The sequence below is a fragment of the Polyodon spathula genome, chromosome 6 (assembly GCF_017654505.1).
Source record: "Polyodon spathula isolate WHYD16114869_AA chromosome 6, ASM1765450v1, whole genome shotgun sequence".
Lineage (NCBI taxonomy): Eukaryota > Metazoa > Chordata > Actinopteri > Acipenseriformes > Polyodontidae > Polyodon > Polyodon spathula.
Window position 1 is genome coordinate 22985424 of NC_054539.1, and position 226788 is coordinate 23212211.

The window sequence follows — 226788 nt, forward strand, 5'->3', positions numbered from 1 at the left end:
GCCATTTGCATGCTCCCTCAAAACTTGTGACATCTGTGGCATTGTGTTGTGTGACAAAACTGCACATTTTAGAGTGGCATTTTATTGTCCCCAGCACAAGGTGCACCTGTGTAATGATCATGCTGTTTAATCAGCTTCTTGATATGCCACACCTGTCAGGTGAATGGATTATCTTGGCAAAGGTGAAATGCTCACTAACAGGGGTGTAAACAAATTTGTGCACAGAATTTGAGAGAAATAAGCTTTTTGTGTGCATGGAAACTTTCTGGGATCTTTTATTTCAGCTCATGAAACATGGGACCAACACTTTACATGTTGCGTTTATATTTTTGTTCAGTGTAATTCAACCCATACCTTTGAATGCTGACAGTTAAACCAAGAGAAAATATACTGTGTGAAATATATTGGTCTGACAGGGAGTGTAATAAAGAAGAACTTTATGGGATGACTGGAAACAAACAAGGAGATTAAAATAAACATTACATTTGTTTTAATTAATAGCCAGTCTAGCTTAACTGTACTGCTTTTGTGTCATTTAATCACCCTTGATGATTTGATTTTTTTTATTTCAACAGGGCTGAGAATCAATGTTCCGTTCTTAAACCGCCCAACCTGTCCATTAGGCAGTATGCTTGATCCTGACTTCTTCTTTTTAGTTCTGTGAAAAAGATAAAAAATAAATTCAAAACAAGGTAATGTGAAACGCTGCTGCAGACATGAGGCCTGATTTTTTTTTTTTTTTTTAAGTAAAACAAGAATGATGTAATGCGTGTATCTATGTCCTTCTTTTGCAGGCTTCTTGGAACCCCTTTCTCCAACATATGTGGTTTATGTATTACCAACCACTTAAAGAGGAAACACCTCCCAGAATTTGGCCCACTTGAGTTGGAATGACCCTCAATGCATGACTGAGTGGCATGTGATGCTCCCCTCACTTTCTCCTTAAATGTGGTTACACTTACCTTTCGTCCTGCTCTCGCTTTTTCTTTTTCTTCATCAACTCAGACTTGGACTCCTGTTCAAGCAATAGCACACAATTAACAGCCATCATCACTGCCCTGTTCCTCAAGAGGATTCAGGAGAACACTTAATTCTGTAACCTCAAGCAAAGTTGCAGCTGCTTCCTGGTACATACTGACTAACTGTGCTCTAGTCTAATTCATTCCAATGCTCTGTTAGCAATAGAACCATGTGTCCAAGAATGCAACCATTTTTTCCACAGAGCATTGCGTTTCAAACTTTGCATATCCTGAATTACAGTTTAAAAAAAAAAAAAACACAAAGCAAAAAGATTGATAAAGCCAATAAAAATATAGATTTTAAAAATGTTCGTTATCACTTATATAACGTAGACAGATATATTACACATATTAGGTTGAAACAAATGTTGAAAAATGGTCACCAAGTAAGGCCAATTGCAGTGCTCATAAAAAGAAACAAGAGGTTGAGTCAAGCTCTTGGTCTTTAGATCCTGGTATAGAAGACATTAAGACAAATTAAACCTTCCTTACCCACTTTAGTAGACAGTGTTTAAACTAAAGCCACCTGCTTGTCCACTTCTACATCCTGGCTGTAAACCTACATTTATTTAAGCAATACTAATGACTCATAAAACTGACCGTTTTTGTGACTTCCTGTTCCTTTACCCTCTTCTCTTTGATCGTTTCCTGGTAAACTTTGTAGTTGACATATTCCCGTTTTGGGGCCTGTAACAGAGAACACCACACATTGTTGATGCTGTATTCATATTCACATTTATGATTTAAACATAACAAACACATTTAAAACTAAGAATGTAAATGTATTTATTTATAAACTCGTGTGTCTCTGAAGGATCAAAATTAATAGTTACGTGATTTTGGAAAGAGAAAATGTAAGAATTTGACATTTTAGATCCTGCAAAAATATTTTCAACAATCTTAACATATATTCCTTTATCTATTCCATATCGCTATTTTTCTTTTAATTATTATTTTTGTTTTCTTTCTTGAACACAAATTAGGTGCCGTGTAATAGAAAAAGTTTGCAAACTCTAACCTTTGCTCCAAGCATTATTGCTCGTTCTTGTTCAAAAACTCTTTGCTGTTCCTTCTTGTAACCTGTGATGCCAAATCTGTGAACCTCCAGGCGAGCCTAATTAACAGGAAACTTAATATTATGTATAAGCATAAAGAATGTGATTTTATATATATAGAAAATTCTAGATTTTTCTTTTTTTTTTTTTTTTAAATACAGCACTAACAGTTGGTTTCACAGACTGAGATTAGCACTAATCTTGGACTTAATGTTAATTTAATAACCAGGATGCTAATCAATGTGTGAAACCATCCGTAAAAGCGCAGTTGATTGAATGGTCTGACTGCAGCTATATGTTTGATACGAGGAACAAAACCAACTTCTGTTAAAAGCATATGCAATAGTATCAACTATCAATAATATCACTTTCAGCACAAAAAAGGGGAGACCTAGTCTTGCTTGCGCCAAGTTGAAGGTTTAGTTATCTTTCATGCAATATCTTCTGATTGGGGCGGCATAGTTCAACAAAAACTTTAGTCTCGTAAAAATCCAAACAAACCAAAATCCAGCTTAAAAGCATTTTAAATACGCATCACTATTGATCTGAGATGTATCAAGTTACCTTTTCGAGGTTAAAAACTTCTGTGTCCATTTTCTTTTCTTCATTTTTTTCAGCAACCTGTAAAAGAGTCTTTAAAAAAAATAAAGAAAGCCTCAAGAGTCACGCTTTCTGGTGATAGTTTTCTTAAACATTCCAGAGGATGGACAACTTGGCCACTGCAGTGAGGGACTGCTGGTTACACCGAAACCCACTATCATGCCCTTGGCGATGTCTCTGAGATCCTTCTGCTCTTGCGTCATTGTTGCTGAATAGTGGCACACAGCTTTTACACAGCTTACATGTCACATGACCACATACATTTGACATTGCAGAATCTGTTCTGACTATAGGTTCAAGCAACATTTCTAAAGGTGATACTTATACATTATATATATATAAGTGTAGATATCATATATGAGGAATAACACCTCTCTGATCAATAATCAATGAGTATGGTTTTAAAACATAAAAAAAAAACTCATCTCAGTGGTGTATCCACAATTTGCTACAGAAATGTACACATCATTCATTGTACTTAGAAGCATTGTTAATACAATGTGACTTTTTTTTTAGTCCAATAAATGGTGAAAAAGCACTCTGAAGGACTGATTTCAAATTGACATACTGTATGATAATGCTCAAATTACCTTAGAGTTAGAGACAGGTGCCTGTGGACTTGCAGTCTTTTTGGAAGGATTGTGAAACATCACAACTTCAACCTGAGCTTGTTTTTTTGCTGAAACTGTTTGTGGGCTGGCCATTCCTGTATGGCTGTTTTTACTACAAGAAAAGTTAGAAATTACATCCTTTTTGCCCTTCTGTTCTGGAACACCAATGCTTTTGAAGGCTCTGTCTATGTCAACACTGTCAGTATCCAAACCCACAGGTTCAGAATCTGCCAGTCTCTCTTCATTACATTTTGTTCCGTTTTTCGTTTTGGAATTCTTTTTTCTTTTCTTTCCTGTATCCTCACCTGTAAAGAAAAAGGAAAGTTGACCTGTTACATAAAAACGTTTACGAATTATTTTGTGTTATAATAGTCTTGTTAAGATATCTATAGGGCCCATCAGTGTATCATACTTCAATTTAGGTAGCATCACTGCTTCTGGTGTAAATGTAACCTTAAACCACAACCCCCTACCTGCTATGCTTAATAGATATAAGTATGATCACAATAATGCGGGACAGCACACTGTTGTGGATGGTGGAGCTAGGCAAGTACCTTTACAGTTTCTATTTATTATACTGCTCGCAAATATTATCCTCAATGTCATATTTTTGTCCATTCCCCATCATTTGTGTAAATAATAATTTGTATAATTAACCCGTTGTTTTCCGATTCAGGTCATTAGCTACCGAGCGTTAACGAACATTCTACCGTAACAGTTAGCTTGAATTGAAAATGTTCAATTGCATTTAACTCAAACTTGAACCCAAACAATGACAACCTAATTACAGATTTTCTAGCGTTGCACAGATCTAGGGATGTGCACTGGCGGGCGTGAAAGCTGGTAAGTACAGTAAACAAATAAAATGAAATTGCTCACCAAAATCATAAAGATTGTTTAACACGGTGTCGAGGAAACACTCCTCCGTGTCTGTGTCGCGGCGATGTGTTTTTTGACTCATATTAAAATGACTTCTGTAGGCTAATATTAAATGGCGTTCCTTCCAGACTACAAAACTGTTTTTTTTCACGTGGTTAAACCGGAAGCCGGAGTTCTAAGACGCCTGTTTGACTGTTTTCGGCCACCATCCGGGGGACAGTCTGGTTTCCTTACAAACGGGATGTGGTTACAGTTTTCTCCTGGCACCGCCTAAGAAACTGCATCTGGCTTGTTGTGAAATTCAGCATTCATTCTTCAGTCACACCACTGCAAAGGCAAATTCCACTCTATCTGCACATTCATGCCCTCAAACTTTGATATTTCCTGACACAAGGGATGGCATCTAAAACCCTGTATTCGGTACGTATCTTTATTTATGTTGTCGTAGTCGTTGGAGTTATGGTATGAAATTATCAGTTTGGGCTGTCACAATAATTTACATTATTGATTAATTTCAGTTGTTCTTATAACAGTGGAAACTATGCAGGACTACGAGCCCATCGCTTGTTATGGAATGGCCTACATATTGCAATAATTATAGGGGATTGAAAAAAAAAAATGTCTGGGATAAAAAGTAGATCTGGCACCATTCCAAATACCTTACCCTCCTCAGTAAAGTTATGTAATACGATACACGTTGTGCATATCTGTTTGTACTGCAACCTACTGCCCAACAGGAGCCAAGGTTAAAGAAGAGAGATGATTTTGAAGATATCTTGGAAGAAAGAAGGAACTCCAGTGACGTGAGATATGCCCTGAAATGTTATACGCCATTGCTGTACAAGGGAATCACACCTTGTAAAGCAAGCATGCTCAAAACTACTGTTCTCAAGTCAGACCATGTACACTATGTTATTCAGCAGGTACGATGTCAAGCTGTTTTCTATGAGTTGCCTAATTAAATCATATGTGAGATGATCAATAACAACAATTCATGTTTTTTCAGACTTCTTATGTCATTTTGTAATCAAGTGATAAAACCCCATGAAATATCCACACCCATACTTCAATACTAGTAGGAAATTAGCTTCACTTTTGGTTGTCCAGTTTCAGCAGAAGGGTGGTGATGAGAGTTCTCACATCTGCATGGTGCATTTTTTATGTAATGCTGTAGTTTAAGAAGAAACTTTTTTTTTTTTACTTTCAATCTTGATTGAATGAAAAGCACAGTAATTATTTTTAGGTGTAAAAAATGCATAAATGGCACAAACAGGCAACAGATTGATTGGGAATGCATTGTACAGTCTAAATTAAGAAAGGATTGAGTAGTGTGGGCAGCTTTGAACTGTATTTGCTTTGTGCATAAAGTTTTCAACTGGCATCACTTTCTAGTTGTCAAAGGAGATGGGGGAATCCCCAGATATCATCAAAGAAGAAGCAGCTGAAATCCTGGAAGAGATGGCGCAAAGTCTTCACCTCGGTATCATCCGATTCTTTGCATTCACATTAAGCAAAACCTTTAAAAAACTCTTTCAGAGAGTGAAAGTCAATGAAGAAGGCATTCAAAGAGTAAGTGGCCTTCCATTGCTGAAGAGTAAAGAATAATTTTTACAAATTACTCACCCATTGCCCCATGCACACTTTGTTATTCCTTCAGTTAATTATTTAGGCAAGAACTGTGACTGCTGCACCATTATTATGTAGGCCCAGGCATGACATTGTTAATGTTTTGTGTTTTTTTTTTTTTTTTGTTTTTTTTTAATGAGGAAAAAAAAGACTATTTCCAGTTAATCCAGAAATCTAAAAGAAAAATCACATGTACATTTTCAGCTAATTTACTGTTTGTTTTGTTTTCACTCTGTAGTTACAACAAGCTATTCAGGAGCATCCAGTGGTCTTGCTTCCCAGTCACCGCAGTTACATAGACTTCCTCATGATGTCCTATATTCTCTATACCTATGACCTTTCCTTGCCCGTTATTGCTTCTGGAATGGGCAAGTATCTCTAGACCTGTACTGTTTTAATGCTTCACATTTGATAATTACATGTAAAGGATTATACATGTTTGTCTGTTTTGAAAAGTGTGTTTGTGGAGAAAGTTGTATCCATTTCAGTTTCATAATTGCTGTATAAACGTTAAGCTCCTTTCAATCAGTGAGTAATTCTTGTTAGATTTCTACTGCACGGTTGTTGATTTTTATTCCCTTATCCATGTAAGAAGTTTGTTGGTACTTGAAGTGGTTGAGCATGGTTTTTGTTTTTGTGCCAAAGTCTGAATAAGCTTTTGCACTCTTAACCTTCAAGTTCAAAAAGCATTTTAGTAATGGTTTTGTAGTGGGCTTTTTATTCCTTATTCTACTAAAGAATAAGTTCTGTAACACCTAGGGTGATTAACTCGTGAGCATTTCTTTCTATCAGTGGCCTCTTTTATCTGTCACAGTTGCTTACTGCAGAATAGTTCCTCTAAATATGATCACATATTTTGCAGACTTCCTGGGAATGAAGATAGTAGGTGAGATGTTACGCATGTCAGGAGCCTTTTTCATGCGTCGTTCATTTGGTGGAGACAGACTCTATTGGGCTGTCTTTTCCGAATATGTGAAAACCATATTAAGGGTAAAGTATTTTTTTCTTTGTTTTGTAATTAACCTTTATTAACATGTACATTTGAGTGGTTGTCACAAGCAGATTAATTTAACATTAGTTATGTATAATATATAATATCACACATATGTGCACACATATATAATATATATATAATATATATATATATATATATATATATTATATGTATATATAAACATACAGTATATACTTTTCTGTTCACAGTAAGATCTCAAAACATTTTAATCAGAGAAGCAAATACGAACAGCAAATGATTACTATATACTTTGCTTTTATTCAGATCGGTTATGCTCCAGTTGAGTTCTTTTTGGAAGGAACTCGAAGTCGCACTTGTAAGTCACTGACCCCCAAGTTAGGTAAGTATATGTATAGTCCACAAAAGTACAGTACAGAACAACCTAGTGTAATCATTATGTAAAACAGAACACATCCCTTTAAACAGACTTTGGACAGTGTCAGATTTGTGGAAGCTCACACGAGCCTCACGCAAGATAAAACATGAAGTCTGTCAGATGTATAGTTTTCATCAAAGTGATCTGATGGAGAAATAACAACAAACAACAACAAAGCCCCTATTAGATAACGATGATGGAATTACAGCATTAAACACAACTTGCCATTTTTAATTTGTAAAATGCATTTTGTTTAACTTTGATTCTGTGTATTTAGTAAGACTCTTTGTTACTTAGGCACTTGCATGTCTCCTGCATATGGGGGCTAGTGTTGCTCTGTACCATGTGAACAACATAGTTAAATCAGTTAGGATGCAGTTTTACAGTTCTACAGTTATAAGGCTTGAGTATATGTAACATTGTGATACAAATTATGCAAGCTGATGTTTGGCAACTTCTAATTGTCTTGTTTACTTGCAACACAGTACTACATTTAGAAGAACTATACGTGTTACTGCATCCCATATACTTTTAAATATTTCTCTTTTACATTTTGAGCTAAAATCTAACCTTCCTCAATTTTTTGTGGTTATTGTGTTGTGATTGCACACTGTACAACAGTCACTTTTGTTTTGATCTGCAAATATAATAAAATAAATGTACACAATACAAGTCGGCTGCTCAGTGTTTGCTCTGTCATGCTAAAGCACTATATGAATGCACTGTGAAGTAATATAGCTAATTGTTTATGGAAAGTATGACTACTTACTGAAGGTCATAAATGCTTTGTCTACTGGAACACTTTTGGTGATGTTAGGTTGTTTTTTTTTCTTTCAGGTCTACTTAATATTGTGACGGAGCCATTTTTAAAAGGGGAGGTTTTTGATGTCAGCCTTGTTCCAATCAGTATTAGCTATGAAAGGATACTGGAAGAATCCTTGTATGCACATGAGCTTCTGGGAGTCCCTAAACCAAAAGAGACTACCTCAGTATGTTGGCTAATGCAATTTACCAGGTTTATTTTCTGCAGATCTTTACACAGCATGTTGTGTTGTATGCATGTTTTTAAGGATTCAAGGAGGGATGAAACGTGTGTACCTGCAGCTGAAAGGACAAAGTAGAAAAACCTGTAGCGAATTTTAACAAACTGAAAAGCGAAATTTTGATTTTATTTTATTTATTTTTTTTTTTTTAAAGAGTTCACAGATTGAATGTCTATGGTCCATGTAACGCTTATCAATTAAATTTTATTTAGATTTTTTAAAATATAAATTGCCCAGTTATTTTCCCCCTGATTTTCTCCCCAATTTGGAATGTCCAGTAATTCCCCACGCAGGTTAGGGGATCTGAAGGTTCATTGGCTGCCCTCTGATCCCCAGACCAAACCAGTTTCCTCTTGTACACCCATGAATTCAAGAGCGGATGTCAGCGAGCTACCAGCCTCTGAGCTTACTGGGCGCCTGGCCAGCAGGGTTCGCTGTAGCGCGATGAGGAGAAGCAGTCCCTGCCTGTTTTGCCTCCCTAACCTATGGGAGTGTCAGAGCCAATGCGACACTCCGTTCGGAATTCTCAACGAAGACCAGTGAATCCGTACAGCCAGGACGCGAACCTGCGCTGTATGACTCGCCCTGCATGTCACGCGGCTGTGCTTTTACCAGGTGAGCCACTCGGGGACCCATTCAATTCAATTTTTTTCTGAAACTGAAAAAATGGAAATACGTCTTTCCCTTTTTTCATTTACAATATGAAAATTGAAAAGTTTAAATATTGGTAAAAATCACCATAGCTTTGTTTTTTTGCTTTCTCAGAAAGAAAACTGAAATTTGAGTTGAAATGACTCATCTTTCATGTGTTTCTACTCCTGCTAAAATAATGGAAAATCAAACAACGGTATAACTTTAAATGCTTGCCATTTGTGTAATTAAAACATTCGCAATTGGGATGTGCCATTAATGCTTGAGGAAGAACACTGCAGACCTGCAAAGGCAAACAATTTAAAAAAAAAAAAAGAGAGAATCTACAGAATAATAATAATAATAATAATAAGCATTGTCATTTTAGTCCCGATAGTAATAAACTGAAATTAAAAAACACAATCTTTATATATCTTTTTCCATTTCAGGAAATGATATAAAAATGTAATTGATAAGCGCTATACAGACCGTCTATTGACATATGTTGTAAACAGACAAATAGAAATAATATTGCACTAAATAAAGCTTTAAAAAAATAACACTGTACTTTTTTTTGTTATTATTATTTTAGGGTCTTTTAAAAGCCAGAAAAATGCTCAGTGATGATTTTGGCAGCATACACATATACTTTGGGCATCCTGTATCCCTCCGAAGTTTGGCAAAGGAAAAGATAAATCGTTCTGATTTCAACTTGGTTCCCAGGTAGCTGCAATCTCCCCGTCTATTGTGTACTGACAGCTGACATGCCTGGCAGGAGGAGGGGGTCAAGATGGATTTCCTTGCTGTCTCCACTGACATAATGTTCGGTCTGCTGTCTTCATTGTCTTTACATTATGTAGCTATAGAAACATGTACTTTTGTAATAATTGTTTTTGCCAGTAAACGACTGCAATTTTAGTTAATAAATGGAAGTGGTTAATAACCTGGTCACCACTGTTTCCCACCTGAATTCACACTGAATTTAATGCTATAATGTCAGTTCTGTCACCTAAAGATTGTAGAATTTTCTATTCTATCAGGCATAAATGCAGACCTTGGGGTAGATGACATAGCTTCATGCTCTGCCTGGAGGCTGTATTGGTTTGTCCTGTGTTAGTTTAGATTAAGTCTTCTGTTTGGCATTTGAAGATCCCTTTTAAGATAATTTATTTAACTGTTGTTTAACTTGTAAACAACTTTAGTGAAAGGTTGACATGACTGTGAAGATGCCATCCGTTAGATTTTTGCTGTAAGGAAAAACAGCTGTGAATTATATTAGGAGACTTCTTTTCTTCTTGCAGATATGTTTAATAAGGAAAATGTTTTCATTTTTTAATTAATACTTTAAACAAACAATTGTATTTAACGTCTGACATGTTAGCATTTGTAACATAAGCACTTTCATAATCCACAGCAGGATTTATTTTCTCCTTGAAAACTTGGTTTTATTATTCCTTGGTACAAGTTCTTGAGGGTGTCCAAAGCTAGATCATGTTGTTCTAATGAAGGTTAGAATCTTAAGAACTGTTAGCCCAAAATTGAGGTAGATTTGTTGTTCAACATACTGCAAATGTACGTCATGGCAACCCTATTTCTTTTCACAATACAGTAATTGTAGCATATCCGACTGCAGTGAGACTAGAGTAAGGGCGGGTATGTAAAAAGTCGGATGAATGAGTCCTGTTTTAAATACCATTATACACAACTGTAACAATTACTATATTCACACAATTATTGTTTTGAGATTCAGTTTTTATTAAGGAGCTCGCCTAAATCCCTTGTTTAGAAAGATACACGGTATTAATGCTTGTGACAGAGTAGCCGTTTGCCGTGTGGGTGCATGCATTCGCTGCTGAGTGACAGGCAGGAGATCGAGAAGGAGGTTGAAGTTGATACGCTCCACAGGCGAACAGGATTTACACATCAAGTCAACACACTGAACAGGTCACATGACACTAGCAGCAATGGCAGCGCACGGAGCACATGCCACACATTGTATGAAAACTTTGTTAGAATCTACAATATCTTCTTTGTTCAATAATAAACTAACATTGGTGAAGAGGTTGATCATAAATGGTTAGGGCGGATATGTGACAGGTGGATACACGATGGATTAGTGTATTGACACCAATATATTTGGCAAATGCTACTGACATACCATTTCTTTTTGATTGTTGCAGACATATTCCAAGAAAACCAACAGAAGACATCCAAGCCTTTGTCAACGATACAGGCTACAGGATGGTGCATCTTCAGCAAGAAAACATGGTTGTCAGTCCCTGGGTTTTGATTGCCACCATCCTGATGCAAGATTTACCTGGAGTAGATTCAGACTACCTCATAGAAAAGACTTCCTGGCTGCGAAGCTTAGCACTGTTGTTTGGGGCTTTCCTTGACTGGCCTGGTATGTTGCATAAGCAAGTGGATGATTTTACTTTTTGCTTTTGAAGATAGGGATACTGTGAGATTCCACTGGGTCAGGAAAACAAGATAACACAGCATTAGCAAACATTTAAACTAGGTTATATCCCTTGACTTTTTAAAGCCTAACTTGAATTGTACTTTCATTTGAACTGAATACTCATATGATGTGATTTTCAGGTCATGTACCAACCAGCAAGGTTGTTACCTCCAGTGTTGCCTTGCATCACAACATCGTTAGGAGTGTGAATGGACGAGTTGTGCTGATTGATGAAGAGAAACCGAATGATAATAGTCCAGATGATCTGGTCTTCAAGAAAGCAGTCACGGTTCTGATGTGCGCATCGTACAGGAATCAGATCATGCACGTGTTTATACGTCCGGCATTGGTGGCAGCTGCAATTCATATTGCGTGTAACTCAAGAAAAGGTACTGTTGGAAGATTACTTTTTAAAATAACGCTATTAGTTACTTAAAGCAATGAGACTATTACTATCGCTCCCAAACATGAGGATTACACTTTTTTTTTAAATAAGTGTTGCTTTGTTACTTTAATTGCTCTTTTGTGATATTGTTGCCTACACAATAATATCCTAATCTACTTTCTAAGTAGTGGTTTGGAGCACCTTGCACTGTATGTGTCACCGTGTGCCATAATGGCTGCTAAAAGTGATAAAACCTCACCATTCACTAACCTGTTTAACTGGTAGAGCGAACGAACATGAATAACGACATGCTATAACGTTTTAATTGTTTTATGTATTTATTTTCAGAAGAAGTATTTAACAACTTCAGCTTTCTTCGTGAACTTTTTGCCAATGAATTCATTTTCTGTCCAGGAAATGCTGTGCAGGTATATGTAATTCTGAGTGGTTAATTTTATGTAAACTGGGGGAGGATGATAAACTGAGATCAGTCTTCAACAAGGGTGGTCCTGTAACAGCAGAATAGTTTCAAAATACACCATTGTTTAGATCTATTGAAAGGACCCAATTTAGTTTTTATTTGCACCAGACAGAAGTTAATGCTAGATGTTCTGTATGCCGAGTCTCCAAGGCTTTGAGGTAATGTTTTAGGCATATCCGACACCTAGTTTTAAGTATAGCAGGTTCTCCCTGGCCTGCGCGTCAGGGAAGTGCTCAGTGGACTTTTCTAACAACCCAATACCAACTGAAGGTAGTTGTGATGTTACTGTTTTTGTTATAATTGGAGGTGCAGTGAGAAAAGTATGATACTGGTATAATATTTGTCTGGCATTTTATGTTTTTTTTTTTTTCTTTTTTTATGCTTTAATATGTTTTTACTATAGGACTTTGAGGACGGATGTTACTTACTTGTGAAGAGTGATGCTGTTCAAATACTAAAGCAAGACTTTGTGGTAACTGAGACTGGCCAATCAACCATTTCCTTTCTGGTAGCTATGCTGAGGCCCTTTCTGGAAGGCTATCAGGTAAATTTGTAGTAGAGAGGGATTATCTATACACCATAGAGTGATGACATATTACGGTTTTAAGTAATAAATACTTTGTCACTGTTTAAGTAGGACATCAAATATACTGTATAACCCCAGTAGGTAGGATCATGTTTCTGTATTATCATTTTTGATGTTGTGGGACTAATTAAATAAGTGCTAGTAATTGATTATTGTAAGGGAGTTAATAAGTTCAACTGCTATTCTGAAATGCTGCTGTTTGTTTTGTAACTAGGTAGTGTGCAAGTACCTATCTGAAGAAGTAACTGCAGGATTCACTGAGAAGCAATATGTTCCTGCAGTCCGCGTCTTTGCAGTAAAGATGATCATATCAGGTTATTGGCATTTCCTTTTTAATATATGCCCTGCGGTACACAGGTCAACAAACATGGTTCTGCCACCATGGGGATTATTTTCAAAAGTTTCACGTAACCCAGACCCGTAACTTTAGGGAACTTCTTGCTGACAGATATGTTTTCCATTTTGTTCCTTTTCATAATTGCAAACCTTCTGTTGCTTTTAATCTTTAAAAATTGCAATAGGAAGTTGAATAAATGTTGATACTTTCAGGCACTATAAATAAGGCCATGTGTAAATCGCGATTTCATGGGCTGCTTGGACATTGTGAAATTAGCCCAATACTGTGATTTTTACAATTTTTAAATAAAAATACATTTAGAATTATTTGTGTTTCATACAAAGAAAATCACATTAACGAAACTGTACACCCCTGCTGTGCGCCTGTGGGTACTATTCATCATGCACATAGCACTGTGCAGTGATTGTCATGTGACTGCAATCTAGGTGGGAAATTAAAATACTACACACTGTAAACAAGAAAGTGGATGTATATAAAAAGGCTACACATATGTCTGCAGGAAATTGCGTAAAGCAGTATCCAGCAGGAGTTTTACACAGTAATGTACGTCCTGCAATGTTACTGTAGATCACTACCGAGAATCCTCTGTTGACAGGCATTTAGATTGAAGTATTCTTCAAAAGAGAAAGGCAGAAATCCAGAGCAGTACTGCAACTGCTTTACTTGAAAAGAAACAAAAAAACGGTGACGTCCATGTTCCAAAAGTCCACCGAAACCTGTGAAGCACGAAACACATTACATTTTGACCTGACGGAGATGTTTGTTTACACAAATATCTGTCTTGAAACATTTGGACAACCAAAAGTTACGTAAATTCTTCAGACTGAGTAGCAAATGGTGGAGCGATTCCTTTATAAGCCCATCTGAGACGTGAATACTTACCTAAAGTTGCGGAGTATCACAAGCAGGAGATTATGGAATTGGTAAAACAGTCTGGTTGCTTGTCAGGGTCACTGACGAGTCGGCTGATGCCCCAAATCAGTATGGGTTACGCATTGTATTTGTTTTGCAAGACCTGAATGGTGAACATGCATCTGATATACTAGAACTGAAAGCTGCACTTACAGGTACACTTTACCTAAAGGCTGTTAATTACAACACTGTAGGGTTGCAAAATGAAGCACAGAGAGGATCAGAGACAATCGATCACACTGATCTTTGCATCAAAGGTTTATTGCAGTCATCAAAATACAGAGCGCTCTGGAGAATAACAGTCACTTCATCAGTAACTAGTGTATTCTACCGGGGTAAAGCACATACATGGGTTATATAGTTTCCACATAACATCCCCTGGTCCTATCAGGATTTGGCACGCAGCATACAATTCATCCATCCCTACCCCCTAAACTCATATACTCAACCAATAGAGGCTAGCTGTGGGGCATGATTGCCTCCTCCGTTGCGGTTGTTATGTTCACTTCAACCTGGAATTTACTATCTAGCAAGCAAGCATGCATTGCTGTTCTTCTACCATCCCCCCACTGCCTCTGGACATCTAACCCAACCTAATGGTGTACTGAAACATTCCACCCTTCCCCTCTTCTTTCACAAATTCCTTACTAAACTGTGTAAAACCGCACCCAAATGACTGTTGATTGATCATGATATCCTGTTCGGTTCCTTCAACACCATTTCACAAGCTATTGTAAAGTGCTTGAATAGCTTTGATGTTGATTTTGATGATGCATTTATCTCTAAATTTGCTGTTTAAAAAAATAATAATCTGTACACATAATTTATAAAATACACTGATGCACAAAAGAAATGCATCACTCAGGTCTAATGTATTTAATCAAATATTTTAAACACAGATATCAGACATCACAGAAAATGTTAACAAAAATAGAAATTAAAGAATCATGACAAGTTTTCTGTATAAAATGTGACAGACTGTTAAAATGAAAACATTATAAAGTTAGGCGGATATGCCCTCCCTGAGTATTAACACAATCCTGGCAACGTTGACGCATAGACCTGACAAGCCTCTGGCGAAAGTTGGCTGGTCGCGGTTGTCTCCTATGGATGGCACGGGCGAATTGGTCCCACCGATGTTCTGTTGGACTCAGGTCAGGAGAAAAAGCTGGCCACGACAAGACCTCGACATTGTTTTCTTGAAGTCGTGCAATTATAATCCTAGCACTGTGTGGTCTTGCATTGTCCTTTGTCAATGTATCGCTGAGCAGTAAGGTTGTCCTCAACCTGCACCAGAGGCGTTCTTGTGTCAAAGGAGATTCTTCCCACATCATCACACTTCCACTGCCCCACCAGTTGGCTTGAACAACGCAACAGTCAGCAAAACGCTCACCACGACGTCTCCACACACGTTGTCTTCCGCCAGGTCTGTCAAGGGCAAAACAGAATTCAACAGTGACTAAAACACTCCACCACTCTCTGCTGCCATCTCAGATGGTCTCTGGCACACAGAAGACGACGATTTCGTCTCTCAGCAAGCTAATCATTTTCATGCAGATGGCAAGCTACAGTCATTCTCCTGATGCGCTGGTTATTTTTTCATGGAATTTCTTGTGCTGCAGCCACTGCAGTCTGAAAACAATTACGCGGATGGACCAGTTGGATGTGGCGGTCCTGGGCCGATGTGGTGACCCTCTGCCGGTTTCCTGGTTTCTGTGGACTAGTCTGAAGATTCTCTGGGCAACTTCTCTCAGACAGACCACCGTTAATCATGCCGATAGCAACCAGACGATCTTCATTACTGAAGCAGGGCATGTTCGTATCTTTCGCTGTTTTTCCATTAATTAAAATCAGCCATTTGAAAAGACGTACAGATTCTTAACTCATTTTGCCAATTTTAACTCAACTGAAATACCAAACACTGAGCACCTGACTTTTTTTTATGAAATCACATGACTTGAGCTCAGTATTCTGTTATCCCAAGGAACAATACCACTCAAACAATCAACAAACTTATCTGCTTACTATTTAAAATGTAAATGACGTTATGTATGTGCCCAATCGGCTATTGATGTAAAACTTAGACTTTTGCGTTTTCATTGTGCATCAATATAGTTCCATGCACATTCCACGAAATATGATACTTTACTCGCGACACTGCTGTGAATTTAAATTTAATTATAATTTGTTTTCGTGTTATTTCTAAGTTACGTGAACATAAATTTAGACTACCAACATTTGAAAATTGATGTGTAATTAAACACGTTGACAATTGCCTAATATACCAGTAATGGAACTTACCTTAACAATCTTACAAACTTTTGAAAACAACTCCCTGTGTGTTAAATTTGTAACATGCCCCTCTGTTAGTATAACACTGTGTAACAATTTTTTTTTTTTTTTTTTTTGTTCCTGGTTAGTAAGTGTTATTTCCTAATTGCTTATGCCTCAAAAGTATAGAAAATGGCTATTATTCCCCACAAACTTTGCTTTTGTGACCAGGACAGTGATATTTCAAAATATCACTATTTCCAATGGGAAAACGGGCAAATGTGTGTCTTTTCGTTCACATAAAGTCAGAAAAAAACAACATATGAATCCAAATTAACATGTATTTATACTAAAGTAATACAAAAATGACTACAGAAGATTTTAGAAGTAAATTTACAGTATAATCGTAAATCTCGAAAAACTACTCACTTCTAAATTTTTTGTAGTCATCTTATAACACTTACTACCCAGGAACAAAAATTGTGTTACATAATGATCAATGTGTGATATATTAAGTATTCTTTAATCAAACCTAATTACCTTTTAAACTTCTGTGTACAGGAAGCCTTAAATCCTATGACGTCCTTTCATCTGACTTGCAAAAAAATTGTTTGGCAGCCTTACTAAGACTGAACGTTTTGAGGAAAACCAAGCTGTAAGTAATTTTTGTTTTTTAATTGTAATGATATTTATCCTATGAGCATTGTTGGTATGACTGTTTTTTTTTTGGGGGGGGGGGCTTAGCGCCCATTCCCAGAACTGTGGCTTCTATTATATTCAGCTACTGCTAATATTTAACCTTGGCTTTTCCTAACTGCACACTCTTATTTTGAGGCTTTGGAAACCAGTGGTCCTTTAGATCTCTAGATTCTGTAGACTCATTCAGTGTGGCATAATTTTTCAACTAGTGTTTGATGTTCTATAGTGCAAGAAACACTTCACTATGTTTTGGAAGAACTGGATTGTTTAGAATATATTATGAAACAGCGTAAGTAATAAAACTGTGATGCTTTTTTCTTTTCAGAGCCGACCAGATTACTATCAAAGTAAACAAGGCAGCTGTTACCAGATTAGTGGACACACTTGGTAAATATATATCTATATATATACAGTCAGTCTTGGTTAACTCTACACCCCACAGGGATGCCATTTAGTGTTGACTCATTCAAGGTGTTGAGTTAACCACGAGGCGCATAAGCCATGGCATTAATTACAGTATACAGCACTGTACAAACTCGTATAGTTCCATTTGAAGTAGGAATTAATAAAATAACTACAGCGTTATTTTTACGAAAACAATCCAACCACAAACTGTTAACTTTACTTTTTAGGTATTGGCTTGTACTGCTTAATTTGGCTTAAATAGCAAAAGTTAACAAATGTACATTATACAGAATTAACTTGGTGAACAAAAACAATAATAAACAACTTGCAGTTTCACACAGGTCAAACATTGCTGATTGTTTTGCATGCAAAAACACTCGTTTTGAAAGTTCTACTGACCAAGCTTCTTATCCTGAATAACCAGAGCTTTAAAGCCAAGTGAACTAGAATTAATTTTTCGTGACACTGTAACCAGCTGCATTTGGTAGTTGTAAATGAATGAATGGACGAATTAATGAATGATCTGATTCCAGTCAGAGTTCAGTCACGTGAAATGACAGTGCCGAGTTATCCACTAGTCTTTTTAATAGTTTTTAATACCGGTAATAAGTGTTGCATTACAAGTAAAATGTAGTGTCGATTTAAAAGTGCATGTTTTATAAGGAGAAAATTTGGGACTGTCTGTCGAAATAAGCGAAGGTGTCGAGTTACCTACCAGTCGAATTAACTGAGGTTAACTGTATTTAATATCTGGTTATGTAACCTAATCACATTTTCTTCCTTCTCATTATTCTTATAGGGTGATCGTTAATACCGTGTAGACCACGTCTATTCATACTGCAGTGCTCTCTCTTTATAAGGAGGCCATTTATACTGCAGAACAAGGTGTACTACGTAAGGTGTCATACAGTGGCTTGCGAAAGTATCGCCCCCCCCCTTGGCATTTTTCCTATTTTGTTGCTTTACAACCTGGAATTAAAATTGATTTTTATTTGGATTTCATGTAATGGACATACACAAAATAGTCCAAATTGGTGCAGTGAAATGAAGAAAATAACTTGTTTAAAAAAATTCTAAAAAATAAATAACGGAATAGTGGTGCGTGCATATGTATTCACCCCCTTTGCTATTAAGCTTCTAAATAAGATCTGGTGCAACCAATTACCTTCAGAAGTCACATAATTAGTTAAATAAAGTCCACATGTGTGCAATCTAAGTGTCACATGATCTTTCACATGATCTCAGTATATATACACCTGTTCTGAAAGGCCCCAGAGTCTGCAACACCACTAAGCAAGGGGCACCACCAAGCAAGCGGCACCATGAAGACCAAGGAGCTCTACAAACAGGTCAGGGGCAAAGTTGTGGAGAAGTACAGATCAGGGTTGGGTTATAAAAAAATATCCGAAACTTTGAACATCCCACGGAGCACCACTAAAGCCATTATTAAAAAAAGGAAAGAATATGGCACCACAACAAACCTGGCAAGAGAGGGTCGCCCACCAAAACTCACAGACCAGGCAAGGAGGGCATTAATCAGAGAGGCAACAAAGAGACCAAAGATAACCCTGAAGGAGCTGCAAAGCTCCACAGCGGAGAATGGAGTATCTGTCCATAGGACCACTTTAAGCCGTACACTCCACAGAGCTAGGCTTTATGGAAGAGTGGCCAGAAAAAAAAGCCATTGCTTAAAGAAAAAAATAAGCAAACACATTTGGTGTTCGCCAAAAGGCATGTGGGAGACTCCCCAAACATATGGAAGAAGGTACTCTGGTCAGATGAGATTAAAATGAGCTTTTTGGCCATCAAGGAAAATGATAGGTCTGGCGCAAACCTAACACCTCTCATCACCCCGAGAACACCATCCCCACAGTGAAGCATGGTGGTGGCAGCATCATGCTGTGGGGATGTTTTTCATCGGCAGGGACTGGGAAACTGGTCAGAATTGAAGGAATGATGGATGGCGCTAAATACAGGGAAATTCTTGAGGGAAACCTGTTTCAGTCTTCCAGAGATTTGAGACTGGAACGGAGGTTCACCTTCCAGCAGGACAATGACCCTAAGCATACTGCTAAAGCAACACTGGAGTGGTTTTAGGGGAAACATATAAATGTCTTGGAATGGCCTAGTCAAAGCCCAGACCTCAATCCAATTGAGAATCTGTGGTATGACTTAAAGATTGCTGTACACCAGCGGAACCCATCCAACTTGAAGGCGCTGGAGCAGTTTTGCCTTGAAGAATGGGCAAAAATCCCGGTAGCTAGATGTGCCAAGTTTATAGATACATACCCCAAGAGACTTGCAGCTATAATTGCCGCAAAATTTGGCTCTACAAAGTATTGACTTTGGGGGGGGGTGAATAGTTATGCACGCTCAAGTTTTCAGTTTTTTTGTCTTATTTCTTGTTTGTTTCACAATAAAAAATATTTTGCATCTTCAAAGTGGTAGGCATGTTGTGTAAATCAAATGATACAAACCCCCAAAAAATCAATTTTAATTCCAGGTTGTAAGGCAACAAAATAGGAAAAATGCCAAAGGGGGTCAATACTTTCGCAAGCCACTGTAGCTCCCATTTGCCCCATAATGCCACTGCACTAACACTAGTATTCTTGTTTTAAGGTGGAACACAATCTCTTAACTATGGCTCCAATCTACAGCATTATAAAGGGGGAGCACTGTATGTGTCACAATTGATATGCGCTTATTCAGTTGTAAGGTAACTTGGTATAAAACCTACCTAAGCACATCTTGATGGTGGGTCTTTGTGACTTACATTTTAATGAGCGCTGGCCTCTGTTTATGAGACCTGGTTGTGCTAAGTTGAAGATCATAGCTGGGAATCTCACAGGTAGCACCACATTGGCCTTGTGCTCCTGCAGGTTGGGGAAGCAAATGCAACAAGGACTGCTTAACCTCACAATGCTACAGCAGCCCCTTCTGGCAGAGTTTCAGAGGAAACCAGCAGGACTGGCCATTGTTCTCCAGAAATATTCTAATCAAACTTTAAATGTTGGTGGTAATTTATATATATATATATATATATTAATATATATATTATATATATATATATATATATATATATATATATATATGTTTTATTTTCTATCTCCTAGATGGAAAAACACCTGTCCAAAAAGCAGCCCTTGCAAGACTTTAACACAGCAGTGGAATGGCTGACTGAACACAACATCTGGGAAACCAATGCCTTCATTAAGAAATACAAAGCCAGTTAAGCCCAGCCAGTACATCAGTAAAATGTTAAAAGGCTATATTTGGCTTGATTTTTGGAAAGACTGCCATTTTTGATCAATTCTTACTGTACAATACAAAACAACATAATACAAATGTATTATTAGACATCCCAGAGTGCTAAACAATAGAAATGTAGCTAATTTTTCTAACCATGTGAAAACTTAAAAAGGTTTGGAACTCTGTTACTGATCATTGCATGAATGTTTCTAGTTTGTTTACCTAACAATTTATAATGCCAAGTTTATTAGTAGCATTCAGTGACAAAATGACACTTTTCTGAATTCCAGAATCGGCGCTATAATGTAAAAGTAAGCTAAATCACTTTTTTATCCTTCTTTTTTATTATTACATTTGAAGCTTGGGAATTTAGTGCTCTTAAGGATGATGGATAGTGCCACTGGCTACAATCAGGTATGGTGGCATGTGGGCGTTTGTACTCAGTTTACCTCAATCCTGACCTGAAAACATCCATTCAGTTTTGGGCTTCTCCTAAGCAGAGACTGCCGATGTCTACTGGGGCCTGAGTGGAGCCTGCCAAATGATTTAGCTGGATTCAGACAGAAGTACAACATACATAAAAGATTAGTGAATTAACTGACTTCGCTATGGGATTTCCCCTGAAGATCCTCTTTAGCTATATCATAGTTGTGATTTAATGCAAGCCAGGTTCACAAAGCTTTCAGTGAACATATAAACAAGGACTTGTCACCCCACCTTGAGTTAACAGTACTGTTCTGTGTTCAGACAGGAGACAGAAACAAACATATCAGTAGCCTATATTGGAGGTGCCTACTCCACAAACACAGTGCTGGGAATAGTGTTTTAGCAGTGAATTCACAACCTCTGTTATGAATGGCACTATTCACTGTATACCAGGAGTTTCTGCTCAATGAGTAACTTTTCAATAGCAACTGTTTATTATGGATATAATGTTGCAACAAGGTGTGTTATAATATTTTTTTTTTTTTGTAACATTAAAATAACAAATGTGGGCTTTTAATCATGTTTTATTTTTTACCCTTCATTAAAAAAATGTCCACATTATCTGGATAAATTACCTGTAAGTCACTGACTGATATCATGTTAGGATTAAGATGTTCTATGTTAAATCACACCACACATCAATATGATCCAGATTCATTCCTCTTTACATATATATTTCACACCTGAAACCAATGGTGGTATATTTTACTATTACACATTAAAGTATTGTTTATGTAATTTGGTTTTGAGGCAATTTGACACAAGATAATTCTACAGTAGCACACTGTCCTACCTTTTGTCACAGTGCCAATGTTTCACGCACACCATATATCTGATGTGTTTGACATAGACGAGAAGTCCAGGTGTTAAACTAGTTGGTGTTAAATATTTTTGCTATACAGAAAGCCAGTTTAGACATGGTTGAAATTTAAATTTATAGTTGTGCTAACCAACCTTTAAAATCTACTTTCTTACACTTTATGTGTCGTTCACTCGATGGTCTAGAAAATTGATTGTAAACTTGAATGAACTGTCCTTTTAAGTATTATCTCTACCAACAAAAAAAAAAAAGAATATACCATTTTATAAAGGATAAAGAATACAAATAGTGTATTTCTCAACAACTACAACATCACAGAAATGGGATTCCAAGAAAATAGAAATTACGTGCCATGTAAACACTTTCATACTTCAACTGGTCAGACATTGTAGACATAGTGGGTCAATTGCAGTGTACCAGTGATTTTAGTCAACATCAAGTGGACTAAAACGCAGACTAGAAAATCCTGCAAATCTGTACTAACTTAGTCCTGATTGCAGCGCACCAAACACATGATCCCGGTAATTGGTTTAACTGATCGGAACAAGCGGAATAACTAACCTACTGGCCAAATTTTATCACCCTATGAACAAATTTTGCATCATAAAGTCAAATGAACAAAAATAGACTTAGCAATGATGATAATATGAAGACTATCTGAAATAGTTATCGTAAAACTATCAAATTATGAAAAAGTAATAGACCACAATTTATTTAAGTTTCTTTCATTACGTGGTGTTAAATAAATTATCTTCATATATTCATATAGTGTTTTTTTTTTTTTTTTTTGTTTTTTTTTTAAATCATATATCTATCCTAAATTTCTAGGTGATGCAAAACTTCTGACCATAGTTGTATAAACTTTTTTACTAATACAAAATGTGGAATGCTGTGTCAAATAGATAAATACATCAAGGGATCCCTGTACAAAAAGAAAGACACATCACTGTGACATTTGAGAGATAAAAACAGGTACACTTGTGTGGCATTGAGAGCAACCTTTTCATTTTTTCTTCTGTCTTTCATTTTTGTACACTGCAGTTATGCACCTCCTTCATATATAATATATAGAGTGAAATATTTCACTGATTTTTTAGGTCCGTAGCCCCTTTAAAACTGACCCAGACACAAGATTTGCAGTGCTTGAATAGCACCTGCGTGCATTTTTAATATTTACAGAAATAAAATAAATGAAAACCAAAAGAAAAAACCTATTTCACACATGGATTGCTTGCTAAACTTTTTAAATTTCAGTCCCTAACTATCATCGGACGGCTAAGCCGTTTACCGACTAGAACAAAACACTTTGTAAACAGATACACAAAACAAAAAAGTTCACACAGTACCTCTTCGTAAAACCACACAGACTGGAGACTGTCCTGAACAAACATTTCTGTCCTGCTTTATACCTCCCTGCTGATTGCAAGCAGGTGACCTTCATTGAACTTCAGTTGAACCCCATCCTGGCTCCCTCCCGTGGCATCCTGGGGATGTAGTCTTTTGGCCTCTCCTTGATTACATCTTCCTCCCCCTAGTCTGTCACACACACTCACTATATATATATATATATATATATATATATATATATATATTTTTTTTTTTTTTTTTTAAGCAATGGAGAGCACGTTAATGCGGGCTCTACTGTGCAGTAGATGACTCTGACTGGAGTTATGCATCCTGAGCCTTAGGAACGAAAATCAAGGTCATCTATCTGATAGAGGGCTCTATTGCTATTAGAAAACAATCTATTTCTTTATTTTCTCTTTAACAAAAAAAAAAAAAAAAAAATTAAAAAGGTCTGATATTTCGCTAGGTAACCTTCTGCTGAGGAAAATAGTCCCTAACATAATTAGAATTGAAAAACGACATACACATTACATACGGTTTTTATTATTGTTATTTGGCTAACATATTTATTTATTGGCTAACATATTTCGACACTTCATTATGAAGCCCTCCCTAATAAAATCGAGCCAATATGCGTTCCTCCAAATTTCCTGCAAAGGGGATATCATGCGCCAGCCTCAAGGACCTCGGGCCGACACGACGGGGGAATAATCAATTGTGTTACAAGCTGTCCTGTGCCCGTGGCAGTGTTTACCCTATACAGTAATTGTCCCTTGATAATGAAGTGCAGATATACTAGTGCCCCAGTGCTTCAACATCCTTACCTTCTAGCCCGGACCTGTCCCCAAGCGTGCACCAGTGTGGGGTTGTTTTTCTGGTCCCACACTAGGTCCATGGTTGAGCCCGACATGTCCGGTATATTTAGAGGGGCCGGAGTAACATCTGCCCAGGATGGCCCTGTAAACTCGCCCTCTCAGTCACACTGCGTACCGACTCCCTTTGAGTGGTGTTTGATACCATCGGAGCTCTCTCCAACCAGTCCCCAGCCTTGTTTCAGGTATGCACCTTCCCATTTTTCGATCTATCTCTCTTTGTTTTCCTAGGACGAAAAAGGGAAGAAAACAGGTCAGCTTGCATGGGGAAATCTCACCAATCTTTTCCCCTGCTTTGTCTGCCATGGTTACGTGTGCGGTCAGGACTGCCTTTTGGATGAATTGTCTATACTGTGGCCAGTCCCGGCCCAGAATTACGGGGTGTGGCAGCCTTTCCACCACCTCCACTGTGAGATAGCACTGTGTTGAACCTTTTGACATGCATGCTTTTAATGTGGGGTATGTCACCAAGTCTCCATGGATAAAGGAGATCGCCACCTTGCCTTGTGGCTCTCACGACACACCGCTCAAGAGAGCTGACTGAATTAAGGTCTGTGCACACCCTGAGTCCACTAAAGCCTGTGTACTCACATTACTGACAACCACATCAATGATACAAGGCCCCTCCTGACCATTTCCCTGTTTCTTACCTGCTGCAGATGCCAGATAGCACGTCACCACATTGCACTCCATTGCCGAGGGGGACAAATGGGCGATGTGTCCAGACTCATGGCACTTAAAACAGACTATTGGGGCAGAAGGCACTGGGGTTTGGTGTCTGTCCTGCTGCTGATAAGGCAGCAGGTTGGTGGTATTAAATCTACACCAGCTGGGGCCAACCACTGCCTCCATGGTAAGGAGGTGGGTCGGCCCATTGGGGTACCAGGGGAGGAAGAGGTGGTGGTGGTGATGGCGCTGATCTCTAGCTGGTTAGAGGAAGTAGAGGGGTCAGTAATCCGGTCTTTGTGGAGACTCGGGAGTCCTCGAAATCTTCTGCCAATTTGACGGCAGCCTGCAGGGTGTCTGGGTGGTGGCACCATATCCATTTTTGAGTTTTGGCGCCGACCAGATGGCAGAACTGCTCAATGATCATTGCCTTGCTCATCTGTGCCCCGGTATGCACGGGGCTGAGCCAGTGCAGCATGTGGTCACACAACCTCTAGGCGACCACCCTGGGACAGGTCTCCCTTGGCCTCCGGTAACCTTGGAACTGCAACCGGTGTGCTTCCCCCGTGATGGTAAGGCATTGGAGGATGGCCTGTTTAACTAGGTCGTACTGGCTAGCCTCCTCGTTAGCCATGGCCTGGTATGGTGCCTGAGCTTCCTCACTCAGACGGGCCCAGTTGACTGGCCCAGTACTCCTTCGGCCATTGCGCAGTGATGGCCAACCGCTCAAAGGCAACCAAGTACGCCTCTGGGTCATCCGCCGCCGTCATCTTCTACACCCGCGCCTTCGGGTACTGCTGGTGCTTAGGGTGCATTTCCGAGCCTGACCCTCACTATCAGCACCTTGTATCTCTCCTCCCTGTGTTTCTCCTCTGTCTCCTGTCTGTGCTCCAGTGCTTGCAACAGCGTGGTTAGTGCTCCGATGTCCATCTCCCTGATTTGACACAACGTATGAACTTGTGGTTTGCAGTGCTCTGAGATAGACAAACACAAGACACTTCACAGTTCAAAACTTATTTCACTGGGTTGCATGCCAATAACTTTTTAAATAATAATAATACACACAGGCTCTACACAACAATGTGTATTGCACTGTGCTAAAAGGAGTTAGTCCCAAACATAAATGACACTTAAAAAAATACACACACTTAACAAAGACACTAACACATATACAAAAACAATGCATGCTTTCGGTGCAAGTGGGGTGCAGGTTGCCAATGATGTACAGTGATTGGCATGATTGCCAATGATTTACAGAATTACGTTGTATACGTTTCTGTAAATACTTGAAAATGAATGATGCTTTGTGCAGTCCGGGTTTGACTGCTGGCCTCAAATGACAGCTACTGGATGGCTTAGCCGTCTAACAGGAACAAAGAGTAACAATTAGACAAGTACCAAACAAACAAAACATGAAACACTCATGATCCCACCGTCCTCGTTTCCTCTCATTAACCATAACGTCCCCCTAAAGTACCCTGAGCCCTGCCCCCTCCGATAGCTAGTTCAATCACGTCTACTCCAATTCATGTCTGAAAGTCACCGTACTAGGGCGGTGACTCCTGGTACCGTGACTCCGCCCCTTCCCGAATAGCTGGCTTCCGAATGACCCTGGAATGAACTGCCGAACCATTCAGTACAAGGTACACAGTTCCTGTTGTACAGTGGCCTCACAGGTCGGAAGGGAGATTGTTGATACACATTAATTTGCTTTCTGTCACAGCCTTATAATACATGTAGGGCCTTCTGCAGGTGTCGCCACAGTTGGTACCCCAAGACCCAGGCCATCAACACACAGTGGACATTGTGTGTATAAATGAAATGGGCAAGTGGTCATTTCTCAGGGCTGGCTAAGGCCCTGATTATATGACAGTTGAAATTGATTTTGTAATTCTGTGATGCTATATATATGTGTTTCTTGAATTTTTTTATGCTGTTTACATCTTTATATATCTAATAGACCTCAGAGTTATGTTAGCAAGTACTATATCACAGTTGTCTCATTCTGAGACAGATTTTTAAATTATGCACTCTTTGACTGAAGTATCTATGAAGAATTTCAATTTAATTTTTATGCAATGTGTATTTCTTTTTCCTTTTTTCATTTATTTGTATTTTTGAAAATTAATTTTGTATATATTTATGTTTTTGTCTGAGTCTGTCTAAATGCCATTTATTTATCTGTAATTGTATGTATTTGTGTGATTCTTGTTTATACTTTGATACCCTGATGATGGTATGAATGCACTGAAATGTCTGTGTCTGGCTTTTTTTTTTAATATGTAGAATAAAACAAATTATAACACAGTTTCATTCATATGGAGTTGCCGACGTTTCTGTACATGTGAAATATTTTGGTGTGATACATACATTTTACTTGACCATATGTTCTTTGTTTATATATAAAATATATATATTATATATATATATATACACACACACACACACACACACACAGTGCCAGTTAAAAGTTTGAGTACACTTGCTGGAAAGTAGGTTTTTTTCATAATTGACAATGTTTTACGTCGTATACATTTCTGTAAATACTTGAAAATGAAAACACATGTTACAATAACCAAAACAAAACATAAGGAGTATCAAAGCAATGTTCAAGAAAATTGAAAATTGTCTCTAAATCCTGGCTTCCTCAAAATAGCCACCCTTTGCCTTAATAACATCCTCACAAACACGAGGGATTCGGTTAACAATTTTCAGCAGGAAATCATCCGACATGTCTTCCCAGCTCTTCTGCAGCAATTCCCAGAGATGCAGAGAACTTGTCGGTAGCTTTGCTTTGACTTTTCTGTCCAGTTCGTCCCATAAAAGTTCTATGGGATTGAGGTCTGGAGACTGGGCAGGCCAGGTCATTAGATTGAGCTGTCTTTCACTTTCCTTCTTCGCCAGATAGTTCTTACACAACTTTGAGGTGTGTTTTGGGTCATTATCTTGCTGAAGAATGAAGGACTGCCCAACTAGCCGTAAACCTGATGGAATGGCATGCCTCTGAAGTATGCTATGATAGCCATGCTGGTTGAGCTTGCCATGGACTTGGTAAAGATCATCAACTCTGTCACCAGCAAAGCAACCCCAGACCATGACACTGCCTCCTCCATGCTTGACAGTGGGAAGAACACATGTAGAAGTCATGCGCTCACCCTCTCTGTGTCTTACAAATACTCGGTGGTTGGACCCAAATATTTCAAATTTTGACTCATTGGTCCATAAGATGACTTCCACTCCTCAAACGTCCAGTTTCTGTGGTTTCTTTGCAGCAATTCTTCCAGTTAGGCCAGCTTCACGCAATCTTCTCTGAACAGTTGATGTTGAAACATCTGTACTAGTAGCATTTAGCTGAGCTTGTATTTCAGGGGCAGTTAATCGTCAGTTTCGCAGACTTGTGACTTGAATGAACTTGTTCTCTGATTCTGAGGTCACCCTTGGACTGCCTGACCTTGTTCGGTCCTCATGAGTGCCAGTTTCTTCAAATTGTTTGATGGTCTTGGCCACAGCAGTTACAGACACTTGCAAAGTTCTTGCGATTTGTCTTAAAGTTTGATCTTAATTTCTTAAAGTAATTTCTTAAAGTCTTTTTTCTTTGCTTAACTGGTCGTATTTTGTTATTTTCTGCTCCCTTACATTCAGGAATGACAAACTTGTGCCTATGCTACCTATATTTATAATAATCATGGACTTTCACTTGTTAACAATAATTGGTGACAAAAGGTTAATTAGGTAGCATGCTAGTTAACTCAGAAAACATCTAACAAAGACACTTTTATACTTAGGCCAGTGTTCTAACACCATGTTATACACATTTCAGACTTTTCACTGACTTGGGCTTCAGACTGAAATCCCCTTGCTTTTGGTGACCATTTCATTGAAAATGACAAGATTTACAAATTAAATTTTTGAATGCAATTCAGTTATGATTATCAGCTTATATAAGTACACGTATCATATAATTAAATATTAAGTGTTTATAGGCAAGTTTATACAGTTAAAAGCCTAGATAAACATGAAAAACCTGGTTTCAAGCAGGTGTACTCAAACTTTTGACTGGTACTATATATATATATATATATATATATATATATATATATATATATATATATATATATATATATATACACACACAATACACACACACACACACACATATATATATATATATATATATATATATATATTTTTTTTTTTATATGTATATATATATATATATTATTTGTATACTTCGGTATTATTTCGCTTAATCAACATATTTTTTTTTAAAAGTTAATTATTGGTGCTTTTACAGAAATTTGAACACAGTATTAACCAAGTAAAGACACTAGCGGTAGCGAATATGTGATATAACGATTCTGCATATAATTTGCAACCTCTTTTTGATACTGTGCCTATTTTTTTATAACGATAATTTAAGAACGTATAAGAACTAATGTTGCAGGTATTTTGCATTCACTGTCGAGAGCCACAGCAGTGTTACTTCAGCCTTTTTTCTAACTTGGCAGGACTATAGAAGTACTTGCAACATTTATTAATTGCACTCTATAACCATATGTAATTTGAACAAGAATGTCCTTTCTGGGCTCCAGGCACTCGCCTCTGTTTGAACTCCTATCTATGACATCATTGTCCTATCCGTTTTTCATATCATTGATTTTCTCAAATACACCGTTTGTATAAAACTCGACTGGTTGTTCACATTTTACCATTCAACACATCAGCCCTTTTCTTTATTTGCGGAGATAACAGATACCATAGAAAAAGAAACAAACAAGTAGTTATTATACTTAATATAACTGTATGTTTTGAAAACAAAAAAACAAAACAAAAAACTGTATGCTGAATGTGTTGTGCCGAATAACCAGCTAGCACAGTCTGTGTTGTTGTCTTGGTGAAGATGACAGCTGTAGAAGAAGATACTGAGCTTCGGGACCTGCTGATACAAAACTTGGAAAACAGCGGGGTCCTCAATAAAATAAAGGTACAGTTACAAGCGGCGTAATTGTTTTTAATTGTGCAAATGACATATTAAAGTGTTTTATGAATGTATTGCTTTATTAATAGACGTGGTGTTGTTTGTTTACTAAGGCCACGGCTGGATCCTCGGGGTTTCCTGGTGCACTCGCACTGAAAACTAACCGACTACTGTATAGAGCTATGGTTCTTGTTGTACGTTGTCAAACCAGTGACATTGGATTAAAACTGTATATTCAGAAATAAATGAAAAGATCAAGTTATTTATATTGTAACAGCTGGGTATCCAGACCAAAAAACCTATGTTTGATCGCAGTTTCATTTTCATACGTTAAATTAATTTACATAACTAAACTGCAAAACCGCGGTTGTGTGGTCATAAGATGCTTGCTTCATGCTGCCTTTTCGTTGTCATGTTTGGTGTGATCAGCAGTCTAAATTTGCTTATTTTAGGTCCGTTCTAGGTTTTCATTTCACATATTGGTAAACTTGAACAGATTATGTTAAACCTGGTTCTTTTTAACTACGGTATTACTTCGAATTATCGCCTCACTCAGATATCCGCTTTTTAATAGACGCCGCCCTCGAATAAACGCCGCTCTCAATAATGAAACGTTTTTCTACCCCTGCTCAAAAAATAGATAAAGAAAAGCGCAACTCTGGCTATGTACATGTGACGCCCCCGAAGAGACTGCAGCCCCAATACACCATGTAATACATCTAATATACACGCACCTTTGTAGGCAAATTTTATTTTATGGTACAGTCCCGACAGACAACTGAAGATGAACAACCTGCAGCTCAGCAGTCCTTCACGCCTCTTTTTTCCAGCAGAGTTCAGTACCAACACAGCAGGGGATAAAACAGGGACTGGTTGTTTACCTTGTTGTCAGCTTGGATGGTGAAAACTTAAACTCAGAGACGAACTTAGCGCTTTGCCGGTAACTAAGCACTATCCGAAAGCTGGCTGAATATATCTTCTTATAGGGGGTTTTAGTTGGAGGCAGAAATCAGGAGAGAGACCCTTTCTGTTCAATTCAATTTAATGCTCTTTATTTTGGACACTATTTTAAGCATAAACATGAATACCCAGTGTGGAGTGTAGGCTGATAGCAAGTCATTCAGTATTTTGCCAGACATATCATAAAGCATTTTGGGATATTGGAGGATACACAAAAAATGTAGTTTAATATTGCAGGGTCCACATTGCTGATAAACTGCACCACCCGATACGATTTCATTTAGAACCGGATCGAGACTACCCCATGAGGTGGTCTTGAGTCCGGTTCTTGAGTATGGTATTAAACGCTGCGTAGTGTAGACGCTAACAGTATTTAGCACTTTTAAGCCAGTTTAAAGGCAACTAATACGGTTTTAAGGCAGTGTGGACAGGGCCTTAGACTAATAGACTAGACTAGTTAGTTCTATCCAATTGCGGTTCAGAAATGTATTGAGCTTTACAACAAATAATGAAATGTTTCTTCTTTAGGCAGAACTCCGAGCAGCTGTGTTTCTAGCTTTGGAAGAACAGGAAAAAGTAGAGGTAAGAAAGCTATTTTAAGTTTGTTAAATCTTTAACCATGTAGGTAAAACCTAAATCATGCTTTGTTGCTGACAATCATTTCTATTTTCAATTGTTCATATTGAAATAGTTTTACAAAGAATTGTTTTAACAAACATTTTGATTATCATTTGTATACTTTTATAACGTTATACATTTTTTTTCCTTTGCAGAAGAAAACTCCTTTGTTTAACGAAAGCTTGAAAAAGTTTTTAAACACAAAAGATGGTAAGTTTAGATATTAAGCAATGTCTGTATCGGTTTTCTTACCAACAGCGTGTATGAATGCCCTGTGCTTGCAGTAGTGAATTCAGACCAGTTTGGCTATACAAATAAGCCTTTCGTCTCATTTTGAAAAAAATTAAAAATGTTATGCTTCCTGTAATTGAGTTTATAGTTATGTCTTCAATATTAATGTATTTATCTCCTGCTCGGAGGAATGTCGGCGGAGGCCTTTTCAGTCCACACCTAAATAACCACATAACCAACTGTAGTGGACATTGCTAAGGATGTTCTTTAGCCCAGGTTACTGAAAGTAGTAGAACTGGGTGGTGTGTGGCGGCTTCTCTCTGTCTATATGCTGGATTTAGGTCTTGGAGATTTACTTTTTCAAAACAGTGTCTGTTGTGGTTTTATATTTACAGCAGGGGGTGTATGTTACTAACATTTTTATTTTAACACTGCAGGACGATTGGTGGCCAGTCTTCTGTCTGATTTTTTGCAGTTTTTTAACTTGGACTTCACAATGGCGGTTTTTCAGCCTGAAATAAACACAGTACGTTTTTATAGTCAGTCTTTCTGTTTAAGAATGAAGTACATGCATAGACTTTTTTTTTTTTTTTATATTTCTGTAACCTGCCTACATATTGCCAGTTCCACATGTTCTGTTTTATTTCCCTGTCAAAATGTTCCATTACAGCTTAAAAAATGTAAATCTAGTACAAAATACAAAACTTCATACTAGTAATATTTTTTATTAAGGTTGATAATGGTTAAATGCCAGTTTGCATGGAAATATATGGTAAACTTTTAGTTGAGCTGAGATAGCAAGATTCATTCCCGAAACAGAATAATGGTTTTACATTGAATAACTTCACCACTAGGAAAATGTGAATCTGCATATTCCAAACCATGAATGAACTTGGTGGCAGGTAAATGCACAACCTTCAAATGAAATATGCATGCAAAATCTGCAAGCTTTGCGAAATGCTGTTTAGTTTTTGAAAAGTATTAAAAAAAAAAAAAAAAAACTTATAAAGACATAAATGTGTGTTAAAAAGATTAAATAAGATGGACCACCAGGAGGCAGCATAGCCTCAGGATTCACCCAGGGTTTGAAAAAGGTCTGTGGTAGAGGGTGGTAGTGTTTTGTATCAGATTTAATACAGTAGAAGCATATTTTGGAGCAAAGTGTTATTGAATTGTGACCCCCTGCATTACACTTTTTTCATTCATTTGTCTGATAAACCTTTTATGATTGTAAATACTATGTTTTTTTCCCTGCTTACTGTTATGTGTGTTTGAGTTCAGTTGTTGGAAAGTCGAGATGCTGTAGCCAGAGAGCTGGGAATTCCGGAGACAGAGGCAACCAAAGGGGCACCGCTGCTGTTGGAATTAATGAAGAGGGGTCGCCACAAAGATAGAGGCTCCAGTTTTGCAGAGGTACCTCTTGAACAGATCCACATTGCAGCTAGACATTAAACAAACAATATCCTCTTCTTATAATGTAGGAAGGTATCCCATTTACTCTGCATAGTTAATCCTATAAAGGCTTGACTGTAGAACTTGATTATGTGTACACATTTTATATAATCGATCAAGAACTACATTGAAATGCAAGAGGAAGTAAATAATGTCATGTGAACAGCTCGGTCCCGTCTTTACCATGTTCCTAATTTTGTGTCCTATCAAATAACGCTTCCACAAAATGTTTACACAGTAGTTTTTTATGTATGCACATTTACATGAACTTGGTCAAAATCTGTTCAACTTGGTTTTGTTTGTTTTAACTTTGATACTATGTATTATATCATTTAATATGTGAATGTAGGTTTTTGCTTATTATCTTGCTATACATGTTCTCTTCATTTTCAACTGCAGGGTGATCGGGCTGTACATATTCCTAAGGTATTAAATCTTTATTGGGGTTTGCCTTTCTGTCTCTCTTCTTAACATCTCCTCTCTGAAAAAAATGTGTCTTGGTGGGGGTCAAGAGAAATAAAATATATACCTGGTATTGCATCAACAGTCATAAATCACATGGGGACTAGTTTTGGATGCATGGTTTTGTAAAATTACCAATTTCCTAATTTCAGTCTTCCTATTTGATTTGCTGCTGCAAAATATAATTCTGTCCTACATTTCTCGACCAATCATTGCCTTTTTGTCTGTATAGTTTTATGCTTTTATAATTCATGTTATCTTTTTTTATGCAACATTGCACAAGGTTTTTAACTTCATCTTGCAGACTTAAGGCGTTTTGTTTTCTAACATTTATTTATTGGCTATTTACACACTTGTAAATATCTTTCTTTTTAAGTGACATTTTTGTAACTAAAACATTATTATCATTGATAACCGGAATGTATTCAAAACTGGATGACACTTGGTTCATAAGTTCATTATGATTTTTCATTTATCCAGTTTTTCGTAATGAAGGCAGGTCATAGTAGCCTACTTTATTTATGTCCTCGGGAAACTTATTTGTATTGCTTGTAAAAATATCACAAAGCTTAACATTTTATATATAAAGTGACCACTAACATATTGTAAAAGTAAAAAATATAACCCTAATTGTTGAAGCTTGGAATTGTGTATTATAAAATTAGAATATACAGTATTTTACTGTAATGCAACCATTTTCTTTTTCTTACCTGTACCACCTAACAGTTTTATTGCTACCTATTTTGTTTCATCCTTCTAGGAATTATCTCCAAAGCACATCGCTGAAGCCAGAAAAAGGTTTGATCATTATGATAAGGTGCTTTACCTTCATTTTATAAATATTCATACTTGAATAAACAAAGTCAAGTATCCATTTTGGATAAGATCATCAAATAGGTTTTGAGGACTTTTATAGGTTTTTACAGTTATGCACTAATATTGATACTGTATTACTAAAATTCTCAGGCTATGCAGTAGTGATTTACTATATTTATAAGTAATTCTTATCCAGAACATTTCTGAACACCTCGTTATTGCAAGGTTTAATTGAACTAATTTTACGACAGATTTAAAAAGTTCTTGTTTTTAAAGTAGCTTTAGTATTAATTTATTTTGAATAATTTGCTGTTTTTAGCATCTCACCATTTTTTACGTGCAACTCAAATAGAAGAGTAGTAGGGGAACACTGTAGATCCAGGTTCACCTCATAATCAATTCATTATACTTGTTGTCTGTGATGTGCTGTTGCTGTACCATTTAGGTATATTTAAAGGGTTCAGTTTTAACTATCTAATCCGTGGTTGATCTTATTGTCGTCTTAAGTATTTTAATAGTAAAAAAAAAAAAAAAAAAAAAAAAAAAAAAAAAAATGTTTTACAACAAATGTGTTAATTTCCTTTTTGTAGGACAGAAGTGGTGAGATAAGCAAAGAAGAATTGAAGATACTATTTACAGATCTTTTTCCTCACTTTCATAAGTAAGTCTTATGTTCTCATAATTAAGGCAGACCAAGTTTTTAATTTTTAATTTAATTTTTTTTTTTCTCCCTCTACCTATCTTACAATTAACTAACTTAATATGTCTCTTTTACATTTGTTTTAAAGGAGTATGCTGGAAAGGTACATTACTGATGAGTTCAGAGCTTTGGATAAAGGATTTAATAACTGTAAGTATATTTCTTTAAATTTTACAAAATAGCTTTGCTTCAGTGCTAAGTAACCAAGCTCAATACACTTTCCTTTGTTCAGAATTTAGACTGCTGTGCTTGTAAACAATAACCCACCTTTCCAACCTTGCGTGCCCTGGCACAGACAGACACACACACACACACACACACAAACACACATCCAAGCACTGTATGCACTGCAGCATTCCCTCCTAAGCTTTTTAGATAATGAGAAACCTGCCGTTTTGACTTTGACTTTGACCTTCGGTGACGCATGAACCCTTTTATTTTTTTGCGTTATACAATTTTTAAACAATATTACAACACAAGTATCTCAACAATTTTACAATTTACTTTAAATTTAAACAAGACATTTATTGTGTCACTTATTCTGAATCATCCTCTGATTTTATAATACAAACAGAGGTACCACTCCACTCTTGCAGACACACACACACCTCAGGGTGATTTTCACTAATTAACAACAAATCACAGAAATACTCCCAAGTTAACAATAAACATGTAAAACAATACCTTGAACAATTATGACAAAATAAATATATATGTATGTATGTATGTATGTAGTTATTTAAAACAATCTACAAATAACACTATGTAACACAATTTTTGTTCCTGGGTTAGTAAGTGTTATTTCCAAATTGCTTATGCCTCAAAAGTATAGCAAATGGCTGCTATTCCCCACAAACTTTGCTTTTGTGACCAGGACAGTGATATTTCAAAATATCACTATTTACAATGGGAAAAACGGGCAAATGTGTGTCTTTTCGTTCACATAAAGTCAGAAAAAAACAACATATGAATCCAAATTAACATGTATTTATACTAAAGTAATACAAAAATGACTACAAAAGATTTAGAAGTGAGTAGTTTTTCGAGATTTACGATTATACTGTATTTATTGTTGTTTTTTTTCTGACAACAATAAATACAGTATAATCGTAAATCTCGAAAAACTACTCACTTCTAAATCTTTTGTAGTCATTTTTGTATTACTTTAGTATAAATACATGTTAATTTGGATTCATATGTTGTTTTTTTCTGACTTTATGTGAACGAAAAGACACACATTTGCCCGTTTTCCCATTGGAAATAGTGATATTTTGAAATATCACTGTCCTGGTCACAAAAGCAAAGTTTGTGGGGAATAATAGCCATTTTCTATACTTTTGAGGCATAAGCAATTAGGAAATAACACTTACTACCCAGGAACAAAAAAAAAAAAAGAATTGTTACACAGTGTAATCACAGTTTCCACACAAAAAATCCCCAACCCCAAGCATCCTTTGCGAGTAACTCATTTACATAAATCTACACAATATCTATATATGACAAATACACATTGAATGCTTTGTATAATAAATATATTGATTTAATAGTAAATAAAAAAAGGTAAATACATGTTTCAATACAATTAAATATATAATTTATGTACTGTATGGTATTGTGGAAGGGGTGTGGGTAATTCACTGACAAGGAGACAGACAGGTGTATTTGGAAAACACCACACAGGTGCCCAGTTTTATTTTAGGCCGGCTCTTTTCCTTTCCCTGTAATTTTTCCCTCCGGTAGAGGGCACTGTTGACCGTGGGCTGCCTATCAACGATGATAGACAGCACCACGGAAATACCACAGCTGGTACACGACCTTCAAATGCACTCGCAGGTGCTCAAAGAAATAATAATGAAAACAGAAGGCGAAAAGAACAAGGGAAAATAAAACAGTAATAAAACTACAAATAAAAGGTGCTGCACTCGGCAGCGTTATCCCGGTCGCCGCTACCCGCACGACCCGGATCACCGTCCTACTCTCTCGGCTATCTCGCCTGCTCTTTCACAATACGCCGGGGTCTGCCCAAGGGTTCCCCGCTCTCTCTCTCTGTCTCGCTGATTCCCGGTCCTGAATCAAAGGGTCCGCACCCTTAGCGCGTCTAAGTGGGCAGACCTGAGGAAACAACAGAGCGTTAATTTATAGGACCGACAATCACCCAAGACCCGCCTCTCGGCCATTCAGAGAGGGGGAAAGTCCACACACACACTTTCCCACCTCCCCGTGTCACTGCCATGACTCACAGGCGGTTGTTGGGCGACTGCCGCCCTCTTCCTGCAGCCCGTGAACACGCCAGCAGAGTCAGCACAGATCTCTCCCTGTTACATATCCTTCCCCTCAGAATGACACCACCGGTTCATTCGAAAATCTTACACCCCCATGCCTTCCCGAGAGAAAAAGTCTGCGTTTTGATGCAGCTTTCCTGCTCGGTGGACTACCCTGAAGGCATAGGGCTGCAAGGCCAAGTACCACCGTGTGATTCTGGCGTTGCTATCTTTCATCCGGTGAAGCCATGCTAAGGGGGCATGATCTGTAACCAGGGTGAAGTGTCGCCCCAGGAGGTAGTACCGGAGTGACTCGACTGCCCATTTTACCGCGAGACACTCCTTCTCGATGGTGCTATAATTTTTCTCGCGGGGAAGGAGCTTCCTGCTGATATACAGGACTGGGTGCTCGCTTCCCCGAACCTCCTGAGACAACACTGCCCCGAGACCTGTCTCTGACGCATCCGTCTGCAGGGTGAACCTCTTACCAAAATCCGGGCTGCATAGTACTGGCTTACTACACAGCCTCCGCTTCAAGGCGAGAAAGGCCCTCTGGCACGACTCCGTCCACTGAACCGTATTTGGGGCAGCCTTCCGGGTGAGGTCTGTCAAGGGAGCAGCGAGCGTAGCGAAACTCGGGATGAACTTTCTATAATAGCCCGCTAGTCCCAAGAAAGAGCGCACCTGGGTTTTGGTTGTAGGAACCGGCCAGTCAGCCAAGGCTTTCACCTTAGCAACTAGCGGTCTGATCTGGCCGCCCCCTACTCGATACCCCAAATACTCCGACTCACTCTTCCCAATGGCACACTTCTTTGGGTTAGCAGTGAGCCCCGCCTCCCGCAAGGATTGCAGCACCGCCGCTACCTTACACAGATGACTCGGCCAATCCTCACTGTGGATAACCACGTCATCTATGTAAGCAGCGGCGTACTGCTGATGGGGCCGCAAGATGCGATCCATCATCCGCTGGAAAGTGGCGGGTGCTCCGTGCAACCCAAAGGGCATGGTCCTGAATTGGTACAACCCGAAGGGAGTCGAAAACGCCGTCCTCTCTCTAGATTCCGGAGTCAGGGGTATCTGCCAGTACCCCTTCGTTAAATCCAGTGTCGTCATAAAATGAGCCGTGCCTAGACGCTCCAGCAACTCATCTACTCGGGGCATCGGATAAGCGTCAAATTTCGATTTCTCATTGATTCGTCTGAAATCAATGCAAAATCGAGTTGACCCGTCTGGCTTATCGACTAAAACGATCGGACTGTTCCAGTCACTTTGGGACTCTTCTATTACCCCCAGTCTCAGCATTTCGTCAATTTCCGCTTTTATTACCTGTCTTTTACGCTCAGGTATACGGTACGGCCTCTGGCGAACTAGCACCCCCGGCTCAATATCAATGTGATGATGGGCTACTCGAGTCTGCCCCGGGACTGAAGAGAACACGTCAGGAAACTCTGCCACCAGACCGTGAGCCTGACATTTCTGCGTTGGTGTCAGATTCTCAGCAATCTGTACCGATCCTTTTCTTGCCAACACAGAAAGATCAGGTCCCAGGTCCGTGACGTCATCTGCATGCGCCACTAACAACGCCTCTGGCTGTAACCAAGGCTTTAAAAGATTGATATGGTAAATGTGTTTCTCTGTCCGTCGCTCCGGCTGGCAGATCTCATAGTCCACCTTCCCAACCTGGCGTGTAACCTCAAAGGGTCCTTGCCACTTAGCCAAGAGTTTCGACTCAGAACTGGGTAGTAAAAGAAGTACCTTATCCCCCGGCTGAAATGTGCGCAACCGGGCTCCTCGGTTATATTGTGTCTCCTGTCTGTGCTGCGCCTGCTGCAAATTGTCATGCGCCCATTTCCCAACAGACTCAAGACGTTTGCGCAGGTCCAACACATACCGGACTGTATTGGTCGAATTGTCCTGCTGCTCCTCCCACATCTCTCTGACCAGATCGAGCACGCCCCGGGGTCTCCGCCCATACAGCAGCTCGAATGGTGAAAACCCCGTAGAAGCCTGGGGAACCTCTCTGATCGCAAAGAGAAGGGGAGGAATCAGCTGGTCCCAGTAACGCACATCACTACGAATAAATCTGCGCAACATGTTCTTAAGGGTCTTATTAAAGCGTTCCACCAAACCGTCTGTCTGAGGATGAAACACAGAGGTCCTAATGGTCTTAATTCCCAAAAGCTTACATGTTCCGCGGATTAGTCGGGACATAAAATTGGTGCCTTGATCGGTTAGTATCTCTTTGGGAATCCCCACCCGGGAAAAAACCTTCACAAGCTCGTTGGCAACAGACTTAGCGGACATAGATCGGAGGGGAATTGCCTCTGGATAACGCGTAGCGTAATCCAGAATGACAAGTAGGTGGGTGTATCCTGCCGCACTCCTTTCTAGTGGCCCAACTATGTCCATCCCAATACGCTCAAACGGAGCTTCCACTAGGGGCAAAGGCACCAGAGGGGCTCGTGGAACGGCTCTAGGGCTGGCCTTCTGACATTCCCCACAACGCTCACAAAACCGCTTAACATCGCCATCCAGCCCCAGCCAGAAGAACCGTGACACAAGCCTTGCTTTAGTTTTATCCCTTCCCAAATGACCAGACAGGGGAATAGCGTGAGCCAGCTGCAACAAATCCTCCTTAAAGGGCTGAGGAATGAGCAACTGATGACGCACTTCACCGGTCTGGGGTAATTTATCAACACGGTACAGTAGGTCTCGATCAATTTCAAAGTGGGGGTACGTGGCGGCGCGTCTGGGCTCGACCACCCGACCATTAACCACCGCTGCTTGGTCAAAGAGCCTGCCCAGCACGTCGTCACGCCCTTGCTCGAGTCGGAAGTCACGGGAGCGAGCTAAGAAATCAGCTCCCATGGCTTCCAACTCGGGGTCAGGTCGGTCCCGAGCAGAGGCAGCCGAGCCAGACCCCTGCGCTGGCTCCGCGACCTCCCCCCCGGACTCTTCACCAACCGCCCCCACCTGAAACTTCTCCGACTCCCTCCATTGCCAGCCCTCATTCTTAGCGATCCGACGCTCCCGTTTAGTTTTACGGGGTTTAAATCTATGGCAAAACCATTCTGGATCGCGAAAGGGAAAAATCTCTCCAATTACTTCCTCTTTCTTAGCCAATAAAGAAGACGGGGCTGTCAGAGCAGCCAACCAATCTTTAAACTGCTCACAGTCCCGCCCCAGAACTACTGGTACCGGCAATCGAGGACATAATCCTACCTGCACCTGCGTCACCTGCTGGCCAATAGTCATACACACATTTATCTTGGGATAGGAGCGGACATCCCCATGAATACATTTAATATGCACCCGTCCCAATATACGTTTATGCCCCGGTGAGATTAGGCTCTCCTGTACCAGAGACTGACTACACCCTGAGTCCAGGAGAGCCTGGGTTTTTGTACCATCCACTGTCACCGGAATAACAAAACCCGTGTGCTGAAGCGACTGAGGTAATTGAACGTGCTTACCTGGTCGGCTGAGGTCACACTCCATCACGGGGCAGTCCCGGGAGAGGTGGCCCACCTCCCTGCACGTCCAACACCTCGGTGGGCTGGCTTCTCTCCCCGAAGTTTTGAAAAGAGGGGGAAACACAGGAGCCATAAAAGGGGCTCGCCGATAAGGCGTCCGCGCGAGACCCCGGTCCGACACTGCAGCAGCCCGTGGGTATCCCCACCCTGCCCCAGTACCCGGGCCGGGAGCTCCCGCCGACACCCCCCGACCAAATCCTAGACTACCCCTTCCCCCCAGTCCCTTCGCCCTTTCCGGGGCCAGTTGATGGGACGATCCAGCAGCCACACTCCTCCCGGGCAGTTTCGCAGGCGTTGGCTCCGCTGCCTGGTACTGCTCGGCCAGTTCGACCGCCCGGTCCAGCGTGTCCGGCGCCTGCCGCTGGACCCACAGCCGAGGTCCCGAGGCTAGACACTCCAGGAAGCGCTCCACCACGATCATTTCCACCACCCTGGCTTTGGTGTTTAGGTCAGGATTCAACCAACCCAGGGCGTAATCCTTCAGCCGGTGGGCGATGGCTCGTGGGTGTTCCCCGGCCGCAAACTGCTCCTCCCGGAATTTCTTCCGGTAGCCCTCCGGTGTGGCCCCCACACGATTTAGGATGGCTGCCTTCAGCCGAGGGTAATCCAACATGTGCTCCGGGGACAGCGTCCTCGCAGCTGCTTGAGCCTCCCCGGTGAGTTGGGGCAACACATAGCTAGCCCACTGGGCTTGGGGCCATCCGGCCGAGATCGCCATAGCCTCGAACACCTCCAAGTAGGCGTCCGGTCGATCCTCGGCCGTCATTTTGGTGGGTCTCTGGATGGAGTGGTCTGGAGCTGCGGGTCTAGCCGCCCCCTGTACTGCCGCGGTGAGCGTCTGGCGCAGGAGGTCCATCATTGCGGCAAACTGAGTCGCATCCATCGCTAGTCTGCTCCTTCTCTAGCTGCACTGCTTGGGGCAGTGCCAGTGAATCCCACTTCTGACACCACGTGTGGAAGGGGTGTGGGTAATTCACTGACAAGGAGACAGACAGGTGTATTTGGAAAACACCACACAGGTGCCCAGTTTTATTTTAGGCCGGCTCTTTTCCTTTCCCTGTAATTTTTCCCTCCGGTAGAGGGCACTGTTGACCGTGGGCTGCCTATCAACGATGATAGACAGCACCACGGAAATACCACAGCTGGTACACGAACAGCAAATGCACTCGCAGGTGCTCAAAGAAATAATAATGAAAACAGAAGGCGAAAAGAACAAGGGAAAATAAAACAGTAATAAAACTACAAATAAAAGGTGCTGCACTCGGCAGCGTTATCCCGGTCGCCGCTACCCGCACGACCCGGATCACCGTCCTACTCTCTCGGCTATCTCGCCTGCTCTTTCACAATACGCCGGGGTCTGCCCAAGGGTTCCCCGCTCTCTCTCTCTGTCTCGCTGATTCCCGGTCCTGAATCAAAGGGTCCGCACCCTTAGCGCGTCTAAGTGGGCAGACCTGAGGAAACAACAGAGCGTTACTTTATAGGACCGACAATCACCCAAGACCCGCCTCTCGGCCATTCAGAGAGGGGGAAAGTCCACACTCACACTTTCCCACCTCCCCGTGTCACTGCCATGACTCACAGGCGGTTGTTGGGCGACTGCCGCCCTCTTCCTGCAGCCCGTGAACACGCCAGCAGAGTCAGCACAGATCTCTCCCTGTTACAGGTATATATTTAGTTAATGTTTTTATCAATGTTTATTCAAGGTCAGCATCACATATTCATATCGTACGTTTCAGGGAAACTTATGAATACATTCTTAATATATTTTTTATTCAGTTCTAAAATATTTACACCACTTTTTTTTTTGCTAAATATATGTATTTTTTTATATATTTAAACAGCATCCATAAATAATGTTTTTAAAATGTATGATGAATGTAAGGCAAAAACATAATATATTTTAAATGTATGGTTAGTTTGTTGCAATTATACTTATAACAGTTCATTGTACAATATATTTTTTGTCAGTTAAATAAAATGAATTGGTAATGTATAAAAACTGTATGGTGCATTTGGAGTATATTTTAAATATAATTTAACCTGTAATCTGAGCTATATATTTATTTTTATATGTTGAAAATATATGGTAAGGTTATAAATATATTATTCATATATTTAACATGGTTCCCATTCATAAAAAAATGGGAATACACATGAATGCATAAGGTAGTGTGGAAAGAAGAGAGAATATTCTAAACACTGGCTCTTGTTTGTTTTATAAGGGAAGCAAGAAAACAAAAAACAGTACCTGTAGTAGGTGGACACATTCATGCCTGAGTTTGATGACACTGAGTATCAGTATCTTGCAATGAAGACCAGCTCACATATCTAGCTAGCATTTATTCAGTTAATGCTGCTGTCTGGCTCTTTCTGAATAATTCCTGTCACCCCTAATTATTATTTTCAGTTTATAAACAGGGGTATTGACCGTTTCCCATTGCAATATATTGTTGTGACCTTGGCACTGCACCTGAAGTGTCTCATTATAAAAATGCTTTATAGTTTACAGTGAGCAGTAGGGGTGTAACATTACACCCATAGCAGGTTAGTCTTGTAACTGAATCAATTTTATAAATGTAAATGTAAACATATTTATAGTTGGTAGTATATTTATTTAAAGTATATTGTATGTATGAAAAATAGCAGCTTGTAATTTTCTCTTCCTTTGTTTTCTATACTGAGTTTTTTTCTTTTGTGTTTTCATTCAGCTATTGCCTTTGACCAGTTTCTTGGGATGTACAAATGTTTATTTATCCAGTGTAGAAGTGTGGTAAGTATTGATTTTTGGCATTATAGTGGTTTGACTGCATTTTTTTAATACTTTAAATATGTCTGCTTGAATTGATGAGTGTATTGTTTATGTTATTTATTTATTTCTTAGCAGACAACCTTATCCAGGGCGACTTAGTTGTTATAGAATATCACATTACAGAATATAACATTAGATAAAAGCAGTTATAAAGTGCAGTAAAATCAGCAGAAAATAAGATCAAATTAAAATAAGAGCAAAATAAAGACTATAGTAAATAATTACGTTTAAGAGTGAATTTGAGCAGTTAAACTTCTAGAAAAATAATTGCCTAAGTAGGGATGCACACAGTCCAGGATTCGGTTTCGGTTTCAGGCCGAATACCTACTTTTTTAGCAGGGTTCGGATTAGGCCGAATACTTAGGATTCGGTGAACTGAATCCGAATCCTATATCCGCCCAGATGCACATCCCTCCAATGTGTTCAATTCTTATTTAAAGAAGATACACAAATCTGGTATTGAACATAACTTGTATTTAATAACAAGAACACGTCTGATGAACTCTGTGTCAGCTCTTAACTCCCTAAATTACAGGTGGCACACACACTAAACAGTCACGCAGCTGCTGAATGCAAAAATACCCCCATATGCAACAGCACATTCACATCACACTTTTCAAGTTGTGCAGTAAACCTGTAATATATAGTAACGACAAACTGTTGTAGACTTTTGTGCTTTGTTGTTTGGCTGTCAAACGTGTTCTACAGATCATGCAGAGTTTTAAAAAAAAAAAAAAATCAGTGCACAGAAATAGATTTTTTTTTTATAACTTTACAATTGTCAGATGTGCAAGACGTTGTTGAAAAATATGCTTTAGTAAATTAAATTACGTTATTGTAATGTGCCAATACAAGTTGATTTATTTGGGAACTGCTGTGTTTTATTAAAATATTTCATAGCTTATTTCATATGTGTTGCACACATAGTGCAGTTAAATCAACGTGGGTTTGATTTCGCAGGGAGATTCAGGTCACTCATCACTGTAATTTTTTCCTCATAGCTCTCAGGTAAGGTTGTCTACAGGCTCCAGAACCTCGGGCCACTTTAAGGCAGGTCAGGTTTTTTAACTCGCCTCTCTAAACTGCAGTGTATTTGACATGTAAAGGGACTGTGAATTGCTTGAGCAGTTTAGTAAATGTATTTAATTGTTTAATTGTGGTGGTGATTCTATCCGAAGAGCCTCGTAACATCGATTAATTGTATTGCTTGAATTATTTTTATACTGTACAGTAATATCTAGATCTACAATTTCTATCAAGATAGTGCAACACCATTATTATAGATAACTTTGCTCTCACCTGCACTCTTTCATTTAACCTTGTGACAGCAGGTAAAGTTTCTGTTTGTTTAATATTTCTTGCTTAACACAGTCCTGCCCAGTCAGAGACTCAGAAAGCCAGTCAGCTGCTGTATAGTCTGATTCATGGAAATGATCCTCGCAGGCATATGTATGCTTTTGGTAACAACTAAGTAAAACAATTCAATTAATTTGGCAACAGTTCGCATAGTTCACACTCACTTTATTGAATACATTGCAGTTTAGAGAGGTGAGTTACAAAACCAGATTTTCCTTAGTGTCCTGAGATTCTGGAGCATGTTGGCAACCCTACTGTCAGATCAGGTAACGTCATTAAAGCTTAAATAGTGCAGAATGCCATTTTTACATAGTAACCATGTCCCTATCTGCACTGTTGCAGGAGTTATAAGCCAGTTTTACATTAGACCTTTAGGTTTAAATGCTGACACCTGTATAGTATTTAAACGTTCATAAAAATTGTGTGCACACACACTGCTATATATATTATAATATATATTACACACACGCAAACACACATACATACATACATACACAGTGCCTATAGAAAGCCTACACCCTCTTTCAAAATTTTCACCTTTTGTTGCCTTATAACCTGGAATTAAAATGCATTAATATATATATATATATATATATATATATATATATATATATATATATTATATATATATATATATATATATATATATTCAATCCTACCCAAGCCTACACCACAACTTCCAAGTGAAAAAAATGTTCTAGAAATTTGTAAAAAATGAATTAAAAATAAAAACTGAAATAGCTTGGTTGGATAAGTGTCCACCCCCCTTGTAATAGCAATCCTAAATTAGCTCAGGTGTAGCCAATCGCGTTCAAAATCACACACCAAGTTAAGTGGCCTCCACCTGTGTTAAATTGTAGTGATTCACATGATTTCAGGATAAATTCAACAGTTCCTGTAGGTTCCCTCTGCTCTGTAGTGCATTTCCAAGCAAATACTCAACCATGAGCACCAAGGCACATTTAAAAGAACTCCTGGACAAAGTTGTTGAAAGGCACAGATCGGATGGGTATAAAACAATATCAAAGGCCTTGAATATCCCTTGGAGCACGGTCAAGACAATTATTAAGAAGTGGAAGATATATGGCACCACCAAGACCCTGCCTAGATCAGGCCGTCCCTCCAAACTGGATGACTGAGCTAGAAGGAGACTGATCAGAGAGGCTACCAAGAGGCCAATGGCAACTTTGCAAGAACTACAGGGTTTTATGGCCAAGACTGGTCAAAGTGTGCATGTGACAACAATATGCCAAGCACTACACAAATCTGGCCTGTATGGCAGGGTGGCAAAAAGGAAGCCATTACTCAAGAAAGCCCACCTTGAATCCTGTTTGAAGTATGTAAAAAAAACACACAGAAGATTCTGTAGCCATGTGGCAAAAAAAAGTTTTGTGGTCTGATGAAACTAAAATGGAACTTTTTGGCCTAAATGCAAAGCGTTATTTTTGGCGCAAATCCAACACAGCACATCACTCAAAGAACACCATTCCTACTGCGAAGCATGGTGGTGGCAGCATCATGTTATGGGAATATTTCTCATCGGCAGGGACTGGGGCACTTGTCAGGATAGATGGGAAAATGAATGGAGCAAAGTACAGAGAAGTCCTTGAGGGAAAACCTGCTGCCTTCTACAAGAAAGCTAAAACTGGAATGGAAGTTCACCTTTCAGCATGATAATGACCCAAAGCACACAGCCAAAGCTACACTGAAGTGGCTAAGGAACAAAAAATGTAAATGTCCTAGAGTGGCCCAGTCAGAGCCCCAACCTAAATCCCATCAAAAATTTGTGGCATGACTTGAAGATTGTTGTCCCTCAACGCTCCCCCAAGGAACTTGACAGAGCTTGAACAGTTTTGTAAAGAATGGTCAAATATTGCCAAATCTAAGTGTGCAAAGTTGGTAGAGACCTATACACACATATATAGTAGTGTGTGTGTGTGTTCATTAAACAAGTCTTTTATTTATCTATATGTAACATTTCATCATTTATTTTGCTTGAAATTGAGGTTTCACCCTTATGGGTTTATGCAGGAAGTAAGAAGCAAAACTGAAATCAATTTTAAATTGTTTTTTCACTTAGGTGACAAATGATATCTGTGACATTGTTCAAACACCAAGCAAGTTCCTTGAGGAGAAACTAAATTCTACATTAGAAAGCAAGGTATATATAATTCTGTTCTTTTGAACCCTCTGTCTGTGATTTTTACTTAAGTTGTTTGTTAATCAGCCACTTTTTCTACAAAAAATTAAACCGTATAAACAACAACCCAAAATGTAGATTTTAGGGCCTATAGCCCTTATCCTATTCCAAAAAAAAGATTCTAGTAAAATGTGTATTCTCCTTAGAATGTATAAGTCAAAAGAGGCGTTGTGTTCTGAAACTAAAAGCTATATACAGTAAAAAAAACAAAACAAAACAAAAAAACATTATTTGCATATTTTTAATATAACATCCCTGATTGTGATTGTTTTGCATATTTTTAAATAAATATCATGGTGATTGAATAGAGTGAAAGGACTGAAAAAAAAAAAACAACTACAAAAAAAAGGAAATCGTTGTATATCCAATAAACACTGGAAATGGTTAGTCACTTCGCATTGACTTCACCCAACTATCACAATGCATTTAGTTATGCAGTGTTCCTCCTTCCTGACTTGTATCAGTCATTGATTTGTTCCGAATACTACAGGTGGGTAGCAATATCGCTATTTTGATATGATATTGCTGTTTGATATCGGTAATAATTTCCATACCGCAATATTATCGGTTTAAAAAAAAAGATTCACGTACGCTCGCAGAGATACTTTTTATTGCTAATACTGCTAAAAATACAAACATAGTATAATCAACTTTATTTTATATTAAGATAAAAGTCCTATACATCCCAATCATTGTCTCATAGGCAAACACCACACAGAAAATTATTATTTAACAATTTTATTCAATTGATTGGCGTTTCGGTACCAAACGCTATTTGTATGCTGCATTAAACACCGTTGGCCATCCATTTCGCATTACTTTGAAATGTGCGCATGCATCAGCGGTTCATTACTTACGCTATTATTAATGTATTTTTAAAATTTAAACTTTCAGTATTATAAATTAGATTTAATTTTAAAACATCAAAATAATACAGAATTCAGCATGAATTCATACTTTTAGAGGTGTCGTTTATCAGCATTTACACGTGATTCCGTTACTTCCGGATTGGCTAGAAAGTCTGTGCGCAGTGAAGTATATAGAAATATTTTGGTTTTGAGGTGGCTGATGATGGAATAGTAAAACAATATAACAAGACCTTGTTTTTCTCCATGGATGTTGTGAAGCAAAGCACCACTAAGTTAAAGCAGGTTATTGCTTTTCGTATGTAAATATCTGTTACAGTCTGTAAATGTCTTATGTTTGATATTGCAATTGTGTTATGTTTTTCTGTGTTTTGGAAGACTTCGATATTATGGACATCAAAATAAATGCACAATATCGATGTACAATTTTCATTCGTTGGCCACCACTACTTTAAACCCACCCCAACTACTCAGTGGCAGCAAATTCCTCCATTTCTATTGGAGGTTCCACAGAAAGGGAATATTGTACACGCTCGCAAGATTTAAAACAAGATTACAACTGGATATGGAGGATTGTTCTTGCTAGCTGGATTTAAAACTATATTACAGCAAGATAGAGAGGATTTACACGCTCTTGGGATTTAAAATTTCCAATTACTGATTGTCGCGAAATTTAAAAAAAATTCCTAGACACACAAACACCCCAGAAGAATATACACATGACCATAAGAATTTCATTGTGGAAGACAGCAAAGCAAAGAAGGTATAATTGAAGTGTGCAACTACTGTCGAGTTACTACACATATTGTGCCCCAAAATTTTGAAAAGTAACCGAAAACAATGTCATACAGTATATAAACGGCGAAAGAAAAAACAGATTTCGGGGTATCGACATAAAACTCTGTATATAAGTATAACGTGCATCCCATGCATTATGCGGATTGTTCCCTTAACTGAGCAGGTTCTATTTTGGTATGCTAGGGCATAGGCATAGGGTTAAAGCAAAGAAAATAATCATACACTGTACAGTCAGACACTCCCAACATAAAATCTTTGGTTTTATTTGTATTTATGTTTGTTAGTTTATTTCTCATGCATAAAGACTTGACTGCAGCTTCAGTTTTTTCTGACAGCTTCAAGAAAAACAGGGTAGTATTCGTGTAGATTGTGACATGATAAACATATAAACTGCACTTAAGTATGATGCCCATCCTATGTGTAGAGCTTTCTAAAATTTGTACAAGAATGAAATTAATACTGTGAACACTACAGTACTAATAGTGTTGCTTGAACTCTTAATAAATATTTATGTATTGCCTTTATCTTGAATACTAAAGTGCTTCCTTTGAAAGGATGAAGTGGTAAGTAATGGTAAAGCAGTATGTCATAACTATGAAATACTGTAGAATATAATCTTTTTTAAAAGTTTTTTAAAGCTTCTGGCTGTGTTAAACAAAATAAACGGCTGATGGTATTGTTTTCATGCTAGGTACGCAGGTATAAAGGATTTTGTAAGTGTAAAGAAAGTGATGATCTTGCTAGTGAAAAGGTTGGGAATAAGTGGTTTAAGTTTTACCCTACATAAGGGCACATTGTGCAGCTTATGCTGTGGCAGGATGAAGCTATGAACACAGGTTAAGGAAGTGTAATGCAGACTTTTGTGATTTTAGTTTCGTTTCCGGTGTTTTAGTATTGCAAAAAAAAAAAAAAAGATTAGAGTAGTATGCCCTAATTTTGGAAAGTTTCTGTATTCATGATGAGATAGGTGCTTTTCCTGTGACACATTTTGTTCACGGTGGAGGCATGCCATTGCTTGTTTTAGGAATTAATAATATCTGTATCTCTTGACATTATACTCATAGCTGTAGCTTATTAATATAAAAAGTTTGCATTCATTTCAAATGTGCTTTTTTGATTAGTTTTAACAGTGCTATGTACTGTTTTTGTCATTGTTTTCTGTCACGTTTCTCTGTACGAATAGTATATTACTTTTTATAGTAACCCTAAAAACACCAATGTACAGTTTCTCAGTAATGTGTTTAAACCCTTAAAATCTTAAATTTGTATATAGAAGGTATCTGTGGGTTTTTTATTTTTTATTTCATTGTTTATTACCCCTTTGAAAGAGGGTCAGATTGGGACAAAAGATACAGTGTGAACATTATTTGGTTTATTTTTTAACAAAATGCGATGCTGTTAATTGTTCGTTGGTCCAATCACTTACTGATGAACGCAATTTATTTACTTTATTTTAAGAATACAGCTTTTCCATTCCTAACATGTTATATTAGCTTGTTAGGAATCTTGAACATGTTTGTAATGATCGCTTGCACAAGGGGAGCTGCTGTTGATGTTTTCACAAGATCAGCAACAATAGCAAGTGGCTAAATAGATGAGACTCCTGGAAATCTTAAAGTATGAATTACAAAAACATTTGTTTTATTTTTTCTGGAAGACCTAAGCAATACATAAAATAAATATTTTTTTAAACAACTCATTAAAAACCTTTTTTTCTTTTTTTTTCTTTTATACAATACAAATGCAGTTGCATCTATATAGTGCTGTTTATGCAGAGCATCCCATGGCACTTTACAATAAAAACTAAAAAAGCCATTGGCCAATCATGCATCTAAACTGCTCTGTGGCTGCATAAACCGTGCACTGTTGCAAAGATACAGTATGTTTGCATTGGAATGCTGTCAGTGGTGCCTGGCTGTGGGGAACCCTGCTGTGAGCCACTGTCTAACTGTATCTGCTCTCTGATTTGACTGAAATATAAATTGCGTGTATCTGAATGTTGTAATTAATTATAATAATCTCTTCTAAAATCCACTCTATTTTTATAATTAAAGGGACTAGTACTGTTTGCAAATATTTAATACTGTTTTATTACAGAATTAATGAATTGATATAAATGAGGTTTATTAAATGCACTTGGGAATATGCTAAGATTTAAATAGTCTTCTTGGGCTCTCTCTCTTACTCATGCTGTCACTTTCCGCCTTGACAAAATTAAACTCATTAAATCAATTGGTAAAAACCCTTTCCAGACCTAACAACCCAAACCATCTCTATATGTATTAACTTATTTAGAATATACTTGTAATCTAGTAAACTGCTTTGAAGTGTTCAGAACTGTATTACATGGCAGCATTATGTTGTGGTCTGCATGTCATGATTGCTAGATCTGGTCTGGTGACACTGTTCTAAAAACTGTTTAGCTAGTAAGGGGCTTTTTGATTGGTGGAGATTTACCTTATGATTATACTAGCTCCCATGTATTGAACATGTTGTATAGCACAAAGACTTTAGATAGAAGCTTCTCACAATATCTACATTTTTACCACTTTGTTAATTAGAACCCTGTAATTCCAAGCTCACGAGCAGTCTTGCTAGTCAGAATTCCATTCAGAATGTCTTTAGACAGTTGTTTTCTTACATCTGTTGTTACAAGGTTCATCTGAGAAAAAACTAATTCTAATTATGCAGTACTGTGTGGCAAAGCCAATATATTAATGGCAAGTGGAGGAAAACTTGGCTGTCCGCTAGGTATAGACAAGAGCGCAGTTTTGTGCCAGTCTTCAACAGTTGCCAGATCCCGTCTAAGATCTGTCAAGTCAGTCACTTGTTACTGCATAAATGCCACCTAGGCTATCCAGCATATTTCCAATAACAAAAATGTAGTGCAAGCTGGACGGTGTCTCCTGAGCTCACTGTGCTTTGGCAACTTGGTTGAAGAATGCATATGCTAATTTCAGCACAGCATTGTTAATCGGCATTTTTCTTTTGCTAGTTGATTGGGAAAAGCTGCAAAGCAATATATATATATATATATATATATATATATATATATATATATATATATATATATATATATATATATATATATATATAACATACACACACACACATCAAATAATTTTGATCCAACATTAGACATTTTTTTTATTTATTTACATTTACGGTTAAAAATGTGACTTTTTTTTTACTGACTGGCCTTAAATGTATGGACACGTTGGCAACCTTAAGTTAACTACTTTCTCAATCACCAATACAGGAAAGGCAATTGGCTGTCCTTGCTTTACTGTTGATCGGAAGTGGTTTTTGACCAGCTTCATTAAAGAAAATGCTCGTTCTCCAGGCTTGGGAGCTTTCATCACCGATTTGTAAAAATATTTATAATGTAATGCCTCCCCCCTTTCATGCTTGCATTCTTCTTCTTCCCGTTTCCTGTGTTTATGCTTTGCTGCCCCCGAAAGAGACATTGTTTGCTGTATTCAAGCAAAGTCAAACTGACTGACCTGGAATTTCGACGTGCGAAAGTCGGAAGAGAAAGTTCCGGGTCAGCCAGTTTGAGATGCACTGCCTCGGTTGAAATGTCAGTGAGTGAAGTTCTTTTGAAGTTCTGCATTTCCTTATCTGTTATCCTTATCCCCCGGCCAGACAGCAAAAGCTCTTCATTTTTTAATCAAAAAAACAATGTAATTGTAAGGCAAATTATTTTACCGTTTGCAAAGGCGCTAACAGTTGCTTTAAATTCTTTTAAGGCTATTGAATCCAGCCATGGCGAATTAAGCTTGCCGATTGGAGGTGTGACAAATAAAAGCAATGTCCAGATATCGGCTAGTGAATCAAAACTGGACTCAAAGCGCAACAGCAACATTCCAGCAATTAAGAAGGGTGAAGATTTTGGTCTGGATGATGAAAAGGATGAAGGAGATTCTTTCTTTGATGATCCATTGCCTAAACCTGAGAAAACATATGGCAGGTGAGCTTAGTTGTTGCATTACTTTTTCCCATTTACAAAAGTGTCTTGTGGACAACAGAAGAAACTCTCTGAAGTCCTGTAACAAAGTGCCTGCCCCTGTGTATATTATCTGTTATGTGTTGCGTGGGATTTAACTGTTATGTTGTGACACGTGGTGTCCTGCGTGGGATTTAACAGCGCCTCCAAGCGTCAGACCAGGAGAGGTTTTTTTGTGTGTGGGAGAAAAAAAAAAAAAAAAAAGGGGCGTCTTTGGATTACAAAAAAAAAAAAAAAAAGAAAGAAATGGGGAGAAGCAGGAAAGAGGATAAAGAGGTGAGGGACAGGGAGGAGGAGTGCCGCCTAAGGGCCAGACATCCCCGGCGATGTAACCAGTCCTTGCCGGGGTGCCTCCTCTGCAACCAGGACCATCTCTTTGCCAATTGTCCCTTCCGAGAGGAGGAACTGCCACAGAAGAGGAAGGCAGAGGACCCACCACTGTCTCCAGAGCCGCACCAGTCTCCTGCAAGCGAGGGAGAGCCGCACCAGTCCCCTGTAACAAGGGGAGACTACATGCCGCTCCCACCTCCACCACCAGGAGACTACACGCCGCTCCCACCTCCATGGGCAGGAGCAGAGCAGCAGGAGCTGCCTCTGCCTCCGCCACCTCCACCGGCAGGAGCAGAGCAGCAGGAGCTGCCTCTGCCTCCGCCACCTCCACCGCAGGAGCAGAGCAGCAGGAGCTGCCTCTGCCTCCGCCACCTCCACCCCCAGGAGCAGAGGGTGAATGCCTGCTGGGTCCCTGTCCACCAGCAGAGGGCAGAATGCCTGCTGGGTCCCTGTCCACCAGCAGAGGGTGAATGCCTGCTGGGTCCCTCCTCCACCAGCAGAGGGTGAATGCCTGCTGGTATCCCTGTCCCCACCAGCAGAGGGTGAATGCCTGCTGGGTCCCTGTCCACCAGCAGAGGGTGAATGCCTGCTGGGTCCCTTCCCCCACCAGCAGAGGGTGAATGCCTGCTGGTATCACTTCCCCCACCAGCAGAGGGTGAATGCCTGCTGGTATCACTTCCCCCACCAGCAGAGGGTGAATGCCTGCTGGTATCACTTCCCCCACCATCACGAGGAGAGGAGCTGGAGCTTCCTCTGCCTCCACCTCCATCAGGGGGAGAGGAGCAGGAGCTGCCTCTCCCTGCACCAGAAGGGCCAGGACTAGATGCTGGCAGTCCTCAGCAGCCCTTGCATAGAACCTCCCGGCTGCAGTGGCCGAAAAGAGGGCCAACACCCGCACCCCAGCTTGTCCTGACTGCCAGCCTCGCTTCGCCCAAGGATGCCAGCCTCGCTTCGCCCAAGGATGCCAGCCTCGCTTCGCCCAAGGATGCCAGCCTCGCTTCGCCCAAGGATGCCAGCCTCGCTTCGCCCAAGGATGCCAGCCTCGCTTCGCCCAAGGATGCCTCTGCATCGCCTGGGGTTGCCCGCCGCTCTGCATCGCCTGGGGTTGCCCGCCGCTCTGCATCGCCTGGGGTTGCCCGCCGCTCTGCATCGCCTGGGGTTGCCCGCCGCTCCGCATCGCAGCCAGAAGTACTGTGGCCGGAACCCCACGAAGAGGTCTGGAGACCGCCAACCCCAGCAGCAGTTTCACTGCCGGAGAAGGGGGAGGAGGTCTGGAGACCGCCAACCCCAGCAGCAGTTTCGCTGCCGGAGAAGGGGGAGGAGGTCTGGAGACCGCCAACCCCAGCAGCAGTTTCGCCGCCGGAGATCGTGGGGGAGGTCCGGAGACCTGCTCCCTCTGCAGTTTCTTCCCTGCAGGAAGAACGGTGGTTGAAGCCCCACCAAGGGGAGCTGCCGGCGCCGAAGAAGGGGGAAGGTCAGGAGACCACACCCCAAGCAGCCTTTCCGCTGCTAGGACTACCCTGGCAGGAGAATGCTACCCTGCTGACAGCATTACGACCTGTGGGCCCCTGGAAGCCTCTGGTCCTGGCCAAGGACTTTGGGCTGGACTTTTGGGCTTTTAAGGGGGGAGGTGGCCATTGAGGCCATGTGTGCTTTGCACAGGAGGGGGTATATGTAACAAAGTGCCCGCCCCTGTGTATATTATCTGTTATGTGTTGCGTGTGGTGTGTTTAAATGTTGGTGTATAGACATTGGTACACGGGATATAAACGGGTCTGTGTAACACGAGTGTTTAAAAATGTATATGTGTATTTAGGCACGAGGATTGCACAGCACTTCACGTGCAAGTAAAATGTAGTAATATGTGAGCACGGGGAATTGCACTTTATTAATTCACGTGCTGGGATTCAAGTGAATAATTAATTGGTAATTGAATCCCAGCACAATAGTATATATAGATGCACGTTGTCACATACTGTTGGTTGGGTGTTCGGTGAGCGGAGAACGGGATTGGAGACGGAGGAAATAAGTATAGTAGTAATAATAATAATAACAACAGAAAGTATCTGCTCACCGTGTTTGTCAGTGTCTGTCCGTGCACCGTTTTGTTAAGTTTAGTCTGTTTTTGTTTGTCTATTTATTTTGGCGTAGAGTGCCGTGTCCTGTGTTTTCGTGTTTGTTTAAACCTTTTATTTTGTAATAAACCGGCGCCAACAGGCGTCTTCATTATTTCATTTCACATCATCGTCTTTGTATATTTCATTCCTTCCTGGTTCTGACGCCGCCCACTTGGCCGTCTTTGTGACAAGTCCTCATTCAAAATCTTAACTGTGAAACTTTTGAGATTCCATTGTTCCTTAACCTCACGTTAACAATTGCTGGGCTATGGCCTCATGTTTCAGTAGAATTCATAAAGGACTGTCTTTCAAATGTGCACATGGTGTATATTTATGGTTGTATTATATAATTATGTCATGGTGTATCTTTATGAAAGTATTAGTTTTTATTTTTATTCAGATGTATTCGAAATAACTAAAACAAAGTCTCGTCTCTTGTTCTGTTCTTTCTCTGTATCATTGCTGCATTGCGATATTAGTATATCCCTGGCAGACAAAAGGGTTTTAGAGGCAAGTATGTCAGAAAACAAGATGAACCATAATCACAAAGAGTAAGTATGTCATTGCTGGCTTTCAGATGTAGATGTACATGTAACCAGGAACCCTGGAATTATATAACTATATCTGGCATTTAAAAAGATATGCAAATACGTAAGGTTCATTTATTTGTTGACAACATTTGGCAGCAGAGGGTTTCAGTAGCTTATGGTTCAATAGCCAAAGTGAGGTGATACATAAGCTGTCTGCTGTTTTTAGTTTCGCATCCCAGAGTTCATGTAATAAACCTGGTTTTTCATTTATATGTTCAAAAAGTGGATTCAAACGTTCATTACTTTTGGGGAAAATATCCGTTCAACTCAAACAGTGAAGATTTCATGTTACAAATTCTTCACTCTATGTGACAAGATACTACATTTTGTTATTGTATTAAAATACATGAAACAAACTTTATAAAAATTGCTGAAAAGTATCAGTACCTCACAAATTAAATGAAACACGTACCCAGAATTTAGGCCTACGGCATATGATCAGTCCAGGTGCACCGTCATTATTTGAATTTATTAATAATGTACAGTATTTATACTATTGGTATGAACACTGCAGATTTCAAAAACTTAAATTATAGTCGCAGCTTTGAAGTTATGAATTTTGCACTAAAGTCTTTTCTTCTTCAATAACCATTGGGGTTTGTGTGTATTTCAATTCTGTTTCCCTTTAATCCTTTCATGTCTATTTTCCTTAAAAAAAAAAAAAAATAAAAAATTAAATGAAGGTGGTCACACAAGTGTTTTAGGAGGATCTTTTTCAGAAAGTAAGAAGAATGGTAGTATCCACAAAGTGTGAGTTGTAGTCTTCAGAACCATTCACTTTGGTTACACACTTCTTGTTAGACATTCAAGTTAGTTGTAGCAGTTTGATACAAAAAAATAACAATAATAAATAACATAACATTTATTGATAATTATTTTTAGTAGTTACTGTACTATCTTATGATTGACAGCCTGTATGTAAGCCATCTGTTAATGTTTAAAACTGCTTGTATCCCAAGTTTATGCCCCATGAGTGTTTAGGCTTTGAGATTCTATATTTTGGATTTTCTTTGTCTTTAACATATGTTTACCACTGTCTCTCAGCCACCCATCTCCCCTGCGTGTCTGTCTTTCTCAAATATCTTTCTTCTCTTTGCTTGCTCTGGGATCAGGACCACTGTTAAAAGCAATGACACAGATGAAGAGACTGAGGATCCCTTTGCAGAGAATGGTAACGGACACAACCCTGAAGAGAGGTGATACTATAGCTACCTGATAGTCTCTCATTCAAAAGCTTTAAAAAAAATAAAAATAAATCACTTCCCCAACAGTCTTATGGCCTGGCCGATTACCTTCTCCGTTACTTTTCTTATGATTGACAGTTGTTTGTCATATTTTTAAGTGTTCTTTTCTGCTAACTGCCAGAGCTGTCGATTTTATTTGAAAGAAATCATAAACAATCTGGGAATCCTTATGCTCTTGTTTTAATATGTGTTTGCACTTTTACTGACTTCCTAGCATTTTTTTTTTTTCTAGGACAGATTCAAGTAGGCCGATGGGAAGCCTTGCACCTCTTTCTGATGCACCTCCTTTGAAAACTGGTTTAGTGTCCCTGGCTGGAGTGCCCCCACTTAAAGGACCTTATGACAGTAAGAAGATAAACTACTAATCACATTTAGACAGGGCAAAAATGTGTGAAACTACAAGGCCTAAAAAAACTGCACCAGTCTTTTAGATATTGCTCTTTCTGTACTGCTGATGCTCATGAGTCCGCTGCAGCCTTATAATACGATGCAAAAATTGAGCAGCAGCCAATCGTACTTTTATTTATTTTAGCACCAAACCAACTCTTTACAGCTTGCTGGCAAGCCCCTTCCCTGCTTCTCCTCAGTCCTTTGTGGACATCAGGTTTCACTGGCTGGAAACTTTATATCCATTTGTTCCTGTAGTTGGGGTCAACTGCCCTCCTTTATGAAAAAGATTACTCATAAATCACTGCAGAACTTTTTAACTATGGCTGCACTGTTTATTTTTCTGTATAGGGCATTCACTATTATAAACGGAAGCATAAAAAAGTTAAGAAATATACGTCTTTTGTATCTGTAATCAGTGTTAAATAGTTTTTGACAAATGGATATAAATCTTAATACAGTTATGTGTGTTTGTTTTTCTTTAATATTAGGCAATGGCAAAGTTATTGAATTGAAAGACCTGAAGACAATGAATGAGAAAATAGGCTCTTTCGGATTAGGCAAGTTTTTTGATGCCATCCAATCGTGTTTGAGCAAGATTTAACAGGCTTTTGCTCCATGCCCCTCTACCCCCTCTAAGTACTTTCAGAAATTGAAAATGTGTGTAGCCCATTGTGGCAAAGTGCCCGCCCCTGTGTGTATTTTGTGTTGTGTGTTAATGTTGGTGTATAGTCATTTGTACACAGGATATAAACGGGTCTGTGTAACACGAGTGTTTAAAATGTATATTTGTATTTAGGCATGAGGATTGCACAGCACTTCACGTGCAAGTAAAACGTAATAATATGTGAGCACGAGGAATTGCACTTTATTAATTCACGTGCCATTGTACCTTGACTCCAATTGAATGATTGATTTGCAATCGCATGTTTCCACCCACTCGCTCAGCTCCACCAAACTCCACCTCTCTCTGTCGTTTATTTCCTGGTTCCTGTTTCTGGTCTGACGTCCCCCACTTCGGCCGTCTTTGTGACACCCATGAATTAACTTCAGAGTTTTGTTTTCCATAAATACATTTCAAAATCTTTTACATTTTCCTACCTTTTTGTGTCACAACATTTGTGTATGTTTTAAAATGCACATGAATAACTGAACTCATTTCCCTGGTTTAACATGTTTTTGTTTTAACAAAATTGAATAAGGTATTATTAGCATAGCACATATATATTTTTTTCTTGCAGGAGATAAAGATGATGATTATGATGATTTTAACAGGTAATGTTTTATTTGCTTTTTATTCAAATTATTTATTCACCAATTTCTCATTACATCATTGTTAAATGAAAAAAATGAAATCTGTAATTGTTGTTTTGTGTTTTTTTTTTTTTTATCAGTATCAGCCGTCGATCAGATAAAACTAAAAGTGAAGTTAGCATTGGAGAGGAGATTGAAGAAGAGCTTTCTATTGAAGGGGTGGATTTCAATGCCAGTGATGAGGTAGGCTCAGTTTAAATCATGATCACTTTTTCTAACCATAATATGAATAATAGACACTTTATCAAATGGATTAAGACATGTACAATGCTACCCTGTTATAATGATATCTGTTATAGTGCGGAATCGGTTATAATCAGTAAGGTTGTGGCTACCATTTCCCCCATAATGCAATTTGACTCGCAAACTCGATGCAGTGGGCAGAGTAAGAAAAGGGGAAACTGAAGCAGCAGTTTCAAGATGCATGATCAATGATTTTCACAGGGCCTTAGTTAGTTATAAGTTGAAACATAAATAACGCAGTCTCGACAACCGGATTATAATGGGGTAGCACTGTGAATACTGTAGCTCACTGGCTGTTAATGTGATTTCAAATTAATTGTTATTCCTATATTTTAAAAGATTTGCTTTATTTCAAAGGGTTTTTTTCTGTACTGTTGTATTACTGGGCCTCTGCAGTGTTTAAGGAAGTAGCTGAAGAGGAAGGCAGTGTACTTCAAATAGACTGAATAGGTGGACTGTCATGTAAAAACAGCAATAGATTAGAACAATCTCAAAGAAAGCATTGTGAGGACCCTGCAAACCAGGTTACCAGTAGTGATAAGAGAAGCAGATGTGTAAGCAGGATAAAGGTAGATATAAGAATTCCCACGAGTAAGACAGGTTTTAAAATAAGAAGGATCATACTTATATACTTAGCATGTTCTTTATCTCGTTTATAAAGGTCTTTTTTTATTTCTTACATTTGAACTTCCTTGTATTTTTGTCATTTTTGCCAAGTAATTTTTACCCAACAGTCAAAATCAAGATAAGTTTGAATTGATGTCCGTGACAAAGGCACTTATCTACAAATGTCCCGTATGCGTGATTGTATTGCTATACATAACACACTAGTAGCTGTGTAAAAAGTGCATTATGATCTTTTTTTCTAGGACCTTATGTGCTTTTTGCACTACTGTTAAGGGCTTTTTTTTTTTATATAGTGATTTGTTTATTAAATGCTCACTTCAGTTTTCTATGATCTCTTCTAGCTTGATGACTTAACACTGGATCGCAGCATTTCACAGTTCAGCGAAGCTATTGACTACATGGAGGAAGTTGCATAGACATGCTGTAATCAGACAATCTTGCTTTACTCAAAAAGCTGGAACTTTAAAACCTTGCCGTGCCTTTTGTTACAGATATATACTAAACTGAAACTTGACTGCATTTTCTTAACTGTACAGAGCAGGCGGTTACAACTGTTATGGTTATTCAGTCAGGACTGCAGTTTAAAGTGTTTGTTTTGTGTTACGCTTCAGTCAAAATGGTTGTGTTAATATTGTGAAAAAACAACTCCAACATATTGATCACACACACAACCCTTCTGTAGCTAGACAGTGAAATACCCTAAAGTAAAATATGGACAGCTTACAAAAGCTTTCATACAGCTGCTTCACAGAGAATGCTTAGCTTGATCTTGTACTACCTTAAATGATGTAGCTCAAGAATGGTGCTAGCAGGGTCTGTGAAACAGTACAGTAGTTTGGATGTGATTATTGCTTTTGTGTTCCTACTCTAGTTACAGAACACTGTTATGTTGAGTTCTGGCCAGCTGATAATCATATTTAGCCCTTTTTATATTGTGAAGGGGTATTTCACTGTATATTGATCTGGTTGCCTTTTTAAGTATTTATGGCTGTCTTTTTTAAGGTTTCGGCTTTTTAAAAATCCATATTGAATTTGTTGTTTAAAAAAAAGACGACGCAATACAGAGTTAAGAATCCGGAAGTACAGTCTGTATCTAATTGGATTGTCAAAACAAAAATACTAACTGATTACAATTAAAAAAAGAGAGCGTGGATCTTGCTGGCTACAAGGGTTCATAACTGGCTGAGCTATGCAGGCAAAGCTTTATTATTACTTTTTGTTCTCTCAATACAGCCTAGTTACTCAGGGTAAATTATCCTGAAAATCAACTAACTAGAGTGCTTAGTCCAGTTATTTGATGTTGCACTGTACATGGTAAATGCCTTTTTCTTGCTGAAGTATGTATATATTTGCAAAAATGCAATTGGAATGTTAAATGATTAAAAGTGACCTCTAAATCACATTTGTTTATTGATTGTTATACTCTTTGTTTTATAAATAATTTCCATTTTGTCCTTTTTAAACAAAACATCAGATGAAAGTGTAATGCTAAGTGGGAGCTCTTTGTCTGCTGTTAGTTGACTGACCCAACCACAAATACTACCATGCCCAACCCACAACATCTGAAGCATGTTTTTTTTACCAAACTGAAAGAAATAGGGTTTATGTCATGAAACTCATGAAGATTTTGAAATATATTCTTACTCAGCTGCCAGTAGAGCTCTTCTGCCTATGGCTTAAACTAAAGCACTGGGTCTTTAAGGATAAGTGCACCTCATGCCTAGTCTATTCTGGCCTTTCAAAAAATGTCTATACTGTTTTCAGCTTTTGCAAATGTATTTTTAAAAAAAAAAGAAAAAAAACTTACTCAGTATAATGGCTGCAAGACTAAAAAAAAGAATTATAAGAAAAACTTATTTCTAATTTTGGTTTCCGGTAAACTGCATAGCCGTCCAGTTATAGTTAAAACTGACAAAAGACTAATTAGAGCTCTTGGAAGGAGTTAGACTTTTAGTTTGTTTTGTTTGTAAATTAGTTAATACACAGGCACCGTTTTATACACAAGAAAACGGTGGAAAAGGTCCCAAGAGTTGCAAGACAAATCCTGGCTTGCTATATATGGTGGAGAATGCAGGCAACACACTTTTTAATGTCTTTGTGTAAAAGAAGAAAAAAAATGGAGGAACTCGAGCCACAGCCGATTCCTCCGAGATGAGAATGCTACTAAACTTTGTTAGCTTACTCCACCCTGAGCAAGTTGAGCTGAGGCAGCTGTGCCATTGTGGCCTGATGGCAGTTTTGGAGAACTTGCCACAGGGAACTCCTTCCAGAAACAGAGGGGGTTGTTTCTACTGGAACTAGAGTTGCCTGCACCGAACCCAGAGTTGCATGCGCCAGAAGCAGAGTTGCTGCCACAGCAAGAGTTGCTTCTGCCAGAGCACTGAAGCACCTGTCCACAGATCTCCCTGGTATGAGTATTGCTGGAGAATGCCCTAATGTCCCACCATACTGGTGCCAACTCTGTGAAGTGTTTGGACATGGATGGCAAGATTGCCCATACACCGAACTGGAGGGAGAAGCGCCACCGTCTCCAGAGCCAGAAGGAGATGCACCACTGTCTCCAGAGCCAGAAGATGATGCACCACTGTCTCCACAGCTGGAAGGAGAACTGCTGTCATCTCCAGAACAAATAAAAAGGAGCCCCAGCTACAGAGAATGGGGAGGAGGTGAAGAAACCACCTACACCACAGCACCGACCACCACCCTGTGCCACAGTCAAGCACCTGGGATGTGGATCCCTCGACCTGGGCTCCCAGATACCCGGCCTTTGTGTCTGGTCCTCTGGCTGCACCACCAGGCAGAGTCGTTCACCTGGTCTCCAATTCCATTCCCCCTGGTGAACCTGACGTCCCTGTACACTTACCAGGGTTCTCATCTTGGCCTGTGGCTGCAGCTGCCCGCTCAATGACCCGCGCTTCTGACACCTCATCCACGTTGCCTTGGTGCCCTGTCGCCGGTTCTCGGTTCATTCCCAGAGGTGTCAGAATGTAGACTGACCCACCCACAAGAAGTAAAAAAAAAAAAAGAACAATTTGGAACATATTGGGGTGGGGGGGATGTGTGACAGAGTATAGACTGCACACTGGGGAAGGTGTGTTTTTTGGCTGCTTTGCACAGCCACAATGTAATTTTTTAATTAATTTAATTAGGCACATCTGCTAATAATTGAGGCAGGTATATTTAAAAAAAAAACAAAAAAACAGGTCTGTAAGATGTTTGCGTGGCATAGCTGTCCAGTTATAGTTAAAGTTTAGTTATAACTCCTGGAAGGAGTTAGGATTTTATTTTGTTTGTAAATTAATAAATACACAGGCAGCGTCCTGTTTTCATTTCTTTGAGAGTGGCAAGAAAAACTAAAATAAACAAATAGTATTTGTGACATATTTACTGAACACGTGGAACAAAACCACAAATATTTCTTGGCCTGGAGGAGGTTTCTAGTATTATTGTACTCCAGTATGGTTTTTAAATTAAAGTATACGTTTCATATTGGTTGTGCACTAGTCAACACAGTATCTGTAGACCTTCCCCATTATGGCTTCCCTTGAACTTTATCTGAACTTTAAAGCCTATTTTTTTCCTATCACAATGATTTAAGTCCACTTCCTGTGCAATACATTTTGCCAATAGGAAACTATTAGTTCAAGAAGTGACATCAAGAGGAAACCAGATATGCATACTGCAGTGCTGTGCCAGGCTTCATCTGAGTCAAAGGAACAATAAAATCTGCTAAACACAGCTGGTTTCACATTCCACCTGGGGATAGATTCAGTATAAAACTAAGCCGGAGAAGCTGTAAGAATTGTGTAGCTTTCCAGTTTGCCGTTTCAGTCATGTAGCATCAAATCAAACAATTTCTGAAATTGAAGTTGCCGCAAAATGTGAGGAAAGATAAAAGGCAGGAATGTTTTACTTTTATTATCAATTAGTCATTCAGCAGATGCTTTTATCCAAAGTGATTAGGGGGTGAACTATGCATCACAACTGATCTTGCAGAGTCACTACAATAGGACCTTGCCTTCATGTCTCATGTGGGAGAGACAGAGCACAAGGAGATTAAGTGACATGCTCAGGGGCACACAAAGTCAGTGTCTGAGCTGGGATTGAACCAGGAAGCTCCTAATAACAAGCCTCCTCCTTTTTAGAGGGACATTTTTGTGGCCATAGGTAGGCCATAGATAGGGCTCTGTTTTGGTGGTTATTTTTGGTCACATGTCCCTTTAAAGTTACATTGATCCGACTTTGTTTTTTAATTAAACTTGGGAAAACGTTGAGTGTGAAACAAGATCACTTTTGTTTTTTCTCCCCTAACTTGATTGAGATGATGATTCTGTTTCATTGATAATATAAAAAAAAAAAAAAAAAAAAAGGCAGCTCCTTATTTTTTAATTCAAGCCAAACACAAAAAGCGAGTTCAGTTAAATTGCTTTTCCAGGATTTAAAATCTTAATGACTCATTGCAAAAATGTTATAACCTGTTTAGGCAAATAATAATTTCTTCTTAATTACGATTTCATTAAATAATTTTAACTTCACATGCTGTTTGCGTTCGCTTTGAATTAAAAACAAGGTGCTGCCTTTTTTTGTACATTATCAATGAAACAGAATCACAAGAGTTTCCAATAGTTTAATTGAACTGAGTTGGCTCAAAAAAAAGGGGCATCACGTGATCAAAAACCGAAAACGAAGAGCCATTTTTCATTTTAGAATAATAATAGGTAGTCTCAAGCATATAAGAAAGATGAAAAACAAATGTGGTAGATCTTTAGATTTTTTTGTGCCGGGGAGAATGTTATACATGATTGTAATAAAAATAGGCAAAGAACTGACCTTATAGGCCGCTAACGTTTTATTTGCTTGTGTTTTGCACATCAGGTCTACTGTAAAACAAAGCCTACAATTGGAACATTCCAATAGTGAAATACAATATATAAATAAAACAAATAAATATGTCTATAACCCTAACAACTACTTAAAACAAGGTACTACACAATAGTCAAAGATTAGTACTAATCAGAGTGTCTGTGAAACAACCCAAAAAAGATAATCTGCAAAACCCAGTGAAACTGGTAAGTGTAACATGCAGTACTTCTAACACTCACACTATTTTAATATGCTTTTAATAATCATTTCATTGACTAACTTTTTTTCTTGCTGAGAACTGAACTATTTCGATACATGTAATGTCTGAGAACTGTCTGGCGAGGTGACGTATGTTCTTTGTGTTGTGAGGAGTTGCTGGGAAAGTATGGGCTGTAGGTGGGGGTTTATGTATTGTTACAATGTTAGTGTTAAAAGGCATGAGACGGCTGACCACCTGAATGTTACTAATAAAACCAGATACCTGTCATTTGAAATTGTTTGTCGTGTCTGGTCATTTTTACTCTCAGGTCTCAATCTCTAGACCTTGTTTTGTTATGTAAGGTTTGGTGTTTTTGGTTATTGTACCTGTTAAGCTGTCATCTAGCACACAGTGGAAAGGAAAGAAACTGACCTAATTAAGCTGTCATGCATGTCTTGCTGACTAATACAGATTGAAAATACAAAATAAATAGACGATATACAAAATACAATATATATATATATATATATATATATATATATATATATATATATATATATATATATATATATATATATAGTCCAAAGCTCTTCAATTTTTAGTAATGAACATCCTTTTCAACAGATCGATTAGAAATCCACAGTAACTTTTACAAGAGGAAAATCATGTCACTTAAAAACTTCCTAATGAACTCCTTGGTTGCTTAAATGTGGAGAGTGAATAAAAAAAAAGCACTATTTCAATAGATTTATTTTAATTGTATCATTATCAAACCTATTAATCAACTTTTAAAACTAGGCTGTTTATGGAGAGGATATATTCTTTTAGAGTGTGGTCTCACTGTCACAACACAATGAGATGTTGAATCAATTAGCTATCCATTTGTGTACATTTTTGTTCTGAATGGATGTATGATTGCTAATGCATTCAACAATAATAAGCCTTTAAACTATCCTTATTTGTATCTATTGTTTTGCAAAAGCTAAAATATGGGGCAAAGCTTTGAAATCAAGTCCTATTTTATATTCTTTGAAAAACACAACACCTGCATGTATTAAGTGTGTGCCAAGTGAAAAAAAAAAAAAAAAGCGAGAATTACCAGGAACTGAAAACTGAGAACATGAGGTCAAACCCACTGCTATGACTCAAGAAAACTGGGTCAGATTCAAACAAATATGTTCTCACTAATTGGTAACAACTGAAACTAGTTAAATTCATAGCAACTGTGTCACATTATTTAACAATTAAGAAAAATGTCATTAAACAAAAACCTTGTTATGTGATGCTGAGGTTGTTTCCATTCATCAACACACCAAAAACCAAAGTCCCTCAAGGTTTAACTCAACAATACAAAACTGTTTATTGTTTAATTCCAATGCATCTCAATCGAGCATTTTGTACTTCAGGGGTGTCCAATCCCGGTCCAGGAGGGCTGTTCCACTCCAGGTTTAACAGGTAAAATGAGATAATTAACTGGATGGAGGTTTAATTGTTTCAATTAAACCATTTACAACAGGACTGGAACAAAGACCAACTTTGGACACCCTTGATGTACTTCCTATCAACAAAAAACATCATAAAAAACCAAGGAGCTTAAAAAATGTTTTCTGTTCATGCTACACTTTTATTCTAGTTAATATTAGGTAATAGTGCAGTTTCCCAACATTATTAGTCTCTCTATAACTCCTTTCCAAACTATCAGATCTCAATTGTGTCCAGTATTTCCAGATTTCATTGTAAACATTATCACTTGAAAACATAGTTATAAAAAAGGTTTTACCAATAAGTTCTACTATTGGGCGACATTTTCTTTTCTTAGAAAACTGATACTTCATACATGCTTCAATTTCATCTCAAACTTTTTTTTTTTAAATAACAAACAAAAGATATGTCAAGTAATAACTGGCCAATATATTTTCTGTCCCATTGAGTGTGAAAACATATTTTTTTAAGTAAGACAGACCATTTTAAAGCATAATTTAATACACAACAAATGCTCTTGATATAACTTGTATAAGCAGAGTTTCATTTACTATTAAATACATTATCAGGAAAACAAATGGCTACAAATATTTAAAAATATGCCAACCTTAAATAGTCGTTTATAAAAAAATTATATTGGCCATATTCATAAAGCTGACTGTTTTAAAGTTTGTAAGAGTTAAACTTTTAAATTAAAACTAACAAGTCATCAATTTAAAAAATAATACTAATAGAAAGAGATTAAATAGTGTTGTGCTGGAAAAAAAAAACCTGGCTGATTAAAATAAAGGGACAAAATTGGTAAAGTCTTTCAATATACTTTGTATTTCTGTACAATAAAAATCATTTTTGTTCTTATCCTGCCTTGTAAGAGTAAGTGATTGCAAATTTCACAATGTGAATATATAGCTTTGTGCTTAGGATGTTAATCAAATTTTAAGAGAATGCCATTAAAAGGAATTTAAGGAACTGCATTGATGATTTTAAATTTACATTTTTAGCTGGGTATCTGTAGAACAATATTGCTTGAAAATGCTCTGTACGGAAATATAAAAGATAACATTTGTTTTTGTTTTTTGTTGTGTGCACAGAATTCTTCTAATAAGTTTGCTAATATAGTGCAGATGCACCAGAATGGAATGGAGTGAGGTACAGTAGAGTAAAGTCAGTAGTGGTTAAAGTGGTGAAGTGGGGCTGATTCAGAAAGTAAAAAATGGGTCAGGCCTCAGACTTTGCTCTTTCTTTTCTTCTCAAATAGGAATAACACTAGCAAAAAAACATGTGAGGTGCATCTAGTCCAATCAGACCCCTGGGTGCAAGGCAGCAACAAACACAATGATAATTTGCTTTATTTTCCATCTATATGGTGAATTCTTCTCCCACCCCGTTGTGCGATGCTGATGTGAATTTTGCTGTTTCGGCCCAGGCTGTGACCAAGATGCTTTACCAAAATAAACAGCAAGCCTAAAGAGCTCCAAACTGCCCGCTAGTGAAAGGCCAAATCAAAGAAATATGTTTTAAACTGAGACTAAAAAACACAGACAGAATCAGCATTCCTGATTACATGTGGAAGTGAGCTCCAAAGTGAGGGAGTGCGAGACCTAAAAGCCCCTGCACCACAAGTTTATATTCACATCTCCAAGCTTTGTGCAGCTCGCTGTATCTCTCCTGTGCTAGTCTGCATCCTCAGCCACAATGTACTAGAGATGAGACGAGTCCAGGTGCAGCCAAGCATGGTTGATGTTCTTTGGTGATGGTAGCATGTCATACATTTATTTGCGTTAAAAGGTAAGAACACATGTTTCCATTTCCAAAAGATCTGCCCATAAGCTCTATATCAGTTTTAGCTATGTGGAAATGTAATGTAGTAATGTAATTGGTGGCTAAGCTTCACTTTACCTAGTAACCTAATTAAGCAAGGCTTGTTTTTATCTGTCAAGTTGTCGCTGTATTTTATATATATATATATATATATATATATATATATATATATATAAAATATATATATATATTAATTTGTAACACACATTTAAAATGTCTTACTGATTAGTAGATAGCATCAACACAAGATTATACAACTGAACACTGTTGCATCATCATAGGTACAGTAGCTAAATTGTCCTTTTCTATCCTTGTCCTTTTTAAATCAAGGATTTAATGAACTCTGGGCCACATCTACAAACTGAACATTTTGTAAAATTTGTCAGACTGGCTCTTAGGCTGCAATATCCAATTTGAACAGATCTCATTTTGGAATGTATTCATTCAAAGCTAATGACAGAATCTCACTGTTCCAAAATTCACATGTGTGTTGCAAATGCCTTCATATCTAACTCTGATTAGTACAAAAAGTATTGCAAAATAACTGTGTGTCTTATTATGAGGCCATTCTAAGCTATATATCTTTCCATATCAGTCCTTTATAATAAATTTGTCCATGTCTGGGAACCTACATTGTTTTCTTAATCTGAGTTTTTTAAATACAGTAGCAAATCTAACCACAAACATTTTTTGGTCTTTTTTCCACGCAAAACATTCCAATAGTTTATGCTTTGTGTTATTTTTTTCATTTGAAGCAAGACACATAGACTCACCTGTACAAGTTATTGGTTTATCTGATAAATATACAGATTAAAACATTACTGCGTATTATACTTCCATTACACTAGAATGGTGGTGAAAAATGCAGAAAACATGTTAAGATGTCTATACAGGAATATTATGGGTTGTAATGCCAGGATCGCTGCCGAAAGATTCAGGACTGACTGAAGACTTTGTATATGTAAATTACCTAATGAACAAAATGTCAGACAACAGAAAACCATGTTTCTTACAAAATGGAAAAAAAAAAACCCCACAAAACGGCAAATTGAATACAGTCATTGTTCAGTATTTCTTGAGGGTGGGCAATTATATATCAGATTTGGGGAAAAAAGTGTGCCATTGTGGTTAAGTGCCCCGCTCCTGGGCAATTTATTTGTGTTGTATGTTGTGTGTAGTGTGTTAATGTTGGTGTATAGTCATTGGTACATGGGATATAAATGGGTCTGTGTAACATGAGTGGTTTAAAATGTATATTTGTTTCTGGTCTGATGTCACCCACTGCAGCCGTTTTTGTGACAGCCATCCAACATGTTTTTGAATAATAAACACAAAGGCATGGCTGTATTACAGACTGTATTATAGTCAGTAACAGTATCCATATTTTTTTTGACATTCTACATTAGCAACACCAAATATGCTTATAGTAATGAAAAAAAAAAAAAGAAACACAATTTGGATAGTCCTACATTTGTGTTTTTTAGTCTCGTAAAAATATTGAAAACCGGATGCAGAGCACAAATTAATTAATTGCGTCAGTATGTCAACAAAGCTCTTGACATACTGCTCTTTAGTCTGTATGTAAATACATAACTTCTGTTTAAAGACCAGGTTTGTCCTTCATTCATAAATCCAATAGAGACAAATTATGAAGTGGTGGGTATCTATTCTTTGAAAACAAATTCAAACTCTTAAATAATCGCAATATAAGAAGGAAATGAGGGTAAGAGTGGTGCCACTGCGGATCAAATTTTGTTTGAAGAAAGCACACTGAGGGAACCTCTCACAGTAGGCTGAACACCTGCAGTACCACAAAGCTGTAATAAGCACTTCCCTTGGCTTTGTAAATGCAACATCAGCCGTCCTATCTCCCCATTGAGCACGCAGCGCAGGTTATCACAATTATCCTCTATGTACATGATTACCCTACCATAACAAAATTGATAAAACAGACACTGAGGCTGTAAGGCTTGGGTGTCAAGCATGTAAAACACTGGATTAAACAGTTGTGCTTTGTATTTTCTCATCAGAGAATATCACATGTTAATATCTCTGGTAAGTACTGCATTTGTTTTCTTCTTTTGTCTAATAGAACAAACAGTAAGTAAGTAAATAGACGTTTATGTCTACAATTCTTTTTTGAAATGCTAATAAACTATTATTATTAATCTATTAACATTCTTGCTGTTCAGTTTTATTGATACTGCAAGACCTGTTTGACAATATATTATATCTCATATATCTATTGTTATATATATATATATATATATATATATATATATATATATTTTTTTTTTTTTTTTTTACTGCTGTGGACTAGATGCACCTAAGTTGTTTTTAGCTAGTGTTTTACTTTCCCTGTAGTGTTGTCTTTAAAGCTACGTCTAAAATATTGTAATGTAATTAAGTATTTTGAAAAATTCTATTTTTTAAATCACTGTTTGTTTTCCTTATGCAAAAGTAATAATAATCTGACTTGATCTGACCAAAATTGGGGCATATTGACTTTAAGGACTTTTTAAAGGTTTTTTAAAAAATGATTATTATTACTGGCTGCGTTTTAATGTGTTTATAATGTGTCACATTCTCTTAGGTTAAATTGAACTCCCTTCTAGATCACTGAAATAAATAAATAAAAAAAAGGTAAGGAAGCTTCTGTTTAAACTATTTGAACTGGAGCATGAACTTGAATTGTACAATATGTGCACATTTAAAGGGTGTGGGCCTAACAATTAAATATATTTTGTACTGTTTTGATGTGCACAGTTGGGGGAATTTGAATCACTACCGTGATATAGAAACGCTGTTAGGCAGTTAATGCACTGTATATAGGGGAGACCGGGGACAGCTGTAACACTTTGAATTTCTCCAATCAGAAGCAAACTAGAGGGCAGAAGCCCTGAGATTTTATCTCCAAATATCTGTTACATAGTTTGTGGACCCAGGCTTTTAGCATTCTCATTGCTGATCTGTATACTTATAATTGACACAAGTCATTGCTCTTAGTTTTGGTGTTTCTTGCTCGAGCATGAGGTTTACTAATGGGTCCCTGGGTTAGGGCCAGTTGTAACACATGTTACAATGTGACCCCAAACAACATTAGATCAACTATATTTGGGCACATGAAGCTTATGTCACAATTTTGAGTGACGTAGAGTGACATATTCTTGCTTGAAAATGCCTATAATTTTAGGGACGTTAAAAAGTTTTAAAAAGTAGGACATAACTACGGGGACTGGTAGAGGACAGATGTAAGCTGTTTGTAACAAAGTCTGGTCAAACTAGTTCAAATCACCTGTGCATAATGGAGAGAAAGGTAAAACATGTTAGATCTGTCCACGATCTCCCCTTCTGACGTTATGAAAAGTAAAGTATTATTTACAAAGCTAAGCAAGCAAATCTGTTATTCAAACAGTCCACATAATTCATATATGAAAATTAATCTGTATTACTGTCCTCAGTGAACATGAGATGAATTGAAATAACTGGGTGCTATACCACATCAAAATACATCTAAATGAGAAGCATACCACTTCTCTTTATTATAATCATTCACCAATTATTGATAAAAGCAGAGTCCTCTGTTAGAGTCGTGTGGCAGCTGCAGTTCCTCTTTACTGTAATGTGCTACCATGCTAGGCATGGTGAAACTCCCAGACATGGCCTAATGTATTTCCTAATGAAGGCTTCCAGCCTTTCTACTGTTGACAGGGAAACCTCATACACAGTTAACGGCCACAGCAGCCTTGGAAGAAGACCAAAGTGAAAGCACCAGACTTTAAGCTTGCCTGGTAGTGCACTGCTGTCAACCCACTTCAGCTCTTGCACTGCCTACTATCTCACCTCTCCTTTAAATCCCCATCATACCACCTGCCAAGACTCTTAACAAGCTTTTTTGACACTGTTGGAGTGGCGTCTATCAATATAGAACACCTTATCCACTACTTTGCCTTTGATGATGGAGATGCTCCACGACTTAGCGGGTTTGAACTTCATACATGCTCATCTGATGGTATCTGCTAGTTTGGCAACTACCGTTGTCGTCATGGTTGTCATGTCGTCCATGTATGCTTTAAGTGGTGACAGTCGTTTGCCAGAAGCCAGACGTTCTAAATAGACTAAAATAGATGGAAATTCCCAAGGTAAAGTACATTTATTCCAAGCAAGTTGAGATGCTTGATATGAACATTTTTTTATTATACTGTAAAAAACAAAAGATCACATCAAATGCTTTGCAGTTCATAAAATCATTTAAAAAAACTAAAAAAAAAACCATCTGATTAGATGATAACAAAACTACACTAAATCATGTTACAAGAAGTACTTTTTGCCTGGAAAAAGCAACAATTGTTCTGGCATTCCTAATGTTCATAGCACTCAAATTTCTCATTATGCTGAAATGACCAGTCCTTTATGATCTCCAAGCAAAACTATTATTTCATGACCTGATTAGAAAAATAAAAACTTTTTAAAAGAGAGGACTTTAGTTCTTTAAATACATGCAAGTTAAAACCAAAACCTTTCTTCTTTTTGCATGGCTGAATATACGCAAAAAGCCTAGTCTAAAATTAGGTTCCTTTTGGAAAAGGCTTTAGAATAGGGTCCATGGAGTTTTACATATTACTGTATATCAGAAAAATGTATGTATGAATTATTATACAGTGTATGGTTTTGAATAAATACAAATAAAAACACATCTTTAATATATTCTCGTTAGTAAGACAAGAAGTGTATCAGTCCACCTTTGGAGGGTGAAGTAAATGTCTTGTTTAATTATGCCAACATTGTTAAACAGAACATCCTGTGGCTTTCTAAGTAAAGTACAACCATTCTGCAAGTGGTTTAATACACAAGAAAAAAAAAAAAGTTTATGATGTACTATGAAAGGGTATTTGTGGCCAAGGATGGTTACCGGCAGGAAGCAGACCCAGAGACAGAAAGCTGCAGCATCAGCATTTCATGCTTTCCCATTTTGTTTTCTTTACATAACCTACAGCATAGCAAGCAGAAGTACCAATTGTGTTACTCTACAATAGAATACCTACTGCTTCTGCATTTCTTGGGACAATTTTTAGTTCTGCAATACATTCCATTTCTCTTTTTTTAATCATCTGAAGAAAAAGTAGTCTAGTCTAATGTCCTTAGCTGCTACTCTAAAATGATTACAACAAAATTGTGTTGTACTGCTATTTGCTTAATGTAGCAGTAGTTACAGTATGTAACTGTGACATGTTTCAAAATGTAACTCGACTGGGATATCGGAAGCTGGCAGCAGAACAATTAGGTTAGCGTTGAAGCATCTACCCACTCTTTCAGTAAAATGAGACTTCGTGGAACGACATTTTCAAATTTGCTATAAACCAGTGCCGTGGTTTAAAAAATACTTGCATTGTGCGTATTACTGCCTGTTTTTTTTTTCATTCATGTTATTTGGGACAGAGAATTTTCAATGCATGACTTTGAGCAAACCCCCTCCCCCCAAGAATCTTTCTGAAATGATGGCCCTTGATAAAGGCTGTCTCGTGGAAATAGAAATACATTCAAGCCAATAGTTTTGTCAAATTACTTTTCCGGAGGACCAACAACAGACAAATCCTATTGTTTTTTTTTTTTTTTTTCTCAAACTACTTGAATGACAAACAAATCATCTATAGAGATAACATACATACTTAGTAGATACAATACAAATCTATATTAGACATGTATAATACTATAGAGATATATATATATATATAATTATATATATATACGATATATGTATCATATATATATATATAATATATATATATAACTTTCTTTTTTCACCCCACGGGTTGTTTGGATCTCAGACTGACCACCGGCCAGACCAAAGATCGCACAGGAATCACATAGACCAGTAAGTTAAAGTATGTCTTCTTTATTACAAGTGATAAACGCAGTCAATAAAACCATGCAAAATATAAAGGATCAATCACCACTATACAGCATCTATCAATGAATATCTTAAAACATTTATAAACCCCTAAACAGCACAGTACAACACTAAACTAAAGTGCACAGAATTGCAGAAGCAAATATTAGTTTCTACTTAACCAGACTATTGAGTCCTCCAATGTCAGAAACCACATTCTTGAAAGGCAAATGCATATATCCACAATACCGCTGTCCTGAATCCTGCGGTCCAAGTTAGCTCTTCTTGACTCGTTCTGAATGTCATCCAAAAACCCCTCAATCCTGGGGTTTAGTCGCAAATAATTCCCGGTTGGCAGCTTGATCTGTCACAATCTGCCTCCAGTGAACTCCTCTCTCCCTCCACTCCAACGATGTCATATCCTGAAAAGGACAAGCAGGGAGATACACCCTCATTAATCTGCTCCCTTCTGCAGCTCACTCTCCGAGCGGGGTTCCCTCACACGCATCGATCTCAGCCTTCCCTGCAATCGGGTCTTATACTTAACTCCTTCAGAGTAGGACCTCGCTTATCGGGGTGTCTTGGATGATCCTGGCACTCCTACAACCCGGGCCGATGTTCAAACAGGTGGGAGACAGTGGAATACCCTGGAGACCCAATTCAGCAGCCCAGTATTACTTTGACTTAAGTATATTTAATATTTTATCTACGATAAACTCCAATTTCTGCACTTTACTTTCATATCATAACTGAATAATTATAAACCTCAACTGCTGTACCAGCGTTCTTCATTGCAGGATAATTTATAAACAGACAAGCTCAAAATGAATCTTTTGTTGAATCTTTCTCTTTTACTAACCTTAATATAGTGAATACTTAGCTTTAGCACTGCATTGCAGCCTTTTCTTCTTCCCAGCTGTATTTATAGTTCTCGCCTTCTTGAATAAGTGGTCCCCTCCAGTGCTTGAAATGGAAAAAAAAAGTGGCGGAACTCACAGTACTCAATCTTCAGGCAATCTTCAGGTGTGAAAAAGTTATTGCCTCCCTAGTTAACTCAACCCAATTAAAGGGATAATTAAGGTCAACTGTTTGAATACTTTGGTTAACAATCAGGCCAGATTTGGACCAGCCCTGCCCAATATACGTTTGACTAACTTTGGCCCTTACCATCAGAGTGAAGTTGTCAGCACACAGTTTCTAGAGGCACATCATGCCACCATCAAAAGAAATTCCTGAAGACCTCTGGAAAAAAGTTGTTGATGCCTACCAGTCTGGAAAGGGTTACAAAGCCATTTCTAAGGCTCTGGGGCTCCACCAAACCACAGACAGACAGAGCCATATTGTCCAAATGGAAAAAGTTTGGGAGTGAAGTGAATTTTCCAAGGAGTGGCCATCCTGCCAAAATCTCTCCAAGAGCAAGGCGTAAAATCGTCCAGGAAGTCACAAAGAACCTCAGAACAACATCCAGGGATCTGCAGGCCTGTCTCGCCTCGGTTAAAGTCAGTGTTCATGACTCCACCATCTGAAAGACACCGGGCTAAAATGGAATTCATGGCAGAGTAGCAAGGCGGAAACCACTGCTCACTAAGAAGAACATGAATGCTCATCTCAAGTTTGCCAAAAAGCACCTGGATGATCCTCAAGAGTTCTGGACCAATGTTCTATGGACAGATGAGTCAAAAGTGGAACTTCTTGGTCAACATGGGCCCCGTTATGTCTGGCGAAAACCAAACACTGCATTCCATAGTAAGAACCTCATAATCAAGCATGGTAGTGGTAGTATGATGATTTGGGGATGCTTTGCTGCATCAGGACCTGGACGACTTGCCGTCATTGAAGGAACCATGAATTCCGCTCTGTATCAGAGAATTCTGCAGGAGAATGTCAGGCAATCTGTCGGTCAGCTGAAGCTGAAACGTAGCTAGGTCATGCAGCAAGACAGGGATCCGAAACACACAAGCAAGTCTACATCAGAATGGTTGAAGAACAAGATATTTAAAGTTTTGGAATGGCCTAGTCAAAGTCCAGGCCTAAACCCCATTGAGATGTTGTGGCAGGACCTGAAATGAGCAGTTTTTGCTCAAAAACCCACAAATGTCACTGAGTTGAAACAGTTCTACATGAAGGAGAGGGACAGAATTCTTCCACAGCACTGTGAGAGACTGATCAATAACTACAGGAAGCGTTTGGTTGCAGTTATTGCTGCTAAAGGTGGCGTAACCAATTACTGAATCTAAGGGGCGATTACTTTTTCACACGGGGACATTAGGTATTGTATAACTTTCTTAATGAATAAATATAATAAGTATCAAAATTCTGTGTTATATGTTCACTCAGGGCCCCTTTTATCTAATTCACTGAAGATCTGGTAACATTCAGTGTTGCAAAAATATGCAAAAATGCAGAAAATCAGTCAGGGGGCAAATACTTTTTCACGGCACTGTATATATTTGACAAGTGTTAACGAAAATCCACTAGCTTCCAAAAGTACAGAATGACCTTTATGGCTTATACTTTACTTTGTCTAAATGCAATCCATGGGACATTTTTGGGTAACAACAAAATACAGCCATCATTCTAGTATTTGTCATAATTCATGATATATAGGACTTTGTTCTTGACGTCTCAAGATTTTAAAACATATTTATTACTTTAAAAAAACGACTTAAGGTTAATAATTTCAATTTAAAAATGTATATGCAGTGCTCCCTCGCTAAAAGCCTCTCGGTTATAATGCACCTCGCATATAACGCTCCTACAGCTTATCCCCCAATTCTCTATACTAGTGATTCATGCAATATTTCTACAGTAAATACAGTACCGGTGTTCAAACTATAAACAACTTCTCAGTCTAACTTCTGTTTCTGTCTCTCCCTCTGAACTGAAGAAAAGCTGCGCTGGATTTTATAACACGGACATCTTATTCATCGTTTGTTTTATAACTAAATACATATTAGACCTATTATGTGGTTATCTTTCCCAATGTATCTACTTTTCAGCTTTGCTTCAGCCCAGCTCTGGCAGCCGAACCTGGGGCGAGCCCATTCCCTCTTCCCCTCGCCCGACCCGCTCTCCTTCTTGCACTTGGTTTGCTTGTCTGTCTCTTCTAACTGAACTCCCGACCGCTGTTTAGCCAGGCTATTTATGTTTAAAAACTGCTAATTAAAATGATCATTAATGATAAATAAAATGAGTGGGAATGTTACCTTATTTATTTATTTATTTGATAAAAATATAATGTTGATTACATGGTGCTTTATGCATGGTTAATTCACGGAAAGTTACATTTTTGCTTCACTACATGTGCATTACAGAGAGGGAGTTGTTTTATTTTGTATTTTAGTCAGATCTGTGTTATGTGTCCCACGGTGCCCCCCCCCCCCCCCGTATTTTTTATATTGGAAAACCCAATCCAAAAATCCGTCTCCAACCCTGGTCCTGGTGAGATATTGTGGCTGCTGGTTTTTGTTTCAACCAATCTCTGTTACTTATTTGAACCAATTATTGGCTTAATTAGTGAAGATTAAGAGGTGTTCCAGACCTGTAGCCACTGATGATGTAAAGACACCCTATAAAACCTGCTAAACCGGGGCTCTCCAGGACCAGGGTTGGAGAACCCTGCCCTAAGGGCTTTGGGACTCATGATATTTGAGATTCAGAAACAAAAACGTAATGATCAACTTTTTATATAGGTACTGTATTGTTTGCATTAATTGAATTACATTTAAACTTGACACTGAAAATATTACTTTGCCAGGTGAACTGGTTTATAGGATACTAACAGTAGAAGGCGTGGCAGTAGTGGATTTGCACAAATGCTTAATGATGTCCATTAATATTTTAAGTTGCACCCAAGTTTGAATTGCTTTTGAGGTAAATTGCCTTGATCTTACCGAGCAATCTTTGTTTTATACAAACTAAAACCCACAAGCAAAGAGCTACATAAGATCAAGTTTCACATTGAGATATAACATCTCTCTTCTCTGATTAACTTTTACTATACTGTTAAGAGTTCAACAGAACTGTTGGATTTAGGATATTAGTGCTAATTCTCTACAGCTGTGTATTTTGCATATGATGGAATGATTGTGATGTGGTTGCAACTTGCTTTGGATAATTTACTCCAATGCCAACAAGACTCCATTATAAGGGGTCAATTTACAAAAGTGTGGATGGAGTGTTTCTGGTCAAAATTAGATTTAAATTAAGTTTATCGCATAAGAAAGAGGTTGAGCCCCCCAGATTTCTTATCTACGCCTATGAACAAAAGAAAAAAAAAAAGTTACAGTACCTCGGGACCAGAAGTAACTCAAAGAATCACCCAGCACACGCAACACATGCTCAGAAGAGGTCTATATGAAATTGTCACCTCTCCTCACATCCCCCCCCCCCCTCCCCCTTCCAGATTCACAATGCTTTACCTCAATGAAAACCAGTGAGGTGTTTGATGCTAATAATGCAGTAGTGTGAGATATTGGTAGCAGCTGGCTCTGCTTTCTGACAGTGATGACCACAAATAATTCTCTAAAACTAGACACAAATCTACCCTGAATTAGATGTTAAGGGCTGCTTAACTGTTTAACTTAAAAACTGTGTTTTTGTGTAGTTCACAAATCAGATGATTATATATATATATCTTGTGATAAGTAATCTAGATTTAAATGTTAAATAACAGCTGTCCAAAAATCCAGAGAAACTAATCAGGCAATAATTGTGGCGTGGTCCAAAAGCTATACAGATAAAGTCAATCTAGCACAAGAATGTATACATTGGAACTAGAAACAGCCTTTGTGATGAATGTGTAAGCTACACATTAAGCTGCTCATGTGCAATGTATACAGTAATTTATTAAAAACCTAGACTGTTACAGATGTCTTCTATTAATTTCCAGAAAGACAGCATGAGAAAAAATCTTAACAGCCTGGCACATAGATTTTCATGCCATGACTGTCTCACGGGTTTTTAAAATGTTTTTACGGAAACATAAAATGTAGCTTAATTAAGTCTTGTGGGAAATTATTTTCAGTTGTTGTTCATGATTCATGCTTTTTATGCTTCGTGCTGAAACTGCAAAAAAAAAAGGACTAAACTACAAATGCATCTTGAATTACGAAAGCAATTAAATGAATGGAAATTTCTATATTATGTTACCTGTCAAGAACTGAATGTCAAAATATCAAAGATACTCATGCAGCTTGAACTGTACAAAATATAAACTGTATTGTAAATAGGGGCAAATGCATATTTCAAGTCACTGATTTTTCTCATCTGCAGACATCTTTGAGAACAAATGCGCAAAATCAGAATATACAACATATTGAGAACTGTAGTGTTGACCAAACAAAACAGAACAAACAACAAGTACTGTGCCGGTGCTTCCAGCACGAGTAGCAAGTGTTATCTTCTAGCATATCTCCTCCTCCTCTCTCCTGTACCTCCTTGCTGTACAGCCAACCCCGAGAGAGATTTGTGCAACTATATAAATACAGCTGTGTTGGGTTTGAATTACTGATTAATCATTCACTTGAATCCCAGCACGTAAACTAACTGTGATCTTCCTGTGCCCACATACAAATACCCATTTTAATCTGCATGTGAAGTGGTTGTGCATTTCCCCATACCTAAATACAAATATACATTTTACATCACCTGTGCCACACAACCCATGCTCCGTGCACCACTACAATAATACAGATATATTTTTTATTGCCGTTTGTTTCAAGTACTGTAGTTTCATAAATCTAATACAGACAGGATGAAAAGCACTAAATTACACATTTGACCAAGATTAGGTAACTGAATTATGTAATGAAGTGATAATACATTTTGTTACACCCAATTTATCAAACTTCAAATGTCTAGGTTTAAGATCATTTTGTTAAATGAACATAGTCCTTTTGGACCTATCTGATCAAAAATGCAGTTTCCTTTACTTGTGTCAATTTGAGAGGCACGCTTAAGTTGTATTTGACACTAGCTATACACAACTTCATGTCACTGAAACAGTGCCAATCAGCCTCACTATAAATATGGCTGGTGCTTTCAGACATATTCTGTTATGTTAAATATTAGTTTTTTGAGCATGGCATCAAGCTATGAAAAAGAGACTCCTACCTCATAAGCTAGTCAAGTGCAATACAAACAAATCGGGACATGTATGATCAAATTTGTTGTCACTTAGATATGAACTGTACAAGAGGTATCAATGATCAGACACGTGAATAAACAGTGCTTACATTTACATGAGGTTTCTTTTACTTTGTAGGTGATTTCAACAGAAGAGCTACACTAAGATGGAAGACTACAACTTTGACTATGATTATAACAGCAGCTGTGATGATCCTGGTGACTGCATATTTCCATGTGACAACAACGATATCCGAGCACTGCGTTCCAATATGGTTTATGTGTATTCCATCATCTGTGTGATGGGCATGTTGGGCAATGCACTGGTTATTGTTACATTTATATTTAATAAGAAGCTAAAATCCATGACGGACATCTATCTTCTAAATGTGGCCATAGCAGACATACTGTTTATTCTTTCAATTCCTCTTTTGGTAGTAAACGAACAGTATGGATGGATTCTGGGAGATTTATCATGCAAGTTACTGAAAGGCATCTACAGTGTGAATTTGTACAGCGGTATGCTGCTGCTTGCTTGCATCAGCACAGACCGCTACATTGCTATTGTTCAGGCAAGAAGGTCTTTCAAACTTCGAGCGACAGCTCTGGTCTATAGCCACGTAATCTGCCTGATTGTCTGGCTTGTTGCAATTGGCGTGTCCCTTCCCACATTCATATTCTATAAAACATTTGAACACCAAAACATTACTGTCTGTGAAACTAGTTTCCTCAATCCTCAGAGTGCTGCTCTGTTAAAAACATTGATGCCAAGCGCACAGCTCGGCATTGGATTCTTCCTTCCTTTGCTGATTATGCTCTTCACTTACTCCAGCATCACTTGTACCCTCCTGCGAGCTAAAAACTTCCAGAGACACAAGGCTGTGCGTGTTGTCATGGCAGTGGTAGTGGTTTTCATTGTGTGTCATCTGCCTTATAACATCATTCTCTTGATGGTCACTGTAAATAAGTTTAGGACAGACCTAGATTGCAATGTGGAGCAAAACAAAACCAGGGCTCTTATCTATACAGAATGCTTGGCGTATTTACACTGCTGTCTAAACCCTATTCTGTATGCCTTCATTGGGGTGACATTTAGAAATAATTTCCTTAAGATCTTCCAGGATTTGGGGTGCCTCAGTAAGAAATACATATCTGGTAGACACACTCCCAAATTCATAACTGAGGGCTTTACCTCAAGGAAAACCAGTGAGGTGTTTGAGGCTGATAATGCAGTAGTGTGAGATATTGTTAGCAGTTGGCTCTGCTTTCTGACAGTGATGACCACAAATAATTCTCCAAAACTAGACACAAATCTACCCTGGATTAGATGTTAAGGGCTGCTTTGAACTGTGTTTTTGTGCAGTTCATAAATAGGATGATAAAAATATATATAGCTCTTGTGATAGGTAATCTAGTTTTAAATGTAAAATATCAGCTGTCAAAAAATCCAGAGAAACTAATCAGGCAATAATTGTGGCGTGGTCCAAAAGCTATACAGATAAAGTTAATCTAGCACAAGAATGTATACATTGGATCTAGAAACAGCCTTTGTGATGAATGTGTAAGCTACACATTAAGCTGCTCATGTGCATACAGTGTATATGTATACAGTAATTTATTAAAAACCTAGACTGTTACAGATGTCTTGTATTAATTTCCAGAAAGACAGCATGAGAAAAAATCTTAACAGCCTGGCATATAGATTTTCATGCCATGACCGTCTCACAGATTTTTTTAAATGTTTTTTACAGAAACATAAAATATAGCTTAATTATTTTCAGTTGTTGTTCATGCTTCATGCTTTTTATGCTTCTGCCGAAACTGCAAAAAATAAATAAATAAAAAAAGACAAACTACAAAGGCTTCTTGAATTCCGAAAGCAGTAAAATGAATGGAATTTTCTACATTCTAGTACCTGTTAAGAACTGAATGTCAAAATATCAAAGATATTCATGCAGCTTGAACTGTACAAAAAGTGAAATGTATTGTAAATAGGGGCAAATGCATATTTCATGTCACTGATTTTTCTCATTTGCAGACGTCTTTGAGAACAAATGCGCTAAATCAGAATATATAACATATTGAGAACTGTAGTGTTTACTAAGAATTCATATCGTTACCTAGGTTGTGCATATCACAGTGATGTATATTTAAACAGATTCGTAATTGTTTTGATATTTTTCTTGCACATCGTGGACCATACATTGGTAAATAAATGGCAGAGTGTATTCAGATCATGCTCTGTCCTGCAACAATTCTGTTTAATTGAAATACATGGATTTTTGGAAATAACAATGTTGTTTCATGAGGGGATATGATGATAATGTCCACAGGCCCAACCTACCCACATCTGAATGCTCCCAAGTGAAGTACAAATATCAAAACAACTGAGGTATGCTACTGTAATTGGCATTTAGCACCTGTGCAGGCTGTGTCACAAGGAGAAACCAGGGATATGAACAGAAGACTCACTGCAGGGTTGAATGCTGAAAGTTTTGAATGTTTTTTTCCTTTCTTTCTTTTCCTAAGAGTTTAATACTTTTTTATAAAGTAATTTATGTGAATTGACTATTGACTAAAGTACATCAAGAGCTAAATGGATTTCCCTGTTTTTTCTCCTACTGTGTATCTTACGTGTAGTGCCACAATAAAATGGTAAGAGCTAAAACATAGTATTATTATTATTATTATTATTATTATTATTATTATTATTATTATTTATTGTTGTTGTTGCTTCTTACCTCATGATTTGCTACTTGTGTTGCCTGTATCGCCTTACCGCGACTGTTTAAAGGCTACGATTTTGTCACAGATGTTACGGAAATCGTGAAAATCGTAAATTAAAAAAAAAGGCTGTGAAATCTTGGAAATCAATTTGCGCTTCCTTTAATTCCTTTTAAAAGTTCCGCGTCATGCACTGAAAATTCAAATCTGTCAGTATATAAATTGTTTGGTTGCGTATATGGGCGCAGCATTTACGTGTAACTAGTCAGCGAAACCACCTGGAAGTTAGTTACTTATTCCCGGTTCCTTATTCGTGGTGTAGTTGACAAAGCAGCGTGCCCTTTTTCTGTGTGTGTTAACTCGTTTGCACATCTTGCTCAATTAATATATTGCTACTATTTAAAAATGAATCACTCCTTCTTTAAAAAAATAAAAATAAATAAATAAATATTAATAACAAACCTGTATCAGCAGCATAGCGGTGCCCTAGATTACCAGCTTGTTTTGCCCCATTTATGCCCTTGGACACCTTGCTTACTAAATATCGAGGTATCCCTGGATAGGTTATCCTCTCTTTGCAAAAACACTAAAGAGTTTAGTGAGCAAGCCGTACCCCGCGAACAGCAGAACCCTAAAATGTAGCCTTCTATAACCAATACAGAACGCATGGGGGCACGTCTTTTGATGCCCAATTTACCCCCCTTAGACACTTTGCTCACTAAATATTGAGGTATCCCTGGATAGGCTGTCACCCTCTCTTTTCAAAAACACTAAAGATTTTAGTGAGCAAGCCATACCCCTCGAGCAGCAATACCGCAAATTGTAACCCATTATAACCAATACAGAACGCCTGCGTCTCGGCAGGTAGAGAATGAGACGCTAGTGTCCACTGTACTTGCCAGGCTGTCCGACTGGGTGAATGGTTTATCACACTGGACTGAAAGAACGCGGATTCCACATTCATATTCGTCCAGGCCACAGGAAGTATCTCTGCTTTGCCTTACAAAGGAGCGTCATGAGTTTTCTGTGCTTAATTCGGCCTCTCCTTAGCACCCTGCACGTTTTCAAAGTCCATCCTGGCTCCCTTGCGGCTGCGTGATGAATTACCTGGACGACTGGTTGATCTGCCCCAGTTGCAGGAAGGAGCAGTGGCCTACACAGCGATTGTGATAAAGCATCTGTTGAGAATGGGTCTCACCCTCAATGATGCCAGAGCCAATTAATACCGGTGCAAAGTACGGTCTACTTGAGACTCCGCTGGATTCCCTTACGATGCAAGCCTATCTGTCGAACGACAGAGTAGCTGCCATTCGCAACTGTCTGGCCCTGTTCCACAAAGGTTCACAGTACAATTGGTGTTGTGTTAAAAACTATTGGGTCTGATGGCCGCGGCTTCATCACCCACCCAACTAGGGTTACTCCACATGCACCTGATCCAAGTGTGGCTCAGTGCCTTTGGCTGTACCCCAAGCATGATATACACCGTCAGCTGTCTCGGCTATGCTGGGAAGCTCTACGCTGGTGGAGGCAAGCCTCTCACCTGAGCGAAGGTGCAAGGATATGAGTGATACACAACCATCAATTGGTAATGACAGATGCACCCAACTCTGGTTGGGGGGTCTGTCTGGGCAGGTAGAGGAGTTCGTGGACCCTGGTCGGATCGCTGGACATCCCTGCACATAAATGTGTGGGAGCTGAGAGCAGCCCACGAGTGGCCCAAAACATTTTTTGTACACTTTCCTGCTATACCGCTGCTCCTGGCTTTTCTTTAAAAAAGTCCAGTTAGAGAAAGTGTCAGTTATCCTCGTGGCTCTCAAGTGGCCCAGCAGAGTATGATTTTTGACCCTGTGCCAGCTGTTGCATGACCAGTCCTGGGAGATTCCACTTTGCTTGGCTCTCCTCAGTCAAGATGAAAGGCTCTTTTTGGCTATGGGTCTGGCCCCTGAAAGAGACCCCTGGCTAGCCCTAGGGCTATCGGATGTGGTTGTGGCAGACTCCACTAGGTGTTTGTATACCTGTAAGTGGAAGTATTTTCAGGCTTGGTGTCTGGCTAAAAACCATGACCGATATATCTTGCCCTATGCCAGTCATCTTACAGTTTCTGCAAGAACTGCTTGATGCTGGAAGATCACCTTCCACCTTGAAGGTGTATTTAGCATCTATCTCTGTTTGCCATGCCCCTGTAGATTCAATGTCTCCGGTTGCGCATTTTTTGGCTACCCGTTTTCTTAGACGCTTGGCGATTACGCCCTCCTAGGATGACTGTTATCCCCGAATGGAGCCTTAATACTGTACTGGAGACTCTCACGAAGGCCCTGTTTGAGACCATACACTCCATAGAGCTGAAGTACTTGTCTATGAAGACAGCCTTCCTCTTGGCTATCACCTCTGCTAAGCCGATCAGTGAGCTGCAAGCGCTGTCTGTACACAGCTCCTGCATGCGTATTTGGCAGCAGGGTGTTTCTGCGCACCAGCCCTGCTTTCCTCCCCAAGGTAATCACAGCCTTCCACATTAATCACAATGCTAAATTGGAGTCCTTCCATCCACCTCCGTTTTTCTTCAACAGAGGATGAGAAATTGAATTTCCTCTGCCCAGTGCGGGCATTGAGATGCTACATGCATAAGACAAGAGCTCTGGGTAAATCTAACCAGCCCTTCATCTGTCATGGGACATGGACCCTAGGACAGCCTTTCTCTAAACAATGTCTGTCGCACTGGATTGTGAATACAGTCACGACTGCATATAATAGTGCTGTTTAGCCCTCACCTGGTAGGGTAGCCACACACTCCACTAGAGGGTTGGCTACATCTTGGGCCCTCTTCAGAGGTGCCTCGGTGTCTGATATTTGTACTGCGGCTAGCTGGGCTACGCCACACACCTTCTCCAGGTTCTACCGTCTTAATGTGTTAGACCCTGCCTTGTCTTCTGTAGGCACAAGGGTCCTTGAGGGTGTAAGTTCACACCATTAACCTCTGAGTTAGATAGTGTTGTGCGTCCATCATGTGCTGACGTTCTTTCTCCCTCATGATGGCTTTAGTATACATTATCCCATACCTAATGTAGTGGTGGTCGACTTCGAATTGAAATGGAACGTTAGGTTATTTACTGTAACCCTGGTTCCCTGAAAGAGAAGATGACCACCACTTGCTTCAGTCACTTCGGTCGCCCTCATGGGTTTGATGGAAAAAGAGGAGCTTTCTTTGGGTGATGGTTTTATTCCCTCAGTGGGCAGGATTGAGTGCTTCATCCCACGGAGGGACCTGGCGGCAGCTTTGATATAGAGAGCTCAGCAATACCTACCTGAAGGACAGGAATATCCCATACCTAATGTAGTGGTGGTCGTCTTCTCTTTCAGGGAACCAGAGATACGGTAAGTAACTTAACGTCAGTGAAAATGACAGATATTTTAGGTGAAAGGTTTTACAATCTTTTAAGGCTGTACATTTCCAAAAAAGACCCAAGTCACAATATTGTAGATTTACGCAGTTACGACTTTTTGTACAGGGTCGGTCACCAACCAGAAAAGTCGGTCTGAAGTATGTACTGTAAGTTTTGCACTCAATTAAAGTGACATTTAAGTGATCAGTAGTCAAAAACAAGTCTTTCTATTATTGAATGTTGTTGTACTGTTTTCTATGTTTTTTGAACATTTTTGTCCAAATTTTGTCCTGCCTGTCTGCTGTTTAGTTTTTATTTCTTTTAAGAAGCCCTTGTGATGGGAGCTTATTGTATGTTTCAAATCTGAGGTAAGTGACAACACTGGACCGTTATTTCGGGAAACATGCTCTCTTAACACCAGCAACCCTGGCAGGAAAAAAATGCTCACCAGAGATTCTAAAAAATAATGCATAGGCTAGTGAGTGATAAATGAGCATTTAATGCAAAACCTTGGGTGAGCTGGTTGGATAAACCCCTCTGGCTTTCCCCTTCAGTTTTTATGTAGCATCCCACCCCTCGGATGGACATTCAATTCTCATTTATGACACACTACCCCATGCACTATTTTATATTGTTTGACAGCCTGGATGGGGTTAAAATGCCCCATCCAGATAAAATCACGAGAATGCGTGGTAATTGACAAACTGGCTGTTGACAACGCATATGAGAAACCCTGAGCCGAATGTGGTCGGAGGATAAACTAGGTAATTGACAGCCAGTTAATCCCTTGACCACAATATAAAAACAAGCAGCTTTGGCTGAACGAAGGGTGTGTGTTCAGAGGCGGAACAAGGCGTGAGTCTTAAGAAAGAAAATGTTAGCACAGCTGTGGTTACCGTTATAATTCTGCCATCTAGTGGAGGTTGTGAGAATTGCAAAGAGACTTTTCTAACATTGGCTCGGTTGATATGCAAAAATAAAATAAAAAATGTTACCCTTTTGCCACGCTAGTTTGATAGTAGCTTTGTGCAATTTGGGTTTACATGTAGTTTTCTTTTAGGGAGCCCAATTCTTCAAAATTCAAATTAATTTATATTAAATTAAATTAATATTAAATTATGGGAGGGTATATTTAAATGTGTCTGTCAGCCTCGTAGTTTGGCCTTGTGTGACTCTCAAACTGGGTTTACAAAAATATTTCAGGATTGTGTTGGACATGCGCGAGAAGAAAACGAGAAAGAAAAACCCTGATGTCGATGTATAGATATGAAATATGGGTGTGACAGGGCAGAAGCACTGCTGCTGTAAATAGTGTGGGTGCAGGAATGTAAGATTGGCAGGGATGGGGTTAAATCTGTCCCTGCCAGCGATCACAGGTGTGGCTGTTTGCCATTTAGGTAATTCACTGTGTGTGCGCTGCAGTTTGTGCTGGTCAGTGAAAGCGAATGCACAGCCTGACATTAGTGTTTGACATCTGTATTGTTTTGTTTAAACCTAGTATTTTGACCCTTGTTCTTTGTTTATTAAACGTGTGTAACAGCGCTTAAACTGCAACTTTTCTTGTCTCTGAGTCGCATTTCTGACGCTATCCTGCTATAATGGGGTTTTATTGTTTTTACACAATATTCGTAGGTGAGTACATTCATTGACAAAATGTATATATTGCAATTTTTTGTGATGTTTTTATTATGCGCAAAGGGCTATGTTTATTTAGTTTAATTTTGCAACATATTTCATTATAGTAGCTGCAGGAGTTGATTTGTTTTACATTGTTTAAAAATAACTAAATTATAAAGTTGAGGAGTCACCTACAAATGGTCATTGTATACATTTTATCACATGAATTAAAAAAAAAAAAACATTCTACATTTTATGAACAGGCTTGCTCTATCTATAGCACTAAGTCATATTCTCATGACACCAGGCAGAATTTTGAGTTTCTAAACTGCATGTAAACCATGACATGTTAATTCTATACATGTAATAAATGTATTTCTAACTTTATCCTTAACATGTTGAGCAGATACTGCATAGTTCAGCATATGATAAACAAATGGCCAAATATCACAACGTTTTGGCCAAAAATGTACCTGTGAAGACAGCTCATTTGAAAAATGATTTCCTGCAGTACTTACTTTAAAACTTTCCCCCAAATTTAGTTCATGAAAAATAGTTTTTCATTGTTTCTTACTGGGAGCAGTGTGTGATTGACTGAAAAGAATGCAATCAAAGTGTTTTAAATGTGTGTTACAGGATAATCTCGAAGTGTTGTCGAGAATCTCAGCACCTCACCAATAAAAAGGTTTATCATAGATCTTGAGTAAGGTTTTTTTTTTTTTCTTAATTTTATTTTTGACTAAAAGGTATCCTGATACCCTAAAGAGAATTTAAGGAATACCAAATATCATTTTGAATTACAATATATATTGCAATTAGGATTGGTCAATTAAACCGTGTTGTTTCACTTAAAACATTTATTTTGCTTCAGTTTCTGACTTTCTCACTACTCTTTCAGAGGAAGTGTTTATTGTCTGAATGCAGAGGTTTTAAGTCTACCCTGGATATAATATGGGTATTTTTTTTATTATTTAATTTAGTTTTGTGATTATTTTTGCAAATGACACTGAAGCTATTGATTCAGATTATCAAGGTATTTTCTATACTTCTCACTTTCCGTAAGAAATAAAACTGATAGGCATGAGTCTAAAAAAAAAAGAAGTCAGGTTTGTTAAGGTTTGTTAATTATTTTTCAGTTTTATCCAGGTGTTCATTTCTCAGATAAATCATGCAATACTGTTAGGCATTCCTCTTGAAATGGCAACTAATATTATGCTGGTACTTGGAATGAGCAATTTTATAATTAGAATCATCTTTGGCAGAATCTGTAATTCCAGCAGAATTAACCGTTTGTATATCAATCAAGGATCTATGTTTACAGTTGGTAAGTAAATACATTTGTAGTATTTTTATTAAGTGAATTGAATGATTACTTTTTAAACTGCCAGTAATTAAAATGATACATTAAATAATTAAAATACATATACAATACAAAAGGAGAGTGTATTGGACACACATTTTTACCTTGGTCCCATTTCAACAGAATATATTTCACTGGTAAATTCTAAACGGATGGTTGAATTAGACAACTGCCAATAATAAAAATGAGACTGAGAACATCTTATTGAATCATATCTTTTCAGGATTGTTCTGCATGTTAATTCCTGTCTTTAAAAGCTTTAGTTCCCTCATTGTCTTTGGCTTGTTCCTGAAAATAGTTCTATACTGCTGTTACACTCATTTTTTTAAATTGTGATAAATAAGCTCAATATAAAAAATTTTGTATCAATCATAACGTGGTATTATTCAACTGGACACGATGCAGAAAGAATAAATACTGAATTAAAAGACGTTTTTAATTTATTATTTTCCTGGTACCCCCATTGTTGCAGCGGTCAGTTGTAAGTGCAAATCACATCTGAGTAGAACTGCAACGCATGGTTTTGGAATCTTTTTGATTTGGTAAAATCCTAACCATTGCATCCCTATATACATTATGATGTTGGAAAGATCACAGTGTGTCACACTGCAGGCAACTGTTTATTTTAAGACTTTGCAGTGACATCACATAGGAGTTCCCAAACATTCTCAGATTTTAGCAGGCAGCTAAGGAATTATGAATACTGTGAAATGCAAAAAAGGTTCTTGAATCTTGTGACAGGTAGTACTGTCATCTCTGGTAAAACTGAACAACATAAGAAAATGTCTTCATTTTTTTTTTTTTTTTTTTTAACTAAATTACTTTGAACAACTGCCAGGGTAATTCTCCATGCTTGATCATAATACCACAACAAGAACACATTTTACATAATATTTTACATTTTACATTTCAGGAGATCAAGGCAAACACTCCAATATTTAGTAGAACATGATTTTACTGAATGGATTTGTCAATATAATTGACAACAGAAGACATAGAAATGACATTGTTGTACTGATACAATATTTGGCCTCTTATAAGGCTAGGGGCTGCTGTAGAGGCAGAGAAGGGGGAGGTGGAGGGATATTGATGTTAGCACAAGCAATATTGGCTAACTGGAATACTGGGAATTTATATCATAAGGGAAGTTACGTAGCACTGGGGCTGTCATTTTATATTTGTTATGTGTGTTCACTATGTTTATCTATAACAGCTTATGCTTTCAGCTTTATGCTCGTGTCTCTGATTTGCTTATTTGTTTGCAACAACACTGACTAAAGTTTTAGTGTTGAAGCTGACAAATGCCATTTGATATTTTATTAAAGATTAAGTAGCTTCAAATTTCATTTTCTTTTTACCACATGGGTTTATTTCAAACATCAGAAAAAGGTTAGGGCACAGTAAAAAAAAAAAAAAAAGTAATTATAAGTTATTTACTTTTTAATCTAAACGTATTCTTTAATCCCCAAGTTAAATCACGCATTTGTTGATTTGGTAAATTTAACAGTGTAGGAATTTGGTTTGTAACTCAAGAAAATATGCGGTAGTCATACAGTACATCATGTTGTAATTCAGGTGGATCACAAACTTATGGATAGAACGTTGTAAATCAGTTTTGTTACTAAAGCAACAATAGTGTAGAGGTTGAAAAAAATTATTTAAAAATTTTACAAATAAAATATGACTCGTTCAAACCTCAACCTCAAATTGATTCCTTCGCTACAGAGCAGAATGAGGCAATCCTTCTCTGAATGTTTCCACCTTTTAACAATGCTTTTGTTTTCAGCTACACCAGTGCTGCATGCCAGTGTGTACTTTACGCGTTTAAAAAAAGGACACAAACAGTAAGTAATGTTGCAGTTCAGAATGTTTTAGTTTTAAAAAATGTAAGCATTTATTTTGTTCCGATTTATGCATTTGCAAATTGTATCAAATTGGACATTTTGGCGATTCAGAACTTATATTTTTATTGAAAATGCAGAATAAAATGTATGTATTTTATCTGTAAGTATGAATGTGTGTTATCTATTTCTGTGTACAAAATATCCTGAACCTTAGTAGAAAATCAGATACAACCAAAGTCCTGAATCCTATTTTAAACAGTTAGATCACAAGTTTCCAAGTTGATCAAATCTGTTTCCACTACAGCAGTACATTTTGATTAAGCAATCTGAGACTTGGTAGAAAGCCAGACACAACCAAGGCCCTGGACACTATTTAAATGCAGTTGGATCACAATTTTCCATCTGTCAAAAAACACACGCAGATGCAGAATCAGAATATTTCTTAATTACTTCTTGTGAAGTCAAATGATTAATAATGTTGTTGTTAATGACACATTAATTGAAAATAAATACATGATAAAAAGACAAGCTCATTACCAGATACCTCTGCTTTTGCCACTGCTGTTAAAAACAAACAAACAAACAAACAACAAAACACAACATAAGAGGTCAACAGTAAAGAGATCCATGACTTGTCATTATTATAATATTATTGGCCACTAGATGTCACTTTTTTTTTTTTTTGCCTATACATGAAAAATTATGACCCATTAAGAATCTCAAGGTCAAGACTAAAAATGCAAGTGCCATCTGGTGAGAATAAAAAACACTAGAAACAGTCAGATAGAGAAGGGCATAAATACAGTATAGTATTTGTACAATTTGCTGTCATGGCATAACTGTGAATTTGTTACATTCATGAATTATTGAAATAGGATCTAGTAACACAAGTAACATAATTATCCACGACTGAAAATCAATGATCCACAGCATGTATAATGCCATCTTCTAATAATGCACGTGTATTTTTATAAAAAGAAACATTAGCATGCACGTTAATTATTGGCCACTAGATGTCAGGTTTTTCAAAAGCAATAAGGAAAACCAAATGTCCTGTTTTTTTCTCTATATTTAAGGAAGAAAAGAGTGTCACATTTAAATGGACATGGTTTGTTTTTTACCTGTTCACAAAGTGCTCAGCATGGCTGTCATGCCTTGTGACCTCACTGGCTTTGACTTGCTTAGTAATGCTTGCCCTTCATATATTATTATTATTATTATTATTATTATTATTATTATTATTATTGAGTAGTTTTACATATAGCGGCCTGTCTGTCATTGAACCTGTATTCAAAAACTGAAATATATTTTTTTATTCGAAATTGCCAACTCTAGAACTGGTCTGACAAAAATTCTAGGAAATCCTTACCAAACCATATTAAATTCATATTTATAGCACAATCATGTGCTCTTTGTGTTCACTAAAACACCTATAGACACCAGAAAAAGGTTGAAATTCACCTTTAATCATGTTAGGTATAAAGTAAGCAATAGCTTAACTTTTCTGTTCTGTGCTTTAAATCTCACCTACTGAATACTAAAGGGATTCATGTCACAGGGAAATGTTTTGTCAAAGAAAAATAACAGATGTAATGTACAAATATCATTTGCACTTTATCATGGCAAGAACAGTAAAACATGCCACAGTGCCCCATTAAATAGATCTATTCATTATCTTAAATAAGTAACTTCAGATAACCATTGCTGTCTTAATTCTTGTTAAATAAGGTTCAATATTTCAGCAATTCATAAGCATGAATATGCCTTTAAGGAGTTTCATAACAATTTTATTGCAGCACTTTCTTTAACATTATCAAACAGTTTGAAAGCCATTGTTGTTAACTGTTAACAAATACAGTAGACAATTAAAAGCATTTGCCTGTGCAAAGTCAGTAAAGCTGTTTTTAAAACATTTTTTTTTACAACACATTCAGTCCAAAACTCAAAATGCAGTTATTTACAATGCAATATAAGTCTGATAACATTTTACCTGTCAAAATAAAAAACATACATTTTCAACACAGCTGCAACACAGTCTTTTAAAAGTTAAATCACTACATACTGAAAAAAAGATTCTTGCTATACGTTTTTAAATCCATTTCTGGTTGAACCTGGTAAGATAAAGATTTGTACTGTAGCTGCAAAGACTTGGACCATTAATCTATACTGACATCGATATATTATATATATATATCTATATATATTTTATTTCTCATACTATATCTATATATATATAATTTTGTTTTTGGTTGGTTTTCAGTCAAATTGTTGAGCTTATTTCATTCTATTTGTGCTGCCCTAGCTTTTGAAGTGGTAAGCACATACAAGCTATTTATTGAAATACCTGTTTGAAACTGCAAAAGTGCTCCATTAGTCACAAAAACACATCACCATTTTGCAAGAAATACCACTTCTCTAAATAGACAGGAAAATGGCAACAGACAAAATATTAACATAAATGAAATGGTCACATTCACAAAACATTTACCACCATGCTACCATGTTTTTGTAAAAGAACAAAGACAAATGTTAATGCTAATGTCACAGAACTAGCCAGAAATAACAAAAAAAGCACTTTATTGAAACCCCTGGGTTATTTATTTGAAGCTTCTTAGCCTTCTTATTTGTTTTTAGAAAAAAAACAAAAAAAAAAAAAAAAAAACAAGAGCTTATACCACTGGGAAACGCTTTTTTGAATGACGTTTTAGCAATATTGCTGTAAATGCCTGCAATGCAGTCTTCAACCCTGCTTTTAGGATTACAAAATCTATTTTTGTCACGTTGCCTATTATCCCAAATACAAGGTGACTATAAAGTCTTTTGGCCAATTCACTGTGGTCCTTTGCTGAAAACATGCAATGCAAAGAAAACTGGCAGGTCTGTACTAACTGTTTTAATATAACCGCCATTTGCTTTGAGAAACACTGCCAGCATCCTACTGCCTGTTGCCTGGTGACTGCCTGACAGGTTTTTTTACTCTGTGATAAAGTTTTTCTTCTTTCAGCAGCAGCATAATGATGTGGCCAAGTGACTTACAGCTTCAGCTTTTACTAGCATCACATTTAATAACCTTTTGCTCACAAGTTATAGCTGCATAATCCATTTCTGAAAATGGAAACAATTAAGATGCGTCTTAAAACATGAAAGATTTTCAAACTCTGCACTGGAAGGTGTCAGGATTTTACCCCCTATGCTGTGAAAGTATAACAACGTTTTGTAACTGTCATATCTTAGCTGTGTTTCGAAATATTTTAAAGAAAACTGTTTGGTTATCTTTCTATATTCGGAGTACTATCACAATATATCGTGTCTTCAGTATCGGCAGTGAATATTGGTTATATCTGAAAGTCAATGTTAAAAAAGCAAAACTTATAACTGCAAAGCAGGATCCGTGCTGTTTTAAAACTAATACCATCCAAGTAAAAAACGAACAACAAAAAACAATTAAGTAAAATACGATTACATAACAAAAAAGTGTACATATTCTGTAAATAGTAATGTCAATTAATGGTTCACAGTGCATTCGGTTAAACCATGGAACTGTTATTAAATGTATTCCAGAAATCTATCGCCTGCATGTCAAAGACGATTCTTCAGTCGGCATGCATGAGAAGCATTCAACATTTAAACTGATGATACAAACATTACACCACACCCAAAATACACAAAGTTAAAGTACATAATGCAACACATTGGCTCACATTTCTGTATAAAACTGTCTTAGTATCACACCGCAGCACCATTATATGGTTTTATCGGACTTCTCAGGAAGGCTGAGCATAAAGGGAAAGAGAACTCCCTTAGCCTCAAAAGGAGCTTTAAGCTCCTCTGGTAGAAACTGTGAGGTGTCTTCCTGCACAATAAACTGCAGAGTGTGGGATTTGTTTACACAGTAAATGCAGTTGCCTATGACTGCGCATCTGAAAGGCAGTGGGTTGCTCTGTCGCAAAGAGGCGCTGTCGTTCCACAATTTCACAATGGTGTTGTACTTGAATACATTGACACCCTGGTCACGATTAACGTCAAACCTATAGATGAAATTTTTAAAAGCAACCATGTCTGTCGATTTTTTTCTGCTGTTGTTGTACGGGCATTCCTGCCACTCGTCTCTTTTCGGGTCGTATTTGAGAAGGCGATAAAAGAGGGAACCTCCCGAGACGTAGATCTCTCCGTTGCAAGTAGTTGCTTCATGCGCCACTGCAAATGCTCCTTTGGGCAGGGGAGCGACAGGGGTCCATCTGTCCATCCTAGGATCGTACCTCTCCACTGTGAACAGGCATTCACCCCCTATTGCATACAGATAACCATCCGCCGAGACCAGTTTCAGTTGAGATCTAGGTTGATTTAGTGGTCTAATTTCGCTCCAGTTATCAGTAATAGGGTTGTAGCAAAACACTTTATCCGAAAGCTTCCCTTTGTCGCCGTGTCCCTTTATTCCACCTGCTATAAAAAGATAGTTGTACATGGTGCAAATTCCACACCCCTTCGTGTTTACCTCCTCCGGCATCTCAGTCAATTGTCTCCAGTCTTTAAGTGCACTATTATAGTAATAAATCAAATGATTTTCCTCAAAAGAAGCTACAGACAATGGACTCTGTGGGCGGCTGTTACTCCTGCTTTGAGGTCTGCTGCCGACACGGTCGTAAACATCGTTTATTTCAGCCACCATTAGGCATTTCTTCCCTTCCATTCTTGCTTTCAGAATCAAATCCCTCTCAGATCCTGTTAAACGTCCATATACAGCAGAATCCCTTAAAATCTGCAAAAAGTTATCACTCATAAATTTGTACGCTGTATCTTTCAACTCATTTAATCTTTGCTTTTTGGCTATGGTTAAAATTTCATAGCAGTTCTCCATCGTTATCTGGCCAGTCATCGTGTCCATTGCAGACTCTACTGCGCTGGGGATTTGCAGAATTTTAGCTCCGGTAATGACCTCTACTACATTCTCTTTGTTAACATCCATTCTGGATGAATATATATAATCTATCAGAACCGTTAACGTTGTATAACTTACCCCTTTCACTTTCAGAATGTCTCTCGACAGACGTGCTTTGAAATAGTCACTTTTCTCTGCTAGAATGGATTTATGCGCCCGGATTTTCTTTCCAGCCACTTCAATCACTAAATCCGGCTGTTTGAAACTACAGAGATTTCTGACTCCAGTTCCACTTTCCCAACGTCCTTGAGTTGTTTCCAGGTTTGTATTTCCTTGTATTGTTTCGAATTCGTTCCGATCACTTCTGTACCCCGGACTGACCAAATGACCCAACTCATTTCTGGGCTCTGTTCCTATTTGGACACAATATGTAACAGGCGCTGAGGTCCCCTCCTCCTCCAGTTTAGCCTTGGCATTATTAATTTGACATTGACTTTGAACAATTCGGGTTTCTTTACTTAATGAAGCGCTCCTTTCAGTTTCGTCTTTGCTTACGGCAGAAAAACATGAGGAAGGGCTCAGACTACAGGGCACTTCAGTCTGTGAGCCGCCGTTGGTTTCCCCTCGCATTCCATTCCTACTAATCGAATTATCCCAGCCTTGAGCTGGATCAAGTGACGCCAGGCGAGAAGTTCTGGAAGGTTGCACATGTTCACCTACACCTGTCGTACTATCGTGTGATGTAATTTGCAAAGTTTGAAAATCGGAATTCTCCTGAAAAATCGCCCATGCTTTTTGGTTTATATTTTGTTCTCCGCCAGTGTTTCTCCTATGACATTTTTCTGTGTCCAAGTCCTGCTGTCTCTTCACAGCCGAGTCAACTGCATGACCTAACATTTTGCTGGCCACTCTGGATCTCTGTCGACAGCTTGCCTGTTTTTCTTGCGTTTCCGTTTCTTGCACATTTTCAACAGACTCCTGTTTCAACACCGCACTCTTGCTAAACTGCTCAACCCCTTGACTGACAGTGGGTGTGTCAGCATTTACATTTTGAAAACCGAACCCTTTCTCTGCTACAACCTCAGCGCCAGGGTGGTTTGTAGTCGCACGCTGAGCTCCTTCGTTCATAGTTCCTTCATTCAATTTAACCTTTTCAAATAATACTCATTTACAGCCGCTTTTCTGAAGGTGGGGATTTTGCATATTATTTTGCCAGCCGACACTTGCACTTTGTAAAAATGCAAAGGTTTATTCTGCAAATTGTTGTGTTCTTTTGTTTATTAGAAGGGCGTGGACCACAGTTTCCCAGTTAATGGAGGATAATGCATGAATGTACAGCGTTTCCTAGATAACAGACAGTAATGATTAAAGGCAGGTTATTATCAGCCTGCAGCGGCATGTCTAGGTGACTGTTTGTGTTTCTAAAGTGCTTTGTGATGGATCAGTCTGCACATGAATAATCCAGTCTCAGTGTTCAATCTGTGAATCCAGCCACTCTCCAATCAGCTATCTGTGGAACAGATTAAGGTAGAACAGGCAATAAATAATAGCAACTTGGATTTTTAATCAATCCTTTAAATACTGTGAAATATTACACATCATATGTAAATTAATGACATATTTTCCGATTCTCCTAGTCAACCACTACTTGAAACCGAGTTTTCCTTTCCACGTGACTTATGATAAACATATAATTCCAGGAATATCCTTGTAATACTGAATAATATAATATATATATATATAATATATATATATATATATATATATATATATATATATATATATATATATATATATACATATGTATTCTTCTAGAAGAAAACACATATTTTTAAAACTATTTACTCTGTAAAAGTATACAGTATCTGCCGTATAATATTTGATTTTGTTTATTTTTCTCTGGGTTTCATCTGCCTTTGGAAGTAGCAGTGGTTATTTTGTGCCTGTATAGAATGGAAAATTCCCTCAGTCATTTTGTCCTGTGGTTTATGCCACCTAACAGTCATGCCACTACTGGTTTCAATGTAAAGTATTTTGCTTTGTCCTAGTGCTGTTTGGCCTAGAGATTAGTGCACATAAAGCATGCAGTTTTGCTAGCAGGGGCAGACAGTCAGTCATGTAGACTAATTCGTTTTGATGATGAAGCAGCATCACCTCTACAGATCTGTTCAATTCACTGTCGCTTTCTGTAATTGCTAAGGAGATGTGCTGCATCGGTGTTTCCATTCTTTGCTTAAAAAAAACAAAAAAAAAACAGCCAATAACATAATATTGAAAGATAAGTATGCGTTTCACAGTTAAGATGATAAACGTCTATAGAAGCGCAACACTCATTAAACATGACACCTAGGAAATATGCCAAGAATGGGTTGGAAAAAAGTACTGTGATTGACTATAAAATTATGACTCAAGACACAGTTAATAATAATAATAATAATAATAATAATAATAATAATAATAATAATAATAATAATAATAATAATAAAAAAAAACAACATCAGCCACAGAGCACTAATAATACCCATGACTATATATACTGCCGTTGGGTGAACACTAAATAATAAATATTGTGTACTTACGTGCCATTGTGTATGCTACTATCTCATAGCAGCAAGCCCACGAGTTCATCCAAAAGCATTTCGTTCTACAAGCGCGTAGAACTATAGAATAGCTGACCACAAAGTACAAGCTGGCATGTATGAAGTGTGTACATATAGTTATTCCTTGTAAAGGAAACCCCTTTGGATGCAGCTTCAAATCCACTCTGCAGCTGATTTGCGAGCCAGGGAAAGCATTAATTGTGATTATTACAACAGCCTAAGCCTGACCTGCAACTGATTTAAATCCCTGCCTGCAGAGCCATTCGCTTCAAGTCCAGGACAAAAAAAGCAGGGTTTGTCTGTTTGTGTTAGCTGTTTTCAGGCCAAATCCTGGGAAATGAATGCATCCATTCAGTGTACTGCTTCTTGCTACTGTAAAGCAAGGCATCTTTCCATCGTACTGCAACCTGATGTGCGGCAGAAACACCAACCTTCTGCCTAACAAAAGAAATTCAGCATCTGTCAGTTTTATGGTGTTTAATTCTGACTCCTGCTTAGTTAGGAAAAAACGAAATCTACTCTATTGTTTGCTGCACTTTGTAGCTACTGTTTTGATGTCAGATTAGGGGGTAGGCGATTATTTTGCTAAATCCCACCTTTTATTAACCCTGCACGCAACACATAGTTGTAAGTACAGTATAAAGAAACGGGGCGTGTCTTCCTTTAAAGCGACATTCCTGTAAACAATAGTGCTGCTTCAACAAGGGCGGGGCGGGGGGTGTATTCGTGTACATTACATAATATCCCTTAGAAAATTGTTGCTGTATGTGTAGCATACTTTATTTCAATTGAACTGCTATTTGTGTTTGTTTCAATGCTTTCAGAATCCCCGATTTACCGTATAGCCTACCTCGGTCCCAGAACCTCAGACGGGGTTTCAGAATTTCACAATAATAATAATAATAATAATAATAATAATAATGCTATATTGTCTTTTTACTAATTAGTGGTGGTATTTTCATCTTCTCGTCCGTGTTACTAACATTTCTATGTAAATATAATATTGGTTATCATTTGGTCACGAATACCGGTTGTCTTCACTTCATTGCATTTCATTTTTTTCTTGTGGAAACTACACAGGCATTCTAAGTCGCCTGCCTCGCCATGTGTGATACGCCTGCCTGTGTGATTCTACAAATGCGGTGGCAAATGCTGTTACTCACTTTTATAGTAATTAAATTCAGATAAAAACGGCAAATAATCACATAATACCAAAATACTTAGTTTAATTAAGGTCTTTATGAGTATTTACATTATTTTCTACTCTTTTAGCTGCAAAAGTTTAATTTATTTTACTTTTCAAAGTCAGTGAGCATGAAAATTGGCCCGTCACTCATGAGCAGATGTGTTATGACATTGTTCTAGTGTAAAAAATATATATTTTGATAGTTTTTAAAGCTTGGTTGTAAACAAGTGTATTTAAATATGTGTTTAGATATGTGGAGAAGTAGTCTTAAATAATTATTTAAATATGTTTAATTAAAATTTGTCACTCAATTTAATGTCAGTGTCGTTACCACAATGAAGATTCTCCATTACAATGAAATAAATAGGCCTCAAGAAGTCCTTATTTTTGCAAAAGGTCATTGGAGGCGGGGCTTTAGCGATGAGCACATGGTGCGTGAGAACCTCCTTGCACTTTTCCATAAATTTGATTAAATATATGGTTATTTTGCGTGTCACACTTGAAAACATCAGTGGTGTTACATCCTTTTATTGGTGTGGGGAAAATGTAATTTCAGCAAAAATATCAAATACACTTAATACTTAACTGGTACATAAAGGGTTGATGAACTTTTTTTCTGGGAGGCCGTGGTCTCCATCTTGGAAAATCACTTATTCCCCGAATTTGTCAGTGGTGTTACTAGTTTTGCTGGTAACACCACTGAGAATGACTATTTGTGTCTTTTTTAGCTATTATCCAGCTCCTAAACAAATGTTCAACATAAAAAAGTATTTATTTATTTTATTTAGCAATTATTATAGCGCCTTTAGCCAGGGAGCTTTACAAGTTTTTAGAATTTGTAGACTCTGAAAAAATGGGTGAAGAAAGAGAGTAAGATTATTGGGTAAGATTATTATGATGAGTGGGAGTTTATTCCAATGAAGGGGAGCAAGAAGAGAGAAGGATCGGAAACAGGATTGGGCACAGGGTGAGGGTGGGACAGAGAGGGACAGTATTGATTGGGAGCGTAAGCGACGGGGAGGAATATAATAGGAGATTAGTGCAGCCAGATAAGGTGGGGCAAGCCATAGAGAAATGTATATACTAATGTAAGAAATTTGAACAGGCAATGATGGTAAAGAGGGAGCCAGTGTAGCTGGAGGAAGAGATGGGGAAGTGTGGAAGGAGTGGTGGAGGGTAAATATAATATGAGCAGCAGCATTTTGAATTTGTTGAAGTGGTGTAAAGACATAGGAGGGGAGACCAAGGAGGAAGGAGTTACAAAAATCAAGCTGGGTGAAAATGAGAGAGTGGACCAGGAGTTTGGTAGCTGAGAAGGAGATGGAGGGGCGTACTTTGTGGATTTTGAATAGGTGTGTGTCTATATATATATATATACACACACACACACACACACACACACATATATATAAAATCTGTAAATAACTCACTAATTTCCGAATAGGCCTGGAATAAGGGCAGAATGTGGTACAGGATGCAAGTTACAACGCCTTACTTCAGTTTTTATGTACATAGTCTACACCCACTAACATTGTTTGTTTGGATCTCTAAAACGTGGTGATGATTTGTTTGTTTTTATGGCATTTTTGGAACCCAGTCAGTCCTTTCAAATTTTATGGTATAAATGTGATAACCCAGCAAATGTAAAATATACTTTTGTGTTAAGCACATGCAATATAAATGTGTTATTCAAATGGCACCCCTGACATGCATTCTGTAACATGTAGGACAAAAAGCTGTGCCTTCCTGATGAAGATGAAGGTAAAATGGTGGACTTATGGAGCAAATATTTAGCTGGTAAATCCTAACGACAGTGGTGGGTTGTGTTTCTACTCAGGTAGATGGGATACAATAGAGTAACATAACATAACACAACACAACACAATACAATGTTTCAATATTCTAGGAAAACAAATGCGGAGCTGAGAATGAAAATACTGTGTAATCACAGATGAGTTACTTTTATTACTATGCTCAATATGCAACCACTATGTGTAATCAATAACATCATGTGCATTCTTTTTTCTTTTTAGTAAAAGTAATTTTACTAAAAATGAAGGTATCCAAGTTAAAAATGTTAAGGTTATTAATTATCTAGGGACTTGCAATTCATAAGCTTTAGAGTTTTGAACCGAAGGAACCTAAATGTACATTATAATACATTTTTTAATAAACTATGATTGAATTTTTTTTTTCCTGCTACAATTGTCACACATTATTTCATGTACAGCTCATATCTGTCTTATTTCTCCAAAATGTAATACCCGCTGTCAACAACTAAGCCAGGTTTGAGGTAACAATGTTAAATAAAGCGTTAACAATTCATTGAAAAATAAAAAATAAATTAAAAGACCCTGTTTACAAGAGGCAAGTGCTTGTAGTTTGAATGGATAATGGAATTTTACATATCCTCGCATGCAGATCCTTTCCCAGTATGACGTATTTCAGGAAATAATCATTTTCCTTCCTTTTTTTTTTGGAAGGAAGCAGATGGTTGCATTAAAATGATTACCTTTTTTGGTACATAAGAATGTTCTTGTTATTGAGTATGAATATCGCTTTGCTTGTGTTCTTGTATAGGTACAGTATGCTCAATATGTAGCTAGCATGTATTGTGTTTGTGAGCAGTTCAGGGAAAAGGGTGCTCTAGCATGTGTCTGCACTAAGCAGCACTGTACTTCTTTTTATTTGTATATACATTACCACCTGTGCGTGTAACTTCTGCCCTCTCCAAAAACACTGGAAACAAACATTTTCAGCGTGGGATGAACCTGAACGTAGACTACGGCTGCCGCACATTCAGATTTGTTTCAGCTCTCTACCTTGGTTTCACAGAGATAGAGATTTATTTTTCAGTCCTCTATATTTTGTTTCTGATTTAGTGTGATATAGGGGAAGGTGTGGTTTCCAATTGTCAAAGTTACACCATCAGCATCAGGGTAGTCTCAAATTTATGTAACAGACCGTTCCACTGAACCCTGGTAGGTGCCTACTGCAAATTATGTTTTACCATGTTGAAAACAAAAACAATAGCTTTTTACAGGGGGCTCAATCAACCTGAAAAGGAATAGATCAGACTTGAATGCATTTTTTTTTTAAATGAATAAGTAACAACCTGCCAGTATTCTGAATAGTAAACCTCCTTTATGTGCAAACAGTGAAAATGTTGCAATAAACAAACACTTAAACCAGAGTTCAAAGGTTGCAAATGTAAAATGTTAAATATATACAAATAAGGCTTTACACAACCGTTAAAACACATGGTTGTAAAGAGTTAATAGAACATGTTCTCTAAACAATGGACATTGTAATGAAAAGGATAAAGGCAGAAAAACCCATATAGATTAATTAAAACACATTGTAGAATTTTGTATTTTATCCTACACATGCTTACCAATTAAGACCAGCCATGTATTGGATAGATTACAAAACACTAAAATGTCAATGGTGTGCAAGTTAAGTAAAATGCCATAGTATTTAACAATTTACACACTTGCAAAGCATGGTTTACAGAGTTAACAAACATACTGGTTATTAAAGAAGATACAAAAAAGCCACTGATTATATTGAATTCCTTTTATAAACAAAAATGCACAGGAACCACGGTTTCATTATTATCATATCACGTGGCTCTTAGGCTTTTTCCAGACTCTTTTTAGAACTGTGACACAAGGTACAGTACGAGGTAAAGATAGTGTCAGAACTTGGGTCTGTCACAGTTTAGATCATTAAAGTGGACCCCAATGTCAGTGTTTTAAAACCTGGAAACTTGACCAATAAATGAAAATGAAGGATTTACCTTGTGGGATAAGTGTGTTCCATTTACCAAACTACACATGAACCAATTACAAATTAGATCTGAGAAAAACAGATGTAATAAAAAATTAAACCACAGGGTACAAAACCATTATCTGGTATAAAATAATTAGGGCTATCTAGTAAAATAAAATGATTAATACAGAATTGCTTTCTTGCTTTTGCTTTAGGTTACTATCTAGTCAAATTACCTTATGTTTGAAATCTTCCAGTGATATTGTCAATATTACTGGAATAATACTGAGTGGAGAAGGACGTTTTAACTGGTTTATTTATCATGTGCAGAGCTGCACACTTTGTACAGTACCCTGCAAGCTCTTTTATTTTAGTTTACCAACTTTTAACCAGTCATATTTTTTTAGAAATCACATTTATCAAATTCTTCAAGTACATGAACATAAGAACACAGAATGTCTGTATTTATAATTCCTTAAACTTTAATACATGCAAAGTCCCTAGCTTTTGTACTGGCCAAATCTTCTGTATAGTTAAAAATAGTGATCAACACTACTCTCTTCAGGTAAGAAGCACTTTGGCATGGGCCTTTGCAAAACACCAACAAGAAACATTGGAAGAAAAGTTGAGATAAACCATGTCAGATATGTCTATTATTGTAATATTACTGTAAATGTATAATGACTGGATAATAGTGAAAGGGTATGTCACATTGCACATAGGGAAAGGCAGTATGTAATATGTTTAAATTAGAAAACCATGGGAGACATCATGTCATGACAAGCGTATGCTTTATAATAGTATGACCTCATGGATTAATCACTTAGGGGTATTGGGTTAAAGAGTTTGGAATAGTCCTCGTTCCCCCCCCCCCCCCCCCCCCCCCCCCCCAAAAAAAAAAAAAAAAAAAACATTTAGTTTGATTTCCCTTAAACTGCTGCCTTCCATAACTGTTGCGTGTATCATGAAATACAAACAGTGGGCCAGTAGTGTTGTATAATGTTAAACAATGCTTCCTCTTAGAGGGTATTGTCCAAACAAAGGTAATATCTTTTCTGGTATATCACATTTACTTTCTAGTTATTTTATTTATTTTTATCAAAAGCATAAAATAGTTGAAATAACTTCCACAAATCTTATCATATCATTTAATTTAGCAAAATTAAAATACAAATGTGAATCGGAGCTATGCCATCGTACACCTTGACTGTGGTATTAAATAATACAACATATATACCAGTGTCACTATTAGGCGGCCAAAGCAAACAGTCCAATCAATTAAGCAATGCACATGCTAACATTAATTGGGCTTTATTTTTTTTTGTTTTGATATTAATCTATATGAACAGATTTACATGCAAAAGTAATTATATTATATACTACATTTAATCTGAAACAACTTGCATATGTAATATAAAAGGCCAAGATGCAGGAATATAGATATAGGAATATAGTTTTTTGCCCCACAATAATACTCCATATCAAATACATATGTGTATGTATGTATGTATGTATGGACTCATACACACACACACTGTATCTCTATCTCAAGATGTCTTGAGCGTTTCAAACACTGAGGTGGTAAACTACATTCCTTTATCTTGTTTAGTTCACCGTACCCTTCAGTATATGGTACTAAAAGAAAGCCTTTAAGCCAACAGTAGCACAGCCATCATTGTTTGTATCCTAAAGTGAGTTCACTCAAAAGATAATAAGATAATAATAATAATAATAATAATAATAATAATAATAATAATAATAATAACAATAATAGGTTATAAAAAGTATATCAAAAGTTAGTTTATCTTTGTAGAAAACATTATCTGGAAAGTGAAAAAGCACAGTATTCTTTAGTTAATTCCTTATAATGACCAAATATTCAAGGCAAAGCGATCAAATCCCATTTTTTTACTAAGAATTTTAGTATTACAGTCTTGAAAATTACAGTTTCTTCCAAAACGCATATTGCACAACTATTGGTTAGTAAGTTGGGCCCTTAGCTTCCAGCTGAGAAATACAATATCATACCCATGCAGGAAGAAAATTAAGTACCATTTTAGAGAGGTACAGTAACGTTATTAGAGAATACTAAATAGGTACGCGTATTTGAGTTGGCAATGTTGTCATATAGTCACTCATAACATCGTTACACATTGTCCTGTTTTTATTTCTTATGTTATATTAAATCGTAGAGGCAGCTTTTTTAAACTGGGATTCGTGAGCCTTCTGTGTATACTGCATTTGTACATGAGTCATCAACCAAACAGGGTTTAAAAAGTATGAATAATAGTACACCCCCAGATGCCAACAAGAGTTACTGGCTAAAGACACTATGAAAAAAGCTAATGTGATGTAATGGGGTAACATGAAGGTATTCCACCTACAAGATCTTGACTGTTGGACTTGGGCGCAGTGATACTTCAACGTAAGCAAGCTCATCCCTTTCTTTCATGAAAACAGAATATGTTTTATATATTAAGCAATGGAATTTGCCAAACCATGATTGTTGACACAGTCTCATCCTGCCGCTGTTGCTTTGACTTCTTATTCACTCTTCTGTGACCTAACCCCCCAGAAACCACAAGCACAGAACTAACAGTCATCTTTTTGGATCTTTTGCCTCTGTTTGAAAAGCTTGGGTCATTCAGGAGCTCATAAATAGTAGCTTCCTCCGGCCCGTGTTCGAGCGACAAGTGAGATAGTGCCAGAGACCCTGAAGACGACGACAGATTGCTTTGTTGAGCTATGGACCTGGTTGAGTCTCCCAGCCAAACCCCTTTGTCTTTAATGATTGCTAAGGAAGAGGACAATCTCTCGGGGGAATCGTTTCTCTGCTCTCCATCTTTAGCTTCCAGCTGGAAGGAAGCACTGCTTACCGATGTGCTTCTCTGCTTCTTAATGCTCATGGCTCCAGCCACTGTGAGGAACTTCACTGGACCAGAGTGAGCATGGTACGAGACCATTCCCCTCCCTGTATAAAACAAAGTTCAATTACCAGAGTGAGCATGGTACGAGACCATTCCCCTCCCTGTATAAAACAAAGTTCAATGAAAAAGACCAGCAGCATCCAAATGTACAACAAAGACAGTCTATAAAAAAAATAAACAGCAACTCACTGTCACTGGTTTTAGTATAAATATAACAAGACAGGACGTTAACTATGTAAACTACATATGGCTGACAGTCTTAACTCGGTTTATTTTGAACTGCTACAGGTAAAGTCAGCATAATCTCTCAATGAAACGGCATAATGATTCCATCATCAATACAATTACCACACCAACAGCTGTTTTCACAAATAAAGTCCCAGGAAGTTTATTAGGCTAGAAGGATGGCAGTATTTCAATTACTCTCTTTTTAATGGCACACCAGTCCCCTAATTAACTTCTCACTCACCACAGAAGATAACTGGAATCAGTGTATCCCTTGCTATTATGAACTAGAACATATTATACAGTATATCTTTTAACTGAAAGCTACTTTAAGAAATCATATGTTTATTATCCTAAGTAACGATTTAATCATGATACAGTAAAAGAAAACAAATTAAAAAAAACAGAGAAATAATTTAAGGGCTTCTCAAGAGCAAAAATTCACTGCCTTACTGCCAAAACCTAGTTATACACATTGCCATAGGCAATCAGGGAAAATAATACATTTCAGAGATGACAACTGGTTGCATTTCTACAGCTGGTCTTTCTTGAACAGGCAACATTGTGTCTTGCTGGGTGTGTTGCTAAGATGCAGTCAAGACAACCTATATTGGTTAGAACCCACTCAGAACAAAAGTAGAGACATTTATTGTGTATGAGATGATAACCAGTATATAATGAACACTTTATAAATCCCTATATCCAAACATTGATACTGAAGGTTTAAAATGCAAGTTTTCCAGTGTTGCTAAATGCTTTCTGTTTTTTTTATATGCCAACCAATTAATGTTAGAAAAACACAACACAAAACCTCACCTGTTACTTTGGGTATGCCTTGTAACCGAGGGACAGGCAAAGCAACAATGATTCCCAAGTTAGTACCAACCATCAGCAAACCATGACACACCAGGAGACTGGTCACTGAAACCCGCTGCTGACCTAAAAAACACACACAGGACATACATGTTACAATTCATGAACACACAGGACACACATTCACATACATGTTACAATTCATAATTCATAAAAAACAGTGTATAATACTAATCAGCTGGTGATATGTAATTCACTTTTGGTGATCCATACATGGATCCATGGAAAATTAGAGCAATGCCTTTTTAAAAGATAGCACAATGAAATTGTATGCAGGCACTCAAAGTAACTAAGTATTCAGTACACCCACATTTATAGTTACAATCGCCAACCACCACATTTTACATATTTCTCATGTGTTCTGTAAACTTGGAGCGGAGTACAAATAGCAGTTTTATGTTCATAGTTTTAAGCTTTCTCAACTGCTTTATATGGTGATAGAAAAATGAAAGTTAGCACAATTACATTCTCATAGTTGATATACTGTACACAAATTAGTGCAGTCTTTGTGGCAAAAGCAGAATTTCAATGTAAGGCTAGGCTAGTTCTGTTTCAAACAAACTGGTTAGACTGAGCTATGCAAAACAACAGATTAGCTCTCACCAACTTCAGCAGTAACAGTCATCTGACAGCAGGATCAGCACACATCTTGAGGGTGAAAATACGTTCATATCTGTAGGCTTACTTTACTAGATGAGAGTTTTCAACCACACACTATCTCCCAGATGTAGGCGTATTATTATAGCTTGACTTAACAGCTACTGCTTTATTTACCTGACTTCTCCAGTAAGATACAACTGAATAAATGATTTTGGGAAAGAATTTAAAGCAGTTTAAAAGAATATATCAGCAAGCAGAAACAGAAAAGTATAGCCTGAAATTTACTGGAATCTTAAATGGTATTAAAAAAAAAAAAGATTTGTACAAAATATACAAGTGATGCAGACCTCTGGTCAGAGGTCCCAAGCTTAAAAGGGAAAAGCAATCTTTGTGTGATCAGACATTAATCTAAAATATGACACAGCAACATTACAACTTAAGATGTACACTGCGTTTTCCATAAGTATTTGCATAATAAGTACACTAGATGCATTCTAAAACAAAATGGTGGTTCTCAGGGACATATATATATATTATACATTTTCCCAAACTAAACTCTTGGCTGACTCACAGATGAGTAACAACTGGTGCCAGCTATGCAGTAAGTTATCCTAGTAGGGTAACTATGACTACAATGCTAGTGCTACACATACACCTAAAATATGGCAATTAAAAAACTGAAACTACAAACTAAACAAACTAGAACCAGTGTGCACAATTGCCATATGGTACAAAATACAGTAAAAACATGTGTAATATAGGCTACAAATACTAGGCCTCACTGTATTTAAAATTAGTATACGCAAACAGTATAGTAATAAAAGCACTGTTTCCCAAAAAATTTATTCGGTAAACGTTACCAAAGTGAACAGAACATTCCTAAATTCAAGCAATTTAAAAGCAGTCTCTCTCTATTTTGTTGTTTATTTATAATAATATATAATAATCCTTATTTTTATATAGTGCCTTTCATAGTGGACCACCATCACAAAGCACTTTACAAGATACAAGACTAGGGTGTGTGAAATATGCATCACTTGCAGAGTCACTTACAACAACGTCTCACCTGAAAGACAGAGCACAAGGAGGTTAAGTGACTTGCTTAGGGTCCACACAATGAGTCAGTGGCTAAACTGGGATTTGACCTGTGGACCTCCTGGTTACAAGCCTGTTTCTTTAACCACTAGACCACACAGCCTCCTATTAGTTAATCGGTTACACTTTAACATGCTCGATTAGTTTTTTTTTTTTTTTTTTTTTAATCCTCTGGTAAGATGTAGTTGTGAAGGAGTCAGAAACCAACATAAAAGTAAACAACAAAACATAAAAAATAGCGTGTTTAATGTAGCTCTAAATTTAGCCACTGTATCTCTAAACTTCATGTTATTACACAGAATTGACACACCAGCACTGTAGGCAATTACTGACAAACCGGTGGTTGCTTTGGAAACCAAGGATAAGTTATATAACATATCAATTCAAAAAAGACAAATGAAATGCTATAGGATCAATGCTATTTACAAATTTAAATATATATATTTATATAGATATATATATAATATATATATATATATATATATATATATATATATATATATATATATATATATATAGATATATAGAGAGAGAGAGAGAGAGAGAGAGAGAGAGAGAGAGAGAGAGAGAGAGAGAGAGAGAGAGAAAAACAATGTGAGACTTCTCACAGAAACAGGTGTGGTAGCACTCTTGTTTATAATGTAATTCTGCACATTAGTTCATACATGAGTGGAGAAGTAGGGCACTGTGGTTTACATTCCCTGAAGACAAACAATGTGAGTGTCAAAGTCTGCCAATCGTTCCTGCATTGACTCATAGATAAAATGTGTGGTTACTTCTTTTTAATAAAACATTTCCTCCGCTATGACCTGACTACTCATTCATATTTTCAGACCAGACATGTCTACTGGTTTTAGATGGAGAGGAACGGTGGAGAGTCATGATGAAAGTGGAGGGAAGCACCTGAGGAAGGCAAGCTGGTTCAGGATGCAAAAAATAATTAAAAGGAAGCAAACGAGCATCTTGAAGGGTGACCCTGTGATTATGAGAACGGCTTTAGTGTAATTAAACCAGGGTAGATTAGAGAACACTGTTGACCAGCGATGACCGTATGTAAATCCACAGGACAGACAGGGCTGTAAAAATACACAACTACAGTAGAGTATGCTGTTGTGTTCTGCACTGAAACAATGAGCAATGGTGTCATCGTCTGTGATGTCAGTATAAGAACACAAGGGTATTGCATGTTGACAGCATCTGATCCAATAGTGGACAATCTAAGGGCTATGTTTAAAACCTTCCTGCAGATACCAACAGTTTAGTTACAAGGAAAGTCAGTACAGTGCCCCCCTTTATAAAGCTGCATTCGGGAGCCATAGTTAAGAGACCGTGCTATTTGTGTTCTGCCTCATAACGAGAATACTAGTTTTAGTGTAATGACATTATGTTGCTATTTGTGTTCTGCCTCATAACGAGAATACTAGTTTAGTGTAATGGTATTATGGGGCAAATGGGAGCCATAACTGCCTTATAACCTGTTCCACAGTATAAAGGGGGAGCACTGGACTAGTTAGTTTTCTTTTTATATGTTTATTTATACCTAAAAAAGGATGAAGAATGTATTTTTTATGTTTATAGATCCTAAACCGAATTGCAGAAGTTTTGTAGAAGTCTAAACGCCTCCTCTTTTATCCTTCCTTTGGAATAACAACACAAAGGAAATTAAGCTTCCTAAAATGGCCATGTTTTTTTTTTTTTCATGGAACACTTAAACCTTTCAATATTACAAATACAAAACAGACCTTTTATACAGACTGTTACAGACTTGGCCTGCAGCTTTATTGCAAGGAGTTTTTAGCAGGAAAATATTCTTACAGTCCATGCCCCAACTCCCCTGGGGCACGTGTGTTATGTTAATGCAGGATAAAATGAATGCTTGAGTTAAGTTAACTCTAAGTAACCCCCATTATTTTTGCCTCTGCCATTGCAATAGATCGAAACACACCCGCCACCTAATTTCAGAGTACATAGTGATTAATCTTTTTAAACATGTTGTTTTGCTTTAGTTTTATTAACATTAGTTTGTCTGTTACTTTATTATTATAGTTGATTAACATACACTTGCCTATTTTTTTGCTTTTACTTATTCAGTTAATTTCATATGTTGATGCATGTGCATCATGACAAATAAATACATTTGTATGTATTTATTTATTTATTGATTTATATTGGTTTCTGGTGGCTAACTCCGTCTTGGAGAACACTTCAGTTATAAGAACACATTGCTTGCTTCCCGAGGGGTGTTCTCTTAGCCAGACACTACTGTACTCCCAAAAGTTAAATCTACGAGTTGGTAATACATCTTGCACCAAAACTTTCAAAACATGGTCTATCAAACGGAATTGCGAAAACCATGATACTTGCTGTGATCTGTTAAACCAAAATGGTAGATACCCTGTAATTATATACAACAAAAATACATTTCAAAACTACACTGTGAGCAGATTTCTCTGAAAAATGTTGCATGAATAAAAATGTAGTATAATTAAATAAAGCTCTATTACATTATGCTTACAGGAGAAGAAGGTCAATGCCAAATGCAGTCTAAGGAAAGCCTAACTAAGCTGCTGCCACCCGTCAAGTAAGATGATATGGTTCAATCCAACTTAAATGAGGAGGATTAACATATTCAGTAGCTATTCTCAAAATTAGACATTTTCTAGTTTCATATAAAATTACCAAAGCAGTGCATTAGAGATTGATCATCTTTGAGCTTTGTCACTTAGTGTGTGTCATTTACGATGTACAGTTCATGTTTTAGATAAAGAAGTAGGCCTGGCTTTAGTGGCAGGCGAAGTAGATGGGCGGCGAAATGAAAGACTCTTTTAGTCTTAAGAGCACTAACTGGTACCATCTTGCTTTATTCTCTATGCTGGCTGTTTTTAATGTTACTGTATAATAAAGGTGTTTCATACTATTGTTGGTAAGTGAAACACACGTCTGAATTTTTGTGCAGCATTTCAGTTATTGTATGTATGCTGTACCCGTAATGACTTCCGGGTAACTTCCTCATTCTTAGAAGAGTAAAATGAGTTGACAATCTGAAATGTTTTCATATATTAGTACATTTTTGTTTGATAACAAACTTTTGTTTATACCATGGCTTTAAATTTTCAGATGTTTGCGCTTCTGAGGAATTGCATTTAAGACACTCGGGCGACTCACTCGTTTCCCTCGAGTTAACGGAAACTAGACTCAACTAGATTAATTGGCAGTTCAGCAGTTACAGTATATTAAAAGTCTTGGGAGATGGTACGACGGGGATCTGAAGGACACAGTTCACGTGGGAGAAGTTAGACAACAAGCAGCGGAAGGGTTGAAGAATACAGACAGCAGCGCTTTACGGGGCAAACTGAAACTCTGGTGCTTTCAGTTTGGTCTTCTGCCAAGACCGCTGTGGACTGCTGAGGTTCCCTTGACAACAGTTGAGAAGCTGGAAGCTTTAATCAGTTCATATGTCAGGAAATGGTTGGGAGTTCCACGCTGCCTCAGCAGAGTTGGACTTTATGGTAAAGGAATACTGCAGCTACCAATCTCTGCTCTAACCGAGGTGTTTAAGTGTGCCAAAGTCTGACTGGAAATGGCATTAGTAGATTCACGCGACAAATACGTAGGGAGGCAGCACCTGTGTTGAAAACTGGAAGAAAATGGATGGCAAAGAAAGCTATAGAAGATGCTAAGACTGCCCTTCAAATCTGAGATAAACTATGGGGCAAGTTCAGCATGGAAAAGGATGTTTTGGTCTCAGTTCAGCTCCTCCTACATGGCACAAGGCAACCCCAGCTCAACGGAGGAAGCTGGTAGTCAATGAGGTGCAAAAGCAGGAGGAGATGATCAGGTGTGTAAAGGCCATTTCCCAGGCCAAGCAGGGAAAATGGATGAGATGGGAGAGTGTGGAACAACGCAAGATCGGCTGGCAAGACCTTTGGACAATGGGACAGAGCAGGATCAGTTTCCTCATCAGATCAGCATATGATGTTCTCCCACCACCACAGAACTTAAACCTCTGGGTGGGTGAGGATCCCTCATGTCCTTTGTGTTCATCACCTGCAACATTAAGGCACATTTTGACAGGATGTAAGGTGGGTCTTAGCCAAGGACAGTTTACTTGGCGCCATGACCAGGTGCTGCTATGTTTGGCCTTAGCACTGGAAGACAAGTGTAATGTGCTGGGGAGGTAAAAGGAGCTGATCCCTGGAGCCAGCATTACACTTCAGCAATCAACACCAGACAGAAGGATATCTACACCATCAGATGGAAAACAACGCAAATGGATGGAGATGCAGATGGATCAAATTAGTTTACTGCAAAGCTATGTTTTAGTTGGTTCTTATCTTGGCGAGAGCAGTGTTCAAATCAGCAAGAAGTTGAACATCTACTCTCATGTAATGGAAATCATCTAATAACTTAGATTATAGCTATCATTACGAACCATGTCTGATGGAAGACAACCACTGTCAGGGGAAAATCCCAAAAAGGAGGCATGATAAAATCGAGCCAAAAAGGATCTGTTAAAATGTGTTCAGTATGACACACAGGATACTGGATACACAGGAGTCTAATGTCAGTCTACTGTGGTGGACAGTATCACTGACAGGCAAACGGAAGAGAAAACTGACAAGCATCCAAGAACATTTTTTGGAATTAAAATAATTCAACTGGATCTGGAATGACAAGGTTACTGCTACAAAGATAAATGGGACTTGACATTGCAGTTATGAGAGAGGACAGGGATCTTACAATGAATCCAGCATGCAGAGGTAAAAACAGTGGAGGGTGCAAGACCTGAATATGTGAGCTTTTGTTTTTTTTGTACTTCCATGTAACTCCCATTCACATAATTTTGTGCTAAATGATGCTGCCAATTGTTGTGCTCAAGCCATACATTTTTTTTTGAAAATTAAAAGCACATATGGATTTGTCTCAGGTTTCCACACATCGCAAGAGCGTTTTAAAAGAACAACTAAAAAAAACACAGTCTTACAGTGAAACCACTGAGTGAAATGTATAATGGCCTGCTTTCAGTCGCAGACAATGCACTGACTGGAAGCTACAGTGTCAAGTCGCGCGCAGAAGCAAAATGTATTGCTGGTAAAATGCTGAACTAAGTTATTTTGCAGCCTACTGGTTTGGTACAACATATTGTACGAAATGAATATAACAAGCAAAAAGCTCCAGGCAGCTAACTTATCTCTCTCAAGGAATTGAGCAGCTGGAGGCAACTTCTCTCTAGAATGACCAATCAGACAAGGGTTTTGCAAGGGCTCTGACAAACCATTTGGTTGAGGAACTCTACACTGATGCTCGCTTTCCACCTAAAGTATAACTTCATCTTGTCAGAAACAAAGACCTCACTTCCACTAAGAGGTGCAAGACTAACCCATTGCTGACTCCAAACAAAAAGTTAGTTAACTTTTTCAACTAGGTATTAGACTGTGCCAAACAAATCGGTTGAAGAACGTTTTTCACAGCTTTGGGTAGAAGGTAATTTATTGAAAATTTAGTACAATATCTCCCAATTGTCTAACATGAGCACAGATGAATACCATCTATAATACCAGTGCAGCGTTCTTGAAATGGCACTGACAGATTACAAAAACATGGCCTCAGTGTTTCAGAATGCATTTATTTCTTTGCGAATACTTCCCAAAGTTGAAACTAACAAAAACATACCTGTGATCCACAATGACAACGGATAGGTTAGTCGGTTTCACAACAATTTTAATTGAACACAAACCAGCCCAAAACCTGGGCCTGAAGGAAGCAGTGCATGCCTTCCTTTGCAGCCAAAAAAGTGAGGGAAATCATGTTTTTCATAAAATTGCAAACAATAAACAGTTAAAAGGCAAGACAGGCACTTTCTCCAATAAAAAACTAGCATATTATAGAAACTCTAACTAATTTATCAAGTGAATTTGCAAGATTTTCTCATGCTATTAATGTTAATTCATAGTAACAGTGACAGCTTGACAGGTGCAGTGGGGTGTGTACGTGTGTGTGGGGGGACAGGACGGGACTGACGACTAAAAGTATGTATTGTTTCTTATCACAGGCAGTATTTCATAGAACAAACACACAGTACATTCTAGATAAGGGCGCTCCAGGTATATGAGAGAAAAAAAAAAAAAAAAAAAAAAAAAAAAAGAAGTGTTTTCTTATTAACCGCCAGTTAACGCTGGAGTGCAAGTTAAAGAAAATTAGGAGTTTTTTAAAATACTTTATAATTACAAAATTAGGGCTTCTGATTTCCGGTGTTTTCCACCGACTTTTTTACTCTCCTTTAAAAATTTTAATTGATACCTGTTAAGCCTTTCGTGTATCTCAATCACAACTGAGAAACGTTGTGATTGATTTAAATGTACATGGTTTTTCTGTGAAATAACTAAATGGGCTTTGAAGACAATTGGAGGGCTATTGCATTACACACATTAAGTGCATGACAGTAACTTGTGGTTCATGTAATCAAATCAAAGCTTGAACTTCAATGACAGCAACTGTGAACATTTCAAAAGAGATACCATCTACCAAAATACCTTGCAGTTGATTCTTACCCGACAGCATGTTGTGGATGGGAGTTGAAATGTTGATGTCCTGGAGGTGTTCTAGAGTTTCTGTGTGGAACAGTCGTAGTGTAGAACCAGAGCTGAAGGCAATCCAGATTCCAACACCAGCGATGGTCATGTGGGATATAACCATCCCTTCCTCCTGATGGGCTTCTAGCTGACTCTACAAAAGAAGGTCCAAAAGTTAATGATGGACTTAACTTCAAATCACATTTGTCTGCTTGACCAAACCTTTTAGAAAAGAGGTACATTAACTAAAGGCAAGATCTGATCTGCCTATGCTTCACCAAGATAAGCCACACTTGGATTTTTAGGGCATTTTAGAGCACAAGGGAATCCATGAGGACTGCATCCAATCCCTTATTTTTGGGGTTAACCCAGGGCAAACCATGGATAAATGGTTTATGACATCAGGGATGATTCAACAGTGCTGCAAGGTGCCATTAAAAAAAAACATATAATAATAAAAAAAAAGACAGAAAAACAGCAGACTAGTTATCCTTGTCAACCCCAAATCAACCCCTAAGACAGCAATGTGTCAACCCACACATACATCACAAAATGCCTCAAATCAGGATTTCCAAAATAAACACACATTACAATGGTTATTTTCAATGTGCATAAAAAACACATCTGTGTGCATAAAATGTTTGTTTTCCCCACTCAGCTGCTGTGTAATAAGCAGCTAATTCTAGAGCATTGAGCAGGTGGTCAATTAACAAGCTTAATGACACCAACAGGATGATGAGTCATTGCGTGGTTCAAAGGAAACAGATTTTGCTAGACCTGCAGCGGGTGTTTGTATCCAGTACCCAAGAATTAACACATGACAACAACATAACTTCTGTTACAGTTCTGTGGTTAGGAAGTCCACACTAACCTCTCATCCAAATTGTATTAAAATAACACTGCTGAATTACCACAGTGTCAAAAGCAAGGGACAATTCGGGGGGGGGGGGGGGGGGGGGTTCATATATCTTGTTCATTTTAGGAGCAATACACAGCAATGAAGACCTGTCAACTTTCCCTTATTTGCCAGGACAGATTTTCTCCCATACACTGCTCAAAACTCTACTGTTAAACCCCTGCAAACTTTTAATTTCTCCAAGAAGGCATATAGTGTCTGTGGTTACTGCAATCCCTGTCTGTATCTAGCAGGGTTTAGGACCCAGGGGAGCCCTGTGGTAGGCACGCATTCAGTTGCTTAACCCTAAGCAAAGTTGGAAAAAGACATACTTGATGTAAACTATGCACAGCTGATTTTAATGATGGGACCCGGAAGCAGGACCGATGATGTCAGTGGTAAGCACAGGAAATCACAAAAACACTAAAAAGCAAGCGATGCTCAGAAAACCAGCGCTTCAATAACGTCTTTCATTGCCAAAGGAAAAAACAGAGCTCAAGACAGCTCCACATGCAGAGACCTTTACATGTTGTGACTAGTTCAGCAAATCTCTAGTAGACATGTTCCCAGACTCACAGATTGCAAAGTATTCTGCAGGAAAGTGTAAAACACACAAACAGCGAAAGGCATTTCTACTACAATTTCAGCATCAACATTGATTGATTGATATGTGTTCATATGCAGCAATAGTGCGTACATCTAAAATAGAAGGCCGTGAAATGTTACTGAGTTACTGTTTTTCCAATTACAGTAGGTTAACTCTACTTGTAGACAGTCCATTAAGTATTAACTAAAGTGTAAAGCTCCCCCCCCCCCCCCCAAAAAAAAAAACAGGACTAAAAAGAAATTGGTCTTAAATCTGATTTACACTACTTCAACATTAATTATTTATGTTGTAGAAAAATAATTTCCAAAACTTCTATTTGAGAGAACTATTTGTAAATTAATATAAACTGTATTTGTAGGCTAATAAACTTGAGGTCAGAAAAAAACATGTCCTAGGAGAACTTGGGGTCTAAGCTATTTTCGCCTGTGTTGTTTTTTTGTTTGTTTGTTTTTAAACTTTTGTAAGATTTGTGCCAATAACTAAACTATAAAATATTTATTGTTTATACAATGTATTTTAGCATGGCCAGCTCAAATCTGACAGTGCACAATGAACTTCAACCTGTAGGGAACATGGACATTTAAGACGAAAAACAAACCTATATTTAAATCAGAAACATAAATGCTTCAATTTGGGACATAAGTAGATTTCATTTTATAAAACAATGACTTCTCTACTAAGAACAGTGCACAATGTATCAAACTGTGTGACTGATATCTGTCTTAAGACAAGATTGATGCATCAAGGATAGGGATCAGTAATATCTTACTATATTATCTCCTGTCTGTTCTGAACTTAGATATAGAAGCTTAAAAATAAGGCTTTATTTGCTACTGGGTCTGCATGCCACAGTGCAGATTGCTTAGCTTTAAAAGTTGCCTGTTTTTGTAATTTTGTTATCGTATGATGTATTAAAAAAATATAGGAAATAAATCACAGAAAATGCTCCCATAATAAACTGTTTTATTTTTTATCTGCAAAGAAACCAAGACCCCTGCTTAAGATTGTCTTTATAAATCGTGTTTTTATGTCATGTACTTTATGTCCAAGGAACAGGATGAATTAGGCATGTCATACGTGTCGTGGTCACTTGGAAACACTGGATTTTCAGTTGAAAGATGAAGTGGGAAGCTTTGATGTGCTTCAGCTTTTCTACTTCCGTGTTTACAGCCTTGAACTGTACAGATAAACAAATCTCTGCTTGGCATAAACCAAATATTGACTCAAATGAAAAGCACAGTGTTTGCTTGTTCATCGCTCTAGGAGCTTTTCTTTTACAGTTTCCTTGTGAAAGGGGCACAGCTTTTCCACAAGGAAACTATGCACTGGAATCACACCTTAAGTTCAGCCGATCCTTGTTGCCCAAAAAATAAATAAAAATAAAAACAATAAATACATAAATAATGTAGAACTGTAAGCTGAACAAAGGGCATTGTTTCTATAGTAGCTTAGTTTATATGTGTCAGTATACATTACCTTGCTTGGAATAATGTTTTGTTTTTTATATTTTGCCACATAATGATTAATGAAATTGAGAATGCATGAAGTGAATAAAGCATGTATGTCTGTAAGCTGATGTAACCAGTAGAGTTGTCTATGCAATGAGCATACAGTAACAAAGCATGTAAATTCCCAATACTTTAAAAGCCTCAAAGCATAATTCAACCACTGAGTAGGATGTAAAATCCTGAAACCCATTGAGACCCCCATACGCAGAAATTTGAACTATGTTGCCAGTAATGTCAAGAAAAATGTTAAGACTCCTACTTGTTTGTAACTTGGATAGATAATGTCTGCATAAAAAGCTATTAAAATGTTAACTTGTATAAACACAAGTGTTGTCTATACAATGTCATGACATGCCTCTTCCAGAAATAAACATACTGTACACATCACTTTATAATCTTTACAAAAACACACCCTTGTATTACACCCATGACTACGTCATTTAAATGAATACTATCCATATTACAGCAAAATAATTCAGAGAATCTGCTGGATAAATTCCCCCTAGATGGAATAAGACAACATTATGATATACTGTATATATTTTGGATAAATAAAAATGAATGTAATCCTGCAGCACAAACAGGGAATTTTTCTGGAGTGCACAGTTTACACACATTATTTATTTTTTAAATGAAAGATCAATGGCAAGAAAAACTTTTTTTTTGGAGCAATTACATGGAGTTTCTCATTAGGTTTTATAAAATGTGTATAAAAGAAGACCAAAGCATCCTCAGGGACATAATCTAAGGGGTATGTTAGATCAGATGGCTTGTAAACATGAAGGAAAATGGATATGTGAAAATTATTGTATCATTAATATGTCCGGAGGATAACACCATAAACCAGGTAAATGGTTCTACTGGATCCATTCTGTAATACAACTTTATACAGAAATGTACCAGCTGTAAAAGACAATGAGTGGTCTGTATCATTAACATGGCGAGAGGTTAATTCAATGAGGCAGAGACCCTGTGAATGTTCACCGGACATTTCATCAAGAGATTCATAGAATACAGCTGTGTACCAGATTTGAAGATGGTATGTCAAAGCATGTGGCCTGTATAAAACAATGTAGCAGTGAAAGGAGTAAATTGCTGGGATGCTTAAAACTGTGCACTAAAAATAGGCACTTACCAGATTATTATTATTTTTTTAATGATCGAAAGACCCTACAAACAAGTTGCATTAGCTAGATGTAGTGGTACTCAACTCTGTCCTTCAAGATCTAGTCCAGTCCAGCTTTTTACTCCAAGAAGGTTCTAATGTAGTGAATTGAAGCTGCTAAGAGGCAATTAACTAATTTAGGACCTGGTTGGAATAAACACCAGGACTGGAATCAATATCTAGGGCCACAGTTGAGTACCACAGCGCTAGAGTGAGTGAGAAGTGTTTAGAAAAATGTAAAAATAATAAAAAGCCAACAAAAAGGTAGCAAGGTTCAAAACATTCTAAATAAAAGGTACAATCCTGTTTCTAAGACTATGCATTAGTTAAAACAGGAAACCTTGGTCATTTAAATCTGACAAGGATTAATGCTGAACTACTACATCCTTCAAGATTAAAGGTTTTTACAATTTATATCCAAAAACAGATTTTTAATGTCATTTAGCCATTTCTTTTAATGTAATCCAGAATGTTAACTGGGAGGTCTACATTTTATAAAACTCAATTTCCTTTTGTTCAAAAAATTCAAAAATATATAATTATATACAGTATTAGAAAGAAAGGTCATATTTCTATTGACTATTTGACAGAAATAGCAATACCTCCACAATATGTGTCTTGGTGCTGATAATAGAGATGTGTCCACCTGAAGATGCCCAGATTGTGTCTTCCATTGCCAGAATACTTTTAACAGGGAGAACCCCCAGCTTCAGAATCTTAGGGGAATCCGAGTTCCAGAAACCATCTGGGAAATGGAGAGAAAAAGATGTATTTATAAGTGGTTGGACGTGACTATACTGACAAGTATTATTCTATACCTAGAACTTGGATAATCCTCTTGCAAGTCACTTTCCGGTATGATGGGTAAGACGGCAGGGGTTCACTGATATTTCACAAGTTACCATTTCAAAAGAGAAAAGTCTAAAGGGACTACTATGAAGAACAGAGTTTGCTTAAAATAAAATAAGGTTACTACAATACACATCTAAAACATATGTACAATGCTTGAGTACAATCTCATCACATTCGAGCAAGCTGTTCCAAAGATTCAAAGAATTTCACAAATGTAAAGTTTTTTTCAAAGTTTTGTTTTCAATGATGGGTTATTTAAACTACAGTGTGGAAGCATGTCATTACTATCATACTTTATTTTTTGCTTTAAAAAAAAAAAAAAAGCATTCTTTAAAATGAGGAGCTAAAGCTTTGTAAATAGGTTCAATATGTCAGCCCAAGAACTCAAAGCCATACAAAAGTAGGTCATCACTTCCACGACTTAGTTATGTTTAATATACTGCATAGTGTTTTGTTTTTGTGTGCATAAAGCATGCATGTAAAAGTAAAAATATGCAATACACTTGTGGGTTACTTCACCAGCTATAAAATGTCCCAGAGTAGCCTCAGAAATCACTAATGCCCACAGCACACCTTGGGATTCTCTGCTTGCGAGACCCCCTGTATTGAATGGCAGATGGTGTTCAGGTCAGGACGGAGGTGCTCTCGTAGAGCTATGTAGGAAAGCCAGCAATTTATTTAAAATCTTTTTTTTGTGGCTGGAACCCTTTTCTGTGGTTAAGACTTTTCATACAATTGCACCTGAAATTTCACTTCTACATAAACCTGGAATGTCCACTTAAAATCCTGTTCATCTTCATTGCACTTTGAAATTGTATTTCTCTCAGTTTGTTAACAATCACAGCAACAAGTAGGGTAAATCAGCACCCCTCAAATCTTTCAGCAGGTGCAAATGCTCCCTCGAATAACTGCAGCTCTCCAAAGAGGAGGTTTACAAAATCAGCTGGGCTCCACTGTGTGATCAACGCAAACTCTGCAAAAAAAAATCTCTTCTGAATCATGCTCTTAGTGTATCCGAGGCAGACAGGGAGGATTGATTAAATGTCCTGTGCGCATATGACAGGTTTCAGAATAGTTTTTCAATACTGCTGCATGGTACAATATCCTGATTGCACATGATGGAAACAGCTCCTGTGACAAGTAATGACCCTCAATCTTGTCTTTATCCCTTTGTGCTCCTGCTATCAGGCAAATATTTATAGTTGACATAAAAAATGATATTATTCATTCTCACCCTGGCTTATGTTATAAGCCATATTAATTAATGCTCACTAGTCTAAAGAGATTTCTGGAAGTCAACAAAAATGCATGCATTTCACAGATTTCAATAGTCATAACTATTCATGACTCTACCCATATGCAACAGCATCGCTACCTTGCTAAGCAGCACTTGGTGAGCGATGTATGTTGGCAATTCACAAATCAAATAAACTCCAAGTACACATTATGCCATTAGTTTCACATATCTGTTTTCTTATGCACCACTGATTACATTCAGACTTCTAACAAGTTCTGAGACCTGTTCTCCAGTGGAGTCCTTACAGCCCTTCAGCACTTCCTGGTTATATCCTGGTAACCGTAGAGAGTTTCACAAATACTGAATACAGTTATCCCTTTTCTAGAGTAGAGTCTGCTGTTTCAGTGAGCCTGTCTGGATTAGTTTTAAAATACATCAATTCAAAAACAGCTTTCACTCGTCCCATCAGGGACACACAGCTACGGCAGGCATTTGAAAGAAGCTCTCTTTGTTCTCTAGACTATCATGTGTTTCTCACAGCAGATGCTAGACTTTTGACTTTGCAATTGTATTATCTGTTCGAGAAGCCATGTTTATTATGCACAGCTGTACATTTATAACATTTAAAGAAAATAAGAAAAGACCTTCAGAGAAGCTTTTCTTTATTAAATTAGAAAAATGCTACTTTACTGTTAATCGGATACATTTGTATTTTAAATGTGATGCTAAAATGAAAACAAAAGCACCAAATTCTGATATATTGTGCAACACCCTTTACATTTAAGGGCTGAACTGACAGTTTAGAAGTTCGATGTGGTATTTTCTGTTGTTCTGACTGGAGGTGCTGGTTAATAGTTGTGATGACAAGTCGGCATTTTGATGAGATGATTTCTGACACGCTCCATTTTTTTATTATGAAGTTCCTTTTCTTGTGCTCTCTTTATTTTGTATTGGTTAGCGGAGAAAAAACAAACAAAAAACAAACCTGTCATGAGTTCTGGGCAATCCTCCAACAGGCAGAACTATGGCCGTGCGCTTACATGCTGTTCTATGCATGTGTTGTGATCAGCAATCCATCACTATTTAAATAAGCTTTGCTCAAATGAGCATTTTTCAATTCATTTTTTAAAACTTTTTATCCAAACCTTCCTTATATTTCACCATTTTGCTAAGCCAATCAAGCCTGAATTGACAGATTTAACAAATTACCATTAAAAAGGGCCCACATCAGTCCTGAACTTCACAGCATATGTGATCTTATATTATACAAGCCCTACTGCTTCAGCTTGCAGAGCCAGAGCACAGAACAGCCAAGAGATAAGATTTCAGCTTGAATGTACAGTAGAGCACATGCCTAACTACAGTGAAATATGACTTGAATATGTCAGTGTGTTGACAGAAGAATAAAAAACCTCTATTGCAAATAGCATATGTTCATAAGAACATGGAAGGGACCTAGGAAAATGTATTCAGACTAGTCACCTAGAATATGACGCTTTCACTCTATTCCACCATAAGAAACCTCTCCCTTGTAAATATCTTTCAGGACGGGAGAGCTAAACATCATCAAAAACAGAATTGACTTATTTAGATCAAGCCCATGAATTTAGGGGAAGGAACGTTTGCAGAACTAGCAACGGTCAGCATTTATGCAAGGCTTCACCTAGAGATCGAAATCCGGACATGGTTTGGCTTTTTTTTATATAGGCTGCATTTCCATAAAACATTAAATGATGGGTGTGGATTAGTAAACAGACAGGGTTAAACAAAAGGAAAATAAAAGATTACATTCTTGACTGTTTCAGGCTCGTACTGTACAGAATGTGAATAAGCAATAATTATGAAACAAGCTCTTAATGAGTGTACTGCAGTAGCCCACACACCTACTACTGCCTTCATAGTGCTGCTATGAGAAATGTTGATATGCTCTGCACTAACGCTGTATATCTGCCCTTATTTTGTCAGCAGGAAAATAGGTTAGTGCTGTAGATTTATGTCTCTCGGCTACCCAAATCGACCACCGCCAATACAAGCTACTAAAATCTTCAGAGCGCTATGAAAACTTGAAACCTTGGTTAATGTATTTAATATTAACACACACACACACACACACACACACACTAAGATGCAGTTACCCAATAACTAACCTTCAGTTTTGGTGTAGATTGCAATGGCTCCACTCACTAGACCAGCATACAGGCACTTAGACTTGTATGCGAGACTCATAACTGTGGATTTGTCTGGTGTGAAGAAATGTTGAAGACGCACTTTCTTGGAAAGTTGACTACTTTTATAAACTGATATGCTGAGGAATTGGAAAAAATACAGTAAGAGATAAGCATTTTTTTATAAAAAAGTTTAACAATGTATCATTGGCATCCTTTTTTTTTTTTAAATCAACTGTACTAAATAAAAAAAAATAAAAAAAAACAACAATTATGTAAGTAAATAAACAAATAGCAAATTACATTACAGGTGTTCTTACCATCACCAATACCTACATTATTTGGAACACAATCTCAAATTAAATGTTGCAGGTTTTTGAAGAACTTAACATGGTTCAATATCAGCTAAATCAGGTCTAAGTACCATGAAACAGAACGACAATCTTGTGGTAAAAGAATGTTAGTGTAGGATAACAAAAATGAGTGTATTTCTAAACACAGTAAACCCTCGCTATAACAAACCCATTGCGGCCCAAGCCTTTTGCTTGTTATACTGAGGGCTACGGTGGAGAAAAGACAATCAAAATGAACGATAAACTGTTGGAGTAAGTTAATGTGATGAGATTGTGAATAAAAGTAGAATTACACGTACCTCTTCATCTCATGTATGCAGTATTCTGCCTTTGCTTTATCCTATTTGTTAAATAATTAAAACGCAGTACAGAAAACAAAAATCCCAAATTGAAGCTGAACTTTTATTAAAAATCAATATGACATGAATCGTTTCAAAGTGCACCAAATCTTAATCCAACATGCAAGAATCTCAAACTGATCTTTTATTCTAAATAAACCTGGACATGAAAAGTTCATCAGATCCTCAAGTTTATTTTTTGATGTTGTTTTTTCACTAAATCGATTTTGCTTTGCCGCATGGTTGCTGAACAAGCCAAAAAACAAGTGCTTTCTGACCACCTATATTCATGAGAGATATGCTTAAGTTACTCCTTTTTGTTAAATGATCAATACAGTTTCCAGCTTTGTTGCAACATGATTTTCATTTCAGAGGCATAATTACACAGGGTGCGCTTTTTATTAAGACCAAAGAATTGATGTCACTGAGGAGGTGGAACCCAGTGCCTACAGACAGGGATGTGAACAGTGTGTGTTTATATGATCTTTTTTTGTTATTTTCATTTGGGGGTCCAGGGGCCTGGTTTGTTACAGCCGAAGTGGTGTACTGTAATTAATACACTAGATAAACATTTTAAAAATACAATTACGTTAACAAGAATGCTTTTGCATTACCTCCCTTCCTCCATGCCCAGGCAGATGGTGGGGGAATCTGTTGCTTTTCCTGCTGCAGGTTCCAAGTCTAGACAAGCTTCTGGCTCTTCCTGCTTGTCTTCATTTGTGATGTGCACCATGGAGACAATCCGAGACTCCACATTAAAACATTCAGTCACTTTGGGGTTTGAATTGTGAAGTGTCACAATGGATATCTGTCCCATCTGATTGGTACAACTAGCAATCTATAATAAAAGAAGGCAAGGGAACGATGTTAGTGTAGAACCCCCTGGGATGTAGCAAGGTTGAAGGCACATTCCTGAAACAGACAACACCAAAAAAAGATTTCAGGCTTGAACTTACCCACAGACACCCGTGTCCCATGGAGAGAGAGTCTGGTACATTATCATTGCCACAGTAAGGCTCTGGGTTATGAACAGCACATGCAACCTTGAAGGAAAGATGCAGAACATACATTTGATGCTTAAAAAGCAAACTCTTAAAATGTTTTCAACATGAAATGCACGATTGATATGCATTACATAAAACCTCAAAAATGTTGATTCTTCCGGGATAAAATGGGCACCATGATCTACAACATTTATCTGATTTGTAACCCTTTGCTACTACACAATATACAGCGTTGAACTTTACTAAAGCTGCTGAACCTACCTTAAACTCCTGTAATTTGGACATAACAACTGGAATCTGCCTAACAAGAAGTGGGTGTTTCTGTTTTTTTATCTGATTCCCGTCGTCCTCTGCAAGACACCATCCCTGCTGGTTTTCCTCCTCTGCAATATAAATGAATGTAAAAGTCATGTGCTTTTGGGAACTCATCATGCAGAGGTTACAGAGCAGGGATCAGGATCCATAACAGCACTGCTTCACACAACACTGCCTCATATGTGTTTCCACATACAGTGTGAAGTGGGTCAAACTTCACTATACTGGAGCTATTGTAAAACAGTGCAGCTATTTTTAAAAAAATGTAATTCTCAGTCTGGAAGGTTAAAGGTATGCGCAGTATGAGCTGCTGATGTTTTCATACCATGATATTAATGAAATACCTACAGACATTTTTTGCTTGCGCTTACTAACATCTACTTTAAGTAATGACTAAGAGGCCAAGCATAAATTAGAAAAAAAACAGAACAGAGCCTTAAAAAAAAAAAAAAGGTACAATCCATTTTATACCACCCTGTCATTCTATGGAGGGAAAAAGACAATACAATATCAAGCCTCTGCTGGCTGCAGCACAGTGAATTAAAAAAAGGGATCACAATCAAATCTTGGGGAAGGTTAATCTTACCAAGAGCCAGTTTTGCCATCTGCAAACTGCTTATCCAGGACTGTTTGATGGAGGGAGTAAATGTATTAAACACTGCTGTAAAAAATGTAGGCCTGCCAGACCTGCCAAAAAGGGATACAAAAAAGCCATTGTTTAATCTCCTTAACTCATGTGTCACCCAGCCATTACTTTATACCAATGTAAATAGAACATATTTTACACTGCTGTATCACATTGCAACGTGCCAGCTTCAACAGTTAGGAAAGAAGGGCGATGTTATATTGCATCATCTGTAAAAACACATCAATTGCTAGAAAGGAATTACAGAGGCATGTAGTTACAAATGAAAAGAAGAGCAAATGATCTCAAAATAATGAAGACAGATTTACCCCGGTGTGCGTCTATATTTGTCTTCCCCAATTGAGTACTTTTCTGTTGGAAGTTAAGACTACAATGATCTCTTTGTATATCATAACTAAAATCGCACCATTTTAAATACTGAATTTATTTAACATGAAGCACTTACTTATCATGCTTTCCAGGGAGTTGGAGTTGAATTCTGCATCGATCTGCTGCTCTTATTTCTTCCTCCTTTTTAAATATGAGCCTTTGCAGTCCAGAGAGCCAGTCATGGGCCACTGCCTGGTTAAGGTTCTAAAAAAAAAAAAAATGTATTAAAAGGGATAAATACAATTTGGGGAAAAAAGGGAATAAACCGTTTAAGCGAAAAGAAACAAAAAGGAGGAATGGAAAAATAATTAGCAATTTCTGCTGTAATGCAAAACACATGTGCCAACCAAACTTTTGACTTTATATGTGAATACTTCCATTACAAAGAACCACATTTTAAACTAGACCTTGTGTTACTAAAAGTTAACCTGCAAAAACAGTTTCTATTGCACAAATGTTCATACAGCTCCAGAAAAATATTGTGCAGTGATCACTAGCATCACCCTGCTGTGTCACAGTTCCAACTGAAGCTCTTCAATGACAGTCAACAGGCACCAACTTCATTCAAACACGACCAGACTGATGAGTAGCCAACCGATTTAAAATAAATAAATAGAATGATTTCAAATACCAATGTCTTATCCAAGGAATTACAGCTGCCACTGTTTATATTTTGTAACAAAATAAAATACACATAACTTTAACTTCACTTTAAATTACAGAACATATTTTTGCTATTTGGAAATATTATTTTCTTCCCATACTTTGGTGAGTGAACACGTCTATGGTAAAAATACACTACCTAGTAAGCAAGGTCAATTTAAAACTAATCATCCATGTGTAAATCCTTCAATTAATCTCCTTGTTGGTGATAAAACAAAAAATGAGTCCAGAAATTCTCCTTCAGAAACACACCGCCTACTCCCCATTTATTTTATTACTGGTTCTGAAGCTCTTACATTAGATTATTTTTTATGTTACTGTATCAATGCACTTTACATACATACAGTATTAAAATACCATTGATTGGTCATGCAATTTTTATATGACAAATACTTTCCAGGATAACAGGATTCTGTTATACAGACTAAACACTTCGGGACCTTATGTTATTCACAGATGACTAAGTGCATGCTCTACATTATGTGACAATGTTGAACTTACTGTGTGCTGCAAGCAGAATTGAGAAAGTCATTTTAAAAACTTTGCTGAAACAGTCATTTATTGTGATGGTAACATCACTGCAAATGTACGTTTTACCATTGAGACAAACGCACACCCCAGACCAAAACACACACTACACCTATTAGTCATGTTATAGAACTAATGTCTAATAAACCTATAATGCTTGGGGTAATACTTCCCCAAATGCTCTATCCAGAGTATTCAATTAATTTTGTATTGTAGCAGATGAACAACAAAAAGCTCAAACTGCAAAGTTTGTTTAAAATGCTCCATTTCTTTTAATTATGTTGTAGGTTTCGAAAGCATATTTTGTTCTTGCTAAATTTTCAGCAAATATTTGTATTTTCTGAGAATAGGCATTGTACAATTATAGAGAGTACAATTCACATGTAAAAGGATTTTCCTTACCTGGTAGTTGCCTTTCAAGTTTCCAATCATTTGTGTTATCTGATTAACAAGGTTCAGGTCATGCATTAAATTCTGCAAATCCTGGTACAGCTGCCCTGGACCCATGTACAGTTTGCCTGCAATAAAAGGGGAAACGTATAAAAAATTACTTTAAGGTGGCATTTACTTTAAGTCCAAAGATAGAATAACCCTATACTGTATACTGGATTAATAGCATTTCAAATTTGACCACTCTGAACTCTGATTGACCCAAGCCTGTTGTCTTTACTCTTGAATAATGCCTACCTTATTTTAAAATAATCCTCCATGCACAAGTTTTGGCGGTGAAATGTAAAGCTCTGAATTAAAATGACATAACAAATTATTTAAAAATAACTTGTGTGTGTACAGTATATTCTTTGGGTTACTGTTGACGGAAGACAAAGCAGAAGATGATGTGTCACAGTTGGAAATAAATGAAACCCAATACTTGAAATTTGTTCAACTATTTTCACTCCTCACTACATGTAGTTTAATGGAAAAGTTGCACAGATGATTGATGGCCTGTCTGTAATCTGCCCAGAACTGTGTGGTCCTCCAACGCTGTAGCTCTGAGGTAGCTGCATGGCGGGACTGCAGAATGAAAAGAACCGGAGCCGGTTCGTCTTTGTCTCTTCGAGGCTTGAGCCAGGCTTATGAATTGGGCATTTCAAATTGAGGAGAAAATGGGGTAAAATACAATTGGCAATTCCAAATTTAAAAAAAAAAAAAGAAGTTTTGGCCCCAGCAGACCTATTTATATACAACAAAAGGTCTTATCCAAATCATTTTAAAAATCAGTACGTTCGTGGCATGCTAATGTATGAATGGAAAACTGTTTTTCAAATTTGAAGTACATACATTCTAATTCAGTTAATCTTTAACTCCTCTTTAAAAAGGCCAAACTTTTTTCACGACTTTAGACTCATAATGTGTGCTGCGTAGTAATTGGATGCAGGGTGCAAAAGTAATAATTGTTACACTCTCAGCCATGTCCTTAACAAAAGACTGCCTCATTTTCCATGTATATTCTAAACAAATAATGGCAAACTGGCAACTTCAAAGGTAACTTTATCAAGGCTTCCTTAATAATTTGCCAACAAGATGCCTTTTTTTGCTAATAGATTGTAAACTCTTGTGTTCGTAATGAGAACCAGAGTTAGTGGGAGGTTCTTCATATTCCCCGTCAAAGGCCAGCCAAACTGTTTCTAGCTCACAAAAAGTTCCTTATTTCAGAAAAAAGGCAGCTTTCTTTTGGACAGGATAAGTCACTATAAAATGTGTTTCCAGAAACAATAAAATGGAAGATGTTTTATTAAAGCAATTTTGTTTTTGTTCTTGTGTTTGTAACCTCTTCAGGATGTTTATCTAGCTGTAGGGGGATTAAATAACTATGGCAATGGGTTTATTTTCAATTCTTTCAAGTGCTGGAGGTATCACTTCTACAGGTAGGTGGCTGATTGTATGCAACAATATGCTACACCCCAGGGAATTAAGCGCAGAAAAATATCTAAATTATGACGCATCTCTGTACTAGTATGTGCAAAGTATCGTGCAGTTGTAGTGGGTTCTTGTCCCACAATGGATATCAAAATACTAGTATAAGTAAATTAAAAAAAAAGAAAAAAATGTAGAAGACATTGGATTTTTTTCATTTTTTTTTTTTTTTTTTAACAAAGTTTTTCTAAATTCCAAGACTGAAAAAAAGAACACCAGATCTCTCAGTTTACCTTCCAAAAGAGAACACCTCTGATCGGACAGGACAAGATTATACAGAGAGTTGCTGCACTCAGCATTGTTACTGCATTTATGTATCTGAAAGCTAATGTTTTCAAATTAGGAAGATGGCCAGCTGTCGATGACCAAGTCGATGTCAATTTCCCCTGGCGGTAGAGCGCTGTGGATGGCATCGGGTGCCAGCTTCACAGTGTACAAAGCACAGCAATTAAAATCTTTTACTCTTTCTTTTGCCGATATATTTGCAATGTGGGCCTTTTGTCATGGCATGTTCTGGTAAAGGCGATCAATGTTCCCTTTATCCTAAGTGTGATACAACATTTTTCTCTATCCTACGTGCCTATACGTGGTGATACGTTTTATATGTAAAATTCCTGGGGGTATACTTATCAGGGGTTAATTAGTAGAGAAAGAAGAGGTTGGATTGCATGAACCTCTTTTTAGGGGTAATCCTAAAACAACCCCTTATTATAGGTGGTTAATGCAATCAAGCCAACATGCAAAATGCTCCAATACAGCGGTCTTCAAAGTAATTTTGGCACAGGCATAAATTGATCTTACCTGGCTGTTTGCGGGCACGTTCACTTGCGTATATACAGTGCCTTGCAAAAGTATTCAGACCCCTGACCAATTCTCTCATATTACTGAATTACAAATAGTACATTAAAATTTCTTTCTGTTTGAAATTTTATTTTTAAACACTGAAACTCAGAATCAATTATTGTAAGGTGACATTGGTTTTATGTTGGGAAATATTTTTAAGAAAAATAAAAAACTGAAATATCTTGCTTGCATAAGTATTCAACCCCTGTGCTGTGGAAGCTCCCAGTTTGCACCGATGAAAGAAATTGCCCTAACAAGGACACAGCTACCTTACCATTGGCCTCCACCTGTGAGCCATTAAAGTTACTGTCACATTTTCTGGATAAAAACCCCACTGTTGAAGGATCATTGGTAAGGCTGTGAATCTGAAGGAAAATGAAGACCAATGAGCAATGAGCAAAGAGCATTCTCCAGAAGTTAGAGATAAAGTAATACAAATGCATAGATTAGGGAAAGGGTACAAAATAATATCCAAGTGTTTGGATATCCCAGTGAGCACAGTTGGATCAATAATCAGGAAGTGGAAGCTGCATCACACCACCCAGGCACTGCCAAGAAAAGGCTGTCCCTCAAAACTCAGAGCTCAAACAAGGAGACAAGAGAAGCCACAGAGAGGCCAACAATCACTTTGAAGGAGCTACAGAGTTCAGTGGCTGGGAGTGGAGTAATGGTGCACCAGTCAAGAGCTCTGCATAACACTGGCCTGTATGGGAGGGTGACAAGAAAGAAGCCGTTACTCAAAAAGTACCATCTGAAAGCACGTCTGGAGTTTGCCAGAAAGCATGAGAGTGAAAAAAAAAAATAGGAGATAGAAAATTAAATTGTACATACTAAATTGTATTATTTTTCTCAATAACAGTCGGCGAAATTCAGAGCTTACCCAGCATATTAACACCCTGCCTCTGCTCACGAATGAGTGGACAGCTGTCAGATCTTTCACTTTCCATTTGGCTACTTGCGCCTTCAATTTACCTGCAAATACTGTGAACGACCTCTGCTTACTTATGATTGGACAGCTGAGTAAAAAATGGCAGATAGTTGACTCTCCTATTGGTTAAACTTACAGTTAGTACCTGCACTTGAAACAGACACAGTTTTTGTCCCACCTAGCTAACTTATGATTGGGCTACCGCAGAGACAATGCAGATATTCAATTGGTTGATCGTATCGTAGAAGCCATTCAGAAAAAAAAAAAAAATGTTGCGTACTTACAAGCACAACATAAGCGAGCTGCGCTGTCAACAGACTGCTGTGACACTTTTGTTAGAAAACGTGTTTGAAGCTTTCTTTATTCCAAAAATGTGTCCACGACCCATAATATAAGAACAGCTGCTGTGGGCACGATGGCTTGGCTTCGTGGGCGACACTTTGAGGACCATTGCTCTAATACAATCTGTGTGGCTTATACTAGTGGGTATAGGTTGAACAAATTGACCCTTTACATTATTATTTATAATCATTATTTCTTAAAGAAACACACACCATCCCAATTCGATAAGTGGTTCTCTAGATACATGTAAAAACTGCAGGAATAATAGGCAAGGAAAATACTAACCAAAACAAAAATAAAGAACATACGACACGCATACCAGGACATTAAACATACAAGAAATGTAAATATTAGGCAAATATAAATAATATAAATGATCCCTTTTGTCCTTTCATTATTATAATTGTTAGTTGTCTAAAAGTTTTACTAAAACAAAGCATTTATTGTTGACTGCACAAAAACTTATTTTCTCTAGACAAAAAGAGATTTGATACTCAACTATTTTCCGGTTTCATTTGCGGTCACAATAAAAAGCTATATTGTACTATTAAATGCTCTATTGAATCACATAGTTGATAATCACACTATTATGGCCATTATTTGACATGTTTGAAGCAGTGTGGGAAAACTTAAGCTTGTGTTAGCATCCCTGGAAGAAGGAAAGTAAATCAGGTCACATTTTTTTGCAGAATGACCCATCCCCCTTACAGGGTGGCAGGCGCGGGAGAACGACCTGAACAACATATAATTGAAATGCTCATGTAGGATGTGACATAATGTACCAGCAGTTCCTAACAAATCACTCAAAGTCAAATCACCTGCAAAGCATGACACCTGGCTGGCTGAACTATTGAAAGCTTCAAATTGTTTATTGTGTCCAACTGTCCTCCATCTCTATGGTGCTGTTACTTGTAATGTTTTTTTTTTTTTTGTTGGCAGATGATTTGTTATGTTGGTAAAGTACATAAAATACATTTGCAATTCAGGCAGATTTTCACACATTAAAATCAATTTGGGTTTTCAAAGTAAAATGCCCTGGTACATTTTCTCCTCTCTTTATTGGAAGCAAGCCTGATTCCTACAGGGAGCACAAGTATTGTAAGTAAACAGGACTAAAGACCGCTAGATGCGGATGCCAGCATTTCTAAATAGGCTGAAGATTTGTATAGAACTTGGAAGTAAAGTAATATTGTTACAGTGCCAAGAGAACTATCCTTCCTTTGGTATGAGAACTTCAGTAAAAAGACAAGTCACAGATCAGTGCTATCATATTACTATCGTTCAGTTTCCACCCTATCTATGATTAATGGATTAATCAATGAAATTTTAAAAAAATGACAAACATTATAAAGTACGTTAGTAAGAGCAGCAGAATTTCAGAGCAAGAGAGAGAGATTTGTACTGTAAACCCAATCACAAATATTGAAAACACATACAAAAAAAAAGTGTATATTGAGCTGGATCAATAATTCTTAAAAGCATACATGGTTTTTATTATACACCGCCACAGACTGCCTGTGAATTCTCTTATGCAAGTGCAGTTTTTTCACAGCTGCACAATAGTCATTCTATTCAGCTACATGCTCCATTACAGTAACCATGGTTACTGCTGCCTTGTTAAAACCATTCTGGAGAAGAGTATGCAGAGAACTGGGATCTGCTCAAATGCAACTGCTGATTGCATAGGTATAGTCACTGTTTGCTAACACAACAAGAAGGCATTTCTTCAAGAAATGCCACCCATTTAAGCAAGCATTAGCAGTATTTTTCATTAATCTGTTCAAAATGGAAGGGCGTCTTATAGAAAACTAATTTAAAAACAACATTGACCAGAATCCCAGATATATAATACCAGTAATCCATATAGTTCTATTTAGAAAATAATAATAATAAAAAAAAAAACACCTTTCCAATTGCATTCATATGCCGCAGCATTCCCCCCATACATGTGGCCACTCCCCAGTTACTATAAAATACCTAATTGGGGAATGGCCACACCTGTGATTGCTGGCAGGGGACACATTTAACTCCATCCCTGTCAACCTTACATTCAGAACAGAAAATAGGAGGCACTTTTTTACACAGAGAATTATGGGAGTCTGGAACCAACTCCCCAGGAATGTTGTAGAAGTCAACACCCTAGGATACTTCAAGAAGCTGCTTGACGAGATTCTGGGATCAATAAGCTACTAAAAACCAAAATGAGCAAGATGGGCCAAATGGTGTTTGTAAACTTTCTTATGTTATGATCCTATATACACACACACACACACATACTGCAATATCAGTATACTGATTTTTAATTTTAAAATGCTTTGTACTTTGCTCCCATTTAACCTGGTCAGTAGTGAGCTTTCCAAAACTCCTGAGGGTTGAGTTAATTCCAAGAACTGCAGCGCTTTGAAGTAGTGGAGTGGGCAGCACATAGTAGGTGGCGGTGGTGTAGATGAGCAATCACAATATTACTGGTGCCAACATGAGATTGCGTCATCACAGTCAAGTGGAATCTCTTCACAAAATCAAAACCGATACCCATTATTGTATATGACAAACTATACCTTGTTGCAATTTTAAAAGAAAAAATAAATCAAACCCTGTATCACCACTAACATCCTTCTGTTAATAATGTACAGTCCTTGAACCCTGTAGCTGCCTTCTTTGTTTAAACAAGATGATAATTTATGCTTAACAATACACACTTACCCTAATTAACAACCACTGCGACCAAATAAATCTCATGACATGAAAATCCTGAAATTTTGCTGAAAATCCAACAAAAGCAGAAAAGAAACTTATGTAACGAAAGCCCTTTTTCATGGCAGAAACCTGTCAAGTCTGTGATCCAAAATGCGTAGTGTAACACAAGAAACTGAATCCTCCAACACTGCTGTCAACAAAAAATCTATTCTAGGATTTATGTCATGGAAATTGCTTTTACAAAAAACCAAACCAAAACCACACATTTGCTCCACAGTATATTGCCTCCCTAATAAATCCCAACAGACCCAATACGACCTCTAGTAATTACCCAATCAGCACTGCTCCAAAAGGTGCCATTACAACATCTGATCTACAAAAGAGCTCACAATAGTGCACGTTATTGATCTTACTGGCTCTCCTTCACAGAGCTCAGCAGACTATTAGCTATGCAGCAAATACCGATAAAAACCCATGAATGTTAAAAGGTCAATGCAATACACCTTTAAACACAAACCAGACATTTAATGTCAAACACAGTGACATTGTTTGGTTTTATTTTCTAAGATTAGCAATACCGAACAAAGCATTTTATTAACAACTGAATTTTACCGACACCTGATTGATAATGAGAATGCTATCAACATCCTTTATTAAAATCAGCATACCTTCCTAGATGCACATACCAAAATAAATAAATACATAAAAATAAAGCTGTATTTAAATTGGACAAAGGCTGTACATACTTGGCTTTGCATGAAGCACCACTTTTTCTCCTGAATGCTGAGCAGGGTGTCTGGAGTTTTCTCCCCGCTCTTCATTGCCTCCAAACTCTACCACGTCCACGTGGCTCAGTGGTACACTCCACTTCAGCAAGTACTTCTGACCATGTGGGACAATACCACTGCCTTCACAGGTAGATCTATAAATAGATCAGCCGTTTGCCACAGAAAACCATATTGTTATCGATATACGTTAATTACAATTATAGAATTTCAACTTCTTGATGAAGGAACAATACGATTCTAATAGTTCGATAAAATAACTGTAGAAATAAATAGATTATTAACATCTTTCAAACAGAGTCGTTTTTGTTCTTACGATACATCTGAGCTACTTTTAGATTGTAGAGAGATTCCTACCGGATGTTAACGGTGGCACACATCAGCACATCACTTAGCAAAAACAGCCGGCGTTCTTTGGTTTTGATAACTTCTCCTTTCTCGTTGTAAACAGTTTCCACCATGTCGTCAGAACGGATCAGGTATCTACTCCCACTACTTAGGAGCTGGAAAAAAAAAAAAAAAAATGAAGCAGGGTTTACAATACAACATAGGCTGCACATGTATTTCTTGCTTGTGTTATGAACACCGTTAATGCTGCATGTCTTTCAGCAGGTTACCAATATTAGGAATTAGCATATTTAAGAACGTAGAAGAAATAAATAAATAAATCACAGTGAAAACAAACAGGCAGTATGTGACTAAAACCGTCTAGGTTCTGCTGTGTATAAAAATCTATCAATACATGCAGATTAACTGTTCTAACCCAATATACTCTTAGTATATTACACTAGTACAGTGGTGCACAACTCAGGTCATGGAGGGCCAGTGTCTCTCCTGGTTTTTGTTCTAACCATACCCTAAAATTTGTTAATTGGACCAATTAAGCTTCCAATAAGGTCCAATATAAGTACTTTAGGGTGCAATTGGAATAAAAACCTGCGGGGACACCGGCCCTCCAGGACCGACTTGTGCACCACTGTACTAGTACAACCAGTCAGAAGGAAAACAACAGATGAGACCGATGAAAGTTTAAAGGAAACTTGGGAAGTTTATGTACACCCCCCAGATTGTGAGAGAAACAGTGTTCGGACTTTGGATGGGGATGGAAGAGTGCCCAGAAAAAGAGAGAGACACAAACATCGTCATCATTTCTCCATCAAAAACTGCTGCAATAACACAGCGACCTTGAAGGTTAATGACTACATTTAATTCAGGGAACCAGGGTTATGTTAATAACCTAACCTTTCAAGTATGAAATGTAACCATTACCTAATGGGTAGAATTACCAAACCTGTCGCAAGGCAATACTGCAAACAACCGGAATGCCACAGGGTAAGTCAAGGATACTTTGAGCGTTACCATTAGGAACCCCAGTACAAGTAGCTAGGGAACTCACCTCTAAGTTTATGCTGTAAAGGTCGACCCTGAGGCCATCCTTAACACGACATTCAGCCGACAGAACATCGTAAAAAAAGTGGGGTGTTTAGCCCACACCGCTGCATCACAGATGATCCCTAGAACATAGCCCACAAAGTTGCCTTGCCCCTTGTTGAATGGGCAGTGAGCTTCCCTGGTGGGGACAAGCTAGCTCGCTCATCGGCAGTCTTGACTGTGTCTGTGATCCATTTAGACAGCCACTGCTTAGACAGGGCTTTTTCATGTGACAGCCCCATAACAGACAAAAAATTGTTCAGACTGCCTCCAACTCTGTCCACACAGTATGTTAGCGCCTGCACTGGACACAGCGTATGGAGCTACCGCTCCCTGTCAGACTGGAAAGGAGGCGGATGAAGCGCCTCAAGTTCCACCATGTGGTTAATGTGGAATTTAAGATGGTATTCGGCAAAAAAGCAGGATTGGTGGAAAACGTAACATTTGTCCTGGCTTCTGAAAAAATTAAGCAGGCTTTCAAATTGAAAATGCTTGCATCTCATCCACCCGCTTAGCGGATCTAATTGCAAGTAAGAAAGCATCTTTCATTGATAAATACTTCAGTTCTGCTGAATTCAAGGGCTCAAAGGGGGCTTCATAAGTGCTTCAAGCACTACATTAAGCCTCCAATGAAGGATAATGTCCTTCATAGGTGGTCAAAGCCACGAGCATCCTTTAAAAATTGCCCCGCCAGGAAATGAGCTCCTGGTGAGACTGAATCAACCTTAATATGAAAAGCCTAAATGGCTGCCAAACAGACCTTTAATGTAGAGGGGGATTTCCCCAAATCAAATAGTTCCTATAAAAATTGCAGTATAACTGCCATGAGACAGGTTGTGGGGTCAAAACCCTTAGGCAGGCACCACGTTTGAAAGAAAACAAACAAACAAACAAACAAACACTTGTATCCATACTGGGAACGCATGGATGCTGCTCTGGCATTCTGCAAAGAGTCAATCAACCCTATTTGATAACCCCTGATGGCTCAAATTTTGCTGTGAGCAGGTTGCGCTCAACAGAAAAGCACGAGACACTGTCAGCAGGCGGCTTGGGTTCAATGCTGGTTGAAAAACCCTGCTGTTTAACCAGGCTTGGGGGGAGCGCATGTGCAGAAGACCCAAAGGAAGGGTCTGGGAAGCTGCTGCCATCAAGCCCAGAAGACTTTGAAACATCACTACTGTGAGCTTTTTGTTGCATTGAAAAAGCTTCAGACAAGCACCTATTCTCTGCACTCTGTCCTCCGACAGAGTGGACAGCATGGACCTGGAATCCAGACGCACCCCCAGATAGGACGCTGTCTGCGAGGGTGTGGGCTGGCTCTTTGCACAATTTACCGACAGGGTTAGGTGGAAGTCGGCCAACTAGAAATGGGGCAAAACTACGGTATATGAACTCAATGACCTGGACAGGAAATGGCGTGGCATCCACGGATTGGAGGAGCAGATGTGCTCGTTGACCAAGGGGTCATGGGTAACGTTATAAAAAGGGGACGTAGTGATGTGATCTGTTCCTTTGTGAATGGTTATTTTAAATGACCAGAAGGAGAACCTGTGCTGTGAAACGTGAGTGTTTTGTTTGTTTTTCTTTGCTGTTAATAATACTGTTTGTAATTATTTGGACCGCTAGCACGATCTGGAGCTATTGCCAAAGGCCAGAACTAAACCCGGATCAACAACACTGCACTTTGTTGTCACTAAAGAACTGTATTCACCATGAGCACTAGAGCACGCATTGTGGACTGGCGTTTGTGTTTGTGTATGCGTTACGTGTGGGTGAACTGAAATAGGAGCTTGCACAAATGATGCAATAGTGGCACCTACCGGAGGAAAATTATCCAAGCCAAGCTTCTCCACCTCACACAAACTGTACAGCGTCCCCATGGAATGAGAAACAGCAGGCGTTTTAGCTGGGTGACCCAAAGATGAATGGACCTCAAAAAGAAAGTCCAGGTGTACTGGAGGAGACATCTGAGAGGAAGCGGGATCGTCCTCAAAAATACTGCTGTCGCTTGTCCTCTACAGGCCATGTGACCTGCAAGACATCCGGGGCCTCTTAGTCAGCGGCATAAGCTCTGCTGACAATGACATATGTGCTATCTGTGCTATCTCAGGAGGGGGACTCTTGATCGGCGATCTCCTCCGAGGCAGCGACAGACAGCAGATCTTGCTGACATTCTGTGTGTGCTACTGCCTGTTGTTGTAAAGGCACAGAGGGAGCAGGTGGAACAGTATGCTCATGCAGTAGCTCAGGTAACGCGTTGCCCTTTTGGGAGACCACCTCCCAGAGCTCTGGGATCTATGAGACCGGTGGCTCTTTCTCCTCCTTGAAGAAGACGACAAAGACAGACAGACTGCATTGGCAGTCTCCTACATGATTCTCCTGCTCTCCCTTGGCACAGAGCCCTCATGGTAGGATACAACCCTCTCTTTCTGAGCTGACGGTGCAGGGGAGCCTTGTCCAGGTGGAATGAAGATCGCTCCACAGAGCTGTGACACACTCACTTCTCCAGCGTGTGCTTAGAAAAGCACTCGCAGAACTCACAGGAGTTGTGGTTGGCTAGTGCCTCCTTAGCATGCTCTTGACCCAAACAGGAAGCGCGTGTTCCCATCTCACTATGGTAAAAACTGCAAGCAGCTTAACCCGAAGTGCGCACCTCGGTCTAACGCAGGACAGCTGAGCTCAGCAGCCGCGTTAGTATTTCTGTGAAAAAAAACAGAAGAGACAGAAAAATACTCACACAATACAGTAACCAACCAATTACCATTATTTTAATACCTTTTAGTTTTTTGTTTTTTAAGCTTTGACAGAAAATAGCAGCTTAAAGAGAGAACACAAGTAGCCGATTTAAGGTGTCTGATCCCGGGGAAGTAACAGAGGAGCCGGCGGCTTTGTGTCCCGCGCAACTTGGACGAAAACCACGGAAAGTGCACAGCACGCGAGTAAAATAACTGTAGCCACGTAAAATAAATCGCAATGAAGTGTAATACACAAGCGATAAAATCAGATGTGTGACACTTCTGTTTGTAGATCTCTCTCGCTTCAGGTCAGTGAAAGGAAAAATGATGACTCACAAAATGATCACAGGCACTACTTGCAACTTTGATATATTTATTCAGGTTATCACGATCTTTAATGCTAAATACACATTAGGTAATGGTTACATTCCGTGCTCGATAGGTAACTAAACGGGGTCATATGCCTAAAAACACTGCAGGAAGAGCGATAAAAAAATATTAAAGAAACATGTGCTCTGGCTTTTCTGTTCCGTACCACATCATAGAATGTTATTGCTGTGTTACCTGTTTGACAATGTGGGCAATAGTCCTTACACTATCTGTTCACTAGAATGGACATTTTTAAAAGAGTTGTCAGGATGTTAATGAAAAGAGAAATTAGGAGGTACGTTATTTAAACAGTTGAAGCAACACGTGGGGGGGATGTGTAACGTTATCTTTTTCAGAACCCCGTACTTACTCTTTAATAGAGAATGTCTACGTTTAAAAGTTTCTGAATGTACTAAATGGTGAGATTTATTTTATATATTATAATGTGACCCTCATCATGCACTTCTGTTATGTGAATTCAAGTACTATTCAAGGGGAGAGTACAAAAAAAATGGAGAATGAATATAAAACAGTTAACAGTAGACCGATATTATTTTTATACCTGTAACAATCTGACCCCTTGTGGTGAAACACAGATCAGTTCCATTTTAAACAGCAACCTTGTTTTTAACTTGACAGTAATATACAATATTTCCAAGGCTATGTTGTCAGTTCTGCAAATAAATGTGTAATAAGATACCAGACTAAACATTACACATGTGCAAAAATGAACTGCCCAGACTACAGAGTGTGCTTTTAACTCTAAACTTTTACTTCTATAAATGCATGAAAGAGGTCAGAATAAAATAGGTACCAAAAAAAAAAAAAAAAAAAAAAGCCAGGTTCTACTAGTCATGAGTAACACTCAGCACCAGAAGGATCACTGAAAAAAAAAAAAAAAAATCATAATAATAATAATAATAATAATAATAATAATAATAATAATAATAATAATAAAAAAAAATAATAATAAATCCTCAAAAATAAAAAAGGGCGATCATTTTGAGGTGGTTCAATTATACAAAGAGTGACCCAGAAATAAAGCCGCCTTTATTATCTAGGAATATATGGAATGATTCAGTAAAGTTCCAGCCCTATTTGAAATCGATGATATCTGTACAGCACAGTACCTTGTTAAGATAGCGCTCATTCATGGCTTTCGCTATTTGTTTAATTTCACATCGCTGGTCTGCCTCCCTCTTCCTCTCGTTTAGTTTCTCTGCTAATGTTTCAAGTTCCGTCAGAGCCATCTGTAGAGGTAGTCTGTCAGGGTGTCCTTTAGGGGTGTTTTTCAACATATCCTAAGCAAAAATATTCCATATATAAAGAAATAAACAGACATGCAGAGAACACATTATATATATATATATATATATATATATATATATATATATATATATATATATATATATATATATATATATATATATATATACACACACACACACACACACAATATATATATATATATATATATATATATATATATATATATATATATATATATATATATATATATAGATAGATAGATAGATAGATAGATAGACATACACATACATACATTACCAGTCAAAAGTTTGAGTACACTTGCTGGAAACTAGGTTTTTTTCATAATTGACAATGTTTTACGTATACATGTTACAATATACAAAACAAAACATAAGGAGTATCAAAGCAATGTTCAAGAAAATTGAAAATGGTAGCAATCTTGGAATCCTCAAAATAGCCACCCTTTGCCTTAATAAACATGAGGCATTGAGTTAACAAGTTTCAGCAGGAAATCACGCAATATGTCTTCCCAGCTCTTCTGCAGTAATTCCCAGAGATTTAGGGCACTTCTGTCCAGTTCGTCCCATACAAGTTCTATGGGATTGAGGTCTGGAGACTGGGCAGGCCAGTTCATTAGATTGAGTTGTCCTTTACTTTCCTTCTTCGCCAGATAGTTTTTGCACATCTTTGAGGTGTGTTTCGGGTCTTTATCTTGCTGAAGAATGAAGGACTTCCCAACTAGCCATAATTCTGATGGAATAGCATGCTTCTGAAGTATGCTATGATAGCCATGCTGGTTGAGCTTGCCATGGACTTGGTAAAGATCACCAACTCTGTCACCAGCAAAGTAACCTCAGACCATGACACTGCCTCCTCCATGCTTGACAGTGGAACCACACATGCAGAACTCATGCGCTCACCCTCTCTGCGTCTTACAAATACTCGGCGGTTGGACCCAAATATTTCAAATTTTGACTCGTCGGTCCATAAGACTGACTTCCACTCCTCAAAACGTCCAATTTCTGTGTTTTTTGGCCCAGGCAAGTCTCTTCTTCTTATTCTGCACTCTTAACAATGGTTTCTTTGCAGCAATTCCTCCAGTCAGGCCAGCTTCACGCAACCTCCTCTGAACAGTTGATGTTGAAACATCTGTACTTCTAGTAGCATTTAGCTGAGCTTGCATTTCAGGGGCAGTTAATCACCGGTTTTGCAGACTTGTGACTCAAATGAACTTATTCTCAAATTCTGAGGTCACCCTTGGCCTGCCTGACCTTGTTCGGTCCTCATGAGTGCCAGTTTCTTCAAATCGTTTGATGGTCTTGGCCACAGCAGTTACAGACACTTGCAAAGTTCTTGCGATTTGTCTTAAAGATTGACCTTCATTTCTTAATGTAATTACAGTCTTTTTTCTTTGCTTAACTGAGCGTATTTTGTCATTTTCTGCTCCCTTACATTCAGGAATGATAAACTTGTGCCTATCTCCCTATATTTATAGCACTCATGGATCCTCACCTGTTAACAATAATTGGTGACAAAAGGTTAATTAGGTAACATGCTAGTTAACTCAGAGAACATCCAACAAAGGTTAACCTATAGGTGGGGTTCAAGGGGCGGAGCTAGGCACCAACAACCTATCACCTCCTGTCATCAATTAAATCTACCTTATTTAAACATTAGTCACCTCTACCTAGTTGTCTTGTGTTTTTTTGTTTCCTCCTCCTCCCTCCTCCTCCTCTAGCATCTCAACCACCTTTGCATCGATCTCCTCTGGGGGGTTAGTGATTCCACTTTCTCCAACCCTTTGTTAAGCTCCGCTTCATTTACCTCATAGAGGAGGGTTCTCCATGAGTCAGAGGGGACCCCCGGCCAAACCCTTCCATCTGCATGTATGTTTCTTTTGGGATTCTTCTTTCAGGTCTGATGCCTCTATGTGAGGGTCCCCAAGTGGTGGCATCCCTTGTGTTTGTCGGGTCTCCTCAAAGACGGTGGCCCCTCTCCTGTTTGTCGGGTCTCCTCAGCGACGGAACCCCCCTTCTATTATGTTGGGCTTTGAAGAGGCGGAACACCACGAATTATATGTTTTAACAAACACTAACTTTAAGTTTTCTTTCCGGTTCGTGAGCCTCTTCGTATGTCGGGTAACCTCAGAGACGATGCCCCTCTTGGTATGTCGGGTCACCTCAAAGACGGTGGCCCCCCTCCTGTTTGTCGGGTCTCCTCAGCGATGGAACCCCCCTACTGTATATGTTGGGTCAGGAAGAGCCGGAACCTCTTTTGTGTTAACACCACCAATTCATGTTTTTCTTTCTGGTTCGCGAGCCTCTTGGGTCACCTCAAAGACGGTGGCCCCCCTCCTGTTTATCGTGTCTATCGATCAAGTAAATGTTGGGCCCTGAAGAGGCGGAACCCCTCTCTCCATGTGTATATGTTTACTAATTCTGTCAATAAACACTATCAGGGGCCATAGCTCAGCCCCGTGAAAGACTTCTTTATACTTAGGCCAGTGTTCTAACACCCTGTTATACACATTTCATACTTTTAACTGACTTGGGCTTCAGACTGAGACTGAAATTCCTTTGCTTTGGGTGACCATTTCATTGAAATTGACAAGATTTACATTTTCATTTAAAAATAAAATTTTTGAATGCAATTCACTTATGATTATCAGCTTATATAAGTACATGTATCATGTAATGAAATATTAAGTGTTTATACAGTTAAAAGCATGGATAATCATGAAAAACCTGGTTTCAAGCAGGTGTACTCAAACACTTGACTGGTACTGTGTGTGTATGTATATGTGTGTGTGTGTGTGTGTGTGTGTGTGTATATATATATTTATATATATATATATATATATATATATATATATATATATATATATATATATATATATAGATAGATAAAGAAAGAAAAATCATGATTTAGCTATCAAGAAGTTGCAGCCACTGTGTACTGAAGTTGTGGTTTTGGTGCAGTCAAATATAAAACAGTTTGCACGTATACATACTTGCATTTTTGTTCATTTGTTCAAAAATAAGAACAAACATACAAATAGATAACCAGAACATAAGTTCTTAAGACTCCCTCTTTATCTCCATTTGAAATAAAATGTTTTACGCTGTATTTCATTATAAGTGAAGTTACTGCTAACTACACATAACATACAGTACAAGAGTAAAAGTAAATTGAACAGCCACTACAGTATTTACAAAACGGCAATAAACCTTCAGTCACAAAAATCAACAGTAAGTACTTGCACCACTGTACCGTTGCTAACCATAGCAATGGGAAATAGGATCACCGATTGGCTAGAGAGGATGATGTGGCATACCAACCCCCCACTAGCAAAATACGACGTGTGTGACGTTTCCTTTTTTGTTTCAGTTTATTTTGCAACAAAATTACACATAAATAGAAACATTGTAGTCACATTAAAAGTTGCGGCAACTATAAAAAGATGTGGTTTGTGTTAAAAGTTGCGGTTTCTGCAACAAATTCATGGCATGCAATTTTCTTACAGCCACATATACATATATAATAACGTACCCAGGTTTGCCAATGGAATGAGGCAAGTAAAGGGATTTCCTCATTGAATGTTTCCTTGCTAAGTCTAGTAAGAAATTCTCAGGATTTACAGAAGTCTGCTCATTAATGAATGTTTCAAATAATCACTGTACTATTTAAATAGTTTGTATGGCTGAATAGCACCACCTGGTGGCCACATGTCTTTGTGGTTTGCTAAAAAAAAAATGTAAGCATGTTTTCTGCGAGCCAAGGTTGAATGTTTATTTGACAATAAATAAATAAATAAATACATACATACATACAATAAACAGCATTAAGTAGTGCATGTGTTGCTTGTTTCCAATGTTCTAAGTGCGTCTGTTGCACCAGGCTATATATATTTTTTTTAAATGTATGTACTTCCCCTTCATTATTTAATAAACAAAGCCATTCATATTTTACGCTTAATCAGGAAAACAAATGTCTGGCCTAACTAAGGGAGTAATGGTACGAATGCATGGACAACGATTCATTAAAATTAGCAAGCGCTCTGTGACACTATGATGTTAGACACATATAATTTGTTAGTTGAGATGTTTATAATATTTATAGCATGGCAAGTTGTGATAGTAAAACTTGTAATTGCAGTTTACCTGAAGAAGCAGAATGAACTGTGGGAAGCGCTGGATAGGTTTCATCATTAACCCATACAGTGTACTGCGATCGCAGCTGGAATCCTGACAGTGCTGCAGAAATGAAAGCCTTTAGTTAATAAAACACTCCAAACTTCCACTTGGACAGGGGAAAAAAAACATGCTCTACAAATATAACGTTTTTCATAAACAAACAAATGGTAGCTATGAAGTGGGTTGATTTCATATTCACTAGCCTAACAGAAGGACGTCATAGGACAAGTGCTGAGTTCCTGGCCAGCCTAGTTGCCATATTAAATAGTTACTGTACAGCTGTATCTGCAACATAACTTCCAATAAACCATGGCTAGTGCTACTTTAATTACAACGCTTATTACAGCTTGGTGATTTGGGGAGGGGGGGTCATCCCACATTCAGTTTAAATATCCTATGGACTTACTGATTATATAATAATTATTCATATTTTCAAAATGTTTACTCTAGTCTTTAATCAATTCCTACTTTGAAAAAAAGAAAATTCCATATACACGAATAGACCTTTTGTTATTTAGTTGTTTGGTTCTAGTTTAAGTTCTAGTTCTAGTTCAAATATCAAATTAGGGGCGTCATTTCCTATGTGTTGGGGGGAGGGGGGGGGGGGGTGGAAGTGGATCATGTATTTTTTTTTTTAAATCTGTGCTCTTTAGTTGCTTTTGTGCATTTTCATTTTCAAGGGAACTGTGGCATTTAGCAGAAACATATCGTTCTGAATTAAAATACTTCTTCTGTTGAAAATATAGTACTACAGTGCATCTAAATGGAAGCCTACTTATTTCAAAACAGTCCTTTCAGCTGCGGGCCAAAATGAAATAATCAGATATCAATCAGTCGGATATGCGAGCGCTGGCTGTATTAATACTGCTTATGCCCAAGTAAAATTATTTATACATGCTGTAAAGAAAAGGTACCATAGATTTGAAAACAAGATTTAGGTTCATGTGTTGGGCTGTGCTGTGTGTTTTCAGGTTTAGGTTCATGTGTAGTGCTGTGCTGTGTGTTTTCAGGTTTGCATAGCTGCTCTATAAACTCATCATTGTCTTTTTCACAGTGGACTGGCAAAAAAATTATATTTAAGGTGGTACACTGCAGTATTATATATGATCTGGTAGGCAAAGTTTTACATGAAAATCAATGTAATACATTCCTTCTTTTTGTCAAGTTTGTTATAAACCAGTGCCGTGCTTGGTAAAAATACTTGCACATTTTGTATAATTTATTTTAAGAATAAGAATGGTGTTGACCAAGCGCAGCACGCTATCTCGTCGTAAACTGGCCCAATTATTGCCTGTTTTCTCATTCGTGATGCTATTTGGGAATTAAAAACTGACAGTAAAACACTAAAGATATGGCTCTAATCTATGTCCAATTTAAAAAGGGGTTCACTTACTTTCAAAAATTCAAGAAAAGCTGGCTTTGTTTCACATGTTTTCTTGACAACTCCCATGGCTGTGCTGAAATTATTCACATACTCACTATATGCATCTAGCACCATGGACTTGGAAAACTTAAAAAAAATAAAGAGATTTTTTTTTTTTTTATCATCATCATTACAAACAATGTGTGTACTCTTATGCTGAAGATAAAAAAAAAAAAAAGAAAAAGGAACACAGTTTGTAATGTCAACAAAGATTGCAATGAAGTTCTATTGCATGCAATCTGCAGGTATCCTGTAAATAAAATCTCCATGGTAAATAAAACAGAGGCAGAGGCATCATCACAGGTTCAGTATTGAGACAATCAACTTCAGTACACGGTTTACTTTTCTTGAACGGTTCTATACACACAGCCACTGGCACCACAGCTGTGAATGTATATGATGTGCAGTACAGTATATGCTATTGGTAATTCAGACATTTTTACAGTTTTACTTCAGGTGTTTGGGCGATTATGGCAACTGTGAAAGCTTTGACCCATAACATCCATACAGCTTTAGGCCCTTCATGGACTTATCTTATACTATCCCATCTCAGTACAAAACTCAAAATGGACTGAATTGACAAATGTTTATTCGTAACAGAGCTTCCCATTGTTGCAGGTCCAGCTTATGATAAAATCTCAGTTAAAAACAATGGAAAAAAATGACAGGAAAGCGGACCACTGATTCATGCAAAAGAATGCAGCGTCTGGAAGGGGCTTTCCAATATGTCAGTTTTTAAACAACAATCTTTTGTTTATACAGCTTCCGTTTCTAGGCTGTGGAACCCAAGATGCTTCTTATTCCTCTACACAGCTGCAGCACTAAAGATTACATCATTGCTGTTGGAACTGTAGGAGGAAATTCGAAACTCTGTAGAAACATGCCTGGAATATTATGCAATTATGTTGCTAGGGGAAATAAAAACAAACGTGATGGCGTGAAAGTTCTAAAGTATTTTATTTTTATACTGTAAATTTAACACAATGCGAGTTTCTTTAACCAGAAAAAATACTTACTGAAGCAACAAACACATCTCCTATCATTTCCGAGCTGTCCCACTCAGCAACACGACTAGCTAGTGCAATCTGGAACAGAGAATGGCACTGAAGGATCTCCTTGACTCGGTAAAACATCATTTTTAGTTTTCGATCACTTATCAACTTTGGATCAGTTTCGGACAGCGGCTTTTCATATTGCTGTTGAGAAGAGAAGCAGCAGCAGCAGAAACAAAAATACAGGTGTTCAGATAAAAATTACATTTCAAAATTGCAAATGTGAACAACTTTAAAAAAAATAAAAAAAAATAAATCCTGTTCTGGTGGGCTAAGGCAAAGTGACTACCTTGCAACTGCAAGTTTAGTTGTCCTTTATCTTACAAAATGGCATGATCAAGCTCATTTCTATACACATTATTTTTTTGTGATCACAACCATGAAGGCTGCTTCTGCAAACAAGTTTCTGTTTTGCAATTCAAACTGTCCTCAACTGCACTTCAGCGCAGGAGGCCTACCCCAAGAAGCAAGAAAGAAAGCTCTTCACATTGGAACAATTGCACAGATTAAACACAAAGCACCGTGGGCACAGAAGAAAATAAAGACATTAGTGAGTGAGTGACTTGTTCAGAGCTAAGGTTTAGATGTGTGCAGTATGAATAAAAACACATTGAAAAATGACCATATAATACTGCAGTACTGGGGAAAAAAAAAAATCTTTCCAGTTAAACAAACAGTTAAAATAAATGGGGAACATACCTCTAAAATGCGTTTCAGTGCATCCAGGTAGTTTTTTTCACTCTCAAGTATTGACCCAAGAATATATCTTCGAACAACCTGTTTTGAAACAAATTATTTAGCATCCAAAAGCGTGTCGTCTCTTACTGGTATTAAAACATTTTTCATTTTTAAAAAATCAGTTAAATTGAGGGAATTTTGCAACATGCTGTGACAGGGAGGACCCTGTCGCTGGTTCAGCTGCGCTGCTGCTGTTTAGTAAACAGGAAGGCTTGCCCTGAGCCATTCTACAAATCGGGAGGTCCTGATTGGCTGGGGGCTGTGCCAGGTAAGCCTACGCATTTATAACAATACAGCAGCCCTGGCGTTCGAGGCTACTGCATTGCCATAACCATACAGGCGAGCGTTGAGGGAAAACCTGGCGCATACACAGAGGAGGAGAGAGCCCACTCTACAGGAAAACTACTACGGAACCCTTCAACTGCAAGATGGTGCCAGTAAAGGCACTGCCCAGCCTTGACCATCAAGAAGACCTGGAGCCACCAGGAGGCCAGGATTTCAGGAGCAACAGCAGTAGGTTAGTTTAGGGGACTTGATCCTAAACTAAGTATAGAGAGGGTTTTCGTAGTGTAGTAGGGACCTGGAGTGGGGCTTCTCTTTTAATGAGGCTAGCGCTCGCCTTGTGTGGCAAACTTATTTTTAGCTATGTTTTGTTTTTCTGTTCTTTATTAAATCCAGTGCTAGGACTACCATTGTTGGTACCCCAGCGTCGTGCCTGTATTGTTAATAAATCTGGGCGCCTGTGCGGTGTGTCAGCACCCACTGCTCTGTGTCTGATTCAGTATTAATCAATGACGACCCATGTAAGTAACATCTCCGTTACACATACAAATGTACATTCCACAGCTTCCATAGCCTTCTGTGCATTCTACTTCATCAGAACCAGGCATTGTTGGCTTACCAGTTTGTTTACTTAGGTTTCACATTTTTGGGCTTGTGAGGTAACAATCTTAAAAGCTTTCATAAGACATGCATTACTTTCTCTGTCAGTATCATTAAAATATCAGTTATAACCAATTCCAAAACAATCAGGATTATGTTTAAAAACCTGTGTCTGTGTTACATACAACACAGGTGATCTTTCTTGTACACATTGCAGGGTGTTCTGTAAAACAGGGTCCGCAGAAAAAATTACATAAAAATTGCCTCCTTGCATCGACAAGTCCCCAATTTCACAACGCAACTCATTTTCGGCAGAATATAGCACATGCCGTTGTATTACACTTCACATACATTCTATTAAGTGCGGCCAGTTGCAGGACCACACATTAGAAGTCACCCAGCGAGGTTTGTCCCCTAGTGGGAAGTATCAGCAATGGATCACTGGATAAAAACAGGCTCTTAGAAGAAGAGGAAAGTGAGTGAAAAGGAAGCAACTGGCAATGGAGTACAGAGGTGGCTCATCAACAGTCTTACCATGAATTCCCAGCTAAAAAAAAAACAAACATTTTGCATATTGTTTTTACTTAATTGAGAAATATAAACACATTTAAAATCCGTATCTCACATAAAAAAATCACCTTTTGGCTTTGGGGTCATACTATATGATTTGTACAATCTGTGTGTGTGTCAAACATTAGGAACACCTGCTCTTTCCATGAAATAGATTGACAAGATGAATCCAGGTGAAAGCTATGATCCCTTATTGATGTAACCTGTTAAATCCACTTCAATCAGTGTAGATGAAGGGGAGACAGGTTAAAGAAGGATTTTTAAGCCTTGACACCATTGAGACATGGATTGTGTATGTGTGCCATTTAGAGGGTAAATGGGCAAGACAAAAGATTTAAGTGCCTTTGAACGGGGTATGGTAGTAGGTGCCAGTCGCGCCGGTTTGAGTGTGTCAAGAACTGCAACGCTGCTGGGTTTTTCACGCTCAGCAGTTTCCCGTGTGTATCAAGGATGGTCCACCACCCAAAGGACATCCAGCCAACGGCAGGCCAGTGGTCAAAAACGGCTAATTGATGAAAGAGACCAAAGGAGGCTGACACGAATTGTGCAGAGCAACAGACGGGCTACAGTTAGTCAACGGACAGTCCTGTACAACATTGTGCTGAAAGACCCATAAAAGAATGCACAACTCGTCGTACCTTGACACGAATGGGGTATGGCAGCCGACGACCTAAGAGAGTTCCACTTATTTGAGCAAAAACAAGAGAAGCTGTGGTTGCAGTGGGCTAAGGAACAAAAACACTGGACAATGGTCTGATGAATCCTGGTTCCTGCTATTTCTCGCTGATGGGAGGACTAGGGTATGGAGAAAACCACACGAGTACATGCATCCATCATGCCGCGTGTCAACATTGCAGGCTGGTGGTGGTGGTGTGATGGTGTGGAGTGTGTTTTCATGGCACACATTGGGCCCCTTGATAAAAGTGGAGCACCGTTTGAATGCCACGGGATATATGAACATCATTGCCAATCAGGTGCATCCCTTTATGGCAGCAGTGTATCCATCTGCTAATGGATTTTTTCAGCAGGATAATGCCCCATGCCACAAAGCTAAGATTGTCCAGTAATGGTTCCACGAACATGACTGTGAATTCAGCTTACTGCAGTGTCCTGCCCAGTCACCAGATCTCAATCCAACTGAGCAATGTGGGATGAGATGGTCGAGCTATTCAGAGTAGAGTTCCACTACCAGCCAACTTGACAAAACTGTGGGAAGCATTGCAGTCAACATGGGCCAGCATGCCTGTGGAACGCTTTCAACACCTTGTAGAGTCCATGCCCCGACAAATTGAGGCTGTTCTGAGGGCAAAAGGGAGTGCAACTCAATATTAAGAAGGTGTTCCTAATATTTTGTACACTCAGTGTGTATATACACACACACACACACATATATATATATATATATATATTTTAGAACACTATTATAATGTAGTTTAATACAATATAATCAGATAGTGACATTATATAAGCGCTAGTGACATCATTTAAAAGTTACAACTTGCTTTTACCAGTAGCGAAAGCTGGAACAACATAGTGCTACGTCAGGCACAAACCTGAGAACCTCATAAAGCTGCCTGTTACCATGGCAACTCACCATGCTGGAGTCCCTTTCTGAAGGTGTTGCTATGGTAACCACAACATGGTGAGGCACCTACTGGATTTGATGCAGTTCGAATTTGTGAGATTTTAATTTTTTCAGTGAAATGCACACAAACTTGACATCAAAGGGATTAAGAGCCTAACAGAGATTTCATGAGACGGATCTTTAAAGTTAGTCTAAATGCAATGAAATCTGACTGACTTCGAGTTATAGCACTAGCCAGCTCATTAGGCAAGTTAATCAATTTCCCATATGGCATCATTATCATCAATTGCCTCACTATACTGTAAAGCAAATCAACAGAACGTCTTTGTATAGTGGCTGTGTCTCACTATGATAGTAGTACATGGGGGTTCGAGAAATTTTTGGAGGTTCAGAAGGGATCTGCGCACCCCAAAAGGTTGGGAACCACTGATGTAAAATGTAGACAGATAGAGATACTACATACACACACACACACACACACACACACACACACACACACACACACACACACACACACACAGTATGGGGCTATTTAGCTTTAAGAGGAATGTGTTAGTGGAGTTGATCATCTTGCTGATCCAGACACACTGTTTTGTTGTTTTTAACTAACCTGCTGCTGTGTCAATCCTTCTGGCATAGGCATCATCACAGGTTCAGTATTGAGACAATCAACTTCAATAAAAACACCTGGCTCCTCTTCAAGACAAACTGACTTTCGGTCTAAAAGGTGAACGATAAACACATTTTTTCACATGCAAAATAAATACATTTTCCATTTTGAAATGTTGGTGCTCGAGGGTGAACCGGCTACCGGAATGGACGGATTTATGTTACCAGTAGTTTAAAAATCCTAAATGGTAAATAAGCCATATTTACAAAATTCAGCTTTTTGAATTTCCCAAGCTAGTGTACCAACAAATGTCCCTTTACCTTGAATAAAAGATTTTGTTTTTATAAATGAGCGTCCTCTCTTCACAGCTGCTTTGGTTTTTTCAAGCCCATCTTTGGTACCATCTTTTGCTGCTTTCATTAACTTTTGCATCTTTTGAAAAAAAATAAAATACAAAACATACATTAGTCATAAAAAGGATTATACACATTTTAAATTAAACTCAACTGATGTTTGTCTGGGAATCGAGAAAAATAAAATAAAAATGCATTAACCTGTCCACGAAGAAAAAATCCTAATTTAAAAAGCACAAGTGTAACACTATGGTATTAAATTAAATTATAAATTCATAACATATTACAATAAACATTTATAAAGCTTTACATTCTTAAGGTGGTTACTATCAATTCAATGCATGGCGCTGAGAAATGTAAAATGAGAGCAAGTTCACTAGCACTTGCCAGTTCACATGCCACGTTTATGGCAAATGTCCAAAACCACTGCACAATTTAGAACAAGTGTCAGTCTCTACTTGCGAGAAGCCAAGGACTAAACTAAAAGCCTAACATGCATCCCCTGGTGGAGGACAATAAGCTCTTTCACTACATTTAAATTCCTACCACCTCTAATTAAGCACAGTCTTTGGGAGCACAAAGACACTGCGTGTTGAAGCAAATCAGGACACGAAATGCTGCATGTGCAGGACTGAATGTAGCCTAGAGAAGAATCAGTAGCCTTTGACTGAAGACACTGTTGCAATAAAAAAGCCTTAAGATAAACAGGATGTTACATTAGGTGGGAGAAGTGGTCACCTGAGTGTTGAAATTAAAATCAAGGTTATAGTTATCACACATAATTGTTTAGAGTTAAGCTGTGCTTTTATGTTATTAGCACTAGAAGCCCCATGGCAGTCATTTTGGCAGTTTTTGGTTTTAAAATGTAATTTTCTCCAGGCGTGTAACACCTATGGGGCTGTGTGTTTGTGTACCTTTCTGTCCGTACGTATTAAATATTCTCACAAAGCACGAAACGCGGGAGTGCAGAAGGAGAGTTCCTTCCTTATACCTAAAAGCCCTGGGAGCAGTCACATTGACAGCCACAAAGAAAACAATTGTATTGTGATACAGAACTGTATTCTACTTTATTATTTTTATTTACTAGTCCGTAGTGTGTTTAGCTGTAATCAGATTAGTCTCTACTCTCTGCCCAAGTGAATGGCTGACAGTCTATTGTTTTCAAATCAGCCTTTTGAAGGCTGGCACTTGCTTGCCAGCTGTGCTGCTTTGATAAGTCGATTAGCATCGGGACTAGTGAAAATAAATACCAGAGACCATGGAGATTTACTACACAACAAAATATGGAGTTGATGTTTTGGATCAGATGGCACGGAAGTATTCTGTGAAAGCTGGCTCCCGGCGGTGGCCTGTTCAAGTGTTTTACAATGTATTGGATCTAGCAGCCATCAACTCCTGGGAACTTTACAAAGTATGCACCGAGAAGAATTTACCAAGAAATATTTAGCTGAAGCTGGAAACCTCGCTGAGAGCCGCATGAGACGCCAATGCCAGTTTGCCAAGTGCAATAAAAATAAAACTTCGGACAGCTGTGCCCTGTGCAGAAAGGCGGCGTGGAGAAGGGCATTATCTGTGTTGACTGTGAACAGCCTTAGACTCAATGTAAAGGAATACCATTTTGTCACAAAAAAAGAAAAATTAGGCTTTTTTTTATAACGTTGTTCAGTTGCTTTTGCTCATCTGATAATAAACAGATTGCTGATAAAGTAAAAAATTGTATTGCTATCGTTTCAGTTTTATAAAATATGTATGTCGTATTTACATTTTCTTGTTTTGATTTGTAAAATAAATGTGTCATATATATATATATATATATATATATATATATATATATATATATATATATATATATATATATATATATATATATATATATATATGTGCTTCGGTTGTTGTTAAGATGTTTATGTGATGTACTCAATAAAACAAAACAAAAAAAACAATTACATCTGTCTGTTTCTCCTTTCGTTATACTACACTGTTTTGAATAAAACCATCAGAAAGACTGCTGAGGGGCTTTTAGGTGTATCTCCGGTACTTCTACTGTTTAAAAAAAAAAAAAGTATGTTTATATGTGTGATGAAAAAGAACTATGCTACTACATTTTTACCATATCAAAAAATAACATGCCCAAAGAGCCAGTGGGCAACAACAGATTTATTTGCAAGTTGACTTAAAAGTCTGAAGAACATCTGTGATGCCTAGATTTATCCATTAGTACATATGTTTATCCGGTAACTTCTGAATCACTCGGCATAACAATGCATTTGATATTTCCTAACTGTATTAACACCCAAAACGGTATATTCTTCCTTTATTTATACATAGCATGTGTTCAGCTGGTAAGTGGTAGATAATCTTTTATGGTTCATGTATAGCCTGCAGGGAAACCTACCATATCTTGCTTGAACAAATCTAATAAGGTAATCTCTCTCTAAAACAATTAAAACATAAAAAACATAGGAATAAAAAAATAAAAACACATTAGAAAAGTACATTTATTCAATATCACTTCTCAAAGGATTGATTTTTTTGCAATAGCTTAACATTGCGTTTAAAAAAAGAACAGACTGTTCTGGCACAAATGACTTTAAATATCAAACTTTGAAAGACCCGAATCCTCCCTCGATTGGCTTCCTTATGACCATATTATGATCATTGGTTTATTATCCAATTACCTTCTGCTCATGTTTCAGCCTAATCTGCTGAAGTTCTACTGTCCCCACTGTGTTTGTCATGAGATCTTTCATCTTTTTCTCATAGTGCTCTTTCAAACGAGTCAGATCTTGAGAAAGCTTTAAAAAAAAAAAAAAAAAAAAAAAAAAAAAAAAAAAAAGCAAGTGCAGTGTGAAGCCAAGCTGACAAACATACTATTTTTGTAAACATGAAGCATGCATACACATAATTGAAAAAACATACATTCACAAAGAAATCTGGGTAGAATGTTAATAATTTGAAATGTTAAGAGCAATGATCAGGGGCCACCATTCATACAAAATCTTTTTTTTTTGTGAATGTGCACACTGATCTTATCCCACCAATTGCCAATGATGATATCTGCAAGCAGACTAAACACACTAGATATCTTATGAGAGATCATTAAAATATGATAAAATATTTGTTGCACAGCTTTAAGCGGGATCGCTGGTGTTTATTCTTTGCATTTTCCAGCATGCAAAACAATCTGTATAAGCCACTTTCTTTATACTACTCTAACAATGTTCCACTGCTGGCAATAAATGGCAGTGCATCTACAGAATAAGTTTTTTCTTTATTTTTACATTTTAAATAAAAAATACTGTATAGTTCATTAAAACATCAATACACACATGGGTTTTGTGTTTTTGAGATTTGCCTCTGAGGAAAGCATTTGGAATCCCATTCTCGCTTTTGCTCTCCGTATCACTTTGTTCATCGTAGCTTTCAAATTCACTGGAACTCCAGCCATTCTCCGGGGAACTGTCCCCACCTTCTTCCCCAAGTTCTACATCATCGTAGATCATTTCATCTGCATCTGGAAGAAAAATGAACACATTACAGTGTAATATATGTTTACAATAAGTTAGCTTTGTCTTGAAAATCCAAGACCCTAAATATTTTTAATAACAGACCTGTTGTAGAATCCGAGTTTTCTCTAGGCACATCATCATAAATAACCTCGTCAGGATCTAGGAAAAAAAAAAAAAAGTAGCTTCTTTCATAAATACTGTCACAGCATGTGACAGAAGTATTACTCATTATATTTCTATTACTGATTACAGCGGTCAGGAAACAAGATGGGAGTGTAACTATGTTGCAATTCAGCAATAATGAAAAAGAAAAAAAAAAAACTAAGTGGGGAAAGTAAACTGCTGTTTTTATTCTCAATATGTTATTTTTTGTCACATGCCAGAATTCTGTGTTGGTGGGTGGGTGGATTGATTGAAGCAGTACTGTACATTTAAATATAAAATGATGTATTTGTTCAGCACTGTATACCAGTTTTCCACCTACTTTCCATCCAAGCTGTATTTGCAGGATCTGCAACCCATCTTGCCAAGGCATCATCCCTTTTAACTGCTGGTCGATCATCACTGTAATTAAATGAAAAACAAAGCAAACAGCTTGTGAAGCGGCCGCTTCCCTGACATGCATTAAATATGAAGCAAACCTTCTTGACACCATCATTACTGACATGGACACACAGTGGAATATGAGATAGGGGTTTTCCTTTACAGGATCAATTATATGTTATACAAATGTGCACTCCTGGCATGTATTACATATAAAACATCCTGTTAAAATCCTGTTTTATTCACAACGGACAATCAGAGATTTGACAAACTTTATGTGTTCTGACAGTAGATACTAAGTTGGCTGGTGCCCTATCGCCATTAATTATACTACAAAAACAAATGTTCACACCCCGTATGGCTAGTGTTACGTCAGGTGTTTTTTCATTTTTTGTTCAACCCTTGTAAAGCGACAGCAGAATTACACAAAAACAAAAAGGTATTTAAACAAAACAAAAACAGTTCATTATTTTTATTTTTTATCAGAAACTTTGGTCTGAACTGGTGTTGTACAGTATAATCTACTGAGGATACATACCTGTCTTGTACTGGACTGGTGTCATGCACAGTCACTAAAGAAAAAAAAAAAGAGTATATATTTTGGCTCAGAGAATTACAGAGCAAAGCAACTTTAAGAATCATGTGACACAAAAAAAGCATTCTGATGCCTCCCCCACAGGGGATAATTAAATGGTTTGCTACTTTGCAACCTTTGCAGTACTTTAAGACAAAAAAGTAAAAACACACATGGATTATTAAAGATTAGTTAGAAGTGGACTTGTTAATATAGGTACAAATACTGTTGCTGTTGTCTTGCCAAGGTTTTTAATCCAGCCTGACAAATTCACATGATAGATGACGGAAGCCACAAGAGGGCAGTCTTTATATTGTGCAAGTATTGTTTTCCTCCATAATAAACTAGATTTGTATTATTCCTGTTGGTGGCATTGTGCTTGTGAATAGATTAAGTGAGAGGTCAAGTACAGAATGCTGGCAGGGAGACTAACGTTTATGCAAAAGAAAGCCATGAATAAAATCAATATTACAGGACTCCAAATCCGGTATCAGCTTGATCCGTCCATATGTTTGAACTAGATGGCCAAAAATCTAGTTCATTTTTAATTTACCCTAGAATTCACATTGTGCCTTCTTTTAACACACAATGTCTTTGCAGATGACAAGGCTGGATGACATGTGGGGATACAGCAACAAATCAGAAGTGCTGAATTATATCAGCCTACATCCCAATGCTTGATGGAGGGCAGTGTATATCATGAACATTAGTTTTATTTTTTCATTTACATGCTTCTATTGGTTTTAGACAAAAGGTTGCAGTAAATTACCTAAAGCAGTACAGCGATACACAAGTCTTAGAAGCTAATGGTACATTTTAACTTGTTGGTATATAAAAAAATAAAAATAAAAGTCACATTTTATAGTTATGGTCCAGCTTTCAATACATATATGAAGATGTCTATGCTAGAAGTCAGAGATATTTTTGTATTTAATAATACACATTTCTACCATAATTGTAGTTGAACTTGCAAAACAGAGAAAAATAAAAATAAACAGCTGCAGAAATTTAAAAAACAGGAAAAACATAATTATTGAAGCCAGACTGACTGAAATAAGCAGCATCCACCCTCAATACAGCATTATAAAAATGGTCTTGACAGCCAATCCTAAGTGATAAAACGTTTTCTTGTAACAGAATACACCTCTCCTGAGGAGAACTAAAAAGGCAGTCATGTTACCTTCTTCATCCACCGAGAGGTGTCGTATGATGACAGGAGTGGAGTAAGCAGGCAGGATCAGAGGGACGTTGGACGGTACAGCATATCCACATGGCACTGGAACAGAATAACCACTAGGAACCCTGGCACTGGCAGCATCTTCCTGGCCGAGCTCCTCCTCCTCTTGCATGAGACTCTGCTCCTGCAAAGGAGCTATATCTACAACCGAATAAGGATTTACTTTTCCAAGCGGAGAGCCCCTGGCAGCTTCTGCAGCTGGAGGTACAAGGGTATCACTTGGACTATCGTGCTCTGAAACTAAACCAAAAAAAGTTTATTATCTTATTTATCTATAAAAACAGAATTGTTTACTTCACGTTTCTGGATTAAGTACAGAAGAGTCTGTACAGAAACAGAAAATAGGGGACATGGGGTTACTTTTATTCATAATGTCACAAGTTGACAGAATTGGTCAAATTAGACATTTACTGAAAAATGCCAAAACTAAAAGCAGAATTTACAGATTAAGAAACAGTGAGGAAAAAAAATAAAATAAAAAATATATATATATATATATATATATATATATATATATATATATATATATATATATATATATATATATATATATATTAAAAATAATTTGAATTTGACACTGTGGTGAAACTTGAATCCCCCGTTTTTGAGGATATGTCATTATTAGTCATTGTTTTCTTCTGCGTATTACTGAGTAGATGCCCTTCTGTAGGTGCGTCTTTATGTTTACCCTCAGTGGAGTTAGTGTCTTTTGCCTTCGTTTCAACTTCATAATCAGGTAAAGGTGGAGCAGGTGGCTGTTGGTCAGCTTCATGAATTTCATCTCCGCTGTCGTCAAACTCAAACAGCTCTCCGTCGTCTTCATCTTCATCAACATTGGGCAAGTCACACTGCATCACTGCAGAAACAGAAGCACTGCTTTGTAACTGATACAGTATGCTCATTCATCTTGAAATGCCAGATTCATTCAGTAGTATATAGGTAAAGCTAAATTACACCAAGTCGGGTAGATTCATGTTTTATTAGGCATTTATGTTAAACTGTTGTAAATAATTTGTATAAAAGAAATACAAACTGGAATAGGTTGTTTTAAATTACAGCTCACCATTAAGATCAATGTCTACTTGTGGTTTTATTATTAAAAGGCTCAAAACAAGTGGTTGGAATATAATGTATGGAGATGTATTTATCAAGAGCTGCAGTTCTTGAGTAGGTAGGAGTAGGGCTGGTTGGAGCTGTATTGAAAAGCAAAGGCCAGCTTAGCCCCCAGACTGGACAGCTGCATACAGTAACGCTATGCTGGCCTTTGCTTTCTATACAACTCCTACCAGTCCTACTCCTACCTACTGAACTGGATATGTACAAACCATGCTTAATTTTCATTAGAAATTAGGGCTTCTGATTTTTCAGCTGTAACTGATAAATGATAACACACTATACAAAAAAAAAAAAAAAAATTGGCGTATAGCCAATAAACAGCGGAAATGGTTACTTGGTTCATGTTGACCACCCCTTTCCCATCAAAAAACCTACTACCTTTCCCAGTGCAGCTGGGCAATGTCAGTCCTTCCTGACTTGTATCTATCATCGACTCATTCTGAATAATTTAAACCCACCCCAACTACAGACTGGCAGCAAAATCCAAAATTTCTATTGGACACTCCGCTTGTGAGTTTTAAAACAAGATTACAATTAGGAATGGAGGCTTATTCGCAGGATTTAAAGCTGTATTACATTTACGATAGAGGATTTAAAACAGAATTGCAAATTGTGGCGAAACGTAAAAAAATGCCTAAACACACATAAAGCCCAGAAGAATGCTCCCGTCACCATAGGGATTTCATTGTGGAAGCCAGCAAACGAAAGAAGGTACAACTGTGCAAGTACTGTCGAGTTACTATACATATTTTGACAGGAAAAAAAAATGCCCACGCATTTTGGAAAGTAACCAAAAACGACTGACATAAAACTCAAACAAAATAAGAACCGCAAAATGAAATTAATAAAACTTGAACAGAATCCCTAATTATAATGAATGCACTATAACTAAAACAGATTACGATGGAGTGTCAAGTATATGGTCCTCAATTCTCCAAAATGTTTTTGGAATATTACTCAAGCCACAACATTTAATTCAGGTTTAAAGAACGTTTGGCCTAAAAATAAAATAATGTGGCTTCAACAGCATTTCTGACATTTATAAGTATTACTGTATTCTGCTGTGGAGAAGCACCTAATTAAGCAATAGCCACAATGAAAACTGAAAATCTAATTTTCATATGATTTTTAAGTCTCTTCTGCCTAAAATCAATGTAGATCTGACAGTAAATCCGACACCAGGTTGGTAAAGTTCAACATTCTCTACTAAAACCACGGAATCCGTGACAACGTGACTTAATCACAGCTTTACTGACAAGCAACCAAGTAAACGCGCGATTGACAATGATAGCAAGGCAACATTTGAGCAGTGGTTTCTGAAACACCCCTAAACTGGTTACTAAGCAACCCAGCTCAGAGCTTTTAGTATGTCAGTTAAAATGCCACAATAAACCGTCAGTGCAATACAGTATTATTACTGTATAAAATAAATGTTATATATATATATATATATATATATATATATATATATATATATATATATATATATATATATATATATATATATATTTGTAATTCACATAAACCTATATTCTCTGGCATCTAGAAAAACACTTTGTCAGCAATCCCACACTGAGGTACATTGCAGTGCAACCCAAGGTAAACAAGGTCGATGACATTTTTGAGCACGGCCTTTGGAAGGTCCCTCTCACAGAGACAGTGAGAGGGGGAGGATCGGACTCAGTGCCTGTGTAGTTATACGTGTCAAACAATCACAACAGATTACATAACGTATTACAAAATCATTCGGTGTTATAGCAGATATATTTTGCAAAGTTCTATCCTAGGCTTTTGAAATGGGGATACTGACTTTTGGCAATGCGTATTTAGATAATTATTACTTTGGCAAAAAATCGCTAAATAACAGTTTCTGTCAGCAATCACACACAGAGGCTCAATCATGGGGTTTCCATGAGGGTCAACTTGCACGTGAAATGGCAATGCTCGTGCACGTTTTGGAGAATTACTCAGGTAAATCAGGTTTGTGGCCGAAAAAAACGGCTAAAGAGAGGGATGGGGTGAATCTCATTTCCTCGTGTAAATGACGAAACACATGGGAAAATCCATGCACAGTTTTGCATGGAAACCCGTATTTCACATGTAAATGTTAATGAGCATGTTTATCCGTAACTATAAATACTGCAAAGGAGCAGGTCATTTGTTACTATAGATTCCAAGCTGGCAGAAAGTTGTGGGTGAAAGGTGATTTTATGGTTAGCAGTGGTGTAATTCACCTTAATGATAATGCGGGCAGCTTTTTTTGTTTCTTTTTTTTTTTTTTAATGGTTGTTTTTTGCTGTGTCTGGACTGTCATGCTGTCTATCTCTTGCGGATTTAGAGTTCTGTTTAAAACCACTTCCCATGAACTGTGTTATACCCTTGTATTAGTATGAAAGCAGCTGTCAGTCTGAGAATACCCTTGCTGTAAAAACTACACTAAAGTTAAACACGAAGTGCAAGTGAGCTGTTTAAATGTCTAACTGAATTAATTCCTGTCCTTTTTTTTTAATCCCAGCTGTGTCCAAAGACAACGCATGTCTGCTCTCCACGTTAACAAATATAGTTGGTGAACTGGATGTCATGAGCCAGCTCTATCGCCCAAAACAGCAGAACAAACATCCTACAAGTTGTTGATGCTCTCTCAGAACTGACCAAATAAAATTGCAAATGAACGTATTGATTGTGTTTAAATTTGTTTGCATCATTAATACACAACAGTAAATCCAACACAATTTAAAAGAAAGGAGAGAATCTCTGACAGCACGAGCCTCCTCAGATCGCTGCTGTCCAATTGAAACTGGCGGCTGAGGTAACCTTCACAATTGCCGCTTATAATAAGCAGGATTGGGCTTGTTTTTCGAGTCACGGGTTATATTTGCATAAACACCCATACTCGAATAGGGATGGGTCGGTATACCGATTTTTTGGTTTAGGTACATTACGGTATTAATACCGTTGCTTTTATTCTAAACCGCAATTATTGTAATTCGGTTATATACCGGTTAACTTATTTTTTCACTGCAAACACGCTTCTTTTAAATCAAGCGATGGTACTTGCAGGCTTAGCAAAGTGTCTGAGGAAGGCCTTTTTGTGAAGTGATACTGTATTTTGATAATGGTTTTGAAGGAAACGGCCAACGACACAGAATACACGTTGCAATTGCTGTGTTCTGTTACCCAGAGCTTGCTGCTCTTGGCTGCTGTCTTTCTGACCTCACACGCAGCTTTTCGAGAAACGCCTTCTCCAAACAGTGCTGCACAGAACACATTTTCAACGTGCTATATTTACATTTGTCTGGATTATCAACAGTCAGTTAAATGTAATTGATTAACATTAACTTTATTGTAAAATGATACATCACTTATCACTGACTTAGTACAGTATGTTTAAATTATCTATTTAATATAGTCTACAGCGCGAGATTCTGTGCAGCACAAACACGCGACTACAGTAGGATAGCCTACTTACTATCAACGTAGTTTGGTTTAAACAAGCTGTAACAGTATTCCAATTTTCTAAGGTAAGTGAAGAGTTTTTTTTTTTTTTTTATTTTTTTTTTTTTAAAACAAACACATGTGTAATAACACCGTGTAACACTTTTTTTTTTTTTTTTGTTCCTGGGTAGTAAGTGTTATTTCCTAATTGCTTATGCCTCAAAAGTATAGAAAATGGCTATTCTTCCCCACAAACTTTGCTTTTGTGACCAGGACAGTGATATTTCAAAATATCACTATTTCCAATGGGAAAACGGGCAAATGTGTATCTTTTCGTTCACATAAAGTCAGAAAAAAACAACATATGAATCCAAATTAACATGTATTTATACTAAAGTAATATAAACATGACTACAAAAGATTTAGAAGTGAGTAGTTTTTCGAGATTTACAATTATACTGTAAATACAGTTAAAGGAAGTGTGTTTTGTTGGTTTTATTTTTGTGAATTAAGGTAATTTAAGTGATTTACATTAGTCTTTCTTCTTTTGACCCTTCATTTGATAACTTGCATGATATACCGTATATCGTGATATTAAGGTTAAGGTTTTTAACGGTTATCATACTGTGCAAATTTTATACCATCCCATCTCTATACTCTAAACATGGGTTCGCTTGTTTTAGGCTGTTTTGAAAGGCAGTGCCGCTTTTTTTTTTTCCCCCCATGAGACAGGAACACTGGTAACCTTTCCCATCTGTCTCACAGGCAGCCACTGATTCTTAAACACATCATTTTGTTGTTGAAAAGAGTTTGTGCAGGATACAGCAGGCAGTGACAATTTTGGGAACAAACTCATGCTGCATTTCAGTCCATTTCAGCAGTATCTGCCACCTCCCTTTCAAGTGCCCACTACCTGTATTTGCCCAAGCGTGGTGTTGAATGCTTCCTCAGCTGCTGTCAGCTGTCTGGATGGGTAGGGTTTCTAAGCCAGGGTAGTATACACAGCATCACCTGATCCCCTGTATGCTGTATTGCTTGAATGAAAGTGAAATATATATCATGTCTCCACCAGTTTGCAGCCATGATTATCATCTGCAATACCTGTGGTTCAGTTTAATTTTATACCTCAAGTTCATTTTTTACTTGAGTCCTAAGATAAATTAGATGAAACAGAATTCACTACAAAACGACATGACATCCCACTAATGACATTTAAAAAACAATTTGGGCAAGAGCAGTAAAACACATTATTAACCAGCCAGGCAAAAGGTATTTTGCTTTATTACAGCAGCTTAGATTCACTTGTGTACAAGTGCACACATGGAAATCTAATTTTCACAAAATTTCACTAGCAATCTTCAAAAACAGCACAAGTACTTTACACATAGCTAATTTACATATCAACCCCCACCTTTCCCCTTCACTTGCATGACATCAGGTAAAAAGCCCAGTTTACTCAAATAAAATAAACTGAGCGAACAGAAACCCAAAAAAAGCATTTTACACAAGACAACTTGATTGCCCATGATTGTAGCTGTTAGTGCTACACAAAGTACACAGTCGTACAGGTTTTTATGTAGTGGTTTGGGCAGGTAACAGCATATTCCAATGAGGCTGGAGTGTTTATCTAGAAGGCAAATTACATCACTAGAACCAAGTAAAGAGACACGTTGGATTTAAAAAATGCTTTCATGATTTTTAATTTTTTTTTTTTTGTGCAACAGTGTCCGTAAAAGTGTAATAGTCACGTTCACAGGCACAACCATTTTGATGCGTCGGTTATCAACTGTGGAAAAGGCAAACGAAACACCAGCTGTCAGTCAAATCATTTGATAAGGCAAGTATTTTTCCGTAGTTTTGAGTACATGGTATAAGATTATCACTGTGAAAAGTATTTTATCACTAAGATGCAAAGGTATGCCATTCAACTTTAAAACAGCATGTTTTTAAAAATGTTTGAGAAGATATGATGCCTAATGTTTTTTTTTTTTTTTACCAGTAGAACTGTCAGAAACAGACAGGCTTCAGGCAGTTTGCAGACAATTAGACCCTATACCATAATAACCGCGTTTAAATGCTAATCACCCTGACAGCCTGTGTGAAAGATATGCTGTGGCATTATTTCTTTTAAATAGTAAAAGTAAAATTAATACTACTACTACTACTACTACATTTGCAATGTATGTCAAAAAATACCTTGTTAGACAAGGAGATAACTTATTATCTCTAGTCTTTGTTGAAAAGCACAATGCAATGTTGTAATTTTTTCTTGTCCAAGTGTTATTATTATGAATTGCAAAATTGGGAATGCGGACAAGAGGATGTTACAGTGTACAGCATTTTTTAATTAGGATTCATAAAAGGGAAGCAGGACTGAGCACCTCTTCAATGTATATATTAATATTGTAGTAATTCAACTTTATCATACCGCTGATGGTTACAACTGAGAACTACAATGAAAAGATCATCCCCAACTTCAAAAGAGCCAAACACCACTATTCAAGTTTCTTAAAAGGTTAGTGATAACACATTGCAAGAATGGTATTTTAAACTTGTATTGCATTGATGGACATTGATGTACATACCAATGTTGAATTTATTTTTATTTATTGTTTTTTTGTCTGTTTTGCACAAGTTTAGCAAAAGTAAATTGACTGGAAATGGAAACCTTTCATATCTTATGTGGTATATTAAACAACTATTGAGTTAAGACAAAATGTAGGTTTTAAGTTGTTTAGTAGTGCATTCATAATAATATCTTTATTTTTCTATATAACATCTTTATTTTTATATTGCGCCTTTCATAGTGGACCACAATCACAAAGCGCTTTACAGAGGTAGGCTGTGAACTGTACATTATATGCAGAGTCACTTACAATTGGACATTGATTTAACATCTCATCCACAGGATGGAGCAGAAGGAGGTTAAGTGCCTTGCTCAAGGTCACACAGGGTGAGTCAGTCAGTAGTGGGAATTGAACCAGTGACCTTCTGGTTACAAGCCCCTGGACTTTAACCACTGGACCACACCGCCTCAATTAGACCCTATGGTCCATTTTAACCACTTCCATATCATCAACATTGCATCAGTTCAGCATGAAAGAGATACAATGACAAAAGCATTTGAGTTAAATAGAAACTGAAGTATGGTGTTTTATTTTTGTTAAAATGTAGGCCTGGCAAGTCAGAAACAAAAGGACAGGCAACAGGAAACTACCTTTTCAGACATCATGGTTTGAATCTTGGAATTGGCTTGACTGGTGCTCAGAGTGTAACACAGTGCTTTGCCACTCATGTAAAATGTGTTATGGAGTTTCAAAATGTGCCAATGATGCCTTCATCACAAAAGGATTAAACCAAATTAAGGAAAGCTTTGATAAGGATTGCTATGAGATCTATGTGACGATAGTGCCTAAAGCTTTCTGCAACACTGCCCAACAATATGTCATTCACAGCATTTGAATAAGTGTCTTCTCATTTTGGATGAGACTTCGATTCTGTCCGACTTCAGAACCAGCTAGCTGTCTGGCCAGAGCTCATATGTGGAAAAGGTGCAAACTTTGTGCATGACATAGCAAAAGGAAATAAATGAGCTTGGCCTTGCTGCCTATTTATATTATGAAGTTGCAAAACGTTGTTTAAGGAGGTTGAAAACCACTTGAGAGCCACAACAACTGCTCAAAGACTAAACAGTGTTGCAGCGCTCCATACCCACAGGGACTAGTGGATGGATCTATTTGGAAAATTCTAAAGGTAATTTAGAAGGTTTTTTTTTTTTTTTTTTTTTTTTTTAGTGACGGTTAATGTTTATAGGAGTGTTGCTACAGTGGAGTGATAATGCAGATTTGTGATTTATTCTGTGTTATAGGTCTGCTCTGTCCGCCACTGCGGCCCCCTCATTTTTGTGTCCGTGGAGGCACCTCTGATTAGTAAGATGCATAAATAAAAACAAGCAGTTTATTGAAAAAAGTTTTAACCATATCAGTAACACTTGGTTAGTTCTGGACTCTGTAGAAGAGACTACACATGATTCAGATTTGAACTTTCACAATGTGCCTGCTCCAAGCACTATTTCAGAACCGCAACAAGACTATGATAAATATGTATGTGCTGAGGAACCCGCAAAGGTGAAAGTTGACAAAAGTCAGAAAGATTGCAGAAACTGGGTGACTGTTAGAAATTTAGGAAAGAGGCGGCCCAGGCTCAGTGGTCAAGATACAGTGGACATTAATATATCAAATAAATTCCAAGTAGTACCTACATGTGACTGTGAGGTAGACTAAATCAAGGGTGAGATGCTGCTCGTGGGAGACTCAATAATTACGCCGGGTCAACAGTAACTTTTGTCATAAAAACCCTTTACACAGGACTGTTGCATGCCTCCCAGGAGCCAAAGTTATGGACATTGTGTCACGAGTGCCTAATTTATTAAATGGTCAATGTACATGTGGGTACAAATGACATGAGACAGAAAATCAGTGGTACTAACTGAAAAAAGATTATGGTGTCTGCCTTATTACCCGATATTGGTAGAGTGGATGAACACTATAAGAGAGCAAAAGCTATAAATAATTGGCTAGCCAAGTGGTGTACGCAAGAAGGGCAGGGATTGCTTTATTGGAACTACTAGATTTTTCAAGAGAGATAGATTGCACCTAAATAGGGATGGGGCTAGTAGGCTAGCCTCTAACACTGAAAAACCATTGAACAGATTATTTAAACTAGGCACTTGGTAAGGCAGGGGATTTAAAGAGGTTTGTCCTGCGCTTCTGATAATATAACTTTACGCCTGCCTTTATTTAGTGGCAAATCTCTCTCTAATAAAGCACCTTCAATTAATGATTTCATTAAGTACTTTAACCTGGATATTTTAGCTTTAACTGAAACTTGGCTTGGAGTGGAGGACAATGTTTTCTTCTCCAAATTATTCTTTCATTCATAAAGCACGGGAAGGGTAGGGAGGTGGACTTGTCACTATCATCAGCAATGAATATAAAATTAAAAACAGAGACTTTTTGAGGGATACTCATCTTTTGAACGGTTAACTTTAACACTAAATAATGAATTACCTGTTCTTATTGTAATTACACATCGGCCACCTAAGTCAAATTTATTTTTTACTGAAATTAGTGAGTTTATAATCACTATTGTCCATCAACTACGACAGGATTCTTCTATTGGGCGATTTTACTATCCATATCAATATTAAATCTGATTCTAAATGTTTGGGAATTTTTGGGGTTATTGGATTACTTGGATTTTAATCAGCATGTGGCCATACTTTAGACTGAGTAATTTACTGTGGCCTGATTGTTCAAAATATTATAACTACTGATTTCACTATTTCTGATCACCTTGTAATTCTTTTTGAGGTTAAATTACCTTACACCATAAAGAGCCAGGATGGTATAATCAAACCCAGGGTTGTTAATTCATCAACCGCTGTAAAAGTTTTAGACACTGAGGCACCAGTTAAAACTGGGAGGGTGTTTTACAAACGAAGCACACCATGTTTAATGACACGACTCGTAAACTGAAATGTGAGGGTCGTAATTTAGAATGCAGATGGAACTGTACTAATCATTACTTTGCATGAAAAAGCCACCAAGCTAAATATATGAAGGCTCTGTCCCAGGCTAATGTTCATACTATTCCAATCTGATTAAAACAAATACAGGTTTCTTTTTAGTTCCATAGATAAATGAGTAAACCCCCTTCTAACACATCTACACTCACAACTGGCTCCTCTTTTAGCTGCAATGACAAAGTTTTTCCAAAATAACATTTTTGAAATTACAGGGGTGTGCAATTCGTACCGCCTGACGCCCGGGACAACAAGTTTTGCCGTTATACTTTGCCCGTCGGTAGTTTGGATTTATTTATATTTTCCTATGTTCGTTCTGTTGCTAGAAAGACATTCCGGGTATATTTATAGACAGCCTAGCAAGTTTCTCAAAACTGAATTGCTATTGGTGTAAATTTACAGTATAATCGTAAATCTCGAAAAACTACTCACTTCTAAATCTTTTGTAGTCATTTCTGTATTACTTCAGTATACATACATGTTAATTTGGATTCATATGTTGTTTTTTTCTGACTTGAACGAAAAGACACAAAAGCGCCCGTTTTCCCATTGGAAATAGTGATATTTTGAAATTGACCTGTCCTGGTCACAAAAGCAAAGTTTGTGGGGAATAATAGCCATTTTCTATACTTTTGAGGCATAAGCAATTAGGAAATAACACTTACTACCCAGGAACAAAAATTGTGTTACATAGTGTTGTGTTCACTGTTATATAAAATCAAGTTATATTCTACTTTTTTGTGTGTGTTTTGTGCAAGCAGATTTTTAAGGACAGTAGATGTTTCTAGCACTTAGTCCTTTTTTTTTTTTTTTGAATTAGACACCCCTGTATAGATTACATTTTACAGACTAATTCGATAATAGGCCATTCTTTCTTACCTGAACCTATTAGACCTGATAGAATGACGTTTGAGGCTTTTTCTCTGATTACCTTAAAAGACAGCATTAGTTCTGTATATAAGATCCACTACTTTCCCTTGATCCTATCCCAACCAAATTACTAAAAGACGTTTTCTGTGTTATTAATACACATTTTAATAATTTAAGGTTGCGGCAAAGCCCTAGCTTAAAAAAATAACAACATTGACACCAAAGCCATTAGCAACTATAGGCTAATATCCAATCTGCCATTTTTTATCAAATGTTCTAGAGAGTTGCTGCTAATCAATTACACAAGATTCTAACTTGTAATACTGTATTCGAGAAATTTCAGTCTGGATTTCATGCTGCACATAGCACCGAGACAGCCCTTGTTGGGGTGATAAATTATCTGCTGATAAGCTCTCTCTGCCTTTCCTTCAATTTTAATTCTCTTAGATCTTAGTGCTGCTTCTGATAGTGTGAACCATTCCATTCTATTAAACCGTCTTGCAACTTTAGTGGGTTTGTCAGACCGTGTCCATTCTTGGTTTAGGTCTTATCTTCCCGATAGGTTCCAGTTTGTCTCCATCAGGGAGATGAAATCTGACTTGTCAGAAGTTGCCTGTGGTGTTCAGGGCTCTATCTTAGGTCTGTTGGTTTTCACTATATATGCTTCCATTAGGTGATATTATCCGCAGGCATGGAATGAATTTCTACTGTTACACAGACGACACTCAGCTATACCTGTCTCTGGATCCAGGCAATCCTTCTACTGGGGTGCTATTAGCTGCTTGCCTTGCTGACATCAAGTGCTGGATGTCACAGAGCTGCTTAATGTTGTATTTTCTGACAAAACGGAGGTTACGCTTCTAGACCCACAGCATCAACTAAAAAATATCAATTTACGTAAGTCAGACCTTAGCAGTTTTGATCCTGATCTATCATTGCCGAGAGGCTAATGCATGCCTTTGTTTCATCAAGAATTGATTATTGCAATGCACCTTTCTCTGGTATTGCAAAACGAGTGGTTTCTCGCTTACACCTTATTCAGAATGCAGCCGCCAGAATTCTAACTAAAACCAGGAAAGTGAACACATTGCCACTGTTTTGGCCTCTTTGCACTGGCTCCCTGTGTGGAGTACAGAATCGATTTTAAAATGTTGTTGTTCACATATACCAAGCATCTAAACAAACATCACTACTATAACACATATAGTTTCGAAAAAAAATACAATATATAAATGACGGACATTGACAAAATGTTTCTGGTTTCTTTATAAATCACTCGATCACTCATCCTTGACCATGACACGCTTGAGTGACTGACTGAAGCATATGCACTTAGTCACCTAATTAGTGAGACAGTTGATTGGACACTGAATATGGAGTGGTTTCAGCTGTTGAATTGCAACCTTGAATAATAACAAAATAAATAAATAATGAATCACAGAAGAAAAACCAATATGCCACGTCTGCCAAGAGAGCAACGCCTTCGTGCTATCGGCATGTTGGGGGCTTGACTACGGCAGTGTACTCTGGCTCACCGTCTTGGGTGCGCACAGCAAGCAATTTCAAACCTGGCAAGACGGTATAACCAGACACACTCTGTCAATGACCAGGCCACAAACTAGAAGACCAAGGGTCACAACACCTGACCAAGACAGACAGATCATTTTGCAGTATCTTTATGATGTTAACTGTAAATCAGCACAATAAAGTCACTGCTCCTGCTCCAACAGAGTTTGTCATTTTTTGATCACATCTAGTGAATCCAAATATAAGGGGTACGTTTCTTTTGATGCTCAGTATGTATCCCTGAATGGATTAGCACCCAGTTATCTGCAGGAGTTACTGACCCCGTATCTTTGGAATCACACTCTGAGATCACAAGATGCAGGGCTACTGGTTATTCCTAGGGACAACAAAATCACATTGGGAGGGAGGACATTTTCTTGTAAAGCTCCTAAATTATGGAATGCTCTGCCTACCTCTATCAGGGAAGCTGGGACCGTTACAGCTAAGTTAAGACTGAAAAGGTACTTTATAAAAATGGCTTTCTTAGAGGGTTTTAATGTAACTTTGATATTGCTGCATTTTATTATTATTATAATAATAATAATAATAATAATAATAATAATAATAATAATAATAATAATAATAATATGTTGGATAACATGGAAAGAAGTTTGAATGCAACATTAGACACACGTGTTTGCAGGTTTGTACACACGGTTAGTTTTAAAAGGAGATTAATCAGAAGAGGTATAGTAACTGGTAAAACGCAACTGTTGTTGGAGAAACCGATGCGCTCAAGAGATAATATAGGTTAACCACAAAAATCAAAGGGCCACACCAAGAGAACAACATCTTAGGCAGTGTGCGCCAGAACCAGTTTTCTTTACGACACGTACACAAGACCCTCCACAGGGTGCCCGGGGTGACTGAACCTACAAAGAAAACAAAGGAGGGTGTGGCTGAGGTCAGTGGCTACTTAAGGTGCACTCAGCTCAGTTCACTTCTCTTTCATTAAGACTAGTATTGGAGACTGGAGGATCAAACCTACAGTACTGCATTATATTACTTAGTTCTGTTATGTTTTGTTTTTAACTTAAGTTTTGCACCATGCAGTTTGCAAATGAAAGTGTTATCTGTACTGTTTTGCTTTGAGTGTTCGTTCTGTTTTCGGAATTAAACCTGTATATACTGAATAAACTAAACAAATACCTGAAAAAAAGGACAGTGCATTTCATTCATCAAGAAACAACTACCTCACAACTTTTTAAAAACGACTTCATTATGTATGGATGTGTGTATGCAAGTATATTAATCTATGTTTGTATATGCATCATTTTTTATTATACTGTAATTTAAATGTATGATTGTGGTAGATGTGTAATATGATTTACAAAATGTATTGTGGTTTGATTTTATACTATGTATGATTGTGGTAGATGTGTAATATGATTTACAAAATGTATTGTGGTTTGATTTTATACTATGTACTGTACAGTGCTTTGACATACTACTATATATGAAGCGCTATAAAAATGCAAATAAACAGAATATAGTACTTGGATTCCATAAAGGTTACTATCAATTTGCAGGCAAAGTATACCCCAGACACACAGTTAGTTAACACAAGCCGAGACGTAGATCACAGAGGTTAGACAAAACTGTCAAGTCAAACTGGCGAAGAAAAATTATGTACATTACAGTACTGTATTCCAAGATCATTGCAGTACTGTTCAAATCTAACAAGCACTTTTTCATACCAGAGGTGTCAGCTGCAAGGTGTGCACTTTAGCCTGCTGACAACAGGGCATCTGGAAAAAGCTTTCAGCGTTTAGACAGATTTAACACCTACTACACAGCAAATAAAGAAAAAAAAGGCAAAAGCGTATTCATAGATGCCTTTAAAGTGATATCCATTTACATAACACCTCACCTTGGGTTATAAATAACAGAGTTCTATGGCTTAACTGTTAGGCTACTCTTCAAATCAAACTACTATTCTCTTGCTTGTATACTGTAAGAAAAAAGGTCTGAAAAATCATCACACACAGAGACAGATCGCGTTAACGCAAAACTTTGCAATCTAGACACAACATAAATTTGTTTGATGGAAAAATATTTTGCCTTACGTTCATCGGAGACTGGCACGAATATGCATGTCTATCTATTACACTGCAGCAAGATTACCGTAAAATACTGTTCGAGAATACAACAGCATTGAATAAGGTGCACTCCAGTCCTGTAGGTGGCAGCAATAAGCCTTATATTTGGCTTACGCAGCAATATTAAGATATTTACTTTTAGACGTTTCTGGTGCCAGACCAGTGTCTGTGACAACATGGCAAAGCAGCTGTTAAATTGGAAGGTTTTTTTTGCTAAGCAGCCAGCATCTTGTGGGGATTCTCATGAAGATCGGCCATCTGCATCTCAGCCATCTACTTCTGACTGTACGAGTACTACAGTGACCGAAGCAGTTGCAAGCAGTAATGCTGCAGAAAAACCTAAAACGAAACATATGTTCTTATAATTTTGAATGGGAGATGAAGTACCCATGACTTGTTTATTGAAATGGCAAGATGTACTAGTGTGTGGGAAAAAGCTCCTGGGCAAAAAACGGCAATGCTGTTGATAGAAGGCAACAAACACTGCTTAGAATCACTTCTCGTTGTCATGGGAACATATCTCTACACACAGACCGAGATTGTTTAAACTTCGATACAGCATAGTTTAAATGTTCATAAAAATGTACTAAAATTCACATCCCTGGAGTTTATTAGCCTTTGTGATGGATGGGTGCAAAATATTGGACATGTGCGTTTCATGAACACATGAACAGAAAAGCTGTGTGTGTGTGTAATTATATATATATATATATATATATATATATATATATATATATATATATATATATATATATATATATATATATATATATATATATATATATATATATATATATATATATATATATATATATATATATATATATATATATATATATATATATATATATATATATATATATATATATATATATATACACACATATATATATATATACACACACATATATATATATATATATATATATATATATATATATATATATATATATATATATATATATATATATATATATATATATATATATATATATATATATATATATATATACACACACATACATATATATATATATATATATATATATATATATATATATATATATATATATATATATATATATATATATATATATTAGATGTTTAACATGCAATCATTTTCTCACCTAAAATAAAATGTAAATGCATATAAATTTCAATAGAAGAGTATTGCATACTTTTTTCTAAATAAAGGCTACTACAGTACTTAAATTTAACAACTCACACTGTACAGTATGTGTTACAACAAACTCATTAACTAGAGATGGATGTTTTTGTAAACAAAAAACAAAGCATCCATAATCTCAGGGTATTGTATGTCATATCATATCACATTATTCATGGGAATGGGAAAAATATCTAAATAACGTCCAGCAGCGAAAAGGTTAACTTCTACTAGCCACAACCTGTATTGGGATTGTATAAAGAGAAAAATGCAGCTTGTAAAGACACTGAAAGCAAGTGGTCTGTGAATATGGTCTGAGGTTAAAATGGGCGTGCCCAAATCACAGTCCTGGAGGACAATTCCACTCCACGTTTAACAGGTAAAATGATATACAGTAATTAAGAACGTCAGGTCTGGACAGAGGTTTAATTGGTCTTAGAACACAGTTGGAATTAAAGACCAAGAGTGGGAGGACCAGCTTTGGCCAACCCTGGGCTAAAAGAACAAGGCACTAAAATGGTCTGTGTTCACTGGACACCTCCTTTAACAGAACTTTATTGACAGAATCACAGAATACAACTGTGTACTAACTATAAAGCCTCTATGTCACAGCATGCAGTCATTGATATGGCGAGAGGTTAAAGCAATGTGGCAGTGAAAGAGTTAATTTTTAAAATGACCAACACTGGCAATGGAACTTCAGTAAGAACATAAACAAATACAGCTGCGTATCAATGATTGGAACAGTAGCTCCTAGCGTACTGTCTCTGTGCAGCTGTAACTTCAAAGGTTTGATATGAGGCACTGACATTGTGGCAGGAGAGTTTTATTTTTAAACACCCACAATAAAAACATGGCCTAGGGAATCGCAGAACACATGTGTACCGAGTACGAAAGCCCTATTTCAAACCCTTAGGGTTTTATCATCCGGAAACCAAAAAGCTTAAAATGGTTTATAAAATATGAGTCACTGTAAAGGTGGCATGTTTGCAAGTCTGCAAACTCTCCTTACTGGGATTCTCAATTATTATTACCATTTCTTGTGCTGTGTGTGTGTACATATAGTTTCAAATTGCTTGAATATTTATTCTTCCTGTACTCTGGGCCATTATTACACTTTTTAAAGCATTTAAATACATGTTCTGTTTTATGGGCCCACTTTCATGCCCCGAGCATAGAGGATTCAAATAAATAACTAAAAAGCTCATAAGCACAGACAGCTTCATGGTTGGTATTTACCAGACTAAAGGCACAAATGTAAAACATACAGTTAAAAATCTTGGTTCTGTACATGGAAAAAAAACGTACTGCTCAAAGTACAACAGCCCCAGAACATTAAGAAACATAATACACATATATATACACACACACTTTTTTTTTTTTTTACTAAAGCCAGTACTCAATTGAAAAAAAAAAAAGCTTTACATGGTCACCCTATACATAACATAAAAGATCACCATGTATGTATTTAAGGTATTGATTAATAGCACTGCTTATATAAGAAACCATATTCCTAATGTATAGGGATTCACCAAGTAGCATTCTCATTTTAAAGCAAATAGTTTGTCTGAATTTAAGAGCAGCAAGTGCTAAACTCAAAACACTCAGGGGCTAACAATTGACAATGCATAACAACAATATATATTCTGTTCTCATTTCCCACTGCTTTGTCTTGCTTTCTCAACTAGTCAGCACTGGGGTATGAAATTCAGGCATCTCACAAAGAAACACCACCAAAATACAGCTGGAGGGCACTTTCTCTCTACACTTCTGCAGTGTAATTCTTGCACTGCAGTTTTAAAAAATTCTTAATACAGACTGCATTGTTAAATTCCTGTTCTCAATCCAAGACTTCATTTCTACCTACATGTTTTTGTAAAGCAGAGGTCTACCGTTTCATAGCAATTTGATTTACTGTGTCATAAAAAGGCTGGAATCCATTTGTTATTGGTTTGATTGAAGCTTTTGTTCCAAAGCAATTGGATTTAATAAAATTAGAAATAAAACTAAAAGTGAAGGGTATTATTATTGGATATTGAGCAAGGGTTTTTTTTTTTATTTATTTTTTATTTTTTTACTTCACTCACTTCACTGAATATCTCAAATGGTTTAGGAGACATTAGCAGCTGAAGATGCTTGGCATTACAATTTGCACTGGAGAGATTACATTGTGTCAAGTTTTATTATATTGTCTCAATACAGTATTACAATACATGGTATAGGACATCTGAAAATAGAACATGGCAGATTCTGGTACTGGTATCTATTTTAAATATTGTGACTCGTGAATACTTTAATTCTGGATAGACAGAACACTATGCACCATCATGTTCAAACTCAAGCACTAATTACAGTAGTATGCTTTGTAACGGTAGCAGCAGAATGATTGAAGCAGGGCGTTAAGCCTTCCAGCAGCAGATGGGTCCACTGAGTCATTAACCAAGCCTACAAAAATAAAAACACACCCAGGACAATTTCACAATCCTCATGCCTTGTCTTGTTTACATATGAGCTTCTTGTGGCCATGATTTCTTATTCCAATTCACCAAGAGAATATATAGAAGGAATGCAGAGCTATTGGACACATTTATTATTATTTCATGATCATGAAGAGAATTAAGAAGACTACAACTAGCACATGTTAGCCCAATTAACCCTTTAATAATGCTAAACTTTTAAAATCAAAGTTTCAGGTTAACAAGTAAACTTTACATAGTTCAATATAGCAGGCCAAGAAGCTTTGTATGAACAGATACAATACATAGAGCTGTACTCCCTTTCCCTAATGTCCAACAAAAACAAGATATAAAAAGACAAGTAAACCCCACTTAATATACTAATATAGATGACATCTTTCTATAAAAAATATAAACCATTCACAGCACAGAACAATGAGACCCTTACCTTCAGGTGGAGGGGGAGGGAACTCTTCCACATCCATGCTAAATGGTTGCCTAGGAGACACTTATTTTGCCGTCTGCCGAGAATGCTTTAATACTTACCACATCCCTGCCAAGAAAATAAATTAAAAATTGTATAAGCAATCACATTTTTAATTTAAAGTAAGTTTACACTTGACACAAAACCACAGCTATTTAATCAGAGTAATCTTAACTCAAATCAATAGAAGTTACGGTAAAAGTCCAGATCTGGTCAATCTTCAGTTTTACTGGTAATGTCAACATTTACCAAATAAAAAGTGGTAAATGTCCGAAATTATGAAGAAATGGATTGCTTTTCAGACATTTACCAGTTAATCTTATGATTTTCCGAAGCTTATTAATAAATGCAGGTTTTTCAATGAGAGGCATTCATTCCTGCATATAAGCTGTCAATTAACTAAACAATCATTAATGTCGAAGAATATACCATATTTATTTCTGTAAACACATTTTCCATTAACAAAATAATCATGAATGAGCTTACAGTAATGCAGAATTGAGCAATTTAAACTAGTTCAACATGATATAAAACAATTTGCATATAAAACAATTCACAACGGTGTTACAGGACATCGTACTCCAAATACATAGTAGTTTGATGAAAAAATTATATTCTGTTAAAAGGAAATTAAATAATTTTGGACCTTCGTTTTTCCAACAGAAAATCACACTTTGGTTAAGACAAAAAACACCACAAAGACAGGCAGTGAACAGATTATATTATATATATATATATGTATACACACACACACACACACACGACTCCTGAAGCCTTACAATGGATGAAAGCAAGACATTAGTCAAATAAACTTATGTTTATTTCTGACATTTACCGTTTAGCGTTACTAAAATGGTGGGGTGGGAGGAATTGTCTATGCTGTTTTATAACTGCACACAATTTTGGAATTTCTTTTTTTTTTCCTTTCCTTTCTGTAGTACAAAGTATACCGACAGTACCACTTCTGTACTCCACTGTCACAATAAGCTGTACAAATCAGTAGAGGCAGGGTACAGGGTTCACCTTCCAGTTGTCTAAATTAATTTGCATTGCTAATTTCCCCAATGTGGAAAGGGCAGAATATCACATTTCAGTATATTGTGTACCCCATGTGAAATAGGTACAGTACCAGCTGCTGGTAAAGAACACAATGGCTGCGGTTTTGTGTGGCAAAGTGCATTAATTTGCATTTGATGGGAAATTTCTATCATTTGTCATTACAGAGTGACAGTATTTTTTTCAGTAAACTAGTCCTAAACCAATAATTATCCTAACTGTGTAAAGAAATGGACCCAATCAAACACAATCAATAGCTGTGTTGCTTCTGTCACTCCTAAAATACTATCCTGAGAGCAACATAACCCATTACTACAGCACAGCCATCCTTGTACATTTGTATGGAAAATATTTGTAATTGAAGGTTTAGGAATTGAATAAAACAAGAATTCTGGAAGTCAGAATAAATGCCAGAAAGGTTACAGAATCCTACTGTCCAGCCAGTGAAGGCCTACTCAGATATACAGCACACAGAGTAGAATGAGCACATTTTTTCTGAGCCCAGCTTTGTCCTTCTGCTTATACAAAAGACTGAAAAAAATAAATTTCCACATGTACACACAACCACAACAACTACATCCTACTGGAAGGTAGCCTCAATTAAAATTTGTCAGTAGCAGATAAAAAATAAATAAAAATACTGTATTCAAAAAACAAACTGCATCCAGGCAAACCTTCCACGACAGCATTCCAAAAAGGGAAAGGGAGGTCTGCCAGGTTTTCAAACAAATCTGTAATTATGAAGTTCTAAAACCCTAAATGGTAGAGAAAGTCCAGAACATGATAGGATGTATCTTTATTCAGGAATTTATACACCTTCCATGAAAGATCTTGAAGTAGTTTTGGACACAAATACATATTTTTCATTGACATTTTTCAATTTTTTTCCAGAACATACTATCACATGCATTTGCATCTTCCATATGTCTCCATATAAAGACTAGGAGTTTTTTTTAAATCCATCCCCATATACTGTAAGATCACTACACATGAAAGGGTTAAAAGAATGGCTTTCAATACAGTATTTTCTCATTTTGTAAAAAAGATTCCTTACAGTTACTCAGTTATAAGATGAATACATTTAAGAGATATTTGCTTCCTCAGGAGGTTCATGTACACACAAATCTGTTCCTTACTACTGTAAGTATCACAGAGGAAGCCTGTGTGCCTAAAAAGCCTGTGTGCTCCTCTCTACTGCTTCAGATAAGTTCTTCACTGTGCGATGCAACTCTTGGTCACTGAATCCGATGGCTCCGAGAAACCGGGTTGTAGAGTGTGCCACAAATCCTCGACAACCCACCTCCATTGGGTAAATCCTGAATCTCTATCCTCGCTGTTCCGCTTCACAGACTAGTTGAGCATATGGAAGTTTCTTCCTCTCATACGTCTCATCCACAGTATCATCCCATGGCACTGTTAACTCTATCAGGTGAGCAAGGCGTGCTAATCCAGACCACAAAACAATGTCTGGTCGAAGGTTAGTGGTGGCAATCTCAGGTGGAAAAATAAGCCATTGACCAACATCTGCCAGCATCTTTCAGTCTCTAGCAGCTTCCAGTTGTCCTGGGTGAGGCTTGGTTTTAACACTTTTTCTTGGCGGTTGCTCTCCTGAGTGGAGGAATGTTGTCTTCTGTTTTGATGAAACTGGTGGCAACTTAATGGCCATGTTACACTTGTCTTCCAATGCTAAGGCCAAACATCACAGCACCTGGTCATGGCGCCAAGTAAACCGTCCTTGGCTTAGACCCACCTTACATCCTGTCAAAATGCGTCTTAATGTTCCAGGTGAAGAAAACACAGAGGACATGAGGGATCCTTACACACCCTGAGGTTTAGGTGGTGATGGAAGAACATCATATGTTGACCTGATGAGGAAACTGATCCTGCTATTCCACTGTCCATAGGTCTTGCCAGCTGATCGTGCATTGTTACACACTCTCCCATCTCATCCATTCTCCCTGCTTGACCTGGAAATTGCCTTTATGCACCTCATCCTCTCCTCCTGCTTTTGCACCTTGTTGACTACTAGCTTCCTCTGTTGAGCTGGGGCTGCCTTGTGCCATATAGGAGGAGCTGAACTGAGACCAAGACCCCTCTTCCATGCTGAACTTTCCTCATGATAACACCGTTTTGAAGGTCAGCCTTGTGAGGTCAGGCTTTCTTTGCTGCCCACTTTCTTCCAATTTTCAACACAGGTGCTGCCTCCCTTACGCATCTGTCGCGTGACTCTGCTAACACTAGAAGGACCGGAGATATACTCATCCCTAGAAGCCCAACAGCAGTCTTTCTGATGGCTGTATTCAAAACACTAAATAGTATAACGAAAGGAAAAACAGTCGGATGTAATTTTTTTTTTTTTTATTATTGAGTACGCCACAAACATCTGAACAACCGAAGCATATAAATATATATATATATATATATATATATATATATATATATATATATATATATATAAATAACATCTGAACAGACATCGGTTTACAGCACACGGTACATATTTATAAAACTGAAACGATAGCAATACATTTTTTACTTTTCAACAGCAATCAGTTTATTATCATATGAGCAAAAGCAACTGAACAACGTAGATAAATAAACTTGAGAAAAAAAAAACATTTTACAGAAGTGCACAGCACCAGAATTTATAAAAATAAAAATGTCTAATTTATTTTTATTTTTTTTTGACAAAACGGTATTCCTTTAACTTGAGTCTAAGGCTGTTCACAATCAACACACTATAAAACACCTGAACAGACCACCGCCGGGAGCCAGCTTTCACGGAATACTTCCGTGCCATCTGATCCAGAACATCAACTCCATACTTCGTTGCGTAATAAAACTCCAAGGTCTGGTATTTATTTTCACTAGTCCCGATGCTAATCGACTTATCAAAGCAGCACAGTTGGCAAGCAGACGTCCGCCTTCTAAAAGCTGACTGAAAAGTATAGAGACTGTCAGCCATTTACTCGGGCAGAGAGAAGAGACTAATCTCATTACAGCTAAACACACTGCAGACTAGTAAATAAAAATAATAAAAGTAGAACACAGTTCTGTATCACAATACAATTGTTCTCTGTGAGGCCATCAATGTGACTACTCCCAGGGCTTTTAGGTATAAGGAAGGAACTCTCCTTTATTTCTGCACTCCCACGATTCTTGCTTTGTGAGAATATTTAATACATACAGACAGGAAGGTACACAAACGCGCAGCCCCATATGTGGAGAAAACTACATTTTAAAAACCAAAAACTGCCCAAATAACCGCCGCGAGGCTTCTAGTGCATGTAATGTCCCCTGAGGCAGCATGGAACTCCCAACCATTTTCCGACATATGAACCGATTAAAGCTTCCAGCTTCTCTACTGTTGTCAAAGAAACCTTGTACACAGTCAGTGGCCACAGGAGCCCCAGGAGTAGACCAAACAAAGCACCAGAGTTTTAGTTTGCCCGTTAAAGCGCTGCTGTCTATGCACTTCAACCCTTCCACTGCTTGTTGTCTCAATTCTCCCACACGAACTGTGTCCTTTAGAGATTCCCCTCTCGTACCATCTCCCAAGACTTTTCACTGGCTTCTCAGACACTATTGGTATTGCCTCACCATTAACGTAGAACATTATCTACTACTTTACCTTTAATTATAGATATGCTCCTTGATTTAGTGGGCTTAAAATTGCATCTGTGCCCATTCAATGTTATTGGTTAATTTGCCCAATAACTGATTAGTGCAAGCTACTGTTGTAGTCATGGTTGTCAGGTCATCCACGTATGCTGGAATTGGCGTTAGCTGAATTCCAGAAGCCAAGCGCTCTCCTCCCACTACCCATTTTCATGCCCTAAGAATGACTTCCATTGCCATGCTAAAAAGACTATAAACATCAGTCAGTTCCGCCCATCCCATATCCTCTAAAAACACAGAAATTTCACTATGGAACAATGGTTAAAGGTGCTTTGGACTGTTGATGGAAGAACAATGACACCTGTGCCTTCTGCCATTCTGATGTCAATTCAACACTTGTCTTTATTCTATTCTTTAAGGATATTATCTTCAAGTAGTGCTCATCCTTGTTAGACAGCTTTTTGGGTCTTCCAGTCCAGGGTTTGTCAATTACAGATGATGTTTCTCTGTATTTGTTGATTATGCTTCGGATACCACACCTTGAAAATCAAGTGATGCAAGCCATTTCATTCAATGTTTTCCTTCTTTATGCAAGTCAAGGTTGTTATAATAGTAGAAAACACTAGTGGAGGCTTTGAGTAAATTGCTGATGCTCATAATGTATCACAGTTGAAAAATGCAACATGTCTAAGACTTTTACACAGCAGTGTCAGTGTGTATATGCCCAATCGTTGAGTTTACTGAACTGTAAAATCTCAGGACAGATCGTACCAATTTTAATACTATATTATGGTTTATTGTAAAGGCTGGTATTGCTTAGAGTCGAATACCCTGGAAATGCTGTATCAATTATAGGTCCTGATGTCCTGTAAAACAAATCAGAGGACCTCTCAGCAAACAATCTGGGATAAAAAGAAATGGACGGCTCGCACAGGACTACATTTTACGGAGATCAGTAAAAATTCCAAACCCACTGTTTATGCGGTAATTTTTAGTCCTGTGCCAATTGGGCTTTACTCTAATTTTGTTAACCGTTAAATCTAACGTATCCAATTACATAATTACAGCTTGTGTTGTGATTCTTTTCAAAGAAAAATGTACCTGGTACTTAATGGGTTAAAAGGAGCACCAACTTCCCAATACTCCAGGTGTTAATTTTGTAGCCAATTCAAAGTCAATGAGACCTGCTGTGCATTCCCAGTAGCAGTAATAAATTCTTGCCACAAATGTCCATTAATTGGATGAGCGGGTGGAATGTATGCAGCCAATAAATCCCTTTCACTGAGGAGAACAAGGGAAACTGCAGTCCATCTGACTTCACCAAAATTTCTGTTTAATAAATATATTACAGGCTTGTGGCTTTCAGTCAAACTACTTCTCCGAACAAAGAACTGTAGAAAAGGCAGCGCTCTGCTGCATACTAAAAATGCAATCTTTGTACATGAAAAAAAACGCCACTATTCAGTAGTACACAGCACAGGCTGTGATCAAACCATACAATGGTTTGCTTTTATGTATTAATTATAACAGATACAGTAATACTATTCATACAGGGGTGGGCAATATTTTAAAAAATCTTGTTGTCAAGGGACAAAATGCAAGAGAAATCTACTTGTCCTTCTTTAACATCTACTTGCCCCCTCCACGTCACTCAAAACAATACATACATGAATTAATTAATTAATTACAGACACACATTTTCATGAGATTTACAGATAATCTCATAAAACATGTTACTGCTATCATTTGTCATGTTTAAATAGTTTTTTACATTTTGGATAAAGGCGAATGCAAAACACATACTATTTTATATATTTTTTTTCTTCATTTATTGTAATAAAAATTGGGAAAATGCTCAATATTAATGAACAGCTACCACCAACTGCATGACATTCTGCATGAAATAATCTTCGGGTGGATTAAATGGAGAATCTTGATAGAATCGCCAGGAGAATGTCCCTGCAAAATGGTCAATTTGTACTGGATGATTTTTTTAATAGAAATCAATCTTGGACACAAAGAACTACATTTCACATCAATATCTTAATCTGTATAGTGTAACCTTAAAAAAAAAAAAAAATTACAGTAAATGAATGTCAATGTTAGGATGACTCAGGGTCCGATGGAAAATGTTGCAGGAAATCAGAGACAAAATATTGAATTTATCCAAAAAGTGATGGTGTTTTATTAATTATTGCACTTAATCTGAACAGTTAATAATTTACTACAAAAAAAAAAAAAAAAAAAAACACCACACACAAGATAAACAAAACACATATCCTATACATAGGCTACGGCTAAAAAACCTGGCTTAAGCAACCAGGGGTTAGTTTTTAACAATAAGCAGAACAGCCTTCTCCCCCCAGGTTTCCACCGGCAGACCACCCTCAGTAGTTTTTTTCTCCTGTCTTACAGGCTACCGTTATGCTGTGGTAAACTAAGATGCATACTCATACATCAGTTTCATTATTAGTTATTTTTTAAACTTCATCCCCCAGGAATACAAAACAGATACCATGATAAGATTTCACAACGAACATTTATTTTTATTTGCCATGTTTATTCCGGGATGGGACATGCAAAACCGGTTCCCGACTCAAAGCTCCGTTTAAGTGAAGAAAGGACTTTTTGCAGTCCTCAGTCCACTTGGTCCTGTTGGGCTATGATTTCTTTGTCAGGTCAATTAATGGAGCAGCCTTTTCGGAAAACCTCGAAATAGACTGCCAGTACCATCCTGCCAGTCCCAAGAAAGAAAGAACCCATTTCTTGGTTCCCGGCAAAACGCACTTTAAAACACTGCTTGAACCTTCCCCACCTGTGGATGAAGAACCCCGTTATCCCGATGATACCCCAGGTAGTTGGACTCTTGTTTTGTTAAAACACATTTCTGTGGGTTGGCAATTAGTCCAGCTTGCTGCAATTTTTGAAGTACAGCTCGTAGATGATTTATGTTCTCCTCCCAGCTCTGGCTATAGATAATTATGTCATCAAGGTATGTGGCAGAGAAAGATTCAGTTCCTCGCAGCACTTGATTCAATCATCTCTGGAATGTTGCTGGAACACCCTGCAATCCCAAAGGCATCACAGAAAACTGGTAATGTCCAAAAGTAGTCCGGAAATCCGTAATTTCTTTAGACACTGGAGGCATCGGAATACCCTGTTCACAGGTAAAAGAGCAGTTAGAAACTTTGCCTTCCCAAGTTTTTCCACCATCTCGTCGACACGTGGCATGGGATGAGGATCAAAAGTGCTAATGGTAATAACTTTGCGAAAGACGTTGCAAAATTGAAATGGTCCATTTTTCTACAACAAGATCATCACACCCAGTTCTGCTTTAAAATCAGATAAGTTTCTTTGGCATTCTGCAAGGCATCAAACAGATTGGACCACTATCCTTCAAATGGATTTTATGATGAACCAATTTAGTAGATCCAGGCTTTTTTTGGAACATTTCAGGTTTCAGGCAAGACCTTATCTCCTCTTGTTGTTCTGCCATCAAGTGCTTCGGGTCCCAGTCCACATTGTGTTGTTCTTGCAGGAAGTATAGCTCTTCTTCCTACTCTGCATCCTCCACAACCCTGATGAACAGGTGTAGACTCTCCTTGCTAGGCCCTGAGTTCCACTCTTTCAAAAGATTTACATGAAAGGTTTGTTTCTGGTGATCTGGCATTAGGATTTCATAAGTGACTGGACCCTTTCTGGTTTAGTACATCATATGGTCTGTGCCACTTAGCTAATAGTTTTGTCTCCTTTGTAGGCATCAGAAGTAAAACTTACTGCCCCGGGTTGAAAGATCTTTAGCCGCCTCTAGATTCTGTCTCGCCATGGCAGACACCCCTTCCAGCTGATCTCTCACCTCTAAGAAATAGGCAGCGATGTTCAGGGTTTCGGGTTCCTTGGATTCCCGTCCTTTCTTCAAAACTTCGAGGGGACCTCTCACTTGCCTGCCATACAACAACAACTCATGAGGTGAGAATCCGGTCGAGTCCTGTGGAACTTCGTGATAGGCAAACAATAAGTAGGGGATCCACTGGTTCCAAACGGTGCTGGTATCGGTAACAAACTTGATCAGCATACTTTTCAACTTTTCAATCTTTATAGCCTTAATTCCCAGCAACTGGTAAACCTGCTTTAACAGTTTGGACCTAAAGTTGGTACCCTGGACTGCGAGTATTTCTCTAGGGATGCCCACCCTAGAAAACAACTGTATTAACGATGTAGCCACTTGCTTGGCCTTCACATTTCTCAATGGAAATGCTACAGGGTACCGTGAGGCATAATCACAAATTACAAGAATAAATCGGTTACCTGTTCTACTCCTTTCTAAGGGTTCTATTACATCCACAGCAACCCCTTCAATTACAGGAAGAGATATTTGGGTGCTTTTCCCGGCTTCCACTCTAAACGTGACAATTGCCACTTTGGACAGGTCTTAATGTGCCTGTTAACATCATATAATCCAGGCCAAATAAATCTACCTGCAATCTGTGCAAGAGTCTTACGCTTACCAGCCCACGGCACTGTATGTCCCCACTCTAAAACAGTCTGCCTTAAACTTTGGGGTACTACCAAATGTAAACTTGTGTCAGTCTTTTTATAAAAGGAGCTCTGCTGAAACCACACACTGTTCCTCCTTCAGACAGTTTCTGCCCTCCTGCACTTCAGCTAAGTTGGCATAGAGAGGCTGCAGGGTACTGCCAGCCTTCTGTAGCATTCTCCCACTGTTCCAAAAGAATTTGACCCTGGATACCCAAATAAACATCTGCAGTGAGGTAGGCTCCTCTTCCCCATGAATACATCTAATTCCTATTGTCCCACCCTCATTAAAACATTCATTTGGAGCATAAGTATCCCTCACTAGTGTTTGCGAGCTTCCAGTATCCAGCAAAGCTTGTACAGTCTTGCTATTAACAGTAACCTGCAGTAACTGCTCTATACCAATCCTTTTTTATTGGCAAACTGAACCTGAGCACAAAGCAATAATTAAGACGGCTTAGGCTTCCTCAAAAAAGGACAATTAGACTTGATATGACCTTCCTGTCCACAGTTAACACATCTTGTTTTTACCATTTACATTGGGATGTATTTGCATTTTACTAACATGACCAAGACCTTTCCCCGACCCTACAGACTTACCTGGGCCTGGTACACTGGTCCTTCGGGAGTGCTGGTAGGTCCTCTGTCGTCTCCATCCATCAATGGACCTCTACTTGGCTCCTCAGCCCGCTGTTCAGGGAAGGCATTGGCTCCACCAGATCCCTCTTTCTCTCTCCTGGCTTATCCTTGCTGTTTTACCTCTTCTTGCAGCTGCATAAACTGGTGCTGCATTGTTTTCCCATCGCTGTTCCTGCTTGGCTCCTTCCCGGTCTGCCTTTTCCTCCATCCGTTGCTGGATTTCAAAGTATGATCTAAACACCAGTGGGTCTCTGAGGCTGTGTTTGACCCACCTTCACTCTCCTCCAGCCGCTCATCACCGGAACGCTTTGGAGGCAAGACCTTGGCTCAGCAGCTCTCTCCTTCAGCCAACATTCACTTCTGTTACAAACAATCATCTCAATAGATTACTGCTGGCCATTGGTCATTCCCACTCTGCCACCAACTGTTAGGATGATCCAGGGTCTGATGGAAAATGTTGCAGGAACTCAAGACAAAAGACTGAATTTATCCAAAAAGTGACTGTCAATCATACATCTCACTTGCCTACTATAAGAGTTGCTATTGGACTCATTTGACTTTGTATACAGCTTCCTAACAACATTACCGCAAATATCCACTCACTGACAAAAAGGATAATCTAGCAAGAGCACTAGAAGTGTGGTAGTTGACAAAACACCATTACACGTAAAATATAAAGTTACATTTTAAAATCTTGTTTTAGCAAAAAAAAAAAAAAAAAAAAAAAAAAGTAATGTCCATTATCCAAACCACCAGTATTAATTTCACAAAGATTCTGCCATCAATGTTTCCTTTGATCTATGTCTACAAAATGGAACAAGTGATTAGGCTTCTGTACTGCACAAGTTCATAATTAAAACCCCCAAAAAATTATTATCAAAATGTCTATCTCCACCACTTAAATATGTAAAGACTAAAGTTCTTATAAACTGTACCCAGATTACAGTAAATTACTAAAAATGTTAAAAAGCCTTGAAGTTAAAAGGCTTAAAAGCTTTGAATAACTACTGTAGGCTAAGACAGTGAAATATTGTTTCCTCTCAAGAAGACACACACAGCACGAAATGAAGTTTCTAGTTTCCGTCAATATCCACTACAGTATCACACAATAAAACTGATATTAACATTTTATTGCCAACAGTACAATTACTACGAATAGAACAAATGTGCGTCCAACTGGATGCGTTGTTTTATGAAAAGTTATAATATACTGCAACTTCTCACGACATGTAAACTAATGTAAAACAAAAGAGGTAAATCAGAAGTGTGGAATTCTTTTGGAATCATAGCGAATGAAAATAATGAACATGTGAGCTGACTAGTTACGACAGCCACAAACTGGTACATCATCTCTGCAAAAGCACAGGTGTAGCTCCCTTTCAATTGGTGACACGAAAGGAACAGACAGGTACTTTATAGTAAAGCAAGTACAGATAACTAATATGCATCTTAAAATATACCCAGACCAAGAGAGAGCTACCACGGTGCATAGCCTATTGTATAAACTCAATCTGTGGATTGGGGTCGGGGGTAGCGGGTCGGGGCAGGTCGCAGGTAAGAAGATGGTGTTGCAACGGGTTGCCGGTTCAGGCCGGGTCCTGTAGTAGCGGGTCCGGGTCAGAAGCGGGTCGTAAAAATCTGCCAGGAAGTCAGCAACTTCTAGTGCATTTTTATGTACTGTATACGTGTCCTGAATTACAGTACAAAACCATCTTCAGTTCCAGAAAAGTGACGCTGTTGCTTAAGCCATGAATGTAATCACAGCATGAACACTATACAGTACACCACTTACACTGTACTGTACGTTCCTCAGACATAGGACTGCAGTTTCTGATCTGTTTGTGCCTAGGCTCGGGTAAACTTGTCGCTGACTTTGACAATTGATTTACAGCCTACAGTACCGTACTGTAGATCTACACTTAATTATATTTTAATTTCCATGTTTAACAGTCTGTCAATTTAACAGCTACAAAAAAACTGTTAAACTACCGTACACGTGTTCCTTAGCTTGGATTCTCATTATATAATTAAATACATCGGAGTACAAAAAAAAAAATAGAGAAAAGGCAAAGGTTTCCATGTTTGAGACCATTCATTCGAATCCAGAAAGTCTCTTTTTGTTTTGTTAACTATACTTTGTTCGAGATTTATCTATTACTTAATCTGTAATGATATTTCAAAAGACTGGCTTATAGATTACAACCTTAAAACCTTTTAAATGTCACTTTCTAATTGTATGTTTTTCACCAAAGGGTGATAAGTTGTTAAAATGATAAATATGAAATATTATCCAGACTGTTGCAGGAATATTTACTGAAAGGAAAACTGACTAATCATCCAAGAATGGAAAGGAGCTTCAGATGAATTCAATTTACCAGTTCATGACCACAAATTGAGAACCGCAAGCTGTTTAAAGCATTTGCTGTTACAGTACACAAGAAGCCTAAAGCTTTCTAAAGGTATCGGGTTCTGCTAAACCGCCCTGAAAATGCTAGTCAAAACTGAATGTCACTGCATGGTCATTTGCAAGGGGAAGAAAAATACATTTCACTTCACAGTACTGGAGGGTACTGAACATCTATGGTTAACTAGTTATCATATTGTGAACCAGATCCCAAACTGAAGTTCAAAACATATCGGAAAGTAATTTCTTCAGTTTTCACTTCCAACTAGTTTCAAATGTTTAGAACATTTATCTGATAAAGCTCAGAAACTAAAAAAGGCAAATCACATATTTGCATGTTTACATACGCAATGTCACTTCACTCTGCTACAAAAGCAAAATATTTTCCACTTTTGAAATCAACTCAAATCAGGCTATATACAAGGGTCAGTGGAAATCAAGTTTTAATTTAAACCTTATCTAACAATACTTGACAAACCTGTGCTTAACCACTCAGTGGGTGCTGATCACTAGCACTGCAATACATTGGAGTAATAACAAAAGTATTAAACATAGATCAAATATTAAGCATTACGGACCAACAAAAAAAATACTATTCAACAGAAAGCTCCAGGGTTAAATCTGCTTTTAATACAGTTTTTGAAACCCTCAAAGTTTCCCAGTGACCAAACACATTTATATCTCACAAGCAACGAAATTTCAAACACAGTGATGTAAACTGAACTGGACAAGCATTCTGCCAGACAATGCAAGTTTAGATCAAAGTGTTCACCCGGCTGAACAGATTAATTCACTCGCTACAGTATTTACAGCATACTAATGCAGCTATCGTATCTACTGAATTACTATTAAAACTGAAAAAAAAAAAAAAAAAAAAAACTCATTGAAAAATATATAAAAATCCCCACAGCAAGTAAAAGGTTCCAAAAAGAGAAATAAGAACGAACTCCCAGATCACTGAATTGGGGAATGGCCTTTAAAATGCCTAAAAAGTTCAAACTGAATTTGATGACAGTAATCTTTTGATATAATTATGCATTTTATGCAAATTCTTTAACAAACATTTAATATGGTTTGCATGCACGTGTGGCAGGACGATTGCTCTGCACAAGTGGGAATTAGTATTGGTGTAATTTGTATGTGGGTTTATTGTGTCTTGTTTTGGAGTTGATTTGTGTGATTGCTCTATTGTTTACAGAACCGGACGCTCAGTTGAGACATGCTGCCTGCTAGGTTTGGTTGAGAGGAATGGCAACGAGTGATTGGCTGTCCCGGTCCTCAATCAACAGGTGGGCAGGTCTCGACTGTGTATAAAAATATCCGGTGGAGATCGCTCGGGGCGACTGCAATGCCATGCTAGAGACGGGAGCTGCGTATACTCAGGGGGAGAGGGCCTGCTCTGCAGGAACTACAGCTAGGCAACCCTGAAACTGCAAGCACTGCTTGAAAAGGCAATGCCCAGCCAAGGCCGTATGAAGCAACAGGAGTCATCGTATGAATACCGGCTCTTCAGTAGGTTAGTTTAGGGGATAGTGATCCCATGTAATGTATAGCGAGGGTTAAGTAGTGTAGCAGGTTCCTGGGGTGGGACGCCTTGTTTATAAGGCTAATGCTCACCAGTGTGGCACCTTTTATTTGTGGTTTTCGTACTGTGTTTTATTTTTGTACAGCTTGCTGCATGTGTCCTATGTGCCTTACCATGGCTGGTAACGTCACGTGACCACCTTTGTTCACTTTCGTTCTATGTTTCTGTGAATAAATCCTGCGCGACTGTGCCGGCGTTTCAACTCCACCTCCATTCTGTCTCTGTCATTCTTAAACAGCGGTTACCCACACACGTGACATGAGCACCCTGTCACAGCAGGGTTCAAGTTTGTGCTTGTTAGAGGCTAATGCCGTTGTGCCTGTTCTTGAAATGCTTTGGATGTTTGGTATGGTTACAGAAACAAGCAAAGGACTCCCTTGACCGACTGGAGCCTGTTAATCTGCAGACTTTGAAGGCTGTTCACTTATCCAGAGAAACCTTGATACAGAGCATAGTTAATTCCATTCCAATAAGCCTTTAAGCACTGGGGGACAGACAACTTCTACGAGTGACAGTAGACAGTACAAAAGGAATGGAAATTTCACCCATTTCAGATTTTAAGATGTGCTTGGTTAGACCAGTGTATAGGTAACAAGCTCAGGTGTATCTCATGAATCACAGTAAAACCAGGAATCGATCAAACTACTATGCAATGGCACTCTTATTTCCCATCCTTGAAGCATCTTTTCAAACAGTATTTTCTTCATTTTAAACATAAGATATACACACAAAAACACATATATAGCACTGCCGTTGAAAAAGTGCTGAAATGAAGGACAGTAATTGGTGTCAGTCCAGTTTATCCCTGTTTCAAAAATAGTGATCAGCTATTAATGTCAGGGAAAAGAAAACCAGACACCGATTTTCTGACGCTGGTTTGGCATGTGGGCGTTTTAGGGCAAAGACAACATCCGAGCTAGTAAACTGTCTTACTAAGGGTCTGAGGAGGTATTTCCCCAGTTTCTGTCTGATGAAGTCTCAACATGTTTGTGTGAAAAAGAGCTGGGTTTGTGGTGGTAAAAATGTAAATTTGGATTAAGCTACTTTCTCTCCATGTCAGGATGAAGTAGTCAAATAATGTTAATATCATTTTAAAAACTTGTTTGATGGGATTTCCAACAAAAAAAAATAATGAATTCACAGAAGTCAATGAAGTAAGGGCCCAAGCAACCTCCCCTTTACCTCTTGAGCTGCATGTCCCTAAGACTACGTAAAGGCAGGATGTGAACATTGAATTCTAATACAGTGGAGAAGTATTTATATCATGGCGATCCAATTACAGTTGAAAGTTAATAGCCCATTGTAGCTACAAAACATGAATCCAACTCAGTGAAAGAGTACAGTGAATCTGCAGCTAGTGGGTGGCATAATGGCCCATTTGTTCCATTTTGGTCACATTTGAGACCAAGCCCAGGTTACAGTATACTGTAGTAATATCCATTTGACATCAAACTGAATTACTGTCAGACTCAATTGTAACGAGTTGTAGGCTAATTGTAAGAGTTATGCTGATACAGTAAACTACAAGGTCAGGAGATTTTCCAGGTGTAATCTACACAGGTCTACTTTAGAACATCTTCAAAATGGGCTATATACTCAATCTTGCACGTTACAAGCAAATCACCATTATAAACTCTTATTATTATTATTATTTTGTTTTTATCATATCTACTTATTAAAATGCTCAAATTCTGCCAACATTGTCACATTGTGCATCACTATGCTGGGCATTACTGTTGTTATGCAGCACTTAATAAACAAGATGCCGTTTTAAAACAATAAAAATTGCAACCCATCATTTCCAAAGGAAGGGCCTACAAACTAATTCACTGGAAAACTTTAGGATGACGAATTCCATGGGTTGTGTTGCACATCAATAATATTCCCTTTCTGCAGGTATGCGATTTACATCATATCACATTACCAAACTTTAAATATATGTATTACAACTCAATATTTCCAATTGCTTCATCCAAATTAAAGTTACGTGATGACATTAATATAGTGTTAGCAATGACAAACACAACACGCCAGCCAAAATAATTGTTTATAGATTAAAGTCCAAAACAATAACATATTTAAACAAAACGCTAACGTGATGTACAATATAAAACACATACTTCCGCCCAAAAACACATACTTTAAACCCGAGGTATTTGTTGTTTTAAAGCTAAGCTTTAAATAACAATATGATTTTTGCATCCATGCTAAAACCAAATCGTACCATACTCAACACTATATTGTTTTGCATACGTTGGGTTGCCCTTCCACTTCCAAAAAATTCTCATTGTGGCAAGACTTTCCAGATGACCGTTTCGCTTAACATTCATCCTTAGCACACAGAGACACACAAAATTACAATTACCGTGGCATATACACCTCCCTACACTTACCCGATTCTGAGGTGCATTTAAGCAGTTATTTTTAACGGTTTCCTCCCTCTGTTTGTTCCAAAGTTGACCACTACAGTCCACTCAATCCCGACTGCCACTGACTCAATTGCTTGTCTTTTTGCATTTTTTTTTCCTCCAGTTTTCCAATCTCTTCCAAGACAACCACTACCCGCCGCTCGCTATTGGTGCTGCTCTGTAACTTTGAAGAAGTGATTGGCCAACTGCACCTCAATCACAGTAATGCGGTACCCAGCCGAGGTGTGTGTTGCATTCCAATGTGATACACGTGACTTGTGAGGTGGCTTGTCTTTGCACAGCTGCGCGCGAGAAGTCATACATCAACTTCTAGAATTCTAACTAGTCGGGAGATGTGCTGTGTTAAATGTTTTGCTGTTTGCAGTTAACAGTTTAACTTGTTCGTGTCACATTTTCCAACAACGGTGGTGAAAAGGAAAACGTAAAATAAGTTTTAACGAAGTAAAAACAAATGATGCCGTATGAATAAGTAATTAATTGTTAATAACAACCGGTGTAGGACGCCCGAAACACTACACAGCACGCTCTAGTGTTTTGAATGTAAATTGATAACACTAGTCTGGAGAGTAATGAGCGTAAGTTTAAAACACTCTGCTACGCTTTGAATTCACGTTCAAAACACTCCCTTCAAGACTAAAACACTCCCCCTAACACAATCATATCAATAAACAGTTTAATACTAATATGTACGTGTATCATATTTTATAATCACTGCTTAAATAAAACAGCTACATTTAACGCATTTAGCCTAATAGTTGTATTCCTCAATATGTGTTTTGTTGTTTTATATATATATATATATATATATATATATATATATATATATATATATATATATATATATATATATATATATATACACACACACACACACACACACACAGAGTACCAGTCAAAAGTTTGAGTACACTTGCTGGAAACGAAGTTTTTTTCATAACTGAAATGTTTTATGTCGTATACTTTTCTGTAAATACTTGTAAATGAAAACACATGTTACAATATACAAAACAAAACATAAGGAGTATCAAAGCAATTTTAAAGAAAATTGAAAATTGTCTCTAAATCTTGGATTCCTCAAAATAGCCACCCTTTGCCTTAATAACAGTCTCACAAACACGAGGCATTCGGTTAACAAGTTTCAGAACGAAATCACCCGACATGTCTTCCGAGCTCTTCTGCAGGAATTCCCAGAGATGTAGGGCACTTGTGGGTAGCTTTGCTTTGACTCTTCTGTCCAGTTCGTCCCATACAAGTTCTATGGGATTGAGGTCTGGAGACTGGGCAGGCCAGGTCATTAGATTGAGTTGTCCTTCACTTTCCTTCTTCGCCAGATAGTTCTTGCACAACTTTGAGGTGTGTTTCGGGTCATTACCTTGCTGAAGAATTAAGGACTGCCCAACTAGCCGTAATTCTGATGGAATGGCATGCCTCTGAAGTATGCTATGATAGCCATGCTGGTTGAGCTTGCCATGGACTTGGTAAAGATCACCACCTCTGTCACCAGCAAAGTAACCCCAGACCATAACACTGACTCTTCCATGCTTGGCAGTGGGAACCACACATGCAGAACTCATGCGCTCACCCTCTTTACGTCTTACAAGTACTCTGCGGTTGGACCCAAATATTTCAAATTTTGACTGATCGGTCCATAAGACTGACTTCCACTCCTCAAACATCCAGTTTCTGTGTTTTTTGATCCAGGCAAGTCTCTTCCTCTTATTCCGCACTCTTAACAATGGTTTCTTTGCAGCAATTCCTCCAGTTAGGCCAGTTTCACGCAACCTCCTCTGAACAGTTGATGTTGAAACATCTGTACTTCTAGTAGCATTTAGCTGAGCTTGTATTTCAGGGGCAGTTAAATTTGCTGGTTTCATAGACTTGTGACTTGAATGAACTTGTTCTCTGATTCTGAGGTCACCCTTGGCCTGCCTGACCTTGTTCGGTCCTCATGAGTGCCACTTTCTTCAAATCGTTTGATGGTCTTGGCCACAGCAGTTACAGACACTTGCAAAGTTCTTGCGATTTGTCTTAAACATTGACCTTCATTTCCTAAAGTAATTACAGACTGTCTTTTTTCTTGGCTTAACTAAGCGTATTTTGTCATTTTCTGCTCCCTTATATCCAGGAATGACAAACTTGTACCAATGCTACCTATATTTATAGTAATCATGGACCCTCACCTGTGAACAATAATTGGTGACAAATGGTTAATTAGGTAACATAGAGAACATCTAACAAAGACACTTTTATACTTAGGCCAGTATTCTAACACTGTGTTATACACATTTCAGACTTTTAACTGACTTGGGCTTCAGACTGAAATCCCCTTGCTTTGGGTGACCATTTCACTTAAACTGACAAGATTTTCATTTAAAAATTAAATTTTTGAATGCAATTCAGCTTATATAAGTACATGTATCATATAATGAAATATTAAGTGTTGATAGACAAGTTTATACAGTTAAAAGCATAGATAATCATGAAAAACCTGGTTTCAAGCAGGTGGACTCAAACTTTTGACTGGTACTATATATACATATATATTCTTCTAAACATGTGTAAAATATGTTTAATAATCGTGCTAATCTAAATGTGTCTAAACAAGACTAAATACAAATGCATTCTGTATTTGAGGTATTTGAGCAAATACTATTTAGCTAACTAATCTGTACATGAAATAATGCAATTCTGCCTCAGGTTTGTTGATGTTACGTGCAACGATACACTCTATCTGTATGTACACGAGTTACACTTTATATGTAACAAGTGGTATTTTTCTAATATTTAAAAAAAAAATCATTTTTAAAAAAGTTGTATTAAACAAGATAACATATTCAAAATTTGTTGTATAGGAAAAAACTCTATTATCCCTCTAGAATGATTGTTGTTGTTTTTGATGCAAAATAACTTAAACCAGTATGCTTGAAATAAAGTCACCCTGTTAGCCATAGATTCCAATTCACTGTACTCGTGCGTGTGTGCGTGCCTGTGGTTTATTGGCTGTTCATTACATGTAAACAGTATATATATATATATATATATATATATATATATATATATATCTAAGATATATATATATATATATATTATAAACCAAAACGCATCGTTAATTTTCAATTCAATTAAATTAATTAAGCTGAAAAACGTTTGTGGAAATACAAATTTAATAACATAACTGTAAAAAATCTACGTAAATGCTTTGATCGTAAAGTATTGTAGTGTTGTGCGTGTAAGACTGTTTTGAAAGTAATAAATGCTTTGAAGTAATATATAGTGTTTTGAGCGTGAGTGTTTTGAAAGTAGTGTTATAAATGTGACCTGAGTGTTTTGAACGTATTTTGATAGAAAATACTTACTGGTTATAAAGCAAAAGCCAACAATTTTTTTACCAAGTCAAAATGGGACAATTCTGCGTGGGCGTGGTGTAATGTTGATAACTGCTCTGCCTCAAAAAGTACGTGAATGGCGCTGGAATAGCAAACTGATTTCAGTCATATCAAACCAGTTGCTATTAGAAACAGGGTCAGAACACTGATTCTCCATTGTGCCTTTTTATCCATTAAGGACATCATCACCAAAATTAAACCAGTCAATGAAAAGGTAGACAGGAGAAGCACATTATGATACATTTGATTTTATAACGATTTTTCAAATCTTTTAATAACTTTTCCAAATGTCTCACAAACTATTGATGATGATTGTTGTAAAACCGCTTATTTAGTCTTTGTAACTTCATGATATCTTAAGCCTGGAATTCTGCGTTGAGTCATAAAGCAATACCATTGCTGTTTGTTGTTGATTTCAATCATCCTCTGATGATTGAAATCAAACATTCCACAGTTCAGCTCACTGACAGCTTTTTTTTTTTTTTTTTTTTTTTTTTTTTAAATTTAGTCGTTGCCAATTATTATTTATTTTCTCCCAATTTGAAATGGCCAATTGTGTTTAGGCTCAGCTCACTGCTGCCACCGCTGCGCTGACTCGGGAGCGGCGAAGACGAACATACGCTGTCCTCCGAAGCCTGCGCCATCAGCCGCCCGCTTCTTCACACACTGCAGATTCACCATGCAGCCGCCCAGGAGCTACAGCGTAGGAGGACAACGCAGCTCCCAGGCAGCTAACAGGCAAGCCCACAGGCGCCCAGCCAGACTACAGGGGTCGCTGATGTGCAGTGAGCAGAGGACACCCTGACCGACCTAGACCCCTCACCCCCAGGTTTCTGGCATTAAGGCAGTGATTCATAAGGGGAGAGTGACAGGCCAGGCTAATGCAACTGAACTGCACAAGCAGAGGCTGTACCTGTTGCTCAGTGCCTTGCACTCCAGCCCTTAACCACAGTACAGAAGAGCCATCATGATCACTTGCATCACGAATTACATATCTGGTATATTTCCTTTGCATTCATTACCTCGTTTTCACCATAGAGGTCAGATGTACAGACCACTGTTACCCTGTACCACATAATATAATGTAAAAATGTAAGGTAATGTAACAAACTAATGCACCTAATATGTTTTCCTTGTGCTAGGAAACACTGGAAAATACATCTTTATCACAGAGGCAGCAACTATGAATGAAACTCTGCTCTCCTGGCTTAGACTGACAGAGCTAAAAGAGGCTAATGGAGAGAGCTCATTACCGCTACACAATGTCCAAAAACCATTAAATATCATGTTTGTGAGTCTTTGTCACAGAGTGAATTTTACTGCTGTTTGAGATTTCATAATACAGTGTTCACGTCTTACCAAAGGTGGTCAGGAATTTGGTATTCATTTTAAAGGAATATTGAAAAACTATTAAAGTTACTAAGATTTCACATTAGAACCTGCATGAATAAGGCTTTTGTCTTGCCTTACTGGATGCTGAAGATAATGTTCTTACTTAAAACACATCCAGACTTGACTAATGTACAGCCCTGCATTGTGGTATGCTGCAGGCAACAGAAAGTGTTTCTGCTTGGGTTCTGACAAATCGTATAATCAGCACTGGCAGAATTGACATTAAGATTCTTGGTAGTTGAGCCTTGAATCAACTGACTCAGGTCTATGACAGGCACTCCCTTGGTCTACCACTCATTGTGCTTTGGTATTTCTGTATAAACACAAAGATGGTGTTGTGTATCAGTTTCATCGATGACACATAAGAGACCAGGTCAGTGGCATTTCAACAACTCCAGGCTGGGAAGCTGTACCTTATTCACAGTCAAGCGCTACACTGGCCAAAAAAATGGTTGCGACTCACTACTGAAGTCAACAAATATACCCTCACACACTAATTTAAGTAGCGTCCTTTATGAACAAGCATCCTGTGGAACATAACAAGCAAATGAGTTTACATAGCTCTAAACTATATAAGCAAAGGATACATAAAAAGGTTAGAATACAAGAGTATGAGGGCACAAAATCTTAAGCATGGTAAGAAACACTTGATTTCTCATCAGGTTCTTCAGCTTACATAGGCACTATCCTATTCTCATCTCAAAGTGAGGGAAGGAACACAGGGTGTGAGACTATTTCAAATCGGCACATCAGAAATACAATAACTCAATGTTTTTTTTTTTTCTGTTGTTGTTTTGTTAAGTGTTGTTTTTGTTATACGATAATAAAGTCAGTTTGAATAGATTATATATTTGATCAGTATTAAAATAAAACTAAGAAAGGTGTACCAGCTTTGTGTCACAAAATAAAATCACTAAAGATTCAATTTGGCATTTACCTGTTCTTAAAAATTGTTATATCCTGTACATGTAATTTCTTTCAATGGCTTATGTTCTTTGATTCGTGTATAGCATTTGTTACTGTGAACTGTGTTGCCATGCAAACTGCTTTTGCTGCCTTCCTCCATTCAAACATATCACCCAGGTTTTTGTAAACGAATATGGTCGTCACATCGCAATTTGGGGTTCATACTGTGTTGCAATACCTCTTTAAATATGCAGCAACTCAGTTAAAAACATGACTGCAGTAGTCCTAATTTGCTGCCACCTGGTGGATGAAGCAGATATTAGATTACATCTGTGTGTACTTAACACATGCTGTGTTCTGCAGTGGAAGGTTAGGCCAAGGTGAAAAAAACAGCACTTGAACATTTTCTTACCTCTAATTAACAACATTATCACGTGGAAGGTATGTGGAAGGAACTTTCAATTGAAGCACACTTAAAATTACCAATATGAAAAAAGAATTGCAAGTACAAAACATCATTTATTGTATTTCTCAGACACAGTACACATTAAAGCACAATTACTTTTACTGTTGTACAAACCAAATGACATAAAGAATGTTGGTATATAAAAAATAAAAATAAGACACTTTCATCCCTAATTTTCATCAGTGTGTCTCGGTTCATATTTGAAGTGCTAATTATTTTTATTGTAATTTATTTAATACTGTACAGTACTTACCTGTAAATTAATTATAAGTTTATTCGTTCTGATTATGTGTCTATCACATGTTTAAATGGTAATAGCTTATTTTTTTTGTCTTTTTGTACATTTAACATGTTATGACTAGATGACAATATAAAGAAAATAATAAGTTGTTAGCTCTGCAATAAATAAACACAATGTGTGATTATTGTGTGATTATATACTGTTATTTTAACAGCTTCAGAGTTGCTAGGCGTCAGTGAGCTGAAGAAAAAAAGCCCTAGTTTTTCACTCTGGAAATCATATATTACATGGACAGTGCGAGAAACCAAAATCCAAGCCAAACTGCACAAAAATAGTAAAATATATTCAGCTTTCTTCTCTAATTACTTTGTTTAATGCCAACACAGTAGGAGAACTGTGCAGAATTGCATAGCAGAATACTGCATTATTGTCCTATTGTAGGCATTAGGACTGGAACAATACTATTGCTCCCATCTTTCAATATGCCTTGTAGGATATTGTAAACATCCGGTTCACAGACCCTATAAAATGAACCGAGTGTACCTGCAAACTGCATTGTAAACACAAGTGAACCCGGTCCTGGAAAAAAATGGAAAAGGACCCAAAAAAAAGCTTGCATCCAAACAAACTCGGTTCGTTTGCTTGCAGATAAGTATGAACAGCAAGCAAATTGATACACTGTTTCAAATGAAAACTAACCAGACCTAGTCTATTTGAAACAGACCCAGTATGAAAGCAGCCTAAGCTGAAACTTAATGCACAAAATAAGATGGTGTCATTTCAGGAAAACTCAAAGCTCTTCTAATCAAAATCATCTGCAATGAAGAATGCAGTAACAGACGATATCTCTATCTTCCTTTATAGATACAGATATCAGCAGGCAGGAATATCAAACAAAGAACAGAGCGTGTTAAACACAGTCCCTTGAAAATCCCTGTTATCAGTCATCACAAACAGTTTTTGACCAGCCAGCCTGAAGATGTTAAAAAAAAAGAAATTACAAACAACAACCAAAAGGGACATTTTACAATGACATTTGGCAAATCAAAGTGCAACGTTCTTTTCACAATATGTTTTTGATCAATATGAACTGATCTGCTTAGTAGCAGCAAGACTTACTATTTGCAAAACTAGCTTACAGGTAAAATGTCTTCTAATGGTCATTACAGTAAAGTACAAAGATTGAACTGAACTCATTTAATATACATGTTTATTTTCATCTTTCGGGTGCTTATTTAGGTAACATTCACACAAAAATCCTTATAATTTGTAAATACCATTTTAAAACAGACTATATTAGTATGCCAAGATTTTTTTGTACACGACTCAAGACTTCTTACGATAACTCCCCCTAAATGAGCATATAAACAGCAAATAACATGCTACATTTAAGTTTGTCGTTAACCCATTTTAATTTTTTTTTTTTATTATCTATGTTAGTGTTGTTCAACTCTTGAAGAAACCAAGGCCCTGCTGTTCCAAATCCTAAACACAACAGGTATTTACCTCCAGATAATGTGTTTATTGAAATTATCCAATGCATATTCTTTGGTAAAGTTTAATAGCAACAAGCAACTTTGTTACATGTACTGCAGGAGTAGCTAATTTGTTCCAAGAATGTTTGTTCCTATCTTTAACCAGTACAATTAGAAACTGTCCTGTTCCTTATGGAATAATTTGCTTTTGACTTTGGGCAAAATAAGTCCTTATATTATGCACTGGCTTTGCTCTCTTTTTTAAGAACTCATACAACAAACAGTCCTCTCTAGCTGGAGACATTCTATCCCTTTAATCTTATCTTTATACTGCTTGTATTAATTTATTTCATCAAATAGAACCAATTGTTTTCTAGGTGATCCTCTAGTACTTATTTAGACTGAATACAACAACAAAAAAACGCATTGTGGCAAAGTGGTTAACAGTGTGCAGGAGTGCTGCGGTGATCGATATAGACAGACAACGATAATCCAGGTGCAATGGTGTTTTATTTGTACAATCAAAAGTCTGATGACAAAGAGGCAGTAAATAATAAAAATGACAAAGGAAATACAGCAACGTGTATTGCTCTGTTTTAATGCATATGTTGGTCCCGAAATAATAACAGTCCCGATCTTAAACATCCACACGTAACACAAAGCACCAACACAAGTCCACAGTGAGTGCTATAGTGCTCGCAGTTAAAATACAATTTTTCGTGAACAATGGTGCAGTGATGTCCAGGTAACTGTTGGCCTTTGGCGACAGCTCCGGATCGTGTTTAGCCATCTAACAACAACAAATAAGTATAATTAGACAAGACAAAACACTCACGATAACAATACAGGTTTTTCTTCTGGTTTAACATTAACCATGCAAAGGAACAGATCACTTTGCTGCGTCCCCTTTTGTACCGTCAATCGTGACCCCTTGGTTAACGAGTGCAACTGCTCCTCCAATCCGCGGCTGCCACACTGTTTCCCTTCCAGGTCGATGCTTTAATATACCGTAGCTCTGCCCCCCCCTTCTAGATGGCCGACTTCCATCTAACCCTGGGAATGAATTGTCTTTACACAGCTCCCTTACAGGTCGGAAGGGAGATTTATCACCAAGAATCATTCTGTCTCTGTCACACATATGTATCCAATCTTACACTTCTTTCTGGTACATAAGAAATAGTGAGAAAAAGAACAGATCAAATGATGTACATACCTTTAAAAGCATCCAGGAAACACAGGTAAAAGGTGATCCATTGTGTCCCAAATCACTGCAGCAGCAAATCCAGCAACAGCAAAGAAATGATGAATGACCAAAGGCAAGTCAAATGTTACTTTGTCAGCAGAGATCACTAGATCTACCAGCAAAGTCCACAGGCCACAAAGAAGGACTACACCGCCTCCCTCGTATTGATGAGTCTCTGGACTTGGTTGCGGGCTCGTCCTGGTTCTCCTCCTTGGATCTCAAAAGCTGCTACTACCTGGTGGCCAAGACACCGGCTGCATGTCCAAAGACAGCTTACACCACTGGCAGAGGACTCTGGCAGTTCAAAATAATACCGTTTGGGCTATGCAATGCACCTGAAGAATGCCCTGACCCAGTCTCCTGTCCTCTCTCCCCCAGACCCACACCTGCAGGAGCTGTGCTGTCCCAACAAGGCTCTGCTTTGCCTGGGGCACGCTGCCTGGCTTCTGCCGCCTCGCACCTCCCAAGGATGCCTGCTTCGCACCACCCAAGGATGCCACGTCTGCATGGCCTGGGGCTGCCTGTGGCTCTGCATCGCCTGAGGCTTCTGGTGTCTCTCTTATATCCCCTAGGGCTGCCGAGGGTCCCGCTTCGCCCGAGTTGCCGAGGGTCCCGCATCGCCTGTCTCTCCTCTGCTTCTCCTAGAGTTGCTGCCGGTCCTGCTTTGCCTGGGGTTGCTGAGGGCTCTGCTTCGCCTGGGGTCATTGAGGGCTCTGCTTCGCCTGGGGTCGCTAAGGGCTTTGCTTCGCCTGGGGCCGCTGCTTGGCTTCCGCCGCCTGGGGCCGCTGCTAGTTCTGCAGGACCAGTCGAAGCAGAGCCTGTGCCTCAGAAAAGGGGGCTGCCAGATACAAAGAAGTGGGGGGAGGTCAGGAGACCAGCTCCCCCAGCCGCACTTTTGCGGCTGGAAGTATGGTGGCCAGAGCCCAACAAAGGGGAGCTGCCGGCCATGAAGAAGGGGTGCAGGAGGTGGGAGGTCAGGAGACCAGTTCCCCCTGCTACAGTTCGGCTGGAGCCCCAGAAGAGGGAGCTACCAGCCAGGAAGACATGGGGGGAGGAGGACCTCCCACCATGGCCACCGCTAGGGATTATTCCAGACCCCTCTTTCGGGACACTGAGACTGAGCGGGGAGGTGGCCGTCTGGGGGGGGGGGGGGTAACAGGGCGAGCAGCCCTGTTCAGTATTATTTTAGAACAGGGTTTGCCCCACCGCCCCTGTACTGTTTTTTGTGTTTATTTATTATTTATTATATATCTGTATGACAGCGAATCGCCATGTGCGTTATTGTTTTGTTTTTGCAGCGTGGATGGGAAGCCCATCCACGTTAATTAAAACTTGTGCAGAAGGTTGCCATCTCCTGAATTAAGAGATTTAATTTGTTGCTAACCGGGAGATGGTCACCTGTATAAATACCTGCAGCTCTCTGCACTCCGTGTGGGTGTACGGAGGACTGCGAGGAGTACTGAGAGCAAGAGCAAGAGCAAGAGCAAGTGTGAGCAGCAAAAGTTACTTAGTCAGTGAAGTCTATGACCAGCACCTTTTTGTTATTATTTTGTGTTCGTGATTTGTTTGTTATTCTCTTTTATTTTGCTCTGTGAGCAAGAGTAAGTTTTTGTTAAAACCTTTTATTTACTTTTGTTATTTAATAAACGACGCACGCCGCACCTTTGAACTGCAGATACCTTTGTTGTTCTTCCTTCTTCTGGTCTGACATCACTGCACGCCATTTCCTGCCACAGGGGCATTACAGCTATGGACAAAAGTTTTGTATCACGCCCTATAGAATTAATAATGTTACGCTGACATATTGAAATTACATATCGCATTGTAGTTTTCCACAAATTGGAAAATGTAACATTTCAAAATCTAACATGAAATACTGTACTACTATTTTAGTTTCTGGTAGACTTTTGAGATACCATTTGGTAGTTTCTTTGATTGTATGATGTTAAATAAAATATCGAAATTATGTTCATATACGTTTCTTTTTAATTATGTGTGCATCCTAATAATCTACTAGGTGATGCAAAACGTTTGACCATATATGTAAATTATATTAAAGTACATAGCCTACGGTGTGCTACTGACAACTACTGTGTGTCCTGGTGCAGACTAGCGGGACCGCACAGTGAAAATGCCTTGCGGTGCCAGGCCATTCTGTTATATTCAGGGGCGTGGTTTCCCAACACGCAAAACACGCAATTGCGTGGGGCACAGCATGATTAACCACAGTGTATAGGTAACAAGCTCAGGTGTGTCTTATTCAACTCACAGTAAAACCAGGAATGGTTCAAACTGTGTACAATGGGAGTCTTATTTCCATCCCTGAAGGGGAGTAGGTAGAGCATAGTTTACCAAATGATTCTGCTAGTTACACACACAAGTCTCCAGTATTTAATTTACACCATTTTTGTGAAAAGAAAACACACCATGTCTAAAACAAATATGGTTCATTCCTGAATACTTATTGTGAAACAACTTAGAAGGTTAGTTTTCACCAAAGTTGATACTAATTTTATCTGAAACTAACTGTTTCTTTCACAAGTATGATGCTTGTAGCACCCTGGAGTAAACAGCTTTAATAAATAGGGAATATATTGCTTAGGGCTTGCTGTACATCTGCATAAACAGACTTGCAATATAATTTTCGAAACAAATTGCATATGTCACTGAGCAATTAATGTCATTTTGTCTTAGTATTCCACAGGAATACATATAAGCAGCCAATCTTAATCCCTGGGGCAGAAGGCATTTAAAAACACTTCATGATTGCATTCTGGAGATGCAGTGCTAATATACTGCTGTGTCACCTTGACCCTGAACAATTTATATTAAAATATTTTAACTAATTAAGTTGAGTTAATTTTTAAAGCTGTTTTCATCAGTGATGAGTAGAAAGGAATGCAAAACTAGCAGAAATTGTGTATTGCCTTTAATCATCGCCTACTGTTTACAACTGGCTGGGGTGGGAATACCAAGCAGAACATACTGTATACGAACATAACAGTTACTGTAATTAGTATGCTTGCAGCGCTTGAAAATACCAGCATGTACTCAAGTCTTGAAAAAACCTCAACACATTTTAGGCAAAACCTCTACACATTTTGGATCACGTTTTATTATTTCTATTGTTATTATTTGCAGCGCAGATGTGAAGCCGCCGCCATTATTTTGTATTTTTTATTTTAAAACCTCCTGAGGATGCGTGACTGATCAGGTACTGATTGTTTAACTAGCTGACAGTAACCCATCCTTATTAGTCTCGTGCAGACGATGGCCAGTGTGTAATAAGATAATTAATTAATAGCTAGTTAAACCCCTCGGCCAGAATATAAAAGCCTGCAGCTATCTGGGCAGGAGGTGACGTAAGTTTGTGGAAGAGGTAGTAAACAATTGCTATACGTGCTGGTTTATACACTAGCACGATACTTGTTTATTTGTTTGGCCAACTTGCCGTTTGTCTGGTGTTTTATTTAAACTGTTTGTTTTGTTTAATAAATAAACTGAGCGCCGTAGCGTTTCAGTTTGCCTCGCCATTCCTCGTTTTTGTGCCAAAATTATCCGCCCGTTAGTTAGTCAATTCGTTTGTTAATTCGTCAATTGGTCAATTTGTCCAGCAATTCGTCCATAAACTCGTCAATCCATACAGTAATTCAATTTTTTTTTTGTTAATCTAATTAATTAATTTTGTTAATTGATTAATACGAAAGGCTATACTTGTAATAGTAAATGTACAACTGTCAATCTCGCACTTTTTAGCCAATGGGAGCACACGCTAATATTTTCCAATGAAAACCCAACCTCATTTAAAACTGCTTCAGCCAATAATATTTAGAAGGGCATTTCAAAAGATATTATATATAACAAGATACTCGACTCAGTTTCAACGGAGACTTCCGTCTCACTGCGCGCAAAGCATTGCGGCATATAGAGATATATAGTTAGGCAAAAAAAAAAAAAAAGATCTGTGGAGAGTCAATGCAGGCTTACGAAATGTTGCTGTTTTTCGCCATATTAAAAAAAAAAAATGTCGGTAGTTTGTTTACAGTAATATATTGGTGTGTCTTGATATTTTATGTTGTAATCTTATGTATTTCTAAAATAACCGGTGTTACCAGACTGTTAAATGATTAAATAACTACGCTTCTTTAGAGCGATGTTTCTGCGCATGCGCCAACGAACAGGACAGTGCTCAAATAGCATTTTTCATAAGAACTACGTATTGTCAGTTTGCTAATGTTGCCGTTTTCTTCAAAAGGCCTTGGGCAAATGTGAAATCTGCTTCAATAGCTCAATGCATTTTTTTTTTAACATGGCGAAAACCCGCAACATTTCGTACGCCTGCACTGACTCTCCATAGAATTTTATTTGCCTAACTATGTACCACAATGCTTTGCGCTTAATGAGACAGACGCCTCCATTAAAAATCAGCGGCGTCGAGTATCTTGTTAAATAGAATATCTTTTGAAACGCCCTTCTAAATATTATTGGCTGAAGCAGTTAAGGGAGGCTGCTTTTTCATTGAGCAAAATATTAATGTGTGCTCCCAGTGGCTAGAAAGGTTGCAATGTTTTCGGCACAGTGCGAGATTGACAGTTGGAAGTTTGCCTGGTTGATTGGATATTTGCAGGTCCGTACAGCCTTTTGTATTAATCAAGTGACAAATTCATTAATGATTTAACAAATACATTTATGAATTACTGTATGAATTCACAGTTTTATGGACGAATTGCTGGACAAATTGACCAATTCAGGAAATAAAAAACAAATTGACAAACTAACGGCCGGATAGTTTCTGGTCTGTCGTCACCACTGCAAAGGCACCCTTTCACACCCCCCACTTTTGGTTCTTTGCTTTTATTGTATACTTCAGTTTGGAATATGCAGATATTTCAAAGACAATACCATAGAAATAAAGGTCACTGCTGCTTCCTACTGCTCAGTTTCACTCCAGTGGTATAGCTGGTAATGTGGCCTACAGCATAGGAAGTTATTACTATAAATACCTGTAAGAAAAACTGTTCTGCATTGCACTTGGAAATGTGTATACCCTGAACAGAGTATAAAAACATTCATTATATAATGCTGCTCATGTGATTATTTCTACCCAGAACAAGAAGAGTGTTTTCCTAATGCAGTACAGTCATACCAATGTGCCCTTGCAGCAGGTAGGTTTTTGGGGTATCGGTTTAGTATGAAGATTTTTTTTTTTTTAATCATTATGAAGCTGTATACATACAAGCTTACAAACAGCTAAACATCCAAAACTTAAAAAAACCCCAATAATTTTGAATTAGACATATAGTACTGTACAAACCCATTAATACACCTGCCAAACTAAAAACATAATCATCTCATCTTGAAAATCAAATTAGATAATATAAGATTCAAATTTGATGATGCTTTGGATAATCAGTCGTATTGAAATGCAATTTCAAGATGGTTTCCACAGCCACATTTAATAAGAGGTCAAAGTCAAGTCCATTCATTTATATATACCTTCCTTGGTACAGTCTGAAGTCTGCTAGTTTCATGATAGACTGCTCCCCTGGTTCTCTTGCTCTTATGCTGCTGTGTGTCATTTTATTCATTGGCTATGTTACTGCTGGAGATGGGTTGATCATTTTGTTGTTTGTTTCTATTAATCTAGGCCATAATGGCAGAAATGTAAGTTAGGAACACAAACAGTCACCACCAAGTAAAGAAGTAAATAATTTTTTTCCAACTGGTTTTAAAAATAAGTTTTTAAACTTTTTTTTGCACTATTTAGCTTACTTTTTTAGGTAACTGGCCATCCTGTTTCACAGATAGAGACGGACCATTTTCAGTCACTGGCTTGTTTCCACAGTTCCAGTCCACTGGATTCAGAAGCTCTGCATGGGCTTTTTGTGAGTCCACACTGGGTTTAATGCAACAGTAAGCAGGGCCAGTCCAGTAAAGAAGATGACACACCAAGGCAGGGCAAAGTTTTCTTTAATTTCATCCCAATGACACCAGCTTACCCACCACATGTGGTAGGTGAGCACCATGCGACAATGGAACATGTGGATCATTAGCCACTGGTTGGCCTTCCAGAAGACAGTTTTTAACCAGCTAACCTTGAGAATGAAAAAAAAAAAACAAATTATAACAATCCATAATGGTAAAACCTGCCCTATTCCTCATTTTGCTGGGTGGAAACAAGTGAAAACCTCCAGGCCATCTTCTACTTTATTAGAATGCTACCAGTGAGAGTATATTGAAAAGTTATAGTTTACCTTAAAATAACATAATAGTAATATATATTATATATATTATATATATATATAATATATATATATATATATATATATATATATATATATATATATATATATATATATATATATATACCTTCAGAAATATCCATGAAATGCAAGTGAATGGAGTGCTCATCTCAAGTAGCAGTGCCACTATAGGTAAATAGTGACCAATTGTAACCCAAATCACTGCCCCAGTAAATCCAGCAACAGCAAAGAAATGATGAATGACCAAAGGCAAGTCAAATGTTCTGAACACCAAATTGGATCCATGAAGAGCAAACATTTTCAAAGAGAAAAAACCATGTAGCTATAAGTAGGGTAAACCAAGACCAGTTCTGCTGTGTTATTACTTTGTCAGCAGAGATCACTGGATCTACCAGCAAAGCCCACAGGCCTGCTCTTACACTGTGGATCCCAAATACTGCACGAGCCACTGCAAGGTCCCAAAACACCTTCTCCTTTGCCGACAAGGAGCAGTATGTCTGAGCGAAGCAAGCTGACACAACATGGCAGAGCAGAAACACTGCAGAATAGAAAAGAAATCCAGCAGCAATTACTTTGTATCGCACATTACAAGAAAAATAATCCATATCTAAAGTGCAGGGGGTAAGAGAGCTCTCGTGGTTGGAACTCATCTTATGACTGTTGCCCAACACAAGAATACACCACAAGCCAACTTCCCTAAAATTATCTGATCTGAAATAACACTTAAGGCAAAAAAAGTTATATATATATATATCTATTATAATATATATTATATATCTATATATATATGATATATATATATATATATATATATATATATATATATATATATATATATATATATATATATATATACATACATATATTATATATAATATACATGAAAAGTAAGTAGAAAAGGTGTTAAAACCAAGCCTCGGAGCAGCACGCCTTTCTTCATCTGGTAGAGTTAACAGTGCCATGGGAAGATGCTGTGGATGATGGATATGAAAGGAAGAAATCTTCGGTATGCCCAACTAGCTGCTGAAGCGGAACAGCGAGGATGGAGAGTCCGAGTTTACCCAGTGGAGGTGGGTTGTCGAGGATTTGTGGCACACTCTACAACCCGGTTTCTCAGAGATGTCGGGTTTGGTGGCCAAGAGTTGCATCGCACAGTGAAGAACTTATCTGAACCAGCAGAAAGGAGCAGCAACTGGCTGTGGTTGAGATGGAAAGATTCTGTATGGGGATCTCAAGCACAATAGAAAGAAAGCAACGCTGATGTACAGGTAAGTAAGCTGGGCTGAGCTGAGTGGGGGATGGAGGGGGCTGATGCTGGAATGCCAGAATCACTGTTGAGCCCTCTTGAAGTGTCGTGGGCTAGTCAACGAAACACCAAGAATGGAAGGTGCCCACTTGAAGACCCCAGAGATGTACCCTATTTAGCTCCATCCAGACGGTTGTCATGCTGATGCACTGGGGAGACCGCACTGGGTTGATCCCCGGAGCCAGCATTGCAGCCGTTGTGTGTGCTGATGCGCTGGGGAGGCAAAATGAGCTGATCCCTGGAGCCAGCATTACATTTCAGTAATCAACACCAGACAGAAGGATATCTACATCATCAGCTGGAAAGAAATGCAAATGGATGGAGATGCAGAAGGACCACATTAGTTTAATGCAATGTTACACCTTAGTTGGTGCTTATCTTGGCGAGAGCCGAGTTCAAATCAGCATGAAGTCATCTACTCTCATGTAATGGAAATCATTATTATAATTTATCTGTACAATTGTTGAATAATCTGTGTAGTACTGAGTCTGACTCAAAACTAGTTGTTGGAGATGGGGTGTCATTCAAGCAGGAAGGGAGTGGATTGGCTGGTGCTGAAAGAACTGAAATAGGGTGGAGAGTTTGACTTACTGTTTTGAGGTTTTTCCCATCCGGAAATCGAACCCGTTGGGCACCTCGATCCAGCACGCCACTTGCCCATCTGGTTCTTTGAAGTGGAGAAGCCACTGTAATGAAGCCTTCTCGGTCCAGACTGTGAATGGCTTACCATACAGGTATGGTCGAAAGTGGCGGATCGACTGCACCACCGCCAACAGCTCCCTCCGGGTGACACAGTAGTTCCTCAGTCTTGCTGAGGACCTTACTGTAGTAGGCCACCACTCATTCTCCTTCGGGACACACCTAGGAAAGCATGTCCCCAAGCCTGGCATCACTGGCATCGGTGTCGAGCAGGAAAGGTTGTGCTGGGTCAGGGTAGGTGAGGACAGGGGCCGTGGCCAGCACTTGTTGGAGCTGGTGGAACGCGCAGTCACATTCCTCGGTCCAATGGAACCACCTCCTCTTCTCCGTGATGGAGTGCAGTGAGCAGGCAATGTCAGCGAACTCCTGGATGAACCACCAATAATAAGAGGCCAGCCTCAGGGAGCCCCTGACTTGGTGGAATGACACCGGCTTTGGCCACCCTTGTACCACCTCCACCTTGGCTCTTCAGGCCCACGGTCCGCATACGGCCCAACATCTCCGTCAGGTTGGCAATAGCCATCTTCGGCTTGGCCTAGTTCAACCTGTCAGCAGCCTCTCTGCAGGTCAAGGAAGCTAAACTACTGGGATCCCGGGATTTCGTCCAGGGCCTCATTGATGCAAAGGAGCAAGTAGGCATCCTTCTTCATGACTGCATTGAGTCGTCGCTAGTCAATGTAAAACTGGAGGCTGCCGTCCTTCTTCGGTGAGAGCACTATGGGAGCCATCGGATGGCTCAATCACCCCATCAGTGGCCATATCTTGGATAGTGCCCTCCGCGATCTCCCTTTTGGCAAGCGGAGCTGGCGAGCATGTTCGTGGCTAGGCAGCACATCCCTTGTGGCGATGTGGTGTTGGAACAACCCAGTCCACGTGCAGTCTTTGGACTTCAGGGCAAAACAGGCCTCATATTCCTCCAGGAGTCCTTGCAGTATGTGGCGCTGTTTACCATTGAGCCCCTCCATGCTGCACAGATGGTGATCCTCCATGGCTTCGACCTGCAGTGAAGGAGGCTGTGAGACTAGCACGCAGGTGGACAGCCAGGTGGTGGTACTAGTAAGTAGTCAGACAGACTGGCTGGCGGTCCAGACTTTGGACCATTGAGCAGGTAGGCGAGCTGGTGATTCGGTGGGATGATGTGCAGGCAGGCAAGCTGGCGAGCCAGTGGGCTGGTGAGCATATGGTGGGCTGGTGAGCAGATGGCGAGCTGATGAGCCGGTTGGCTGACGGACAGGCAAGCTGCTGAGCAGGTGGATAGGTGAGCTGGTTGCTTGGTGATTAGGCAGTGAGCTGGCGTTTGTCAGGATGATGCCCTTGGCTTGGCAGGCCTCTTCCCCTCCGGGTTGCAGCAGTAGTAGGTTGACCTCCCCCTTGTACCCATAGCTGTTGCTGTCCCAGGCCATTAGGACGTCAGCCCTCAGAATGCACTCCTCCCTGATGTCTGCAAGCCAAACCAGGTGCTGGCGCTTGATGCCCCCCAGGTTAACTTCAAGCTCCTGAATTCACTGGAAACTGGGGCCCATGAGGCTTTGTTGACTTCTCCACAGCATGGCAACAGTCCCAGCTGAATGAGTGTGATGGTGGCGTCGGTGTCGACCAGGGCTCTGCGCGGTACCCCACTTCAGGGTACATGCATGTGGCTGCCCCATCTGACCAGCACCACTGTCACAGTGTCTTGGTTTGTTGTAGGAGTAAGCTGTATATCGCGGGCCAGCCCCTACTTCCCTCACCCGTGGTCTTTTACTGCTGAATTTATTGCAATAAAATCATAAAGTATGGAAGGGAACTGGGAGTCGAAAATTAAAATAAATTATTTTATTTGTTTGTTTTACCCTACCCTTTCCTGCTCTATCTCTCTACACACACCCTTCTCTCTTACTCTTATTTCTTCCAATCCTTCCAGTCTTTTCCCTGCACTCCCTTATATGCCCTCGCTTCACCTGCCCGTTACACAGACCCCTGGCCCCTTGTCTTTTGTGCTAAATCTTCACCCCAATTCTCCTACACACACACACACACACACTATACTATACTATACTATCTCTGTTTTCTCAGAGCACCTCTCTGGGTTAACACTTAACCAGCTTAATGGCCGCCAACACCTTCCTCAGATTGTCCACATGGCTGGCCATGCCTCCAATATTGTATAAATCACTGGCACTTAAAAGACAGACACACTTGAGTCATTATCCATGAGGTGTTGTAGCTATTAATATTGAAAAAGATGAGGGGAGGTGAGGAGAGAAAATTCTAAGCCGCCATTGTTCTCACAGGTCACGTGTCGTCCCTGATATAATCAATCCTTGAAAATGTTTTATGGTGTGGTGAAAAGTATGAAAAGTTCCTGGCAGTTGGATTCTGTGCACGCCATAGATCAATCAAATTTAGATCCTTGGATAAATGTCAGAGTGCTTTAGAGGTTGAAGTTTGTGTGTTAGTGATACAAATATTGGATTTATCTAGTTTACAATCAAAGCTTGTGTTCATATCAGCCCCAATAACCAGTGTATACTTTGCCAATGACAACAACTTTTTGGTAAGCCATGTAAAGAATACAGGAAGTCGAATATGGTGCATATACTAATAAACAGAACATTTTTACCTTGGATGGAGACACAGCAGAAAGTCAATCTGCCAGTTTGATCAGAGCTGACTCTCTCAGTTGTTAAATTTATATTTATTTTCATCAGTATTAACACTCCCTTTGTTCGCGAGCTATCCACAGAAGCAACTATTAGTTTATAACTATTATTTTGAAGTCGGGAGTGTATCCTTGGGCATTAAATGTGTCTCCTGAAGTAATGCTACATCAATATTTTTCGTGCACATTTATGTGGCAACTTCAACCCTCTAACATTAAGGGACAATACTGTAATATTATCCATTATCAAAACACCCCGAGCAGAATCAGAGAATTTGAAATATTTGAACCCAGGCACAGCATTAGATGAGAGTATTAGTATAATTCCTGCAGGACTGCCATGAATCTTGCAGGCTTTACAATGAGTCCTGCAGGAATTGTACTTGAATCCTGCAGGATTTATGGCAGTCCTGCAGGAATTGTACTCGAATCCTGCAGGATTTATGGCAGTCCTGCAGCAATTGTACTCAAATCCTGCAGGATTTATGGCAGTCCTGCAGGAATTGTACTCTAATCCTGCAGGATTTTTGACAGTCCTGCAGGAATTGTACTCAAATCCTGCAGGATTATTGGTAGTCCTGTAGGAATTATATTCAAATCCTACCGGATTCAGGGCAGTCCTGCAGGACACAAGCACTTGTAGTGGCCATTCTGCCACAGGTGTGAACTTTATCATCTATTAATATGATCAACAGAAAAGACGTGGCTGTATGTTAGCATGTAATTAAAAATGTAATAATTTTTCCATCATTGTCACACATGACATGATGCAAAGAGGTCTGGGATGATTAAAACTTCTTAAAGCTGATTTGATCTATTCTCTCCATGTATAGTGAAATTACTCATGTTTCTGAGGTGGCTAAAACTAACAGTAGTATTTGCCAGCATTGTAAACACACAGGACATGATGCATATATGTTTTGAGGGTGGCTAAAACTACTCAAAGTTGATTCGATCTGTTCTTTCCATGTATAGCAATCGATTATTATTTTCTCCTTGTACTCTGAAATGTCTGTCATTCAAAAAGCAATTGGCAATTGGCAACCTAGTAAATATTATCACCACATACACCTATATGTGTAGTCTATAAAATGTATATATAACTAATTAAAACTATATTCATAAGTCTATGTTGTTTAGTGTCTATTTATGTAGCCTCACAGGAGTATCCCAGCAGGAATATATCCTGGGGCACGCCCACAATGGTACTGTCCCTAATCCTCTACTTGTTCAAAACTAAATTTAAGAAATATCTGTTCTCTCTGGCTTTCCCTTAGTCTTTTACCATTTATTATTACAGATGTGATATCTGATCATCACTGATTTTTTTCAGTATTTTAGTGTTGCTTTTTTTCAACTGTGATCTTACCTAGACATTTTCAGCTTGTTCTAAAATTTTATAACCTTAGGGTCACCAGTCCCAGTGTCCCGGCACTTTGCTCAAAATCTTTATAAAGTCCCGGTTTTCAGCCACTTTCTGTAGCGTGACACCTCTAAATACCTTTTGTCAAAATAACGGAAATAACAGCTTTTAGTTTATGGCACCTGCAGTGAATACAAAATAAAATAAAATGATACTGGGGTAATCAAGAATATTATATTTATAAAGTGATTAAAACAGACATGCTTATTCCACAGTGCGCATTGCATTTTCCTTTAGTTTATATTTAATATGAATCTACAATTGAGTAATACAGTCATTTCGTAGCTGTTCAATTCTGGCAGAGCAGCGGGAGGCTGCAAGCATTCGAATCCGCCAGGTTAAACCACATTAACAACGTCAATAAATACAGTTTGACGCAGTGAGTAAAAAAAGAAAGAAAAATGCCAACGCATAAATGTATTTTATTATATTATTATTTTAATTTTAATTTTTTTTTTTATTATTATTATTATTGTTATTATTATTATTATAATAATAGAAATGAACAATATAAAAGTAGCAATACATATATAACACAATTTGGCTACTTAAACTAATTAGCCACAAATTATACCCAGGAGTGCGTTGAAATTAACTAGCTGTTTAATAAATAAATAAATCAATAAAAGTACTATGAGTGAGGAGATGGCTATTTCTAAATATAATTAAAATAGCCTATATTTAAATGGTTTAATTAGTCTTATCAGTTACTTCACAATATGTCCCGGTTTTCAGCTTTCAAAGTTGGTCACCCTAATCTTTGAGTAAATGTTAACATGTAAAGTTCTTGATTCTACAGCTCTTCAAATCACAGTCATTTACACTGGGACCTGGATTTGATTTTTACATTTGGGAACTGTCCCATCCAATTATGGATGGGCGGTCACCCTACTCACAAATATGTTGTTTGTCCAACATGTCGATCTGGTTTTTAAACCCTAAACAAACAGCAGTAAGAAAAACTTTTCTTTTCCTATTGATGGCATTATTGCTACCATTATGAGAAAAAAATTATTCTAAGGATATTTTAATATATTTTTTAACAAGCAGCAGCAGTAGCTCCATTAGGGGCTTTTGGGCCTAGTCAATCCCTACTTGTTTCCCTTGCTCAGTCAACATACAACTTACCAATAATTTTTAGGACATGCTATATATCTGTGGGTGTACAGGATGCTGTACAAAATAAATAATTAAACAAAATGGTACTAGTGTTAAGCAGAGCCTTAATATGTGTGTCCCACTTCCCCTTTGTGGTTTATTTTTGTTTACTCTGTTTTGTTTCTTCTTCTTCTTCTTCTTAGGACACAGACACTCTGGCTACACACTGTTATCGATATTGTTCATAAAAGGCCCTTTTACAGACAGTAACTATGCACAAACATCACAATCATTTTGGAAACCTGCATAGCCACGTACCCAAACCACTGTAGTTTCTGCTTTAATTGGTGCTTGTATTCCCGAATGCCTTTAAAAATACACACTGTCCATATTCAATTTTCTCCAAAAAGTTTTAATTGCAATTATTTACAACAGATGAACATCAGCAATACATAAACTATTTAAAGAAGCAGCATTATAAAAAGAGAGATGGGGCAAAATACCGAAGCACGTTTCTTTATAGTCAGCAGAAGATGAATGAATTCCTAAAATAAAAATAAATAAATAAATAAAATAGTGCAAACAGAAAATATTAAATATTTTAAAAAAGTAATCCAAGAATCAATCTGTAGAAGGCGGCAATACCAAAAAGCAATGGGACAACATATTATACAAACAGTATTAGTATCCTGCATGCTATAATAAGACTCAAAAGAACCCAAAAACGCATGAAGAAGAGCAGAAAATAGTTCAATTTAAATGAAGCATATATTTATATATTTATATATATAATTTTACAAATAATGAATATTTAGCATTATATTCATCCTCATTATTGATATGATATTTAAGATTTCAAAATAATTTAACTTAAACATCTATGCTTTTTTCTAACATTCCTTAAACCACTGAATTGGCATTGCAAGTAAGACTGTGTAACATTGTATGCTTTTGGCACATAAACAGACATGATTCCCCCTTTCAAAAAAAGAAAACAAAACCAATATAAATGTTGATTAAATGATGTTTTCTGTACATGTTTCTGCACCTGTATATTTATATAAAAGGATCTGAATCACTGACATTAGATGGAAACTTGGTAGTAAGGAGGAATTCTACGCAGGTAACATAACACAACATTTCCATTTTAGTGGGAAAATATGCACATTTTTCATTGGCAAAACGGATTGAAAATTGAACCATCCTTGCACCTTTACCACGAAAAGGCAAAACTGAACAGTTTGTTATGAGGATAACAGAAGATACCTTGGCACAATACATGGGATTCTGTGTGGGAAAAAAAGTTTGACAATGGAATTGGAAGGAGGTCTATGTACATTTACCACAACAGAGTTAGAGCCTGTACCATAAGCACAATTTCATCCTCTTCCCAAATGCAAAGATATTTTTTCAGTGTGGCCCAACTGTTAACAGTTCTGTATAGTACCAGACACTGCTTAATGGTACAATTTGTTATTCTAAGGATGTCATTTTCTAACTAAATACAAGTTTGAAATAATATTTTTTTAATTTAAATAAAGGTATAGACATCGTGAACAGGGTTGGCTCTGTTAATAATTGAAGTTCTTTCTTCATATTTACATACATAAGGAGATTAACATCTCTGAATATAATTAATATATTATAATAATATAACATACATAATATATAATATATATATAATATATATATATATATATTATATATATATATATATATAAAAGGCATTTACACATTTTTTAACATTTTCTGTGTGAAATGGTTATTGAGTGCATTTTCAAAAGCTTGTTGTCTGCCTGTCAGCACATGAAGATACAGTAAATCCAAACCTGATGATAGTGTTTAACTATAGTCTGGTATTTTGAAATCAAACTGATGCTGTTTCATTTTTCACATTTTAAATATGATAGTTAAAACTAAAACTAAGATCAAACCTTGTTGAGATGTGGTGTAGTGATTAGAAGACTGTGGGCTAAGATATCCTGTATTTTGTGTAAGGCATTTGTCAAGTCATATTGCAAGTCCCATCCCTGCATGGAATGTACAGGTATTATTCCTCAGAACACCCCCAGCCAAACCAGGGTACTCCATTTACATTGTGAAATGCGTTTGCCATGCACTGTTTTTAAAACTAAACTACTAATGCCCTAATCATAGCACCTTGCTTTTTAAAATCAGGGCACAGATGGATGTATATTTTTAAAGTCCATAAGCTATCCTCTTGATTAGATCTACCTCACTTTCCTAAGCAAAAAGCACCTCCATACGCACCCCATTAACCTTTACAGAAACACCCCTCACTACCTAAAAAAAAACCCTCCAACCCCTCACTACCTAACCTCCATACACACCCCAATAACCTTTACAGAAACACCCCTCACTACCTAAAAAAAAACACCTCCATACACACCCCATTAACCTTTACAGAAACACCCCTCACTACCAAAAAAAAAACACCTCCATACACACCCCATTAACCTTTACAGAAACACCCCTCACTACCTAAAAAAAAACACCTCCATACACACCCCATTAACCTTTACAGAAACACCCCTCACTACCTAAAAAAAAAAAAAAAACATACGCACCCCAATAACCTTTACAGAAACACCCCTCACTACCTAAAAAAAAACACCTCCATACGCACCCCATTAACCTTTACAGAAACACCCCTCACTACCTAAAAAAAAAAAAAAACCCCACCTCCATACACACCCCAATAACCTTTACAGAAACACCCCTCACTACCAAAAAAAAAGCACCTCCATACGCACCCCATTAACCTTTACAGAAACACCCCTCACTACCTAAAAAAAAAACAAAACCCCCTCTTACCGAAAACCTGACACCCCAATACAGAAATACCCCCTCTCACTACCTAAAAAAAAAAATAACACCTCCATCATACCCCAGGAACCTTTTAATAAACCTGTTCACTTACCTGAAAATGATCACCCTAAAAAAAACATACACACCCCATTAACCTTTACAGAAACACCCCTCACTACCTAAAAAAAAACACCTCCATACACACCCCATTAACCTTTACAGAAACACCCCTCACTACCAAAAAAAAAGCACCTCCATACGCACCCCATTAACCTTTACAGAAACACCCCTCACTACCTACCAAAAAAAAACACCTCCATACGCACCCCATTAACCTTTAGAAACACCCCTCACTACCTAAAAAAAAAAAAAAAAAAAAAACACCTCCATACACACCCCAACCTTTACAGAAACACCCCTCACTACCTCCAAAAAAAAGAAACACCCCTCACTACCTAAAAAAAAACACCTCCATACGCACCCCATTAACCTTTACAGAAACACCCCTCACTACCTAAAAAAAAACACCTCCATACGCACCCCACCCCCCTCACCTAAAAAAAAAACATACGCACCCCATTAACCTTTACAGAAACCCCCCTCACTACCTAAAAAAAAAAAAAAACACCTCCATACACACCCCATTAACCTTTACAGAAACACCCCTCACTACCTAAAAAAAACACCTCCATACACACCCCAATAACCTTTACAGAAACACCCCTCACTACCTAAAAAAAACACCTCCATACACACCCCATTAACCTTCACACCTCACATACACCTCCATACGCACCCCATTAACCTAACACTTACCTACAGAAACACCCCTCACTACCTAAAAAAAACACCTCCATACGCACACCCCAACCTAACCTTTACAGAAACACCCCTCACTACCTAAAAAAAAACACCTCCATACACACCCCAATAACCTTTACAGAAACACCCCTCACTACCTAAAAAAAAGCACCTCCATACGCACCCCATTAACCTTTACAGAAACACCCTAAATACGACCTCATAATACCATTACCCAAAGTAAACTTCACTACTAGAAAAAAATACCTCCATTACACATACCATAAAAATCTAAAAAAAACACACCTCACTAACTATACAAAAAAACACCTCCATACCAACCCCTTAACCTTTACAGGAAACACCTCACTACCCAACAAAAACACCTCCGTACAACACACGCCCTACACACACACATTAACATGGTACAGAAGCACCCCATCAACTACCTAAAAAAACATCCTCCTTAGCACACCGCATGAAGCTTTACCAGAACTCACCCCTCACTACGTAAAAAAAAACAACTCCGTAGCACCCCATTAACCTTTACAGAAAAAACCTCACTACCTAAAAAAAAACACCTCCATACGCACCCCATTAACCTTTACAGAAACACCCCTCACTACCTAAAAAAAAACACCTCCATACGCACACCCCACCCCTCACTAACCTTTACAGAAACACCCCTCACTACCTAAAAAAAAAAAAAAAACACCTCCATACGCACCCCATTAACCTTTACAGAAACACCCCTCACTACCTAAAAAAAACACCTCCATACGCACCCCATTAACCTTTACACCAGAAACACCCCTCAACTACTATTGGGAAAAAAAAAAAAAACCCTCACCCCATTACAGAAACACCCCTCACTACCTAAAAAAAAACACCCTCCATACGCACCCCAAAAACCTTTACAGAAACACCCCTCACTACCTAAAAAAAAAAAAAAAAACACCTCCATACGCACCCCAATAACCTTTACAGAAACACCCCTCACTACCTAAAAAAAACACCTCCATCCATTACAGAAACACCCCATAACACCTCCATACGCACCCCATTAACCTTTACAGAAACACCCCTCACTACCTACCCCTCAAAAAAAAAAAAAAGCACCTCCATACGCACCCCATTAACCTTTACAGAAACACCCCTCACTACCTAAAAAAAACACCTCCATACGCACCCCATTAACCTTTACAGAAACACCCCTCACTACCACCTCCATACGCACCCCATTAACCTTTACAGAAACACCCCTCACTACCTAAAAAAAACCACCTCCATACACACCCCATTAACCTTTACAGAAACCCCCCTCACTACCTAAAAAAAACACCTCCATACGCACCCCATTAACCTTTACAGAAACACCCCTCACTACCTAAAAAACCCACAAAGTAACAGTTTTGGGGATGGAGCTTGTCTGTGTATCAAAATACTAAGCACTGACTTAGCATGCTTTATAAATAAATGTACATAGCCATCTTTGTATTATCATTCATTCATTCATTCATATATACAGTGCCTTTGCAAAAGTATTCAGACCCCTGACCAATTCTCTCATATTACTGAATTACAAATGGTACATTGAAATTTCGTTCTGTTCAATATTTTATTTTAAAACACTTAAACTCAAAATCAATTATTGTAAGATGACATTGGTTTTATGTTGGGAAATATTTTTAAGAAAAATAAAAAACTGAAATTTCTTGCTTGCATAAGTATTCAACCTCTGTGCTGTGGAAGCTCCCAGTTTGCACGATGAAAGAAATTGCCCTAACGAGGACACAATTACCTTACCATTGGCCTCCACCTGTGAACCATTAAAGTTGCTGTCACATTTTCTGGATAAAAACTCCACTGTTGAAGGATCATTTGTAAGGCTGTGAATCTGAAGGAAAATGAAGACCAAAGACCAAAGACCAAAGAGCATTGAGCATTCTACAGAAGTTAGAGATAAAGTAATACAAATGCATAAATTAGGGAAAGGGTACAAAATAATATCCACGTATTTGGATATCCCAGTGAGCACAGTTGGTTCAATAATCAGGAAGTGGAAGCTGCATCACACCACCCAGGCACTGCCAAGAAAAGGCCGTCCCTTAAAACTCAGCGCTCAAACAAGAAGGAGTTGTGAGAGAAGCCACAGAGAGGCCAACAATCACTTTGAAGGAGCTACAGAGTTCAGTGGCTGGGAGTGGAGTAATGGTCCACTAGTCAACCATATCAAGAGCTCTGCATAACACTGGCCTGTATGGGAGGGTGGCAAGAAAGAAGCCGTTACTCAAAAAGGACCATCTGAAAGCACGTCTGGAGTTTGCCAGAAAGCATGAGAGTGACCCAGCTGCGATGTGAGACCAAGATAGCGCTTTTTGGCCAAAACTCAAAGCGCTATGTGTGGCGCAAACCTAACACTGCCCATGCCTCAAGACACACCATCCCTACAGTGAAGTATGGTGGTGGCAGCATCATGCTGTGGGGATGCTTCTCATCAGCAGGGACTGGGCATCTTGTTACAATTGAAGGAAGAATGGATGGAGCAAAATACAGGAAAATACTGCAAGAGAATCTGCTTCAGTCCACTAAAAAACTGAAGCTTGGGAGGAAATTCACCTTTCAGCAGGAAGAGGCCAAAGCAACAATGGAGTGGCTCAAGAACAAAAAGGTGAATGTCCTACAGTGGCCCAGTCAAAGTCCTGATCTCAATCCCATTGAGAATCTGTGGCACTATTTGAAAAAAGCGTCGTCCAACCAACCTGAACAACCTGGAGCAAATCTGCCAAGAAGAATGGGCCAAAATCACTCCGACACTGTGTGCAAAGCTGGTACATACTTACTCCAGAAGACTTAAAGCTGTTATTGCAGCGAAAGGCGCCTCTACCAAATATTAATGTGTGGAGGTTGAATACTTATGCAAGCAAGATATTTCAGTTTTTTATTTTTCCTAAAAATATTTCCCAACATAAAACCAATGTCACCTTACAATAATTGATTTTGAGTTTAAGTGTTTTAAAGTAAAATATCGAACAGAACGAAAGTTCAATGTACCATTTGTAATTCAGTAATATGAGAGAATAGGTCAGGCGTCTGAATACTTTTGCAAGGCACTGTATACACACACACACACACAATGATACTGACATAGCAAAGTGCTCTGCTGTGCTCAGGCTGGCATTGATTGCACTGATATGCTTTACTCACAAAGACCTGCCTACAGTACACATACCTGTGCTTTATTGCACTTGTGGCAGTAATATAACACTGATAATATTAGATCAGTTTTGGCAGTCTCTGTTATATACTATTAAAAACCAGAATATGTACTAGTTTACATTTTGGGTAAAGCAGCTAAAGAAGTTTGTCAGTGAAGATGGAGTATAACCTCTAGTGAGTACAGTTTCAAAAGCACTTTTCTTTTTTGGTCAAAACAGGGGTTATTGATATAAATAAGTAGAATAAAGGGGGAAAAAAGTATTATCAGAGAATACCTGGTATGAATAAGATACTGTAATTGACATATTTTTTGCAACAAAGGCATACTGCATCTCCTTTTTACAACAAAAAATGGCTCATTCATAAATTATTAAATAAATAAACAATAAAACAAAATAAAATCGATCGAATATGATAAAAAAAAAGAACACTGGCAAGCCTATTCTTGGCACTGATGTAAAGAGAATATTGTAAAGAGGCTCAATGTTAACTTCAATCAAGTTGGCTCATTTATAATACTGTAACCTTTGTAAGACTGTACCAGGTAATTAATATCTGACCATTGGCTATCATGACCACATGTTGACAGTTTATTAGACAGTAAAACTATAGCAAACTCAATTCAAGTAGACAGCAGTGTTATAGTTTGATGTAAGGGTTATTATATCTGATGTAACTGATAATAACAATGCTTACACAAGGCTGAGTTTAATAATAGGTGTATTTTCAGTAAACAGAAATACAGAAAACTATGATCTTGAAATTAACTTTCTTCCCAGTCCTATATCTCTGTAACAAAAAAATATATATTTTTGCTATTTTATTCCTTAAAGAAACTTTTAACCCGACATTCAAGATTCCAGTTTATAATACGACAATGTTTGATGGCAAATCCTAACATACTGGTATTCTCTGTAGTTTTATTTTTTTTTATATATATATATTTTTCAAGTTTCCTCGCAAAACATACTACACACTTACAATATGATTTGTATTGAAACTAACATCAGAAACAAAGAACGGTTCTGTAAATAGTATAGCTAGACTCTAGATACTGTACAAAATTGTTCAAGAAGCCTGAGGTACTTTTCATAACACAAGCGCTTTCAAGTTCACAAACAAGGACAACAGGAGCCTGTGGAAAACACGAATTTGAGGTCCAGTTTGCATTTAAAAAATCTTAATTTCAATTCAGGTAATAAATGAATTATTTTCCATGGCAGAATTTTGCAATCTTGAATAAACTCAAATGTGGAGAAATGAAACACAGAACCTGTTGTCTCTTTGTTTTTGTTTTTTTTGCAACTTTAGGGGCTGTACATTCATAAGCATTTTTGCTTTCAAATGTGGTTTAAGGCTGTTTGGTACAATAAATGCATCTAATATGAGATGTAATTTTATAGGGATGTTCATCTAGTAATTTTAACCTATTCTATGATCTCATCTTTTTTTTTTATAACATTCATGTTAACACAACTCTATCGTTCATGCTCTCTCATTTACAAGGTAAGGCTGAGCTTTACCTTTTTCTCCATTTAGAACACTGTAATGTTACTTAGACAGTTTTAGGGATTAAAAGAGGTCTGTTATTCATGAAACCTTCTCGACTGTAATTTAAGAGGGTTTATTCTCGTTTGAAAACTCACTCAAACCAAGCAAGTTTAAATTAGGATTTTCACCTATGGAGAGCAGAAGATAACAAAGGCTCAAATCTGGCCCGGTTCACAAGTGAAATTAGTCACATGGGGCCCTATTCATAAAAGCACTTACCGACTGCCGTAATAAAATGAATTTCGTATAAAAACGAACGCAAGTCATCCATATTGCTATTCGTAAAATGATCTGAGAATACGTGTGACTGTCGCAAAGCACTTTGTGAATGGGTATACAGTCTGCCTATTTTTGATGACATCATCAGCATTGTTAATGTTCCCTGGCTGGTGTGGGTAGCTGTTGCAAAAACGAAAAATGGAACCCACTGACAGTACTACTGAAACCCAAGTCTGCAGCTGCCAGTCACAGACAGTCTGCAAAACCTGATTCCAATGCCCCTCACGTCTGTCAAAAATTCAGGACACGTCATAATTTAGAAAAAAGTATTTTTTAAATAAATACGTTGTATTTTTTTTTGTTACGCAACGCTGGTAAACACATTTGCATACGCACACATAAGATTACCATTCTTAACAGCAGGACCGAAAAAAAAAAAAAAAATATACAAAAAAGCGCTGTAGGAGGATGTTTGAATAATACTGTAATTCTAATAATAATAATAATAATAATAATAATAATAATAATAATAATAATAATAATAATAATAATAATTTTGAAAACTTTAAATGTCATACAAATTATCAACTATTATTATTATTATTATTATTATTCCTTTCGATATTTTTTGCAGTACCAAGCAAGCCCAAATTTTCCACAGACTGTATCAGCAGCGGTGGTATACTGTATATTGATACACTCCATGAAAATAAATAGGTTCACACAGGCAGTGTTCATCCAAACTGTTTATTGCGAACACAGGTAAAATAAATAAAAAGAAACGGACCGCTGTCAGCCGCGGATCACGGCAAAGAAATAATAATAATAAAATAACTGTCTATTCTCAGTCTCTCACTTGCTCTCCGCTTCACAGCACTGTTTCAAAATGATTCTGTCAGAGAATATGTTCTTGTGGGAGTATATATTTATATTAAATATTTTTCTTCATATAAAGCTACAGATTTTTTTTTTCAAAATAGGCAGTGTTAATCACAGGTATGTCAAACTGTATAACAGAGCAAGTTTAGCAATAACATATATCTTTCAAAAAATAGTCTGCTGAGGCTGTCTTTAGTTAGACTTGACTGCAGAAAGCGTTCAATAACTCTTAGTTATCAACAGCTGTCGTTCACTCTTATGAATAGCAGGTTGACGCTCAGGGCCGATGAAAACTTTACGCTAATGAGGTAATTGTTAAACTTTCTCTCAATTTGTTAAAAACATGCCTTCACAGAGGAAAATCGTTGGGATGACGACGCATCTGAATGACCTCTTATGAATAGCAACTGCCGCTAAATAGGCGGAATCCGGTCATGTAGGCCTACTCCTGTTTTCTCATTTCGACAGGCATTAACCTTTTATAAACAGAAGCCATGGTTTCATGGTCTTTGTCCCCCTGTATATTGGTCCACATCGCAAAATCACCTGTAATGAACTTCCTCTTGTTTGTGACAGGCATACCTGCGCAGCATTAAATGAGATGTGTCAGTAGACACATCTGTATACCACATCACTCAGATAATAGGGACCCTAAAATACTACACAGTTTGGCACAGTACTAAATGGCAGGTGCT

At 37.9% G+C, this 226788-nt stretch overlaps 6 protein-coding genes and 1 pseudogene across 17 annotated transcripts; 3 read left to right on the plus strand and 4 right to left on the minus strand.

The window, feature by feature from the left end:
- Window positions 1–420: 420 nt before the first annotated feature.
- Window positions 421–4331, minus strand: c6h1orf131 (chromosome 6 C1orf131 homolog). Of its 2 annotated transcripts, none has more exons than XM_041252590.1 (7): window positions 4165–4331; window positions 3265–3590; window positions 2639–2695; window positions 2038–2133; window positions 1620–1706; window positions 963–1015; window positions 421–658 (listed from the first exon to the last, which is right to left on the minus strand). In XM_041252590.1, the coding sequence occupies exons 1-7, from the start codon at window positions 4244–4246 to the stop codon at window positions 532–534; spliced, it is 828 nt and encodes a 275-aa protein (XP_041108524.1). In that variant the 5' UTR covers window positions 4247–4331; the 3' UTR covers window positions 421–531. The 2 variants fall into 2 exon arrangements, with proteins under 2 accessions (XP_041108524.1, XP_041108523.1); XM_041252589.1 differs by having other exon boundaries at window positions 2639–2707.
- An 84-nt stretch (window positions 4332–4415) lies between these two features.
- Window positions 4416–21664, plus strand: gnpat (glyceronephosphate O-acyltransferase). Of its 3 annotated transcripts, none has more exons than XM_041252585.1 (16): window positions 4416–4584; window positions 4902–5087; window positions 5557–5733; window positions 6029–6158; window positions 6653–6780; window positions 7070–7145; window positions 8019–8170; window positions 9447–9577; window positions 11035–11258; window positions 11456–11704; window positions 12049–12128; window positions 12585–12725; window positions 12982–13081; window positions 16870–16963; window positions 17333–17394; window positions 20526–21664. In XM_041252585.1, the coding sequence occupies exons 1-16, from the start codon at window positions 4561–4563 to the stop codon at window positions 20567–20569; spliced, it is 1998 nt and encodes a 665-aa protein (XP_041108519.1). In that variant the 5' UTR covers window positions 4416–4560; the 3' UTR covers window positions 20570–21664. The 3 variants fall into 3 exon arrangements, with proteins under 3 accessions (XP_041108519.1, XP_041108521.1, XP_041108522.1); XM_041252587.1 differs by lacking the exon at window positions 20526–21664 and adding an exon at window positions 18212–18372; XM_041252588.1 differs by lacking the exon at window positions 4902–5087.
- A 7907-nt stretch (window positions 21665–29571) lies between these two features.
- On the plus strand, window positions 29572–61147 carry LOC121317040 (centrosomal protein 43-like). 6 transcript variants are annotated; one of them, XM_041252591.1, is made up of 19 exons: window positions 29574–29836; window positions 31319–31372; window positions 31564–31618; window positions 32077–32165; window positions 32921–33052; window positions 33491–33517; window positions 34314–34370; window positions 34960–35030; window positions 35158–35219; window positions 43572–43633; window positions 47109–47189; window positions 52642–52862; window positions 55825–55896; window positions 57048–57131; window positions 57412–57524; window positions 58058–58126; window positions 58808–58841; window positions 58961–59063; window positions 60092–61147. In XM_041252591.1, exons 1-19 carry the CDS (start codon window positions 29753–29755, stop codon window positions 60164–60166), a joined length of 1545 nt encoding a protein of 514 aa, XP_041108525.1. In that variant the 5' UTR covers window positions 29574–29752; the 3' UTR covers window positions 60167–61147. The 6 variants fall into 6 exon arrangements, with proteins under 6 accessions (XP_041108531.1, XP_041108525.1, XP_041108527.1 ...); XM_041252593.1 differs by lacking the exon at window positions 58058–58126; XM_041252595.1 differs by lacking the exon at window positions 47109–47189.
- Window positions 61148–73906: 12759 nt separating this feature from the next.
- Window positions 73907–82769, plus strand: LOC121316528 (C-C chemokine receptor type 6-like). The gene is made up of 2 exons (XM_041251561.1): window positions 73907–73990; window positions 80271–82769. The coding sequence occupies exon 2, from the start codon at window positions 80299–80301 to the stop codon at window positions 81370–81372; it is 1074 nt and encodes a 357-aa protein (XP_041107495.1). The 5' UTR covers window positions 73907–73990; window positions 80271–80298; the 3' UTR covers window positions 81373–82769.
- A 10559-nt stretch (window positions 82770–93328) lies between these two features.
- On the minus strand, window positions 93329–99051 carry LOC121317041 (kelch repeat and BTB domain-containing protein 11-like). Its single transcript, XM_041252598.1, has 2 exons — window positions 98515–99051; window positions 93329–97445 (listed from the first exon to the last, which is right to left on the minus strand). Exon 2 carries the CDS (start codon window positions 97061–97063, stop codon window positions 94799–94801), a length of 2265 nt encoding a protein of 754 aa, XP_041108532.1. The 5' UTR covers window positions 97064–97445; window positions 98515–99051; the 3' UTR covers window positions 93329–94798.
- Window positions 99052–105251: 6200 nt separating this feature from the next.
- Window positions 105252–194195, minus strand: LOC121317042 (rho guanine nucleotide exchange factor 10-like). Of its 4 annotated transcripts, none has more exons than XM_041252599.1 (29): window positions 194021–194194; window positions 177754–177858; window positions 159703–159870; window positions 158958–159254; window positions 157742–157775; window positions 157145–157224; window positions 156763–156819; window positions 156481–156665; window positions 155830–155946; window positions 153119–153230; window positions 152799–152908; window positions 149113–149190; window positions 148378–148557; window positions 147332–147448; window positions 145906–145998; window positions 141607–141777; window positions 136299–136444; window positions 135903–136078; window positions 128832–128947; window positions 127315–127442; window positions 126810–126910; window positions 126170–126291; window positions 125861–125947; window positions 125519–125742; window positions 124196–124353; window positions 120562–120704; window positions 115764–115938; window positions 107461–107583; window positions 105252–106463 (listed from the first exon to the last, which is right to left on the minus strand). In XM_041252599.1, the coding sequence occupies exons 2-29, from the start codon at window positions 177788–177790 to the stop codon at window positions 105961–105963; spliced, it is 4038 nt and encodes a 1345-aa protein (XP_041108533.1). In that variant the 5' UTR covers window positions 177791–177858; window positions 194021–194194; the 3' UTR covers window positions 105252–105960. The 4 variants fall into 4 exon arrangements, with proteins under 4 accessions (XP_041108533.1, XP_041108536.1, XP_041108534.1 ...); XM_041252601.1 differs by having other exon boundaries at window positions 105253–106463; window positions 158958–159155; window positions 194021–194193; XM_041252602.1 differs by lacking the exon at window positions 155830–155946 and having other exon boundaries at window positions 194021–194195.
- Window positions 194196–208618: 14423 nt separating this feature from the next.
- LOC121316529 lies at window positions 208619–210033 on the minus strand (annotated as a pseudogene).
- Window positions 210034–226788: the final 16755 nt, after the last annotated feature.

Coding starts and splice junctions, on each gene's coding strand:
- LOC121317041 (XM_041252598.1), bottom strand. CDS start 97,063: ATGAACGAAGGAGCTCAGCGTGCGACTACAAACCACCCTGGCGCTGAG.
- c6h1orf131 (XM_041252589.1), bottom strand. CDS start 4,246: ATGAGTCAAAAAACACATCGCCGCGACACAGACACGGAGGAGTGTTTC. Junction 3,591..4,164: donor AAACAATCTTTATGATTTTG/GTGAGCAATTTC, acceptor TTTTCTTTACAG/GTGAGGATACAGGAAAGAAA. Junction 2,708..3,264: donor CACCTGTCTCTAACTCTAAG/GTAATTTGAGCA, acceptor TTTTTTTTAAAG/ACTCTTTTACAGGTTGCTGA.
- LOC121317042 (XM_041252599.1), bottom strand. CDS start 177,790: ATGGATGTGGAAGAGTTCCCTCCCCCTCCACCTGAAG. Junction 136,445..141,606: donor ATGAGCGCTATCTTAACAAG/GTACTGTGCTGT, acceptor TTTTTTTTCCAG/CTCCTAAGTAGTGGGAGTAG. Junction 125,743..125,860: donor TGGGACACGGGTGTCTGTGG/GTAAGTTCAAGC, acceptor CTTTTATTATAG/ATTGCTAGTTGTACCAATCA.
- gnpat (XM_041252585.1), top strand. CDS start 4,561: ATGGCATCTAAAACCCTGTATTCG. Junction 9,578..11,034: donor GATTTCAACTTGGTTCCCAG/GTAGCTGCAATC, acceptor TGATTGTTGCAG/ACATATTCCAAGAAAACCAA. Junction 17,395..20,525: donor CAGATTAGTGGACACACTTG/GTAAATATATAT, acceptor TCTATCTCCTAG/ATGGAAAAACACCTGTCCAA.
- LOC121317040 (XM_041252591.1), top strand. CDS start 29,753: ATGACAGCTGTAGAAGAAGATACTGAGCTTCGGGACCTGCTGATACAA. Junction 31,619..32,076: donor GTTTTTAAACACAAAAGATG/GTAAGTTTAGAT, acceptor TTAACACTGCAG/GACGATTGGTGGCCAGTCTT. Junction 58,127..58,807: donor AATAGGCTCTTTCGGATTAG/GCAAGTTTTTTG, acceptor TTTTTCTTGCAG/GAGATAAAGATGATGATTAT.
- LOC121316528 (XM_041251561.1), top strand. CDS start 80,299: ATGGAAGACTACAACTTTGACTATGATTATAACAGCAGCTGTGATGAT.